The sequence below is a fragment of the Mauremys mutica genome, chromosome 4 (genome assembly GCF_020497125.1).
Source record: "Mauremys mutica isolate MM-2020 ecotype Southern chromosome 4, ASM2049712v1, whole genome shotgun sequence".
NCBI classification, from domain to species: domain Eukaryota; kingdom Metazoa; phylum Chordata; order Testudines; family Geoemydidae; genus Mauremys; species Mauremys mutica.
Genome location: NC_059075.1, coordinates 111,663,842 through 111,904,754, shown reverse-complemented (window position 1 = coordinate 111,904,754; position 240,913 = coordinate 111,663,842). Strand labels below are relative to the sequence as shown.

General features: G+C 46.8%; 4 protein-coding genes and 1 non-coding gene across 11 annotated transcripts; 4 read left to right on the top strand and 1 right to left on the bottom strand.

Moving 5' to 3' along the window:
- Positions 1-32,233: 32,233 nt before the first annotated feature.
- PIDD1 (p53-induced death domain protein 1) lies at positions 32,234-62,472 on the bottom strand. Of its 3 annotated transcripts, XM_045012377.1 has the most exons (17): positions 62,348-62,472; positions 59,876-60,241; positions 57,429-57,842; positions 56,276-56,479; positions 55,070-55,124; positions 54,228-54,429; positions 52,742-52,870; positions 50,424-50,603; positions 46,115-46,262; positions 41,179-41,314; positions 40,310-40,460; positions 38,744-38,867; positions 37,374-37,492; positions 36,779-36,886; positions 35,344-35,549; positions 34,469-34,739; positions 32,234-32,947 (listed from the first exon to the last, which is right to left on the bottom strand). In XM_045012377.1, the coding sequence occupies exons 2-16, from the start codon at positions 60,138-60,140 to the stop codon at positions 34,502-34,504; spliced, it is 2,679 nt and encodes an 892-aa protein (XP_044868312.1). In that variant the 5' UTR covers positions 60,141-60,241; positions 62,348-62,472; the 3' UTR covers positions 32,234-32,947; positions 34,469-34,501. The 3 variants fall into 3 exon arrangements, with proteins under 3 accessions (XP_044868312.1, XP_044868311.1, XP_044868313.1); XM_045012376.1 differs by lacking the exon at positions 32,234-32,947 and having other exon boundaries at positions 33,789-34,739; XM_045012378.1 differs by lacking the exon at positions 32,234-32,947 and having other exon boundaries at positions 34,524-34,690.
- Positions 62,473-76,012: 13,540 nt separating this feature from the next.
- RPLP2 (ribosomal protein lateral stalk subunit P2) lies at positions 76,013-83,966 on the top strand. Its single transcript, XM_045012552.1, has 5 exons — positions 76,013-76,149; positions 77,133-77,256; positions 81,017-81,065; positions 83,186-83,278; positions 83,847-83,966. The coding sequence occupies exons 2-5, from the start codon at positions 77,134-77,136 to the stop codon at positions 83,921-83,923; spliced, it is 342 nt and encodes a 113-aa protein (XP_044868487.1). The 5' UTR covers positions 76,013-76,149; position 77,133; the 3' UTR covers positions 83,924-83,966.
- Positions 81,252-81,384, top strand: LOC123370573. The gene has a single exon (XR_006579470.1). It is a non-coding gene; the product is annotated as a small nucleolar RNA SNORA52 (small nucleolar RNA).
- Positions 83,967-94,802: 10,836 nt separating the features above from the next.
- Positions 94,803-149,464, top strand: PNPLA2 (patatin like phospholipase domain containing 2). Of its 3 annotated transcripts, none has more exons than XM_045014286.1 (10): positions 94,803-95,014; positions 96,112-96,618; positions 124,234-124,466; positions 124,739-124,804; positions 137,416-137,625; positions 138,878-138,938; positions 140,159-140,335; positions 141,207-141,339; positions 142,699-142,821; positions 144,139-149,464. In XM_045014286.1, exons 2-10 carry the CDS (start codon positions 96,432-96,434, stop codon positions 144,401-144,403), a joined length of 1,455 nt encoding a protein of 484 aa, XP_044870221.1. In that variant the 5' UTR covers positions 94,803-95,014; positions 96,112-96,431; the 3' UTR covers positions 144,404-149,464. The 3 variants fall into 3 exon arrangements, with proteins under 3 accessions (XP_044870221.1, XP_044870223.1, XP_044870222.1); XM_045014288.1 differs by lacking the exons at positions 94,803-95,014; positions 96,112-96,618 and adding exons at positions 96,829-96,986; positions 102,237-102,323; XM_045014287.1 differs by lacking the exons at positions 94,803-95,014; positions 96,112-96,618 and adding exons at positions 96,829-96,986; positions 98,740-98,989.
- A 2,909-nt stretch (positions 149,465-152,373) lies between these two features.
- CRACR2B (calcium release activated channel regulator 2B) lies at positions 152,374-226,677 on the top strand. Of its 3 annotated transcripts, none has more exons than XM_045015273.1 (17): positions 152,374-152,469; positions 182,216-182,452; positions 183,463-183,574; positions 192,117-192,288; positions 196,516-196,662; positions 197,365-197,455; positions 198,691-198,783; positions 205,701-205,888; positions 207,096-207,167; positions 207,808-207,862; positions 217,787-218,089; positions 218,326-218,461; positions 219,060-219,141; positions 221,593-221,707; positions 223,594-223,701; positions 225,068-225,144; positions 226,216-226,677. In XM_045015273.1, the coding sequence occupies exons 2-17, from the start codon at positions 182,249-182,251 to the stop codon at positions 226,298-226,300; spliced, it is 2,040 nt and encodes a 679-aa protein (XP_044871208.1). In that variant the 5' UTR covers positions 152,374-152,469; positions 182,216-182,248; the 3' UTR covers positions 226,301-226,677. The 3 variants fall into 3 exon arrangements, with proteins under 3 accessions (XP_044871208.1, XP_044871209.1, XP_044871207.1); XM_045015274.1 differs by lacking the exon at positions 152,374-152,469 and adding an exon at positions 152,776-152,799; XM_045015272.1 differs by lacking the exon at positions 152,374-152,469 and adding an exon at positions 181,898-182,107.
- Positions 226,678-240,913: the final 14,236 nt, after the last annotated feature.

Below are 240,913 nucleotides of genomic sequence, written 5' to 3'. Positions count from 1 at the left end.
TCCCATGGGTCCAGATGATGAAGATGTCATCAACGTAGCATAGGTAGAGAAGGGGCGTGAGTGGACAAGAGCTGAGGAAGTGTTCCAGGTCAGCCATAAAAATGTTGGCATATTGTGGGGCCACGCGGGTGCTCATAGTGATGCCACTGGTCTGGAGGTATATATTGTCATCAAATTTGAAATAATTCTGTGTGAGGATAAAGTCATAGAGCTCAGCAACCAGTTGTGCTGTGGCATCATCGAGGATACTGTTCCTGACAGCTTGTATTCCATCTCTGTGTGGGATGTTTGTGTAGAGAGCCTCTACATCCATGGTGGCTAGGATGGTGTTTTCATCAACCTCAGCCTGGACCAGTCTACACGGGAGGTCCACTTCCTAGACACCAGGTTCCTGAATAGCACCAGTTTATTCTGCGTAATAAGCAATAAATCCTATCTTGACTGATGGGACTTAGTCACCATTTCAACAGAGAAGAGGGCACCTAGGGAGTCCTTCTCCTCCTTTCCCCATGGGCAAACCTGGGGTGAATTTAGCCTCTTATGCTGCAGCATAAAGGATCTGGATCTCCCCCTCATGGAATTCCTCTGGGTCTCACAGGGCTGATATAACAGCCCTTCACTGCTCCCCCACTTGTTTCCTTGGTATTGAGGTGTGCTGAGATATAGCCAGACTGCTCTGACCTCCAGCTGTTCTGGGCTGCTGGATGATCCTTTGGGGGCCGTTGCTCTAATCAGTGATTTCCCTACACACACACCCCTGAATTTCCCCAACACCCCCCTCCCAGTTTTGTGAACTAGTTACATGCCAAACCTGGTGGCTGAACTTTGCGACTTTGTCCTCATCCACAACTATTTCACATTTGGGGACAATATATACCTTCAAGTCAGTAGCACTGCTATGGGTACCCGCATGGCCCATAGTATGCCAACATTTTTATGGCTGACTTAGAACAACCCTTCCTTAGCTCTTGTCCCCTAATGCCCCTACTCCACACTGATGACATCTTCATCATCTGGACCCATGGAAAAGAAGCTCTTGAGGAATTCCACCATGATTTCAACAATTTCCATCCCATCAACCTCAGCCTAGACCAATCCACACAAGCGGTCCACTTCCTTGACACTACTGTGCTAATAAGCGATGGTCACATAAACACCACCCTATACCGGAAATCTACTGACCACTTTACTTACCTACATGCCTCCAGCTTCCATCCAGGACACACCACACAATCCACTGTCTTCAACCAAGCTCTAAGATACAACCGCATTGGCTCCAATCCCTCAGACAGAGACAAACACCTACAAGATCTCTATCAAGCATTCTTACAACTACAATACCCACCTACTGAAGTGAAAAAACAGATTGACAGAGCCAGAAGAGTACCCAGAAGTCACCTATTACAAGACAGGCCCAACATAGAAAATAACAGAACGCCACTAGCCATTACCTTCAGCTCCCAACTAAAACCTCTCCAGCGCATCATCAAAGATCTACAACCTATCCTGAAAGATGATCCCTCACTCTCACAGATCTTGGGAGACAGACCTGTCCTCGCTTACAGACAGCCCTCCCAACCTGAAGCAAATACTTACCAGCAACCACACACCACAGAACAAAAACACTAACCAAGGAACCTATCCTTGCAACAAAGCGCGATGCCAACTCTGTCCACATATCTGTTCAAGTGACACCATGATAGGACCTAATCACATCAGCCATGCCATCAGGGGCTCATTCACCTGCACATCTACCAATGTGATATATGCCATCATGTGCCAGCAATGCCCCTCTGCCATGTACATTGGCCAAACCGGACAGTCTCTATGCAAAAGAATAAATGGGACGCAAATCAGACGTCAAGAATTATAACATTCAAACACCAGTAGGAGAACACTTCAACCTCTCTGGCCGTTCAGTAACAGATTTAAAGGTGGCAATTTTGCAACAGAAAAGCTTCAAAAACAGACTCCAACGAGAAACTGCTGAACTTGAATTAATATGCAAACTAGATACAATCAATTTAGGCTTAAATAGAGACTGGGAATGGCTGAGCCATTACACACATTGAATCTATTTCCCCATGTTAAGTATCCTCACACCTTCTTGTCAAACTATCTTAAATGGGTCATCTTGATTATCACTACAAAAGTTTTTTTTTCTCCTGCTGACAATAGCTCATCTTAATTAATTAATCTCTTTGAGTTGGTTGGGCAACTTCCACCTTTTCATGTTCTCTGTATATGTGTGTGTGTGTGTGTGTGTGTGTGTGTGTGTGTGTGTGTATATATATATATATATATATATATATATATATATATATACACACACACATACACACTCACTATATGTTCCATTCTATGCATCCAATGAAGTGGGCTGTAGCCCACAAAAGCTTATGCTCAAATAAAGGTGTTAGTCTCTAAGGTGCCACAAGTTCTCCTGTTCTTTTTGCGGATACAGATCTGTCGCATCTTACGCGCATTTAACATGTGCAAAGTCAGCTTTACGCGGTTGGCTAAAACAAAAAAAAGAGAAAAATAACAATTTAAATACTGTTCCTGTAGTGCGGGCGATTCCGCCCGCCATTCAACTCAATGTAATTTTGACTATACTTGGTTTTCGCTTTACGCGCTAACCGCGGAATGTAACCCCAGCGTAAGATGAGACAGACCTGTACAGACTAACACCGCTGCTACTCTGAAACATGCCAATTTAGTGACTATTTGGAAATTTGAATTGAAATTGAAACATTAATACACACTTTAAAAGCATATACAGTGTATGATAAAATACATAGATCTGAAAAAGTATAATAGATTTCAAAAGTATGAACATAGACCAGCTTCCTTATACAGCTGTTTTTTATGACAATGTCAGTGCATTCATTTTGATGATGTTGGCCAACCTAATAATTTCAAATGATGATTTGTAAGCAAAGTCTAAATGAGCTTTCCCTGACAGCTAGTGATGAGCTGGAGGCTGGGGGCTGGGGCAGCTCTAGGAATTTCGCCACCCCAAGCACGGCGGCACGGCGGGTGGTCGCCGGTCCCACGGCTCCAGTGGACCTCGTGCAGACGTGCCTGTGGAGGGTCCGCTGGTCCCGCGGCTCTGGTGGAGCATCCGCAGGCACGCCTGCGGGAGGTCCACCGGAGCCGCGGGACCAGCGGACCCTCCGCAGGCATGCCTGCGGGAGGTCCACCGGAGCCGCGCAAGCACGCGCTTGGCGCGCTGGGGTCTGGAGCCGGCCCTGGCTGGGGGGAAAGGCTTCAGGACCAGACTGTATTTACATTCACACCTAATCTACCTAGATATCCAGCAAACAGAGCTGTGTTGCCCAAGTGATAGATTTTGGCTGGGGTTGGGTTACAAATCACTTGAATGCAGGGGGTGGGAGTGGGAAATGAAATATTGTTCTTATTGTATGAGTAAAGGTCAGTAGAGGTGTACTTAGCCTGTGCTGATTGACCTCTATCGTATCCCCCCCTTAGTCGTCTCTTTTCTAAACTGAAAATTCCCAGTCATTTTAATGTCTCCTCCTGTTTCATACCCCTCATCATTTTAGTTGCCCATCTCTGTACCTTTTCCATTTCCAATATATCTCTTTTGGGATGCGGTGACCAGATCTGCACACAGTATTCAAGGTGTACACATACCATGGATTTATATAGAGACAATATGATATTTTCTGTCTTATCTATCCCTTTCTTTAATGATTCCCAACAGTCTGTTTGCTTTTTTGGCTGCCGCTGCACATTGAGTGGATGTTTTCAGAGAACTATCCACAATCCAAGATCTCTTTCTTGAGTGGTAACAGCTAATTCAAACTCCTTCATTTTGTATGTATAGTTGAGATTGTTTTCCAATGTGCATTACTTTGCATTTATCAACATTGAATTTCATCTGCCATTTTGTTGCCCAGTCACCCAGTTTTCTGAGATCCCTTTGTAGCTCTTCGCAGTCTGCCTGGGACTTAACTATCTTGAATAGTTTTGTATCATCTGAAAATTTTGCCACCTCACTATTTACCCATTTTTCCAGATCATTTGTGAGTATGTTGAACAGTAATGGTCCCAGTACCAACCCCTCAGGGATACCACTATTTATCTCTCTCCATTCTGAAAACTGATAATTTATTCCTACCTTTTGTTTCCCATATTTTAACCAGTTACTGATCCATGAGAGGACTTCCCTCTTATCCCATGATGGCTTACTTTTCAAAAGTCAATTTAAATTAAATACATTTTTTAAAATATATATATATATATATATATTATATATATTTTGAAATCTAGACCTGTTGTGTGTAACTTGCATTATCCTTATGTTAAATTTGCATTATCCTAACAAAACATTTACTTTATTCATCTCTCTTTTATATATCTCATTGGCCGACACCCCCCCTGTAAATTCAAACACCCCCCCTAATTTCAATTCCTGGGGAAACTACTGGCTCTAATGCATGCCTAGGTTGCAGCTTCTGGGGCTGATTTGCCCCAGACAGCCCCAGAATTACAAAGCTGCAAACGTAGCACAAAGCTGTCTTCTCCTCCACTGCCACATGCACTGCCAGCCTGGGCTGTGCCTTCTGAGAAGTGCAGCCCAGAATCAGGGCCTACAACTGTGGACCGAAGCACTGCTCTCCTACTTGATGCTATTCTCACAGCATTGAGGCCACAGGGACATGGTGCCGGCTGCTTCCAGGAGTGGTGCAGGGTCAAGGAAGGCAGGGAGCCTGCCTGAGCCCTGCTGCGCCATGGGGCTGGTAATCCCCTGGGCCGGCTTGAAAGCCCTGACAGGCTGGACCCGGCCCGCAGGCCATAGTTTGCCCTCCCCTGCTTTAGGAGTACCTTCTGTGGCTAAGACTTGGCTCCATTTTGCCCACCCACCTCTTAATGCCTGCCTTGAAAATTTTGTCATGCTTTTGCCAAACCCACAGATCAGTGTTACAAATGTCAATTACTACCCAGTAAATCTAATTTCAATCCCTAGTAAAATAACAGAACAAATATTAGGAGAAACAAACCTGTAAACACCTGAAGCATAATAAAACCATCCTTATGGCAAAATTCATAACCTCTGGTCAATCACTGAAAAACTTCTTGCCTCCTGAGCCAATGTGCCTGTGTCACACATTGCTCAAAGGCTCCCTGGGACAGATTTTGCTGTCAATTCCACTGGTGTAAACCGAGAGTGATGCCAGTGGGACCACTTCAGATTTGCACTGTTGTCACTGACATTGGAATCTGCCTCTTGGTCTGTAGAAGTTAGAAGTGACTTTTGTTTTTCTTCAGTCAGTTAACTGGTGACACACTGGGATGACTGGCCACAGTGCTTAATTTGTAATGAGGCGCCAGGGTTCAGCCATGACACAAATTAAGCACTGACTGGCAGATCAGGTGGCTACCTTACCAAGAAGGTAGATTTACTTTTTGCAACTCTCCTGAATACCGGTTTCTTTTATGAAGCCGGAGATGGTGGTAAGTAGTGTTTAGCAAGTTAAGTTTTCTGTTGATTTTTCCTATTTTTAATCAGAACAGATGGAGTTTGATTTTCTCACACACATTATGTGTTGAGAATAACAACTCTTAGATCAGTGCTGAGGAGGCGGAAAGGGGTCACCATACAGCCCTGCAAATGCTCTTGCAGTCTGGACTTGGCTATGTAGAAATGCAGCTTGGAATTAGGGTGACCAGACAGCAAATCGGGACAAGGGTAGGGGGTAATAGGAGTCTATATAAGAAAAAGACCCCAAAATCAGGACTGTCCCTGTAAAATCGGGACATCTGGTCACCCTACTTGGAATGCAGAGCAAAGACAATTGGGACATGAGGTATTGATTAGACCCCCATCATGTGATGGACCTTCAGCGGGTGAGCCATATGCACCACATGCTTCAGAAGCACAAATTGCTTCAGATGCACAAATGATGCCAGACAAATTGGATTGCTTTCTCAGATAGAATTGCAAAGGCTCACTGTACCAGATGCCTTACTGAGACCCAAGCTATATTCCATCCCCTGCATGCCTGGTTCTCTGCTTAGCTATACCAGTCAGTGCAACTCCATGGGCAGTGGATTTACTCCTGATTTACACCCGTGGAAGTGAGAGCAAAAATCAGTCTGTGTGTGTTCTCAAAGCCTTACCTCTACAATTAATTCTGCTGGCACTGTCACGTGGATTGAAAACTGAGCGAATGCAGTCAGAGCTATAAACAGCAATGTGCCAAGGGAGCTGCAGCAAGCCTAGATGTCAGGTCCTGTTTTATTTACCATCTTCACTAAGAGGAGTGAAACAGCATGTTAATGACATTCAGAGTTGATGCTGAATTTAGTGGTGATGTGAACAGAGGACAGAGAAATAGTACACAGGGACTTTGGGTTTGAACCCATACCCACTGAAGTCATTCTAAATTCTTCCCATTAATGTCCCTGGGCTCTGCACTGGGCCCCCAGTAAGGGTCAGACATGGGGACATGAACTAAGAAACTAACAGAGCTGCTCAAAAAACAGGAATGTTTTTGTGAGAAACTTGTCCCTTCTTTATTATTGAAAAATGTTGAATTTTGAAAATTTTCCACCAGCCCTAGAAAATAAGCCTCGGTGTGGGAGAATCCGAGCTAACATAGCAGCAGGAAAATAGCCGCAAGGCTAGACAGGCAGCAGGAAGGAGGGACCTGAGGTGGGCACGTAACAGACTGCAAATATTTGAGATAGTGACACACAAGGGAGCAAGAGGAGTTAGTTATCATAAAAGGTGTAAGGGCAGAAGTGATGGGAGGCTGTTAAGAACAGGAAAACATAGGTTAGGCAAAGCATGAGAAAATATAGTGTTGAGACTGTTGTGCATAGGCAGAGGCTCACCCTAGAGCAGGGGTAATCAATAGGTGGACCACGGGCCAAATCTAGACTACCAGACATGTTTGAACGGACTGTAAACATCTTTTAATTTACTTATCATGATTGTTATTATTGTCTCTGGAGTCTGGATCTTGGCTATACCTTGAGCAAGGAATTTGGACCTTTCCCAAAAAAATAATTGATTGCCCCTGCTCTGAGGCTAGATGGCCTTCTGGTTAAGGCCCAGGGCTAGGACTCAGGAGATCTGGGTTTAAGTCTTGATCTGCCACAGATTCTCTGTGGGACTTCACCTGAACCTCTCTGTCTCAGTTCCCCATCTGCAAAATGGAGATAACGCTTCTGTGCCCATTTTGATTGTAAGAGCTTTGGGGCAGCCCAGTCTCACTCCATGTATATAAAGTGCTTAGTGTAATGGTGCCCCAGTCTTGGTTGGTGCCGCTAGGTGTTGATGCAATCACAATACTATTCTTAATGCTCCTAGGACATGGTGTTTATAAACCAATGACCTATTGTGTTTTTTTTCCATCTCTGATTTGTTTGTTGCTGTAACAAGTGGGTACTGGGACTCAGCCTGGGAGTACTGGTACTGGGGTATATTTAGTGTTGCTTTCACTAGACAGCCCTGTTCCAGAGCAAACTGAAGTTACATCACAATAGAGTGTAATATTACAAATTGAAAGAGAGACTTCTATGGCCCAAAGATACTGATGTAGGGCACAGGGCAAATGGTCACCACCTGTCCATCTTCCTCAATTTCCTGCTCTGTAAACTGCAGCTAATATTCGATTTTACAAGGGTGTTGTGAAGCTTACTTAATGTTAATCCCTAGCAGGGGTGTCTGCAGGGATTTACCCCCCGAACACCTGGATCTAAAACTTCTACTGCTTGAGCTAAAGGAGGAACTCCATTTGTTTGGCAATGGTAGCAGCCTCACCCAATCACTTACATTGGGGCGGGCAAACTACAGCCCCGGGGCTGAATTTGGCTCTCCAGATGTTTTAATTTGGCCCTCGAGCTCTGGCCAGGGAGCAGGGTCTGGAGCTTGCCCTGCTCTGGTGCTCCAGCTGGGGAGTAGGGTTGGGGGCTTGTCCCACTCCAAGTGGCTCCTGGAAGCAGCAGCATGTCCCCTCTCTGGCTCCTACGTGTAGGGACAGCCAGGGTGCTCTGCACGGTGCCCCGCCCCAAGCGCTGCCCCTGCAGCTCCCATTGGCCGGGAACCACAGCCAATGGGAGCTGCAGGGGCAGAACCTGTGGATGGGGCAGTGCGCAGAGCTGCCTGGCCATGCCTCCATGTAGGAGCTGGATGGGGGACATGCCACTGCTTCTGGGAGCTGCTTAAGGTAAGTGCCGCCTGGAGGCTGCACCCCTGACCTCCTCCTGCGCCCTGACCCTCTGCCCCAGCCCCAGCCCTAGCCCTGATCCCCCTCCTGCCCTCAAACCCCTTGGTCCCAACCAACAGCACCCTCCTACACCTCCAGCCCCACCCCAGAGCCCGCACACCTAGCTGGAGCCCTCACCCGCTCCCGCACCCCAACCCCCAATTTTGTGAGCATTCATGGCCCCCCATACAATTTCCATACCCTTGAGCCCAAAAGTTTCCCCACCCTTGACTTACATAGTCCTGCCCCTAGAGAGAGACAAGAGATGCACACCGAGAAGGTGGGAATTACACTCATATGTGTGAAGCGCTTTGAGATCGCATTTAAAGGTGCAGTGCACCTTTAAATGCCATAAATCTATTTGGCCAAGTGGACTCAGTCTAGGGATGAATTGTGCTCAGCGTACATACTGCCCTGCGGACATTACTTTTTATGGTAATTGCCATCCTGGGGACCACGTGTACTTTCATCTAGCGAGGAAAGGGTTAAAACGGTTATTATTTAAAGTGTTCTCTTGATACTGCAGTCACTGTACTACTTTTTTTGGCTCCGCTACATAAAAAGTCGGCCCTGTTCAAGCTGGGTCTGAAACCTGCATGTAGCAAGTGTCCCACTTCCTCTGCAAAGAAAAGAAACAGAGGAAAGAGGATGCAGATTCAGCCAACCCCAAAGCTGTTGCCAAGGTTTCCTGTTCTAAGCGAATGTGAATTCTTTCTTCTGAAAGCCGGGAGAGAAATGTTAAACCATTCTGTACAAAGGGGAGCTTAAAGATCAGTCACACCTTGAAATGGATTTGATGGGTTTTTTTTTAAAGGTGTCACTGTGTTTAAGATCATTGCCTTGGAGCAAATAATAAATGAGACTAGCAAATATGTTCAAATAAAAACTATTCACTCAGCCTCCAGCCTGATCTTTATTTGTAATAGGGGTAGCACCATGTTAGGAATTATTTAAGGACATCTAACTACTGGACTAGTGCAATTACAGGGAAAATCAATTTCATTACCTACTGTTAAACCTATTGGATAGGTCCAGGCAGTCCAGTTAAATGTGATTTGTACAGGGGAAAACCATGTGTCTCTGAGATTCACAGAAAATATAAAGGCATGAAAGAGCTCTCAATTTTTTTTTCCCATTAAAAATTCAAGTCTTGTCCCCACTATTTTTCCTGGAAGACTCTATGGATGACTGGAGAACCAATGCTATAACATCATCTCAGGTACTAACAAAATGAATGCCGATTAATTGAGAAAAGAAAGGAGTTTTACTGAGACTGTTCAGAAGTCATCATTTTTCAATTTCATATTTTTAACAACTCATTCAATTTTTAGTAAGTTTTGGGATTCCAGGGAAATTCCAGAAGCCTGGAAGAGTGCTAATGTCACACCAATATTCAAAAAGGGCAAGGGTTATAGGCCCCTTAGCCTGACATCAGTCTCAGGTAAAAATGATAAGGAATTCAGTTGATAGGGAATTGAAGGATAGGAATATAATTACTGCCCTCAACAGGGTTTTAAAGAAAATAGGCCTTGTCAGACAAACCTGACTTCATTCTTTGAGGTTACAAATTTGGGTGATAGAGGTAAATATGTAGTTGTTACAGACTTAGACTTTTGAAAGGCATTTGATTAAAAAATTAGCACAATACATGATCAATAAAGCACACGTTAAATGGATTAAAAACTGGCTATCTGACCGATCACAAAAAGTAGCTGTCAATGGGGAATCACTGAATGAGGGCGTTTCTAGCGGGGTTCGACTGAGATTAGTTCTAAGCCCACCCCTATTCAGCATTTTCATCAGTGACTGGAAGTAAATATAAAAGCACTGCTGATAATATGTGTGGAGGATACAAAGATTGGTAAATGATGATGAGACAGGGGTACCATGCAGCATGAGCTGGATTGCTTGGTAACCTAGGCCCATTCAAACAATGTGTTTTAATAAAGCCAAATACACAGTTATGCATCTAGGAACGAGGAATGCCAGCCATACCTACAGAATGGAGGACTAGATCCTGGAAAAGATTGACGCTGATAAGGATTTAGGGGTCATAGAGGACAAGCAGCTCAGCATGGGCTCCCAGAGCATTGCCGTGGCAAAAAGCAGTAATGTGAGCTGTGGATATATAGAAAAGGGGAGTAGGAAGAGGGAGGTGATTTTACCTCTGAATACCGCATTGGTGAGAGAGATGCTGGAGCACTGCATACAACTCTGGTGCCCACTTGTTAAAAAGAGATGTGGAAACATTGGAGCGGGCACAGCAAAGAGCCATGAAAACGAGTGAGGGCTGGCGAGAATGCCTTCCCATAAGAGACTTAAAGAGCTCGGTCTGTTTACCTTATAGAAAAGAAGCTTGAGAGGCGAGGTGATATAGTAAGTCAGTACCTTCATGGGGAGAAAATACCGAGCACTAAAGAACTCTTTTAATTGAGCAGAGAAAGGAGACAAAAAGGAACAACGCCTAGAAGCTGAAGCCAGATACATTTTTTAAATTGTGATTCAGATGATTAACCATTGAAACAAACCACCCAGGGAAGTGGTGGATTCTCTGTATTTTAAGCTCTTCACATCAAGAGTGGATGCCTTTCTGGCAGATATGCTTTAGCCAAACAACCTATAGTGCTTAAGACAGGGCTGATTGGATGAAATTTAATGACCTGTGACATACAGGAAGGCAAAGTAGATGAGCAAATGTCCCCTTCTGCCTTTAAACTCTATTAATGAATCATAAGAACGGCCATACTGGGTCAGACCAAAGGTCCATCTAGCCCAGTATCCTGTCTTCCAGCAGTGGCCAATGCCAGGTGCCTCAGAGGGAATAAACAGAACAGGTCATCGAGTGACCCATCCCCTGTCGCCCATTCCCAGCTTCTGGCAAACAGAGGTTAGGGACACCATCCCTGCCCATCCTGGGTAATAGCCATTGGTGGACCTATCCTCCATGAACTTATCTAGTTCTTTTTTTTAAATCATAGTTATTATTACCTATTTAATTCAAAAACCTAACACACTAGAAAAAAGCTCTCTCTGTTAAAGATTGAACAGAAATCCTCATTCAATTAAGGGATAAGAAACTTCCTCTTCTTTCCAGACAAAACAGGGAAACAAGACTGGACATCCAAGAAATTAGAACAAAATAAAATGCAAGAAAAACTCTTCCAGGTCTCCTTTATTGATCACAAAGCAGCAAAAAAGGGCCTGGACTCTGTGTTCTCCCCTTTGTAGGTGACTTTTAAAACTGAAGTAGCAAGATCCAAGTTCGCTGTGGGTTCCCTATGAATCTGCATGATACCACCACAAAAGTAGCACCCAAGTTGGCCTGTAAAATGGGCAGCTCCCTCTGAAGGAGCAACATGCACACTACAACTACCCAAGTAAACATTTAAAGATGTAACCATAATCTCCAGGACTGTATATACTGTGGAAGCATCAATAGGTCTAGTTACAGACCAAGGCCCCTGTTGTACTAGGCCCTGTAGATACATTAGTAAAAAGGCAGCCCTTGTCCCCAAAAACCTATACCTCCAAGGAGCTAATGAATATAGAATCACAGAAATGTAGGGCTGGAAGGGACCGGCGAGGTCATCCAGTCCAGCCAAGTAAACCTAGACCATCCCTGACAGGTGTTTGTCCAAGCTGTTCTTAAAAACCTCCAATGATGGGGATTCCACAACCTCCCTTGGTTGACTTAACTACTCTTACAGTTGGAAAGTTTTTTTCTAATATCTAACCTAAATCTCCCTTGCTGCAGATTAAGCCCATTGCTTTTTGTCCTACCTTCAGTGGACATGGTGAACAGTTGATCATGGTCCTCTTTATAGCAACCCCAACCCTATTTAGAGATTATTATCTGGTCCCCTCCTCAGTCTTCTTTTCTCAGTACTAAACATGCCCTTTTAAAAACTTCTCTTCATAGGTCAGATTTTCTAAACTTGTTATTATTTTGTGGCTGTCCTCTGGACTCTTTTCAGTTTGTCCACATCTTTACTTGTGTGGTGCCTAGAACTGGACACAATACTCCAGCTGAGGCCTCACCACTGCAGAGAGGGACAATTACCTCTTGTGTCTCCCATACAACACTCCTGTTAATGAGATTAGCCTTGTTTGCAGCTGCATCACATTGTTGACCCATATTCAATCTGTGATCCACTATAATCCCACATATCCTTTCCAGCAGTACCACCACCCAGCCAGTTATCTCCCATTTTGTAGTTGTGCATTTGATTTTTCCTTCCTAAGTAAAGTACTTTGCCCTTATCTTTATTGAATTTCATCTTGTTCATTTCAGACCAAACTCTCCAATTTGTCAAGGCCATTTTGAATTGTGTATCTAGTATCTATAGTGACTGCCTTGCACGGGACTCCTGGGTTCCCACAGAAATTTTGATGGGCAACAAAAGGGTTGATTTTTTTCCCTCTTTTGATATTCTCAAGTATTGCTCCACATGCAGGGAGACGCCAACAAGGAGTCCCACATGCAGGTTAGAAAGAGAAACAAACAGTGGTCTCCACTGTGCTCTTATCTCCCAGTCCCAGATAAAGAAGTTAAGCAGTTTGTTTTATTGAGTGCTGATGAATGGAGTTGTCTTGGCTGAGAATTTGGGCTCAGGTTCCCATTCCAAAAGCATGGAGTTGGAAGCAGTGTACTGCCACCTATTGTCAAGAGGGTGTTAGTTAAAGCCTAATCCTCTGAAGCATCCATTTGGCTTATTACTTTGAAGAGGGATAGGAGGTCCAATTTAGGCCCAATATGAAGATCACTGAAGTGCAAGCCTTTGGCTGTTGCTGAGTGGAGCAGCAGAGGGAATCCTGCCCAGGGCCGCCCAGAGGGGGGGGGGCAAGTGGGGCAATTTGCCCCAGGCTCCGCAGGGGCCCCCAAGAGAACAGGGGAGGCTCCCGCCTCCGCCCCTCTCCTGGAGCCTCAGCGCATCAAGCGGCGCCCTCAGACAGTGCCTCAGCGTGTCTCCGGCGGGGCCCCTGAGCCGTGTGGGGAGGGGGCAGAGCTGCGAGCTCCGGGCTGAGCTCAGCTCCCTCCTCTCAATGTGGAGCTTGCAGCCCCACCCCCTCCCCTCGGGGCGGGGCTCAGGCCCTGCCCGAGACACGCTGCAGCTGTTCAGCGAGGCGCTGAGGCTCTGGGTGAGGAAGGGGGGCGGGGGTAAGGTGCTGGGGCCAGGGGGGCTGGCTAAGGGGCAGGGAGTCCTGGGGACAGTCAGGGCACAGGGAGGGGGCAGAGGTTGGGGGTAGGGGTCAGGGGGCAGGGAATGGGGGGGTTGGATTGTGGGCATTCCGGGGGGTCTGTCAGGATTCAGCGGGGGGGGGTGGATAGGGGTTGGGGCAGACAGGGAGCAGGGGTAGGGTCCCAGGGGGGTGGTGGTGGGGAGTCTCTGGGGGACAGTGAGGGGACAAGGAGCAGGATGGGTCGGGGATTCTGAGGGGGGCAGTCGGGGGCAAGAAGTGGGTGGGGGTTGGATGGGGGCAGGGTCAGGCTGTTTGGGAGGCACAGCCTTCCCTACCCTAAAGCTCATTCAGCAGTTTGAGGCTTGCAGAAGAGCCAAGCTGTTAGCTTTTCCATTAGGGCTGCCATCCCTTTCACTTCCAAATGCCAAATTATAGTCTACATGTAATTTCATTGCCAGAGGGAGATTCATGTCAGGGGAGGGTAGCTTCATTTAAAATTAGCCACTGCGGGAGGGATCACATGAGAAGAGCAATATCCTTCCCAACCCTACCAAGGGAGACCCCCCTCCCCTACATTCCCTGAGGTTTCAGAGGGGTTAATTCAGTGGTTCTCAAACTTTTGTCCTGGTGACCCTTTCACATAGCAAACCTCTGAGTGTGACCCGCCCCCCCTTATAAATTGAAAACACTTTTTTATATATTTAACAGTATTATAAATGCTGGAGGCAAAGCGGGGTTTGAGGTGGAGGCTGACAGCTCACGACCCCCAGTAATAACCTCGTGACCCCCTGAGGGGTCCTGACGTCCAATTTGAGAACCCCTGGGTTAATTTAATTTTAGCACCCTGTGTCCATTCACATGCATGTGCTATTTTGAGCATTTCAGTTTTGACAACATAGGCTCATCCCAGATTCTGGAACAAGCTCAAATGCTCAGTTCGTGGAGTATGTACATAGTCTATACTAAAGACAAACCCACAGTAACCGTCTCCAGTTTGTGAGGGACCCCATGGAGCCAGTCTCTAGGAATCAGATAAATTCATGGAGGTTAAGTCCATTAATGGCTATTAGCCAGGATGGGTAAGGAATGGTGTCCCTAGCCCCTGTTTCTCAGAGAGTGGAGATGGATGGCAGGAGCGAGATCACTTGATCATTACCTGATAGGTTCACTCCCTCTGGGGCACTTGGCATTGGCCATTGTCAGTAGACAGGATACTGGGCAGGATGGCCTTTGGTTTGACCCAGTATGGCTGTTCTTATGTTCTAACCTAAATGAACCCAAAGTTATGGAGACAGATATGAGTTAAGGAAGCCAGCAGAGTATCAGAAACCTGGAAAAATCTCTGCCTGGATGGGCTCAGGTCTTTGGTTACAAGCTGAGGTGGTTCAAAAGTTTTGGATTTTTTTTTAAGCAGAATTTTTTTTTATTGTTTCTTTAAACAATCAAACACAGCAAGCTGCAAATATTTGGCCACACACTTCTGAAACCTCAAACCATGTTCAGGTTTTGGCAGACTAATTTCAGCTTTTCAATCAAAAAAACCACAACAAATTTTGAAGGAAAGCAGACATTGTGATTTTTTTTCTGCTTTTTAAAAACCCCTAGTTTTCGATCCCAGAAAAAGTTTTGATGGAAAATATTTGTCCAGCCCTTTTAATGAGCTTTAATGCCTTTTAGCACTAGCTAATGCTGAGAACCAGTGATACCTTGTAAACAAGTTTTCTCAAAACTGGGTTTGTGCCAAAATGCGGAAGGTTTATTTTTCTCAGGGGCGCCCGTGGGGGGGGAGCAAGTGGGGCAATTTGCCGTGGGCCCCACAAGGGCCCCCAGGAGAATATAGCATTGCAATTTTTTTTATAGAAGGGGCCCCCAAAATTTCTTTGCCCCAGGCCCCCTGAATTCTCTGGGCGGTCCTGGCACAGGGAGGTGAGTTTGCTCCACTGCTGTTAAAACAGGAGTCCCAGAAGCAGAAGTTTAAAGCACCCTCTGAAAGTGAAATAATTTAACCCGTACCTTTGTGGGGCTAAGCTACAACACCTGATGCTCCAAGCCAGCCTTGGTCCCAGTGAGCCCAGGAGAGAGACAGAAGGGGTGCCCACAGTTATTTCAGTGTCCTCTTAGTTTGAGCTCCCAAGCCCCTGCTTTAAGAAGCTAATGGGTTCATTTGTGGCCATCTTGGTCTTCAAGCCATTGCTGATACTCAGCAGCTGTCCATTGCACCATGTACTGTTTAAGCAGCAACATCCTCATTTCTGTACTTGGGCTATTATTGTAAGGGATATTTGGTTAGGAGCTACTGTACAGTTGCTTGGCTCAGTACTCACTGAGCAATACGGAGAGGGGGAATAAAGCATGGCCGGGGGATCAAAGGATTTCTTCTCTCCTTCTCCCCCACAAACTCCTATATCTGCACAGCAAGGCTGCACTGGGAGTCCACAAGAGAGTCTTCCTCAGGGGCTAGAGACATATGAGGCAGCAGGTGCTACCACTGCCAGTAGTGCTACAAACTGTTTTCAATTTCAGCCCAAACTACAGGACAACCCAACCTCATCCCAGTGCAGAAAATAAAAATCACACGTTTATCTTTTTCTCCAAACTGCAACCTAGAACACTGCAGATAAATCAAAACCATGGAACCCTGGGTGAAGGGTTGGAATCTAGGGGAAGCACGAGAAGTTATAGCAGGGACAAAGGAGAGGCAAGAGGGAACACTGGGGGGAAATCAAAGCAGTATGTTAGATGTCTGTATACAAATACAAAATGTATGGGGAATAAACAGGAAGAACTAGAAATACTAGTGAATAATCACAATTATGGCATAATTGGCATCACAGAGACATGGTGGGATAATTCACATGACTGGATTATTGGTATAGAAGGATACAGCTTGTTCAGGAAGGACAAGCAGAGAAAAAAGGGAGGAGGCATTGCCTTGTATGTCAAAGATCTATACACTTGCACTGAGGTTGAGATGGAAATAGGAGATAGTCTTCTTGAAAGTCTCTGGATAAGGATAAAAAAGGTTAAAAAAACAAGGGTGATGTCATGATAGGGGTCTACTCCAGACCATAGGCACTGACTCTGTGGGTGCTCAGCACCCACCGGAAGCTTCCCCCCGCCCAGCTCACCTCCGCCTCTGCTATGCCTCCACTTCCTCCCCTGAGCGCGCTGCATGCCAACTTTTCCCCCCAGCTCCCAGTGCTTGCGCCGCAAAACAGCTGTTTCACGTGGCTGGGAGGGAGGGAGGAGGAGGGGGAATGTGGCACGCTCGGGGAAGAGGCAGGGCCGGGGCAGGGATTTGGGGAAGGGGTCCAATAGGGGCAAGGAGGGGGCGGAGTTGGGGCAGGGACTTTGGGGAAGGGGTTGGAATGGGGGCGGGGCCAGGGAAAGTGGGGCACGAGCACGCACCGGCACTGGGGAAAGTTGGCGCCTATGCTCCAGACCACCTAACTAGGAAGAAGAGATGGATGAGGCTTTTAAAAAACAAAACAAACTAACAATCATCCAAAGCACAGGACTTGGTGATGGAGACAATTTTTTATTTCAGAAGGTGGAGAAAGCAACTAGGGGAGAGGCTTGTCTAGATTTGATTTTGACAGACAGACAGGAGCTGGTTAAGAATTTGAAAGTGGAAAGGCGCTTGGGTAGAAGTGATCATGAAATGGTAAAGTTCACAATTCTAAGGAATGGTAGGAGGGAAAAACAGCTGAATAAAGATAATGGATTTCGAGAAGGCAGACTTTAGCAAACTCAGCAGTTGGTAGGTAGGATCTCATGGGAAGCAAGTCCAAGGGGGAAAACAGTTTGAGAGAGTTTGAAAAGCTGCCAAGAGACATTATTAAGGGCACAAGAGCAAACTATACCACTGCATAAGAAAGACAGGAAGTACGGCTTAACCAGGAGATCTTTAATGATCTGAAACTCAAAGAAGAGTCTCACAAAAAGTGGAAACTAGGTCAAATGATAAAGGATGAATATAGAAAAACCACCAGAAGCACATAGGGGCAAAGTTAGAAAGGCCAAGGCACAGAATAAGGTTAAGCTAGCTAGAGACACTAAGGGTAACAAGAAAACATTCTACAAACACATTAGAAACAAGAGAAAGACCAATGACAGGGTCAGCCCATTACTCAATGAGAGGAGAAGGACAATAATAGAAAATGGAAAAATGGCAGAAGTTCAAAATGCCTTCTTTGTTTCCGTTTTTACCATAAAGGTTAGTAGAGATTGGACCTCTGACATAGATCCTACCTCATTTTCACTGGCATTCACTGAGGCTAAAATAGAGAAACAACAAGTTAAAAATTACTTAAGACAAGTTTGATGTCCTGTGGACCTGATGAAATACATCCTGGAATACTCAAGGAGCTGACTGAGGAGCTATCTGAGCCATTAGCAATTATCTTCGAGAACTCATGGAAGATGGAAGAATTCCAGAGGAGTGGGAGAGGGTAAATATAGTGCCAATCTATAAAAAGGTAAATAAGTGCAACCTGGAGAATTACAGATCAGTCAGTGTAATTTCAGTATCCAGAAAGAAAATGGAGCAAATAATCAAACCACCAATTTGCAAACATCTAGAACAGGGGTCGGCAACCTTTCAGAAGTGCTGTGCTGAGTCTTCATTTATTCACTCTAATTTAAGGTTTCGTGTGCCGGCAATACATTTTAATGTTTTTAGGAGGTCTCTCTCTATAAGTCTATATTATATAAATAAACTATTGTTGTATTTAAAGTAAATAAGGATTTTAAAATATTTAAGAAGCTTCATTTAAAATAAAATTAAAATGCCGATCAGTTTAGTGTGATCCTTTTCCTTGCTGTGTTTTCCAATGTGCGCCATAGCAGGGAGTGGCTGAGGCCAGGAGCAGAGCCCCGGGCTGGCTGCCGGTACCCCAGGCCAGCAGTGGGCTGAGCGGGGCCAGAAGTCTGGACACCGGCTGGCAGCGGGGCTGGTGGCCAGAACCCCAGACCGGCAGCGGGCTGAGCCTCTCAGCCTGCCACTGGCCCCGCTCAGTCCACTGCTGGTCTGGGGTTCCGGCAGGGGTAAAAGTAACTTAAATTTCTTACAGGTACTGTCGTATTACAACCCCCCTCGGGGGGGAGGAGCTCAGGGGCTGGGATGTGTGTGGGGGAGCACTCAGAGCAAGGGGTTGGAGTGCGGGGGGATCAGGACAGGGGGTGGGGATGTGGATGGTGCAGGAGTCAGGGCTGGGAGCATGGGGGGTGTAGGAGTCAGGGTTGGGTGGCGTGAGGGGTTCAGGGCAGGAGATTGGGGGGTGTAGGGGGAAGTCACAGGGGGACGGGAACTTGGGGCTGGCCTGGGACAGTCCCTGTTGCGGCCGGGTTACCTGGATGGGTCCCTGTCCCATGCTGTTCCTGTTTCTGCCAAGGGAGCTGTGGGCCAGCTGTATGGGGGCACTGCATTTGCAGGCAAATGGGGGGTGGCAGCAGAAGACCAGGGCCAGCTCCAGGCACCAGCCCAGCAAGCAGGTGCTTTGGGTGGCCAACGGAGGGCGGGGCATGTCTGGCTCTTCAGCGGTGGGTCCCTCACTGAGGGAAGGACCAGCCACCGAAGACTGAAGCGGCGGCGGTGGAGCTGCTACAGATCGTGACTTTTTTTTTTCCTGCTCTGGGTGGCAAAAACGCTGGAGCCGGCCCTGCAGAAGACCCTCTGGCCTGCCACTCCCTTCCCCCAGGGGCCGCAGGGACGGCACGTGCCTGCAGTGCCTTGGTGTCCAGCCACAGTGGCAAGAGAGGGGCAGCAGGACAGGCTGGGATGCGGACACCTCCATCGCACCTCCCACTGGCCCCTTTCACTTGCCTGACTGCCTGCTGCTTCGGCTGCCAGCGCCAGCATGCAGGAGAGTTCCGGCAGCCAGCAGCCCCCCAGCTGGGAGTGCACCACGCGCTGTGCCCCAGCATTGGCCGGCTCTGGGTTCCAGCTGGGTTTTGGTTCCAGCTGCTGGCCTCTTGCCAGCCGGGGTCTCAGCCGCCAGCCTGCGGTTCCGTTCACCCAGGCTGGCAGAGGGCTGAGTGGGGCCAGCGGGCGGGACCTTGGCGTTCCATTAAAAATCGGCTCACGTGCCATCTTTGGCACATGCGCCGTAGGTTGCCGACCCCTGATCTAGAAGATAATAAAGGTGATCAGTAACAGTCAGCATGGATTTGTCTAGAACAAATCATGTCAAACCAACCTAACAGCTTTCTTTGACAGGGTAACAAGCCTTGTGGATAGGGGAGAAGCAGTAGATGTGATATATTTTGACATTAGAGTAAAACTTTTGATACAGTCTCCCATGACCTTCTCATAAGCAAACTAGGGAAATATAACCTGGATGGAACTACTATAAGGTGGGTGTATAACTGGCTGGAAAACCATTATCAGTGGTTCATAGTAATGGTGGAAGTGCATAATGAGTGAGGTCCCACAAGGATCAGTCCTGGGCCCAGTTCGGGTCGATATCTTCATAAATGATTTAGATATTGGCATAGAGAGTACACTGATTAAGTTTGCAGATGATACCAAGCTGGGAGGGTTTGCAAGTTCTTTGGAGGATAGGGTTAAAATTCAAAATGATCTGGACAAACTGGAGAAATGGTCGGAAGTAAATAGGATGAAATTCAATAAGGACAAACACAAAGTACTCCACTTAGGAAGGAACAATCAGTCGCACACATACAAAATGGGAAATGACTGCCTAGGAACAAGTACTGTGGAAAGGGATCTGGGGGCATAGTGGCTCACAAGCTACAGATGAGTCAACAGGGTAACACTGTTGCAAAAAAGCAAACATCAGTCTGGTATGTATCAGGAGTGTATTCTCTAAGGTGCCACAAGTACTCCTATCCTTTTTGTGGATACAAACTAACACAGCTACTACTCTGAAAGACACAAGAAGTAATTCTTCCACTGTACTCCGTGCTGATTAGGCCTCAACTGGAGTATTGTGTCTAGTTCTGGGTGCCACATTTCAGGAAAGATGTGGACAAATTGGAGAAAGTCCAGAGGAGAGCAACAAAAATGATTAAGGGCAGGGCCGGTTCCAGACCCCAGAGCGCCAATCGCGCGCTTGGGGCGGCATTTTGCCGGGAGGGCAGCAGGCGGCTCTGGCGGACTTCCCGCAGGCATGACTGCGGAGGGTCCGCTGGTCCCACGGCTCCGGTGGAGCATCCGCAGGCATGCCTGCGGGAGGTCCGCCAGAGCCGCGGGACCAGCGGACCCTCCGCAGGCACGTCTGCGGGAGGTCCCCCGGAGCCGCGGGACCGGCGACCACCAGAGCGCGCTCCGCGGCGCACCACCCTGCTTGGGGTGGCGGAATTCCTAGAGCCGCCCCTGATTAAGGGTTTAGAAAACAGGACCTATGAGGAAAGCTTGAAAAAGCTGGATATGTTTAGTCTGGAGAAGGGAAAAGAGAGGGGACACGATAACAGTTTTCAAGTACAGAAAAGATTGTTACAAGTGTGACGGTGCCTCCCATAAAGCTTTATGGAAATATGCTTATGAATGTATATATGACATAACTAGAATATGTTTTATGCTACATATGCCATGTAATATATCTCTGTAAAGGTTAAGATCTACTGAATCTATTAATCCTATTTGTATGCATGTATCATTTTTGTATTTGAAGTTATGAATATTGGTTGTGTACTGGCTTGATTTTTAAGTAGCCTTTGTAAAGCATTTGGTCAGCTTCTTGAGAAAAGAATGTGCAAATTAAGTGCCCAAGCAAGAAGCACTTAAGTGACAATGGATCTTGGAAGGCTCCAATCCACATAAGAAGTCTACATGAAGACATTCAAAGTAGCAGGTAAGCAATGGCTGTAAAAACTGTAGTCAAACTTATTCCTTCCTCTGCTCCCATTACCCTGTATTCATAAGTGAATATAGCAGTGATCCGATTGTCTCTGGATTCACGCTCACCATAGAAGCTAGGCTATTGGGGGTGCAGGAAAGTAAGGTGCCAGTCTATTGGACCTCAGAGAAGAAGAGAGGGCCTTGGAAAGTGCTCACTCACAGGAACATCATTGGTCACCCCTCAGAAGAGGGACAGGACAAAGGTACAGGAATGGGCGTGGGGTCAAAGGGACAATACAAGGGAACCACTGGGGTCTCCAAGCATGGAACTCTCACCAAGCCTGGCCTATTTAAGCTCTAGTAAATGGGCAGAGCCCCCAAAGAAAAAACCAACCACCTCCCTCTTGACAGAGGGGCAGGGCCATAACACAGAATTCAGCTAAATGCAGAGAACAAAGAGAAACAGCACAGAGGTGGGTGGGCCGGTCAAAGGGCCAAGGCAAGGGAATGAGAAGAGGCCCTTAGCAGACTATCCAGGATGGGGAAAGGTGCCAGACTGAGGGCCCCAGAAGGCCTGTATTCATCTACAGCATGTGTAGTGTCAGCCAGCATGACCCTCGACCTCTAGGGGGCAGAGGAGAGTTCAGCAATTGTAACGGTAAGTTTAATGACTGGGATGCCTGTTCTCGCCGAACTGCACTCAGGCCACCAGCGCCTCACACACTGACCCCCCAAAACAGGCATCAGGTGGGGATTTCCCATCAGTACAAAGGGGCTGAATGCAATGGCACTACATGGCGCTGAAGGGCTCCATCTCCACCATCCTCACTTCCAGTGAATACCACAGTAGTAACACCGCCATTATTCTGAGGCACTTAACTCTCTCTGGGGGAATTGCCTTTCCATAGCCAGACCTTCACGATCCCATTGTTTTCCTTCTCAGCACACACCCTAATTCCAGCAGTTTTTCCACCAGGCATCAATTAAATGGGGAGATTTTGGATGCCAGAGAACCCATCTCTGCCCCATCTTTCCGTTTGGTGGGGATTCCCTTTCTCCTCTCCCAGAACCTGCAGATCTCTCTTTCCACTCCCTGCAGTCATACAGTACAACTGCTAAAAGGTCAGCAGAGGCTCCTTGGGGCATGAGCCCAATCTGCTCCTTGGAGCATCTGACTTGCACGGGGAAGATGTCCAGCTAACATGGTAGATTCCATGGATGTCCAGAGATGAGGGTGCAATGGAACCAAAGAGTTAGCTGGAGACAAGGCAGTTTCCATAGGAAGGGTTGGTTGGGAGCCTATGGGCCTCACAGGAATAGTAACAGACTGCTGGGGCCAGGGAAACAAGCATCCAGAAGTACGAAACAGGATGTCATTCCTGCATGCAGAGTTACTATGGTCACTGGGTGAGGGATAGAGACCCAGAGCCCACAGTGGAAGCTTGACAGAATGGAAATGGCAGAATTATCAATAGTAATAATATAGAAAAGGCAAAAGTGATCCATAAATATTTCTGTAATGGATCTGGGAAAAAACAGATGATAGTCTCATCATGTGATGATAACACTTTCCATTCCACTGGTATTTCTGGATATGTTAAACAGCAGCTATTACAGTTAGACATTTATAAATCAATGGTGTGATGTTGCATTCCATATGTTTTATGGAAATATGTTTATAAGTGTGAATATGATGTAACTGGAATATGCTTCATGCAAAAAGCCTCTTGTAAGATATCATTGCAAAGCTTATAATCTACTGAGTGTATTCATCCTATTTGTATGAATGTACCATTCTTGTGTCTAAAACTAGAAATATGAAGTATTACTCTGAGGTCCTATTGTAATTATGCAAATTGTGGACCATTAATGGTGGCTTAGGATCTTGATGGCTCCCATTATCTATAACAATTGGCTGTAAATGGCTCTATTTACTTGTAAGCCTTCCTGTGTTCGTGTGAGTCAGGCCAGAAAGAATGGAGGCTTGGGATCTCACAGGATATGTGACTATATCACCTGGTACTGGAATACATCTTAAACCTGGTGCTTTTCCATTTAGGAGGAGGGGTGGGGACCCAGAGAGACAAAAGATTCCTACCTTGTGCCAAAGCTATAAAAGGGGGTGGAACAGAACAAAGGAGGTGGCAGTCATGAGACAACCCTTAGTTACCACCTGAACTGGAACTAACACGAACTGTACCAGAGGAAAGGATTGGGCCTAGACTAAGAAGGAGTCTAGTCTGTGAAAGACGCTTATTGGAACATCTCTGGGGGTGAGATTTACCTGTATTCAGTTTCTTAAATGTATTAGGCTTAGACTTGCATGTTTTGTTTTATTTTGCTTGGTAACTTACTTTGTTTTGGTTTCAGAGTGGTAGCCATGTTAGTCTGTATCAACCAAAAGAAGGAGTACTTGTGGCACCTTAGAGACTAACAAATTTGCCACAAGTACTCCTCTTTCTTTTTACTTTGTTCTGTCTGTTATTACTTGAAACCACTTAAATCCTACTTTTATATATTTAATAAGAGTAATTTTATTAATTAACCCAAATTAATTAATACCTAGGGGAGCAAACAGCTGTGCATCTCTCTCTGAGTGTTATAGAGGGTGGACAATTTATGAGTTTACCCTCTATAAGCTTTATACAGAGTACAACAGATTTATTTGGGGTTTAGATCCCATTGGGAACTGGGTGTATGGGTGCTGGAGATAGGTAACCTGCTGAGTGGTTTTCACTTAAAGCCTGCAGCTTTTGGGGGCGTGGTTCAGACCTGGGTCTGTGTTGTATTAAATGAGGATAATATAATTAATAATCAACATGGGTTTATGAAGAACAGATTCTGTCAAACTAACTTGATATCTTTTTCTATACGATTACAAGTTCGGTTGATAAAGGTAATAGTGCTAATGTAATATACTTAGACTTCCATAAGGCATTTTACTTGGTACCACATGACATGTTGATTTAAAAAAAAAAAAAAGAAGCTGGCTAACTGACAGATCTCAATGTAATTGTTAACAGGGTAATCACCAATGAGATGGTATGTTTCTAGTGGGGTCCCATAGAGATCTGTTCTTGGTCCTATAACATTTTTACCAATGAGCTGGAAGACAACAAAATCATCACTGATAAAGTTTGCAAAGGACACAACAATTGCGGGAGTGGTAAATAATGAGGAGGCTGGTCACTAATTTAGAGCAATCTGGATCACTTGATAACCTGGGCACAAGCAAACAATATGCATTTTAATACAACTAAATGTAAATGTCTACATCTAGGAATAAAGAATATCGGCCATACTTACATGATGGGAGACTCTATCCTGGGAAGCAGTGACTCTGGAAAAAAATCTGGGGGTTGTGGTGGATAATCAGCTGAACACGAGCTCCCAGTGCGATGCTGGAGCCAAAAGGGCCAACATGATCCTGGGATGCATAAACAGGGGAATCTTGAATAGGAGTAAAGCAGCTATTTTATCTCTGTATTTGGCACTGGTGTAACCACTGCTGGAACACGGTGTCCTGTTCTGGGGTCCACAGTTCAAGAAGGATGTTGATAAATTGGAGAGAGTTCACAGAAGAGCCGCAAGAAAAGGATTAGAAAATCTGCCTTATAATGATAAACCTAAAGAGCTCAATCTATTTAGCTTAATAAAGAGAAAGTTAAGGGGTGATTTGATTACCGTCTGTTAGGCTACGTCTACACTACCCGCCGTATCGGCGGGTAGCGATCGATTTTTCAGGGATCGATATATCGCGTCTCATCTAGACGCGATATATCGATCCCCGAACGCGCTCCTGTCGACTCCGGAACTCCACCACCGCGAACGGCGGTGGCGGCGTCGATATGGAGAGCCCCGGAGATCGATCCCACGCCGTGAGGACGGGTAAGTTATCGATATAAGATACTTCGACTTCAGCTACGTTATTCACGTAGCTGAAGTTGCGTATCTTATATCGATTTTTCCCCTTAGTGTAGACCAGCCCTAAGTAACTACATGGGGAACAAATATTTAATAATGGTCTCTTGTCTAGCAGAGAAAGGTATCACACGATTCAATGACTGGAAATTGAAGCTAGACACACTCAGACTAGATACAAGACAAATATTTAATGGGGGGCGTAATTACCCAATGGAACAATTTCTCAAGGGTTGTGGTGGATTCTTCATTGCTGACCATTTTGTATCAGGACTGGATGCTTCTCTAAAAAGACATGCTCTAGGAATTATTTTGGGGAACTTCTATGGCCTGCATTATACAGGCCAGACTAGATGGTCGCGCTGTTCTCTGCTGGCATTGGAATCTATGAATCTAGCCCCACTACAGGTACCTGTGACAGAGTAGGGGATTATCCTTAGCTGAACAATGATACCAGAAACATTTTTTGGGGAGTGCATTTAATGCTCCTGGAACTGAAGGTGAGCAGCTCAATCATAGGTGCCGATTTCCCTAATTTCCGGTGGGTGCTCAACCCCCACTCTGCCCCCAGACCTGCCCCCACCCCTTCCCCAAAGTCCCTGCCCCAACTCCTCCCTCTCCCTGCCAATATTCCAACTCCTTCTCCAAATCCCCACCCCAGCCCTGCCTCCTCCCCAAAATGCACCACGATCCCGCTCCTCTCCCTCCCTCCCAGAGCATGCTAATACTGCCAAACAGCTGTTCGGCAGTGACTGGGTGGGAAACGTTGGGAGGTAGGTGGAGGAGTGAGGACACAGTGCACTTGGGTGGGGGGGGGGAGGGGAGCTTGGCTGCCGGTGGGTGCAGAGCACCCACTAATTTTTCCCCATGGGTGCTCCAGCCTCGAAGCACCAACAGGGTCGGCACCTATGAGCTCAATCCAATACCAGAACGGGGCTTGACCCAAAGCCCTGGAGACAGTGAAGGTGGCTTCATGCTAATATTGACTCTCCTGAAATGCCTGAAGGCCACTTTAGTTTTTGGCAGCCCTCTTAGCATTATTAATGATTTCATGTCAATGATACCTTCCATCCTATATACTCCCATTTCATGAAGTAGAAGTTATTGTACGCCTGGTGACAGTCCCAATGAATACAATAAAGTAGTTTATACAGAATCTCACTAGATGGCACTGTTGCTCTAGCAAAATAAAAGCTCTTCATCAAGTGATATCAGCCTTCAGCCCCTGCGATGAGAGCTGGTCAGCAGTTTGGGAGAGGAGCAGTTTATAGAAAGCTTTGCTGCCCCCCAAAATGAGCTTTTTGGTAACACTAAAATTATTTGTGGAAAATTTAAATTTCTATGACAAAAATATCCCACCCAACGAGAATTTCTAATTAGAAATTTTTGTTTCAACTTATATTGTTTTGGGTTTCAGAAGTTGAAAATGTTCCTTTTCTTCTTTCAGGGATTTCCTCCCTTTCTCCCCTTTGTACATCCCATTTTTCTCCACTGGAAAGAGGTGGAGAAAGGTTGAAAAGTGTCAGAAAAAGGGTGAATAAAACTCACCAAAAATCCCAGACCTAACTATTCTGTTTTTAAATTTCCTGTGGATAACCATTTTTTCCCTACAGGAAAAAGAGGTGGGTTGTTTCACCAGCTCTCAGTGCAGCCTTGATTATACAAACCTTGCTTTTTGGAAGCAAGGCTACAGTCCCCAGTTTGAAGCTGCAGATTTCAAAGAGGAGGCGCTCAGTAACTGATCAGGGAGGCTCAAGGACCCACATGTTCCTGATGCTCCTCCCAAGCTCAGATGCATCATAGCAGCACCTCAGACTCCACTGGTCCCAGTCATGTGGAGGTTCTGGGTGCTGGATAATCACAGCCGTACTGTATGCAGTTTGTATATGAAACACTGCACACTTGCTCTGCGCTAGTCCTCTGCAGCAGAGCACTTTACAAAAGGCCAGATGATGCTGACAATCGCATGTTAGAGCACAGAAGTTACAAGTGCATTGCCAATACAGAATTCTAACTAGAGAGCTGGCTGTTGTATTTCCATCAAGAAGGTGGGGAGGGAGTTAAGTGAAAAATAGCTTTTATGAAAAATAGTTCAAGGAAAGCTTGCGTGTTTTCAAAAATTGACCTCAAATTACACATTTTAATTTTGGTTTGTTTCTAAATAAACAAAATATTTTTGTAGGATTCCCTCCCTTCCCCCACAATTCTCTATCTTTTTTTCCTTTGTCCTCTCCTTTATCAGTGGAAAAATCAATTGGGAGGTGGAGGGAGATGGGGACCAGAATTTTTCATTTAGATTAGAATCAAAATAATTTTTTTTTGTTTGAAAACAAACAAAAATTTCAAAAAACAATAGAAAGTTTTCATTTAATGCAACAGTTTTCCTGGAGAACATTTACTATTTTTCGAGCCGTCTCACTTGTAATGGCTTTTGTCATTTTAAGGGATTTGCTACAGCGGTGGTTCTCAAAGTTCTGCATTGGTGACACCTTTCGTGCAGCAAGCCGCTGAGTGTGACCCCCCTCCTCTATAAATTAAAAAACATCTTTTTTCATGTTTAACATTATAAATGCTGGAGGGAAAGCGAGGTTTGAGGGTGGAGGCTGACAGCTCGCAACCCCCACGTAATAACTCACAATCCCCAATATGGTTCAGTTCTTATAGGGGATGATTTCATTAGTTAACCCAGGTGCTTGCTTAACGATTACTTCTAACCCCACCTCCCATCCACACCCACAGCCTCTCACCTGAATTTAGTGGTGCTTTAAACCTGGAGAGGCTGGCATGTGGGGGGAGGGGCTTGGTTCATTAGACCTCAGGTTCCGTTTTCCCTCAAGCTAGCCAGGGCCGGCTCCAGGCACCAGCGCTCCAAGCGCGTGCTTGGGGCGGCACGCCGCGGGGGGCGCTCTGCCGGTTCTCCGGGAGGGCGGCAGGAGGCTCCGGTGGACCTCTCGCAGGCGTGCCTGCAGAGGGTCCGCTGGTCCCGCGGCTCCAGTGGACCACCAGAGCCACGGGACCAGTGGACCCGCTGCAGGCACGTCTGCAGCAGGTCCACCGGAGCTGCGGGACCGGCAGAGCGCCCCCCGTGGCGTGCCGCCGTGCTTGGGGCGGCGAAATTGCTAGAGCCGCCCCTGAAGCTAGCAACCCACCTGTTTTGCAGGGAGGACGCAGGCTGTTACTTGAGTGCCAATAATCTTCCGGTGCCCTTCACACGATTCCCGTGTGCCCAATACAACAGACAAGTTCCCCCACAATTCACTGGGAAAGTATCATAGGAACAGCTCAGCTCACTGCAGCACAAAAAAAACCATGGAATATGACTCCAGAAGTCCTAGCAACGCACAGGGGTGAGTGCAGCACCAAGGATGACACAGAATGAACCACTCATGACAGATGTTAATCATGGTGGTTAGTGCACAACCGGAAGGTGCTCAGATACTACAGGGAAAAGATGGTACAAGAACTTAAATAGAATAGATTTACAATCAGCATACACAGGAAGGAGTTGGGTTTAACATTGTTTCAGCAGGGTTTACTCACCACAACTCAGCCCTGTCTATACTGACTGCTAAGAGGGATTTAGCATCATGCTGGTTACCACAACTCATACCTAATTTTCCTCATGAAGACAAGCCCATTACAGGGATGGGGACTGAATAATACTTAACGGGGTTTCTGAAACATGTGACAGCCTTTGGGATGTAATGCAGACCAGGAACATAGTCAAAGCACAGCTCACTCGCCTCTACAAGACAAAGTCATGACGTAACCAGATCCCACAATGCAACTGTGTGTCTACAGCACAGACAGGGCCTTAGCGTGCCTTCTCTAGAACAGACTTGTGAGCTAGACTAGGGTAAGGCCTTACGTGATTAGCTGCTATATATACACTGCAGCCCATGCTGAGTTGTTACCCATCATGTACTTACAAGATACAACATGATTAAAGTTTATTTTATTACAAATTAGGGCAACATGCCCAAGTGCATCACTCCAAAGCTGGAGCAAAGAACAGTAACTCCCCAGACCAGACAGAAATGACACACAACATATTAACAAAACTAACAGGAAGAAGAGGTTACTCATTTTGTGCAGTACATGCGGTTCTTCAAGATGCGTCCCTCAGCGGGTGCTTCACTTGAAGTGTGCTTGTGGCTCTCAAGCCCTTGATCGGAGAGTTCCGGTTAGCAGTGTCCATTCATGCGCCCTATACCTCCTCATGCTGGATACCAAGGCTATACAGGAGTGTGCAAATGAACTGCCCTCAATTCCTTCTCCACCCAGACATCACCTAAAGATCAGTCCAAAGAAGAGGGAAAGGGGTAGGGGAGGTGGGTAGTGGAGCACGCATAGAGAGAGACATCTCAAAGAACCACAGTTACTGCACAAAGCGAGTGACCTCTTCTTTGAGGAGTGTCCTTATGGGTGCTCCACTCCAAGTGACTTCCGCACAGTCTTGCCAGATGGAGGAGGGAGTTTCAGAACAGAGTCCAGAACTGCAGATAGTACTACAAAACCGAGTCCCATGCTGGATCTAGAACATAACGGTCATACTGGGTCAGACCATGGTCCCCCTAGCCCAGTATCCCATCTTACAAAAATGGTCAATGCCAGGTGCTTCAGAGGAAATGAACAGAACAAGGCAATTATCCAGTGATCCATCCCCCGTCATCCACTCCTAGCCTCTGGCAATCAGAGGCTAGGGATGCCCCAGATCATGGGGTTGCATCCCTGACCTTCTTGGCTAATAACCATTGACGGACCTTTCCTCCAAGAACTTATCTAGTTCTTTTTTGAACCCTATTATAGTTTTGGCCTTCACAACATCCCCTGGCAATGAGTTCCACAGGTTGATGGAGCATTGTGTGAAGAAATACTTCCTTTAGTTTGTTTTAAACCTGCTCCCTATTAATTTCTTTGGGTGACCCCTGGTTCTTGTGTTATATGAAGGGCTAAACAATACTTCCTCATTCACTTTCTCCACATCAGTCATGATTGTATAGACCTCTATCATATCCCTCTTAGTTTCCCCTTTTCTTAGCTGAAAAGTCCAAGTCTTTTTTAATCTCTCCTCATACAGAAGCTGTTCCATACCCCTAATAATTTGTGTTACCATTCTCTGTACCTTTTCCAATTCTAATATATCAGTTTTGAGATGGGGTGACCAGAACTGCACGCAGTATTCAAGGTGTGGGTGAACCATGTGTTAGCTTTTTTGACTGCTGCTGCTGCACATTGAGTGGATGTTTTCAGAGACCTATCCACAATGACTCCAAGATTTCTTTTTTGAGTGGTAACAGCTAAGTTAGACCCCATCATTTTGTATGAGTAGTTGGGATTGGGTTTTCCAATGTGCATTACTTGGCAGATGAAATTCAATGTTGATAAATGCAAATTTGTTGCCTAGTCACCCAGTTTTGTGAGATCCCTTTGTAACTCTTTGCAGTCTGCTTTAGATTTAACTATCTTGAGTAATTTTGTATTGTAGGCAAAATTTGCCACCTCACTGCTTGCCACTTTTTCCAAATCATTTATGAATATGTTGAATAGCACTGGTCCTAGTACAGATTCCTGGGAGTGGCATGCAAGGTTGGTTCCACCACCCTGAATAATGAGCTCGATCTTCCCTATGCCTTTCAGAAAATGGGTTCCTGAAGGGATATGCTAGAACTCTGAACAGAAATAGAGGAAACCGACTGGAAGTCTTCTTCATCCTCCTCCATCTCATCCAGAGGAGTACCACTTGCACAAAATGGTGGAGAGTCCTGCGGTGCCAGAGGATGGTAGTCCAGAGATCAGGGTCTCTTTACAGGGAGATGCTTGGTACCCTTAAGGAGTGGAGACTCCAGTTCTTCTGTTATCAACAGGTCTTTATTATATCTGAACTCTTGTGCTATCGAATAGGGGATCACTACCAATGCAGTAGCTATGGCCATGGTTGCTGAAGCCAACAGTACTGCTGATGATGGGCATTCCAAAGTAGACGCGGATGGTATCTGGCGCTGCCCCTTGCTCGGTGCCGAGGGTGCTGCATGCATGGTCCCAAAGGTTGGGCTAACTTCAATGGTGCCAGTCCCAAGTGTCTATTCTTGCTCTCTTTGCTGTAGAAGGTACCGAGGCTCTAACACAGCAGTGTCTCTCCTTCATGCTCTGGGACTTTTCCTCGAGTACTCGCAGTGCTGCAGAGTCCTTCCACTTAACGGTATCAAGTAAAGAGGTTGAGGCTTCAGAGACCGTAGATCTCGCCAGGGACGTGGACTTTCTTGGAGCTGGCTCCTTGAGGAGAGAATCCACGCGCCTCTTTTTGGAAGTCTTCCCTTTCTTAGAGGAAGCCTGTGCTGAGGTAGAAGCAGTGCCAGACCTGTCCAGAGACAGATGTATGTTGGTGGGGATGGGGGTGACGCCTGACCTGACTCAGAAGCTAGCTGAAGGGAGCAATCCATCATTAACAGTCTGAGTTTAATCTTTCTGGTTTTCTGTGCCCTGCATTTGAGGGTCAGGCAGAAGTTGCATTTCTGGGAGACGTGGGACTCCTCCAAGTAATGGACACCCTTAAAGCGACCGTTGCTCACAGGGATAGCCTCTCAGCAGGAGAGGCAACATCTGAAACCTGGCAAGCCAGCTATGCCCTGCCAGGAAAAAATAAGTCTCCCCGAAGGGTAAGAAAGGAGTAAAACAATCCTGTACTGACTATCTATAACTATGCTAACAACTAACTAACTAACTAGATAAACTATCTTAATCACTATAGAAATATTAGAAGAGGCAAGGCACGCTCAAGATGGGCACATCAGGCTCCCTCTCAAGGCAAGGTGACTGAGAAGGAGCTAAGGGCAGTTCACCCCCACACACACACACAAAGCCTCGGTTTCTGGCATGAGGAGATATAGGGCGCATGCGCAGGCCGAACAGACACTGCTAACTGAAAATCTCCAATCAAGGGCTCAGCCCACAGGGACACTACTCGAAGAAGAAATAGGTTTTAAAGTGGCACTGCAAACCTGGGTTCTATTCCCACGTCTCCCACTGTCCAGCTGTGTGACCTTGGGCAAGTCACTTCCTCTCTCTATGCCTGTTTCCTCTCCCGCCTCTTGTCTGTGTAGATTGTAAGCTCTTCTTACGAGTTTGTACAGTGCTTGATCTCAGTTGGGGGCGTAAGTGCTACTTAATACAAACACCACCAAACAATAACAAAATTTCAATTTCTATAGAATAAAGTAGCATTGACTATATCACATCAAGCCACTGGTCTACCTAGCCCACCATCCTGTCTCTGACACTGGCTAGTATCAGTTGCTTCAGAAAGAGATACAAGAAACCCAAGTGGACAATTATGGAATAATTTCACCCTGGGGGGAAGTTTTCTCCTAATTCCCACTGGTTAGTGTTTAAACTTTAGCATTCAATATATTAAAGGAGATTAAAAAAAATTTCCTTCAAAAAAAGATTAATGTTTTTTCTGCCTCCTTGTTAATATTTATAAGTCTTCTCAGCAAATCAAACTGACTCTGAGGTAGAAACAGTGAAAGTGATGATGCACAAAGAGGCTAAAAACCTACCCCCAGAGAAATCAGTGGTTTTTGCTAACTTCTTCCAGCTGCAATGGTCATAGTAGGTATAAGAATTTTAGATAGAACTGTGATTTTTCAAGTTGACGGTATGCCTTCAAGTATTGCTCCCAGGATTCAGTCTATGCCATTCAAGTTGGTCTCCTAAGGAGAGGGATTCCAATGTCTTTTGGGAGTCTCCATGGAAAGACTCCTATTATCTTTAGTTCAGGCCCATTATGAGATGGGTTGGAGACCTGGGGAAGTCCAGAGAGAATTCTCATTTACAGGATACTCAGATTAGGAAGGTTAAAGGTGAGGTCAGCACCATTCCATCCAGATCCCACAATGCTCTGCTCTATCCTCCAGCTGACCTGATCAGCTCTTAAAACGCCACATGAATATTGTGCTTTTCACTCCACAGTGCTTTGAAATCTATACACAGGAGTGAGTGCTGTGACCTCTGAGCTGAGCCTCACCTGCTGCTCAGTACTGCAGAGTCCCACTGCACAAATAGTGTAAGAGAGGAAGTGAAGAATACAGTATCCACTTGAAACTGCTGGGAAACTTTAAGAGGCAACTTAGAATCCAAACTGGCATTTGGCCAGGACAGTGGGTTCAACGTCCTAATTTATTGCAAAGAGTAAAATGGAACTTACGGTCAAGAGCTGCCAGGTTTTAGGTCTTGTCCTAAAGATAGCTCAGTGGTTTGAGCATTGGTCTGCTAAACCCAGGGTTGTGAGTTCAATCCTTGAGGAGGCCACTTAGGGATCTGGGGCAAAAAGTTGGTCCTGCTGGTGAAGGCAGGGGGCTGGACTCGATGACCTTTCGAGGTCTCTTCCAGTTCTAGGAAATTGGTATATCTCCAATTATAAAATATAAAATAAAACCTCCAGCCCCACAGAGCCCTAGAGTTGGGCAAAAAAATAATTGAGGCTTTTTAAAAAATTGCAAAATGGTTTTTGAACAAAACAAGAAGTTGGAAAAACTGGAAAATTTCTACCAACGAAAAACAAAAACTACCCAAACACAAACATTCCCCTCCCTCCCCCAAAAAACAATTAATTTTTCAGGTTGTCTGTGGAAAGAATTTTGGTTGTCTGTGGAAAGAAAAAGACAAAAATGTTTTCACAGGAAATGTAGGGGAAATGAAAATGTTGCTAGATTTCCCACTCTAAAGACTGTGAAGTGCTCCGATATTATGGTAATGGGGACCATATTGGTACCTAAAATAGATGGATGGAGGTCCCCCATCCAACTACTGACCCAACCTTTGCTTGGAGATCTGGGAGGATCACAGCACAAGCTAGTATAGTGGGATTCCCCCATTAAGTTTTACATCAAACACCAGAATACAAATGAATCTGTCCCTACAGAAATGCTGAAGGAACCAACGTGGTGGGGAATATTCAGATCCCAAATCGTTAGCAGACCATAGGTTTAGGCATAAGTTATATATAAATATCTATTACAGCAACGGTATTAAAAGCAGCGTTCTCCATTATTTAACTGCTCTGAATTTCTCTATGTCCCTAACACCTAAAGTCAGAGGGCCTGAACACAGGACTCACCAGCCTTTCCCATACACTGGGAAGTTGGCACGTATGGGCTGAACAGAAGTCACACATTAGCATATCCTTCACAGAGCCCGGTGGGTTAGTAGTGGATGATCATGATCCAGGTGGTGCCCCCCAGCTCCCATGGCAGATGGTGGCATGTGGATCAGTTGGGAGTTCCCCAGGCAGCCATGCCACCTCATGCACAGGGGAGGGGCTCACCACAGTAAGAAGCAGAGTTCCTTCTGCTGGCTGCTACACCATGGCTATCGCAGAGTCTTCAGTGCTGCTCTCCTGGTCCAGGCCCACCCGGCGGATGGACGCCCTGTATTTCTGCCTTCCCAGCTCAATGACAGTTTCAATCTCATCCGCAATGTCCTGGCGGCCACTCTCCTTCATGGCTGTGATCAGCTTCCCCACGCAGTTTTGGTCCTCAGAGTTTTGCTGGGCCCAGGAGAAAAGCATGTTCAGGATCTGACTATCCAGGTCCTCCCTGAGGAGAGCAAGAAGCACATAAAAAACAAACCTACCATCCCTCATGGCATTTACTTGAGTCTGTGACTGGGTCCAGACCCCAGAAAGTGCCATCATGCCACAGTAATATGATTCAGGGGGGACTATCTTCTCACTACCCAACCCTTGTTTTTGGCTGAAAACCAAACTATTTTGATTTGACAATGTTGCCTCAAGCTCCCATTCTTGTCAACAGGCTCAACTCCCTGGTCAGACTACATCTCCCAGGATGCACCAGAGTCTCCCTTCTTAAGAAAGATGGGGCAGTGCATCATGGGAGTCCCTAACCATGGTGGATGATGGGAGATATAATCCTGCCTGGGAGCCCTGCCCATAAAGATAGGGCATAGGAGGTGCCCAAACTACAACTCCCATGAGACACTATAGGAGCATTTCCAAACTGACATATTTCAGTTTTCAGACAAAATATTTTAGGTATTTGATATTTAAAAAACATTTGTGACTTTTTTTTTTTTAAAAGTGAAAAACCCAATTTTTCCCACCAGCCCTAGTGAAGATATTCCTACCCTGAAGATGTCTTAGTCCCTGGGGCCACCATATTGACCCCTGTACACCCGGCTCACCTGTGGTTGTATCCTATTCGTTCGATCTGCTGATAGGGCAGCCCCAGGTTCAAGCCAATAGTTTGCCAGTCGGCTCCAATGCGCCTGGCGATGACAAGCAGATTAGCTTGTGTCAGGTAGCCGGTCTCGGCATTCCCCAGGTTCAGAGGAGGGAAGGAGAAGCCGTTCTTGGGCTCTGAATGATCACCCGAGAGGGATTTCAGTTTCTGTTTAATGGAGGAGAGAGTGACAGAAGTACTCCTGGCTGAAACGATTTCCTTTTAAAGGGGCTGTGCCAAGTCATTTAGTTGAACTTTACTTCCCCAAGGTGCAAAGACGTAGAATTAAGATGGACTCTAGGGACCCAATTGTGCGAAGTACTGACCACCCACTGTTTAATGGACTCCAGTGAGAGCTATGGATGCTCAGCACCTCTGCCAATCTCAGCACCACCCACAATCACAGCCTGAAGCAGGAAATCCCTCCTTGCCCTGTCTTTGGAGATTCACTTTTCATTACCAGTTGTTTCCGCAAGCATATGTCCCACAGCGTTCAGAGAGCTCTTGCTCTAGGCCCCAAACCGAGGCTGTGCATGTACCAGAAGTGGGACCGCAGTCCACAACGCTTACTTTGGGGTAAGCCTTACGGTGATGTTCAAAGAAAGACAACAATATTTACTGGTTCGAGCCTGCTCAAGAGAAATAAAACTTGCCATGACGCAGCTTGGCCAGCCAGGTCCCTTTAAGGCACCCTTGGCTCGTTCCAGCACACTTAAACACAATAGTTTCATCAAAACGCCTTTGAGCTGCCATGCATTGGACAATCCACCTTCCCAACAATACCCATCACCAGCGTATTCATATGCAAGACAGAAACTGTGCTCAGTTCTAACCAGCTTCCTTCTCCTCGAGCGCCTTCATTCACTCAGAGCAACAATCTGTCCTCGACAACATTTCATCACATCAGTGCCAGCTCAGAATGGTGCAAAATGGAACAGGACAGGAAGGTGGATAAACGAGAGAGAGATATGGGGAACATTTCCAGTTACACACTTCCCTGGGGAGGAATGGAGCAATCTCTCGGTGGGGAAAGATACACAGAAAGTGCCCATGGCCATTTACAAGAGCTTTAGAAAGCTGGTGCAATTGTGCCTGGTCACCGTCAAGTGATCTCACCACCAGCACCCTACCCTTCACACTTAAGACACATGAAAGCAAATGCACAGCTAGCCTCTCCTTCCCCCTTACACTCACATGGCTGCATGCGCACACACTCCCCCTTTTCAAAGGAAAATAAATTCTTCATTTTCCATCATGCAGTTTCTGCAGACAATGTCTCTGGCTGTAGTCCATCCCACTCTTTTCAGGGCTAAGTATGGGAGACTTCAGCTTAGCAGACAGACACAAAGGTTTCCCCATCCATGGTCACCTAAGGGAAAGCCGAATAAGTAACTCACAGGCAGTTTGATTGGCAGAGTAGCCAGCCAGTGGGAGTCAGGCCCTTTCCTCTTCTTGGTGGCATCTTCAGGGACATTGTCTGGAACTTCGCCACGATAGAAGGAGACCTTCACAAGCAGGAGAGATCACAGAGTAAGATCTAGATGGCATTTCAATGGCCATGTCTATCTATGTGGCTTGTTTTCCATTTGGCAAGGATTATGTAGGACGTTTCCCACCCAGTCCCTACAGGAGATCACACAATCCCCACTTGGAGTGCCATCTGCAGTTTGATTGAGTGCCATTAACAATAATACAAGGATCCACCACAGAGTCCAGCCCCTTCTCCCTTACTGCTAACGGACCAAGAGTTAATGGCAGGCAGATAACCCTGGGCACCAGTCTGGGTGATGGGTGACCATTAGTATTCAAGCCACTTTCTCCCCTGTGGGCATATTTTACAGTTCAGTCTTTGGATGAGGAAAAGCAGAAACTCGATTCACTGACATACTCAAGGCTGAGGCACTGAAGCAAGGGGTGCCACAGGACAGCCGATGACTGCAGAAAAAGAAAACTAGGCTCTTGGGCTGGTGAGCACTATCCCCAGAAACTCACCTGCCCTCTCACCGCTTGGCCTTTCCTGTCCACTTCAGCGGTCACATAGATTTCCTTCATGTTCTTCAAGTGGGAGTAAAAGATGAATGAGATCCGTCCGTCCACACAGTCTGGGCGGTCTGAGCGGAGCCAGGGAAAACAAAAAATCAATGCACAGAAAACCTTTCTGCTCCTAGGCAAGGGCTACATCAGCAGCTTCCCAGACCAAAACCCACTTCTCCCCATTTTCTGGCTCATCCCCTTCTGGGACAGGACTGCCACCCATGACCATGGAGGACGCAGATCATGCAGGAGCAAAGGAAACCAGCCACCAGAGGAAGAGGAGTTGCAAGGAGTGTGAAAGGGGGAGTGAAGATGTTGAGGTTAAATATTGCATCTGTCCTTCCCAGGAACGGATCACTAATGAGCAGGGGGAACCAGCTGGAAAGTTACTTCTGTTTACACAAAATAAACCATCTGTCTTTTTTACATTTCCTTAATGGGGAGGTGGAGGGGGGGAATATGCGTAGGGATAAAGGAAAAAAATAATGCTGCATATGTTGCCTTAGGACTCCTATACTGTACCATCCTGCCAAATGCCTGTGACAAAGGGTAGGTGAGGGCTTCTGGTGCCCTGAGACTAGGCTACAGAGTCCTGTGTGAGTCAGTAGTAAAAGGTCCGATTGTGGGATCATCTACCCCAGGGCCAATCGAGAGTGACTCTATTGTCTTTGATGTGTCACAACGGAATTACACCAGGGTATCAGAGATCAGGAGCAGGTTCAGAGTGCAGCTCTGACACCCCTTCCCACCTGGCTGCCCCAGGATATAGTTGTGTAGTTTTAGTCCCACCCCCTGTAAGCGGAGTGAGTGAGAGAGGGAGATAAAATGAGGACGGCCAGCAAGACAGAGAGGCATTTCAACTCCACACAGGGAGTTCTCTGGGCTGGACTGTTCCAAGGACTTTCTCTCCATAGAAATGGCTTTGTATGTAGACTACATCAGAAATGGATGAAACTTGTTAGATCAGCTAGTGTGTGCTAGTATACAGGTCATGTACACCGCTTACCTATGGAATAAATACACTGCACTAGACTGTAGTCCTCTGGGGCTTGTTGTGGTTTGCTATGAGGAGAGTAGAGTTCAGCATGGTCCTGGAAGCAGTGATTCCCTAGGGAGAATTCACTACCAAAAGCATGTCCTGCAGGCCTCTCACTCTGTCTCCAGAGAGCAGAAGGACCGCTGCATTGCCCATCAGTGGATCAGCACAGGCAGCAGTGCTAAGCTCCATTTGCCAGACCAGCTCAGCAAATACAGAATGGGAGGGAACTGAAGGTGAAAGGGATGGAGGAAAGAAGGAGGGCAGATTGGACAAGAAGGCTCCGCCATACCGGCATCGATGTTGATGCCTCGCTCGAAGGCCGCAAAGAACTGCTCTCCCTCAAACAACTCCACAATGTCAGAGGGCTCCGGGCCCTGGTAGCGGTCATGAAGCTTTCCCAGAACAGGATCGACCTACCAGGGATGAAAGCGACATGGGGGGTCTGTTTAGGCTTTACACATTCACAGCCCCTCCACCCCCTGACATGGGTCCAAGACATTTTTCTCTTGCACTTTCAATGGAAAGAGCTTATTTTTCCAATAGAAAAACAAAAACAAAAAACCACCATTCCCCTAAAGGTCTAATCTGTCATTAAAAAAGTGACTGTAGCTAAGAATCACATGGCTTCTCTGGCATGCTTATAAAACACATGGCGTCCATGCACACAAGTATGCTCCACAGTTTGTGGTGGGGGAGAAACAACTATTTATGTTTGCCTTGCTGTCAGCAGGACTAAATACCGCATGGTCTGAACTATTCCAGCCCACGCTGGACTAGTGCCAGAGTGGATGGTACTGCCCAAGTCTAGCTGGCCTCCTTTTCTTACACTAGCAGGGTGCTGACGCATATCAGTTGTAAAGTGGCTGGTCTAATTCCATTTTCAGCTCTGGGGAAGGAAGCAGAGTGTCTAAGCTAAATACAAGTTGGGCCAAACTTCTATTTAGCTCAGACTCTCTCGACTTTCTTCCCCAGACCTGAAGAAGAACTCTGCGTAGCTGGAATGCTTGTACCTTTCACCCACAGAAGTTGGTCCAATAAAGGATATTACCACGCCTACTTTGTGTCTCATATATCCTGGGACCAACGTGACAACAATGCTGCAATCAGAGGTTGACAAGTCCTTCGGCATCATTAGAAACTGTAGTGTCTGGGTGTTAGAGCAGACTGATTTTAAACTGTCAGTAACCCTTTAAAACCAAGAAGTTTTCACTCCTTTTCCCCGAACGTTTAGTTGTGGGGAGATCTTTTCCACACTACTCCTGTGCTGCAATGCCACTTAGCTGAGGCCAGGATTGTTGTGTCTCTGCTGAAAGCCTCATCCTGGGGTAGCAGCATGCAAATACCCAAAGATTATAAGCTGTGACTTCTCAAAGACAGGTTGAGTTAGGCTGACACTGTGCAGCATATCTCATCCTGCACATGGATTTGTAATATCCTACGAGTGAACTCTCTGGGACCAACTTCCTTGTTAGGAAAACAGACTTCTGACGCCACTGAAGTCAAACGGGAGTCTTGCTATTTTAGCTTCACTGAAACCAGGATTTCACCCCTGACGCCCAAGGCTTGAAGTTTCCCTTCCGGTGTTTATCAATGTGTTTTATTTCAATACTGGAGCCCAATGCACAAGAATTATGTGGAAGTGGGACCAGCCCTGGGGATTATAATGGTGAAAGCTATGCTGTCCCGTTAAGTCGCTGATCTAGACTGGTGATTGTTGCACCAGACAGCAGCATATTTCACACAGGTGTCCCCAGCACAAAAACCCACCATTGCAACAAGAACCCTCAATCAATCAATCACCCCCTCTCCAACAGCTCTGGATTGAGGCCCCTTGGCAGGGCAGCGCGTGCAGTACCTTGTGCTTGGGGACACACTGCAGCAAGACTTGCTCTGGGTCCTTCTTCCTCTGCAGCGCTATGAAGTTCACCTGGTACAGGCGCAGCCTCTCGTACACCTTCCTGGCGATGCCGCCGACGTAGGTCTTGGTGGTATACCATAGCCAGTACCTGGGGAAGGGAGCAAATGAGGCAGAGATTCCTCTGCCAGCAGAGAAGCCAAGGGCAAGGATGGGAACCTGGGGGGAGGGGGGGGGAAATCGGAAAGTGACGCTTCCTTTTTATCAAAGGGGAAAAAGACAAAAATTAGGAAAATCTGGATTTCAAGGGAGCTTAGTCGCAGGCACCATCCTGTCTCCTTGACACAGGTTATCCTCCAAAAAGCAGATTGCCAGCCCAAGAGTGAGTGAGAGAACTTACAAATGAGGGCAAAGGTTGCATCAGCAGCCTATGGATGAGGAAAGGATTCCAGCAGCTGGGAGGAGTGGTGACCAGGAACCTCACTACTGAATGGATATCGGTTCTGAGTGGGAATGGCCTAGCTTGAGCATGGCCCCTTTAAAGAAACCTGGCCTACAAGGGCTACCATGAATCTGCTCACTGCAAGCCGGTGGGACGTGAAGGGAGGAGAAATAGAACACCCCCCCAGACACAAAACCAGCTTTTTTTTCCAGTGCGGCTGTACTGTGTGCCGAGGCATTGGGAGTATTAACTGGAGGTATAAAGCTATGGCATTCCATCCTTCTTAAGGGGAAAGAGCAACCCTGGGAAGGCGCTGGAAGGGGAAACTGGCAACAGCAGCGGCACGGCCCCTTATCTGGGGAAAGGCGCAGCTATACACCTTCTAGCCTCGCCTTCAAACACGGTCTGTGAGCGGGTCAGAGCTCACCAGGAGAAGTGGGTGACTTCAAACCGTGCGTAGAGGTGGGTGAACTCCAGAACCACCTGATTGGTGATGTCATCCCAGGTTTGGGCTTGTAGGTTGCCGTGAAGAAGATGCAGCCTGGAGCGATCTAGGGTGAGACCTACAATCAAGAGACACAAGCCTGTTTAGTTTTAGATGAACATGGATTTTTTTTGCCTCACTTGTTGCTTTACAAATCCAAGTGCAAAGCAGCTGGAGCGTTAGGTAAGGGTTTGTTGTTGTTTTTTTTCTTCCTTAAAAGCCACAAATGCTTACATTTGGGAATGCCAAATTCCGGCTCACCTAGGGCACCTCTTTGAAAAATATCCTGAATATCTGATTTGCTGTTCCAGTGGGACTCCTAGCCTTAACGTGCCAGCCACTTGATTACCTCCTAAGCAGATGGATTCCATGACCCAAGAGATATTTTTCTACCTCTGACTCCTATATGTTTGTACTGCACCTGGCACAAAAAGGCCCCAATCCTGACGGGCCTCCCCCCGTGTCCCAGGGGCCTCTTGATGCCAACTGGCAGGGGGCACAGGAGGTGCCTAGGATTTTAAAAGGGCTTCCCTGGGCCCGATGTCTACATAATAGAGTGCCAAAGGGTGGCACGTGAAGTCTCTACCAACAACCAGTAACACAGTGGTCATCCTAATCACTGTGAGATGTATGTACAAATACTATTTAAGGAGTTATGTATCCATACTTAAAAATACATTCCTAAGGTATGCAAGTTATGACAGGTCACCAGAAGGTGATAAACATGCTCCTATCAGGCAGGAGGGAAGAGACATGTATCTGTCTAGTCATGTGTGTATTGTCCATGTCCTAGTGGAGAACTGAACCAAATGTTAAGAGATTGTGAAGTTGACATGAAAAAAAATCTCACGGAGGGAGAGAAGGAAACAAAACAAACAAAACAAAACAACAAAACAATCAGCATGGGGAGCATCCTGTTTATAAGTAAAGACAATGGAGTCGTGGAGGTATCACTGGGGGTACAGAGTTACACCCGGGATCTTTCACTGAGAGGGCAAACTGAAGGGCGCAGCCAAGACCGGCTGAAATACACTGGAAATATTTGGGGTGAGCCTAGCTCTAGAAGACATAAAAGTAACTAGTTAAATAAGTCTAGGTTCTAGAATGCGAGTTATCATTTTACTGTATAGGCAACCGTTTGTTTCTAATACGCCGAGACTTGCTATCATGTGACTCTTCTCTGTGTTAAATACACTTGTACTTGTTTTCACTGTAATCATCTCTATGTGCTGTGTGATAAGTGGAGCTGCGAGGTGAGGTGGAACTGGCAAGCTGGAGGATGGGGGCAGTGGATCTGTGAATTCTGTGAGTCTCCAGTGGAACAGGGGTTGGAAACTGCAGGGTGATGCTTGGAGGACTCAGGGGCTGGCGTGTGCCTATCACTAACCTGCAGGACAACAGCGGAGCCCGTGTGGGCTGAGAGGGAAGTGCTTGTGTTGCCCATGGCTGGCAGAGTTGGGGAGCTGACCCATGGCAAATTCAGACAAGGTTTCCTCACACTAAGGGCAGGGGGAAGCGAGGTACCTCACAACCCTGAGTACCCCGGGAAGCGTCACAGCCTGTTGTGCGCTACGCTAATAGAAACAAGCAGAAAGCCAAGGGAGATCAAAGGAAAACCGGAATTAATAAGCTTAGACAAGCAAAATGTCTCCATTTGCTAGCATCCCCTCCTAGGCACTACCCCCATCTCATCCAGAAAAATGTCTCTGTGAGCAGGAAATCAATTTAACCAAAGATAAATTAAATTGTCAAGGCAATTGTCTGTGTGTGCCATTTCAGTTGGCACTGTCCTAAGCTACAGGAAGTGAAGTTCGAACCTCAGTGAATAGTGACCATGTTATACCCCCATGCAGACAGCAACAGGCACACTGGGAAAAGCTGCAAATTGGCTTCTAGCTAGGTTGTTAATGCTCTGGGGCAAGAACTCTCTCTCCTATTACTCATCTGGACTGCGCCTAGCACAATCTCAATTAGGGTTCTTGTGTGATACTGTAATAATCATTCTAGACTGGGGAATGGTGGCTGCATAGCTTTACAGCTCCCCCCCTCACCTCCTATAGTCCACAACCATCGGCAATTGAATCACTTCCCCTCCCCCCCGTATAATATTCGTCAGAGATTATTCTACAACTCTTTTCTTTTAATTTAATACCATTATGGATGCTGCTCCATTTCCAGATTTTCTATAAAATCCCCAAAAGCAGAAGCTGTCAGACAACCCTCTGGCAGCCAAGATGGCTGAGCAAGGAGATGCTGCCCCTCTAAGACTAGCAACACCAAGGGATCAAATCAGGGACTCAGGAGACAAAAAGAAAAAAAAATATTAAAAAAAAAATCTTTCTATATGCCAATAACATTCTCCTAGTTTTTAAAAATTCCAGATCCATTCCAAACATCCTACAAATGATCAACTTTAGCAAATTCTCTGGCTACAGGACAAATTGGGATAAGTCTGAAGCAGTGAAGATCCCAGGAGATCTAGTTGTAAGTGGTTTCTCCTGTAGGGACATGTAGATGTTAACTGACAAACCTCAGATATCTTGGCATCCTATTCCCAAAGGAAATTAAAAACAGTCAAGGATAACCTCACCCAATTAGCCATGTAAATAATAAGCAATTTTAATAGATGACAGGCACTACCTCCCCTCCTTGGGGGAAAAAATAAACAATTAAAATGAATGCCCTTCTCAGGAGCCTGTATTCTGAATTCCCTCCTTATCCATAGTCCTCTCTTTTATTTTATCAAAATCGACATGGTGAGGTCCTTTCTATGGGGTGCTGGTAACAAATTAAAGTAGCCTTGCAAAGAGTACAGCTCCTTGTTAAAACACATGGTTTGAGATTTCCCCAACTTTAAACTTTACCATCAGGCAAACATTCTTAGCCACACAGCACAGTGGCTCCTTCCCTCATGCTGTCGAGTCCCATACTGGCTCCAGCTGGAAGCAGAATTGGTTGCTCCTTTTTCTCTTTCCCTTTCCCATGGTGCTGCACTCACATTATTACCAATTTGCTAAAGAACCAGCTATTGTGGAGGCAAAAATAAGCAGCGTAGCAAGTCTACTGAATTTAAAAACAACACCCTTCTACATACCAGGATCTCTGGTCTCTATCTAACCTGAAACTCTAGCAGGCAACCCCGTCATTTGGAGAGCCTGGATTAGGAAAGGGATTTTGACTATCAACATTAAAAGAAAGGTTCAATCTAGAGTCTAAGAAGGAGTGGCAATATATCCAACTTAAACACACCATCTTCCATCTGTTTGGCCTTTGATACCTGCGATGCCTCTGACTCACCTGAACTGCTTGCATATCTCCAAATATTACTCCAATTGCCAAGACCTATGGCACAACACTATATGCACACTTGGCCAGCAAATTTGAATTAAATATAGATTGAGGGAGGAACTAGGCCAATTATTGTCTGCTCAACAATGGAAACAAATTTTAGCCAGTACTTCAAACTGTTCCTTGGACCTCCATTTAAGATTAATCCAGCAGAAAGTCATACAGAGGATGCTTTGGATCACTCTCCCACTGTTCAAAACAGGTGCCACTAAGTCAGACAAATGCTGGCACTGTGATTCAACAAGTGCTAATTTAAGCCATGTGCTCTGGGAACGTGTATGTTTTGGGGAGAACTTAATTGCAGAGTTAATTTTTTCCAATGAAATAAAATTGGGTTACCAGCTAAACATGTACTTTTAAACCTAATGGATGTTAACTAGAAGCACCTGAAAAACTGTGGCTAAGCAGAGCACTAATAATTGCTCAAAGGCTATACTACAAAAAAGCAAATTAAAAAAAAAAAGACTAACAATTGAAGACTGTATCAGAGGGGTAGCCGTGTTAGTCTGGATCTGTAAAAGCAGCAAAGAGTCTTGTGGCACCTTATAGATTAACAGACGTTTTGGAGCATGAGCTTTCGTGGGTGAATACCCACTTCGTCGGATGCATTGAAGACTGGAGCACAGACATTGTAAGCCTGGCTACCATGATGGGCTGAGATTTTCAAAACAGATTAAAGCACTGCTTAAAATCAATGGGAACTGGGAATCCAAAACAGCCATAATATTTTTGATGAATACATTGTGAAATGTACCAGAGATCACCCTTATTTGTCTAGATCCTGTATTAAAAGACCACTTTCCAAATATCACCAGGATGTACCCAGTCCAGTTTTGCTTCACCTTTATTAGGCGAATGTTGCAGCTAAACAGCAGCTTGTCAGTCCCTGATGTTGGTTCACAATATAATCAATCCATATTCTGCACACTGCTGGAACCTACATCTTTACATTTCTTGAACTGCTAGTGTTGGAAAGCCTGATTCTACTTGCAACTCCAATGGAGTCACTCATGATTCACACCGAGATCAGAATCAGGCACCAAATTTACAACCTTACCATTGCTTTCCATTTATTCTTGTGCATTTAAACAGTATGTAATATTTGTGAAGCATTTAGGGAGCCAGAAGGCACTAAATCAAGAGAGTGTTTTCTGTAGATGGCAAAGTATAAGTGTTTTCCCACCTCCCCAACCTCGTTTGATCCATTACTCTGGACTAAGGGAGGAATATCTTGTTTCCATGGGATGGCACTGGTGTCAGTATTCCTTTATGATGAAAGAGGAACTATCCCACCAACAGTATTCAGAAAGCAGTGGGAAATATTAGCAGCCTATTACAATTCTTCTACTACTGATGTACTAAGCTTTGTGGTTAGGAACATCAGGGTCCAATGCACAAATCCTGAAAGTTGCCGTTTGTTCACAGTTTAGTTTATTACATCAATTCCCTGGGGGAAATTGAAAGATAACCTACCAAGTAGTGTGATTTTAGCACAGAAGCTTTCCATTGGCATTTCTGGGAATATACTAACCTGTGACCCCTGGAGGTAGCGGGAGCTGAATTTTAATTGGCCTGAGAAAATCCACAGTGGAATTCTGAGAGAGACAGAGCAGGGGACCAGCTCTGGACTCTGGATCATCTGTGATCTCTGCCAGCTCCTCTGCTGACACCGGCAACACCTGGTGGTTGAACAATAATCAAATCAGCTTAACGTCTGATGCCTGAATACTTGAGTTCATTGAGGCAGAAAGAGGGCAATGGCCCTGTGATGTTATCGGATTAAAATATGACCATATTGATCACTGTTGCAACCACTGTTATATATTTGCAACAAATCTTGTACAAAGGTTGTCAAGTGAGGTGTCTGTGAAAAGGTTATAATTTGCTGGTTATGATTATGCTATCTGTATGCATGTATCATTTTTATATTTGAAGTTACGAGTATTGGCTCTATACCTGGATTTCAAATGTTTGCTCCTGGGGTAACGCCCACAAGATATTTAGCCAGCACATCTTGAAGGGACTATTCAGATTAAGTGGTTCATCAAGAAACACTTAATTGACTGGAGACGCCCATCTACACTGAATGGACTGTCCTGCGGAGGTGAAAAGCGTGGACATGTGACTTGTCCATGCGACTCCAACTACCATCTTATTACTGTACTTTTCAAGAGTAAGAACAATGAGATTCCCACCACATGGCAGAAGAGATAAAAGGCCCTGGAAACGCCTCCATTTTGCCTCTTTCCTGCCCAAACCTCTGGACTATGCTAATGGGAGCACTCTAACCAATGGACAGAGGACTTTCAATGATTTGGAAGCAGCCAGAGACTTGACTTCCAAGCCAGCAGTTTATTCCATCACTGCTGCAAGCCTGAACCAAGGAGGTTCATTTATTATATGTACTTGATTCCTCTAACCAATTTTAACTCTCACCTTTCTTTCTTTTTATGAATAAACCTTTAGATATTAAAGGACTGGAACCAGCATGATTTTGGGGTAAGATCTAAGTTATATATTGACTTGGGTGTGTGGCTGATCCTTTGGGATCAGAAGAACCTTTTATTTGAAGAGATTGGTTTTAAAGAACCACTTATCTCTAAGTCTAGTGCACGGGTAGGCAACCTATGGCACATGTGTCAAAGGCGGTTCGTGAGCTGATTTTCAGTGGCACTCTCACTGCCCAGGTCCTGGCCACCGGTCCAGGGGGCTCTGCCTTTTAATTTAATTTTAAATGAAGCTTCTTAAACATTTTACAAACCTTATTTACTTTACATACAACAACAGTTCAATTATAGACTTATAGAAAGAGACCTTCTAAAAATGTTAAAATGTATTACTGGCATGCAAAACCTTAAATTAGAATGAAGACTCGACACACCACTTCTGAAAGGTTGCCGACCCTTGGTCTAGTGTTTTTGGTGGTAATACAAGGACTGAGGAAACTGCTTTTATGACTTCTTGTTAGCCAGTGTGGTGAAACAGAAGTTTACTTTTGTTGCCGGTTTGGTATATCCTATGAGGGATTAGCCACCAGTCTTGGAATGTATCTGCCGTATTTCTCAGCAGTTTGTCAAGAATTTGGCACTCTCAGGGCTTGGCTACACTTGAGAGTTGCAGCGCTGGAAGTTACAGCGCTGGTCGTACAGCTGTGTAGGGAAAGCGCTGGTGTGTGGCCACACTCACAGCTACCAGCGCTGCAGTGTGGCCACATTTGCAGCATTTGCAGCGCTGATGGGAGTGATGCATTATGGGCAGCTATCCCAGCATTCAAGTGGCAGCAACGTGCTTTTCAAAAGAGGGGGGTGGGATGTAGTGTGACAGGGAGTGGGGGAGAGAGAGAGAGTGTGGATTTTTGGAGCCGACACTGTGTATCAGCTCCCTGCCTTGCAAAATCAGAAAATTTTCCTGACCCCTTACGCTTAACTGCAAACAGCCTGCAGACCAGATAAGCAGCTGCTCCAAGGGACTCCCTTTCTCCGCCTCGCCCCCGCTGTTTCTCTCGTCAAGCAAACACTCACTCATCCCCCTGCCTGCCTCATTCACAGGTTTTATCTCATTTGATTGTTCACTGAGTTACAGATTGATCACACCAAACATGAGCTGTGTTTGTGTTTTAGATAAGCAGCTCCCGGATCCCCGCGTTCACAACAAAACAAAGAGAGGCTGCATAACAAAACAAAGAGAGTAATTAGTTAAAAGCATTCTGGGATATCTCCTAATACCCTGGAGGCCAATAACAGTGCTGGTGTGTGGCCACACCCGACGAGCAGCGCTGCATCACCAGCGCTGCACTTGTTACACCCCAAGCAGACCAGGTGTTCAGCTAGCGCTGCAGCCAGGGAGTTGCAGCGCTGGATGTGCCTTGCAGGTGTGGACAGTTACTAAGTTGCAGCGCTGGAAAGCCTCCACCAGCACTGCAACTCTCCAGTGTAGCCAAGCCCTCAGTTGTGACACAAGGAGGCACGGTTACAGGCCCCAACTGCTCAAATGCCATGCCTGACTCAGTGGCACAGGCTGGCTGCCAAGTGGGAGCGTGAATCCTAATCACTGAACCATATTCTGCTCAGAGTTATACTGGTGTAAACTTGGCAAACAGGGCCCTGATCCTGATTGAGTCTTCTTGATGCTACTGTCACACATTTAATTAAACAGCTACCACGACCACCTCCCACTAACTATAATGGGGCTGCTTCAGAGTTAGAACAGCATGAATAAGAGTAAAGTTTAACCCTCTGAATCTCACTTGCTGAGCTGGTCTGTCATGCTTTTCATTCTTGGAGACTAAGCAAGAGGCTAAAGCTGCACGTCCCTTGACAGTGCTGCCTGCTGGCTTATCAAGAGCCTTGGTAGCAGAGCTCTGAGCAGAACCCCATTCAGCCTTCCCCACAGAAGGACAGAGGGGCCAGGACTGTATTAAGGACGGTTGTATGGGAGAGGGGAGAGAGACAGGTTTGTTTGTGTTTTTTTTAAACAGGGTACAGGATTAGCCTTGCCAACTCCCCTGTCCCACAAGCCCCAGACTGTGACCTGCCCAGATATATTTATAGCCTGGAAAGGTCAAAGCCTTGGGGAATGTGGCAGAAGGTGGGGAACGCAAAGGGAAGAACACTGCAAATTATTGCCATAATGCATGAGTGCAGAGCTCCTCAGCACCCAGCACACCAGCTGAGGCCAGTGGCAGCTGCAGGCATTCAGCACTCTGAGAAGTGAGGTACTCAGGGCCCAACCTAACACCTATTGACTCCACTGGGTGTTTAACCAGGCCCTACCTCAGCAAGACGTGCTACGTTTCTCAAATGCGGTCACCACAGGCTCTTCTTGCGGTCACAGCCTCCTGGGCAATAACGGAGGGGAGGGGATGGGAGGCTCTGCAAGGAGGGGATGGGGCCCTTCCCACATCTGGAGTCACAAACACTGGAGGAGCAGACAGTCAGCGTGAGTTCCCCATCTTCCCGTGGGCGGTGGGGCTCAGGCTTCTGGCTTCAGCCCTGGGGTGGCAGGCAGCAGGCTCCAGCCACTGGGCTCACCAACCCACCTCATCACCCCTGGCCCTCACTGCCTCCCTACCCACCTCCCCATTGAAGGCTTAATTTGTCCCCCAGCTTGCTAGGGCTGAGTAAGTCTGCTGTGAAAAAATGATATTTGTATGTTTGTTAATATCACTTTTCACTGCTCCCAGCTAGCTAACAAGTCTGCTGCTGTGAAAATTGATATTAACAATCATACAAATATCACTTTTCACAGAAGCAGACCTACTAGCTAGCAATTCTTAAACAAAAACAGTAACCAAAAAGGCAAAAGAAACAACAGCAACAAAAAGACAAGAACATGCAAAGCACCTTCTTTGTGCTTCTATTCTGTTTAGGTCCAGTAAAGAATAGAGACAACTGTATGTTATTATTATTGAGTCTGCAAAAAAACACCTTATTATTACACTGATTTGGATTTGTATGTATATTTATTTGTTTTTCCTAAAGTTAACTAAGTTTTTCAGAAAAATTGTCATAGTGGCCACCAACAAGAGTAGGTGGCTGCATTCTGAGGCCACCAAAAGTCTGTTGGGAGAAACCTAACAAGTTACAATATTTCACATATGGCTTATGTGAGTGCTAACCCCCGCCAGACAGCTAATGACCCAGCCCATTTCACAGTGGGGGAAACTGAGGTAGGGAGGCTCTGTGATGCGCCTAAAGCCAAGTCAGACCCAGTTCCCAGGCTGATGCTTGGCTCATCCTTCTTTCTCATTTAGTGCATGTATCCTATTGCCTACTCTCATCTCCAGCACAGGCCAGCAGTAATACCAGAGCTTGTGTTTTAGTTTTAACATGCACACACACCTGCAATGTGACGCTCCGAGTCTCCTCCGTGACTCCAGGAGGGAAGGTCACTTTGATGCTTGGATCCACAGTGGAAAAGAGCAACGTCCCCTCTGATGGGACGCTGCATTTATTCTCCACGAGCCGAGAGACGACCAGGAACCAGGAGAAGTGGGGGATGCTACAGCAAGCCATGTGCTTCTGTTACAAAAAGGTGGGGAACAACGAAAACACAGCTGAGTGACATGTTACAGTATCTTTCAGACACACTGACACCAGTTGATGTCAATGGAATCACTGAAAAAAAAAAATCAAGGGCTCAATGTTTCATTGGTATATATGCAGATGTATTGCACACATTTAGATGCAAAGAAGCACCACCAATAAAGCCTATTTTCTTAAAGACCTGAGAAGAGATTTTCACCATCAAAGCTGGCATTTGAAGTGACTTTTCATACCCCACTCCTGGTGTAAGTCACATGGCACAGACTGCAGAAGCAGCCTAGACATTTTGGACATGACAGCCTGCAGCACATGTTGTGCTCCCGGGATTGATTGCTGGTAGGGAGAGCACAGACTGAATTTAGCACAGTACCCCCGCAGCACTTCACAAAACATGGAGTAAGATGGGTCCCAGCCTAGCAGATCTTTCAGTCCAATGCTAAATTGAGATGGAAAATTGCATTCCGGAGCTTGTAGTCTCTAGGGCAGGGGTAGGCAACCTATGGCACATGTGCCAAAGGCAGCACGCAAGCTGATTTTCAGTGGCACTCACAGTGCTTGGGTCCTGGCGACTAGTCCGGGCGGGGGGGTGGGAGCAGGCTGGCTTTGAGCAGCAGGCTCCAGTGGTGGGACTTCAGGAACCTGGCCATGAGGCCCTGGGCTGTGACCGAGGGTACTGACCCTGCCCCGGCTCTGGCCACGCAACCCGGGCCTCCAGGTGCGGGGCTTCAGCCTCCAGCCACCGGTTCCAGCTGCGTGGCGGCAGGCGCTGGCCACAGGTGCCAACTCCCAGCCCCAGACGCAGGGCAACGGGGCTCCAAGCATGGGGATTTGGGCACCAATCCCTGGCTCTGTCCACAAGGAAGCAGGTGCTGACCCCTGGCTCCAGCCATGGAGCGTCAGTTGGCCTCTAGTCCCCAGTTCCAGCTGCACGGTGGCGGGCGCTGACCCCGGGCTCCAGCCACGTGGCCCTGGCCCCTGGTGCTGATCCCCTGCTGCAGCTGCAAGGCAGCAAACACCGACCCATAGGTCTGTTCCCGGGCTCCAGCCATGCGGTGGCAGGAGCTGACCCTGGGTGCCAACCCCTGGCCTTGGCCATGTAGCTGCGAGCGCTGTCTCCAGCCACGCAGCATCGAGTGCTGACTCCTGGCTCCCGCCTCACTCTCCGGGGCTCCGGCACTCAGTACCGGGCTCTGGCAATGCAGCGGCAGACACTAGCCCTGGGCGCTGACCCACAGCTCTGGCTGCGTGGCAGCAGGCTGCGATCCTTAGCTCCAGCCATGCAGTTCCCGTCCCCAGCTCCGGGTTCTGGCCGTGGGCACCAAGCCCTGGCCCTGGCCGCATGGCAGCAGACATCTGGCCACGCAACAGTGGGGTCTATCACCTGCCCCCATCGCCCCTGGCCCTCACTACCTCCCATGGCCCTGTATCCATTCCCCCCACACCCTGGACCCTTCTGCTTTCCTGGCCTTGCATCCATCCCCGCCCCATTGCCTCAGACCCCCACTGCCTCTCCTTTCGGCCTCTCCATCCGGGGTTTAATGGGTCCTGGGGCTTGCTGTGAAAAGTGATACTTGTATGTTTGTTAATATCACTGATCACTTTTCATAGCCTTCCAGGCAGCTACTAAGTGTTCTGTGATATTAACAAATATCACTTTTCACAGCAAGCCCAAGGACCCACTAAGCCCTGGATGGGGCAGAAAGGCCAAAAGGGGAGGCAGCATTATTGTTACCGAGTCTGTCAAAAAACCCTACAAATACACATTACAGTGGTTTGGATGTGAATCTGTGCATATTTAATTGTTTTTCCTAAAGTTAATTAAATATTTTAGGTTAAAAAAAAAAATGTCTGTGTGGCCACCAGTGAGAGTTGGTGGCCGCACTCTGATGCCATCAAAAAATTTCTTGTGAGAACCCCTGCTCTAGTAGCCACGCCCCTCTGTATTAGAAATGAGGACTGCAGGTGCAATCCCTTTATAGCAACTGGACACACATCTCAGGTTCACGAGAAGCTTCCAAGCTAGCCCTGGGGACTGGGAAAAGTCAAGCCCTGCCCCTGCTGCAGGGCAAGTCGCATCTCCTGCCTATGACCAGGAGTTTATCCAACCTGCTCACCTTCGGCTTTCCTCTCCGCTCCACCTTGGTTTGCAGGTCGCTCCAGCTTTGCCCGTTGAAGGTCCGAACTACCACTTCTCGCTCACGCAGCGTCTGAGGGGAGGTGTAAGGCATCCAGATCTGCACCTCCTGGCAGGGGACAACAGGGCATTGCCATGAGACACCAACAGAACAGCACCCCCACTCTAGAGACACTCTTTTACCTGGGCAAGCAGGGGAGACCAACGTGACGGGGTGTGGCAAGCCTCCACGCTCTCCACTCCCCGCTGGAGGCCCCACTGCTCTGCTACCCACCACCCCTGGAAACAGCTTTCTGAGAGGAAAAGAGCAGTGAGCACTAGATCTCTAGGCTTACCTAGGGAAGCATCACAGGAGCAGCCATTGTGGGAACGATGGAGAGCTTCTTCTCCAGCAACACCCAATCAAGGCCAAAAGAAAAGGAGCTGCCTGCTGCTAGCAAGGTAGTTCCTGGCTGGAGACGGTGGTGTGAGGACAGATGCTCCCTAGGCTACAGACAAAGGAACCACACTGGGCCAGGGCCCATTGCTGGCCACAAATTGGCGGGTGGAGCTCAGGAAGAACCCTGCTGATTTAATTCTGGGGAGGGAATTAAGCCCCAGAAGGGTAAGAAACCATCTGATTTATGATTGGCCCTGAAGGGCAAGGGACTGCTTCTATCCAAGCTGGCTGTACCCTAGAAGGGATCTGAACTGTGTGACCCGGCCAAGCCACAGAAGACCCACAGAGGTACGCTGACAGCCTGCCGGGGATGCTGGGAGCTGATGAGAGCAGCAACACCACACCCAGACACTGAGGGACGCTCACAGGAGTAAGTGCAATCCACCACAGGCAGATTTTAGGCAGAGAGTGGGGGGTGGTTATGAAAACTGATCTCTCCTGCAGTCCACCAGCCCTGGAGACAGCCAGAACAGCTGCCCCCAGTTCCCTGGCTATGCTCCGGACAATGCTCAGGTGGGGATGTTGTGCAATGGCCTCCCAGAAAGGCCAGTGAGCTCCTGTTGGCCAAGACTGGCTTCACTGGGGTATTCATGTATGCGTCCATCAATGGGTCCTTTTCCTGGCAGACAGAGGTCATCCCCAGGAGCAAGCTCTCCCCTTAGGAGGAGTTCATGAGCTGGAAGGGAGGAGGTTCTCATTCAGAGAACAGCCTGCATCGTAGCAGAAGGGATGGGAAAGGTGTGGGGACAGCGTGCTGCTGGGGGAGAAGACACTACCCTTTTGGGGATTTGCCCTAGTGCTGAGAATCCCTTTCAAGTTTGATCCTTGGGGCTATTTATAAGCAGTGATTTGTGGTTCACAGATCCCAGCAGTCAACATACTGAGGCCTGGCAGCCCCACAACATGATCCTTTCAGGCCACAAACAAGGATTTTCTGGACAGTCATATTTGCACATATGGACCCATGATGGGCTATAACACACACACAGTCCTGCCCAGCCCCATCCTGCCCATCACGTGTTCTTACCTGCTGGAATACAACCCCATGAGGCTGCAGCTCCAGGACTTCACTCAGCAGGATGTCATGGTGCCTCAGTTTCACCCACTGCGGGTCAGGAGACAGCGTTTGGAAATGGATCGTTACTGAGGAGGTGGCAGCACCCGGGGGAAAGTAAAACTGGATGCCGCAGGCCAGGATGACTTTGCAGCCATCAGGAGTCACAGTAAAGCTTACAAAAAAAGAAGAGATGCATGAATAACATCTTGAAATGACTCGCATTGATGTATACAGTGTTGCTGTAGCCATGTGGGTCCCAGGATACTAGAGAGACAAAGTGGGCGAGGTCATATCTTTTATTGGATCAACTTAATCTGTAACGCACTAACCCCCCTTTTTATCCTATGACTATAGGGGTGGTAATGGGCCACTTCAACATGACTGGTCCCTTAGAATATGCACTAACTACTTTTGCTAAAAAACTCTCTGTTTCATATTGCATGTAGCTGTGACACTCCCCAGACCTGAGGAAGAGCTCTGTGTAGTGTGAAAGCTTGTTGCTCTCACCAATAGATGCTGGTCCAATAAAAGATATTACTTTACCCAACTTGTCTTCCAGTGACATCACACGCCATTAAACTTTTGCTTTCCTGTGTCTGTGACTGGCAAGACGAACTCCCTGCATGTAATGGAGTAAAACTCTGACGTGTCTATTTGGACTGGAAATAATTTGGGGCAGAGACTATCCCTAATAATGTGTATGTACAGCACCTAGCAGAATGAGACCCTAATCTTGACTGGGGCATCTAAGTGCTACTGCAATACAAAATAATGAATAGTAACAAAAACAACAGAGACACTGTGTGAAATACCTGTCCTCACTGGGAACAAGGAACACTCTTCCTAGCTCTCCTGAGCTGGATTCATCTGCAGTGAATCAGAAGAAAAGAAATGAACAGAGGTGAGTAGCATGCAGACTGTCCATTGATTTGAGGGGTGCAGGTGATAAAGGAGTATTTCTGTTGCAACACTGTGTTCATCAGGGGCTGGATCCAAATTCCAGTGAAGTCAGTGTGAGATTTTCCATATTCTCCCCCTCCTCTCCCACCGGGGCTTTGGATTGGGTTCCAAAGGAGGACGGACAGAGGTCAGTGAACTTTTAATGCATCTCTTTTCCTGCACTTAGCAGCTGTTGGCCAGGCTGTACTGGCATCGCTGACTCTCCCCTACCCCTGCCTGTTTATGATCTAAATAGCAGACGCTTTTCGGGATCTTTTTGCTTGCAGCTTGAGGACCTTCCCAAGAGGCTGACTTCCTTTTGCCCACTGACTTTCCCACAACCCCACCTCTGCATCACCAGCAACACCTTTCCAATGATCAGGCTGAACAAAAGCATCTCCAGAGATTTTTTTTTTTTTACACCTTAGAACTGACTCAAAAAATCAGAATCCCTCCCACAGAACTAGCACAGCCTGTAATTGAAGACATAGGCAACCTAGTGTAGGAACTTCTGAATAGCCATCCTCTCCCTTATACACCCTCTAGTACAGGGTTTGGCAACCTTTCAGAAGTGGTGTGCCGAGTCTTCATTTATTCACTCTAATTTAACGTTTTGCGTGCCAGGAATACATTTTAACGTTTTTAGAAGGTCTCATTCTGTAAGTCTATAATATATAACTAAATTGTTATATGTAAAGTAAATAAGGTTTTTAAAGTGTTCAAGAAGCTTCAATTAAATTAAAATGCAGAGCCCCCCGGACCGGTGGCCAGGACCCGGGCAGTGTCAGTGCCACTGAAAATCAGCTCACGTGCCACCTTCGGCACGAGTGCCATAGGTTGCCCACCCCTGCTCTAGTACAATGAAGCCCACATCTAACTTAATTGTAAACTCTTTGAGCGAGGGGCTCACTCTTCTGTGTGTCTGTGCAGTGCAAAATACACCTGCAATGATGCCATATCAATAATCATCCATTTTCTCCCCCTCATCTCCATCAATCACATTCATACACCAGCTTGTGACACTTGCTAGAACCTGGGAGCATCTGTCTGAGATGCAGTCAAGCCAGAGACGCAATTACCAGATTGCAGAGGGATCTCAGGTTCTCCTAGCGGATTGCCCCGCAGGTGCACGAAGGGAGAGTGCTGGATCTCTGGGGGGATGGAGCGGAGCCTGTTGTTCTGCAAGTCAAGCCTGGACAAGTTGGGAAGGCTGGCAAGGGATGCGGGGACTGTCACCAGGAGATTGCTGTGAAGACGCAGCTGCTGCAGAGACTGCAAATTGGCTGCAAGTTAGAACAAGAAGAAAAATTGCTCCCCCCTTGGTAAATACATGAGTAGTGATTCTAACAACCCCCAACAACATACACATCCATCCTCAATTCCCCTCAGCAAGCACCTAGAGCGCCACCCCAGCCTGCCTGCACCAGACCCCCAAACACACACACAAATCACGGATATTTAAATCATGAGAGAGGAACAAAGCTCGTGGGTTCAGATAATTAGCAGGTTGGGAGAGCAGTAAGTTCTTTGGGACAGGGACTGTCCTTTTGTTTGCACAAAGCCTAGTTCAATGGGGTTCCAGTCCATGCGTGGGGCTTCTAGATGCTACAGCAATGTAACAACCATGGCAGAAACCTGGGCATAGTAATACAAAAATCCAACCTGTGGAAACAGGCCCATTCAGAATACAGGTTTGAGATCTCAGAGTCCAGCACTGAACAGTTTTCTGGATTGGTCTGGACTCAACACAGATGTCATTTAAAACCGAACAACCCATCAATATAATTAGCCCTCAGTGTGTTGCCTCGCATCAACAACTGCAGAGAAGCTGGGATCCTGTCAGGAGCCACTGCCCTAGCCTGCCAAAGGGCTGGATCCTCAGCTGGTGTATGTCAGTTTGAAGGCAATGGCGTTATCCAATCCTGATTTATAAAAACTCAGGATCTGGCCCAGAGTCTTCTGAATCTTCAAAGTGCCCGGTTTGCTCACTGACTAAATTGACAGGGCTCCATATAGACAATATCCTGCTCCTAGCAAGTTGTGTAAGAGATACCTCCTGATCCACAGCCCTACTTGGGGGTGATGAAGTAAGGGGGGCAGTGACAGACACCAAATCCCATTTAAAGGCTAGGCGTTACATGCCTTCCTGTTCAAAGACTCCCTAAAACCCACCCATTCCTTGTCAGGAGCTAGGGACATTCATTCTCTCTTTCTTCCGGGTGCACCTCTTACCAAGTGAGTCGGGGACACCCATCAATTGATTCCCTGAGAGATCCAGCTCCATGCAGTTATACAGACACCCGATCTCATTGGGAAGTGATTGCAGGGCGTTTTCAGACAGGTCCAGTCTCTGCAGCGCTGCCAGCTCCCCGATGCTCCGTGGTAGATCCCGGAGCTGATTTTTCATGGCAGAGAAGAAAGTCAGCTTACTGAGCCGGCCAAAGTCTTCAGGCAGCTCCACCAGGCTGTTGTGGCACACCAAGAGCACACGGAGGCTGGCGAGGTCAGTGACGCAGCTGGGCAAACTGGAGAAGCTATTAAAGCTGAGATCCAGATGCGCGAGACATAGCAGACTCCCAAAATCTTGTGGCAAGGTTGTCAGGGAACCCTGCTGACAAGCACCAAATTCATCCTGGGTATGCCCACCTGGGGGCACGGAAAAGCAGAGAAAAAGGGGTCCATGTTACATGGATTCTGCTAAACTAGCATCAGATAGGCATGTACGGCTCCCTCTGAAATCAACAGCATGGCAAACTGGAAGTTCAGACAATGTTAATGGGGGCTGGAGGGATTGGTGCATGCAAGATGTATACGTGGCCTAATAGCTAGTGCACTCAAGTGTGGCTCAGGAGACCTGGGTTCTATTCTCAGCACTGTCACTGAGTGAGTCACCTGTATGACTTCACCTGTATCTCAGTTTCTCAAACTGTAAAATGGGCTGTATCAATTGTGGAGGGTTCGGGGGGGGGGAATTCTGTGGAGCAGGGCATCTGCACTGTATGTATGAGGGGTCTGTTTTATCAGTCATTCTTTTTTCAGTCCAATCTGACCCCTGGATGTTGAACACCTAAAATGTTGGTGTTTTAACAGCCGAGGAGGAGAGGAGAGATTTATCTGGTACACAGTGGGAGAAGGGAGAACTAGGAGTTATAGGATGCACTTATGAAAGAGGCAATTTTAGCTGAAGATGGGAAAATGTCCCTGAGAGGGAGGCATATTTGGCTGTCGCACAGTTTCCCCAAGGGAAATGATAGAAGCTTCACTGCTTGGGACATTTAAAACTAGCCTGAACAGCAGCACATTGGTGATAACCCATACTGGCAGGGAGGGGGACTACACGGTCTAATAGCTTTCCCCATCTCTAACTTCAACAGGTCTAGGTTTGATGGGAGGTGTGCTCAGGTATACAAGGGCAAGTTTGGCTCCAAATAACAAATCCAGCACATTCAAAGGATTTCTGACTTGCTTGAGACTACCAGGGCAAGTGACCCATGGGGGGCAGAGAGTGGCAGCCATATGATTTAAATTCACACTTCCATAAACGTACCAATACCCTCCCTCCTACTCACCACCCTCCTCCAGTGCAATTTTAAATGCTTACATTAGAGGATACCACAGGATTTTTTGTTGTACAATCGAAGAAAGATTAATATTTGAGAAACCCTGGATTAGCAAATAATACGTTTTAAATAAGGAATTTATAGCAAACCAAGTTTTTCTACTTTTTTCCAGATATTCAGTATCTGAGCACTTCACAGCATAAATGTTTGGAGGTAAGGAAGTATTAATATGCCCATTCTACAGATGGGAAAACGGAGACCCAGATCCACAAAGGTATTTAGACTTCTAACCTCCCTTGATTTCAAATACCTTTGTGGATCTGGGCCAGAGATACTTGCCTAAGGTCGCATTCTGGTGGAGCAGGGGAATGAACCAGGTCTCCTGACTCTCAGGTTAGTGTCCTAACCACTGGACCATCCTTTCCTCTCTGACATGCACATACAGTTCCCCCCAGAAGACTGAGTGGTTCAACATTTTTCCAAGATTACTAAAGAGACACCATTCGTATTCACAGCCTCCTAGCATACAAAAACTGGGAAGCCAAAGAAGAAATACAATGGTCAACAGGTATTTATTGAATGTCATCATGCCATTGGCTACAAGTCATAGGCATATCCACTCCAATACTTTTTGTGCTCCTGATAAGTTAGTTTCTTTGCTGTTCATTCTCAAACCATGTTCTCAGCCTGTGCTGCAGGACACAGGACGAGGGTCTGTTCAGAAAGCTACAGCAGAACAAAATGCAGTAAAAGGAATCATTACCTCAAGGAGGTGGAGGGAGGGGGAAAATCACCAAAAAATATTTCAATCAGACTCTCCACAACTAAAGATCCAACTCAGTCCATTCAAGTGACATTCAAACAAAAGGCTGCACCTGTCAGACTTAATCAAGTGAGGAAAGTGGTCCCCAACAGCTGTGGAAACAAAGGATGGTAATAACAGCCCCTACGCTGGATCTTCCTGAACCTGCATGCTACTCCCTGTAAGGCTAACAGACCCAAAGCCGCTGCAAGGGGCTCTAGTGCACAATGGACACCATAAAGCGCATCCATCCTGTAGGAGCCGAGAAAAAGAGCCAAGCCTAGATGAATGGGCAGGGATGCTTCTCTGTGTCTTACCTTTGAGCACCAGGGACTTCAGGCACTTCAGGACAGGAAGGCTGCCCAGCGTGGAGTCTATGAGAGCATCATTGCAGTTCAGCCGCAGGAATTCCACCTGGGCCATCTCTTCCCTTCGTTTCTCAAACAGCTCAAGGAACTGGCAACAGCCATCGGGGTACACATCCAGGTTCAGCCTGTTGCCTGCAAGGCGGCAGCCCTCAAGTGCGGCAGTCACAAAACTGCCCTCCCGCAAAGCCTCCCCGACCTCCGGCAGCTCTGCCATCTTCTGCTGTTAGTCCACTGGGGCCGGAGCATGTTTTGACTTGCCAGGCAGGCAGGCACTGGCAGCGCCACAAGGCAGCCGTGATGACGAGAAAGGAGGCTCTGAAAGGGGACAGGAGCACACAGTGAAGCCCTATTGCCTCTGCAGAGCCTGGCTAGAAGAAGCTTGTAAACACAGCATCTTCCAACCGCAACAAGATGCATGGGGATTTACATACAGTATATCACTACAGATTTTATGGGCAGTTGGTATAGACTTTAAGGCCAGAAGGGACCATCATTATCATGATCATCTAGTCTGACTTCCTGCACATCGCAGGCCACAGAACCTCATCCTACCACTCCTAAAATAGACCCCTGAACTCTAGCAGAGTTACTGAAGTCCTCAAATCATGGTTTAAGACACTTCAAGTTACAGAGAATCCACCATTTACATAAACAAGCAAATGATTATACCCCATGCTACAGAGGAAGGTGAAACCCCAGCAGGATCTCTGCCAATCTGACCCAAGGGAAAATTCCTTCCTGACCCCAAATATGGTGATCAATTAGACTCTGAACATGTGGGCAAGACCCACCAGCCAGAAACCTGAGAAAGAATTCTCTGTAGTAACTCAGAGCCCTCCCCATCTAGCGTCTCATCACCAGCCATTGGAGATATTTGCTGCTAGCAATGGCAGAGCAGCTATGTGCTACGTATAGCAATGAGGTGGAACAGCCACCTTGGTGCATCCCCTCCATCTAGCCAGAAAACAGAGTCATCTCCAGAAATGTAGAGGGTGTAATCAAAGGAGAAGGCTTGCTTAGGATAATAATACCTAACTCTTCTATAGGACCTTTCATCAGTAGGTCTCAAAGTGCCTTACAAAGGAGATCAGTATCATTACTCCCATTTTATAGACGAGGAAACAAAGGCACAGAGAGGCAAAGCAATTTGCCCAAGGTCACCCAGCAGGTCAAGGGCAAAGCCAGGAGACCTGGGTTCTGTGCCTAAGTCCTGGGCCAGCACCTGATCCAATAAGCCATACTGACTGTTGTGTAATTAGGAGCAATGGGATGAAATTGCAGAGAAGAGAAAGTAGAGGTGGGTTGGCTCACATCAACACAAGGACTAGGGAACACAACTTGTGATGTAACTATGCAGTGATGTAATGAAAAAGAAAAAAATCACCACATTTATGCACTAGCTGGGACCAGGAGTACCATGGGGGAAGCACACACAGCCTTGCGCGTTATGAGAGTGGGAGAAGAGGGAAAGACCAATGGGGGATAAATTCTTCATTGCCCCCTTCACCTTGTGCGGTCATCTATACCACTGGTTTTCAACCTTTTTTTCCATTTGCAAACCCCTGCAAGAGGATGTGCAGACTGTGTTTGAAACGTTAGACATAGTTTGCAGGACCACAAGTTGAAAACCACTGATCTACCTGTGTAATTTGAATGCAAAATGCAATTAGTCATTCTGCTTTGCTAGCAGTTACACAGGTGTTACCGTTAAGCCCTACATTTCAAAGGAGTTCCGTACATTAGCCCCATTTTACAGAAGGGGAAAGTGAGGCACAGGGAGGGAAGCAACTTGCCCAAGATCACCCAGCAGGCCGATGGCAGAGCCAGGAAGAGAATGTGGCTCTCCTGAGTCCCAGCCTAGTGCTCTACCCGCTGTACTGCCTCCCCTAGGCAAGGCCCATAGCCACGGGGAGCTGAGCCCCACAGAGCTGTCTGGTCACACTCTGGCAAGCCCAGAAGCTGCAGCGATGGGCTCTTGAGGGAGGAGCCCCCAGCGCTGCTTCCCCTAAGGCTAGGGGGACGCAGGCTGCGGGGAGAGGCAAGGGGCATTTCGGAGGGAGGGAACTAAACTAGCTCAGCCATGAGCCACAGCAGGGCGGGACGGGACGTGGCCCCAGCGGCTCCGCGGTCGCAGGAAACGCAAAGCGGCCGGGAACTGGGCCCTTGTACCCCCACACACCCCCCCCCCGCGCCGCCCGGCCCGGCCGCGGGGATCGGGGGCAAAGCCAGAGCCCGGTGGGGGGGGAGGGGGTAACGCTGCCCCACTTCACCCCGCCTCCCGACGCTGCCTGGGGCAGGGGAGCGGCTCCTGCTCTGGGGCCGCCGCGAGCCCCGCTTCCGCCGCCCCGCGCACTTGGTGGAAGTTGGGAGGCGGCGCGGAGCAGCGCCCCTGAGCCCCGCCAGGCCCCGCGCGGCTCTTACCCGGGCGGGAGAACACGGGGCCGGGCCGGGGCCCCCCGCGCGGCAAGGGGCCGGGACTGCACCCGCGAGCTGGAGCCCGCCCCGCTCTTAAAGGGACAGTCCCCGGGGGGCGGAGGGGGGCGATCTGCAGCCAAGTGTGGCGCGTCCTGGGGCCCGGCCCCTCCCGGCTGGTCTAGGCACCTGTGTGCCAGGGGGCTGCTCGCGGCTTGAGGAAGCGGGAAACTGGCAGCTTTGCTTGGCCAGAAGTGCAGCCACGCTGGTGCACGGACCTGGTGGCTGACCCCCCCTCCTAAAGCAACACACACTCTCTCTCTCTCTCTCTCCACCACTGGAGTTACACTTCCAAACCAAACCGATTTAGCTAGCAATGAGCTTGCATCCTCCTCCTTCCTTCTGCCAGTGATTATATTGAAGTGTAAGGTCCCAGAGCCTGGGCTCCAGTCCCAGCCCAAACAGCTACACTGCAATTTACAGCCTGAGGGTATGGCTACACTTGCAGCTGTACAGCACTGGGAGTTAAACCTGTCTTTGTACAGCTCTGTAGGGAAAGCACTGCAGTGTGGCCACACTGACAGCTACCAGCGCTGCAGTGTGGCCACATTTGCAGCAGTGTTGGGAGTGGTGCATTAGGGGCAGCTATCTCACAGAGTACCTCTTCCCATTCTGGCCTGTGGGAAGGGGGCGCAGGGTGCAGGTCATTCTGGTTCCTGTTCCAATGCCCCATGATGCATTGCTTCACATCCCAGCAATCCCTCTGTTTCCGTCCACATTTGGCGCCATCTTTCCACGTTTTTTGTGCAGCGCGCAGTCTGCGGGAAATGGAGCCCGAACTGCTGAGGAGTATGCTGACGAGTCTCGCCAGCACATCATGTTTGGCAGTTGAGCCAAAGATCCAAAGTGACAGTGAGGAATCCGACAATGATAGCGAGTCATGTAATGCGTACGACACGAAATTGCTTGTGGCATTCACAGACATGCTCAGCACTGTGGAACGCCGCTTTTGGACTCGGGAAACAAGCACTGAGTGGTGGGATCACATTGTCATGCAAGTCTGGGATGACGAGCAGTGGCTGCAGAACTTTCGGATGAGAAAAGCCACTTTCATGTGACTGTGTGAGGAGCTCGCCCCCACCCTGCGGCGCAAGAACACGAGATTGAGAGCTGCCCTGCCAGTGGAGAACCGGGTGGCTATTGCAATCTGGAAGCTGGCAACTCCAGACAGCTACCCATCGGTCGCGAACCAGTTTGGAGTGGGAAAGTCGACCGTTGGAATCGTGTTGATGCAAGTTTGCAGGGGCCATTAATCGCATCCTGCTAAGAAGAACCGTGACTCTGGAGAACGTCCATGACATTGTGGATGGCTTTGCACAAATGGGTTTCCCTAACTGTGGAGGGGCGATAGATGGGATGCATATTCCTATTCTGGCACCACCCCACCTAGCATCCGAGTACGTTAACCGGAAGGGGTATTTCTCTATGGTTCTCCAGGCGCTTGTGGATCACCGTGGACGTTTCACTGACATTAATGCAGGCTGGCCCAGAAAGGTGCATGATGCACGCATCTTTCGTAACACTGGCCTCTTCAGGAAGCTACAGGCCGGGACTTTTTTCCCAGAGCGGAAGATCACAGTAGGGGACGTCGAAATGCCCATTGTGATCCTTGGAGACCCCGCTTACCCGTTAATGCCGTGGCTCATGAAACCGTACACAGGGAGCCTTGACAGCAGCAAGGACCGGTTCAACTACAGGCTGAGCCGTTGCCGAATGACTGTGGAGTGTGCTTTTGGCCGTTTAAAGGGCCGCTGGTGATCTCTGTATGGGAAGCTGGACTTGGGGGAAAGCAGCATCCCCGTGGTTATATCCGCGTGCTGTACCCTCCATAATATTTGTGAAGGGAAGGGTGAAACATTCAGTCAGGCATGGACCTCCGAGGTTCAAGGCCTGCAGGCTGAATTTGCACAGCCAGAGAGCAGGGCTACTAGAGAGGCCCAGCACAGGGCTGCAAGGATTAGGGATGCCTTGAGGAAGGAATTTGAGGCTGAAAACCAACAGTAATGTTTGGTGCTTTGCACGGGAGTGAAGTGCAGTGGTTACAATGTTAGTAGGAATCTGTGTTTGCTAAGCTGATTTGTAGTGCTTGTTTCTTTCCTGGGCTAAGGTATCTTTAACTTTATGCAATAATAAAGACTGTTTTCAAAGCCAAAAATTCATGTATTGAAAAGAAAATTAATTTATTGAAAGAAACACAACTTTTTTGGAATCTGAAAGGGCAAGGGGGTGGGGTGGGTAACTGTACAATCACAGATTTGCATATGTCCTGTCTGGAGTGCTGTACTTCAGGCTGGCTATACTGCATGGTGATGGGGGTTGAGTGCAGAGGGTAAGGGTTGTAGTTAGCAGGGCTGGTTGGTGAACATACAGGTGTTGGAGGCAGCTGGTGGTGGTAAGAACCCGGATGTTGGGGAAGGGGGGTTGGAGCTGACATGGGGGCACAAGGCAAAGAGCTTTGGGACAAGAGGTGCAGGGGGGGGCAGGGGTGGTAGTGCTCTGCCTGCATGGCTACGAGCGCCTGGATAGAGTCCGCTTGGCACTCCAGGATGCTTAGCAGCCGCTCCGTGCTTTGCTTCCTGTGTGCTGCGTTTTCCTTGCGGATCCTGCTTTCCCTCTCCCTCCACTCCTGCGCTTTTTGATTCTCTGTGAGAGATTGGTTTATCACTTCTTGCAGCATCTCATCTTTGCTTTTCTGTGGTCTCTTCTGGAGGTTTTTCAGTCTCTCAGCCGGTGATAACACGGACAGCCAAGATCTCAAGGTTCCATCTGCAAAGGCAAAATGCAACACTTAACAGAGGCAGCATTGTTTATACCAGACAGAGTAATTCCCCCACACTTAAGGAGGGCACATACAGTCTTCACAATAGCATAAATTTTCCCATCCCAAAGAGAGCGCACATAACCCACGGGAGCCCTGAAATGGTGAGTAAGGGGGACTGATTGTTTCAGGGCTGTACTGTCCTCTGGGTTTCTGTGCGTTGGGGAGAGCCAACAGCTGCAGGGGGCACCTACACTGAACACTATCCCAACATTTTCCACAGGAGTTTATCCTGGAAGATATCTCGCAGCTGCAGGTCACCTGGGAAGCACGGGAGGGTCTTCTACTGCAATGCGGATTCCGCCCTGGCCCCTATGCAGCTTGCCTGTGTGCAGCAATGGTCCCCCCACCCCTCGTGGCACAGTGGCGCGGACGCGTTAGCCTGACTGGGACAAGGACCACACTGGCTCTCCCAATGAACCTGCACAAGCGCATTGCCCACGCTCTGGATGAGACTTTTGAAGAGATTACCGAGGCCGATTACAGCGACGTGATAGATCACATCAATGCGCTATTCCGCATGTAGGCATGCATGCATGCAGCCCTAACCCTCCCTCCTCTCCCAAAAAATTTCCATCATGAAAATAAAAGCCACTTACCGGGAACTCGCTCCTCTGTTTGTCCTCCACCAAGTACCGGCTGCTGCGACTGGCTACCTTCCTCCCGGCTTGAGAAGAGATCCTGGCTGCATGCCTCAGGGGACTCTGGGGTGTCTCCCCCCACCGCAGTACCCTCACTCTCGCTTTCCTCCTTCTCCTCCTTCTCCTCCCCCGGCTCTGAAGTGTCCATGGTGGTCCTCGGAGTGGCGGTGGGGTCACCCCCAAGTATCATGTCCAGTTCTTTGTAGAAACAGCAGGTCATGGGGGCAGCACCGGCGTGGCGGTTTCCCTCGCGGGCTTTGCAGTAGGCATTCTGCAGCTCCTTCACTTTAACCCTGCACTGCAGCGTGTCCCGGTCATGGTCCCTTTCCAGCATGACCCTTGATATCTGCCCATAAGTATCATAATTCCTACAGCTGGAGCACAGCTGGGACTGCACAGCTTCCTCCCCGCAAACACTGATGAGGTCCAGCAACTCGCCATTGCTCCATGCTGGGGCTCGTTTGGCGCGTGGAGGCATGGTGACCTGGAAAGATTCACTGATTGCACTCTACACCAGGCTGAGCAAACAGGAAGGGGATTTTTCAAATTCCCAGAGAATTTAAAGGGCGGGTCTGACAGTTGGTCACCTGAGGCCAGGGCAGTAGAATTCGAACTGATGAGCAGAGTGGCTAGAACAGGCATTCTGGGATACTGCCGAATACTTCTGGAGGCCAATAACAGCGCTTTGGGTGGCCACACTGGCAGGGCAGCGCTGCATCAGCAGCGCTATAGTCTTTATTCCTCTTGCAGAAGTGGAGTACAACCAGCGCTGTAGCCAGGGAGATACAGCGCTGTATGTGCCTTGCCAGTATGGACGGTGAGTGAGTTTCAGCGCTGTAAAGCCACCACCAGCGCTGCAACGCTCAAGTGTAGCCAAGCCCTCAGTCAGCTAACATGGACAACAGGCATTTTATTATTGTCCGGGTAGACATACTCCAAGTGCAGTAGCAGGGAGAGGGTGCTGAGGCAACGCCATGTGTAACTTTCTTACACTCCCCCTTTTCCTGTACTTCAGCTTCACTCTGTACTGCAGCACAAGTCAGAGGTATGCCTTTTCAAAAAGCGTTAATGGAATGAAGCCGTTACAATTTGCAAATCAGCATCAAAGAGTGAGTGGTGTACAATTCCTTAGTAAATAAATATTAGAACACACAAAAACATTGTAAATAGTATTTGGAGTACTCATGCATAATTTTTAAACAAAAGCTGCTAAGTAGTAAGTCTACAGGGCATGTCTACAGGGCCACGGAGAGTGGGTTCAGGACCCCCCAGCAAGGATGGACTGGCTAAACAGGGCTGCCAGGCCCTGGTAATTTGTACGGGTTCCCCCCCGCCGTCAGCGCTGCATGTCTACACTTAAAACGTTGCATCTGTATTGCTTTAATGAAGATTCTGTACACCAGAGGGAGAGCACTGTTCACACAGAGGAGAAAAGGGTTAGGTTGGTTGCTCAGCAGCATGGATTTTTCACACCCCTGAGTGACATAGTTATCCCAATATAGGTCTGTAGTATAGATAGAGTGACCAGATGTCCTGATTTTATAGGGAAAATCCCAATATTTGGGGCTTTTTCCTATATAGGCTCCTATTACCCGCCACCCCCTGTTCTGATTTTTCACATTTGCCGTCTGGTCACCCTAAGTGTAGATCAGATCACAAACTTCTCCCACTTTGTTGCTGTTACATGTATTTAAATGCATGGTTCTAACATAAGTTAAAGTTCTCTGCTTTAAAACACACATGCCCTATTAACTTCTTTCAGAGATGATTTCTCAGTCTCTGTAGTCAGCTGCATGCTTCTGAGCTTGAGAAAAAACATCAACATCTGCATTTTTTACCAAACACTTAAGAGGCAAACCAAATTCTGGTACTTCACATAGTGTGCATGCATTCTCCACACTTCTCTCTTTCTTTAGGCCACAAACAAACAAAAAATCAAATGCTGCAGTATAAATAGGCTTGGTAGGATTTGATTTTTATTGGTAAATGTCATTAAACATTGATTTCACTGTACACACACAAACCAACAAAACATAATGCTTTTGATAAAAATCAAAATTTACAGAGAGGCAAATTTAAAAAAACCCACTGCTTGAGAACCTGAGTTTGATTTAAGGATATTATTTACTTTTTATATTTTGACATATGATGTTGACAATCTGTGTTTTAATAATAAATAATAATAAGAAAGCTATAACTTTTTGAATTTCAGTGTCTACTGTTATTTAATAATTGTTGTCTGACCCTCCATAATTTCCACAAACTGTGAAAATTTAAATAGATAAAAATGCTTAAAAATAAACATTGATATTATCTGCTGACGTTATAAGACATAAGAATGGCCAGCCAGCCATACTGGCCATCGACTCTAGGCTCCACAGCCATCTTCTCTCTTGTGCTGTGACCTGTGTATCTCTGCTTCTTGACTGGGATTTTTCCAGGCTGCACAGTTCCCCAGCAAAGTCAGACAAGTAAGGCCTATTTTTTTTTCCCCTCTGAGATGTTAAACAGTATAATTGCTCACAGCTAAATTACCACACAGCTCTTTATAAGGAAGCACATTCTCAATGTAAAAGCACTAGAGAGAAAATATATGAAAAATAATAAAAAGCTACCCACCTGTATAAGCTTACCAGAGATCACCCCAGCTCCAGCAAGGGCTCCGGTAGGAGTCAATCCTTCAAACCGCACCAAGAGATTTTCCTGTGGTTACAAATTCACAATGGCCTTGCACTGGCCCTGCAAGGAAGTTTCGCGCCCTAGGCGAAACTTCCACCTTGTGCCCCCCTCCAACCCTGCAGCAGCTCCCCGCCCTCCCCCCCCGCCCTGAGGCACCCCCCCAGCGGCAGCTCCTCCCTCACCCTGTGGCGCCCCCCCCCCGCGGCAGCTCCCCCCGCCGGGGAGCCATGCAGCACCTCCCCACCCCAGTTCACCTCACCTCTGCTGTTTGACGCCACAAGCCTGGAAGGTGGGAGAATTAGAGCGGGGGTGACGTACTCATGGAGGATGCGGAGCAGAGGTGAGCTGGGGTGGGGAGCCCTGTGGCAGCTCCCCCCCCCTGCCCTGAGGCACACCCATGGCAGCTCCCCACCCCCCGGCCCAGGGAGCTGTGTGGCACCTCCCCACCCCAGCTCACCTCTGCTCTGTGTCCTCCCCGAGCACGCCACCCCCGCTCTAATTCTCCTCCCAGGCTTGCAGCGCCAAACAGCAGATTGGCGCTGCAAGCCTGGGAGGCGGGAGAGGTGGAGCAGTGATCGTGCACTCGGGGAGGAACCGCTGTAAAAAAAAATTGGGGGCACTACTTTTTGGTGCCCCCAAATCTTGGCGCCCTAGGCAACTGCCTAGTTCACCTTAATGGTAGCACTGGCCCTATGGCCTTGGCTCAGAACACCCCCATGAATCTGTGGTCTTGGCTACACTTGCAAATTTGCAGCGCTGCAGCAGGGTGTGAAAACACACCCTCTCCAGCGCTGCAAATTGCGGCGCTGCAAAGCGCCAGTGTGGTCAAAGCCCCAGCGCTGGGAGCGCGGCTCCCAGCGCTGTCCGTTATTCCCCACAGGGAGGTGGAGTACGGACAGCTCTGGGAGAGCTCTCTCCCAGCGCTGGCGCTTTGACTACACTTGAAGTGCAAGTGTAGCCAAAGCCTAAGAGTCACTCCTTTATCCAATTTGAGTCTTTGATATGCAGAGCGTGCCACAAGGACTCATTGTTTCAGGCAGACAATGGGATTCTCCTCAGGTATTTCCTAGGAAATGCATTAAACTAAAAACACCCCCCTGAACACAGGAAGTTTCAGCGCTGTAAAGTGCCAGTGTAGACAGCGCACCAGCGCAGGAAGCACAGCTACGCCCCTTGTGACCACAAAAGCCACATTAAAGTGCTGGTGCTTTAGCGTTGCCAGTGTAGACTAGCCCTAAATCTTGTCTGGTCTGTTTTTTCAAGAGAGTCCTTTGAAGCTCATAACACTTCCCAAGCTTTACATTAGTCCTGTCTCCCCCTTAAAGATGTTACATACAATCCTACAGCAATATATAAACATTTGCATTTTTAATACAATGAACTCCTAAGATATTTAAACTTAAATCAGTATGGTTTAATATAACTCAGTAACAGTAAGGTTTGTCCAGGATATTGCAGGGAATTGCTATATCTGTCACAGTAAGTATAAGACAAGAGACAACATATGGATACATAATGACATATGGGCTACATTCATAAGCCAGCTCCATGCACCTACATGGGAAACAGCCATTATTATTGGTACCCTTTCTGCAGCCCAAGCGGTTAGTCAATATTAGGGGGTATTGCTGAGAGAAATTAATGATACGAGTCAGGTATTTCTGGGTGCAACTCTGCTTATTCACAAAGAATCTACACAAACTTGTTTCCCTGAAGAAATAGAAACAACCCACAAAAGGCAGTCTCTCTGCTCAGAAACCCAAATCTGCCTTTTCAGTAGTACTGTACCATAAGCCCTATACCTCAATGTCTCTCCAGGGACACACTCACCATTACTTCTCTCTCTGTAGTGTGCCTTGGCTTTCTGCCTCTCACACATACAGGCACACATAGCTGCAAGCAAACAATCAATCCCCTTCTAGCCCCTTTATTTGCAGGTACAGGGTTTAACTCTGCTCAGGTTTTCTAATGCAGCCTATTACCTTGGGCAGTGGCTTCCTATTGTTCCTAGTGATCACTATATCTAAATGGGCCTGACTGCTCTTTCCATCAAGCCTGAATGAAGGACTGTTAGCACACTCATCAGTTTTAACTAACACTATGATTATTGGCAGCCATTAATACCTTCCAGCATAACACTATTTTCTGCATTTTAATAGTGTCCAAAGGGCCCAAGCAGGATCAGGGCTCTATTGTGCTAGGTGCTGTACAAATACACAGGAAAACATGGTCCCAGCTGCAGTGTAATTCAGCTTTCTAATCTAATCCAGAATGCCATCTGAGTGTATTTGTACAGGACAGTCTGAATGCCCTGATATAACAATGTGATGTGATAATTCAGAGAGAGTTGACCAGGGGGACAACAAGTGCAACAGAAACAACTCAGCCATGAGGGGAAGGTGACAAGAATGAGACTGGTCTCAGGTGAAGAAGATGATTGGTCATTCAGGGAGTATAAAAAGGAAAGGCTGGTGGTGTTTGTTTGGAGTGGTGTTAATGCAGGGAATGTATTTTCCTGTGTGGTAGGAAACATGGTAAGACTGCTTGGAAGGAAATTAGCCCAAAGCTGTATATTTAAAGAAGAGGACTCCAAGACTGCCTTACTGTTTTGACCTCTGGCTGTGAGAAATCATTTGCTTTGTGTTTAGCTTCAGTGGCTTGGGTCTGCATCTTGCAATGAGTGCTTTGTAGAGAGACTCCCCATTGGCTTAAATGGGATTCTATGTGGCTCTGTATGCATAGAGTTCACATCAATATTATGGGGGTCTGGTTTGGTTTTATTAAAACCATTGTCCTGGCTTGTGGATTGTGATAATAGGGTAAGAAGTTCCTACCATTGGATGTCAGGTTTAAATTCTAGGGTCATCTGGGGTTACCTGTAACAGACCAGTGCTTTGTCTGATTGTCTAGGTCAGTGGTTCTCAAACTTTTGTACTGGTGACCCCTTTCACACAGCAAGCCTCTGAGTGTGACCCCCCACCCCCATACATTAAGAATGCTTTAATATATTAGACACCATTATAAATGCTGGAGGAAAAGTGGGGCTTGGGATGGAGGCTGACAGCTTGGGGACCCCCCCCATGTAATAACTTAGTGACCCCCCTGAGGGGTCCTGACCCCCAGTTTGAGAACCCCTGGTCTAGGTGCACTGTTAATATACATAAGCTGTATGGGTTTGTGCTTTCCAAGCCCCTTTCAATCTATTTGACATACAAAGTCCAACCCCTTGTACCTATTCTTCAGATGCAAGTGGCTTATTTACAGGTATTTATCCACTATTCAGGGGGTCAAAATGCTTCTTCTCTACATCTCATTTATGCAGTCATTTTATTTTACACTCCCTATGGTGTCAATAGGTGCCCTGATGCTAAAGCAGCTGTAGCAAATGACCATGGTGAAATACCAGTCAAGCTGGATTTCTCTCTTCAATTTTCCACAAAACTCTGCTCCTCCATGTACCTCTGTACAAGGAAACATGCTCATGCTGCCATCAGACCACTGTGTAGGGTCCTTATGCTCCCCTTTCTTTTTTTTGTTGTACTCTGAAACAGAGCTATGTAAAATGGCTACTTTCTTATTCAACAGATCTTTGTTTAGTTTACTTCAAGGGTCAAAATTAATGTTAACTCTTTAGAGCCTACCTAGCTGAGAGCAGGAGCTGAATTCTATCCTGGCTCTTGCATCATCTACAGACTGTTAATGAAATTCCAATTATCATGTCAAGTCTCCTGCTCCAAGTTTATCTGTATAACCCAATTTAAGATAGTGGAGCTGCACAGATGTAGTAATGTCTGACAATGGGGCTTGATTCAAGATGTATGATCCAGGAAGAACCTGCTGATTGCGCTTTCAGTTTGTAGGGCTATCAGTTAGAAAAAGCAGCTTTTACTTGTAAAGTGAGCAAACTTTCTCTGGAAATCATTGTGAATAGAGCTGGCTGAAAATGTAGTAATGAAAGTTTTTTTTTCTTTCATTCCAAGCTTTTCACAAAACTACTTTTTCCATGACAAACCTTAAAATGGGAAGCAGCAAAGAGTCCTATGGCACTGATACTTAAAATGGGAATTTGTCTTAAAAAAAAAAAGTCTAACTTTAGTCAGTTAAAAAATACTCTACCATAATGAAAATATTTTCCATCACAAAATGTTACACATCAAATTGGTCACAAACCAATCTGACTAGTTTTTAGTGCAGGAATAAACCCCACAGTTCCGTTTTTACAGCTTCAGAGCAGAACTGCACTTGGTTTATTTGCAGGCTTGTCAAAGAACAAAGATGTACTAATCAACATTGCATTTTTTTTTTCCTATTTCACTTCCTAAATTTAAGGTGCAGTTCTGCCCTCACAAATGAATGTTTGCTTGTTTCTTTTTTATAAACATTGTAAGGTTGCAAGTTTATTCTTGCAATTAGAACTGGGCAAAGCAACACTTTTTGTCAACTTGGTTTTGACAAATTATTTGAAGAAATCAGATTGTTTTGTGAAGTTTGAACTTTTTTGATAAATTATTTTCACTTTGAACTTTTCAATCTAAAATAAAAAATTTTATGTTAGGTAGATTTCCATTTTAAACTGTCATGGAAAAAATAAAAACTTTGCAAATCCAAGTTGCTACTGGAGGGTTTTTCCTGGATCAGACTGGTGTTAACTCTGCATAATGCCATGTTCTGACTCAGTCTAACCATGGCACATATGTTATCAACTTGTAAGTAGCAAGTAATGGAGGATTTCCTGTAATTGCAGGTTTCTGAGCAGCACATCTATACCCTGGCCACCATTGTACTGCTGTGCAATGGGAAATGTTTGTCCACCTGGGATATGCAAGTGACATATGGTTCCAGTTCCCGCCCCCCTTCTGTTCAAAGGTAAACATGGGTTCAGCAGTGCCTCCAGGAAGGTTTGTGATCTTCGAGGTAGCAACAGGATAGCGGTCTTCAAATACATGAAAGGCTGCCATAAAAAAAGATGGAGAAAAGTTGCTCTCTCTTGCCACAGAGGGCAGGACAAGAGGTAATGGGTTCAACCTACAGCATAGCAGATTTGGATTAAATCTCAGGAAAAACTTCCTAACTGTAAGAACAGTAGGACAGTGGAACAAACTGCCTAGGGAAGTTGTGGAATCGCCTTCACTGGAGGTTTTCAAAAGGAGGCTGGATAGCAATTTGTCTTGGATGATTTAAACACAGTGTATCCTGCATCTTGGCAGGGGGTTAGACTAGATGACCCTTGCAGCCCCTTCTAACTCTATAATTCTAATGAAGTTATACACATGGCAATTGTTTGTTTAAGTTACCATGTTGCTTTTCTGAAGCTTTACTTCAGTCAGATAGTCCAGTGTCTGTGCTGCTTATAGAAGGCACCTAGTTCCAATAGCATGTAACTTGGAAGTGCTTATAACTGTGTATCAGTTTTATTATTTCCTGTATCCAGGATAGGTACAGCATGAGCAGTGGCAGTAAGTTTCCCTGAAATACTTCCACCATTGTGTTTCAACCTTAACTGGGGCTTCTGTGTGTTATAGCAATATTAATAACTGAGTCTCCATGCCTATTTTAGTCCTTAGCTTCTTTGCCAAGATTGCCAAACATGATGATGAGCCACAGTTCTTGCTATGTGGATTCTTATCTGCTAGAAAATTGGACAGAAACAGTCAAACTTTTTTTGCACACATCCATCAGGAGGTGATAATTTTCAGTTACTGCTAATTCAAGATGGATTTGAAGCAGAAAATTAAACTTCCTTATCCAGTCAACAATTCCTTCAGCCATCCAGTCTCCAGAAAATAAGTATGCTATGGGTGTGATTCTTCTCTCACTTGCCAGGACTTTATGATGACTGGAGGTGCTCTGGATTTGATAATGTGATAATGAATTAATTACTTGGGTAATGGGGTGGAGAGTATGCTCATAAAATCTGCAGATGACACCAAGCTAGGAGGGGTTGCCATCAGTTGGAGGGCAGCCTTAAAATTGACAATGACCTTGACAATTTGGAGAATTAGTCTAAAATCAGTAAAATGAAATTCAATAAAAACAAGGGCAAAATACTACTCTTAAGAAGGAAAACTCAAATGCACAAATACAAAATGGGGAATAGCTGGGCTATGCAGCAGTACTGCTGAAAAGGATCTGGGTGTTATAGTGCAGTGGATCTCAACCTTTCCAGATTACTGTACCTCTTTCAGGAGTCTGATTTGTTTCCCCAAGTCTTACCTTACTTAAAAACTACTTACAATATTAAAAAGTGTCACTGCACACTTACTGAATTGCCTACTTTCTCATTTGTACTGTATAATTATGAAATAAATCAATTGGAATATAAATATTGTACTTACATTTCAGTGTCTAGTTAATAGAGCAGTATAAACAAGTCACTTTATGAAATTTTAGTTTGTACTGACTTCACTAGTGCTTGTTATGTAGCCTATAGTAAAAGTAGGCAAATATCTAGATGAGTTGATGTACCTCTGGGAGGACCTCTCCATACCCCCTGGGGTTTGCATACCCTTGGTTGAGAATCACTGTTATACAGTAGTGGATCACAAATTGAATGAGTCAATAGTGTGATAGGCTAATATCATTCTGGACTGTATTAACAGGAGCATTGTATGTAAGACTTGAGAGGATAACTGTTCTGCTCTATTCAGCGCTAGTGAGGCATTAGCTGGAATTCTGTGTCCAATTCTGGGTGCCACACTTCCATAAAGATATGGAGAGAGTCCAGAGGAGACATACAAAAATGTTAAAAGGTTTAGAAAATCTGACTTATGAAGAAAAGCTTAAATAATGCTTGGCATGTTTAATCTTAAAACGAAAAGGGGGAAGTGAAAAGTCTTCAGCTATGTTAACTTTTTATAAAGAGGACTGTGATTAATTGTTCTTCATGTCCACTGAAGGTAGGACAAGAAGTAATTGGCTTAATCTGCATCAAAGGAGGTTTAGGTTCGATATTAGGAGATGCTTAAGTCTTGTCTATACTGGCACTTCACAGTGCTGCAACTTTCTCGCTCAGGGGTGTGAAAAAACACCCCCCTCAGCACTCAAACATGCAGTGTTCTCAAGTGCCAGTGTAGACAGTGCACCAGCGCTGGGAGCTGCGCTCATGGAGGTGTGGTGGTTTTTCTTTTTCTTTCTTTTTTTTAAAGCACTGGGAGAGCTCTGGCCTCTCTGCAGCCCCACTACCCACAGCTTGTCAGGCTGCCCTTGTCAGGTCCCCTGCCTACCCTGCTCCCCAGTGGGCCGGTGGTGCTATGATGCTGCCTGCCCCCAGCACAGACAGGAGGCCTATGGCACCCCTGGGTAATGTCTCAGCCTGTCTGAGCTGCTCCCCTGGCCCACTAGGGCGCCCGGCGCATGTGCCATCCCTGGGTGTGCCGCCCACCCCGGGCTCCGCTTTAACCTCTAGTGTCATGGCGGCCGCAGCCCTAGTAACGATCTCACTGCTCATTGGCTCGCTGCCCGCCTGGGTTCGTCCAATGGCAGAGCCGGTTGGTGGGGCGTTGGAAAAAGGAAGAACTGGCTGTCTAGGCCCTTCCCCTTCCCTTTAGCCGCCGGGCCGCTGTAGCGTGTGCACGTCCCTAGGCCCAGCTCCCGTCCTGCCTCCACTCGGTGAAGTAAGTGTGCGGACCCCCCTCTCTCCCTCTAATGAGCGCGCCCGGAGCCCCCTGCCCTTGCCGTGAGCGGGGCTGGGGCGAGACCATGCGGAGCCGGGGGGAGGGGGCGGAAGGAGCGATGCGGCCATGTGCCCTGCCGCGCCGGGCCTGGGGGGTTGGGATCGCAGCGAGGGGGGATTTAGTGGGGTTGGGGGGGCAGTGCTGGGACCGCAGCGGGATGCCACTGGGCCGGGGCGGGGGGGATGGGAACCTGGGCCGGGGAGCGTAGCAAAGTGGGGGGCGGTCACTGGGGCGCCTCTGCCATCAGCATCGTGCCCGAGCACCTGCCCCTCTACGCACAGCCCCCTTAGCACAGCCCCTTGTAGCCCCCTGCCCGCACAGCTGGGGGAGCCCCCTCTCCTGGGCTCGCTGAGCCCCTCCGAGGCAGGGCTGCGTCCAGCTGGGCACGGGCTGCCCCCGCCTGCATTCAGTATTTTCAGCTTGAGAGGGGCACTTACCCCGTGGGCTCTGTTCAGAAAGGTGCCGAGTTGCTGCCTGCTCAAATTCTCTCCCCCACCCCTCCTCTGATGTCGCTATTAATGGCTGGAAGTGTAGAGTTGTCTATGTATTAACTTTCATAGTGGCTTTAGGTAAAAACCATTTATTTTAGGACACTTAAAACCAACTGTCTTGACTAACAGCTTCTCTAAGGCCTTGTCTTCATGGGGTGTGGGGAGGGGACGTGTGTTCTTAACTGGAGGTAACATTCTAGGGAAGATGAGGTAATTTTGTAGTTCTCACATAACTTAGCAGTTAAAGACTCGATCTACTAACTCATGAAAACTGCCTCGTCTTCACTGGGATTTTATCTTGTTAGCTAACTCAAGCTAAGAACACACTTTTCTTTTTTGTAACTAGGACAGGGCTCCAGCGAGCTGGGAACAAGTTCCTGGCTTCTTAAATCTGTAACATGCTCCATAATAAAGATTTTAATTCTCTTTCAGAATGCGTTACGTTGCAGCTTATCTTCTGGCCGTCCTTGGGGGCAACGAGTCCCCCGCTTCAAAGGACTTGAAGAAGATTCTCGACAGTGTAGGCATTGAGACGGATGATGAACGCCTGAACAAGGTGACAATGCAGTAAGCGACCGTGTAATATCCAAGTGGGAGTCACTTCTGTATTCACTTGGCTATGAATCTTATCTTAATCCAAGGGATATTAAAAATGGGTTTCTTTTCAAGTATGGGTATATGTGGTTATGGTCTCTCAAGTGCCAATTGCCTAATAAAAAGTATTTGGGGGTAGCATTTCTGTAGCTCTCAGGCTCTCTTATTTACAAAAGTTCAGACTGAATAACCTCACTGGACAGAGCTAATACAAGTTGTGTTTCTAACTGATTGGTCTCTGTAATTAGAGAGACAGGTGGGTGATATCCTGGAACTGAGACGGCTACAATTACATTGCATACAACAGGGTCTGCCTAATGGCTCTTATCAGAGGCTAGTAGTTGCCTGGTTAGTGGTCACCAGTGGCAAAAAAAAAAAAAAAAATTCCAGTGAGATATAGTGTTCAATTTTCAGTTATGCATAGCCTCAAAATAAATTGATATAATTCTAGTGGAGGGTTACACGTTTCTGGAAAAAGGCAGAACATAAGAGTGGCCACTCCAGCCCAGTATCCTGTCTTCCGACAGTGGCCAATGCCAGGTGCCCCAGAGGGAATGAACAGAACAGTTAATCATCAAGTGATCCATCCCTGTCACCCATTCCCGGTTTCTGGCAACATTATTGCACTAGATTTATGGGGTGCCAAGTGTATACACAGCATTTTCTATAAAACACACAAGTCCTTGTCACTGCTACAAGGGACATATGTCAGATATCAGGGAGTAGCCATGTTAGTCTGTATCCACAAAACCAACAAGGAGTCCAGTGGTACCTTAAAGACTAACAGATTTATTTAGGCATAAGCTTTCGTGGGTAAAAAGCCCACTTCAGATGCATGGAGTGAAAATTACAGATGCAGGCATTATTATACTGACACATGAAGTGAAGGGAATCAAATAGTCATACATAGTCTCTTCTGGCCTCAAACTCTACTATATCATCTAGTTCAAGGGTCGGCAACCTTTCAGAAGTGGTGTGCCGAGTCTTCATTCATTCACTCTAATTTAAGGTTTCGCGTGTCAGTAATACATTTTCTTAGAAAGTCTCTTTCTATATATCTATAATATATAACTAAACTATTGTCGTATGTAAAGTAAATAAGGTTTTTAAAATGTTTAAGAAGCTTCATTTAAAAATTAAATAAAATGCAGAGCCCCCTGGACCAGTGGCCAGGACCCAGGCAGTGTGTGTGCCACTGAAAATCAGCTCGTGTGCCACCTTCGGCACCCGTGCCATAGGTTGCCTATCCCTGATGTAGTTGGACCTCCTATATATCAGAGGTCACTAATACAAGCTGGCCACTCGCACCCTAAACCTAACAACTGGAATTAGACCAAAGTATTACAGCCCTCAGGAGACAAACTATTGCATGCCACAGGCAGAGCATAGGAGACACTGAGGTGGACCAATGCCTGAGGGCCCTGCAATGGCAGGGAAGTAAATGAGAGATACCCAGATGATACAATATCTAGGAAAAAATAGATTCTGCAGGGTTAGTGTCAGCAAAGCGAGATTTAAATACTTCTCAGTGTGGAGGAGCTTTCAATGTTTGTGTGTGTGTGTTTGTTTTAAAGGGTGTTGAAAAGAAAACAGTTGATGAAATTCTATAATTTTTTTTCAAATGAGAAATCTTATTTGCAGACACTGTGTGTCAGATACTACAAGAGATGCATTAAGAGAGATGATATTGGGGAAACTAGGTTTTTCAGATGGATTTCTGAAGATTACAACTATACAATCAACAGAGTGGTTAGTTCTCTGCAACCAGAATCCATGCAGTACTAGGATATAGTTCTGCACTCTGAAATAGAGGTTCTTATTCTGTTGTGTGATTCAAATTGATACTTTTTTATTATGGTTTCCAGGGCCTTCATAAACTCTTTCACTGATCATCTCTTTCCCACAATGTTATGTTGGAATTTGTTCTTGTCATCATTGACTTATCTGTATTTGTTAACACTGACCGGATCTAGAGGATTCTTCAAACACACCTTTCAGAGTAAATAAACACAAACATGGCAATTCACATATTGCATGCTTCACTTGAGCAGGAGATTAGTTGTTTGTTTAGATATGTCTCTATCGCTGAGCTGCAATGTACTTTTGACATTACAGGTCCTATCTTTAGAATCTTGCCTCCATTGTTTGTTTACATTGGTTTGTGACTCTCCATTATCCTGCACTGCTATCCATAGCTGAAATGCATCTGGAGGAGCTGCAGCACCCTTGACCTTTAATGCTTGTTTCTGAGATGGTAGCAGTTTCTATTTTCCTGTTTAATCTTTCCCAGCCTGGACTCCAACTTTGATAGTAAAATTTCCGTTCCAGTGAAAAGCTGAAATGATCCGCTGGGCTTTAGCATATGTCAGAGTAGTGAGGAACGCATAGCACTTTAGGATACTGGTTCAGGATCCCGTGCTGCAGAGCATGCACATGGAAGGGGATACAGCATCAGTCTAATAAATGCCTAACAAACCATTGCAGAGGGTCTGTTTTGGGAGTTGTAGAAGGCTTCTATGTTCTTTATTGCTGTCAGCTTCCTGAATTCATTGTGAACTCAGTGAAATGGATTTTATGAGGAGATGACTACAGAAAAGCACAGGTGTCAGTCTTCAGTTTTCATCTCATGGCACACTTAGTTGGAAATAAAAACAAACACTGTGGACTTGTTTGGATTTCAGTGTCCTATAGAGTGGATTGATTTAAAATCATAAGATTTTAATCTTGTTTTGTATTTATACTTTTTGGTTATTCTCCTAAAAAGAGATTGATACGGTAACCATTGAAATATGTTGATTTGCTACTAAATATAGCTTTTATACTAAATTTGGTCCTGCTTTTTGCTAACCACGTGGACACACTATATTTACATAAGCAGTTATATAGGTTAACTTGCATTTATTTTTACCTTTTTATGTTAGAGAATGACGAATGACCCTTCTTATTTACTAGATTAATTTTTACTTGTGGCTCTGTTTGGATGGAAATTAAAATTCAGTTAAAGCACAAAAACAGGATTTAATTTTTGATTAAAAAAACCTGTCTTGATGTGCTTGATACCTAAGGAAGAAAGTTTATCAAAACATGTTTTGCAGTTAAAACTGATTTATTAAACATAGGAAATATTATCTATAGTTGTTGAATTGAACTGATTATTTCTGGTCACTGTGTCCTTATTTTTAGAACTAGTAGATCTCCTCACACCTTGCTTTTATTCATAGACTGGAAGAACAAAACAAGTTTTCCTGCTTCTTCAGCTCCCAATTGGTTTCTTAACTTTGAATGAACTAGTCATTGAACCAAACTAGGGGAATAAAGTGAAATGAATATTCTCTGTAGAGAGGCTCCTGCTGTCAAAATCTGGTTTAGCACTTCAACGAACTCTGGTTCCTGGTGCTTAACCAGTGCTTTTCCCCAGTTCAGTGGGTTGAATTTCTTTAAAACTTCAACAGCAAACATGTACTACTTAATACTATTTTTGTAATTATTTAAATTATTTTAATAGATCATAAGTTTAGGTCTTAACATACCTTGTCAATTTAAATTTAATTTTAAATAAGTTATTTAAAAAAAACCTTATTCATTGTTTTTCCTGAGAAATAGGGCAAGATGGAATCTTACAAGCAGCAGGTTAGGTGGTATTGCACAGAAGCCTGACTGAATAACACTTAAAACAGCTTATCAAACAACTTGTTTTAATACTTTGTATGTAATTTCCATAGGTTATTGGTGAACTGAACGGAAAAAATATAGAGGATGTCATTGCTCAGGGTAAGTACAATCTCATGGTGTTGACATGGGGGTGACATTTATGATGATTGCCTCTCTAGTTCAGTCACTAATTTAAAGACCCTTAAGACCAGAGAATTACCAGATGTTTTTTTTCCTCATTAAATCAGACTTGCTTTAGAGGGCTCTCAATTAAGATACAAATGTGATAAATCATATAATGGGTAGGAGTCCATCCTAATGCCTTCAGGTCAGTGCCAGTACCTGCTAGGTTTCGCTTGTGGACCAGATTAAACTGGAAAGTGCTCTTAAGTATGAGTTTACAGTTAGTCTGCTCATAACAAGAGTTTTCTGGACATGTTGCTAGGTGGGAGAATGAACCAGACTTTAGCATTCTAAATTGTAGTTCTTGGTTTACCCAATTGTGGTTTTGAACTTTCTCAGAGAAGTCACTTCATTAACTAAACACTTCATTCACAAGCCTTCTGTTCTTTATTTCAGGGAGACCTAGAGATGATAAATCTTACTGAGAGAGAACACTGAAGTGAAAAATCACATTTTATTTTCAGTGCAAAATTCATAAATATAAATTTAGAAAGGCACAACAATTTGAATGTTCCACTTGTGGAGTATTTTGCTCTGACCAAATACGTTGTTTTTAGATAGCATGCGGAATACTTCAAGTAGCCCAAAGCTCTCTAATGATTTAATCCCCATTCCTTCAAATGCTTAAGCAGATATTTTTGTAACTTTACTCACATGCCTAAGTGCTCACAGGATCAGGCCTTAATGATTATCAGTAAGTACAGCAGCTATTAGATACTTCTGTGAATGTTGTATAAAGACCTGAGAGAGCCTTTATGCATGCACAGACTTAAAATGATTTAGTTGTCTGCTGATGGAATTTAATTTTATTATTTAGAAATAATTGTTCCCTAATTTTATTTTAGAAATACAGTAGAATCTCAGAGTTACGAACTGACCAGTCAACCACACACCTCATTTGGAACCAGAAGTACATAATCAGGCAGCGGCAGAGACCCAATTAAAAAAAAAAAAAAAATACAGTACTGTGTTAAATGTAAACTATATTTTTAAAAAAGGAAAGCAGATTTTTTTTGCGTAGTAAAGTTTCAAAGCTGTATTAAGTCAGTGTTCAGTTGTAAACTTTTGAAAGAGCCATAATGTTTTGTTCAGTGTTATGAAGATTCCAGAGTTAAAAAGCCTCCATTCCCGAGATGTTTGTAACTGAGGTTCCACTGTATGTGGCTTCCTAGAATGTGACATGATTATAAAACATGTTTATTTTGCTAGTTATAGGAATCTGAAATTCTAAGGAATTATTTAGAAATTGATTCTTAGAAATGGAGTACAAGCAAAAAGACTGGGTAAGCAAATTTTGAAAGCAGAGGGAGTCAGTATTCACAAGGGAAAAGGCAGAGAGCTAACTTTCTAGAAATTGGAGACATTAAGCAGTAGTGAGTTCACTAATCTCAAAGGTCCCCATCTGTAATGTAATTCCTACCGTGTTGGAGGGGCCTGGTTATTACACAGTACTCCTTGGAACAGCTAAAATGTTGTTTGGTCTCCTTCTATACATGGGAATCTAATCATATTCCCAAACAGTGCTGCATTCCTGCAAAGTCCAAGGTTGTAGCACATTGTAGACAATATAGAATAGGCAGGACCCAGCAGAGGTCATATTGGAAATGCTCTTCTCGAAGATGTCTGTCCTTTTAATATGGATTTAGAGAGCTGGGGTGGGGGGTTGTAGGCAAAAAAATTCTGCCCAAAACTATTATCAACACCAGGTTGATTTTGTTGTTGTTATTGTAGGCTAGCTGCCCAGTGTTTCAGTCTTAAACTCTGGAATCTTGTTGTAGAATGTGCTGGGTATTTTTGTTTGTTTAAAATACAGAACCTTGTTGTTCCTTGCAAGTGGCTAGTGTGGATTAATTTGTCAGAGGCTAGCCTGTAATCACACCCCTTATGTATTTTTATATATTTTTCTCATTCATTTCGTCCTATCATAGACATGTTCATATGCCATATTGACTAGGTGCCATCTTACTACATAACTTTGGTTCTGCATGTTGCAGTATTTGCAGGGCCAGGTCTACTGAGAGCTTAATTACTATTCCCCACCCTTTTGTTCCCTACAGGTAATGGCAAACTTGCCAGCATGCCCGTTGGTGGAGCTGTAGCAGTCTCAGCTGGACCAGCTTCCGCTGCTCCTGCTGCTGCACCTGCTGCTGGTGAGTATACGTTAAAATCTTAGTGCCATAATTCCCATCATGTAAATTTAGGAAGCTTTTCCTTCTTTTATTGTAATTTGGCTTCTTATCCTGAGATTGAAATATTAACTGACATGGTTTAGCACTAAAAACAATCTCTGCACTGTACCTGGGAATGAACTGTTAAAGTGGTGTGCATAGAAGGCAGTTAGTTAAAACCAGCCAACCAGTAGGAGTTATACACAGTTGCTTGCTCCTCACCTTCATTAATTTGTTCTGGTTTAAGTCTATAGAGCCAAAATGGACCCTCAGGTATGTGTATGCAACTCCTGTGGATGAAATTAAGAGTTGTGCAGGTCTCTGAAGGCAAATTTTGGCGCTTAATCTTTAAGAAACTGAATCTGTTAGTACAGCACAGAGTAGATATGGAGACTGAAACTTAAAGGGGTGACTTGTGTCCATTTAATTGGAAGATACGCTTCCATGAAGAGAGCGTGTTTTGGGATCTCCTCACACCTGCAGTGTCCAAAATGTACTGTAAATATTCCCAGATGAGAGTAAACCCTGTTTAAATTTCTTCTCTCTGCAGCTGAGGAGAAGAAAGAAGAGAAGAAGGAGGAGTCTGAGGAATCTGACGATGACATGGGATTTGGCCTATTTGACTAAACTTTTGCTACAGAAGCTAATAAAACATTTTGTTTAAAATGGATGTTGAGGTGTTTTGTTATAATAACCCTAACGCCCCTGGAGTTTTCTCTCTCTTGTCTAAGAACAGTGATCTGGATTTGGGCTTTGTTTAAAGGAAAAAAAAATTATAAGTAGCCTCATTGATTCTGCATGTAGGTGAAGCCAATTAAACTTGTGCTCCTGTATCACTTAGACACCTTTGAAACCCCACCCTGAGGCACCTAAACATGCACTTGATGCTAAATCATGTTGTGAAACCCAATGGGCAGAAAATCAGAATTAGCTTGTAAATTCTACTGCATCACTTCAAAGCTAACTGTCAAATGATTATATTCTGTAAATGACCAAAACGGCACTGATTTCTTTGCTGATTTAGATCTTATTCCAAGACTTGTGCATTCCTTTCCACCTGCATATTGCCTACAATGCTGTCAGTAACACATTCGGTAGGGATTTCACTTCCATCTCCGACACATCTCTAAAAGCAATGCATACCTCAACTTCATCAAATGTGCAAACACAAAATCTTAAATCACTTCATAGCTTTGATATCAATTATATTAGCAGTTCTCAAAGTGTGGGTCATGACCTCATTTTAATGGGATTATCAGGGCTGGGGTTAGACTTGCTGGGGCCCAGGGTTTAGGCGTTGGTCCTCTCTCCAGGGGTCGTGTAGTAATTTTTTTTGTCAGAAGTGGGAGCAATGACGTTTAAGAACCTCTGACCACAGATTGACTTGCGTTCCATGTGTTTGGGAAGTTATTGTGGCTAACACTGCTGAAGTGATGTATAGTCTTTTGTTGTCTACATACGGATATAGCTGAGATGTACAACTTGTATACTTAAAATGGTACAACCCAGACACTAGAGGATGCAATTCTAGATTGGTATAAAGGTTCTTATACCAGTAGAGCTTATTCCTGTATGGGAAGAGGAGTAAGTTCAGTGTAAGATGCCTTTACAGCTGTATAACTGCATCTACATTAGGGATTATATATGTATAATTTTCAGTTAAATATACCTCTAACCAATATAGTTATACTGATAGAAAATCTGTGTGTAGACCAGGCTCAAATATGGATAGGATTGTGTTTTGTCAAGTTATGGTACCATTTTCAAAAGGTCTTTAGTAACTTGGGCACTGAAGTTCCACTGACAGTCACTAGTATTTAGGTGCCTAACTTGCTTACCATTAGAGACCTAGGTTTCATGCATGCAGCGTCCTTGCATAGGCTCTGTGCTAACTTATTTTAAACACAGGGAATTTAACAGCTCTTCCTTGACTGCCTTCTAGGTTAAAGTTCATGAGCTTGGCCGATATTAAGGGTAGTTTACATGGAAATTTAAACAGGTGAGTTTTGAAATGACTTCCTCTTTCCCAGCTCAAAGACCTTTCCTCTAGGTTGCCTGTCTGACTCATGCAAAGCAGAATCAACTTACTTTAAATCTCTCTTTTTTTCTTAAGGCTAAAACATAAAATACTCTATAATAACTGCTCAGTTATCAGTTATTCATAGATAATCCGCATAAGATGACCAATATTGTGGTCAATGGACAGGCCCCAAGAGTGTTGGATTTTTTTATAAAAGGATACAAAGAAAAGAGTGAAAATTTGCCAAAAAGGAGGTATTTTTCTAACTTTATTCTCCCCATTTTTCATCAGCCCACCATGAGAAGATAAAGCAGTGCTCACAGATAACTGACTTTGGGTTTTGCCATTTCAATGAGATTTGTACAAAACAAAGGTTTTAATTTCCTGTTGAACTGAAATCAGGGGATGCAACCTTAACTATGCTACAGTTCCAATGTAATAAATAGCCATTGCATGCCCTGGAAAAACTGGTGTCAAGGTAAGATGTATCCATAACAAGTGAACCTGGTATCAGTTTCTGGATAGATTTAAGATGCATAGCATCACAGATCATCTCATAGTGGTTGCACAAGAGAGGATGAAGGCACAGTTGACCATTGAGAGAGAAAGGCACAGCCTCTTGCTTGTATGTAATTGAAAAAAAGCTGATTGTGGCTGTAGCCTCTACCAGACTTTCTAATAGCAGCTGGAAGGCCAGCTAGTCTCCTAGGTTGCTCACTTGCCCCACAAATGCTGGGCTAGCCCAGGGGTGGGCAAACTGCGGGCCAGATAGCCCCTGGGCTGGGAGGCTAGCCCCTGGTCCCTCCCCTACTGTCCCCCCTCCCCCACAGCCTCAGCTCGCTTGCTCTGCCACCGCTGTGAGGTTGTGAGGTCCTGGGGCAGCGTAGCTGCAGAGCGTGGCCTGACCCAGTGCTCTGTGCTGCATGGTGGCAGCAGCCTGGTCTGGCTCCAGCTGGATGGTGTGGCTGTAGTGCCACCGGCGCTCTGGGCAGCACAGTAAGGGGGCAGGGAGTTGGGGGGGGTGTTGGATAGAGGGCAGGGGAGTTTGGGATGGTGGTCAGGGGGGAGATGGGGTTGGATGGGGGCAGGGATCCTCAGGGGGAGAGGGGGATATCAAGAATGAGAGGAGGGGTTGGATGGGACTGCAGGGGTCCAGGGGCAGTCAGGGGACAGGGGTGTGTGGATAGAGCTGGGCCCCATCAACATAGTGAAGGCACAGCAATTTCCACCTCCTCACCAACCCTTGTACAGGTGACAAGATGGAACTCTGTAGCAGTCTCTGGGAGGGCCCCACCAGCAGCCTTTGAGATCCCTTACTCATACAAGAATGGTCCCACCCCAAAGCAACCCCATTCACTCTTGGTACAGCCCCCAACTGAGTCCACACACCTCATGATCAACAGTATCAAAGGCAGCTGATAGTTCTAAGAATGTCAGGGTGGAGATGCAATCTTGACCCATTGCCAGGAGATTATCTACTGATGTAACAAGAGCTGGTCTGTCCCATGCCCCCAAATTAACAAGTGTCCAAAGGTACTGCAGCCACCTGATTGTCACCATTTGTTCAATAATTGTAATCAGAAAAGGCAGCTGAGATACAGGCTGATAACTGGCCTAGCTAAGTCTCAGCGGCTCCTTGTCTAGCACTTTGTATGAGCTGTGCTCTGCACAAGAGGCCTAACTACTCCAAATGGCCTCCTCCCATTCTTCACCTGCCTTCCTATGCTGTTCTTTAGGCCTGGAGCTATCAACCCAACCTGATGTATTGGCCACCTACCATCTACTTCAAAACCCTTCTGAAAATGCACCATTCCTGCTAAACCTTATGCAACTAATCTGCCCTGGAAAACATAGTCTCAGGTTTGTGTGTTTAAAAACCAACTGATTACATCACACCACTTTGTGATAAATATATAATCAGATCACTTGGTGCTCTGTTTCTCTGCAGCATGTGGATAGTCTATGGTAAACCCCTGAGTGCAGAGACCACTTCTGTGTTCTGAACATACCAGCACTTGTTAAATACTGCATTGGTGGAGTTCCCAGAATACCCTCAAGGTGGCAATACACTTTACATAACATTCCATTAAGTTTACAGAGGGAGGGGGACTTAGGTATGTTTTAAGCAATTAGCAGTGCAGGAAGTTTGCATGCCTGTTTCACAATTCAATAACAAACCATCTAGTCTGTCTTGTGAAATGATAAAAGTTTACTCCAAAGAAGGAAGCAAAGTATTTTCATCTATTCTCTCCAACTCCCAGTCTTTCTAGTTCCCATGGAACTGGTTTATAATCAGAGTGCTATATCTAGAAATCTCCATCAGCTTCCTCTAATGCACTGGGCCAAATTAATCATAGTTCTAACTCCATTGACTTCAGCAGGTGTCTACCAACGAGCAATTTGGCCCATTGCTTTGTCTCTATAGATGCTATTCTGTATTTTCAGTTGTAGCTTCCTTCTTCATGTCATAATGCTTCTTGCATGAATCATCATAAAAGGTGCTTTAAAAGATAAGGACAAGGGCTTGTTCCTACTGAAACCACAGGTAAGGCCCAGAAAGTTGTGGTATATTGCATACACTATAATCCTCTAAAGATATCCCTTTCTCTTTATGTATCCCAATGTCAGGAACAGGGCTCATTTTGGTGCATCCTATGGCACAAGCTCTGTTCCAAAGGTAGTGATGTCAGCAATATTGGGAAAAGAAGGAGAACCAAATCTTTATCCTGGAGGTTATGGTGGTAACTGATTACCATAAAATACCTAGCAAGGGAGAGTGCTCTGCTAATAAGGTTGGTGGTGAGAGATGGAAACTTTCATCTCTGGGATATTAATTCTACTCCAGTTCAGCACTGATGGAAAATCATTTCTTGAAAGCACCTCAGAGCAGGAAGCATGACGTCATCTCTATTTGGAAACTATCAGGTATATCCCAGGTGCTACTGGAAATAGTAATTAAGTGATAGCTCCGTGGTGGCATCTGTGAAGTCAATTAGTATTCTCCATTGAGTCACTGAGGGTAGGTCTACACTGCGCCTGGGAGCAAGCCTCCCAGCTCAGGTGAAGAGACTCAAGCGAGCACGCTAAAAATAGCAATGTGGCACTTGTGGCTGGGGTGGAGACTGGTTAGCTACAGAAGCTCAGAGATGGGGTGGGCTTAAGAGTCTGAGCTGCTGCCTGAGCCACAACATCCACACTTTTACTTTTAGCATGGTAGCTTGAGCCCATCTTGCGTGAGTCTGACTACCCAGGCTATTGCTCCAGCTGACACTTATCTGCATTAAATTTGGGTTTGTTTTTTAAAGGAAAAAGTAGTTGTAAGAACAAATATTGCCGTACTATGAAAGCAAAGACACTGTCCTGGCATAAACTAGTAAAGCAGAGCTGTGTTATGAAGGTCTAATACACAGTCACAATGCACAAAGGCAATCCTAAAATAGGGAGAAAGTCAACTGGAGTCTTTTCTCTCAGCTTTAATAAGAGTTGGATCAGGCCCTGGATTGTCTAAAGGAACATTGTGTAGTCAAGCTGTAACTTATGAATGTCATAAAAAAGAGAGACTGATGTGTATGTGCTGTACCATAATAATAGCATCATGTTAATTATATGTAACTCAGGTGACTAACAAGAATGTAATGAAAAGGTTGCAGAAAAAGCTTTCTCATTGCATACAGAGCATTCAATGGACATGAATGAACATGCAATTTTTGATGAGCATCCAACGTGTCAGAAAGGCAATGGTGTAAAGCCTGCTGACACAACACATTTGAGGGTCACACAGATTTCCCTGCCGCTGGTTGCTTACTGAAAAATCACTGGCTTTGTGGGATTACCACCTGGGAGAAAAACATCATCATCATTTTGTTTGCCAACATTTTCTTACCAGCTAAAGAATCCAGGAAGTGTTCAGCAAGAAATTACTGTTTACACTGTTTATTGCAACAATCATAACAATGTTGTGCTATTTTGCCAGGCAATAATAAGTCCTCAGTGTATAACCTTGAAGGCCAAAGACTGAGTGATGTAAACATCTGAGATGTTTCTCAACTGGTGCAGCCCCAGCACCATTGTTTTTCTCCTTCAGATACAGACTGAACTCTGCAGTTTACAAGGTGCAGAAAAACAGGCAGAAGCAACATTAGCCCAAGAGGAAAGTTGGTCTTTTGGTTGAAGCACTGAGCTAGAATGCAGGGGATCTGGATTTAAGTCCCAGCTCCTATGTGATGTTGAGGCAGTGACTTAACCCTCTGTGCCTCAGTTCTCCTTTGTAAAATGTGGCTAGGAATGTTTCCTTTGGCTTTGCCTATAGCCGAAAGGTTTTTTTTTTCAGTATAACCTAAAGCAGGAGTGGGCAAACTACGGCCCGCGGGACCGTCCTGCCCGGCCCCCGAGCTCCTGGCCTAGGAGGCTCATCTCCAGGCCCGGCCCCTCCTCTGCTGTCTCCCTACCCCCACAGCCTCAGCTCGCTCACTCCACCTCCAACGCAATGCTCTGGGTGGTGGGGCTGTGAGCTCCTGAGGCAGCGCAGCTGCAGAGCCTGGCCTGACCCAGTGCTCTGTGCTGTGTGGTGGCGGCGGCAGCGTGGCCCAGGTCCAGCCGGGCAGCACGGCTGTAGTGCTGCCAGCCACCGGTGCTCCAGGCAGTGCGGTAAGGGGGCAGGGAGTGGGATGGGGTGGGGGGGAGGGTTGGATAGAGGGCAGGGGAGGTTCGGGGTGGTGTCAGGGGGTGGGGGTGTGGATGGTGGTCGGGGAGGGGGGGAAACAGAGAGTTGAATGGGGGTAGGGGTCCCAGGAAGCAGTCAGGAAGGATGGGGGGGGGGTTGGATGGGGCGGCAGGGATCTGAGGGCAGTCAGAGGATAGGGAGCAGGGGTGTGTGTGGATGGGGCAGGGGTCCCAGAGGGGCCGTCAGGGAACGGGGGGGTTGGATGGGGCAGGAGTCCTGGGGGGGGGGGGCAGATAGGAGGTGGAGGCTGGGCCACAACCCCATCCCCTAACCGGCCCTCCATACAATTTACTAAACCCGATGCGGCCCTCAGGCCAAAAAGTTTGCCCAGTCCTGACCTAAAGTATGAATTTAAACCAATACACTTACACCTCTCAGGGATGGTCTAAATAATACTTAGTCCTGCCATGAGTGCAGGGGATTGGACTAGATGACCTCTCGAGGTCCCTTCCAGTCCTATGATTCTTTGATTCTGAGACATGGGGTCACAAATTGAGCTAGCCCTTTAAGAGGGTTGGGGTGCACTTGTCCCAGAAGGAGCTAAGTGCTGAACTCATGTGACAAAGGGCCTGTGACTAAACCAGGCCTACTGGGGCTGGGGAGTGAACAGTCTGTGGAGCATGAGCAGGGAGGAATCGCAAACAGCAGTAGACCTGGGAGATCAGAGGAAGTCAGAATTAGTGCTTTATAAAGAGTGGGAGGAGAGTGAATCTAGGAAGAGGCCCTGGGAAATCGAAGCCCCACAATGAGGCTATCAGAGGGAGGCTAGATAACCCTATTATGGAGGGTTCCCAGGATCAGGAACCTGTAGTAGAGAGTGGATGTGGGTGCCCCCATACTGCTGTCGTGTGTGAGGAGGATGGAAAGACTGTATTGTCATTTAGTGAGGTGATGTGGTAAGCCCTGTGACCAAGGGAGGATGACAGGTCTGACTAGTGCCCAGCACCTAAAGAGTTGGATGCCAGTGGTTGGCTGGAGTGAGGGAAACTGAGGCAGCAGATGGGCCTCAAGCCAAGCTGTGTAGCTTCCTGCTGCAACCTGTGTAATCCCTATGTAGCTGTTCTTATTATGGTATGTCTCTTTGGGGTTAGTTTATGTGGCTTAGGGAGGGGGTTAAGCTAAACCAAAAATAGCTACTCTGACTCTGGAATAAGAGTATCCACATGGGCAGTTATGCTGGCATAAATGGAGAAATTATCCTGTGTAGACAAAGTTTTCATCTGCCTTGTCTGTGAGCTCATCGGGGCACGGGCTAACTTTTAGGTTTTGTCTGCATGGGAACACATCACCAGTTATATTCATATCAGTGTTTCATTTTTTTCTTGATCCTGAAACCATTGAAGCCAATGTCAATTAGGATACTGGATTCCCTCACTGCAAGTGTTCCTAACCTGACTTTATTGGTGCTTAATTTGCTGCTGTTCTGATTTTTTTTCACTCTCCTTTAACGCCTCTCTAAATAAGCAGTTACACAAGTGATCTAAAAAAGCACAGTTTAGGGCTGGGAGTCTTTTCTATTTCCTATAGAGTTCATTTTGGTCTCCCGTCAGCACTTCTCATCCTCACATTGTTGTGCTATTTCAGCTGCGGGCCATAAATATGGCTCACACATTCCAGGATCTTTCTGGGCCTGTGTGCTGAGGTAGTGCTGAGATAGTACTTTGTCATGCTGTCTGTGGGACAATCCGATAAAGGCAGCTGATCCAATGCCCATGGGAGTCAATGACAGTCTTTCTACTGACTTTGTCTGGCTTTGGGTCAGGGCCAAAACATCTTGTCCCAGAGATGACTCACTACTGTATTACCCATCACTCCCTGCCCTCCCACAAAAAATGAAGAACGTGGACACACGGATCCCCTTGCATCCCGTACTTTGCATTCTCTTCCACTGAAGGAGATAATCCTCTCTCATCCAAGTTTGTTGGCACTGCCTTCCAAGAACTTCCTTGTGCTATCCCTCTGGATCAGCGACCTCCAAGAAGCAGAGTCCCTGGGGAAGGCAGGCTACAGCACTAGAGCACTCAATTGGAACCTGTGTCTTGATTACTTTACAGCAAATCTGCTATTATAAAGAGCACCACCACTCCTCAGAGGCACAACCGCTGCCTGGTCCATCCCGCTAATTATAGGAAATGGGGAAGAATTGCTGTGTAATTACTCACGGGACTTGGTCTCCCTATTGGCAGCACGATGCTGATCCTGCATTCCTTAGTCCACCAACCCCCTCTGTTGGTTTCAAAGTGTGTGTGGGGTGACCAGAATAAGGGTCATAGGACTGGGTCTCATGAGTGTGCTTCTGTCAGTTCCATATATCCTGGCGTTTCCAGCACAGTTTCTGTTTTTTTCTGACCAGCGATAGAAGTGGCAGGGAAATGGAAAAATTTTTCTGCAAACATGAATTTTCCTTGCTCCTCCATTTTTCCTCAAAATGTTCCCACTAGTGCTTTGCTTCGGGCTCTGATCCTGGGAGTTCCAGACTCCCACAGCACACATTGACTTCAGTGATGGTTGTGGGCACTTGGCATCAGGCTCATAGTTTCTGTTATAATGGGGCAGTAGCTCCACCATAGCTGAGAACGACTTACGGTTTAACAGCTGACTCTACTATGTGCTCTAAACGCCACAGGCTGTGCGGTGCCTCAATAGAATTCATCCTAGGGTCTATATTTGGGTCATTGGAACAAGAGGGTCCTGAGACACTCCCCAAAAAATCACATCCACATATTACAGTTACGTCTTATTCTGCACAATAAGCTCAAACTATTGCACTCATCCACCCCAATTTTAGTCAGTTGGTGTCCAGCACCCACTGCCCCTCTGGGGAAGCAATACAGGCATTAGCACCTCTGCTTACAGAGCACTTCTGAGCAGAGGTGAAACTACATGGAAGCTATGGGGAACACTCTCAGCTATTTGTACCCAAGAACCATGAGTCTGAATTTGTTCCTTGGGATATTTGCGTGCTGTGCACAACCTGCCTTTGCTTGGAAACTGGGGCCACAATAGGGCTCTCCTTGGAAGTGCGAGTGATGTTCATTATTTTGAGGGAGATCAGCCCCCCACCACTGTACCCTCAATTCCATCTACCTGTCTGTGAAAGTCCTGCCCTGGGCTCATGTGGGCAGCAGTATGTGGAATATGAAGCATGGTATGATGTGTGGGGCTGGGCTGATCCGGGAGAGATTAGGTGCCACATAAAAATGACATCAGCAGGCTGGTGCAAGAATCCCAGCTAGGATGAATCAATTTTCTGCTGGTAGAGCTCCTACCAGATAGCTTTCAGCATGATGGACTAGAATTTTGCAGGCCCCTGGAACAGGTCTGCTGGATGCACACACCAGGGACACAGCATTGCAGGAGGGTGAAGGGAAGGAATATGGAGAACAGGCATGCTTAGTGTGTGGGACAGGCACTTAGGACTTGTCTACACTGGGGAAACTATTTGAATTAAAGTAAGGTATGAACTTAAAGTGCAAGATCTATTCCGGAATAAATCCATGTGTAGACAAACTGTAAGGCAGGGAGACAGGGATGAGAACATCCATTAAAATGAATGGAGCAGTTCACAGCTTAGAACTATTTTCAGGCTTCATTAAGTGCCATGAAGAGTACTTTTTTAACTGAGAACATCCTTGGAGATTAATGGGGCCATTTCACATCTCTGCTTCCAAACCTGCAGGTAGATGTGCAGATCCCCTTCCCCATATGAGGCCCAGATCTGGGGTAGGAACTCTGGATCACCTCTCTCCTCCATCTTGATGCCACCAGCTCTTATGTGCAATGCCATGGTCCCTCCAATCTTACCAGGGTCAGGGAGAGATGGGATTTGGTAGGTGAGTGATGGAGGCGGGTGCCCAGAGGCACAAAAGCAGCTTAGCAGTGTTTGTGAAGCAAATTCAGCATAATTTGATCAAATGTTTCCTGAGATGCAGCCCCACCAATATGAGATGCTCCTAATCAGAATGCTCTAGAGTCCGTGTGTGCAGCTATACTGGCATAATAATAATATATGAAGATATACATATCTCATAGAACTGGAAGGGACCTTGAAAGGTTATCGAGTCCAGTCCTCTGCCTTCACTAGGCAGGACCAAGTACTGTCCCTGACAGTTGTGTTTTTTTGCCCCAGATCCCTAAATGGCCCCCTCAAGGACTGAACTCACGACACTGGGTTTAGTAGGCCAATGCTCAAACTACTGAGCACTGATTGCAACAGAGTCTGGGATTTGTGGTAAAAATTTGGGGCCAGTGGAAGGGGGATCCCAACATATGGCCCCCCACAAAATGAGCAGTTTGAATTTTCAAAATGCTCAAACATCCATGTACATAGGACAATTATCTTGAATATTGGTATGGCACAATAGGAGCCAGGGTATACATTATGGTGCAAATTTGGTCAAAGGGTTCCTCAGATACAGCCCCCACCCCACTAAGGACCTCATTTTAATATTAAAATTACTCTAAAATCCACAGGCAGGGGAGTGAGGTGGTAGCCTTGAAAACTGGCATTCTGCAATAGGGCATAGGATCATAGGAGAAGGGGGAGAGCACCCATTGAGATAATAAATGGAAATATACCTATCTCATGGAACTGGAAGGTCATAGAGTCTAGCCCCCTGCCTTCACTAGCAGGACCAAGTACTGATTTTGCCCCAGATCCCTAAGTGGCCCCCTCAAGGATTGAGCTCACAATCCTAGGTTGAGCTGAATGAGGTGGTTCATGTCTCCCACAGCTGATGTCATTTCTATGGATGAATGGGGAGGTTCAAGTCTCTGCAATCCTCCTGTGCTATGCAGAGCCTCTTCCCCCTCTGTTAGTCCCCAAAGTGGAATATGGAGTCTTGGGCTTCCCTCCCCATTTCTGCCTCCAGCTGGTACCTGTGCTCCTGTGGCTACTGCTTTTCCTTCTTCCCATAGCCCCTCCAGCTGATGTAGAGATTAGCCACACCAAGGATCTGGATCCTCCTTTTAGAGGGTGATGTATATGTTTCCACGTGTGGTCATCTCACTGATTATGTGCAGGAAAATGGGGTCTGGGTAAACAAGGGGAGGCCAGCTACAGATAGGGCTGCCCGGGGGGGGGGGAAGTGGGGCAATTTGCCCCAGGCCCCGCAGGGGCCCCCACGAGACTATAGTATTCTGTAGTATTGCAACTTTTTTTATGGAAGGGGCCCCCAAAATTGCTTTGCCCTGGGGCCCCCTGAATCCTCTGGGCGGCCCTGGCTATAGAGAGCAAAAGCAACAATACACACACACACAAATATTTTGTTTCTTTGTTCATCAGCAACACACACAAACAACCCACCCCACAATATATACACCTCACTGCATTATCCTGTACTCCCACAATACACACACAACCCACCCCCACTCCAAAACCCTGTATGCCCACAACATCCCCCCACTCCAAAACTACTACTCCAAGATACACAAACCACCCCATAATACACACACAACATGCCACAACAACCCTAACCCATCGCTCACACCTCCAGAACTCTACACCCCACAAAAACACATACGCACCAGGCCAAAGCCCTTCATCTCCTTCACACACACCCCATCACACAGTCCTCAAAACACACAAGCGTCATCACAATACACACGCACACAGGTGCCTAGCTAGACTTCCTCTGGCCAGTGAGTGGATCTCTTGTCATCAGTCTGGGCCGAACGCCACCGCAGCCGGCAGCCATAACTGCGGAGCGCACCCCAGCGAGCCACATGTGCATTCCAGATGTGCGTTCCACAGCTGCGCGCCCAGCTCCCCTTGCGGGCTGCCCTTTTAGAACGGAGCCGGCAGCTGGGGCTGGCGCCGGTGCCGAGCGGGAACTCCTCTCCCAAGGATTTTTTTCCCCACTCAAAGCCTCTTTGCATAGCCCCACCCGCCGGGAGGGCGGGATAGGCTCACCCCGCTGCCATTAGCCGGTGCAGGAGTCTCCTCCCTGCGGCCCCTTGCATTGGGCGCGGGATTGGCTGCTCCGGCCCCACAGCTGACAAGCCGGTGCCCCTCCCCTGCCAGACCCGTATCCGATATAACACTGTCACCCTCCCCTCTCTGCTGCTCATCAGGTGCAGGCAGCGGCTGGGGGAGCAGGCGGAGGAAGAGGGCAGAGCAGGAAGGGACCGGCACAGGAAGGCGCAGCGCATCCATTCCCCTTTATCCCGGGCCAGGGCCGGCAAAGCCCAGTAGAATGTGAGCGGGAAGAGCGACGCACGCGGATCGGGGGTGCCACAACTTCTCCTGCCCCTAGCTCGCTCTTGCCCCCCGCTCCGGTCCTCCGCTCGCATTGCCCAGGCGGGGCGCGGGGCGTTTGTCCGCTGAGGGCTTGGCGAGCCTCGGCTGCCCTCTGCCCCCTCTCCTCCCAGAGGCGCTGCCAGGCGGGGAGGCGATGTTCCCTCTGGACTCCACCTGGAGTATCTCCTTCGCGGGCTGCGGGTTCCTGGGGGTGTACCACATCGGAGTGGCCAGCTGCCTCCAGGAGCATGCCCCCTTCCTGGTAGCCAACGCCAAGACGATCTACGGAGCCTCCGCCGGAGCCCTGACTGCCACGGCCCTGGTCACTGGAGCCTGCTTGGGTGAGGAGTTCATAGCTTTGCGGTGCGCGGTGGTGAGAAGTCAAATAGCCTGTCCCCGCTGCTAGTGCAGGGCGGATCCGGCCTTATGCCTTCCCAGCCCATGTAAAGTAGGGCCGGTGTGTGCGTGTGTCAACCTGGGGTTGTGACTCGCGTGTGTGTGTCATAAACGGGTGTGTGTGGTGGCGGAGGAGGGGGCGTTCATGAGCCTGCCCTTGAGCCTAGCTAGATGGGAGGTGAGCCATGGGATGGAAAAGTTTGAGATCCATTGGACAAGAGAAGGCCGATAAGGGATCCTCTCTGTTCATCACGGGGACAAAAATACACTCGGATATGCAAACTATTTTGCCCCCAGGCGATCCCTTTTGCTGGTAAATTCTGTGCAGCATATAAGCAGTTTTGTTTTTGTTTTTTAATGTAGAAGCTCTTTGAACCAGGGACTGACGGTCTCTTATGGCTCCCCTTCATGGGGAAATGGAACGGCATTACTGTTGTGGAATAAGCTATTTGGGAACAGCTCCCCCTGTGGACACTCTTTTCTGGAATAAAAGTGACTATTTTAGAAGAGTGCCCACATGGGATCTCTTTTTCTTAAATTATATGTATCCACCTCTAGGGAACTACTTCTCCTCTATTCTCCTTCCAAAATATTCTTTCAAGTTAGTTTGTTTCTTGTTACATAAGACTGTGCAGGAGCACGGACTAAAACCAAAGAGGGACATTCCATCTGAAATGGAAAGTGAAAACACATCCATAAACAACAAGACTAATATGGGTTATGTGGATAGACTTCAGTGAAGCTGGTTTTTCACAGGCCAGCTTCTGTGTAAGTGATCACTATGGGCCTGATATAGCCCATGAAAACTTATACAAGGATGCCTAGTGAGTATGGTGGCCCTGTACTGGATGTCAATTTATAGCGTAGTTGATGGGAGTCTTTAGAGCAGGGGTGGGCAAACTTTTTGGCCTGAGGGCCACATCTGGGAATAGAAAATGTATGGTGGGCCATAAATGCTCATGAAATTGGGGTTGGGGTGTGGTAGGCGGTGAGGGTTCCGGCTGGGGATTAGGAGTTTGGGTTTAGGAGGGTGTTCCGGGCTGGGATTGAGGGGTTTGGAGGATGTGAGGGGTATCAGGGCTGTGGCAGGGGGTTGGGACATGGGGAGAGGCTCAGGGGTGCAGGCTTCAAGTGGCACTTACCTCAAGCAGCTCCCGGAAGCAGCCGCATGTCCCACCTCAGCTAGGCCAGGTGGCTCTGCACTCTGCCCGGTCTGCATGCACCATCTCTGCAGCTCCCGGCCAATGGGAGCTTTGAGGGTGGCTCTTGGAGTGGGGGCAGTATGGAGAGTGGAGCCCCCTGGCTACATGTAGGAGCTGGAGCGGGGCCATACCACTGCTTCTGGGAGCTGTGTGGAGCAGCCCCCAACCCTGCTCCCAGGCTGGAGTGCCGGAGTGGGGAAAGCCCCAGACCCTGCTCCCCAGTGGGTGCTCGAGGGCCAGATTAAAATGACTGTCGGGCTGGATCCAGCCCATGGGCCGTAGTTTGCCCACCCCTGCTTTAGAGCATGTCTTGCAACGAGATTGTTTTGTACATTGTAATGCATTGATAAAATGTGGAACTTTCATTCAACTTTGTTCTAAAAAGGTACTTTTGTTATAACATTGTCACGTTAGGTGGGAACTGCTGTGCATTCATGGTACTGGACTAGCATTATGGCTGTGATGCAGATTGATCAAAGCCAATTAATATAGGAAATTAAGCATGACATCCTTTTTTTAAAATAAAGCTGTATCATTGTTGGACCATAGTGGCACAGGCTAAGTGAAGACTCAGCGTTTGATTAAGTTCTGTAACTTCAGTGTAGTTAAAAGAAACATACTCATTGCTCGTTGTCACTCTTCTTTCCCCACCATGTGGGGATGGAAACTTACAGCCGATGAGTTCCTAATGGCTTTGTACTGAAAGCAGAAAAGTGGCTGGAGAAAAAGTGGGGGCAGCATATAATGTGCTTATGAGTTTGGCCACCCATGCTGATTATCTGTGTCTCCAAGAAACCAGGAAATCTCTTTAAATAGAGAGGCTGACAAGGGGGTAATCACCTTTCTAAACCTGCTCTTTTGCAGTATTCAACCTTCTACTTAGATGTTTCCTCTGGAACGTAAAAGAAAATGTGCACCTGTGAAGGAGATATTCTGTAAAGCTACAAGTCAGCAAGTTTTGTTTTGTTTGTGTGTGCCATGGACAACAACCAAGTGAGATCATAGGGGGCCTCGTGGCTGTTCATTCCTGAACTGCCTATGAGACCTTATAATACAAGGAGTTCATTGATGTTGTCAAGGCTGATTCCCCACTCTGGCACTTCAAGTGCTGAAGGTGAGGAGCCCACAAGGATTTTAAAAATTAATACTGGCCATTCCAGGCTCGTATTAAACTCCCAAGGTTACAGCTTCTCTCTGACCTTGGCTTGGGAAACGCTGCCACCACTGGAATGCAAAACCCCTTTTGGAACCTAGGAAGACGCACTTGGGAATTCCTTCCTGTGGGGTACCCTCAAGCCCTTTCACCCACCCCCTTTCAGGGAAGAGCTGAGAAAGGAAACAAAGGAAATTAGCTGTTGCTGCCAGCTAATTAAACAACATATGCACAAACCTCTTAAGACACCAAAAATCCAATCCTGTTCTTAAAATAAAACAAAATTAAAATTAAAAAAAAATCTGGAATTTAGGCTTTTGCTAGATTTTTTTTTTTTATTAGAAGAGCAATTCCAAAAAATTAAGCACCCAAAATAGCTTTCTTTGGGGTTCATCTTAAAGGTTACAAGCAAACCAAAGCATCTGGGGTTAGCACAGAGGAGTCCATTAGCCATAAGAAATAAACAGAAATAACTCTAATCACATCTTTTTAAACATTCCGGATCTACTTACACATTTGGGAGTTCTAAATAAGTAGTTCTAGGTATGATCTGATTTATGATCGTACCTGGCTTAAAGCTTCTCATAGCATAACTGCTCCCCGTTCTCCTGTTTCCCGGAGAAAAACAGACACAAAGGGGAAGTTGCGGGGTTTATTTATGTATTTATTTATTCATTTTTGTTTTCCCCCCATTTTTTTTAAAGTTCTAGCCTTCCCATTGGCTCTTTTGGTCTGGTGCCCACTCAGTTTCCTTTAACTGGGGGACTTTTTTAACCCTTTACAGGTAAAGCAAGCAGAGAACAGCCACCATGAGGGACTTATAGCTAACTAGCTGGCTGGGTGTCCCCCCCGACCCCCTCTTCATTTATCACAGATGCCATAGATAAAATGTCCAGGAAACTTTAGTCACTTGGTGGACTGGACTGCCAGACCTGTATAGCTAAGAAATGCCCCCATGTGCAACATGCAGCAGTATAATGGATTTTAAAATGTTATGTGTAACTAAACTGAGGAGTGTGTGTAATATATAATATGAGGCATGTTTTGTGTTTGGCTGCGAAGAATTCAGAGGTGAAGGGGTTAACAATGGCTCACAAGCATCTGCCTCTTTGTACTGAACTATCACACTCTAAATCTGGGCACAATAGGAAGTGGTTCTACTCACCGTTTGTGGTCCTCTCCTCTCCCTTGAGCCCTGGATGTGAGGCCTTTTTAAAGGTTCTGTCCTGTGGGACCTGCTGTGGTTTTGGAGTGGGGGTCCTATATGCAATGGATCAGGCCAACTTATGTGGCAAGACCAAACCATGTTTTACCTACATTGGGGACCTAAAGGCCAGTGGCTCTCAACCTTTCCAGAGTACTGTACCCTTTCAGGAGTCTGATTTGTTTTGCATACCCCCAAGTTGCACCTCACTTAAAAACTGCTTGCTTACAAAATCAGACCTCAAAATACAAAAGTGTCACAGCATGGTATTACTGAAAAATGGCCGACTTTCTCATTTTTTTTACCATAGAATTATAAAATAAATTGGAATATAAATATTGTACTGACATGTCCATGTATAAAGCATATAAACAAGTCATTGTCTATATGAAATTTTAGTTTGTACTGACTTTGTACCCCTGGTTGAGAACCACAGCTATAGACTGTAACTGGTTTTCTCTCAACATGACTGCTTCCACAGTGAGGACAAGCCTAGATATAACTGCACCCTATGGGACCTTAAACACTTACTTGTTGGGAGTTTGCCAGAATGTACCTTGGATGGGGAGTATATGGGCCATCCAAACTGCAGTCTGGGACTGTAGCCTTGTTCCTTGTGCTTGTTGCTCTGGTGGAGGGGGTAGGACTTCTTTAATCTATTATTTCCCATGGAGGAATCAGTCTAGAGAGAGCTGCCACTGACAGGGACCTCCCTTGATGCAGCTGCTTCTCTGTCGGCCACAACTTTGTTCAGTGGCAGAACAATTAGGCCATGTCTATACGTACAGCGCTGCAGCGGCACAGTTGTGCCAATACAGCTCTGCTGCTGCAGTGCGTGAGGTGAAGATGCTCTATGCTGATGGGAGAGAGCTCTCCCATAGGCATAACACCTCTCCCCCCCAACTCCACAAGCAGCAGAAGCTATATCAGCTGAAGAAGCTCTCCTGCCAACATAGCGTTGTGCACACAAGCTCTTAATGTTGGTGTAACTTATGTCACTCAGGGGAGTGGTTTATAAGTTACACCGACATAGGCTGTAGGGTAGACATAGCCTTAGTTTCTACTCGGAGAATCCCATTGCCACCTATTCTGCGGGAAAACTGGTGTAAACAAGAGACTGGGTGCCAGGAATTCCTGAGGACTGCGTCTGGCTTTGACACAGATTCCCTTTGTAGCCTCAAGCAAGTCACTTATCCTGTCTATCTCTATTACTACTGTTTTGTATTACAGTAGCACCTACAGTATGTCAGGTGCTGTCCACACACAGTCCCTCCCCAGAGAATTCACAGTCGGGGACTTGTATAAACTAGGATTAATAACATTTATTTGCCTATATCCTGGGGGGTATTGGGGAATAAGTGCTGAGGAGAGACAAGCCTAAAACCAGATCCTCAGCTGGTGTGAATCAACACAACTCCATTGAAGTCAATGAAGCTAAGTTGATTTATGCCTGCAGAGGATTCAGTACCTAGATTGAAACCCTTCTGTGTTCTGGAGGGTGGTTTGAAATCTGAACTTGGCATCTCCAGTCTATTTCTGTAGCTGTGTGTGGAGCTCTGCAGGTAGCTGGACCCTGTCATTTCCTGTTAATGGGAGGGCAGAAAAGTCAACAGAATGCAAGGTGGCCGACTCTGGTTTGCCACTGAAGGTAAAAGAGCCATGGTGCCCAGATGGTGCATGTCCAACAGTCCCAGCACCTCACCCCTGTTGTAAACACTTGACTCTGAACTCTAGACTGTAGTTCAGGGGTTAGGCTTAGGGAGTGCGTGGACTGAATCACTAATGGGAGAGGACACAAAGATTGCAGATTCCTGCAGTTGTCAGCAAAACAGCTTGTTCCTGGAACAAGCTATCAGTGGCTGCATGACAACTGCAGGAGGCTGGGTGGTAGCAGGTGCTTCAGGATACCAGTTGCTCAGGGTTCTAATGCTAATTGTGGCAACTGTCCTGTGGTGCTCTCTGGTTTTCAGATTAGAACACTAAGCCCTGTTTGTTTGCCTGCAGATATGATTTGAGGCTATGGTACATTTGTGCCTTGCCTCTGAATTCAGCCAGACCCCATCATGCCGTGTTAAATGCTGTCTGGACAGGGTGAGGTTCTTTCGTATGTTAGAGCATTTTACCTGATTTAATTCTGTCTCAAAAGCCCTGATCAAAGTCAGTGGAAAGACTCCTTCTGCAAGCTTCATTGGGCTTTGAGTCAAAGCCCCAAGTCCCCTACAGTCAGGCTTCTGTTAGTAGCAACATCTTCCCAGTCAGCACTTGGTCCCTGCTACAGCATGTAACTATCATGGTCTCCGATTGCCTCCAGCTTGTCACTGGGTTGATTCCCCATCATTCCTGAATTCGGAGCAATTTATTTGTATTAGGGCTGAGCACACGTCAAGATCAGGGCCTCAGTGTGGTGGGTGCTGTACAAACATGGAACAGAGTCCCTGACCAAAGACCTGCTACTTTAAACAGGGGCAAGATGCCACAGGTGAGTGAGGAACACAAGGCAAAGACAAGGGTGATAGTGGAAGGAACACAGTTGTGTATATTAGCTCTGTGTGCAAATAGCTGTAGGTAGAATGAACCACTTTTTAAAATGTAGCCATGTCTGGGTCAGAGAGGAGAAAGCTGCTGGTTTTTAAACAGTGGGGAAGTGAGATGGGGCAAATTTGGATATGAACTCTAGGGCAGAACTCTGTTCTTAGTGCCATGGACTCATTAAACTGGGGACCTTCCCTACTCTGCAGTAAAATCTCTCCTGACCCCCATTGAGTGACCTATAACCATCTCCAATATTCCCATAGCATAGTTGATAGATCTGCCTTAGAGGGATGACTGGCAATATCAAGCTCTTCTGGAATTTGAACCTGTGGTTCTAGAGAACCTTGGCATTTTAAACCTGATGCTTAGACCAGCAGATCATCCCTTCTGGCTTATGTAACCTATAATGTCCATGGACCTGTAACCTGCAACTGCTCTCTCCTGTAGAGAAGCATAAATAAATGCAGATTGGCTCTGCTAAATCAGCCACTTTTTCAAGGAGGAGGTGGGTTTATTGTGCTCACCTGGCTACCACGAAAACACGTTATCAGTGAGAGCCTCAATGATTCACCTGAAGCATAAATCAGCTGTGACACTATCAGCAACTGCCATAAAGCATGTAAGGACATCACCAGTAATGAGAATCCTGCGCACACGGCTGTGAGCCAACATAGAGGAGGCCACAGATTTATGAACAGGATAATATTGTTTGCTCATGACATTCTTTAAGAGGTTGTCCTTAGGTTAGAGGCTATACAAAGGTTTTATTGGTGTCATAGTTAAGACCTTTTGTCCCAGCCTTGATCTGGGACTAGGCAATGGCTATTTGATGTTCAGGTATATGCTCTCAGGTGGTAACACAACAAGCTGTCATGTGACCACAAGAAAGAACACTGCTCAACACCAGAGACCCATGTGGGGGCAGCACATTTTTCTTCTTTCTGCTGAGGTTCACTGAGGTCAGTGAACAATAATAACCCCTTGCTAAAAAGGACACCTAGGGAGTTTGTTCATAGAGTGCACACACAATGGCTTATCAACAGACAGCAGAGGTTACTGTGTGTGTGTGTAAAATGTTGGCCCAAATCCTCCGTTAATATAAATAGGCAAAGCTGCTCTGAAGTCAGAGTGACCCCATCTTACATTAGATGATGTTTGGCTGGTGAAGTGCAGATTGGGAGGCAATAGTATATGACTTTCTGTGCAATCATGGAAAGAGGGAGGGAAATGGGACAGCCTGAAGCCATTTCTGCCTGAAAAGGAGATCCCCACTCAAGGTACAGATTGCATAATGGTGGCACGTGGACAGCTTCTTAAGATACTGGGAAGAACTTGTATGGAAATCTGTAATTGTGCATGGTGCAGGGCCCCTCAAACTTTAATTAGCTGCTATGGCCTTGTTTGGAAGAACTACCACCTTGCATCTACCTGAAAATACTCCATCGGTTGTTTCTCCCCCCCCCCTCCTTTTTTCCTTTCCCAGCAATCAGTAGAACATACTCCAGAATCAGTAGAGGTGAAGCCCTGAGTCTTAAATTATGATGGTATGATGCATCCACACAGGCACCACATCTGCATGCCGTCAAATCTGTCAGTTGGCAAATGTCCTTGGCTTGCAGACTGACAGTTCCCCTCCCACCCTGGTTCCACAGGTCCCTGCACTTGCTGCACCCTCACTAGTCTCCCCAGCTGGAAAAAGATGACACCAATGATGATAGATTATCATTACTTGCTCACCTCTAGAGAAATCCTTTTGAGATCCTGTGAGGCCTGCCTATAATATGGAAAGTCTTTTCTTTTGTTTGTCATCAGCCACTGCTAATGCGTGTCAGGTTAACATTTTATCTGAAGGGACATGGTAATTCTATTTCATTGACCTTTCAAAGAATTAAGTCAAGACTGGGCTCCTCCAGACTGAATCAGTCCTTTTCTCCCCCAAAATCTCTTCTGAGTCTGAAAACTTTAGGCTTGTGAGCTATGTGTGTCTGTTTGTTTGTCCAGTAGCCAGTTGGACCACTTCCTCTAAATTGGGTGACTCAACCACATTCACTTCCAAAGCACTGGGTTTGCAGATGATTGTGGTTGGGTCTTGCCTCACACCTCCTCTCCACTCAGCTCAGACTCTCTAGGCCTGACTCTCTTGCTGCCTTGCGTCTTCTGTCGTTTACACACCTGCAAAGTGGGTGTAATATACCTGACCAGCATGAGTGAGTGAAGCCTTCTGATGTAGTTGCGTATTGCACAAACCCCATACCGCAGTAAGGGACCATGCGAGTGGCAAAGCAGTGGAGAATCAGGCTCTCTGTTCACATGAGCTGGCAGGGTTTGGAAACTGACAAGAATCCTACTGTCAAAGAGCACCCCCTCAGCTCACAAGAATGGAGCAAATCAGTGGGTGGCATTATGTGTGTGCTGCTCCCCAGGCAAAATACAGCTGATTCCTGAATGCTGAGCCTGCTGGCATCCTGTCACACTGGTGGCTTTTCTTCATAGCCTCTAAACTTGCCCACTTCTGTAACCTTTTGGCTCCCTCACTCTTTCAGTTGCTAAGCATGCCTGGTGGCACAGAAGGGAGGGGAGCTGGATTGTAGCCTAGGATCTCCCAGAATCCTGGAGATTTGGGAGTGGTCCCTCTGAGCACTCTTGTCAGGCTGTCTGGCTTGTCAAGCAGTAACAAGTATATTAAAGGGGTTGGCTGATAGTTTCTCCTTCCTCATCTATTTTTTTGTTGTTGTTGTTAACTGCTTTTGTGGGTAAGCTTGATCCTGCTGGAAATTTGTTAGTCTCTAAGGTGCCATAAGTACTCCTGTTCTTTTTGCGGATACAGACTAACATGGCTGCTACTCTGAAAAGTGATTAGAATGTCCTGTGATGACCTTTCTAAGATGGCTCCTGGGAGGGAGGCATTAATCCACTAGACTAGAATTTACGTGTGATGCTGAGACCTGGCCTGGCCTGCCAAGACACCTCTTAACAAAATCAACCTGAAGATTCTCACTCCGATTTCCCAGGCAGAAGAACAAAAAGATCATGTTCAGGGCTGGTTGTGGGCACAGCCAACAACTTGCAACATCTGTTCACAGTACTGCGCAGGCCGCATGGAACACATTTCTGTGGAAAGTGATCTCCAACTAAAATGACTAAACAAAAAGACATTGATGTGATCCCAGCAGGGATTAATTAGGGCAGGTAACTTGCCTGGTCTAATCAGTGCCTGGAGGGGTGAGGTGTGGAAGTCTGTTGCCATTACATTTCAGGTGCAGCCTTCTGGGGTTTTGTAACTACCTGTGATCAGACTGCAGGAGGGGGGGACTCTTTTAGCATTTCCTGGATCCCACTGGGATCAGACTGCAGGAGCTTCAGGCTCTTAAAGGAATGATCCCCAAACTATGAATGGAAGAGTAGGGACTTCACTGGTGTATTGGGGGGCCAATCTGAGGAGCTCTATAATTAGAAGCTCATTGCATCCTGCTGGCCGCTTCCCATAGCCTACAGCTACATTACTCATCCAAGGCAAACCAGTTCAGTGGAGCAAACACCAACTGTTGTTACTGTGAAGCATATCTGCTGTGATGGAACCAGGATGAGCTGCACCAGTACAAATAGTGGCCTTTCCCTGCCTATGCTGGTGCAGGTATAGCTGTCCTAATGGCTTACAGTCTGGTAAGTGCCTAGTGTATAAAGCCCTGGTGAATGTGTTTTGAGCAGCCATTTTTCCAGAGCCTTGGTTGAGTGAGAAACCTTGATTATTGTTCCTTGCTGTGAAGCAGAAGGGGAAATGGATTCACACAACAAAGAGTCTCTTGGAGTTTTTGAAGACCCCTGTTCGGAAGCAGGATTTGAAGGCTGCAGCACCATTTGGAGCTTTAGCCTGGTGCAATGTCTTGGAGACTTTCTCCCCTGCCAATTATCATGGTTGAGGAGTGGGCAGAAACTGATGAAAGATTGTAATGATTGGGTGAGCCCTTCAGTAATCCCCAAAGCAAGTCCAACATGACCTGCCCCAATTCACCTCTTAGTGGGGTCCCTGGATGCAGCTTATTTAGGGCTCGGCTACACAGGAAGGATATGCTGGCATATGGTAGAGTGTGAATTTTAAACCACAATAGTTAAACTAGTATAACTCCCTGTGCAGATACTCTTGTTCTGAAATAAGTGTGTGTGTGTGTGTGTGTGTGTGTGTGTGTGTGTGTGTGTAAGAGCTACCAGTATAGTTCTACTTTCCCATGTTGACAAGCCCTAAGTCTCCTACAATACATGCATGTACAGAGAAGCCAATTCCAGGCACATTCTTGGCTCCATGAGGGCTCGGCTCTGCCTGGCAGCTCTCACTAGATTGTCTGCTGTCTGACTCCTCAGGCTTCTATCCTGTTTAACAGCCTTGTAGGAGGAGCAGAGGGTTTGCTCTTAAACGGGGCTGCATGCTATGCTTTGTGACCAGTATGCTCAGATCTCAGTTGGTTAGAAACATCAATCCTTTTTTGTGCCCAAGAATCAGTGGCTTGTGGGCCATGGTGATAAGCTTACCTTCATCTTTGGGTATTGTTGTATCAGGACCCCAAGAGAACCTGCTCACCTTTCAGCCCTTCCTCCCCACCTCCATAAATAAATTCCATGCGGAAAGGTATTCCTCGCAAAGCTAAATGTGTCCCTGGTCTCCTCCAAGGGTGACTCAGAGCAAAATTTCTCATTATGACTTGATTGCTGTCAGTTTGCCCTGAACGACCTAATGCTGCTGGAGAAAAGTTGGCTGGTGTAAGGTTTCCCGTAATGCATGTCCACATGATGGAAAGGCAAAGAGGACATAGCAAGCGGGGCCATAACAGGCACAGAGGCAGGCACTTTGCATAACATAAGGTGACTGGCATAGAGTGCCAACTGGAAAAGCTGATCTCTTGTGCACAGAATGTGCTTGGAGCCTAACACACTGCTCCTTAAGGGTCCTGTATTTTCATATGAGAGAGAGAGAGAACGTGTGTACACACACAAATTTTCTATGCTCTTTGCCATCTTTTATCCCAAAGATAAATGATGCAGATTGTGTATTCTTAGTGTGTATGAAAACTGTAACTCCCTTGTCTCCTTCAAACATGTAGTTATCTGAAGGATACTGTCTTCTGTGTGGTGGTCCTGGTGCAGTGCTAATTAATGAGAATTGGTGCAAGCTCTTGAAGTCTATTATTCTTATTGTGGTAGGTGCTGATCTTGGTTGGGAGGCTCTAGCAAAAGGAGACCTCTGTACATGCACATATTAAGGGATGAGTCCCTGTGCTAAAGAAATTACAGCCCCTAAAGAGACTGTTCAGACACAGGAAGCATTACTAGCCTCTTTTTATTGAGATTAATGACTCTCCTGAGTCACAGTGAGATTAATGACTCTCCTGAGCTCACAAGAGACTCTGTAGCAGAACTAGGAATCGAACACAAGTCTTCTCAGGCCTAGTTCAGTGCTTTAGGCACAAGTCCATCCTTCCTATCTGGGGAATGGGAATCTTTTTTTTTTTCCCCCTCTACATTCAATGGGATTTAGGTTAGGCCGCTAATCCCTGGGATAGATATATTTTTAAACCATGACCACAGGGGCCTGGGTGGGGTGGGAGGAAGAATGGCCAGGAAAGTAACTCGCTTGGTAATCGGACACAGCCAGCATGACTCCTGAGTTCGTGCTCATCCCTCATGGGCTAGTTGTTGTTAACTCCCCAGACCCGGTCAGTACAGGGCCCCGATCTCAACAGAAGCAGTCTGGCTTTCTCCAGTCCGAGTGAGTGACAGGAAAAACTGAGGTGATAAGGGCTGATTCTCATCAGCTGACTAGGGTAGAAATGACCTTTGTCCTTGTTGCTTTCCAAGGCAGATTGCCCCGTGAGCTCTGCAGGGGTGGAGGTGGGGATGTGCTGTGTATAGTAGTTCTGCTTCCCCTGGGGTTTTGAGGCTACATCAAATCTGTCAAGTACTCGGTGGATTTTTCTGTGCTACCGTCTGCCCCTGAAAATGGGCACAGACTGACTGCTGCTACTTTGCATCTCTCCTGCCTTGAAATGGAAATAGAGTTCTTGCAGAAAGGCTGTCCGCTTTCACTGCAGCTTCTTGAACAGCTGCACCAATGCTACAGGGCAGACACCCAGCTATGTAAATCCATGCAGCTTGGCTGACTTAAACCAGTTGAGGAGCTGGGCTTAGCTTTTTGTGTGTTGGGCTTTTTCTCCCAAAGCAAGACTCCTCTGTGTCATAACCCTATTGCATCTATACCTTGGGGCGAGAGCATGTAGCTGATATCTCCTATAGTGGAGGTGCACCAGTGTGACACAATTGTACCAGGACACCAGCTTTCACTGTACTGATATTAGCTTGTCCTGAAGACCAATCAGCTGAGCACCTGATTCTTCACTGCCTCCAACCTTAGGTAGTCACTTAACCCCATGTGAAGTGGTGTCACCTATTAGTGAGTTTGAGTGGTAGCATTTTACCTGCACCTGACACTCATTGAATGAAATGAGAAACTAGTCCAATGTTACACTTGTGGTGCAACACCATTGGTTTTAGTGGAGTTGCTCCAGATTTGTACTGCAAGAGGAGTCCCACTTTGCCCTGTATGTGGTCATCTATGCCTGTGCAAGGCAGTAGCGAATCAGGCCATCTAACTCCCCTGGAGTTGTGTGTGTGTCTCCTGTCTTCCCGCTTCTGGCATTTGCAGCATGTATGCTGTATGAGGGACAGCAAAGAAATGAGCATTGCAGTGCACTGGGCATGCAGCTCCTGATTGATCACATCTCCTATAGATGCCACATGGCAGAAAGTTCTGATCTCTCCTTAACCCAGGAGCAGGGGTCAGAACAGAATCTTCCCTTGTGCTTAGTGGGTTTCATTCTGTCCCTGCATCAGAGCAGTTCCACTGAATCCTGAAGGGTTGCCTGGAGAGAGAGGGCTGAAGTTGGCTCTTCGATATGTCTGAATAGAGAGGGTCAGTCTTATTTAAAACCTCCCCTTTCTGTGCTTTGTTTTACCATGCCAGCATCTCTCTAATGCTGCATTGCTGATCACCATATTAAGACTTGCATAAGGGAATTATCTTATGATGAAAGAAAAGATGATCCAGACTTTAATTCCAATAGCAACAAAGCAGAATGATCCTGGCTGCCAGTCTGAGCTAAGCTCTTCTCTGCCTCCCTGCTCCATAGTGGCTCCCTTATACGTGGCTTGGCATAGGCAAGTATTTTAATGCCTCATACAAAGGCAGTAGTGAGTCAGACTGCTGTCCACATGGCTTACTATTGCTGTGCAGTGCCTTGGACTCTAATGTAAAGGTTTAGATGTAAAACGTAACAAAGAATGGCAGCTCGTACAGTTCACCCGCCTGCTCCCACTAGCTCTCCCAAGTCTGTTTAGCTGAAAAAACACAACTGAATTCCTGTTAGCCCTTCGTGGTCAGTATCTGTTGCCTTGCACTCTGGCAGAGTTGCCAGCTGAGTTCCATCTAAGCAAGGCAAACAGCTGTGCTTACATATGGACTATCGTGCTGGGTATGCAGGGTGGGAGGTGGCAGAATGTGGGATGATTGACTTGTGAGAGCTGAGGCAAAACCCAAGGTGGCTTAAATCTATTTTTATTCACCACCTCCTCACTCTTCGGTGGGGCAGGGAGAGGGGACAGACCTATTTCTAGTTGAGGTTTATCTCCTAATAGGAAACTGGACTACAGCTGATGGCCGCTCCTCCCGGTCTCTTAAAGGCTCCTTCTGGGCTTAGTCCTTTTTTATAAATAAATTGTGGCCAGTGGCTCTTTGTTCAGACTGAAACAATTAAAATAACCTGTACATAATACATACAGTATTTATTAGGAGGAAGGCTGGCCTTGTGGCTGAAGCACTGCCCTGGGACCCAGGAGACGGAAGTCCAATTGTCAGCTCTGCCATGCCCTGTGTCTTTAGGCAGGTCATGTGAAGCCAGACCTGCTAGTACTTGGCACCTATAGTCTGGGCCAGACGTTCCAGAAGGGCTCGGCATAGTCAGGAGCTGCGGGGGGACTAGTGTAGAGAGAGAACTGATGCACTGTTGGGAGAGTGTGCTATGGATGGGAGTCATTGGAGAGAGCTGGCCAGACCAGGGAAGCCCTGGTGAGAAGGCTTGTGCCCCTCAGTAAAGGGGAAGAACCAGCTCAGCCAGTGCAGGCCGAGCCCAGGAACAAGAGGGTTGATTCAGGAAGGAGGTTCCCATGAGCAGGGGCAGGACTTGTCAGCGACGGGGCCTCAGGAGCAGAACACTGCAGAGAGCCCTCTTGCAGAAGGTCTAAGTTCGTGGGCTGTGGGAGAGGAGTCGGAGCAGCCTGGAGAACTTTCAGGGGCATAGAGGCTCTGGAAGAGGGGCAGAGGAATTGAAGTGGGACTGTTTGACTCTCTGGTGGGTGGCCTGGAGACAGTACCTGGAGTGCGGCTGAGAACTGCTACATTTTAATCTGTTTTACGTTGTGGTTTTGAGAATAGTCATAATCTGAAGGATCTGCTGATAGTTGCATCTATACTAAAAAAAAAAATTATGCCCAGAAGCAGGGCTAGAATTGGGTTGGTAATGTTGCTGTCCTCGACCGAGGAGATGAGTCAGTTTGATTGGTGGTAGAGAAGATAGGGAAACGCAGTCAGCTCCAGGGACTGTAGGAGAAACTGAGACAGTATTTGTCTGTCTCCCCACAGGAGGGCACCCTGGTGGGGACAAGTCTGCCATAGAGGGTAACCATACTTACTTATTTAGATAGGGGAACTGTAACAGATCCCTTGTTCTGCTCCCATTGGAAACTAGAGGGAAATGAGCCTAAAAATTCAAGGAAAAAAGCAGGCTATTATTTATGGCCTATGGCCAGGCTTTCTAAGAACCCACCTTCGCGGAACTGTTTGTACAGTGCTATATCTGAGTTCTGCACGGGCCCTCTGACAAATGAAGCATTTACCATAGGAGTAGCTGACTGTGCAACAAGGCTGACCTATAGATTGACCTTGGGGGTCTGTATTTCCTATGTCTACAGTTTAGAAAAGCCTTCTTTCCTGTATGCTCATTGGGAACAGTCAGCCAATCACCATCTCATTAACAGGTGCCAAAGCAATGGGGTGGTGTGTGGGAAGGGACTGAATCGATTTAAAAAAAAAAAAAAAAAGTCCCAAGAAACACTTTGTACTAGTATGACACTGCTTAACATGCTTGGGTTTCATAGGAGTGATAATACCGAATGCCTGCAAAAGGTTCATGCTATTTCTAACTCCTCTGACAGGACTCTGGAAATATTATTTTAAATAGTTTATAATCTAAGGATTTATACAATTTCCAGACAGCAAACAAAATTGAAAAGGTGTAGAACACTAATGCCTGTGAGAAATCCGACACCCACCCCTCTGCCCAAACAAGATACAGTACATGGTTCTGGGACGCAAGAAGCAGTCGCTGCAGAAAAGCCATGTATATTACTCGGTATCATACAATCCCTGCTCTAGAGATGGGGAAACTGAGGCAGACACAGTAAGGGATACATTGTTTTCAGGTGATCTGCTGCCTGGTCTTCACCTGCAGATGGGCCAAAAATACACATGTGGGTGCTGTGAGCACCACCCCACCCCCACATGTACAGTACACTGCAGGTGCAAACCCCTGATAATTCCACTGTTCTGCGTATGCAGTTGTTAGTATAGATACAGGTGTCTGTTCTTGTGAAATGAAGGTGTAAGCGTGTGCATATGCCTGGGGGAGGTTAAGGCCTGACAACCTGGCCCTCAGTGACACGTCCAAGGTCATGCAAGTATCTGTGGCAGAACCAGGATTGGAACCCAGTTTGCCCGCCTGCCATGATACCCACTGAGCCTTCCCCAGTGAATAGCCTGATGTGGGTTCTGTGATGTTTCTTCAGCATGGATGTCACCTGTGAAGCATGGCAAGAAAAAACTGAAATGTCCAAGTCTTGTCTGCACTGTTTCCGTTCCAGATTCTAAGGACCTGTGACTTGCAGTGATCGCTTGTTGGCTTTTCATGGAGTTAATTTTCTGTTCATATTGGTGGTGGGTGAAGGAATCTCTTACCTCTTTCCTTCTTGGCATGGTGCCTCTTTTCCCAGTTTGCTCCAGAGCTTTGACATGCTCCCTTTTCCTTCTGGATTCCCTAGCTTTAACCGCTGTTAAACATTGTAAAAAGTCCAACCAAATCCACTGCTTCTCGCCCTAAGGCACCCAGGAGAAAGTGACAGCAGGAATAAAAGCAGCAGAGAGAGCCTGCAAGAGATAGCTAATGAAGGGGACTGCACCCTCCCAGTTACACTGCAGTGTGATTCCCTGGGTTACTGTATGAGAGGCAGAAATGGCTTAACCTTGGAATTCAGAGAATGGTTCTGATACTGTCCCTGGATCCCTTGTCAATTGCAGACTTGGCTTCATTTTTTGTAGGCACAATTTTTTCCTCCCCTGAGCTATCTGTTGGGGGCAGGCTGGTTGGGCCATGTGAGCTGTTGGTGGTACACAGTGTGAACATTGTTTTCCTGTTGATGAGTACAGGAAAGGGGAAGTGGCTTTCAAAACAAGTTTAAAAACATCACCAGCTGTGACTTCTCTTCTCTTCCCCTTCCCCCAAATCCCAAGCACTGATGATATAATTAATCCTGCCTCAGCACAGGGGGCTGGGCTAGATGACCACTCGAGGACCTTTCCAGCCCTAAATTTCACTTTCACACAGAATCATAGAGTTTGGTTCTCAACTCTGTGTCCTGCTAGCATGGGTGTATCCTTGAAGGGCCCCTTAACATACATCCTGTCCCATAGGGATGTACTGAGCACATCTCTTGGGTCATCTCCTCAGCTGGTGTAAACTGGCTTAGCTCCACTTGCCTCAGCTGAGGATCTGGCCCTTGGCTCCAACCATCTCCTGGGGCAGGTGGCAGAAATCAAACTGCTCCATCAGTGGATGTTAACAGTGACAGAAAGCAAAGCAAACTATGATGATCTTCCACAAGCAGCATTTACTAACTGATCCACCCAAAGCAAATGGAACTGTTCTTTAATTTGCAGCCATGCAAGGTACTTGTAAGTGATGAACAGAGACCATTCTGGCAGTCAGGCTACCCAAGGAAAAGTTCCATAAGCCAATCTTCTCTCCCTGTGAAATTCCCATGTTGTTGATTTGCAAATCCTGTTGCTGTGAATCTTGTTTACATCTCAAGCTGGCCAGGAAATGGTTTTCCAGTCCCTGGAGAGATTGAGATTTCAAAATCTTTCCCCACCCTGAATCTGGATGAAAAGTCAATCTTAAAAATTCTCATGAACCTATCCAAAGAATTTCTAGTCGGGTCAATCAAAATGTTGTTTAATTTCACCTTCTTGTTTTTCACTTTGTTTTGAAATTTTAGGGGTTTTTTTTTTTTTTTTAATACTAAAGTCACTTGGAACTGAAAAATTCGTTGCAATTGACCCTTTCCCACCAACAGTTTTGGTTTGACAGATTAGTATTCTGATTTCTACCCGCTGCTCAAAAACCCCTCAGTTGGAAAATTCCAGATCAGCTCTGTTTAAAACATTTAAAATGGAAACATAACCATCCTGGTGACAACTGGGGAAATAGCGTGTAACGCTTACCATCAGTATTCAGAAAGCAGGTGAGTGTAACAACATGGACCCCCATGTGGAGTGAGCAGAGCACAATTCAGTTCTACATCGTTTGCTTCCAGGGGAAAAGCAGGCAAACCCTCCGAAAAGTTGTTCTGAGCAGGAGAGAGAGAGAGAAGAGGAAAGTAGCAGACAGGCCCTGTAATGTTTCACCAGAGCCAGGGAAGGCAATAAGGCAACTCCTGTAATTCTGGAGGACGGATCTGCTTTGGGGGCAGGGGGTGGGCAGGAGGAGGAGAACATACATTCTGCTCCTTATTACAAGAGGCTAATCAGGGAAGTTGGGAATGTGGACATCTGATCAGACCCTCTGTTACGGTGTCTATACTACAGCAGCATGTAAATGGGGCCCTGATCTTGGTTGGGACTTTGAGTGCTGTGTACACACATTGGAAGGCAGCACCTGCCCTGAAGAGTTTACACTCTAAATAGCCAAGGCAGATCATAGTGCTTGACTAACATCCCGCTGCTCATGCCATTCCCTATGCAGAGGAGAACTCACTTGAATGCTCTTGGTGACTGTAGAGTGACTGACTGATAGCAGTTCTTCTGCAGGGGTAAAGCCAAGGGCAGCGAAGTGGGTCTGAGTGCATTAGAAATGGGAAAGCTGCACCCAAACTAGCCATGTTGGTGCCTAGCACTGGTGTTGGCAGAGGTGGAGGGGCTCTGGCCTGTCCAGCACTGCCCCTGACTTCATGAAATGCCTGAATTCTATCTGAAGCCCTTAAATCTCTCTTGAGGGGCTACTATCCATTTCTTACCCCCCTGGGGATGGGTGACAGACAGAGTGTTACAGAGCCATCCATTCCTCACTCTTTAGCCTCATCCATTCTGGCTACATTGGAAACCAAGCACAGTGATGTCATAAACTTTTCCTTTACTCGTGGTTCTATCCAGCGTCAAATTGCTTCTCCACCCAAGTCCTAAGTTCATGCTCCGTGTGTGCCAGCTGCTATAGCTAATGAAACAGGAATGTCCCTGGCATAGAGTGGTGCTCTTTATACCGAGATGGAGCCTTTCCAAAGGGAGCCACAACTGACAGCTTGAATGGCTTTAGGCTAATGTTAAATCTCCTCTTTCATTCTCCTGGACACTCTGTTCCTATCTTTTTATTTGCAGTCATTCTTCCATTTTGTTTTTTATTCACTTAAATAATTTGCAGGTCAAATGTACTTCTCTGATTAAGAGAGCAGATGTTAATTAGGTCTGGTGACGCTTTGCTTTCTTTAGTACTGTACCATATGCCCTTGATTCAAGGTGCTGCTTTTAGGCCATTTTCAGCATTAGAACTGGAACTATCATCCCCTTTCCCCACCCCAAACCTTATTGCAGAAGTGTCGTTAGCTTGTCCTTAACCCCTGGTAGTGTGCTTGGTCTCACTGGAGAACATAGGCTTGTAGGCTCCTTTAGATCTCTGTAAAATGGCTCTCTCCTACTCTTCCATTTCCTCTTCCCCACTTCTCCTGGCAGCTTGAGGCCCAGTTCTGTTGCCCTGTGCACTGTGTTCCTTTACTCGCCCTTTGTGCTAATGTGTGAATGACCACACAATGTGCCGGGCAATGGGGACTTCTGGTATGGAGGTGGGAACCAGACTGCAGCAGCTTCACAGGTGGTGGGAGTCTACACCATGTCTAGCCATATAGTAACTTATGTGGAATCAGGTTTGGTGTAGCTAGGAACCAGACTAAGAACAATCAAACCAGCCCCACAGCTAGTACTAATTCACTCCTTTGGTAGCCTCTACACAGAGGCTAAGGTCTGAGCAGGCTTGGAGACTGAAATATGGCCTTTCCTCAGAGCTGATTCTGCCATGGTACAGGGATATTTAGGACTTCATTCTCCAGGGCTGTCAGTCTGGCACTTCTCAGGTGCTACCATGTCCTGGGATTCCAGTAGGCAGGTGTTGTTCAGGAGCATTCCAATTTGCACAGAGGACCAAATGAGGGGGGTGGGGGGGGAGGGGGAGTTTGTTTATAACTATAGCTGGTCACGTTTTTTTTTTCCATTGACCTGTCTTTTAGTGGAAAATGACTTTCATTAGACAGACTACCTACATATGTCCATAGGCACAACTAGCAGCAGACAGAAGTGGCATACAGGTCAGGTTCTTCTATACCAAGACCCATTGAAATCCATGGGAGCCTGTAATGGAGCAACAACTCACCACTGCAGTGCCTCCTGCTGGTCATCCTGGGAATTAGCTCTGTCCACTTAGGAGCACCCTCTGCAGGCCAGTGTCTCTCTTGCCACCTGCCCTGGTGTCCCTCCCAGACCCCTGTGCCCCTTCTCTTGGGGTTCTGCCCCCTGCAGTACCCCACAGTCTTGCTGGGTCTCCTCTCCCTGGGGACCTCCCCAACCTGCTATCCCCACCTCACCTCAGTCTTTGGCTACTGCCAGTCACCATCTAGCCCCCGCTCACTGGGGCGGACTGCAGTATAATTGCCACTCATCATTGGCAAGGAGGGTTTGGACCTGCTGCCTCTACCTACCCTTAGGCTGCCCCTCTGCAACCCCAGTACCTTCTTGGCTTTAACAAGGCCTGCAGCCTGGGGGTTTTCCAGGCCAGAGCTCCTGCTAAACCCAGGGTTGTGAGTTCAATCCTTGAGGAGGCCACTTAGGGATCTGGGGCAAAAATTGGTTCTGCTAGTGAAGGCAGGGGGCTGGACTCGATAACCTTTCAAGGTCCATTCCAGTTCTAGGAGATTGGTATATCTCCCCAGCTCCTCTGGCCTTTCCCCAGCCCTGCTCAGCAGCCAGGCCCCTCCCTCTCAACATCCAGAGAGAGACTGACTTAACTCCAGCCTAGCAGCCCTTTTATAGGGCCAGCTGCGGCCTGATTGGGGAAGCAGCCTCAGTTGGGGCCATGCCCTAATCAGCCTTTCCCCAGCCACAGCCCTCTCCAGGGCTGTTCTTAACCCCTCCGGGCAGGGGTGGGGTGACCAGCCCACTACAGAGCCTTTCCATGGGCCTCCGCCCGCCCAGTTCCCAGAAACCCAATAGGTACAGAGCCTTTCCACTGACTTCTGTTGGCATTAGATTGGGCCCAATAATGAGGCTAATGCTAAAGCACAAACATCTATTGCAGGCTAGTTGGTACCTGGGGGGTGGGGCTTCCTCCCCTCCACTCTTTCTTTGCGGTTTGGCCTTCACCAACTCTCTCTGGTCATCCTCACTGACAGTCCCTAGCAAAACCCAAAGCAGAATTTTGTTTTGTGCTTTCCTGGAACAGCATCTCTGGTTGTCATGGGAGTATAACACCCGCCCATTTATGTTCAGATGCCTTCACAGCTGTCACCTGGCCTGTGACAATGACCACCCAAATGAATGAACCTGATCCCCTTTGGCAGGACCTCTGCACTGGCCCTGATTCTGAGAGAGCCCCTGGCTCTGGAGTTCACTCTGCCCATCTCTCCTCAAGGGGGTCTTTATCCTTCAGTGCTGTCATGCCCAAGCTTTGAGGGCAACGGCGGCTTTTAAATGAAGTAGCCTAATAGTCACTTTTTATATACTTGCTGTATGTAAGGACTCAAAGAACAACTAGCTCACAAGGAGCAGTTGCCCTTCGTGGCTCATCTAACGTAATGTGGTGAGCTTAGTGCTGGTGAAAAGTGTGGTATTGACAGCCTTGGAGACTGTTTCTGTCCAGGGAACAAATCCAGTATAGGCAGCAGCAGTGCAAACAGCTCCCAGTGCTGCTCCATCAAGCTTTCTCAGCCCAGCTGGGGCACTGGGCTTGCTACTTTTGATCGACAGACCCTCTATCCAACTTCTTTGCTTACATTGTGGTGTCAGCCCCTGGCACTGGCTGCTGTGTAGGGTGACCAGATGTCTCGATTTTATAGGGACAGCCCTGATATTTGGGGCTTTGGCTTATACAGGCGCCTATTGCCCCCACCCCCTGTCTTGATTTTTCACATTTGCTGTCCGGTTACCCTACTGCTGTGGGAGGGCATAAGAACCATTTATCAAATGGTCGGGTAATTGATGTGACTAGTAATAAGCCTTTGGCTATGCAAGCTGCAATAAGAGTAATCCAATCTCATGCTTCTGCTTTTTAGCTGTTTCTTGTGGCATTCTGGAAGCTTCTCCTCCCCCTCAACCTCTGTACAGCATTGCACAATTAGTCTTGCATGGCGTGCGAAGACCCCTGCCTTTGCAGGCTTAGGTGCTGGCCTTTGCCAAAGGCAGGATACCAGGCTAGATGAACCCACTGGCCTGATCATGATACACTTTTTTTTTTTTTTTTAATACACTGATGCTCTTCGTCTAAATGACTGAAGGAAACAACAAAACGAGGGAGAACTAAAGTGTTTCTCTGAGGATAGGACATGAAGCAATGGATTTAAATTGCAGCAAGGGTGGTTTAGGTTGGACATTGGGGGAAAAACTTTCTAGCTGTCAGGGTGGTTAAGCACTGGAATAAATTGCCTAGGGAGGTTGTGGAATCTCCATCACTGGAGATTTTTAAGAGCAGGTTGGATGAACACCTGTCAGGGATGGTCTAGATAACACTTAGTTCTGCCATGAGTGCAGGGGACTGGACTAGATGACCTCTTGAGGTCCCTTCCAGTTCTATGAAAGTGAAGTCTCCAATGCGAGAGCTCAGTATGGCCCATCCTACCATTGTCTGTAGTAACTCAAAATAACCTAAGAAGCCCACAGCTTACTGCAGTTTCACCTCAGTACTTAGGCACTGAATAGCGTTAAAGGAGGCAGGAGAAGTCCCCAAAGATGATGTCCACTCTCAGTCCCGCAGGGCTCCAGTTCACTATATCTTTGCACTTCATACTCCTTGTATCTGAGGTTTTAAGGCTTCTGCTCTTTAAAGATTTCTGCTTTGCCCTGTTTGGGGAGCGGGGGAAGGGATTGGTAGGGGAGGGAAAGGATTTCTAGCCTCTTCTCATCAGTGTTGCCTCATTCCCCATCTTCCTCATTTTACCTCCTGCCCTCTTCCTTCCATGTCACACCAGGCCCTATTTTACAAATATCTGGGGGAGGGAGGGAGGAACGGGGGGCATAGGTGGATGTTCAGACCTGGGGAGCACATATCTCAGCTTAACCTAGCATTTGCTGCTCAATCTCTGCTTTAAAAAAAAAAAATCCCACCCAGATGTTTTGCTAATCAATAACTGGCTAAAATACCAACAATATTTGCGCTAACTGTGCGTATGTTCTCTCTGAGCCAGCAAACTGAAGCGCTGGCTCTAAGAACTCTTCTGGTCAGTAAACATCTCTTGTTGCGTAATCCTCCCTATGTGGGTCTTTAACACTGTGCCCCTCTCGTTCCCTGCGCAGGCATTCAAATCAAGAGTGCAGGAAGCACAGCAAGGGAGCTTGGTGTTCCCGGCTCAACCCATAGTTTCCCCAACATGCACATCCCAGAATTGACCCAGTTTCGCATGGGGGCTGGATGGCCTTGTGATTAAGGCACTGGAATGGAACTTGGGAGATTTGGGTTCATCTCAGCTCTGCCATAGATTTCTTGCGTGATGTTGGGCAAGTCACTTAACCACTGTTTTTTCCCCATCAGTAAAATAGGCCTAATATACCTGTCCCTTACAGGGGTATCTGGGGCACTTGGATACTATGGTGATTATGTTATAATAACCTAACCTAGAAGGTCATCGGTATTCTGTTTAGGATTGTATGCCGTGGTTCTCAACAAGGGTCCGAGGCCCCCTGGGGGGCCATGAAGGTTTCAGTGGCTCTCCCAAAATAAACCAGAAAGCAGGGCTGGCATTAGTCACCAGGGCCCAGGGGCTCAGGCTTCGACTTTCATCCCACTGCCTAGGGTCAAAGCTGAAGCCTGAACTCTGTCTCATGGGGATGAAGCCAAGTTAGCTTTGCGGCGCCCCTGTGGCATGGGGCTGTGGACAGTTGCCCTGCTTGCTACCCCCTAATGCTGGCCCTGGCTTTCAATCTACTGGATATGCAGAAAAACACTTTTTGTGGCACAGGTGGGCCACCGAGTTTTTATAGCATGGGAGTGGGGGCTCAGAAAGAAAAAGGTTGAGCACCCCTGGTATATAACACTACCCCCCTAAGGCTACCAGCTTTAGATAGGCAGGGATAGAATGGGGGTGGGGATAAGAGGCGATTGGGTGGGTGTGGCTGTTTCATATTGGACTGAGATCAGAAGTGAAGCCACTCACTGAATACTGGTCTTGGAGCGAGCAGGACAAAGGGTGGATAGTGCTGAAACCTGCTTCGTTGATGGGAGCTCAGACCGTCTGTTCTGCTCTGTTACAGCCTAACAGCTTCCAAATTTCACTTTAAAGATGGGAACCTCTTTATTTATAAATATTCAGTGACGTTCAAGGGCCTAATCCTCCACCCACTGAAGTCACTGGCAAAGGTCCTATTGACTCAATGGTGTGGAATTGGCTTCCCAATGCTTTTAACCATGAAAAAGTGGTGTGTGTATGTGCTAACTGGCTTTTCATTTCCTGGTTTCAATGGGAAATGTCTCAATACCTCAGGGCTCTGATGATGTGATTGCTTGTTGCTTATTAGCAAATTGTAATCCTTTTTATTCCATGCCAAATGTATCCCTCCTGCAGCTGGAGAGGAGGGGGGTGGCACTGGATTTTGAGCTGATTTTTAACTTGGTCTCTGCCTTCCTCCTCTTCAAATCGAACAAACAGTTCCTGAATGAAGCTGAAGGTCTATTTTATGAGAGTCCTTCACCCCCTCCCCCACAACATAAAGCTTCATTCTTGATTTTGTCCCCTCTCCCTCTGTCTCTTAGAGTACCTCTTATTCTGCAGGTAAGGCAAAGGCTCTTGTTTCCCAGCTCTGCTAGAAGAGGCTTGTGGGGGTGGCAGTTTGTGCAGGCAAACAGCAGCACTGCAGCCTGGTTTTTGGTTTGGCTCAGGCTGGTATCTATGCCCACTTTGCCTCTGTTCCCATCACTCTCTCTCTTTTAGCAGAGCTTGGTGCTCCTCCCAAACAGGGTTGCTTGAGGCAGCTCAGCAGAATCAGCTGCTCCTTCCTTCCTTCTGCAGGGAGATGGCTGCGTCCCTCTCCAGTGCCAACTAGGTCACTGCTACAGTTGAAGCAGGCTGCCTAATCCGTGCTTCCCATTGGGTCCTTCTCCAGAGCAGCTCAAGTTAGTTGGGGTGGAACCGCTCCGCAGGGAAAGTGTCACTAGGTCACGCTGTCGGACTGTAACAGCGCTCAGCAAATCAAATCCTAGACTGTGGCTCCTTCCCCAGCTGAACCTTTTCTAAATGTTCCCTTCTAGGCTTGGAACTGTGGAAGGATTTTAATCACAACTCCCGCTCCTCTAGTAAAAGTAGAGGGAGACCAGTCCCTGGCTTGACTGAGCAGTGCTCCCCACCTCACCCCACAACTTCTGTGGGGAGCACCGCTCCTTCTGTTTCAGCCTAATTTAGCCACTGGTTTAATGTCTCTGCTAGAGCAGTGCCCTGCAAACTGGGATATGGAGCCTTTCCTTTCTAGACCCCTCGTTTAAGTCCAACCTAGGGTCATTAGTGTCTGTTTCCTTGCCTTCCTGGTGATATGGGTTGATGGTCACATACGAGGTCTTGGTGGCCAGCTGACCTCTGGCCCTCTGGAGAGGCTGAATCTCCAATCTGTGGAAGTGGGAGCAAGGTGAGGTGATAAATCTAGAGAGGTGGGGTCTGAGCAGAGTTCTGGGAGCAAGGGCTTACTGTGTATGAATCCCAGCTTTGCCATGAGCATGCGCTTGTGTGCACTCTCTCTCTTTCTCTTTCTCTTTCTCCAATGTCTTAGGCAATCACTTGGCCCAAAACTTTTCCTAAAGCTGTGCTAATTTTAGGTGCCTGACCTGAAAGCCCTAGGACTTGCTCTACAGAAGTGCAGAACACATGCACTCTGAAAATTAATAATAATAATAATTGGAGCTATACCAATCTCCTAGAACTGGAAGGGACCTTGAAAGGTCATTGAGTCCAGCCCCCTGCCTTCACTAGCAGGACCACTTTTTTTTTTTTTTTTTGCATCAGATCCCTAAGTGGCCCCCTCAAGGACTGAACTCACAACCATGGGTTTAGCAGGCTAATGCTCAAACCACTGAGCTATCCCTCTCCCTAAAATTGAAGCTTGAGTGTCTCTGGTTGGGCACCTAAATAACTGAGGTATACAAGTTTAAAAGGCCTATTGTTTTGGAAAGTGGTGGCCTATACCTCCCTGCCTCAGTTTTCCCATCTGAGATGTGGGTGGTGCTCACAGAGTTGTGAGGATAATTAATGTTTAGAAAGCACTCGCTGTTTCTATTAGTAGCAGGACAGTTCATTCCTGCGTTGTGCAGGAGGTCAGACTAGATGATCATAATGGTCCCTTCTGACCTTAAAGTCTAAGAGTCTGAGTCTAAACTAGGAAATTTCCCTCAAAAGGCATTTCCTTGTGGGTCTATCCATGGGCATAAGCAGGGGTGGCCCAGGTGCTGGCTTCAATAAAGATGCACCTGCCAGACCTACATTTGGCTAGTAAAGGGCCATACTGGAAAACTGAGGGGCTAGGTAAACTGTGGAGCTTATCCCCACATGTCAGGCTAATAGAAACAAGAAGAATGAGAGAGCTCAGTGGTTTGAGCATTGGCCTGCTAAACTCAAGGTTGTGAGTTCAATCCTTGAGGGGGCCATTTATGGATTATGGGGCAAAAATTGGTTGGATGATTTAATTGGGGATTGGTCCTGCTTTAAGTAGGGGGTTGGACTAGATGATCTCTTGAGGTCCCTTCCGACCCTGATAGTCTATGAAAAATAAGGGGAATTTGCCCCCAATCTGGGGCAGGGGAATGTGATAGGAAATACAGTTAACTGAGGTGACATTTGTATAACACCGATCCTATCCCCAGGACTTGGCTTGTTAGATGCCAGTTAACAAGCCACAACTAGAGCTGGTCCAGAATTTTTTGCCCATGATTTGTTTTAAAGAGAAAATTAAAGTTTCAAATTGAAACCTCCCATAGAATTTCCATTTTTGACTAAACTAACCCCCTTCCCACCCAGTTGGGGTGTGTGTGTGAAGAAAATGTTTCAGGTTGATTTCACCTGAATAGGAACATTTCAGTTTGAACTGAACCAAGGTGTTTCCCATGATGCACTGCAACTTCCCCTCTGACTAAGTCACATGGTACATCATGGGAGATATAGTGCAGCCAAGGATCCTAGTCAGTAAGGGAGAAAGGGACACCAGAATTACCAGTTCTGTAAGGCACAACTGCCTCTTACATGGATGCTGTGTCAAACTGACTTGGAATGTTTTGATACTTCCAAAATAAAACTTTGTAAAGAAACTTTTCTTTCCATTAAAAATAACCTTGATTTCCAATTTTTGTCCCAATTGGGAATGAAAACAAGTGTTGAAATATCAACTTCCCACAGGACTGAAATGCCAAATTTCACTTTGCTCTACCTGCAGGAATGTATGGGATGGCAGTAAAGTTGGGCCAGTAGGGATGAAGAAGGGGATGGATGAGGAGGGTCTGATCATATCTGTGTGTTGTCTTAAGGACTGGCCTCTTGGGTTGGTGCTATGGGGATAATGCACCGGTGCAACCAGGCAGTGCAGTATATAGAGGTGGGGTGGGATGGAAATATTTCTAATCTCAAGGCAGATCACCTGATGCTCTGAAGAATGAGTCTCATTTACCTCTATCTTAAGCTGCATAATTACAGATGTTGTTAATGGTCATAAAACTAACTGATCTGGCTCCAGTATCTGTCTCAGTGACTCCCATCACACAAGGTGACTGTCCACTGTGTGAGGTTTTTCCTTTCCCTGGTTCTAAGTCTACCCGCCTCGAGTTTCATGGTGCATCTTTTAACTCTTTGCTGTCTGTCTTGGTTGTAGGTGAGGCAGGCGCTAATATTATTCAGGTCTCAAAAGAAGCCCGGAAGAGGTTCCTGGGCCCTCTACACCCATCCTTCAACTTGGTGAAAATCATCCGCAGCTGCCTGTACAAGACCCTGCCAGACAATGGGCATGAAGTGGCTAGAGGACGCCTGGGCATCTCGCTGACGCGGGTCTCTGATGGAGAGAATGTGATACTGTCGGAGTTCAATTCCAAAGAGGAGCTGATTCAGGTGAGTGGGGAAATTATCACCTGAACGGTGGAATGGGGATGTCTGCAGGCTCCCTCTGTCGGAGAATTGCTGAGGGGTTGGTCTTTGTTCCAAAATTCTGTCACGTTAGAGCATAACCACAGCCAAGACACTCTGAACAGGTTGCTGGTGGTTGATAGACCATCTCTCTTCAGGTAATCCAGCAGGTGGCTGAGCCACTAGAAGAACTGAGCCTGGCTTTTTTACAAAAATATTTCCTATCTCTTATGCTGGGTTTGTGCTCTGTCTTTCAGGCCTGTGTTTGCAGCACCTTCATCCCTGTGTACTGTGGGTTGATCCCGCCAAGCCTGCAGGGAGTGGTAAGTAGTCCTCATTACATTCCCCTTGTGTGGAGTTGTGTGCAAAACAGTGAGACACCTAGAAATAGCCATGACAGATCATGCTGATAGTCCATCTAGTCCTGAGTCCAGCAGTGTCTGGTAACGTACTTAAAAGAGTTGCAAGTAACTCTGAGATCAACTATTTATGGAATACCTTGCCCATAATGGAAGCTGCTTCCTAACCCCATCACTGAGTGACTGGCTTATGCCCTGAAGCCTGAAGGTTTGTATTCCTTAGATATGTTTTTAGTCCTACCTACGGCTGGCTGATAATGTTCCATCAGTCCTTTTTTTTTCAAAGGGTTTTTGACAAAACAAAACTTTTCCCAAAGTATTTTCTTGCCTTGAAAACAAACTTCCACTGAAAACAAGAGGGGGAAATTTCAGCCAAGAAGTTTTTTGCTTGCCTGGGGGCCATGTTTAAATTTTTAAGAATCATAGAAACTTTCCATGGAACACTTGCTGACCAGCTCTAATCCTTTCAGCTGCTACTGTGGTTATCTTCATTATCCGTACAAGTATCTAATCCCTTTTGAATCCTACTAAGCCCTTGATCGCAGTGATCTCTTATGGTAGGGAGTTCCGCAGGCTAATTATGCACTGGGAAATCATTTTTTCTCTGTCAGGTGGAAATATTTTGCCTTTCACTTTCATTGGGAGCCACTTGCTGTTGTATTATGAGAGAAGGAAACTAGGAGTACCTTATTTTACCTCCTTTCTGTCATTTTTCTTTTATTTTGTACACATCTTTCATGTCTCTTCTCTAAAATAGACACTCAGTCTGTCCTTTTGGAAATCTCTGCCTTTAACTATTTCTCTCTTTCTTTAAATGCCTGTTTCTGCTATAGCCTTCCTGAGAACCAGTGACTGGAACCAAACAGGGTACTCCAGATGAGAGTATGGCATTAACTTATATCAGGATTTCACATTTTCATTATCTTCTACTGAATTCTTTATGCACTTTGCTGCTTTGACCGCCACTACGCATTTGGCAGAGTTTTGCATGGAGCAGCCCACCAGGATAATCAGGCATCTTCTCTGAGTGGCTACAATTAATTTGGAACATATTTAATGCGTACCAGCCGTTCAAATGGTTCCTTCCAATGTGCATTACCCCAGCGTTTGTCAGCACAGAATTTCCTCTGCCGTAGGGCTGCCCCATCACCTTGCTTGCTTTGGCTCTTCCTCTGAAGTTCCTCACAACTTCCTCTAGTCTTATCTTACCTAAGTAACTTTACCCATCTGCAAATTTTCACATATCGTTTCTCTCCCCTTTTTCAGGCCATTAGCAAATCTATTAAACACAGATTCCAGTACAGACCCTTTGGGGAGTCCCATATCGAACATGAGAGTTGAGTCTTGCCCTTTGTGTTCAGGTTCTTAGCCAGTTACTAATCCATGGCTGTACTCTGCCTCTCATCTCATGACTACTTATGTTGCCATAATAGTCCCTTGTGAGCAACTTTGTCAAGGGCTTTTTTGAAAGTCCAAATTGTCAACCAATTCTCTTTTTATCCATTATTTTGATGACCTGCTCAAATAGTCCATTGGATTGGAGAGGCGTGATCCTGTTCCTTTGTGGAACAGGGTTGATATCTATCATATCATGTTTCTCCAGGACTCTGATAATTCATTCTTTTAAATCCTTCTGGTTAAAATTTCCTGTTCCTGAAGGCAGGCTTTGACCAGTAATTCCTACAGTCACCCTGGCCATTTTATTATATTTATTTTAAAAGATGGGTACAATGTTTACTACAGACCTGTCCTTTAATTGCTAGCTGCTTAGTCAGTGTGCTCTGAAATTGCATCAGAGCTCTTGCGTGTAAGCCATCTGGGGCTGGTGACTTGTTGCTTTATCATCAACTTTTTCTTCTCAACACCAGAATTTCAGATAATGCATCTTTATTGTCTGAGAAGAGTAGGTAGGCATCTCCCTAACCTCCTCTGGTGAAGATTGGTGCTAAGAAATCCACTGAGCCTCTCCACAGCATCTGTATCCTCCATAATTATTTTGTTTACTTCCTATCCCTTTCCCACCAATCTTGTCACAGGAAACCCATTTATGTCTCTTGTAGCTGTCTATTTGCACTTCACATTTTCTCTTGGCCCTCTTAATTTTCTCCTTGCACATCAATTGGTTGGCTTCACATGTGTTGGGTTTCCGTTTTCTCAATGGCTTGGCTCAGACCAGTATGATTAAATGGAGTGATTATTTGTTGCCTTCTTGCTTCCTTTCATATATAGGGAGTATGCATTCCTCTCGTGACTCAGACATGGGATGCATAAGTAGCCTCTGAATCGAGTCTAAGGATTTGAATTGCCTCACATTTGACTTCAGTGTGGTGGTGTGTTTGTTTTTGTTTTTGTTTTTTTTAAACCCTACTTCCTTATTTTTATTTTTAGAATCCCCTCCTGTTGTCTTGGCACGCTACATAACATTAAGAATATTAGGGGAAACTACACAGAAGCAATTGGGTTCCAAATGACTCTCTCTATATCTGTATTTAAACATACAAAGCCTTGCTACACATGTTGTTCCTGAGGGCATGCTGCGCCTAAAAATTCTGCCCAATATTTTAAAATGCTGCACAATTCAGTAAATTTTTATTTGTCAAATGTGGAAACTCCAGCATGGCATTGGGGAACACAGGCCACTGGTTTCACAGAGGTCGGAGATTACTGTACAGCTCCCTCCCTCCCCTGGACTCAACAATGAGGCTGCCCCCAACCTGACACAGTGCAAGGACCAGGCCTGCCCCAGAAACACCCTGGGGCCCTGCTCCTCCATGCCAGGTGCACCAGATGTGGGCAGGCAGGCTCAGCAAGGCAGGATCCAAGTGTGGAGTGGCTTAGTGTGGGGGGTACAAGTGTGGGTTGAGTGTTCTGGGTGGGGGATCCAGGTGTGGGGCAGGGGAGGGGGAATCTGGATGCACAGGGGCATGTTGGGGGTTCTGGGTGCAACAGAAATGGGGCTCTGCAGGGGGGGTCCAGGTGAGGGTGGTTAGGGCTCGGGGGGGGGGGGAAAGAGGGGAGGTGTCTGGGATGTGTCCAGATGCTGGAGGAATGGGGCTCGATAGGGTGGGGATCTAGGTGCGGGTGGCTTGTTGGGGGAGGAGGGCTCATCAATGGGGGCTCTGGGTGCAGTGGGGGGTGAGGCTCAGCAGGAGGGTCTGGGTATGAGGGGGTCTAGGTGTACAGGGGTTAGGTGGATGCAGGAGCAGCTCCCTGTACCGTGATCCCTCCCCCTACAGCTGAGGAGAGATGGGTGCAGGAAGCACATGGAGGGAGGTGGGCAGAGAGAGAGAGAGAGTTTGCAGCACTTCCTACAGCCAGGTGAGAAATCTGGGGTGGTTCTGACACTGCCCCGGATGCTATGCAAAGGAAGAGGAAGTCCTGTCCTCCCAAGCCCAGCCCAGACTAGCAGTTGAGCTTGGCACAAGGTAGGAGCCGCCAGCCAAGTCTTCCCCAGTCCTGCCCCACAGTGATTTACTTCTCTGCTGGCTGCCCTGGGCACCCAAAACATACTGCTGGGGCGGGTCGCCTGACTGGTTTTGTGGCTTCCCTTTGCTTCCCCATCAGAATATCATTCTTCTGCAGGGAAGCAAAGAAATCTGTGGGGGACATAAATTCTGCGCATTTGCAGTGGCACAGAATTCCCTCAAGGGTAACATGTACACTGCTGCTCTATTGTGTTCTGGTGGCCTCTGCAATAGAAAACAGGGAGGTCTGCTAACGAGCTCCCAAACCTTTTAAAAAGATACCACCCAGTTCCTATACACTTCACCTCCCCTCTAAATTGTAATATCCAATACTAGTCTCTGGTACAATCCCACCAGGAATGTCACATGTAATAGTTGTATGTGATCACTAGTACTCAGTGGTTCAAGTACAGTTACATTCTGAATTAACTCTGCATGGTACTTGGGGTGAAATCAAAACTAGCTTCTCCTTGTGTGGGCTGTAGAACAATTATTGCTTCTTGGAGCAGCTAAGAGGTGTTTATTCCCCTATACCTTGTCCCACCATGACACTTGCCCAGTTCATATGCAGGGAGTTGGAGTCACCCTTGATTTGTGTCTTATTAGATTCAGTTGCCTTCCTGAACTCCTGCCTATGCTGTCAACCTTATTGCCCTGATACAGTGACAACCTCAGCAATCATATTCTGCCCAGTAAATACTAGAGCTCAGTCAGGCCTGGTATCTAGAATCTGATTCCTCCCCACCACCATCCAATCAAGCTCTGGTAAAGTGGATATAAACCTGGATACAAACCATCCCTGGATTTGCAAAACCAAAACCTGACTCCTTTGGTCTACAGTGATTAAAAACTCTGCATCTTGCCTGACTGCCTTCAGACCCACCCCTGCTCCAGCAGAGGAAAAACTAAAATGTCCATAAGGATACTTGTTCACCTTTATGTGTGTGAATGTTAGACAACCTCCCCCTCCTCCTCCCCTCCTCGCCCCATGTGGGTGGGTGGGTGGGTGTGGAGAGACATCTGGCTGCTACGACCTATGGAATAATTTTCTTATGGCACAGAGGAATTACCTGGCATGGCTATGATCAACCAGTTGCTACTCTGTACTGCAGGTTTGGAAGCATGAGGCCTACAAAGCCCAGCCCAGTTAGCAGATGTGGGTTGTGTTTATCCTTAATGGCTCTCCTTGAGCTGGGGGAATTGCCTTGGGACATTGTCAGCTGATGCCCCTTGCTGCTGTTTTGACACAGAAGCCCTTAAATCAACAATCGTACTTCAGTCAGTGCCATAACAAGGGGAGTCTGTTAAAATGCCAGAGTGGCTCTCTTCCCTCCTTGCTAACTGGGCAGCGTTAGTTGGAACTGGGCAGAGGGGGGATTCCCTAAGGGAAAATGGGGTGGGAGGTGGAAATGGGTCCCTTGCTATGTAAATACTGCCCAGGGCATGGGAGGTGAATCAGAATTATCTTGTACGGGCCAGGATTGGGCCTAGCTGTTCATCTGAAGTGGAATGTGCTGACCTGCTACAACAGGCTTGGGAGGAAACTGCATTGCAGAACTGCGAGTGCAACCTGCTGTATGTACTGCTCCTCCTGTGGCTTGGGTTAGCTGCAAAAACAGAACAGAGGTTAAGGCTTTTGCTGCAGCCAATGAGGTGTAGCAGTGGAATTTTTCTGCTTTAGGGTATTGGTGCCATCCCTGCCAAGGGCAACCGCATGGTTGAATTTGCTGTGTCATCATGCTGGAGACCTGGCAATGGCGGCTGCTGCCGCTCTCACTTCTCCCCTCTGCGTGGGGTGGGCACCTAACCCTACGAACACCTGATGATTTATCAGATTATTGCTTTGGCTTCCTGGTAGAGCTAGCCTGGCTCCCTGGGGCTTGCCAAATTCCCAAGGCATGCTGCCCGGTTAATCAGTGATAGAAATTGCAGATAATCCAGTAGGTTTAGTCATCTAAGCCAACCTCTTTCCTGCTGGCTTTTCCTCTAGGATTTTCTCAAGTGCCTTGTCCAGTCTAGTTCTAGATCACTTACCTAGGAGGCTTTCTTTCCACCGTTTCTGGTGGGGATACTATTCCACAGGCAGAGAGTCTTCAGGGCAGGGCCACCCAGAGGATTCTGGGGGCCTGGGGTCTTCGGCGGTGGGGGGGCCCCGCTTCGGCGGCAGTTCGGCGGCAGGGGGTCCTTCTGTTCCGGGACCCGCCGCCAAAGTGCCCCGACGACCTGCAGCGGGGACCCCCTGCCACTGAATTACCGCCGAAGCGGGACCCGCCGCCGAAGTGCAGCCGGGTCTTTGGCGATAATTTGGCGGCGGGGGGCCCTTCCGTTCTGGGACCCGCCGCTGAACTGCCCCGATGACCTGCGGCAGGGGGCTCCCGCCGCCGAATTACCACCGAAGACCCGGCTGCACTTCGGTGGCAGGTCCTGCTTCGGTGGTAATTCGCTGGTGGGGGGTCCTTCTGCCCCGGAGCGGAAGGACCCCCCGCCGGCGAAGACCAGGAGCGGAAGAAGCTCCAGGGGCCCGGGACCCCCAAGAGTTTTTCGGGGCCCCCGGAGTGAGTGAAGGATCCCGCTCCAGGGGCCCTGAAAAACTCTCATGGGGGCCCCTTCTTTCTTCAGCTGCCTCTGGTGGGGATCACCCTGGACAGTTTCTCTCCCTCCTTGGGCTTTGCACCTTTCTAGGTCCAAGTACTTGCTGTTCCTACACATAAAGGACAGTCCCTGCCCTGAAGAGCTTACAGCCAAAACAGACACAAGTGTTATCTTCCTTTACAGATGAGAAACTGAGGCCAGAGAGAGTTGAAGTGACTTGCCCAAGGTCATACAGGCAGTCTGTATCAGAGCAGCGCCTTGAACCCAGCTCTCCTGAGTGCCCAGCCAGTGCCTCCATTACAAGGCAAGCCCCTCTCTCAAACAGCATAGATCTCTCCTTTGTTATGCAAGCAGTGCGGGCAGGGAGGAGAAAGGGGGCACAAGGCTAATCCGAGAAATTGCTGCCCTTTCAGAAAAGTGACTGAAGTAGTAGCATGTGCCTAGGCTCACCCCTAGGGAGTGTGAAGGGCAGAGGGGGCTGACGCTGGGTCTGGTCAATGCTGCATGAGAACTTGTTGATTGTGCCATTCTGCAGTGGTGCATCTCTGCCAAAACCCTTCATTCCAAAACCACATTAAATACTCAAGGCTTTTTTCCCCTCTAACTTCCAAGAACACAGCTCATCCAGAACATTCAAGATGTTTTGTCTTTTTGCCACTTGGTTTTGCTGATGTATCAAGAACATAACTTTTCATGGGGTCAAGGTCTCTTATAGGGAGGGACAGATGGAATGAAGAAGTATATTCCCACACCCCCTTCCTGCAATATGATTATGGCTCCCCTGGATACCCTTTGGCGTTGGAGGGTTAACTCACTAGTGTGCATGAGGGGAATATACTTAGCACCTGGATTTTATGGCACCCAGCATGCTGCTGGTGAGAGGTGGAGAGCACAGCAAGGGCATGGTCACCATTTGCCACACACCACCTTGCCACCCTGGCAAAAAGAGTGCGTGAGCATATGAGAAAAGGGCTACTGAAGCTCATACACACTACACTGCTCCCAAGCCCACCCTGACAACTCCAGTACAAAATCAGGTCCTCAAACTGCACAGCCCTATCTCACAGAACTACCCCAGTAGTTACTCAGACAGATGTAGCCCGGGGACTCCCCTTACAGCCTGCGAGGGATAACAACATATAGGCCATGTGCACATCTCCCATAAGTCCCTCATAGTGTTCCTGCACTGTTAGGCGCCTCAGACTGTTTCTTGTGTGATTCAGCGCTCTAGGGGCGTCTCCTCCTTCTGTCATAAAGCAACAGTTTCCCAAGCCTGTGCTTGTGGTGCTGTAACCACTTGTCAGTGCCAGTATCCTGCTGGCACCAGAGCAGGCCCGCGACTGTCGGGGCTGGCCCCAGGATTTTTGCCGCCCCAAGCGGCAAAAAAAAAAAAAAAGCCGTGATCGGCGCCTGCTCTACCATGCCACTTTCTTCTTCAGTGGCAATTCGGCAGCTGGTCCTCCCCTCCGAGAGGGACTTGCCGCCGAAGAGCCTGACGTGCCATCCCTTCCCCTTGACCGCCCCAAGCACCTGCTTGCTGAGCTGGTGCCTGGAGCCAGCCCTGCTGACTGTGCAGCAGGTACAATATTCAGCGGGAGGTACACGAGGAGGGTAAAGTTTGTGCTTCAATGAGCAGCTCTTCCAGCCCTAGGGCCTGTAGCAGAGAGGACAGAGACAGCAAAGGCATTTCTTGGCTATTCTTAACCCAACAAAAGCCACCTTCCGTAAAATTGCTAAATATCTGACAGTACTAAACCCACCCACCATGGCCCCTATTTGTAATGCCGAGCACGGCCTGGGCCTTGTAGCCACAGGCTCCACGGGAGCTGCGGAGGCCTGTGACAAGGAAGGGCCATGTCACCAGGTGGAATATTTCAGGGTGTTCTCTACGACCAGGCTTCAGACTAGTTCCTTTCCTTGCTCCCTTTGGCCCCCGTTCTCCCAGTAAAAGCTCCTGGTTTTGCTGTTGAGGAGACCACCAGCCACTAAACATTCCTCACCCTGCTGGGTTGGGCCTGTTGCTTTCCTGGTGTGCATCCAAAGGAATTCCATGGGTCTCCCTTTATTGGAGGAGAGAGGGGGGTTGAACACAGCCCCTTGTTTGCTGATGGCTCCATTTCCGCAGGAGCCAAGTGCGGGGCATGACAATTCCAATTCCCAGCAGTGAAAATGGAAAGAAGCAACCAGCCCAGTCTTCTGTGGGTGTGCCCTGTATCTGTGTGCTCCGCAAACAAGGGCAGGGTCAGTAGGCTCCCGCTATGAGATCAGCTGAGGCAGCAGGTGCGGGGGAGAGGAGACATAAAAGGAGGGGGAAGGGGCCCGGAACTTACTCCTGGCCAGCTGAAAGAAATGGAGCTTGTAACATGCCTCGGACGGGAGCCAGAGATCAATCCTCCTCCACAAAAGAGGACCCTTGACTGAGACACCCCTGGCCCATCCCCAAACCTGGCTGCTCCTAAGGACTGAGAGCTAACCAGCCTAGCTGGGTAGGAAGAGGGAGAGAGGGGATTGCTCAAGGACTTGGAGCCTAGATTAGAACAGGCTGTGTAGAGCAAGGCTGGGTTTGCACACGAGTAGTGGTGGCTAGAGATGGGCACTGTGGCAAAGGTGCCTCTGCAGATGAGCCTGAACTAGGAACAGTCAGTAGCAGTCAACCAGATGGCAGGGAGCGTAGACCCGCATATAGGTTCCTTTTGATGAAAGAGACCCTCTGCACCATCACCTTTGCAGCAGTAAAACACCCTTTTTTGGAGCCGTTACTTTATACTGCCACCTGCAGGAAAGCATCTGCTGCTTCACCCTGGCTACAAAACCACTGGCTGTGCCATGGTCTACACCAGTGGCTCTCAACCTTTCAGGACTACTTTACCTCTTTCAGGAGCCTGATTTGTCTTGCGTACCCCCACGTTTCACCTCACTTCAAACTACTTGCTTTCAAAATCAGACACAAAATACAAAAGTGTCACAGCACACTATTAAGGAACAATGGCTGACTCTCATTTTTACCACAGAATTATAAAATAAACCAATTGGAATATAAATATTGTACTTACATTTCAGTGAATTGTATCTAGAGCAGTATAAACAAGTCATGTGACATTTTAGTTTGTACTGACTTAGCTAGTGCTTTTTATGCAGCCTGTTGTAAAACTAAGCAAATCTGTAGATGAGGTGATGTACTCCTTGAAGACCTCTGTGTTACCCCTAGGGCAGTGGTTCCCAAACTTTAACAACCTGTGAACCCCTTTCACTCAAATGTCAAGTCTCACGAACCCCCTCCTAAAAATACATATTTCCAGGGATTTTCTCCTTTACCTGAGTATAAATTATAAAAGCAGTGATCTTGGAAATAGAAAATTTGTTTTTGAGACATACTTATTACACACTAATTATTATTTATCATTACAGTATTTTTATTATCAGAGGGGTAGCCGTGTTAGTCTGGTTCTGTAGAAGCAGCAAAGAATCCTGTGGCACCTTATAGACTAACAGACGTTTGCAGCATGAGCTTTCGTGGGTGAATACCCACTTCTTCAGTATTTTTATTACATTATGAAAATGGCAACACTCTTCCAAGATCTCACTTTTGTAGCTTGTATCACTTTGAATAAGCCTGTTATAAGACAAGGCTCCTATGTTTCATCAAGGAGTATCAGATGTGAAAAAGTATGAAGGTATTTAGGAAGCCAACTCAAAGAGTTCCTCCTACACAAGCATTCAGGTCTTGAGCAGTCCAGGCAAACAATGCACGTAACAACAAAGCTTAAACTTGTTCTTCATAATAATTTAAAAAACAAACAGCACAAAATATCCACCTCCCTTTACATTTCTTATATGGAGTCTTGAAGTTTAAATCTCCTCAGCGTGATAGAGATGCTTGCTTTGATCTGCTTAGCTCTTAGCAGTCCAGGGGGTCTGGGCTGCTGGCTCCATGCTGCCTGGGGTCCCCAGGGACAGCTCTGTCCACCATGAAGCAATTTTTTCCTGAGAACCCCCTCTAACATTTTGCGAACCCCCAGGGGTTCATGAACCCCACTTCGGGAACCACTGCCCTAGGGGTGTGCGTACCCCTGGTTGAGAACAACTGGTCTAAACTCTTATTATACTACTGTAGTGCCTAGGAACTGTGGTCGTGACCCAGAACCCTATGGCACTAGGCATTGTACAAACACAGAACAAAAAGATAGTCCCTGGCCCAAGGTAGTCAAACATTCAACAACCTCGCATATTGTAAAGCAGACTCCTCTAGCTATTCTCCTCCTGCCTTCCCTTCTCCTCCCTCGGAAATTGTGGGGTTAGCATGTGTCTCCACCTCTGGCTGTACAGGGGGACCCTTCAAATGAGCTGCTGCCAGGGTCGGGAATGGTACCGAACAGCTGCAGCTGGCTTCAGGCTGGGGATAGAGGAGGACTGTTTGTGAAATACCAGGTGGAGTTGCAGAGCCCTCCCTAGTGACTTGTTGAGGCTGGGTTCACTAATGCCCAGGCAGCGCCCTGTGCAGGGGTCATTTATTGCTATTCCGTGCTGTGTTTTCCCCCCTGAGTTTTGTCTGTTCCCTCTTTTATCTCTTTCCCACCTTGCTATTGCTGACTCCTGCACGGTCACCAAGTTCCACATATCTGGTGTGTCGAGATGCCAGCTTCCACTCAGTAAACACCACCCAGCCCATTCGCTAATTGCGTTGCTGTAGGAGCCATGGCATGCATTGCCTGTAAAAACCATTGCGGAATCCAGCCCCTCCTTGAACTCTTACTTTTAGGGCCTTTGCATCAGAATTGCCCTGCAAACCTAACAGTAAAAAACCTGGGGGAAAGCAACACCCTGGGCTATCTCAGAGGAGTATGCTGTGCAGCCCAGAGTCACGATCCATGAGATCACCTGGTGGGCAAAAGCACTCAGTCCAGATGGGAGTAGGAACCATGCAGGTGAACTTGTTCACCAGGGCCCTGGGAGCCTGCTGGAGAAGTTCAGCATGTGCTGTGTCTTCCCCAGTGGAAGTAGGTGAAAGGCCATCTGTGGAGAAGGAATTTTTTCTGGCCTGTTACATAAGGATGTTAATAACAGTGCCAGCACGGGGCTGATGGGAGCTGTTCAGAGATAAGCCACTTGTCTCCTTTCCAGCTAGAGAGAACAAAATGTAAAACATTTCCTCCTACCTCCCCTCTCCTCTCCTCCACCCCCAACATCCAACCCTCCTCGGCATTGCACAGCGAAAGATCCACCCTTGTTAGGGGCCTGGCTGAAAAAGGAGCCAGAACTCGAATGTCCTGTTAAGGGGCTGGGCTGACTTCCAAAAGGTCTTGCCGGTTTCTTGTTGTTATGCTAGTGTGCTCTCAGCCTTGCCGTCCTTTTAATGGGCTGCTCAATGGAGCTATGTGCGTGGGCATTTCCCTCTTCCTACCAGCATCTCCTCAGTCTTGCTTGGGTTCTGCTCTAGCCAGCTATTTGTCATCCAGGCATTCCTTTTTGTTAGTCACCTGCCCAGACAGAAGGGTCTCTGACATTGGGGCTGACCCTGCAGCTCTCTGCAAGTCAATGGGAGCCTGATCTGAGAGATTACAGGTTCCTACCTTGTTGCTCTGCAGGAGTCTCTTCTGTCTTATTGCTCTGTCAGCCTAGCCAGTAACATATCCCTTTAGCATCTGGATACTGCTTGCTGGGCCATCACAAAGGCCCATTATGGGAGTCGTCTTGTTCAGTCTATGGTTGTGCAAAAGCTAAAGGATGCTTTGAATTGACCCAGTTAGCTAATCTGAATGTGCCAAAGCTGTCTCTCCACCAAGGATAATTAGCAGTAACCGTCGCTATTAAAAGAGCATGGTTATTGTGTGCAAAACCAGGGAACCCTCCTATTCCACTCCTATGCCAAAGCTAAACCTAGCCAGCTGATGGATTCCTTTAAAAGGGTTTAAAACCGGCACGTATGTGACTTTTACAGCTGAGCAGACAAATTGGCAGCAAAAAGTCTATGCTTTAATTTTTTTTATCGCCCAATTATCCACCAGCAGGCTTCTGTATTTACTAACTCATTTGTTCTAAAATGATTAGATGCGTGGTTTATAGGAATGCTCGAAGTACAGACTTCCTTGCAAACTAGTCACGGTGAATGTAGCTTAGGTTAGTGCCACCTGCACTGTGATTGGTCACCTGAGTGTCACCATATCATTTCTGCTCCTTGATTGGATGGCTCCCAAGCCCCCAAAGAGCACTGATTATGGTTTCTGGTGCAAATACTTTTGAATCCGTATTCACAAGGGGTGACTTTTTTCCTGTCTCCACAAACGTTCCTGTGTGACTAAAAATTCACAGAAAAAGCCAGTTAGAAAGAATCAAGAAATCCCTAGATGGGAAGTCATGGCTGTCAGTCCAGCCACTTTTAGTGAAAACTCTGTTTGTAGTACTCTCCTGGCTTGTGAGTGTGCGCAATAGGGATGCAGAGCGTTGATAGAAACTGGTTTATGGAGAGAGTGGTGGTGGTGGGGAAAACCCTATCAATCATTTATGTCTCCTTCCCTCCAGAGGTACGTTGATGGAGGGATTTCAGACAACTTGCCGCAATACGAGCTGAAGAACACTATCACAGTGTCTCCGTTCTCAGGCGAGAGTGACATCTGCCCCCGGGACAGCTCCACAAACATTCACGAGCTGAGAGTCACCAACACCAGCATCCAGTTCAACCTTCGCAACCTCTACCGCCTCTCGAAAGCCTTGTTCCCCCCAGAGCCTCAGGTGAGCGCCCTGTTGGGGCAGCAGAATGCTGACTGTGCACCGCGGCTTGGTGGGTAGAGCTCTGGATCCTATGTTTGCATTGACATTTAAGCCCCCGGAGTCCATCCCATCGCCATTTAAACAAGCTACACTGGTGTCCTTCCCCCTGGGAAATCCTGAATCCAGGCACTGGTGGAAACCCTGAAAATATCCTCCTGTGGGTGGCTTTTGATTTAATTGGCACCATGCAAGAAATGGGTACCACTTCTGAACAAGGACGGACATGCACCCAGGACCAATCCACCCCTGCATTTTAAAAGCCAGTCTGGAATCCCACCGCCTCAAGCAGGGCGGCACGCCGCGGGGCGCGCTCTGGCGGTCGCCGGTCCCGCGGCTCCGGGGGACCTCTTGCAGACGTTCCTGCGGAGGTTCCGCTGGTCCCGTGGCTCCGGTGGAGCATCCGCTGGCATGACTGCGGAAGGTCCGCTGGTCCCGTGGCTCCGGTGGAGCTCCCGCAGGCATGACTGCAGAAGGTCCGCCGGAGCCGCCTGCCGCCCTGCCGGCAAAATGCCGCCCCAAGCGCGCGCGCTTGGCGCGCTGGGGTCTGGAGCCGGCCCTGATCTTGCCATTGGTGACTCAGAGTGACTGCCCATCAAGCAGCTGATGGGCACTGTCATTTTGAGTGTGCTTGTTTGGTACAAGTGCCATGAATAGCTTGGACAGTGTGAGCTGTCTCTCTCTCTGATTCACATGCGCTGCCCACCCCTCTCCCGCTTTCTGGAGGGCTTCATAAGGGCAGTTATCCAGTGGACCATCCTGGCTTCTGTTGGTGAAGGATTCCACAACTTACTTACCAATCAGAGCAGCTTACCAGGGAGGCCAAGAGATACTTTTAGGGCTGTGTACTGATGTGACATGCCCACTGTGAACTTGGATCCGAGAGAGCTGGCTCTTGAGGTGCAAATGGCCATGCAGGTGGTGCCTCCTTTCATATGGTGTCCCCTTGCCCCCAAGACTGTTTCTGACCCTTCCCTCCCTCCTTTGCTGCTCAAGTGCCAGGGTGGGGAGCAGATGAAGAGGTTGGCAGGGATGAGTTTGTGGGAGGGGGAAGGATAAGCAATGAACCTCCTGATCAGGTGGGGCAGGATGGGGAGAGAATTCTTGCGTTTCCTCTAGAAATCCCAGCCCAGGATTGAAATCTGCACCACACTCCACCCGACCAAACAACCTTGCACTCAAACTCCCCAGTGACCCACTCTGTGTCTCCGTGCAGGTGCTCCGGGACATGTGCAAGCAGGGCTACCGGGATGCGCTGCACTTCCTGAAGAAGAATGGTAAGGCACCAGGCTACCTCCTTGCTTTGACTGCATTTGCTTATGTTAAAGGGACACTGTCTGACTCGGCTAACCCCTTCTGTGCTGGGCCAAGGGGTTTAACTGTAAGTTGTTGATGCTGGGGAGGGATATACAGGAAAACTCAGGGCCAAATTGATTCCTAGTGTAACTGCAATGAAATTGGGGTTACACCCAGTGTGAATTTGACCTCTGATGCTTCAAAGCCTATAAGCAATGAAATAAACGAAAGTGTGTCTCAGCACTTCAGGGAACAGAGCTCTAGAATCCTCTGCCTTGATGCAGTGAGACGCTTCTGCTCCAACTTTACTGGCATCCTGTGTTAACACTGTTTTCATGACACACTGCATGTGCCTATGGTGCCACCTTGTGGCCAGCCTATAGCAGATCAAGCTTACTCATTCATTTTGTCCTGTATGCTTCCCCCCCACCACCCACCCGGCCCCAATGGACTTTAAGGAAACAAAGGCAGTGTCTCTGTTACGTTACTGGATGCTGCTCCTTTGGGTAAAGTGACCAGACAGAAAGTGTGAAAAATCGGGACGGGGTGGCGGGTAATAGGTGCTTATATAAGAAAAAGCCCCCAAAATTGGGACTGTCCCTATAAAATCAGGCCATCAGGTCACCCTAGTTCTGGTGGGAAGCTGTGCTTTCTACCAGCACAATGCATCAGTATGGGAGGCCTGCACCAGTAAAGTGTGGTTACACTGGCGCAAATGTCCTTCGTGTAGGCAGGGTCTGCCAATGGTGAAGTTACAATTAAGTAGAGTCTTGCAGGGTGGGCTGGATCTATGCCATACGGTAAATCGGAGAGGTTTGGATTAAGCATGGGTCTGATACACCTGTATGGGTTTGAATTCTGCCTATGGCTCGAGTATAGAGCAATAAAAAAGTTATGAGAGCAATAAACTACGGTATTTCTAGAGTGTACTGGGAGGCGTTAGCTTATCTGGCTGAGAAAGGCACTCCAGCTTCACATCGTACCCTAGGTGAGCAGGTATCTAATATACCTTGCTATGCATCCTAACACGGGTAGCCAAAATGGCTGCCCGCGGTTAGCGATAGAAGGCTTATTTCATGGCTGTAATGTTAACCCCCCACCTCGTGGCATCAGGTGAGGTGAAACCTAGCACTCTAACCAATCGGCAAGCAAAACAACTGACTAAATTGCCACAGTCCCACCACTCACCTTCCCTCCCCAGGGCTCCTTCACCGCCCACGGCCCTCACGCCCTCTCCTTGCCGTTGAGAACTCTTCAGGGGAGGGGGACCCAGAGGAGGAGGAGGAGATAGGAGCTGAAGACCAGCTGAGGGAGAACGCTGCCCTGGCTGCTGTCGAAGACCACATCTTTGAACACCTGCCACCCAGACTGAACCAAGGTATGGTCCCTAGGAGGACAGTGCAGACTTCTGGCTGCTCCAGTGAAAAACGCTCTCCTCTCTAAGCTGACCAGCATAGCTCACTGGCCTGTTGGGATGTGAGTGTTGCTTGTTGACCGCCATGTTAGCTAATGTATCGCGTATTGAACTGGAGCCCTCCACCGCTAAAACCTGGAACCTCTACACCTTGAGCTAAAAAGCCAGGGTCTGTACTTGAGAGCCATACAAGACTCACATTATGTATAGACTGGGCATCGGGGAGGGGGGTGGGAGGTCATGTGCAACACATCCTGCCTAGTGGGTTATGCTTGCACACCACCTTCTGGGGGACCATAGAGACTACAGCCTGGTCTACACTAACATGTTAGGTTGACACAGCTATAGCACTCTGGGCTGTGAAAACTCCACACCCTCCAGCACCATGGCTGCATGAGCCTAACCCCCAATGTAGACACAGCTAGGCTGGTGGAAGAATGCTCCCATTGACCTACCTACTGTCGCTCAGGGAGGTGGTGTTCCTACCCTGTGGGAAAAACCCCTTCTGTCACTGTCGGTTGCTTCTACGCTACTTAGCTCTGCCAGGAGAGTCCCCATAGTACAGATGTGGCCTAAGTGAGCTGGAACTCACTCGCCTCCCCTTTGTGGGAGGGAGGGAAGGAAGGCGGTTTCTGGATTTTGCTCCTCATGAGCCGGGTGAAGCCAAATGCTTGAACTCTTTGTCTCCTCGTTTGGAACGGCACATGCTCTGAGTGAGACTTTCCCTGAGGTGGGGTAATTTTTGAAGCTCATGTAGCACTGGGGAGGGGGTGGTGGACAATCACGCTGCATTTGCCATGTGGCTGGTCTGACCCGTGTTGTTCTCTGTCCTCAGCCCTTTTGGAAGCTTGCACTGAGAGAAGGGGCCTGTTAGTTGGCATTACCAACTTGTTGCCTGTGCGCTTGGCCTCTGCCATGATGATCCCCTACACGCTGCCTGTGGAATCAGCTGTCTCCTTCACAGTCAGGTAAACCTCCCACTCGTTCGCTTGGTAGCGCTGTGTAGCATGTGATGTGGCCTGTAGGGCATGGCAGGGCGAGGATCTATTCCAGCCCTCCTGTGTACAACAGCTGCCCAGGACAGGAACTGAAGTCGTCTCTATTGGCCACTGTGTTGGGACTTCAGCCACAGGCCGTCTGATTCACTAGGTTGAAGAGAGCTAGTTGTGTTTGGAAACACATAAGAACGGCTGTACCAGGTCAGAGCAAAGGTCCATCTAGCCCAGTATCTGTCTACCGACAGTGGCTAATGCCAGGTGCCGCTGAGGGAGTGAACCCAACAGGCAATGATCAAGTGATCTCTCTCCTGCCATCCATCTCCATCCTCCGACGAACAGAGACTAGGGACACCATTCTTTACCCATCCTGGCTAATAGCCATTTATGGACTTAACCACCATGAATTTATCCAGTTCTCTTTTAAACACTGTTATAGTCCTAGCCTTCACAACCTCCTCAGGTAAGGAGTTCCACAAGTTGACACTGTGCTGCGTGAAGAAGAACTTCCTTTTATTTGTTTTAAACCTGCTGCCTATTAATTTCATTTGGTGACCCCTAGTTCTTGTACTACTTGCTCTGAGAGTTGTAGATAACTTCCCCAGAGCAGCTAATACGGGAGTGGAAGGATACAAGAGTGAAACTAGGATAGAGAGGGGTGGTGTTAGCATAGTCCCATCCCTCCTGATTGTTAATGTGGGGGTGGGATGAGTCCTAGAAGGTTTAACATGCCATTGTGGTCCGATTGGGGAAGGGAGGGAGAGAAGGATAATTTTGGATTTGAATTTTGACCCCATTTTGCCACCCTAGGGGGAAGGGGAGAGCAACAAGTCTCTAGTTTGTTAGTATTGGTGTAAAGCACTGACTCACTGCATGAAAACAGTGTTTCTGGCTGGAAGAAGGCAGTAGAGGCAGAGGAAAACCACTTTCCAAACCTCTAAGGAGGCTTAAAAATGTAGGGAATTCAGGGATTGAATAGGGAATAGAATATTGAATGTGAAGTGACCTTTCATCTCTTAGTTACCTCCTCCATGGAGTTCATGAACTATAGTTGCATGAGATGGCAACATAAAGGAGCTGCCGACTGTCGTGCCTCCAGGGGTGAAATCCATGTATATCTTGCTGCTCCAGACAAAACTAGGGTTTGCGTCATCAATGAAGTGGTGGAAGCGCCATCATTCAAGTCATTTGATTTGAAGCTTTGGAAAATGGTCTTGCATTGGCCCTGCTGGGCTAGGACTAGAGGGTCTGCAAGATGTTTTCCAGCTCTCATGTCTGAAGAAGTGGCCTCTCAGCTAATTGTTCTCTTTATGTCCCTCCTCTCCTGTTCAGGTTGCTGGAATGGCTGCCAGATGTCCCTGAGGACATTAGGTGGATGAAGGAACAGACGAGTAATCTATGCACCTATCTCATGAGGGAAGCCAAGAAGAAACTGGGAAGCCATCTCTCAGCCAGGTTCTTCTGCTTTCCTCCCAGCCTTCCCTCTGCAGCCATCTAGGGGTGGGTATGGCCTGTGGGAGGGGGGGGACACCCGTTTCACCTTCAGCTGTGTCACTTTTACTGAATTGACTTGGAGCAAATCAAGAGACCTTGTCTGTTGGGTTGCTTAGTCCTGGGGTAAAGTTCCCTCCCTCCCTCCCAGGATGATACTGTATTGAAACGCTCAGGTACCATAGCAATAGGTGTGGTATAAAAGTCGTACTCGTCCACCCAGCTCCATTTCATAGAAGATGCAGTGATGCCCGTCTGCATGGCAGTCGCCAGCTTGAGGACTCTGGAGCCTCAAAGCTTCCTCTGAAGATAATTCAGCTCAAGTGGCCATTTCTGCTTAGAGGCCTATGTCTGGAGTAGCATGGGGCAGTACTAGGGTAGCCAGCGTATTCCAGGTCAGAATGGAGTACAGCTGGGTGGGAAACCAGTTTCTTGTCCCATGAAAACTGTGGAGATTTCAAAACAAATTCCCATTCTGCATTGGGACAAAACCGAGGTGCATGTGACTATGAGAGAGAGACCCCCCACCACCTCCCATAACATCCTGGTGGGGATGACGCTCATCTTGGATGTGGGAGACCGAGGTTCAAGTGTTGGCTCTGAATCGGGCAGAGCAGCGACTTGAACGTGGGTCTCCCAGCGGAGTGCCCTAAACACCAAGCTGTTGGTTATTCTGGGATACAGCTCTTTCTTTGTCTCTGGGTTTATCCAGAAATTCTATCCTGGACTTAGGAAACCTTCCCAACAAAAGTTTAATCAAAACTGACTCTTTCCCACGGAAAGTTTCCGTTTTGACAAATCTGGACTTTCCAACAGAAAACGGCTTTGTCAAAAAATTCCCAGCCAGCTCTAGTGTTGAGATACTTGGGGAGAGCTCCAGTATTGCCCGTCCGCGTGGGCCAGTACGTGGGCCGAGGTTGAGGTGAGAATATAATGCTTTATCTAAATAATATTCCTTGTGGTATGGAAAAGCCTAGAGGTCCCAAAGGAGATCAGGATTTCATTGTGCTCAATGCTGTACGTACACCTAGTAAGAGTCAGCCCCTATCCAGAAGAGTTTAAAGTCTAAATACGCAAGATAGACAAAGGGTGGGGACAGAAATGGATGGGTACAGAGGTGAAGTGGTTTGCTCAAAGTCACACAAGCAGGTTGGTGCCATAACCGGGAATAGAACTTAGGTCTCCCAACTCTCTGTCCAGTGCCCTGGCCACTGCACTGTGCTGTCTAAGTGGCCCTACCCCCATGTATTTAAGTTGTAACCCATGTTCATTGCCTTTCAGGCTTTACTACCATTTTGAGCTCCGAAGGACCCAGAGCCTGCCAATCCCTTTGGCCTCTACGTACAGCGAGGTGCTGCCCCAGTGGATGCGAAGCAACCTCTCCCTGATGGACGTTAAGACAAAGTGGGAGGAATACCAGCGCCAGCTCATGCTGGGATTGTTCTGCATCAACGTGGACATGCAGGCCTCCATCTTCCCGCCAGAGGGGCTGCAGATGAGACTCTCGCCGGCAGACCGTGTGCAAGGGAGCCTGCCACTCTTCTGAGCCCCCCTGCCACAGCCAGGAGGAGGAGGGCAGACGGGTCAGACCTGCATCTCAGCAACCTGCCACCTTTGATTCTTGCAAGCCTGTGATGGGAGCTTCCTCATGAACAAAGCTGTGGCATCCAGTGTAGCCAATTGCTACTTGCCTGACTAGGGGAGGGGCACAGTGTTAAAGTGAACACGTTTGCTGATGATGACCACTTAGAGATGTGTATCAGCACCCAGCGTGGGGGAGGTGGTAGTCCCTGGCTGTGCTGTAACGGTTCCAATGGGCTCCTCCAGGAGACATACCTGGAGGATCTAGCCTAGATCAGGATGTAGCTCATGCTCCGGAGCTTGTTTTAATTGTCTCCGGTTTTAGATCTACACATTTGTGGCTTTGTTTGTTTGTTTGTTTTTGTTTTAAACAATCCAGCACCCTGTGGCTCTTCACTGTTTGTGCTACCAAAAGGTAAAGCAGCCTGTAGTGCCAAAGCAGCTATCATATGGGCCCAAACCCTCCTCTCAACTCTCCTTCACTGGAGCCAAATTTTGACCTCTGTCCTCACTCAAAGCCAGCTCTGAGCCTGCTGCTGTTAATGTAGATTTCATTGGCATTGGGACTGCAGAGTTACAGGAGAGAACTGGATACCCACAGTTGTTGCTCTAAGCTTCCTTCATCTCTTCTTGGTCTCTCTTGCGTCTCTCCTTTAGGGATCTTTGTCTCCATTGAGCTGCGGAGGCCTGAGATCTGTAGTGATAAAACTGGCTGGGAAATTTATTTTTGGGGGTGGGGGGGGGGGGGGAGACGTGAGATGTTCAGCTGAGATTTTTCAGATTTAGATGCCTGATTCCCATTCATTTAAATTGAACTAGCCTTAGGTGGCTTTGCGAAATCTCAGCCTTCCTTCCCTGGATTGGCCCAATGGCTGCCGTTGGGGAAGGAATGTGAAGGGTTTGTAGGAAGGCAGAAGGTGAAGACTGCACAGTGCATGTTGTGTCCAAATGGCTTGTGGTGGAAAGTCGCAGCAGGTGCCCAGGAGGTGGTCATCTGGGAGGGAATGGGTTCCAGCTCCGCAGGATCACGGAGCCGGAGAACCCTGAAACGAAATTCCCCGCTGGCGCAAATGGACGGAAGTCCGTCGTAGCCAGTGATGTTGCACCTGTGTATGCTTGTGGTGAGTCTGGACCTTAGTGAAGGAGCTGACGTTGGATGATGCAGATTGCCGGTCCCAGAGGTGCCACTGTGTCAGCTTTCCAAGCTGGAGCTGTGTGCCCCCCATTCTGACTGAAGGTGGCGCTGCCCTGAAGGTGACAGCATAGTGTGAGCGAGAGGAACAAGGAAGTCGGGGAGGTGAAGCAAGACGTGCCAAATCCGTGTGCAGGCCGCTGTATCTTTATTTTGTCACTTAAAAGATGAGTCAGTTGCGTTATACCAGAGCTGAACTCTGCCCAGTGTTTGGAAGGGTGTTGCCTTGAAATATGCAGTGTCCCAAGGTAACCCAGTAGCATCCCATTGCACATATGCTTCTAGCAAAGCTGTTTCTTTGGCACATTCTCCGTGAGAGGATGGGTGTCTAGTCCCACCTGTTGCTTGCCTCACTGCTCAGTGGGAGGGGGAGATATGGCTTTGAGTGGGGATTGTATGTACTGAAAAAGCCAAAATCCTAACACTGTGACTGTGTCTGTGACACACAACCATCTTCAAGGTTCCTCTCCTTGCAATGCCTTTGGCTGTGTGGGGCTTCTTTCTACCTCTGCTAGCACAAACAATCTGCAATAGGCCAAAGCAATTGCATGTGTCCTTTTTGGGAGGTAGGGACACAGGGTGCCTAAAGTTCAGCTATATACTGTATACATAGAATAGTGACTCGTACAAGGTTCTCAAATGCCACTTTGTAAAAAGAAAAAAAAGGAGATGCACCCAGAAACTCTGCTGATTGGCACGTGATAAATAACTAACAGCTAGAAAGTCCAGGAGAGCACACCTGTCCTGGACCCGATGAGAAAAGGTGTGTCTTCCTGAAGGTGAGGTTGCATGCTGCTTGCTAGCAGCCATGGCCTGTGTGATACGCTTGGTGTGGGTGGGAGTGTCTGTCTCTACCAAAAGGAGCATTGCTGTAATGCCTGTAATGAGGTGCACCATAGAGAAAAAGCAGCCAGGAGCTCACCAGGTAACCACAGCATTCATTTTGTGATTGCCATCTGCAAGCAGGACTCTGAGGGTGGAGTGTTCTGGTGGTGGTAGACATGTCTGTTCCCACAAGACACTGGTCTGGAAACAAGTTTGTGTGATTTAGAGAGTGTCTCCTTGCCAACCTTCAAGTGACACTACCTGCATAGCGCAAGTGCCTGCTCAGTTGATGAAATGGTCCAATCTAGCCAGTTTTCCTCCATTCTGTATTTGTGCATTTGTTTTTAATTTCCCTAAGCATAGCACCTTACATTTGTCTTTGTTTAACTTCATTTTGATGTCCATAGCCCCGTTCTCCAATTAATCAAAATCGCTCTGAATTTTAGCTCTATCCTCCAAAGTGTGGGCAATCCCACCCTGTTTTGTGCCCTATATCGTTCCATTAATCATTACTCTTTGTTTGCAATTGTTTAACCAATTATGTATCCATTTATAGTAATTCCACTGAGCCCACATTTCTCTGGTCTACCTATCAGAATGTCACGTGGGACTGTCAAAAGCCTTGTTGAAGTCCAGGTATATTATGTCCATCGCATTCCCCCTAAAACCAGTTACCCTGTCAAAGAAGGAAATCATGCTGGTTTGGCACGATTTGTTCTTGGTGAATCCATGCTGGCTGCAAATCCTCCAGGTATTTGCAAATTGAATGTTTTATACATTGCTCTAGTAGCTTCCCAGGTATCGAAGTCAGGCTGACTGGTCTATAGTTCCCCGTCTCCTCCTTTTTCCCCCTTTTAAAGATGGGCACTACATTAGCCCTTCTCCAGTCTTCCGGGACCTCTCCTGTCGTCCATGAGTTTGTAAATATTATTGCCACTGGCTCTGAGATTTCTTCAGCTTATTCCTTCAGTACCCTCAGGTGAATAGCATCAGGCCCCATTGATTTGAATTAATTCAAATTGATCAGAAGATCTCTGACGTGTTCTTTATTTATCCCGATCTGCATCCCTTCCCCTTTATTGTCTATGGTAACTTGGCTAGTCGTCCGGTCACATTATTTTTTGTGAGAAGACTGAAGCAAAGTAGGAGCAGCTCTGCCTAACTATCATCTTCTGATACCAGCTCACCTTCTCCAGTGAACAGCGGACCCACACCATCCCTGATCTTTTATGTCTGACATATTTGAAGAGCCCCTTCTTGTTATCTCTACCATTCCTTGCCAGCTGTAACTCATTCTTTGGTTAGACAAACATTGATCAGCCCAAAATCTGAAGTGCCCAACACAAGAGGACACTTTGAAAACTTGGCTTGAGAGAAACCAACTTTAATGTGCATCACGCAATGGTTCAGAGCCCTTGAATGTGGTGCTGCTGGTCCTAGTCAGTGTGTGGCTTTAAGAAATGAGAGAGAACTCTTATTACATTGAGCCAATCGCCTGGGATCCAGTGCAGGGTACTTCCCTACAGCAGATTGCTAGTGCTTTCTCTAATGTTCTGAGCCACGTAGCTTCCACACTTTCACACCAAGGTTGTGTGTCTTTGAGGATCCTTTTTGCTTTCTGTAATGTCAAGCTTATTAATACAGCACCTTAGCCCACGTGCACAAGAAAATAAATATACTTTATGTAAATACCACTTGCTGCTTGTAATGAGGCACATAATGAACTTGTGTATATAACCAATGACTAAATTACGTTGTGTTGTAGTTATTTTGTTATGCACAACACTGAATGTCTTCTGAACTTGCTCTGTAAGCCACGATGAATGTACCGTATGCTGGGTTTGTGTGGGGTCTGCCTCAATGCTAATATTATTGCAAGTGGCTCTTAAAGGGGAGAGGATGCCCAACTCTTCTCTGATATTCAGTGGTCCTGGTGATCGCTCCCTTCTGGAAGATCATAGAAGGCCAGAGAAACTTAGCTCTCTCCAGTCATCTAGGTCATCCCTCTGCCAATGCAGGGCTGTTACCAGCCTACAATAGAGAGTCTTCCTACTTCTGTCTGGTTTTCAATGACTTCAGTGATGAGACTTCCACCACTTCCCATGGGAGAAAGGGCTCTTGTGTTCACAGGGGTGTGTGGACAAGATTCCTGCTGTCTGCCTTGCGCAGTCCCTCTCTAGTCAATGCTATGTTGAGCTTTGCAAGGGTCCCATGAGCTCGCCATTCAGAGCGCATAAATATTTTCTCATACAGGAGCTGGCATTTGATTTAGAAGGAGATGAGGAAACAATGGACTAGCTTGGTCAGTCACATGCATCTGCCAGTTCAGCATTGTGCTGGACTCCACCATGTGCCTTCTTTACACCATGTTCCCAGCCATTCCCTTCCTTGTCGCGCTCCCCATCACACTCCCTACCTCTCCCTTTCCACTCTCCCTGTGGAATCTGCCTTTCTGAATGCGGCTGGAGTGAGTTGTTTCTCAATATGCTTCATATCGGGGAGGGAAACGAGAAATCTATCTGCCACCATCCCACCCTGGTGCAGGGCTCCACTACAGTAAATCTCTAATCCATTAGCACCCTTGCCCTGAATTGATAAACTCAGGCTTTCCTACGAAGTGCAGGGAACCGCAGATGCCAAGTACAGGTCTAGAAATAAAACTTTTCTGTTTCAGTGTTTCACTTGCAGTGTATAGATGAGAACTCTGTATGCCAGCTCCTCCCGAGAGCTCTCCTGCTGATGAGGTGTGCTAGTGCAGAGCATATAGAGTAAACGTAGAGTACTGCAGGAAGTCAGAGCAGCGATTAGACCAGTGACAACGTAAGCAATTGATTTATTTACACAGCAGTGTCATTAAGTAGCACTCAGTCACTTGAACGTTCAGCATTAAATTTTTGATGCCTTTTTTCCCCCCTCCTGTTCTTGTTTTCTAATGTTTTGCTAAAGAAAGTGTAACTATTTATTTTGGCAAAAATATACCTCTAATAAAAACTTTCTAAAAATTCTCAACTGGGGTGGTGGCTTGCTTTCTTCCCTTTTCTACTAAAAGTTTATGAAAGATTTTAAATGCACTCCAAGATGTACATTGGAAACTTTGGGCTGCACCCAGTTCATCAAGTTCTAGGCAGCCTAATGGGAGCCGCCACTCTTGAGTGCATTGGAGGCAGTGTGGCCCAGTGGCTAGTGCACATGCCTCGGATTCAGGAGACCTGGTTTCTATTCCCTGCTCTTACTAACTTTCTGGCAAGTTGCTAAGAATAAGTGGGGGTGTGGGAGGAGCAGCCTCCTCCCCCGAATGGCTGCTGCTTCCTGTTGTTTTGGGATTGGCAAAATGGTTCTTTGGGGTACAGCTCAAACTCATTTGACATAAAAGGCGTGTGTGAGATTGTGAGGTCCCTTGGTTCCGGCTGCAGAGAGAGAGCCCAGATGCAGGTCCTGTTCAGCCTCCACAATCCGCTAACTGGTGCCAATCACCAGGCTCTTCAAAGGGTTAAAAAAAATTGTAATGAAAGCTGAGAGTCTCCTTTACATTTCAACTTCCCCTGCTTCCAAACAAGGGAGAAGAGGGAGGTTTCAGAGGGGACAGACAACAGCGCTGCTCCTTCCACTGAATGGTAGATGCCAGGAGTGAAATCTTGGCTTCACTGAAGTCAATGAGAGTTTTGCCATTGACTTCAATGGGGCCAGGATTTCACCCCAGGGTTTAATAAGTGGTATCAATTCTTGTGATATTTGGAGTGTCAGCTTTTTAAAGCCCCAGCTCCTGGAGTCATTTGATTATATTGGATTCTGACCTTTCTTTTAAATGCTCTAGCACTCTGGTGGAGAAAAGTTTGAAAATGTGATCTGAGTGCGTCCGAAAGGCTCCAAGTTTTAAAAAATTAAAATAAAAAAAAAGGCAAAAAAGAGCCCCAAAACTTGTCTGGGTTAAAATAATGAGAAAAGATCTCATCATTTGTGGTGGCCTGACTCCTAATTTTCAAACCCTTGAGTTTGCCAATACTGACAACAGTAAAATAATTTTGTGCACTTCATGTGATACAGAGGGATGTGCAGATTCAAGATCCAGCAGGGGGTGGAAATTGGGGCCATATTTTACATTCTATAGTCCTGCACAACAGATCGAACAACCTTTTTGCCTTTAATGATAGTGCTGGATTCTTCAGAACAACCCAATATCCAAGTCCTGTGCATGGCATCCACGCACAGAATTTATTGTCATTCAATAAGGTCTTTGTGATACCTGAGAACTGCCATGTAGCTGAGCACAGATGATGCTTTGCCCGGGTACTGTTTCATCCTCAGGTTGCTGTTGCTTTTATTCCTGATATTTTTCCTTCTGGCCATTCCCACATTCTTTGGACAGAGGAAAAAGGAGGTGAAACAGAGGGATTTGTCTGAATACTTCAGGTAATTTTCAGGACAAGTGAGGTGGGAGGGATCCTTACAACATTTTGGGCCCAATTCTTATTCTAGGTTAAGGCATGAGGAAATACATCATCCCAAGCAATTTTGGAGCAGATTGTAATACCCTTAGTTATCTTGGGCTGCCCGGGGGAGGGCGGCAAGTGGGGCAATTTGCCCTGGGCAAATTCTATAGTATTGCAACTTTTTTTTATGGAAGGGGCCCCTGAAATTGCTTTGCTCCAGGGCCCCTGAATCCTCTGGACGGCCCTGTTGGACTGTATGATACACCACCAGTAGTAGTAGTAATAGCACTTAGCTCTTTTCAGCTATAGAGCTTATATTCCTTTACAAAGGAAGTCAGTATCCATATCCCCATTTTACAGATGGGGAAATTGAGATATGGGAGGTGTACTTGCCCAGGAGGCCAATAAGAGCCCAGAATAGAAATCATCTCTCCTGTGTCCTAGTCTAGAGCTCTATCCCCTCTGTCTAGGTCACTCTGCCTCAAATCAGTGGGGCTACTTGTGGAGGAATGTACTATTTAGCACAAGTAAAAGCATCACACTCTGACTCTTAGCAAAGAGATGTATAATGGTCACTAACTAGGATGTATAGTGTATGACAGATGGACAGGTATAATATGACAGAGCATGTGTAACCTTTCATCATCAACCCATATTCTGGAAGGGTCTAATTTGGCCATATAGAATCCACTCGGAACTGAATCAGAGTAATAAAAATCGATTATAGAACCATTTTTTTCCTATATACAAATTTCTGATCCTCTAAGATGCTCAACTCATACCTTCTTACATCCCACAATTTTCCATGCCAATAAATCAAGAGAGCTTTACAGGGGAGAAACTTTAATTTCTCCTTGAAAATGCATATTTGTTGAAGTGTGTTCCATCCCGCACGTTGCCATGGCTCGGAAAAATTAGATAGGACACAAAGCCTCCTTCCCCTGGGGATGTTTTCTACAGGCTCATCTCACTTTGAGGAAATCTCTCCTGATTTCCGCCCTGAAATGCCGCTCCCCCCTCTCTCTCAAAGGGTTATTATTAATCGGAAGCCTTGTTAATTAAACAGGAATTAGCGTTAGTTTTAGGCTTGCAACTAACACATGGCAGGACTGAGGTCGGATGTCCTCACTACAGATTGCGGATGAATACAATCTGGCCAGGCTAATTTGTGTATATTCAAACTTTCCAAGTGTTCCATTGACCTGCTGCTCTTGCTAGTTTCACAGGTTTGCCCTGCCCTGTTCATTGGCCACCCTTAGTTGGCGGCGGGGGGCAGATTGAAATGAAAGGCTTGTTAATTTCAGCCCGTGGCACCTGGCCGGCCCGTGGGCTTTCTTCCCCCTCGCGTCACGCGTGGGAGCCCTTCAGACCGATTCCCTTTCGCTGCTTGCACGCCCCCCTCCCCGAAGCGGCTGCTGGCTCCCTCCTTGGCTCGCCTTTCAGTGTCTCAGCCTGGGGCCAATTCCATTAAACACACAGCCCCGCGGATCCCCCGCCCCTGTCTGTTCTCCATGGATTTCCGCTCGGGGCGCTCTCCCCGCGCACGGGGTGGAAAAAGCAATAACTCCGCGTGGGCATTGCAAGGTCAGCGGGGCCAAACGCCTTCAGCCTCCCCCGGCTGCTCCAGCCCGGCAGCCGGGCGCGGGTGGGGACACCCCCCCGAGCCAGCCCCCGCGGCAGAGGCTGCAGTGGGGGGCCAGGCTCGGAGCGCTGCGCCTGCAAACCAGCAGCCAGCGGGTTAAGGCGCCTGGCGTGTGTGGGGCTGCGAAAGTTCAGCAGGGGAGGTTTGCCTTGGCTCCTGGCCCTGCTGGGCTCCTGGCATTTCCGGGTTCAGACACCTCCAGCTGCAAGCGCCGAGCCGCAGCGCTCTGCAGCCGCAGGTAACCCGGAGCTCGCCCGGAGCCCAGGCGCCAGGTAAGCGGAGAGCAGCCGGCAGCTTCGCCCTTTCCCCTGCGCGCGGTGCCTGGCTCCAGCAGCTGTCCCGGGGCGTGTGTGTCCAATGGCGGGATCATTTGCCAAGTCAGATGCTTGTCGGAGCGCAGCCTCCCAGGCGAGCCCCCCCGCTCCCCGGCTATTCTTCTCTCTGCCCTTCCTGTGCCTTCGCCTCTAAATCCCAAAGCCTGGCGGGTAAAGTAGGGTTCAGTCAACACTAGGGGGCTGGATCGTGTTAGCCCGAGAAGCAGGGGGGCGTTTTCCCTGACAGCTCTGCCCTGGGGTGATCGCCCTGGAGCCAGTGCTATTCAGTGTGGCTCTGCCCCTTTGGCCGGGAACTGGGGGTGTCAGATTTCCCAGCTCCTGCCATTTCCAGGGCCCTCCCTTCAGAATGCTATTGATCAGTGGCCCCCACACGTGCGCGCTCTCTCCCTCCCCCCCCCCCGTTTTCTCTTGCCCTATGTTATTTCCATCAGGCAGGCTGAGTAATGAGCCGGTGACACATGCTCGTAAAACTCTCATTCCATCAGGCTCCCCCTGCCCAACGCGTGTCCTTAATTTTTGGATCCTTGTTCTCCATTTGCCCCTGGCAACATAGGTGCTGGAACTAGGGGTGCTGGGGGTGCTGCAGCACCCTCTGACTTGAAGTGGTTTCCATCATATACAGGTTTGCAGTTTAGTTCAATGGCTCTCAACACCCCTACTATACAAATGGTTCCAGTGCCCCTGCCTGGCAGGTTGGTGGATGATAATTATTGCCAAGGAAACCCTGATCTGTGTTGTGAAAGGTTAAGGGGGTAGTTAATTACACTCTGGGGGTGACCAAGGAATGCCACCAGCTGGCTAGAGATACAACAAGCCTAATCTACTCTATTTGGGGGCTGTATATCCTGCTGCCCATCAACGGTGTTTCTGAATTACCAGCTCAGTGTGTCTTCTCAGACTGAGAAATCATTCAGAGCTTTTACTGCTTTAGCCTCTGTATAGACTCCCTTTCCCTCCCCACGCCTATCAGTGCTGCTGCTTGGCTGAGTGTTTAGATTGGATCACTAATGTTTGATTACCCATAAATTGTTAGAGTGGCCTCTTGGTGTAGGAGAGTGTTTTATACAGAGCATTGTCTCACGCATTCATTGTAAGTGTACGTTTGCTTGGTGTTTTGACTTAAGCCTTTAGCTCAGGTCCTGCAGCAATAACCATGGAGAGCAACAAGAAAGGACATTTTTGAGCCTTTCTTTCTCCCTGAGCTGGAGAACGATAAAAGTTCAGTACTTGTGATTCTAAAAGGCTTTTATGAAAAGATTGTGGACTAGAGCTGCATCTGGGTTTTTAGAAGGGTACATTTATGTCCCTTTTCACAGCTCCCTGCTTCTCATCCTGTACATTTCCAGTAGGGCAGAGAGGTGATTATGACAGTTTAAAGCTGGAGGTATTGACTGGTCATAAGCCATTAAAAGTGACTATTCTGAAGGCAGCTCACAGCAGAGTCCAGTGAGAGAAATGTGTAGACAGGGGATTAGGACAAAATCGTTGGCAAAGATCAGTCACAGAGCTTCACTCTCATGCAGACTAGTCAATGGAGCCCCCTGTTCACTTGAACACTCACCTGGCATTATTGGATCACCTTGCCCAGATTAAGTAGGTCTGACTGGCTCTTAAAAAAAAACGCTTTATGCTTTACTCGGCGTTTATCTGAAAGCTTGTAGTGTGGGTATGTAGGTACGTGGGGAACGTTGGCCTAATACTGCACTGGGATGATCCCCCTGAGTTGGGAATGTTCTTGCTCATTCAGAATTAAATACGTCCCTCTTCCTAGTCACTGGAGGGCTCTTCTTACCCTGTCTGCCTAACTATTATTAGTAAAAGATGGCACCCTCCCTGGTTTAAGCCCTCTTCCCTCCCAAATACTGCCTTAGTCTGGTAGGGTGATTAAATGTGGCTCTAGCCCTATAGGAGGGAGCAAACCGTGAGGCTAAGTGCCTGGGACTGGGAGTTCTGCTATTGCTTTTGCACTTGTATATAGCACTATGGAGCATGTGGCACTTTACAGACAACAAAGATGTGGGCTCTGACCAGAGGAGTTTACAATGTAGGCTCTGGATGCTGCAAGTCATTGTGTGCAGGCAAAGCTCCCACTGACTTCAATGGGGGGGCTCCTCCCTCCTCCTTTTTCCAATATCTACATGCAAACCGGGTGATGATCCATCTCCTCTCTTCATGAAGCCTCCTCTCTTGCCAGTGTCTGGATGCAGATGACCTTCAGTGGGCAGAAGGGGGTGATGCATGGGTGGGGTGTTGGTGACAGCTGTAAGGGTTCTCTGCTAGCTGAACTTTCCAAGTCGGAGCCAGGAAAATGTGATGCTTGACAAAGGAAAGCCCCGTCTTTGAACCCTGGTGCCTTCCTCTCATCCACACACAAGTATGGACGACTGCAGTGACTGTGTATGTAACCTCAGATCCTTCCTGTGGGGCTTCCTGAAAGCAGCAGGGAAAAGAGGCCAATGACTGCAAGCCTCAGATCCATGTAAACGTCAGTGAATCTTGGCCAGGAACCTCCTGCAGAGACATAATAAGCTGGGAGTGTCTCTCTCGGCTATCCAAGACTTTCTGGTTGGGATGTCCAGGTGGTTGCTGTTATGAGCTGAGGAATGTGTCCTTTACACACTGCACATGCATAAAGAAAACATCTAAACCCCTAGAACCTCTTACTAAACTGGTTTACCCTGAATTCTGGGTGTAATTCAAACCTTCCTGTCCCTTTTTTAATATAGATTTTTGTTGGGATCATACTACTAAGGAAACATATACTTTAAAAAAATATGCATTCTGTACTGCTAAAAAAGTGCTGGCTGGACAGCCCAGGAGACTGGAACATAGCAATTGCCATACCTGATCAGACCAGTGCTCCATCTAATCCCGTACCCTGCCTCTGACACCAGCTGCTTCAGCGGAAGGTGAAAGGAACCCTGCAGTAGGCAAATATGGAGTAATCTCTCCCCTCTAAAGGTCTCAGCCTAATCTCTAGACAGATTTAAGACCTGAAGCATGAACATTTAGATCCCTTCCAACATTTGAATTGATGAAGTTCTGTATTGATTCATAGGATAGATGGTTGCCTGTTCGTATTCTTCAACCATGATATGTGGAAACCACCTTAGTGGGTGAGAGATCTGTTTACTCCCAGAGCCTCTCAGTCTTTGTAGTCAGTATTAATAGAGAGACCAGCCAATCAGCTGATTTTTCAAGCCCTAACAATTTATACATAAGCGACGACTTCCCCTCTTTCCTGTGGGTCGTTGGCCCCCATCTGTTTCCTGCCTCTGCCCCCATTCCAATCCCTTCCCCAATGTTCCCACCCATACTTTGCCTCCTGCCTTCCCCTATTCCAACTCCTTCTCCAATCCCCACTGTGGTCCCGCCTCCTCCCCTGAGTGCGCCTCATTCCCACTCCTCCCCCTCCCTCTCGGAGCATGCTAACCCTGCCAAACAGCTTTTGGCGGTGGCCGGGTGGGAAGCGCTGGGAGGTAGGTGGTGGAGCGGGGATACGGCATACTCCAGGAGGAGGTGGTGGGGCGGGGAGGGGAGCTGGGCTGCCAGTGGGTGCAGAGCACCCACTAATTTTTCCACATGGGTGCTCTGGGGCTGGAGAACCCACGGAGTCGGTGCCTATGCTGTCTGCCACTAGTGAGCAGAAAATTTTCTCATGCAAGTGAAAGGCCCTTGCCATCAATTTCTGCAGAATATAAGCTATTAAAAAAAATAATCTTCTACTATCTGTTGCAAAGATTCATTTCCAAATGAGAACTAGATGTACCATCTTCCTTAGTCTGCAGACAGAAGACAGCTTCCTGTTTCTCTGCTATTGCTCATAGCTTTGCCAAGAAGCAGCAGAGAAAAAATATGGGATCCGATCAATTGATAGTGAAACAAATCATACCAGTACCAAATTCATTACCCACGTGACATTTGTCATGCTGAAAAGACTTTACAGATATCAGTAATTGCAACAGCTTTGACATATAGTAGGACAGAGTTACTTTCCCCAGTAGAATGGCAAAAATCTCGTACATGGGATTCACTAACTAAACCTGTTCTGGTCTGATGATGGGAGTACCCTAGGGGCTGAATCCCATTTAATCTACTTGAAGGTGCTTAGCTTGGCTTTAGAGAGACTGAACAAGGTCCTCAACTGGTATAAATGTGCACAGCTCCATTGACTTGAGGTGAGCTATGTCATCTGACACCAGCCGTGGATCTCTGTGCAGAGACTAAGGTGCACATTTTGTTTCACTAAATGTTTGAATCTTGAGCAATTGGTTTTACTGCAACATAAAAAAGAGCAGCACTATGAATATTGGCCGGCTTCTCTTTCCTTTGATTGTCACTGTGCTTACTGTGAAGTCTGGCGAAGCCTGGAGGAGTGAAATGGAGATGATGCTACCTGGAGATGTTCTGATCATCTTGACTCTGCATCTGTACAGGGAGTCCTGAGGTGGCTTCAGTGAGTTATTCCCTCTCTGCTTGTCCCATGTTCTAGGGCAGGGGTAGTCAATAGGTGGATCAAAGCTGGAACGCCAGATGCTTTGGACCGGACTACAAAATCTTTTGATTTACTTATTATCATTATGGTTATTTTTTATTTTTTTGACCCTCTCATTCTCTCACAATGCGATTTCTAATACGTTATACCATGAATTAAGGATTGACTGGTCCTCCTTAATTCCTTATTTGCTTAATTTTTGCTTTCATCAGTTTCTGCCAATAAAAAAACCTCAAGCATATGTACTTTTTCAGTCTCAGATGTAATTTATTACATCTTTTTGGAGGTTATTTTTAGGTTATACAGTGGTTTGATTTTATTTTTCATTTAATGCACTAAAATATAAGCAATGGGGTACATTATTAATGCACAGCGTTGTATGTATTCATTGAACAGGGACACTTGTGGTGTGAAAAATGTTTCTCTGGAGTCTGGACCTTGACTATACCTTGACCAAGAAGTTTGGACCTTGACAAAAATAATTGACTACCCCTGTCCTAGGGCACATTGCACGTTGCCAGCTCAAAACATTCAAAAAATCATGAATCAGGCACCAAAAATCATGAGATTGGCTTAAAAATCATGAGAATTTTCAAAATAAGCTGTGGGGTTCATTTCCTGTGTTTTCTGGTCTTTGAGCCTTTCCCAGATCCTCAGATCATGCGTTCAAGCTTTCCTCTGCAACCAGGAGAGTTAGAGACTTTTTTCTTTTCATTTTTAAAATGAAATCACCTGACTCCAGAGCTGGACTTCCAGAAAACCAGCACATATTGCGAGACTTGTGACAAAATCAGGAGCTGACAACACTGCACCCCTCAGGCTGGCATCTGTTGTGGGTCGTGTGGAGATTCTGGCCCTGTGAACTTTGAGTCAGAGCTCTGTTGAATTCTCCTGGCCCTAACCCAGGTTGGGAGAATGAGTTTTGCATCCCCCAGATGCTGGTAGGTAGGCAGGCTTTCCCAGCACGTGTTCCCCCTTTGCCTCCTGTGGCAGTGCTTCATGACTCATGTCTAGAATGTTGGCACAGACTCCAAGAATGCTTTATTTGACTCATAGTTTGTTCGTGGAGGGGGATGTTTATTGCTAGCGTGCTAAATTTAGGCATTGATGTTCTGAGCTGATAGGCAAGGCTGGAGGAGACATAAGTGATAGATTATGTCTGCATGGGAGGATGTTACTAGCATCCATACCCCATTCTCGAACGGTATGTCTGTCTACAGGGTACCCATGCTCCTGGATGGGATTGTACTCGGGTGGCTATCTGTCCTGCCACCCATGCTGTCTGTATGTGTGCAGGTGTGATTTTTTTTAATATATATATATATATCTATAGCAATATCTAGTGATAGACACACCCTTAGAATGTGTATATACTGCAGTCATGAGGAATGATTGCAGCTTGAGACAACATACCCAAGCTAGCCTTAAGCTAGCTAGCTCAGCCCCTGGAACAGGAAAGCCCCAGCAGTGAGGGCTGTACAGGCCCAGCCAGATCTCTGAGGGATTACTCATGGGGCTAGCAGAGTTCACGGTGTTGGGGAGAAAGACACCCCTGTCTATGAGAAGTAGCCGAGGAAGTATTGAATCCTCTGACATACGCTCAGACGATCCCAGAACGTGGCCAGATGGAGACCAATGAGCTTACTCTAGGCCTGGGGATGGCATGGCAATGTAGCATGGGGTAACTGGCACCTGCCTGTGTTGAGGAGGCACTTACTTGAAAGGATCAGTGAATGTATGGATACGCTGAGAGTTTTTGTGCCATTTTGAAATTATTATCCTTCGGGTGTATATGATATCAGGTGAGTAACTCCTGTGATAGGGAGGGTGTTGCTGTATACAGGAGGAAGTTGTTCTCTTAGGTACTTATATGGCCCACATCACTATAGTATCTGAGCATTTTCACAACATCCCTGTAAGGTAGGGCAATGCTACCATGCCCATTTTATAGCTGGGAACCTGAGCCACAGAGAGGCTAAGTGACTTGCCCAAGGTCACATAGGGAGTCTGTGGCAGAGCAGGGAATTGCACTCCAGTCTCCCAAGGGCCAGGGTAGCACATTAACCATTGGACCATCCTTCTACCTTGCTTGGAGAGTTGTTTTGATTAACCGATATTGGTTACTATACGATGTGGTTCATCATAACCATCTACATTTCTGTCTAACAGTCTAAATGTACACCAAGTAGTCTGGATCAAAGTGCAAGAATCTTAATTATTTGTCTTCCTGATCTGTGTTTTTGTAGGGGGAACCTTCTGATGTAACTCTCATTGTTTCAGTACTAGAATATTGGGACTTATTGATCTAACATGCTAACGTCAAAGAAGGGGTCTTATAAATAAAAGAAAAGCAAACTGGCATCTTGCTAAGGAACACCGGAAAAGAAAAAACAAATCAACTGTGGTCTTTTCCGCAGAGGTTAGGATGAAGCTGGACAAAATCTTATTTAGGCAAGAGATTCTATTTAGTTCTCTGGTTTCTTTTTTTTTTTTTTTTTTTTTGCTGGCTCCTGGAAGATTGGAGAGTTGCATACATTTTCTGCATGGTTCTGCATGCTGTATTGTATCATGTGAGTAAATGCTGTGTTCATTAAACTGTAAATGACTGGGCGTAACATGATGCCACTATTGGGATGAAAATCTTTACTTGGAGTGAATTGGCTGCCTTCATAAAAGAAAGTAAACCCAACTCAGTGGGGGGTTTTCAGTACATGTGCATCTACTCTTTCCTGGTCCTAATCTAAAGGCACGGAGTATGGTGACTGCTCAAAGTGTCTGGAGAAATCCAGCTGCACAACCATTGCAAATACAGCTGAGACACAGAGGCAAAAGTAAGAGGACATTTGTGAATATTTCTCAGCTGCACAGCTCCCCCTCTTTGGCCCATGCGGTGAGAGTGCCCCCTCCTGGCTGCTTGTGTGAGACTGGGGAGGTTGGTGATGGTTCATACCAAAGCACTGGGGGCGTATTGGGGGAAAGGATGGAGGGTGTATGCAGATTTTCCTTTTCCATCAGCAGATTGTAGGGTTGCCAATTTTGGTTGGCTGTATTCCTGGAGGTTTCATCAAATGACATAATCTTTAATTAAAAATTAATCTTTAATTCCTAGAGACTCCACGACAATCCTGGAGAATTGGCAACCCTAGCAGATTCCCATGCTAATGCTCTTCATTGGAAATCTTTTACATTAAAATTCCCTAATTTAGCCAGACTGAATCCAGCTCCCCTCCTAGGTGCAATCTTGCAAATAATCAGGCTGAGACTGGCCTACTCTAGATGAGGCAAAATGCTTTTAATCCTTCTCAGCTCTAGCAGTCATGGCTACATTCTGGCTTGGATTTGTGGGCCGTTCTGGACTAGCTGGGACCTGAAAGGTAGGTGTGAATGTGACGTACCCCTCTTGGGAACTTGCAGGGGACTGTGGCAGGTTGTAGCTCTGAATCGGCAAGGCAGATTGGGGCGGGGGGGAACCCTCCCGCAGGTGATACCGCTCACGACAGGGCTGTGGCTACTTGCTCTGATCTTTGTTTCCTGGTGCGAAGAGGGGGAGCAAGTGTTGCCAGTGCCCATGTCAGGGAAGGGGGATTAAAAATCAGTTTAAAATTTTTTCCCAAGATCATCAGGCCTTGTGAGTGTTTAATTAATTTAATTAATGATGGCTTTCTAGAGAGAATAACCGGGGCTGGGGGAGGGGGGCGGATTGGCTATCACCTGACAAGGGCCATGTAACCTTACCCAATGGCTTTTCACCTGTGGTAGTTTGTAAGGAAAATCCTGCTACAAATGCCTGAGTCTGGCTTCCCATCTCCTAGACACAATGGCAGCTTTCAGGTCCAGCAGCAACTTGTTTCTCTGCAGTTTTTCCCTTCTTACCTAAAGAGAATTCCCCAGTGTCTCTAATTCACCTCTAAACTGGTACTTAAAAGTCTAGCAGGACCAGAGTGAGCTGATCAAACAGTAAGATACAGCCCCATTATGCCCCTTTCACTTGTGGGTTAGTAGCCGTAAGCTCCAGTATGGATGGATAATAGGTTTCAGTTCTTTTCTCTGTCAGTGGAAATATTTGTCTCATCCTGTTGCTTTCCATGCAAATCTGGCTGCTGATTTAAGCTGCCATGTCAAGTGATCCATTTACATTTTTCCCCCTCCAGTAAGATGTGAACCAGAGTTGCATAGAATTTAAAGGTAAGACCTCAGCAGCTGTGTGAGCGGGATAAGGCCTGGACTGATGACAGAGAGAAATGCTCATGGTCCCTCATACCTGATCCTGGTCTCTTTAGCTTGTTTGTGCTGGTGAAGTAAATTGTTCATGTCAGCCCTGCTTTGTGATACTCTGTTAGCTTCTTGAACTGCTCCCTTGCAGTAATAGACCATTCAATGGTATAGGCCCTACATAATCCGTTGATCAATCTAAAAAAGCAGCAAAGAATCCTGTGGCACCTTATAGACTAACAGACGTTTTGCAGCATGAGCTTTCATGGGTGAATGCCCACTTCGTCGGATGCAAGAGTGGAAATTTCCAGGGGCAGGTAAATATAAGCAAGCAAGAAGCAAGCTAGAGATAACGAGGTTAGATCAATCAGGGAGGATGAGGCCCTGTTCTAGCAGTTGAGGTGTGAAAACCAAGGGAGGAGAAACTGGTTCTGTAGTTGGCAAGCCATTCACAGTCTTTGTTTAATCCTAAACTGATGGTGTCAAATTTGCAAATGAACTGAAGCTCAGCAGTTTCTCTTAGAAGTCTGGTCCTAAAGTTTTTTTGCTGGAGGATGGCCACCTTAAGATCTGCTATTGTGTGGCCAGGGAGGTTGAAGTGTTCTCCTACAGGTTTTTGTATATTGCCATTCCTAATATCTGATTTGTGTCCATTTATCCTTTTCCTTAGAGACTGTCCAATTTGGCCGATGTACATAGCAGAAGGGCATTGCTGGCATATGATGGCATATATTACATTGGTGGATGTGCAGGTGAATGAACCGGTGATGGTGTGGCTGATCTGGTTAGGTCCTGTGATGGTGTTGCTGGTGTAGATATGTGGGCAGAGTTGGCATCGAGGTTTGTTGCATGGATTGGTTCCTGAGCTAGAGTTACTATGGTGCGGTGTGCAGTTGCTGGTGAGAATATGCTTCAGGTTGGCAGGTTGTCTGTGGGCGAGGACTGGCCTGCCACCCAAGGCCTGTGAAAGTGTGGGATCACTGTCCAGGATGGGTTGTAGATCCCTGATGATGCGTTGGAGGGGCTTTAGCTGGGGACTGTATGTGATGGCCAGTGGAGTCCTGTTGGTTTCTTTCTTGGGTTTGTCTTGCAGTAGGAGGCTTCTGGGTACACGTCTGGCTCTGTTGATCTGTTTCCTTATTTCCTCGTGCGGGTACTGTAGTTTTGAGAATGCTCGGTGGAGATTTTCTAGGTGTGGGATCTACAACCCATCCTGGACTAACACGGCTACCTCTCTGATACTTGATCAATCTAGGAATTTATGGTCCTCTTTCCCATAGTTCCCCAGTGCCTCATGATTATTAATGAACGTTATCTTCACAATACCCCTGTGAGGTAGGGATGGATTGTTCCCATTTTAAAGATGAGGAGCTGAGGCATAGAGAGAGGGAGATTAAATGACTTGTCCAAGGTCACATGAGAAGTGAACTGAAATCTCCCAGGGTAGTGTCTGAGTCACAAGGCTATCCAGTGTAAAAAACACACCCACCCACACCCCTTTCTCTGTGTTTCGGGGGTGAGAAGAGGAAAGGGAGAAAAGAGAAATTGCATTGAACAAACTCTAACAGAATATCAAAGTGGCAGTGTTAGAACTACAGAAAGTCCCTGAGAGACATTCATGAGATCGAGTTGCACGCTGTATGTTTTAATCCACATTTTAAAAAAGATGTAGCTTACTGTAGAATTGCTGTCCAGACATTCCTTAACATTTTTAATCCCCTTTATTCTTCATTTTTCTCTGGTACTGGCTGCCACTGGTTCTGTTGAGCTGGAGTAGCGAGAAAGGGTGATCTGGGTGTGTATGTCACTTCAATGATTCTCTCTTAGATTTGTGCCAAAACATTTTAGGTGCCCAACCGGAGATGCCTTAAAAAACCCTGATTTTTTTTAGAGGGTGGGTGCTCTGCCCTTTCTGAAAATCAGGTCCTTTTAAGTTAAGTGGAGTTGAGCAACCAAAACTTGGAGGCACCCAATCACTAGTCCCTTCTGAAAAATCCTTGCTGTTGCCCTGATTTAACCCCATACGGTTTAATCAGTAGTATGAATTCTACCTGGAAATCCATTTGCCCTAAGAACAAAATTTAAAAATCCATAAACAAAACACTTTAACTAAATCAAAACACTTTAACTAAATCAAAAACCTTTTTGGCCTCAGTGGATGAACTCTCTTCCCTTTAAGCAGGTACCATGAAAAACACCGGATGAGCAATATGGTTGAATTAGCATTACTATGGAAACCTTAAGTTTGCATTTCCTGACTTTTAGCCATGTAACCCTAATGGTGCATTAACGTGGTTTTGATTTTTGTTATGGTTTTACTTAATAAGCTCAATGTTTCAGTGTGCAAAGCTCAAAACTAGCTTCAGGGAAACCTAGTATCTTTAACATGTGGCTCAGATTTATAAAGGAATCTAGGAGGGGACTATGCTGTGGGCATGAGAAATCTTCTGCAAAACTCAGATGTAAACAAACAGTTCTCTTCTTTATTTGCATTATGCTTGCGCCTAGAGGCTCCAGCTGAGATCAGGGGTCCACTGTGTAAGGCACTGAACAGGAGCTTGCCCCAAGGAGCCTACAGGCCTGAATTTGAGATGACAGCGAGAGCCTCGCTGGTGAGGAGAGGAGTAAGAAGATGATGCTGTTAATCAGTAACGGCTGATTTTGTAATCTCATGGGCAGATGCTTGCAACTCTGTGGAGTCCCTCTGAAGCCAGTGGGGTTCTGCATAATTAAAAGGGTCCATTCTTGTAGAGCGGACTACAGGATTGGGATGTAAGGCCTGTCTACATATTGATGATTCTGTGAATTAAGAATTTTTTTTGTTCATCTTTCCTCACTTCCCATAGGTGAGATAGCAAAAGTCAGGGGGTTGGTTTTGGGGTGGTTTGTGGCTTGTGTGTGCATGTGTTGTGGGGGGGTTCGATTGGTTGGTTGAAGGAGGGTTTGGGCTCAGGTGGTGACTTGGCAAATGGGTTTGGGGAAGGCATGCCATGTATTTGGGCAAAATGGAAAAAGGCACAGGCTGGAGAGGGACTGAAAGGAGTATCACAAATGGACTCATTGGCACCGTATCCAGAACATACACTGGCTCATCCTAGAGCTAGAGAACTATACACCTAACCAGTGTACCTGTATCTGGAGGTTAATATGACTTGGTTCTACCAACATGTGCAAATCACCCTGGCTGTACGTCTCCCCTGGAGACCGCCATTCACATTTTGTGTGTAACCTAAACCTGTCTCTCCTGACTGAGCTAGTGTGTGAGTCCCCCCTCTGCCCCACGCCTGCGCCGCAGTCATTTGAAGACGTGTGCCCGTGGGTGACAGCCTTTGCGACTGGATCAGTACCTCCTCTCTTCCATTTTGGAGTCTGGGCCATTAGATCATACTTCAGAAATTCCCTCAGAAGGACCCGCATTTACTTTTGCTCTCCACAGGTCATGTTATCGTTGGTTCCTGCAGGTATGGGGATTATTTGCAGTCCACAAGTCCTCCCTCCACAGGCTGTAAATCACATAACTGATAAAAAGCCTCTTCTTTCAATTAATCTACTGGCTGGAATCTCTGAGCTGGTAACATTTCGAAGAATGTTTTATCTCTAAGGAGCTGGCCACTTCCACCCATCCGGTCACTCTTTGTACATCAGGACTTGAGTTTGCTGGACAAATATTAAGCTTGAGGGCTGCTGTGGAGATATGTTGGAAACTGAAGGGATTAAACCTGACCACACAATGGTGAGTTGCCCTGTCGGGGCCTCAGTGTGTTTTTTCCTCCGGGCCCTGTGATAAGGCCCCAGCCCAGCTAATAGGAGCAGAGAAGGCCAAGGACAGCTTTGTATTGGCTTGAAGCCCTGAAGCTGCTGTCTTTAATAACAAACCAGAGTCCCGGTTCAGCATCACAAATTGGCAGGGGCTGGCTTTTTCTTTCCAGTGGAGAAAACTGGAGGGAGGGGAATTCTCTGGATGGTGCCAGGAGAGAGGAGACGAGCAAAGGCTGGTTTTAATAGAGAACTTATGGGGACCGTATGTTCCACTTTACTCTGCTGTGGAGGACCAATCCCTGTTTAGCCAAATGTTTAATGTTTCTTCCTCTCTCGCCCCAAAGCGATATGTGTTTCTCTTTGTAAGTAGGTAGCAAAGCACAAAACATGGGGACAAACACGGGACAGAATTTCCAAAGGGAATTAGGCACCTACTGAAATTCCAGAGGAGATGGGTTCTCTTATGCTGCTTTGGAAATCTAAGCCATGGCTGTCTGACTCCATGCTCTTACCTCTTTGCATTTCCCACCTTGCCTGAGGAAGCCCTTCCAAAACAGAGAAGGACAGAAGCCCTCCTCCTTCAGAACATAAACCAGCCACTAACAAATGGGGATTAGGAGCAGGGGCGGCTCTAGAAATTCCGCCGCTCCAAGCAGGGTGGCGCGCTGCGCCGCTTGCACCGCCCTTCCCCGGTCCCGCGGCCGGGGCAGAAGTGCCTGCAGATGGTCCCGTGGTCCCGCGGCTCCGGTGGAGCATCCGCAGGCATGGCTGCGGGAGCTCCGTCCGAGCCGCGGGACCAGCGCACCCACCGCACTCATGCCTATGGCAGCTCAAGCAGAGCCGCGGAAAGAGGGGACCCTCTGCAGTCATGCCTGCGGCAGGTCCGCTCATCCCGGGGCTTCGGTGGACCTCCCGCAGGCATAACTGCGGAAGGTCTGCCGGAGCCAAATGCCGCCCTGCCAGGACAATGCCGCCCCACGCGCCTGCTTGGCGCGCTGGGGTCTGGAGCCGGCCCTGATTAGGAGGGAACTTTCTCTGGGGCTTGGGACGAGTTATCCCATTACTGCCATCTTCAGAATGTCTTGCATCTTCCTCTGAAGCAGCTGGCATTGCCCATTGTCTGAGACAGGATGGATGTACTAGGGGCTGGTAACATCTGTGTTCCTAAAGGAAACAGCTTACCCCAGAGCAAAATACCCTATAACTTGATCCATTAGTGAGCTCTGCCTTCTAGGCTGCTCCTGATCTGATGATTCATTTTGATGGCACTGATGTGTGTATCCCTCTCTCATTTCCTTCCCTGCTTTTAGATTTGGAATGTTGGCAGGTCCAGGAGTGAGAAGAGAAGGACAATTCCTGTCTTTCTCTGAAGAGTTACAGGAACATCTGAAACCCTGGGGGGTGGGGTAGAGTGGGGGTGGGGTGGGTGGGGGGCGAATGGTGACAATGGGAAAGAGCTGCACAAAGAGTTGTTATCCCAAAAGCTGCTCTGTGTCTCTGCTTCATTGCACAGCTCCTGCCTAGAACCTTCCCTAGCTCCCTTGGCTTCTTGCTTTAGACTTAAAGGAACAGTACACAAATGGGATGGGGATTTGGATAAGTGGAAGAAAACTGCATGGTGCTGCTACAAATAAATAAATGAATAAATAGTGGTGGCCATTGCTCTCTGCGGAGGCAGACTTATTGATTACATTTTTGATTAACCATTAGGGTAGCTGCGTTTCAAAACAACTGTGGCACTTTTGTGGCAACACCTGATAGGTTCCCAAAATACTCTTATAAAACTAAATACTAGATCTGGTTAGGGAAAAAAAATTGTTGAATATTTGACTTTTCTCGCAAAAATCCAAAAGCTGAAATTTCAGCCAAACCCCGAAAATTTTGACTTGGATGTGCTGCTGCAGTACCTCATCTCCCTGTTGCCCTTTATAAACTATGGGCCACAGCTGGACTACATCTCCCATGATGCACCACAGCTAGCGACTCCTCTGATATACTGCCAACTTTCTCCAAGAGGGTGAGACCTTGGTGCATTGTGCATAGCCTGACCTTTGAGACCAACCCATAGAGGAGAATGGATGCGTGAAACAACTGACCTATAACTCCCATGAGACATTGTGGTAGAATAGTCAAATAAAAATATGTAAGTCTTCAGACTACGGCTGTCGATTAATCGCAGTTAACTCACGGGATAAACTCAAAAAAATTAATCGTGATTAATTGTACTGGTAAACAATAGAATACCAATTGAAATTTATTAAATATTTTGGATGTTTTTCTACATTTGTAAATATACTGATTTCTATTACAACACAGAATACAAAGTGTACAGTGTTCACTTTATATTATTTTTTATTACAAATATTTGTACTGTAAAAATGATAAAATAAATAGTATTTTTCAATTCACCTCATACAAGTACTGTAGTGCAATCTCTTTATTGTGAAAGTGTAACTTACAAATGTAGATTTTTTTTTGTTACATAACTGCACTAAAAAACAAAACAATGTAAAACTTTAGCGCCTACAAGTCCACTCAGTCCTACTTGTTCAGCCAATTGCTAAGACAAAAAGTCTGTTTACATTTATGGGGGATACTGCTTCCTGCTTCTTATTTACAATGTCACCTAAAAGTGAGAACAAGCATTCGCATGGCACTTTTGTAGCCGGTGTTGCAAGGTATTTACTTGCCAGATATGCTAAACTTTCGTATGCCCCTTCATGCTTCAGCCACCATTCCAGAGGACATGCTTCCATGCTGATGATGCCTGTTTGCTATTGAAATGCCTTGTGCAGAAAAGTTACGCTTTCTAGGAGCCTTGTAAACCGCAAAAAGGAGAGGTCGATACAACACCAAGCACAGAGTTGGAGAAGATGGTGGTGTCTGGAAACGCTCTTCTGCTTTTAATTTTTGCAAACCATTGCTGGCTTTTGAATCCATCTCAAAGGCTGGGAATAGCGAATGAATGGTTCTGTTCACGCTGCCCATTAGGCTGTGTGAGACCATCTCCCTTCCCCTGTGTGGCACTTGCAGCCTGGAAAACATTATGGTGAAGAGACCCTCCGATTCATTCTGTCCATTTCTAAAGAGACATGAAATGAACGTGCTGGGGTGAGGGAATATGGATGCAGTGTCTCTTAACTATCTGCCTCCCCTGTATCTCCAGCATCCCATGTAGTGATGTGACTCATGCCAGGTGCTGTGGAGAGCTTGTAGAGATGTGCTGGAGAGGCCATCTCTGTACAGCAAATACATTAAATAACCATTGTGACCCTTGGGAAGCTTGGAATGTAGTTTGTTGTTGTTAGTTCCTAGAGGGTCTAACCAAGATCAGGGCCTCATTGTGCTAGGCACTGTACGTATGCCCAGTGAGAGACAGTCCCTGCCCCAAAAGATTTGCAATATAAATAGATGGGTGGGAGAAAGGAATAATATCAATTCCTTGATTACAGATGGGGAACTGAGGCACAGCGAGACTGAGAGGGATTTTCAAAAGCGCTCTACTTTGGCCTAACCCTGCTCCCGTGCAAGCCAGCTCCCATTGATGTCAATAGCAGCAGCGTTAGGTCAAAGCTCAGTGGTTTGAACATCTCACAAGTTATTTTCATAAGGTTGAACAGAAAGTGAGAGTGGGGACTCGAACCCACCGCTCTTAAGTTGCAGTTCAGTGCCTTAGCCACAAGGTCAGCATCCCTCAAGATGTGAGAGTCCAACGGTCTGATTTGATATAGTAAATGCCATGATCCTGTAGCCCAGATGTGCCATGTACCACGCAAGCTGTGCATCCTGACAGGGAATGTGACCCCTGTTCACACTCGGAGGTTAGCTGGGGGAAGGGGGGGGCACCCCACCCCTTTCTTTTAACTGGCTCCTTCCAATGCTGAATAGTTAAAAGACCAATAGTTGATCAGTGGTTGTAGCTTTACGTAAATGCAGAACCTAGAGTGAAGGCAGGTGTGTGTGTGTGTGTGTATGTGTGAACCCTTTACCCGCTCTGCTTATGAAAAAGCAGCCTCTCGTGTAATATACTTTTAGTGACCTTGAAGTATGTTCAGGATGTAGTACAGGATGTCCAGCATTTTTTAAAAATTATTATTGTGGTAACAAGGGGAGCCTCTCTCTCTCCAATGTGACATTTCTCCACATTGGACAGCGTCCAAGTGTGTGTGGCAAGGCAGTAACTGCTTTCCCCAGGGCAATGAAATACCCTGCTGCACATGAGAGAGACTGGCGCGCTGGCAGGACACAAGAGGAGTCTCGCAGATGCTGACGTGCCCCTGCTGAGCTCCGGTAGCTGAGCTGGTGGCAGTCATGTGTTAAGTTTTCCTGGATGGCACATTGCCTGTTGATTAACAAGTAGCCCGGGCCCAACAGAGTGGCGCTGGCTCTCGCTCTTTGGAGCTTTCATGAAGTGCTCCGGGCACAGACTGACTTTCTTTGCTCAGGGAGCCAGATCCTCAGCTGGGGTAAGTCCGCAAAGCTCCACTGAAGTCAACAGAGCTATGTCAATTTACCCCCAGGGAGGAGGAGCTGGTCCTGTGTTATTGTCTCACCTGCCTGGGAATGGAACTGTTAATGGCTTGGAGGCTTGTCTAGTGTTACTGAAGCTTCGCTTCTTCAAGCTTGCTGCACTGTAACCTGCCGAGAGAGCGCAAGCACTATGCGATAGGGTTCTCTGTAACCCTAGCCCTGCAGGCCCCCATAAGCTGGGATTGTCTGGGAAAAGGCAGGCATGCTTGGTCATGAAACCCCAGTGTTGTTGGTGCTAAACCTTCATCATCTTAAAGTTCCAGGTCTTCCCCCCACACCCCTAGGGTGACCAGACAGCAAATGTGAAAAATCGGGACAGGGTGTGTGTGTGTGTGTGTGTGGGGGGGGGAATAGGTGCCTATATAAGAAAAAGACCCCAAAATCAGGACTGTCCCTATGAAATTGGGACATCTGGTCACCCTACCCACCCCCCCATAGAACCTTCTTCCCGTCACTGTGACAATCCTCTAGCAAGTCATGCTCAGCTGCCTCTCCTATTTAGCCGTCACTAATCGTGCAAAACAAGATTAGCCATTTGTCAACTGATGGGGCATCTGCCATAGAGTGAGCAAGTTCTTTACACTGGCACATTGCTGTATTCAAAACAAAGCCCAACCCTACTTTCATAATTTTTGTTATTGAATGAACAATCTTGTGCAAACTCCTCCTAGACTGGTATGCGCTGAAGGTCATTAGGAAAGAAATAATGATTTCTCATACGTTTCAAATAATGTCGTGGATCTGATCGATGACCTCAATGCCTCAGGCGCCTCCATTAGTGATCTTTAAATTGTCAAAGAACTTCACAGCATCATTGTTAGTAAAGCAACTTCGGATGTTTCTCAGCCCCTCCATTATTAAATTGAATGAATGGGCTTTATTTGCTCATTCTTGGCTATCGTGTCCTTTGTAGATCTAGGGTCTGCTCCCAAACCCATTGAAATCTGTGCAAGTCTTTCTACTGAATTCAAAGGACATTGCATCAGGTCCTTAAAGTAGCTGTTATCTTTCCCCTTGTTGCTATGGAATAGGTGTTCAAGCATCACACAGCATGCATGTGGTGATGTGGCATTATTTCCTTAAATATCTTTATTTTATTTTAAAGAACTGAGTCATCTGAACTATAAATCCACATTAAAGCGAAACACAGTTTGAATTGTTTTCAGAGTTGTTTCAATGTATTTGATAGTACGATTACTGCCATATTACTTATAGTCTGAAAAATGCATCTGCATACCACTTTAATTATATCAGTAGCCTGTACGCTATTAGTTGTATCTGGTGAAATGGCATAAATTGTGCTAGTGTCATGTAAGGAAAGTAGAGACAAATTTTTGCCCCCAAATTTAGGTTTTATATATTTTGAAAACAAATGATAAAATATATAATATCAGAAGCGGCCACAATTTTAATAAAAACAACAGCTTCTAATAGAAACAGTTGTGCCAAAATGAGCATTCCCTCTCACTGTTTGCAATCCAAACATTGTGTGTGATGCACAAGGTGTAATTGATTAGAAACAGAAGTGAAACTGGCTTGTCTGTAAATGATCCTAATAGAGAGTGCTAAATGACAAGAGACTGTTTCTTCTATTCTAATATCCTGAGATTTTGCTTGTAACAGAATGTATTCTTAATATTGATTTTAACTTCATATCCCTTTGGGTCAGAACATTAATCAGTGGATACAATTTTAAGTACATAATATGTACTGATTTTCTGAAATAAGGAGCCATTGTATTTATTTGTTATCAAGCTTCTACTATTTATAGACAGGAATATAGAATAAGTGTATCAAACTGTGTGATGAGTTCTCAGGGAGAGAACTTTATTGGCAAAGATCATGTCAAAATATAAGTCGTTGTTGCAGGCAAAGGAAATTCCATGCTTGTTTTCAGATTAAGGTAGAGCGTCACTAGTCAAACAAACCGAAGTGTGGTTAGAACAGCATTTTTACTGTAACTACGCAGCAAATAGGGCTCTTTTCTCTCTTTCTTTAAACGTCCATGAGATAAAGTAAGGGGGAGGGATGGAGAGACTGAGATGGGCATCAGCTTTATTTATTTGTTATTGGTTGCACTATTTCTTCAATGGCAAGGCCTTTTCCAACTGTCTGTGTGTTCCGTGAATAAGCCAGTTTATCTTTCTGGCTCGTTCCATTATGTAGTTATCAATAAAGGTTGCAGCAGTATTAGCACAGCCTGCTACCCGGTTGGGGCTAATCTTCTTCTGCTGAACAAACAGCATAAAAGTTCCTGGATTCTTTCCTGTTTCCTTAAAGAGATACAATCAACCTGAAATCTAGTCAGTTAGAAAAAGAAGAGAAAGCTGTAGAGATGTAGTTCCAGATATTATACCTGCTCCTGAGTCCCTAGGCCAACTTTTGTGGAGGTGTTTGTTTGCTTATTTTTTCTTTTTTACAATTTCGTTTCCCTGTTTTTAATGGATTTCCCCCCCTTTTGTCGCTGTATGAAAAAAACAACAACAAACGAAGAACAAGGGACACTAACTGTTCATATAGGGGAAAGAATGATTTTTGTAACTTTAGTCTTTCGAGACAGTGGGGCTGAGATATTCAAGGCAGTCTCAGATTAATGGGATCCAAATTCCTTAGGCAGTTTTGAAAATCTCAGCCTACATACATACAGGGGGAAATCGGTTTAGGGCATTGATGTTTGTGGTTCTTTGGCTGGACTTCTCTGAATCTTTTAAACTGACCTGTTCCAATAGACTTATGGGGCTTTACTTTCATCGGGGTATTCAAGGTACATGGTTTTGTATGTGACCAGAATAATAATCTCCAGTACCTATAGCTGTCTGACTAGGGCACAAATCCCCAACCATTGTATAGCTGACTGCATATTGCATCAGTGGATGTCACTATGCTCTGCCTATACCAATGACACTGTTTCCATAGTAACCAATGTAACTTCAAAGGGGGCAGGGGAAAAAGCAGAGAAGAGTGAGGAATAAATAAAGCAAGTGGCATAAACTCTGTATGACACGGTATAAGGACCTATAAAGTTTTTTTGCCTTAAAACCAACATGTGACTGCACTACTCACCAGTAATACAACGATCCCAAATGCATGCAGTACAAACTTTATACGATGCTACACTATCATAAGACACACATTCCAATAGTACAGCTGCTTTAAGAGAATATTTCAGCATGTACATTTTAGCACTTAGAAGAGAGGAAGTGCTACTGTTCAGGTAGCATGTGCAGACTTAACGTTGCCCCTTTCGTGCCTGGGCATTACGATACATGATGCTATTATTTCTATGGACACATATGAGTCCTTGTAACTCTCAGCCAAGCCGCAACTATATTCCTGGAGCACAGAAAATCACATGTTCTCCTCAAACACCTCCCCCCTGCTGAGTGTCAGCTTTCTAGCCTAAACCCCTTTGGCACGACAGCGGGGGTTTTGTTGTTGCTGGGTATTTTTAAAGTCACAAGAATTGCTTTATAATAGGAAAAGGGTTTTTCTCCCCTCCTCATTCTCAACAAATGGCAGGATTGTTTTTAACTCAAAACTTAAAAATCACCTTTGGGGAGAGACAAGGCAAGGTCAGAATTATGCCACTCTTGATTTCCCAGTCATAACATTTCCCCACCAGCAGCTCTGCACTTTCTCTCATGGCACCCCTTAGGACTGGGAGGAGCTTTCTGCAAATATCTAGGAATGAAAACAACACACATTCTGAACATACACATGTGCACATACTAATCCCGGCTCTGAACACTGACAATGGGCAAGTCATTCAGCCAGCCCTTATCTGCGAAACAGTGATTGACCAGTGACCGACCTCACTGGGCTATTGGGGGCTCTGAAGATGAATAACACCTGCAAGGACTTATAGTGAATAAAGACACCCTGCTTTCCTTTCCCACCTTCTCCTGCCTTGATTGGACATGAAGAATTCCACAGTGTAATTCCCTACAGGCTGTGAAAGAGACAGCACATGTACACAGAGCAGAGCTCACAGGTCACATCCACCCTGTGGTATCATTAATGTAGATGAGGTGCTAGGAGCCACCAGCATTTTAATCACGTCGCTTACATCTGTTTTCAAGCCTCCTACTGACACAAGACCCCACCCCCCAGCATTATTCAAATCAAAAGAGAATAGTGACAAAGACTGACACTTTTGGATGTCAACTCCTAATAATTAGGAAGGGTTTTCTTTGTACTCCCGAAGTAGCCATGTACAAACACACTGATAGGCAGTCCTTGCCCCAAAGTACTTCCAGCCTAAATAGATAAGACAGATGCAAGCAGTGAGGGGATACAGGCACAGTACTGCCATGCAGTCAGAAACCACGAGTCGGGCACCAAAAAAGGAGACTGGTTTAAAAATCATGATTTTTTCCCACCAAAAAATAAGAGCTTTGGGGGGTTTTTTCTTTGCATTCTGGTTTGTGAGCCTTCAGGAGTGCTCAGCTCACACCTTCAACCTTTTCTCTTCAAACATAAGGGCTAGAAACTTACCACTACTTTTTTTTTTTTTTTAAATGAAAGCTGGGATTCTCTCTTAATCCCCTGTCTCCAGGAGCTGGGGCTTTAAATAAAACACCAGCTATTATGAGACTCATGACAGAAGTAGCAGAAGGTCCCTAAAAGTGTGTGGGTGAGTGGGTGTCCACTGGTACCCGAACCATGGCCCTGCTCCCCCCTTGCACTGCCCCTTCTCCATGAGCCCCCACCCTCACACTGCCCCTTCCCCAAAGGCCACACTCCCATGCTGTCTCTTCTCCCCAAGGCCCTGCCCCCTGCTTGCTCCTCTCTGCTCCCTCCCCCTGTTGCTCACCCGTATGGCCAGGAAAAAGTGTGGGGGCCATGCCCCCCTGGCTCCCCCTGTTCCGGTGCCCCTGACTCATGATAAACTCATGAGAGTTGGCAACATGGCAGGCACAGGGAGGTGAAGTGATTTGCCCCAGGTCACACAGCAGGGCAGAGGCAGGCCCAGAATGGTCCCCCACTCTCTAGCCCACACTGTCTCTCTGGCATCGCTCAGCCCGTCTGGAAGCCAGTTTCATGTTGTTTAGTGCTGACTCTTTATAATGATTAACTAAAAGGCATGGGGGTGTGGGATTAAAGCCCCACTTACTCCCTGCCTCAGTAAAGCAAGGTCTGCAGGTAGCACCTTGACTGGCGATTGATTCCGCTGTGTCTAGGCAGGGACACTCAGTTCTGAGCTAAGGCCTGGGGTCCATTTCCATGAGGCCTTCTTGCTAAGGAAGCTGCCCCCACAGGATCCAGTGACTGTCTTTGCTGCCTGCTGGGCCAGAACAAAGCCTGTGGCAGGAAACAGCTGCTGTAACCCACAAGGCTTGGGTCCTGCTCAGCCCAGGTTTACAAGGTGTGCTGTGCTCACAGGCCTCTCCTTTAGAGCTGTGCAGCTAGTTGACTCGGAGCTTGTCCTGCACCACATTGCCAACAACCATCCAGCAGGGAAAGCATCTGTCTGGTTTACACCAGCAGAACCAGAGTCCCATCCAGGCATCAATAAGGTCTCTCCTTCAGTCCAGATGCCCCAGTACCAGCTTAGACTTAGATGACAGTCCTCACCCAGGATCATCTAAATGAATTTCCTACCCAGCGGGCATGGGAGCAATGTAATCCTGAGGATGCTCCTGTCCTTCCCTAGTGTGTGCATCTCATTCTAAACTATAGTAAAATGTCATGTTGTTTGTTGGTTCGCATCCTGAAGGCATGGGCCTCATTGGGGCAAGCCACTTGGCTTGAGGTGAAGCACTGGGTGCTGGGACCTGTAGTCTCTGCGGGCTGCTCCTTGGCACTAAAGATGAAGGCACCTGCTCTGTTGATGCAAGCTAGCTGTCGCTCTTGGGCTCCCAGCAAGCTGACAGTTCTGGCCAACTGAGGGGCAGAACTTGCATACCACTGGGCTAAAACCCAATCACCTCTGAGTTCTTTTGCCCCAAAGAGCCCCAGTCTCTGTACACAAGTGAAGAAGAACTTCTTAATAAATGGTCATGTAGAGAAAAGTGACTGGAAGTTTTGAGTGGTTTGCTTACCATGTTCCCTTTTATTTAGTATGTTTTTATTTCTGTTCAAGTCAGCCAGGGTCACATGAAGACCAGAGCCAATGGATCATTCTACACAAGAAAGAACTCTCTCGAAATGCAGAATTAATTAGCTAACCCTTTAGCTGAGTAATTCAAACCCTTTCAGATTCACTTTGCCAGAAGCAAGTCCCGGGTCTTCTAATTAGAAGGCTTTTAGCTCTGCTAATTACTTCAGAACTATAATATAATGGAGTCTTTTGATAAAATGATAAAGTGCTCGGGGTGGAGGGTAGCAATTTATCTTGGAGATGGTTGATTCCAGCTCATGAATAGGTCTCATAATTGGGCAAGAATATCCTGCCTCTTCAACCTTTTATGTACCAAAGAAAAGTGCCTTGGGCTCATTATCCATGTGGGCTGCTCCTACTTTTGAAATGGAAATGATTAATCTCCTAACAAGGAAGACGAGGCCTTGTGTGTGCTGGCAGTGATGGAAGAGATCCCACCGCCACCTACACGCACCACAGAGCAGGCTTTTTTTGTCATAAGAGCATAAGAACATGCCCTGTCACCCAATCCCAGCTTCTGGCAAACAGAGGCCAGGGACACTATTCCTGCCCATCCTGGCTAATAGCCATTGATGAACCTATCTTCCATTAATCTATCTAGCTCCCTTTCGAACCCTGTTATAGTATTGGTCTTCACAATACCCTCTGGTAAGGAGTTCCAGAGGTTGACGGTGTGTTGCATGAAAAAATACTTTCTTGTGTTTGTTTTAAACCTGCAACCTATTAATTTAATTTGGTGGCCCCTTGTTCTTCTCATAATACAAGGAGTAAATAACACTTCCTTATTTACTAGACCTCTATCGTATCCCCACTTAGTTGCCTCTTTTCTAAGCTGAAAAGTCCCAGTCTTATTAATCTCTCCTCATACGGAAGCTGTTCCATACCCCTAATCATTTTTGTTGCCCTTTTCTGAACCTTTTCCGATTCCAATATATCTTTTTTGAGATGGGGCGATCACATCTGCACGCAGTATTCAAGGTGTGGGCATACCATGGATGTATATAGAGGCAATATGATATTTTCTGTCTTATTATCTATCCCTTTCTTGATGATTCCCAACATTCTGTTTGCTTTTTTTGACTGCCGCTGCACATTCATAGAATATCAGAGTTGGAAGGGACCTCAGCAGGTCATCTAGTCCAACCCCCTGCTCAAAGCAGGACCAATCCCCAGGTCTCTAAATGGCCCCCTTAAGGATTGAACTCACAACCCTGGGTTTATGAACATGTTAAATAGGACTGGGCCCAGTACAGATCCCTGCAGGACATCACTATTTACCTCTGACCATTTATTCTTACCCTTTGTTTCCTATCTTTTAACCAGTTACCAATCCATGAGAGAACCTTCCCTCTTATCCCAGGACTGCTTATTTTGCTTAAGAGTCTTTGGTGAGGGACCTTATTAAAGGCTTTCTGAACATCTAAATCCACTATATCCACTGGATCTCCTTTGTCTGCATGCTTGTTGACCCCCTCAAAGAATTCTAGTAGATTGGCGAGGCATGATTTCCCTTTACAAAAACCATGCTGATTATTTCCCAACAAATTATGTTAATCTATGTGTCTGACAATTTTGTTTTTTATGATAGTTTCAGCCAATTTGCCCAGTACTGAAGTGAGGATTACTGGCCTGTAGTTGCCAGAGTCACCTCTGGAGCCCTTTTAAAAAATTGGCGTGTCATTAGCTATCCTCCAGTCATTTGGTACAGAAGCTGATTTAAATGATAGGCTACAGATGACAGTTAGTAGTCCTGCAGTTTCACATTTGAGTTCCTTCAGAACTCTTGGGTGAATACCATCAGGTCCTGGAGACTTATTACTGTTTAGTTTATCAATTTGTTCCAAAATCTCCTCTAATGACACCTCAATTTGGGACTGTTCCTCAGATCTGTCACCCAAAAAGAATGGCTCAGGTTTGGGAATCTCCCTCACATCCTCAACAGTGAAGACTGATGCAAAGGATTCATTTAGTTTCTCCGCAATGGCCTTATCATCTTTGAGTGCTTCTTTAGCATCTCGATCGTCCAGTGGCTCCACTGGTTGTTCAACAGGCTTTCTGCTTCTGATGTATTTAAAAAAATTTTTGCTATTACTTTTGGAGTCTTTGGCTAGCTTCTTCTTCAAATTCTTTTTTGAAAGTGTAATTATATTTTTACACTTCATTTGCCAGAGTTTATGCTCTTTTCTATTTTCCTCATTAGGATTTATCTTCCACTTTTTAAAGGATGCCTTTTGCCTCTCACTGCTTCTTTGGGCTCTTTTTTGGTTCTCTTACTATGTTTTTTAAATTGCGGTATTTAAGCTGAGCCTCTATTATGGTTTCTTTAAAAAGTTTCCACACAGCTTGCGGGGATTTTACTTTTGGTGCTGTACCTTTTAATTTCTGTTTCACTAACCTCCTCATTTTTGTGTAGTTCCCCTTTCTGAAATTAAATGCTACAATGTTGGGCCGCTGTGGAGTTTTCCCCGCCACAAGGATGTTAAATTTAATTATATTATGGTCACTAATACCAAGTGGCCCAGCTATATTCACCTCTTGGACCTGATCCTGTGCTCCACTTAGGACTAAATCAAGAATTGCCTCTCTTGTGGGTTCCAGGACCAGCTGCTCCAAGAAGCAATCGTTTAAGGTGTCAAGAAACTTTTTCAGCATCCCTTCCTGAGGTGATGTGTACCCAGTCAATGTGGGGATAGTTGAAAGCCCCCATTATTATTATTATTGAGTTTTTTATTTTAATAGCCTCTCTAATCTCCCTGAGCATTTCAGAGTCACTAACACCATCCTGGTCAGGTGGTCAGTAATTTAGCTCTACTGCTATATTCTTATTTTTCAAGCATGGAATTACTATCCATAGAGATTCTATGGTACAATTTAGTTCATTTAAGATTTTTACTTCATTTGATTCTATACTTTCTTTCACATATAGTGCCACTCCCCCACCAGCATGACCAGTTCTGTCCTTCCGATATATTTTGTACCCTGGTATTACTGTCTCATTGATTATTCTCTCTCCACCAGGTTTCTGTGATGCCTATTATATCAATATCCTCCTTTAATACTAGGCACTTTAGTTCACCCATCTTATTATTTAGACTTCTAGCATTGGTATATAAGCATTTAAAAAAATTGCCATTTTTTGGCTGTCCCCTATTGCATGACATAATTGAATGGGACTTTTTTTCACATATTTGTTTTGTTCCTTGTTACCTCGCATCTGCACAATGCTGATGCTGCTCTTCCTCTTGTCTTGCAATCCCTCCTCTCCAACACATCACCAGCCATGGTACCCTCCCACTCTGGCTGACGTTGCCACTTATTAGTAAGAAGACAGAATTACCTTTGTGTCAGCTCCAGAATCACCCAGTGTTCTCTCAAACAGCAAAGCCATCTTCTCACACCCCAAGCAGAGCAAGCTCTCTGTTCCCTACAGGGTGACATTCTGAAGATGACATTGGACTCAGGGGCGGCTCTATGTACCTGCTGCCGAATTGCCGCTGAAGCCGCGGGACTTTAGTCTGCAGAAGAGAAGAATGAGGGGGGATTTGATAGCTGCTTCCAACTACCTGAAAGGGGGTTCCAAAGAGGATGGATCTAGACTGTTCTCAGTGGTAGAAGATGACAGAACAAGGAGTAATGGTCTCAAGTTGCAGAGGGGGAGGTTTAGGTTGGACATTAGGAAAAACTTTTTCACTAGTAGGGTGGTGAAGAACTGGAATGGGTTACCTAGGGAGGTGGTGGAATCTCCTTCCTTAGAGGTTTTTAAGGTCAGGCTTGACAAAGCCCTGGCTGGGATGATTTAGTTGGGTTTGGTCCTGCTTTGAGCAGGGGGTTGGACTAGATGACCTCCTGAGGTCCCTTCCAACCCTGAGATTCTATGATTCTATGATCAGCGGACCTCCCGCAGGCATGCCACTGAAAGCTGCCTGACTGCCGCCCTCACGGCGACCGGCAGGCCGCCCCCGGCACGTGCTTGGTGCGCTGGTGCCTGGAGCCACCCCTGATTTTACTCCAGCAAGATTCCAATCAGCTACGCTAACAGATGCATAAGGTTGGCATTGTCAGACTCACTACTCTCCAACCTGTCATTGGCAAAGGCCCAGATTATGTGGTGCTTGAAACCCTGGGCATGACATTTTTTACTTTACACTGCTCTGAGTTACTCCACCACGCTATTGACCAAATTGTGTCCCTCAGGCTAAGAGGAAGATAAGCCTATTCCAGTCTGTTTTAGAAGAACATTGGTAGTAGTGATGACTCTCTATTAAATCTTTTAACTTTCCTATGCGATTGGAGACACCAAGGAAATCACCCACTTATGAAACAGTGATCTGGATGAGCTCTTCTCTCCTGGGAGCTTCTGCAGTATAGCCTGTTACCACCCATAATTATCACCCATCAAGGTATAGCCACATAACCTGTCTCCTTAGACATTCATAAAGCTACACGGTCCAAGGGTGGTTTTTGTGAGTGCCAACCCTGCAGTCTCAACCCAGAATGTGAAAATCAAGCTGAGTTCTTTCTGTAAAGATTCTGCAGTCAGGAATGAGTTAACAGTTAAGATAATGATACATAAGCTGGAATAGAGTCCAACTCAATCTCCAAATGTTGTATTGGCTCTACAGGACTACAAGAACAATAAGTATAAAGGCTTATTATAGTAAACGGGGGTGGTGTTGGGGGGTTAATGAATGCAACTGTAATGACAGATACAAACAAATGGGCTTCCACACAGCTCAACTTCCAGTTTAGTTTCCATTGTTTACCAGGGACCACTGCTTGTCTGGAGATCTATACAGCACACAGAGACCTCTGAATAATATACTGTAAATAAATATGTCGTCATGGTTGCTGCTAAAAATCAGGAGACCTGATTCTGAATGCTCTCAGGGAAGAGATCTCTTAGGTAAAAATGGCACCTTTTTGCTCAGTCACTTTTCAGAGCAGAGCCACATTTTAACTCTCCAAATAGCAATAATGAACAAAAAGTCAATAGTGTGGTACATAACTGCCTAGTCCTTTTGTGTTTAGTGTCAGTTACTTCTTGCTTACGTACATGACATTCTTTGTCCTTCCAGCGTATCAAGAGTGCAAACAAAAATTCACTCAGCTATTGTTCTTGCGCCTGTACAATGGTTTTAATTTCTTGAAAATTAAATACATTCCTTGGTTAGTGCTGTTAAATCTGTCTCCATCCTCTTGTCCCACTCACTCCTCCCCTGCAATGCAGAGTTGAAATCTAAAGCAATTTGGTTCAGGAAGGCTTAAATTGTGTTACTGGTAACAAGGAAAAATAGTCTATAGGGAACTGTTCTGGACCTCTCACTTGGAAGGGTGTGTGTGTGTGTGTGTGTGTGTGTGTGTGTGTGTGTGTGTGTGTGTGTGTGTGTGTGTGTGTGTACACACATGCTATCACAGTAGCAATGCTATAGTCAAGTTGATGCCTTTATTTTTAGATCCTCATAACTTATTGGAAATTGCTTTCAATGGCAGCTGAAGTTTGTGTGTGTGTGTGTGTGTGTTTCTTTCTACAAAATTAACATTTTAGATTAAAATTCTATTTGGCAGCTTTTGAGTTCTCAGAACATGTAGGCTTGGGGATAAGGAGGAAAAGTGGCCCCTGTAAGGAAGGATTATTATGCCATTGTGTATGTGGGAAATTAAGGCACAAAGACTAAAGTGACTTGCCCATGGCAGAACCAGGAATTGCACCCAGCTCTCCTGGGTCCTAGCCCAGTGCTTTAAACAATATCCCATCCCTTCTTGAAAATTGCTGGGTTTGTTTAAATAAGAGCTTTGCTTCTTCCTGTACCATCTTCTCTTAGTTTGTGCTCCTATCCTGCTGAATCTTTCCTGGCAACCAACTGTTGCCAATGGAGAATTGTGACTTCACTGCAAGACTGAGCCGAAGATGTGCACGTCTTTGTGTGAGGTCACGGCAAGAGCCGGCCCCATCGCAGTCAGCAGCATTAGCTCTCTGATATCAGTTCAGCAATGCCTGCACCTTGTTTGTAGCTCGCAGTTCTTTGTGAGGCAATCAGAGGTATTGCCCTCTCTCCGTCTGAGGTCTCTTCTCCTGCCTCTCCAGTGACCCCAGTCAGAGACGTGAGAGGCTCTCAGTAATGTGCTTCTGACCAAGGAGGCGTTACTAGGTAACCTGCAGTGAGTTGGCCTCTCTCTGAAGCCTGCATGTGGTGGGTTGGAGCACCTGTTAACTGCAGTTCATTTTAATTTAACTGTTTTGGCTTTCTCCACCGCAGCTGTTGGACCCTGGCCGGGAGAGCTTTGGGAAGATGGAGAACCGGAGAGGAGAGCTCCTGGATGCCCTCTGGGAGGAAGAGGAAGAGGAAGAGGATGGGGTGGCTGCCAGTGCCTCCTCCAGCCTCCGCCTGAGTGAAGCAGGGGACGTGCAGGTGGAGATGCTGGAAAAGGCCAGGGAGCTCTTTCAGTTGTGTGACAAGGAGGAGAAGGGCTTCATCACCAAGCTGGACATGCAGGTAAGGAGAAGAATCCCTCCTGCTCTGCTTCCGGGCAGGAAGCTATGGAAGCAGGTGAGCCAGAAGGCTGCACTCCAGGGGGACTGCTTTACCACACACTGCTGGGTGCTCTTGATTAGGCCATGTATAACCTCTGTTGTCTTATGGCCCCTCTCAGGTGGACTGCACCAGTAGCCCACTGGAAAACAGAGAGAACTGAAGCAGCTTGATTTTATATATAAATATATATATAAATATATATATAAATATATATATATAAAAATAACATTTTGATGAAAATTTCTAATTTTGTGGTAGAGAAGGAGGAAAGTTGTCAGAGTTTTTCCAAAAATGCGCCCCCCCTTTACCGTCACCACTACCCTGGCCTACTCTAGAGCACGGGGCAGGGGTGGGGGGAGAGAGGGATTTCTTTTACAAAAATATTGTGTCCCATCTCCCGACCACGGCCCCCATAACAGGACACACCGATTTTTCTCACCTTGGTTGTACCTCTAATGTCTGTGGATGGTTTGTCTCCTTTAAAAACTAACTCCAGGACTGAATTATGACTGTGATCCGGAGAGAGTCATCTCTCTCCTGCCTATTTTGAGTTAAAATCTTGGAGTGTTGATGCTCCGAGAGAGCCACAGCCAGCCCTCCTCAGTCAGAATGACAGGAAAAGCCCAGTAGATGACAAAGGACAACTAAAAACATAACAGGTGGTCCTGGAAGAAGTTGGGGATAAGGGCTGATCCTGGAAGAATGCTCGTCAGAACCAAGTAACCCGTAGAAAGCAAAATGCCCTCTGCACAGTCCTGCCCATTTATCCAGTTCCCTGTGCTGATGGGCATTCCAAACTGCTGCATACTGGCTCAGCTGCATTGCCTTAACAGTTGTAGCCTCTCACTCCCAGTAGGGTGGGTCTGAGAGCACTGATCCAAGCCCAGTGGGAGTCATTGGAAAGACTTGAGTTGGGCTGTACGTGGGTCCAGAGTTTGGTATTTATTTTGTCCCTCCTCCTGTCTTTCCAGCGGCTGCAGAGCGAACTGCCCCTGACCCCAGAACAGCTGGAGGCTGTCTTTGACAGCCTGGAGCAGGACAATAATGGGTACCTGACACCTGTCGAGTTCAGCATGGGACTAGGTAAGAGCAGCAGGTACACGTGGGTAATGCAGTGTGTATGTGTTGAAACGTATATAGGAGAGATGGAGCAGAGCTCATTGGCTCTAAACACTCACCTGCCAACTGCCTGCAACTAGTTAGCCCAATTCTTCTTGTTTCTTTTCCACCCTATGCTAATATTAACCTTGCTTGTGTGTGTATATCATAACCCTGAGATGTCTCCCAACCCTCCTAAGCATTCCTGTCATTCCAGTCCTGTAGAACATTCCTTTTCTCAGCTTCTGCAGTACTTCCTCATAACTGCCAGCCACATCTCTGAACCTCTCTGATAGGAGACAGTTGGTGGGGATAGCTGGCCACATGCCATGCCTGGGCTTCCCTCTGGTGTTCCCAGCAGGCAGGAAATCCCAGGTCAAGCGGCTGCATAAGGAACGTTATTTTATGAGGGGACAAAATCCGCACCTTAGAAATCAGCTCCATGCATAGATTTCAAGGCCAGAGGGGACCATTGTGATCATCTGATCTGACCATCTGTATAACACAGGCCATAGAACTTCCCCACAATAATTCCAAGAGAGTATCTTTTAGACAAACATCCAATCTTGATTTAAAAATGGCCAGTGTTGGTGAATCCATCACCACTTTTGGTAAGTTGTTCCGATGGTTAATTACCCTCACTAGTAGAGATTTATGCCTTTATGGATTTATATGATGCAGCACTTCAGCTGTCCTGTGTGCTGATGGAAGTGCTGTTGGTTTGATAATACAGTGAAGGAAAATGAAGCCTTGCTTTCCTGTTAGTTACAGTACTCTTTGTTAGCCACTTAGAAAATGCTGGTACTGTAAACAGGTCCACAGTAGCAGCTGCCGATGCAGCTCAAGACACAACTGATGCGGGAGAGGAATGTTTATAACATAATGACCTCCATGACCTCCACTCCATTCCTCCAGCGGGTCATGAAGTCTTAGAATATACACTCCCGGTTGGCTTTAATTGTTTAAATAAGAGGCATCTCTGTGTGTGTTGGGTTGTGTAGCTAGGCTACGTGGACAATTTAATGGCTCTCTGGCTCGGAGCAGAGGGATAAAGTATGAATCAGGGCTGAGATTTTCCAAAAGTGACTGGGAATTTGCGATACTTCAACCTGAGATAAAAATAACAAATAAATAAAAACAGTATGAAATAAAATAACTAATAAATAAAAACAAAAAACAGCAAGAGGATCAAAATATGCTACTATGGCTAAACAATAGTGTAAAAGAGGCAGATAAGGTCAAAAAGACATCCTTTAAAAACAGAAAGTCAAATCCTGGTGAGGAAAATCGAAAGGAGCATAAACTCGAGCAAGCAAGTATAATTAGGCAGGCCAGAAAAGAATTTAAAGAGCAACTAGCAAAAGAGACACAGACTAACAGCAAAAGCTTTTTTTTTTAATACATCAAAAGGAGGAAGCCTTCCAAATAATTAGCGGGCCACTGGACAACAGAGGTGCTAAAAGAGCACTTGGGGAAGACAAGGAGAAGCAAAATGAATTCTTTGCGTTGGTCTTCACTGTAGAGGATGTGAGGGAGATTCCCACATCTGAGCCATTCTTTTTAGGTCACAAATCTGAGGAACTGTCCTAGATTGAGAAGTCAGTAGATGAGGTTTGGAACAAATTGATAAATTAAACAGTAATAAGTCAGCAGGACCAAATGGTATTCACCCAAGAGTTCTGAAGGAACTCAAATATGAAACTGCAGAACTATTAACTGTGGTATGTAACCTGTTACTTAAATCAGCTTCTGCACCAGATGACTGGAGAATAGCTAATGTGACATGGATTTTTTTTTAAAAGGCTCCAGAAGTGATCCTGGCAAGTAAAGGCCTGGTAAGCCTGATTTTAGTACCTGGCAAATTGGTTGAAGGAACAGATATATTTGTTGAAAGAACAGATATATCAGACATGTAGATGCACATGTTGGGGGAGAGTCAACACAGCTCTTGTAAAGGGAAATCATTCCTCACCAATCTATTAGAATTCTTTGAGGATACCATCAAGCATGTGGACAATAGTGATCCAGTTAATACAGTGTACTTGAACTTTCAGAAAGCCTTTGACAAAGTCCCACACAAAAGACTCTTAAGTAAAGAAAGCAGTATTGGGATAAGAGGGAATGTCCTGTCATGGATCAGTAACTGCTGAAAAAACAAGCAACAAAGGGTAGGAATAAATGATCAGTTTTCACATTGGGGAGAGGTAAAGAGGAGGGTCCCCAAGGATCTGTACTAGGACCTGTGCTGTTTAACATATTCATAAATGATCTGGAAAAGGGGGTAAACAGTGAGATGACAATGTTTCCAGATGATACAAAATTACACAAGATAGTTAAGCCCAAAGCTGACTGTGAAGAGCTACAAAGGGATCTCACAAAACTGGATGACTGGGCAACAAAATGGCAGATGAAATTCTGTTGGCAAATGCAAAGTAATGCACACTGGAAAACGTAATCCCAGTTATATATACAAAATGATGGGATCTAAATTAGCTGTTATCACTGAAGGAAGAGATCTTGGCATCATCGTGAATAGTTTTCTGAAAACATCTGTTCAATGTGCAGCAGCACCCAAAAAAGCTAACAATGTTCAGAAACGTTAGGATAGGGATAGATAATAAGACCAAAAAAATCATAATGCTAGTATCTAAATCCATGGGACAACCACACTTTTAATACTGCATGTAGTTCTGTTCACCCCATCTCAAAAAAGATATATTAGAATTGGAGAAAATACAGAGAAAGGCACCAAAAATGATTAGGGGTCTGGAACAGCTACTGTATGAGGAGAGATTAAAAAGACTGAACTGTTTAGCTTAGAAAAGAGACGACGAAAGGGGGATATGATAGAAGTCTATAAAATCATGAATGGTGTGGAGAAAGTGAATACAGAAGTGTTATTTACTCCTTCACATAATACAAGAACCAATCACCCAATGAAATTAATAGGCAGCAGGTTTAAAACAAACATACGGAAGTACTTCTTCACTCAAAGCACAGTCAACCTGTGGAACTCCTTGCCAGAGGATGTTGTGAAGGCCAAAACTATAATGGGCTTCAAAAAAGAACTGGATAAGTTCATCGAGGATTGGTCCATCAATGGCTATTTGCCAAAATGGTCAGGGATGTAGCCCCATGCTCTGGGTGTCCCTAAGCCTTTGATTGCCAGAAGCTGGGACTGGACAACAGGGGATAGATCACTCGCTAATTGCCCTGTTCTGTTCATTACCTCTGAAGCAATTGACACCACCCACTGTCAGAAGACTGGATACAGGACAGATGAACCACTGGTCTGACCCAATGTGGCCATTCTTATATTCTTATGAGATGCTCTAAAGATCCTGGTTTTAAGAGGGCGGATACTCAGTGCTTTCCCTTGTCTCAAGTTGGGTATCCAAAAATGGAGCGCTCAGAAATGGTAACCACTTGTGAAAATCTTGGCCCAAGTGTGTGTGTTACCATCTCCTTAATCTAAAGGAGACCTTTCTCTCAAGACAAGGTCATGTTGATTCTACGAGCCCACTTACTCCATCAAAATTAACACAACAGACAGTGAGCCTGATTTATTGGTCTGTTACTCCAGCTTTACTCTAGTCTGGCCCATTGAAACCGGTGTAAAACTGGAGTGGCTTGGTGGCCAATCAGGCCCTGTGTCTTTAAGAGGAATTTTAAGAGACACCTCAAGGAATAGGCCTGGACAGCAGGAAGAGCCTCCGGTATAGAGTGTTTTGGTTTATAAAAAAACTGCAGAAACACACAAGTATATTTACAAATGTCTAACCTGACCCAGCTTCTGTGTGTCCTGGTACTTCCTGTGTTCTGCGTCTTTTGCTTTTAAGCTCTCTGGATCAGGGACTCTTTATATGAGTAACTGGCATGTGGCACATGGTTGGCCAGGTAACAATAATGGAGATAAGCAGTGCTAGGTACGCTGCTCTCCGGCATTGCTCCTAGGTTTATGGGTTAATCTGATCAGGCAGGAATACCAGCAGGCCTGCCTTCCATACCAGACTTGGCACTGTATGCTGGCATCAAGCCTGTAGGGTTAAAGCAGTCACTTCAAGTGCAGAGAGTTAAACTGCTGCTACTACAGAAGGATACACTTTTATTACAGTGCAACTCACCTATTTCCTGAACATGTTCCACATGTCAGAGAATGGCAACTGCCCAGACATGTTTATGGCCTTCCACTGATAAGAGAATTGAGACTGAAGTTTTCATAGTTCTATGAACTGGCACAGAAAGCACTGATCAAGGCTATTGGGGCAGGCTGAGAGGAATGACAGGATCTCATTCAAAATAAAACAAAACACTGTGCTTGACTGTAGTGTGTCTCATACAAATGACATACCAAAACGCTGTCTGTAGGTAATGGAAAGGATGCAGTAGACATATGGTCTGAGCATGCAGCTTGGAGCCAGGAAGGATTGAGTTAAGATTCTACTCTGCTATTGACTTGAGGCACAGAGGGGTTAGGTCAGAGGTGGGCAAACTATGGCCCGGGGGCCACATCTGGCCCACGGGACTGTCTTGCCTGGCCCCTGACCTAGCCCCAGTCCCTCCCCTGCTGTTCCCTCTCCACCACAGCCTCAACTCACTCGCTCCGTCGCTGGTGCAATGCTCTGGGCGGTGGGGCTGTGAGCTCCTGGGGCAGCGCAGCTGCAGAGCCAGGCCTGACCCAGTCTCTGTGCTGTGCGGTGGTGGCGGTGGCAGCATGGCCCAGCTCCAGCCAGGCGGCCTGGCTGTAGCGCCGCCAGCCACCGGTGCTCCAGGCAGTGCAGTAAGGGGTTACGAAGCAGGGGGGGTTGAATAGAGGGCAGAGGAGTTCAGGGTGGTGGTCAGGGGTGTGGATAGGGGTCGGGGCGGTCAGAGGGTGGGGGAACAAGGGGGTTGAATGGGGGCAGGGGTCCCAGGAGGGCAGTCAGGAAGGAGGGGGGTTGGATGGGGCAGGAGTCCTGGGGGCGGGGGCAGATGGGAGGTGGGGCTGGGCCACGACCCCCTCCCCTAACCGGCCCTCCATACAATTTATGAAACCCGATGCGGCCCTCAGGCCAAAATGTTTGCTCACCCCTGGGTTAGGTGGTTTCCCCAGAGTCATAAATATATTTCAGGGCAGGGATTAGAACCCAGAAGTTCCTGGCCCTGGAAACTAGACACTGCCTCCCTGTGCCTCTGCTTGCTTATCTTTAAGTCCAGACTGGATGTCTTTTTAAAAGCTAGAATCATGGAAATGCAGGGCTGGAAGGGACCTAGAGAAGTCATCTAGTCCATCCCCCTGTGCTGAGGCAGGACCAAGTAAACCTACACCAGCCCTGAGCAGTGTTTGTCTAACCTGTTCTTAAAAACTTCCAATCATGTGGAATTCACAATCTCCTTGGAAGCCAATTCCCTGGGCATTAACTACCCTTATATCAAGAAGTGTTTCCTAATGTCTAACCAAACTCTCCCTTGCTACAGATTAAGCCCATTGCTTCTTGTCCTACCTTCAGCTGACATGAAAGAAAAATTGATCACCGTCCTTTTTATAACAGCACTTAACATATTTGAAGACTATTATTAGGTTCCCCCCACCCCAGCCTTCTTTTTGCAAGACTAAACATGTCCAGTTTTGACTTTTTTCATAAGTCAGGTTTTCTGAACTTTTTATCATTTTTGTTGTCCTCTGGACTTTCTCCAATTTGTCCACATCTTTCCTGAAGTACAGTGCCTGGAACTGGACACAGTGCTCCAGCTGAGGCCTCACCAGTGCCGAATAGAGTGGAATAATCATCTTCCGTGTTTTACATACAACACTCGCGTTAATACACCCCAGAATGATATTAGCCAACTGCATCACATTGTTGACCCATATTCAGTCTTGATCCATTATAACCCCAAGATCCTTTTCAGCAACACCTGGCCAATTATTCCCCATTTTGTAGCTGTGCATTTGATTTTTTTCCTTCCTAACTGAAGTTCTTTGCATTTATCTTTACTGAATTTCATCTTGGTGAATTCAGACCAATTGTGAAGGTCTTGCCAAGGTTTCAAGGTTGTTTTGAATTCTAATCCTGTTCTTCAAAATGCTTGCAACTCCTTGTTGTCAGTAGCTACCGGTGTGGTGCTCTGCTCTTGTTCGATGATGATAACAGTCGGCTGCATACGTGTTCCCTCTGTGTGCTGCCCCAGCTCTGCACAGATAGCTGACACAGCAGACCCCCAGAGAACCCCCAAAGACCACAGACTCTAGTAAGGTACGAAGGAACCTGAGCCAGGTTTATTGTCAAACAAAGCACAGCAATAGTTTCCCGTAGACTCTACAGGACATACTACGAATTTGTGCCCCCAGCAATGGACCGGCTCAGTCAGTGGTGGGACTTTCCACTGCCCCGTAGGCCAGACAAGGATGTACACTCCGGGACCTACTTTTATACAGTTACAGGACAGATTACTCATCCCTACTGACGTATTGAAGTACAACCCCTTGGCTCATTAGTGTGCTGTCTCTTCCTTTGCTCATGTTGTTTCAAACAGATCTATTCATCATGCTGTCCTTTTGACCCTGTCTTTAAGATGCACCTGCCTATTCCTTGTTATCTCTGTGGAGTGTTCTGATGCCATCTTGGCACGAGTTCCTCATATTAGCACTTATGTGTGGATGCACCTGCTTCTAGCAGCCCTCTTCTCGCCAACTTCTGTGAGTGGGGCCTGCCTCTGGCTCACAGCCCAGCTTTTAGCAATGCCTGGAAGTACTTTGGTTCAGGCTTCAGGCCTCAGACTGGGCCTCTGACACAAGAGTTTATGTTTAAGGGCCTCATCTTACCACACCCTTCCCAGCTTGGTGTCATCTGCAAATTTTATAAGCATTCTTTCCACTCTGGTATCCAAGTCATTAGTGAAAATATTGAATAGTACTGGACTCAGGACTGACCCTTGTAGGACCTTTCTAGATATGCCATCCCAGTTTGTGAGGGACCCATTGATGACTACTCTCTGAGTATGTTTTTTTCAACCATTTGTGCATCTACCTTATATTAATTTAATCTAGACTGCGTTTCCCTAGTTTGCTTCTGAGAATGTCACATGGGACTGAGGGCTTGTCTTTGTTATTGACCTAAGTTACACTACTTAGGGTAAATTGACCTAAGTTACACTACTCCAGCTATGTGAATAACATAACTGGAGTCGATGTAGCTTAGGTCGATTTACTGCAGTGTCTTCACTGTGCTGAATCAACGGGAGATGCTCTCCTGTCAACTTCCCTTACTCCTCTAGGGGAGGTGGAGTACCAGGTTGACCGGAGAGCTCTCTGCCGTCGATTTAGCGGGCCTTCACTAGACCTGCTAAACTGACACATGCTGCATTGATTGCATCCGCCTTGATCTGTGAAGACAAGCCCTGAGTCAAAATACTAAAATCAAGATATATCCTGTCTTCTGCTTCTCCCCCATCCACCAGGCCAGTAACCCTGTTAAAGAAGGAAATCAGGTTGGTTTGGCATGATTTGTTCTTGACAAATCCATGCTGACTATTCCTTACAACTTTATTATCCTCTAGGTGCTTATAAATTGAGTGTTCAATTGTTTGTTCCAGTATCTTTCCAGGTACTGAAGTTACACTATAACTCCAACATAAGTGATGGGCTTGATGCAGGAATCACCGGGTGAGGCCTTCCGGCCTATGCTATACAAGAGGGCAGATTAGATTATCATAATGGTCCCTTTTGGCATTAAAATCTATTTTTTTTTCTAGCGAGAGCTGCTTGATGTATTCCTTTAGGAAGAATTTCCTCCCCACTCTTTTCCATCTCAACTCCCAATATTTGCCACCTTCCTAGTGTAGTGCTCTGGATGAACTGAGACCCGAGGAGGAGGGGGCCTTGTTCAGAGAGCTGTCCCCGTTTTGTTCAGCATAGTACTTGGGGAGATGAGCTGGGTGAGAGGAGAATTACTAATATTACAGTAGAACCCCTAGAGGTCCCAAGTGAGATCAGAGAAAGTCTGTGCTAGGTACTGTATAAACACATAGCGAGAGACAGGCCCTGCCTCAAAGAGCTTTAATAGACAAGGTAGATACAGGGCAGGAGAAAGGAAGGATTTTTATCTCCATTTTACAGACTGGGAAACTGAGGCGCAGAATGATTCAATGACTTGCCTGAGATCACATAAGGAGCTTGTGCCAGAGATGGGACTTGAACCCCCAGCGCCAGTCCACTGCCTTAAGTGCAGATCTGTCCTTCCAGTCTTATCATGCCTGAACTGTGCTGTAATGAACTGAACTCTAAACGCACATCAGCTGAAATGCCTGAGTTCCTGAACCTCCAGTAGGGGGGGTGATTCAGCTCTTACTGGATACCGACCAATTTCCTCCCGTTCATAATGATACAAGAACAGGCTCTTTGTTTGCTATCTGAGGGCAGTGTTTAATAGGCACCATTCGATTTGGCCATCTCTAATGGAGCTGGTTCAGGCTGCCCCTCAAAGAGCTTTCCTAGTGCTAAATATAGTGTGACCTTCTGCTCTCTCTTCCCTCCTTCCCCTTCCTGCAGGGAAGTTCATAGGGATTGAGCTGTACCAAGGGTCTGGGAGCACAGATCACTCCAGACATGAGGAGACCTTTGAGTCAGGCTGGTCAGACGACCTGGACCAGACAGAAGACGAAGAGGAGAAGCGATTTTGTTCAATGATGGAGCAGCTTGGAGCAGCCCAGGTCTTTGAAGAGTAAGTCTCAAATCCTGTCCTGGTCTGATCTTACAGTAGCTAAACCTCAGTGCTTCAGCACAGACCGAGAGAAGTTGACCTGGCACTGCTGGTTATCGTCAAGAACATACTTTCAGAAGTGTTGCCTTGGCACTTTGTATCCCAACTTTGTGTCATGTGCTGCATTAGAAATGCCAGGGAGTCTGGGATATCTAGCCTGAATATTTACCAGCGGCCTTTAATGCAGCACTTTTCCCAAATAACTTTGCAGGCTATAGACTCACGTTTCAGCTATGATGGCAAAATTGGTGCACAGTACGCAGCACAACCATGGGCATGGGGAGGATTTAGGCAAAGAGATGAGTTATTTGGCTTTTCAAAAGTAACATGAAGTCTTCAACAGCCATGCAGAAGATCTTGGTCTTTAAGGTCTTTCTTGTAGATTGCTGCACAATGCACTGCCTGGAGTTTGCTTGATCCACCTAAAAAGATGAGGGAGTAAATTGACCCTGTTGGGACTTGAATCTGAACCTGGGTAATTCAGATCTTATGCATACATCATTAGCCATCCCCTCAGATGGAGCATTCACCCCAGGGCAGATCATTGTTTGAAATAAATAGCTACGCTTTCCTCAGCTGGTAGGATTTCTTTTCCTTCTCCTTTTCAGGATTCTCTTTTAAATATGAACAAGAGTGGGTTGGGCTGGGTCCTAGGCCAGGCTGCTGCTCCAAAGAGCAGGGCACAGTGGACATACATGCACAGCTCAAATGTGACTCGCATGATTGGATACATCACGAACTGTGATAGGTAGAAAAAGCTGCCATACATCAGTCAAAAGCTGGAGTGTCCAACTTTCCAGTGATGTAGATCATCAGTCTCTACCCTCATTGGTTCATCTGAGATAATCCTTGAAATGGTCACTGATCTACCAGCCCAGGCAAAAGTTTATTTGGCCCAGAGAAATAGTTTTTAAATTAAACATTTGCCCTAAACCCCAACAGAACTGACCACCTTGCCTAAAGAAATATAACTTCTTCACTAGGCTAAGGTGGCATGGTCTTCGGTTATCGTCCAAAGGAATTTAGATGTACCACGCAGCAAGCATCCCTGTGGACAACCTTGCCTGACTTAAGAGAAGAACTTTTAAACAGGCAACGTTCCAAAAAAATAATAAATGCCATAAAATGCTGCAGTGAACAAAATGATACCGGCTTCATTCCTATTTTATTTCTTTTGAAATCTGATAGCTTCTTTAAGACTAGACTTGTATATCTGTCTAAGCACCACTTAATCACTTGCAACAGGGTAAATGTGTCCCCAGTACATGGAATTGATAATATTGTTGCTCCTTCTTCTGAGATCAGTGTTGCCCCTCTGCCTGGCAGTAGCAGAATTCCAAGGCCTTGCTGGGTGATTTTCAGTGAAGGGGAAATCAGTGAGGCAGAGTCTGGGTATACCCAAAGTGTCACTTGTTTTATTTATGCACATCTATCAGTTCAGGAAAAGAGATAATCAAACAGCATGCATGGAAATCCTTTCTTTTAAGACTCTCAGCCAACACCAATGACCAGTTCCCAGGGAGCAACTCTCTGACTCAAGAACTGAATCCCGTGAGAGACCAAGGGAGAGAGCAAACTCTCCTGCTGCTCACAAAGTTTCCTCTTTGGATCCTTGCATAACAAAACTAACCAGGTCACAAGCATTTCTTTTAAGGCTAAAAACTTGCTCACATGCTAAGAAAAAGAACTGGGAAACTGATCTGAAACAGCACCACCTGCTCACTTTTACCATAATGATATTACCATCCCAGTTAAACAGCATCCATTGCCATTCACCTCTGTCCCCCGAGAAATATCCCAGTAAAAGAGTTGTCCCAGTTAAATGGAATATTTTGCACGGTATTGTCCACTAGATGGAGTCTGTTCAGCAGAAACATATAGTGAAATTAATGTTCAGATTGAATTTGTGTCGGTCAAACTAGCTTTTTAAAAAGATGAATTCAAAGCTGAGCTCATTGAGAACTGTGGGGGGAAAAGGGGAAATCACAAGGTGTTGATATTTTTGTTTCAGAGAGTTCAAAATGGACATTTTTTGTTTACTAAAATCTGGGGTTTTGGTCAATTAAAATATTGATAATCTGATTTCAGGTCATGAAAAAAGTCAGTGACAACATTTATGCAAAAAAAACTGTTGAAAAAAAAGACCAGTTTTTGAGGGGACAAACCTTTGAAAAATGTTGATCAGCTCAAATATAAAAGCTTTTTTTTTTGGGGGGGGGGGTGTAGTAGCTTTTGGGGAAGGGATAGCTCAGTGAGTTGAGCATTAGCCTGCTAAACCCAGGGCTGTGAGTTCAATCCCTGAGGATGCCATTTAGGGATCTGAAAAAAAATCTGTCTGGGGATTGGTCCTGCTTTGAGCAGGGGGTTGGACTAGATGACCTCCTGAGGTCTCTTCCAACCCTGATATTCTATGATTCAATTAAATGTGTTCTGCAGGCACTTAGTGGGTTTAGTGCACACATCCTGTTTGACTGTCAGTGGGGTCTGTTCTTAAATCCCTTGGGTATTTTTGAACACTGCTCCCTTAATTTCCTGTTTTTTTGTCATGAGACCTGGGTTCAATTCCCAGCTCTACCATTGCTTTGCTGGGTGACTTTTGGCAAGTTGTTTCCCGCCCCATGCCTCAGTTTCTCCATCTGTAAAATGGGGAGAATGATACTGATCTGCTTTATGAAGTACTTTTGGGTCCACTGGTGAAAAGTGCTACAGAAGAGCTAGGTCTTATTATTTTAAAGTGAGAGTGCTAAGATTTAGTCTACGTTTTTTGGTCTGTTTTATTATTTTTACAGCATTAGTGCATCAGGCTTGGACCAGGACCCCATAGTGCTAGGCACTGTACAAGCGCAGACCAAAAGGACAGACCCTGCCCCAAAGATGTTTTCTCCAGAAATAGGGCACAGAAGTAATTTCCGCCCCTCCCTACCTCTCACTCTATTGGTGAGCAGCATTTCATAGAATCATGGAATCATAGAATCTCAGGGTTGGAAGGGACCTCAGGAGGTCATCTAGTCCAACCCCCTACTCAAAGCAGGACCAATCCCCAACTAAATCATCCCAGCCAGGACTTTGACAAGCCTGACCTTAAAAACCTCTAAGGAAGGAGATTTCCACCACCTCCCTAGGTAACCCATTCCAGTGCTTCACCACCCTCCTAGTGAATTTTTTTTTCCTAATATCCAACCTAAACCTCCTCCACTGCAACTTGAGATAATTACTTGACACCATTTTAAGATGCCTATTTCATTTTGAGAAGGGCTGTGGGTTTAGGAGGGGTTATCCCATTCCCACAGGGCTATGGAGACCTCTTCCATCTTTTTCCCATCACACACAAAGAAACAGTAAGTTAAGATGCATGGTTCTAGTGGTGAAAAATGATAATAAATCCTAGCTGTTATATTGTGCTTTTCATCAGTAGATCTCAAAGCGCTTTACAAAGGAGGTCAGCATCATTATTCCCCTTTTACAGATGAAGGACACTGAAGTACAGAGGGGTGAAGAGACTTCCCCAAGGTCACCTAGGAGAGTGGCAGAGGCAGGAATAGAACCAGGTCTTCTGAGTCCCAATCCAGTGCTCTGTCCGCTAGTCCACACTGCTCTAAAGAGACACCAGAGTTTGAATGCTTGGGTCATTTTGAGAGAGGGTGTTTCATCTCAGGTTTTTGTTAAAAATAGCATAAAGGGACTGGAAGGCATGACTCCTACATCTGACACTAGCATGGCATGGGACTTTGTTCAAGGTACTTCACTGCCCCGTGCCTCAGTTTCCCCACCTGTAAAACAATGGGGTAATGCTGATCTATTTCACAGTAGCTGTGTGATAATTAATATTTGTAAAGTAGCTCTAAAATCATTGCCTTATAATAATTTTAAACCTCATGATTTTTGGGGGGGGGGGCTGATTCGTGATTTTCTTTCCCAATGCTTGGCATTGGCAATGCTGAGTTAGCTTTATAGGGTGGTTTTGAGATGACTTACCTCATTCTGGCCACCCACTACTTCATAGTCTTTATTCCCAGTCATGTTCCCCCCCACACACACACACTTCAGTATTACGGGCCCATCCAATGCAACCTCTGAGGTCAATGGAGGGCAGCCCTTCTCTTCTTGAACATGTGTAAGTTGGAATGAATACCAATCCTGTGATAACATGGAAACTCCCTGGCTCTCCTTCTCTTATCTTTGCTCCAGTCAGAGTGAGGTTCGGGAGCTCTGGACTCGTCTCCAGAAAGAACGGCCAGATCTCTTAGCCAACTTTGAGGAGTTCCTGTTCCATGTTTCATCGTACATCAGGGAGGTGCATTATGAGAAGGAATCCATGGAGCAGGCACTGAAGAGGTAAGAAGGCCTCCATGGCAGCGGGGAACCAGCTGGTACTCATTTAGATGCAACCTGACCCATTGCCTTATCCCCAAAAACAAGGAGAAACTGGTGGAGGCTGGGATTAAGGAGGAAAAGACTTCTGTGCTACATATAATGCTGCATTGACTCTCTTAGCCCATTCCCTCCAGATTTGACATTAACGTATAGCCAGAATCCTAGCTCCAATTTACGTGGTTTTCTCCTTGCAGAGAGGAAGGATGGTCTAGTGATTAGGGCACCAGTGTAGGACTTGGGAGACCTCTCTCACTGAATTCCTGTGTGACCTTGGGCAAGTCATGTGCCTCAGTTCCCCATCTGTAATATGGGGATAATCATACTGGCCGACCTCACCGGAATGGTGGGATAAATATTTTAGAGATGGTGAGATACTCAGATACTATGCTGATGGAGCCATATTAAGTACTCTAATAAATAAAACATTGTGCAAATAAATATACTCCCATGGATCTCCCTGGAATCCCTTAGCAGTGCATGTGAGCCCAGGTGCTTGGGAATGGGGCAATACCCATAAACTATTAGTGTGGATTTTAAATTAAATCTGTATCCTCCTATTTGAGAGAGAAGATTTCCCACTCCCTCTCCTTCTTTATTTCTCCTTGTTTTCCTTTCACATTCATTCTCAGTCTCCCTCCATCACACACTCTTTCTCCTTGGTAGAAAGGAGACAGACCATGACAGAGAAGTCAGGTGTCTTTATGAAGAAATGGAGCAACAGATCAAAGCGGAAAAGGAACGACTGCTCTGCCAGGTGAATCCTCCCTACATGTGCTCAGTTGGGCATGCATTTTGATTCTTAAATGAGGCAAATATTTGGTTTCCTCTACATTTGAAAGGGAGGTGATCCTGTTGCCTCTGCTCCCCATGTGACTTCTTTTGAAATCTTCAGTAGCTTAGTTCTTCTACTGGTGCAAGGATCTATGTTAGCTGGAGGAGATTTGGCCAGGACACCCCCTGTTGCAGTGCTCATGGTGCATCTCTACACAGAACCTCAGTTAATAAGCTCTGGCACTGACAACAGCTACAGCCTAATCTGGGCTTCATTTTTTATCTCTGCCTTGTTGGGAGGTTGTGGTCTCTGCTCTCAAGGGGCCTGAAGAACACCCTCTTGTTTTCAATGCAGAAGATGTTAATTGTGGAGTGTCCTTTTCCCATCTGTGATATTAGTCAGCTTGAGAGTGGCTGTTGAGATTTCATTTGATCAGGGGGAATTTAGCATCCAGGAAGACTATAAAGACAACCAGAAGCATCTTCTAGAAGAACTGCTGTGTGTCTTCTGCCCTGCCCTGCTCTTCTATGAGCAACTCCCCTGCAATGAGGCTGTTGGAAGAAAGGGACGGGTGTTCCTTGTAAATCTTCTTCAGTGCGAGGCAAAAAATAGTTCAATCCTTGAGGGGGCCATTTAGGGATCTGGGGCAAAAATCTGTCTGGGGATTGGTCCTGCTTTGGGCAGGGGGTTGGACTAGATGACCTCCTGAGGTCCCTTCCAACCCTGATATTCTATGATTCTAAATAAATAGAGGTGGGAAATGGGTGGGCCAAGGGACCGGCAACGAGCTTAAAGGTAATAAAGGTAATAATTGGAGATATGCCAATCTCCTAGAACTGGAAGGGACCTTGAAAGGTCATCGAGTCCAGCCCCCTGCCTTCACTAGCAGGACCAATTTTTGCCCCAGATCCCTAAGTGGCTTCCTCAAGGATTGAACTCACAACCCTGGGTTTAGCAGGCCAATGCTCAAACCACTGAGCTATCCCTCCCTGCATGTTCCCCAGGGAGACTCAACCACCATGTGGGAAACGGGCTTCAATACCAGGCTTACTGGAGAGCCCTAGAATTTTCCTGTCTCTGAAGCAGGAGCGGGTTGTGGTGGGTCATTTAGCAGCAGGCTCCTGGGCAGCAATGATATTCTGTTCCCTGGTATTGGGAAATGTCATTCCAGGGTTCTGTGGACAGTATCAAAATCTGTGGGTCTTTCCTCTGTGCAGGAATCACTGAGGCACGACAGGAGCAACCTGCTGCAGAAGGAGCTGCGCAGCAAGGAGCAGGAGCTTGAGAAAATCCTCTACCGGCAAAAAAAGGTAACCTGGCCCAGAGCCTTCCTGAAGAAACAGGCACCCTACAGTGTCTTCCTTTAATTCCTTTTCAACTGCCCTTGGCAACCCTGAAAGCTACCCCCCTGCTCCTGAAGTCGTGCTGAGAGTGGGCGATAATTGGCTGCATTGCACCAGTCAGTCCAGTTCCTTCCTACTGCTCCAGCGGGGCTCTGCCCTGAGCATTCTTGCTGGTTACCAGAGTTCATTTAAAAATGCTACTGTATTCATTTCCCATCCATTTTGGAATCTTTTCTTCTTCCTGCAGGATAATTTACAATAAAGCGTGTGTGTGTGTCCTTCCAGAATTCTGACCAGCAAAGCCGTGCTGTAGAAGCAATTCATGCTTGGGCACACCAGCAGCAATTCCCCTTAACCTCTGTGGTTTGTGTTTTCTATCTCCTTCAGAATAACTCATGGAGTAAAATGCTGCAGCTGGATTTAAAAAGTGTTTTGATAATTTTATGCTACTCCAGTTGTATGTGCTGAAATTGGAGTGCTCCTGTCTCATTCTTCACGGTGGGGTAATCAATAGGCAGACCATGGGCCGAATCTAGACTACAAGATACTTTTGAATGGACCCTGAAATCTTTTTATTTACTCATTATTACCATTATTGTTGTTTTTTATTAGTATTATTTTCTCTGGAATCTGGACCTTGACTATACCTTGACCAAGAAATTTATACCTTGACAAAAAATAGATTACCCCTGCTTCATGGTATTGGTTGATTGCCCACAGGGCCACGAAGGAATCTTCTCACCTGTTCATGTACCTTCACAAGTGACCATGTGCATTATGGTGGCCTTTGCTTTCCTCTGAAGCATGAGTATAGGAGGTGTTGTGGTCATGTCAGCAGTGTCCTAGGCTGGGAGTTGGGATGCCTGAGTTCTATACCCAGCTCTGGTGCTGATGTAGGTGACCATGGGTAATTGACTTAACCTCTCTGTAACTCACATACTTGCCTTCCTTTGTAAAGTGCTTTGGGAGCTATGGATTTAAAGCTTTCTGGGAAAGTTTATACCAGACTAGATGGATCATCAAAGCAATCTAATATGGTAAATCCCATACTGAGATGCATGCAAATCTCCTGTGTTGCTTCAGTCTATATGTATTCCATTCTGTCATGATGTAGCTTTCTGAACCGGGAGCATGGTTTAACCCCAAGCATATCTACTAGCCTATCAGTGAATCCAGTGGTACTGGGCCAGCATTCCTACATTCTGCTCTCATAGGCTTCTGGTGTTTGACTTCAGCCACCAAAAATAGGGGATCCCACTTTAATTTAGCCCAACCTCCCACTCACAAGAGGTACTAGTGCTCTGTGACCTACAGGCACCAAATGTTGGCCTGACTCCAACACTGCTATAATCCTAGTTTCAGCCAGCTAGTCCCCTTTTTATCAAGATAAGGAAGGGCAACTGTGTTTACTCTTCCTCGTTATTGTAGGGCTACGTCGTCTTAAAAGAGCGTAGTGAAGAAATAAGTGCTCTGGGTCATGTAACGCTATGCTGCCTAGGTAATCGTCATGTCAATATTTGCATAGGGTGTGCTCAGCTCCTTATACGATGAATGATATAATTCTGTATATAAACTGGATGAGAGGGTCTTGCTTTGATCTAATGTCCTGATGAGGACTTTCTAAAGTAGTGTCATGAGTAGTAGCCATGTTCTTCAGTGCCTATTAGACCTGTGCCCTTCCCCTTTCTGCCCCCCTTGCACGCACACAGTGGGTATGTGTATTGGGGTGGGGATGGAGAATAGAGTCCCAGGGCCAGATCCTCAGCTGGTGTAAATTGGCATAACTCTACTGACTTCAGTGGAGTTGGGCCAACTTATGTCCTCTGAGGATCTGGTCCCAAATCTCGCACTGCTTCAAGGGCCATGCTCTTACTGAATGACCTTGGCTGGCAACAGCATTAGGATAAAGCACTCTGCATCTTACGTTAGGAATCTATTACAGTTCCTAATGCTGAGGTAAAAATACAGGGGAGCCTCACTCGCTTCCACACGATAAATGAGATGGTAAGCAAAACGTGCAAAGCGTTTTGAAAAAGGGGCAAACAGTGAGATGGCAAAATTTGCAAACAATACCAAACTACTGAACATAGTTAAGTCCAAAGGAGACTGTGAAGAGTTACAAAGGAATCTCACAAAACTGGGTGACTGGAGAACAAAATGGCAGAATAAATTCAGTATTGATAAATGCAAAGTAATGCACATTGGAAAACATCCCAACTATACATATAAAATGATGGGGTCTAACTTAGCAGTTACCACTCAAGAAAGAGATCTTGGAGTCACTATGGATAGTTCTCTGAAAACATTCACTCAGTGTGCAGCAGCAGTCAAAAAAGCTAACAGAATGTTCAGAACCATTAAGAAAGGGATAGATAATAAGACAGAAAATATCATAATGCCACTATATAAATCCATAGTACACCCTGCACCTTGAATATTGCGTGCAGTTCTGATCACCCCACCTCAAAAAGTGTATATTAGAATTGGAAAACGTACAGAGAAGGGTAACAAAAATGATTAGGGGTATGGAACAGCTTCCATATGAGGAGAAATTAAAAAGACTGGGACTTTTCAGTTTGAAAAAGAGACGACTAAAGGGGAATATACTAGAGGTCTATAAAATCATGACTGGTGTGGAGAAAGCGAATAGGGAAGTGTTATTTATGCCTTCACATTAGACAAGAGCCAGGGGTCCCCCAATGAAATTAATAAGCAGTAAGTTTAAAACAAAAGAAAGTACTTCTTCACACAACGCGCAGTCAATCTGTGGAACTCTTTACCAGAGGATGTTGTGAAGGCCAAAACTATAACTGGTTTCAAAAAAGCACTAGATAAGTTCATGGAGGATAGATCCATCAATGGCTATTAGCCAAGATGGTGAGGGATTTGACCCATGCTCTGGGTGTCCCTAGCCTCTGATTGCCAGAAGCTGGGAGAGACCGACAGGAGATGAATCACTCAATGATTGCCTGTTCTGTTCATTCCCTCTGAAGCACCTGATATTGGCCACTGTCGGAAGACAGGATACTGGGCCAGCTGGACCATTGGTCTGACCCAGTATAGCTGTTATTAGTTATTTTCAGAACCGGGATAGATATTGTCTATGAATAAAAGTGAGATATACTTCTCTGGTTGCTCTTTCAAGCACACCCATCTAGGAGTGTGAGGGGGTGTGTGTGTTTAAAGCTCTGTAGATATTTTTCTGACTAGGAACTGCCCATGGATGATAGCCCATATCAGCAGATAACCATGATGCAGGTCATACACTGTAGCACACTGTAAACAGTGCAGTCAGTGTCTAGAGGATGGTTCTAAAGTCCAAGTTTACTATCTGATGGCACCAAAGTCCAAGTTAGGGAGGGAAGAGGCATCTTCAGGTGAGTGGAGGGAGGGTATCAAATCAAACAGATAACAAGACCTTGCCTGATATCCACTCACTATTGGGCATGAGGGGTCTTCTACCTCTTTCCTTGATGAGGATAAAGGCCCCTTAACCAAGGGGATAGGGCTAAGAAAAAGAATAAACGTATCATGCCAGAGACACTTATGATCTGGTGACTACCAGGAGTGGATAGGCCATCCCCAAATCCTCTTGGGAAGAATGCATTTGCAGTTCTGGTCCATGGACTGTGAAGCTAAAACTAACAGAGAAGTGGATGTAGACCATCTATTTGATCTGCTTCATCTCCCACCATTGAAATAACTAGGGCAGCAAAATCCTTCCCATGATAGGGAAAATTGTGGCCCTTACTGGCACAATGAGACTGAATGATAACACTCCCACCTGTGAGGGGATACTCTCAAAGAATGAAATCACCAGTCTGTAATTGACAGACTTCATGTCCTTTCACACGGTCCATCTCCTCTTCCTTAGTAAACTGTTGGTTAACTCCTCTGCTAAATGTCTGGGGTCTTGTACGGGGGAATGTGTCCAGGATGCCCTGTGTATCCTGCATGGAAAACTCAGGCTTTTTTAAGGTGGGTGGTTTCATACCTTGGCACAGATAAATGCAATAACCTTGAGTGTAGGTCGCTAATGTATGGATCACCATGACTAAACCCACAGCTGGGGGGGAAGTTGGGGGGACAGCAAGTCTAGTGACAAAACAAGGTGAGGCTCTATGTTTGAGTCTCGAGCTCTGTGGGTTGATAAGGACGTAGCAATGTGATCCAAAACCCACTGAAGTCAATGGGAAGACTCCCACTGTCTGCAATAGGCTTTAGGTCAGGCCCTAGGAGCATGGCGGCAGCACTCTTGCAACTCAGGGAAAAGGCGAGGAAGCACCTTGTGACACGCTATGGGGATGGCCTGTCTCGCGAGGCTTGAGGTGACAGAGACACAGGCTGAGTAGCGCAGTTGCATATAAGCTGATTGCTCTGTTCCCCTTGCCCCGATTTTCATTTATGCAGCAGTGATGGCCCTAATCTTGCCTTGCACAGCAAGACCCTCGTGTTCAATGGCTGCCTCTCTTAAAGCAGCTCCCAGTTTTGCTCTCCTCCCTCTGCTTGAGGGCTCCCTCATTGCAAATTACCTGCCTGGCTCCTGCTGACTGGATCCAGGGAGAACTCAGGCCAGTCAGAGGTGCTCATGTCAGTGCCAGCCTTGCTGGATGGCAGAGCTGCTGCTCCGAGAGGGGACTCCCTGGTGGTCATATTGAAGTGGCAATATTTGTATATATCTATTGCCATAAGTATTCCTGGCTCAGTGTAGCAGACAAACTGCCTCAAACCAATAGCACATCCCTGCCCTGAAAGAATTGCTGTCTTAAAGTACAAGCTCGTTGGATCCAGTTTAGACACACAGTGCCATGCAGTCATCACAGCTGGTATTAGGGCTCAAACTTTTTTGGATGAAAAATAGGGTTTTCAGCTAAGTAAAAAATTTGTCCTGAAAGCATCTCTGTGCTTCCATCAACATATTTCAATGCTTTTGTGGAAAAGGGAAATCTTTTCTGTTTTCAACCCAACATATTTTAGTTTTTAGTTTTGTTTGTTTGTTAATAAAAAATCAAAATTTTTCACAGGGGGAAGAAGGACCCAACTTCCGACCTGCTCTATCTGGAATTCTTTGTGGAAGAGCTAGGTTTTCAGAAACAGCTTGTAGGAGATGGGAGGGGCTTAGCTGGAACTCCATGGACTAGGCAAATCTGCAGCAAGCAAAATATCAGAGACATTTCGCTCATTTGTGTGTCTTCTGGGTTTTCCTTTGTGTAGATTCCACAACCAGACCAGCTAATGATTCTGCTTTAGAGACGTACAGACTAATTCTTGTTCAGGGCTATGGTAGGATCACAGTTAGCCACATGGCTTGAACAGCACCAAGCAGCTCTATCTAATCGAGGATCAACAGGCATGGAGGAATGTTGGCTATCTGTTAGATAGGGAGGTTTGGAGACATGGGGTTCAAGTAACTGGGATTCACTGGGTCTGCTCCGGATCCTTAGCAAGCTAAAATATTTAATCTTTGAGGCTGTCTGTAAGGCTCCGTATGTGGCCTTCCAAGAAATCCAGAATGAATGGCCCCTGCTCAAACATACCCCTAGCAATCCAGTGTTTGCACACAACACCTGTCTCCATCTGGTCTGGTAGAGCAGGTGCAGCATACCATGCTGTAGAGGAGAGCCAGGCTTCACCAGCATAGTTGGATGTTTACATTCCATGGGAGTCTTCTGTCCAGAGATGGCCATGCATGAGATCCTGCCTTATCTCTCTCTATCTTGCTTTCAGATAAGGTTCTGACTTAAGTTTGCAGCAAGAAGGCAGTTCAGCGTACACATCCCCTCCTAGAGGGGCCCTAGCAAGGTTGGCATGTGCATGAGATGAGAGCTCACCTTGTCCTTAACTTGACCTTGTGCCTCGGTAATGTAGCGCACCTCTACTTGTCTCCATGGGGTGTACTTGCCGGTGACATTCTGGTGCATGAACGCCAGTCAGGGATAGCCCCTGCCAAAGTGCTGTAAACTTTCTCACAAGGCCGCCCAGAGGATTCAGGGGGCCTGGGGCAAAGCAATTTCGGGGGGCCCTTCCATAAAAAAAGTTGCAATACTGTACAATACTATATTCTCGTGGGGGCCCCTGCAGGGCCCAGGGCCTGGGGCAAATTGCCCCACTTGTCTCTTCCCCCCACCCCCCGGGCAGCCCTGCTTTCTCATTCCAGTCTGTGAGCGGGCAGCTGCAAGATGAGAATTAAGGGGTATTTTGAGTGAGCTCCAGGCAACTTCCAGTTCCCTGCTCTAATCATTTCACTCATTGCCTTTGCCAAGCAAACACCTAACCTGAAACTCTCAAACCTCAATGAACGTCTGAGACCACTGCCTATCATGCTGACCAATGTTGCCTCGTTGTTTCCTGGTGCTCCCCGTGTGTCTGCTGTATCCATCTGTTTCTTGTTGTATACTTCCATAGTGAGCTCGTGGGGGAAGTGGCTCTTTTTATTCTGTTTATATAGCACCTGGCAGCCTGGGTTCCTGGGCCATGACTGAGCTGCAAGGTGCTACTGTAATACAACCAGTAAATAATAATGTCCTATTCTTGGTGTGAGGTGAGCAGAGTTACTGCTGCTTCTCCCGCCTTACTCTTCCCCTTGCTCCTTTGATATTGCCGTTCCACAGTGGGGTGCGATTGTGCCACATTTGTGTGCTGTGACGTATCGGTTCAGGGGGGTCAGCACAGGATAGCAGGCTTTGAAATACCCAGCTTGTGGCTTTACGTCACACTGAGTGTAATGCTGACAGCCTATCCACGTCCTTCTGGGCAGCTTACCTGGAGCAGCTCCTCAATAGCATATTGTGTATATGCTTTTCTGGCCCATTGTACGGCCGTGGCTTCCTGAATCTGGCAGGTGGCTCTTACTATTCTTTGTCTGCCTTTTTCCTCTTTCCCAGCTGGAACATCAAATACAGTCTCTGAACTCTGAGCAGCTGGAGACCCGGGTGCAGAACGAGCGGCTCCAGCTTCTGAATGAAAACCTCCTGGAGCAGCTGGAGAGAAGCAAGTGGGAGCTGGAGGTGGCCAAGGGGCATCTGGAGCGACTCCAGAAGGAGGCTCAGTGTGAACAGGAACAGAAAGACAGGTATGGCTGGATAGCGGTTACAGAATGTACAGTGGAAGCTGGTAGATGCTTGTGCAGCATGACTTACCTGGTACCCAGTAAGAGGAGCTGCCTACTGGTTAAGGAACAGCACTTGGGAGCTGGAGACCTGGGTTCTATTACTGGCTCTGTCATGAGCTCAGTACCTAATCCTGGGGAAGACAAGTAATCAACTTCCTGTAGTGGTTTTCTCATTGATAAAACATGACTAATACTAATAGTCCCCTGCTAGGGGAATTGTGAGGCTAAATTAATGTGTTAATTGATGCTTGGCTGGAAAGCACTGTACAAGGGCAAAGAATTGTTATTTTGATTTAAAGCAGCAGCGGGGTTTCTTTCATGTGCTCTCCAGTTTATTGTAGCCTCAGCTAGAGAGGTTACAATAATTGTATTGCAGCCACTGTGGGGTGCATCTCTTCAGCCTTTACCTAATAATAAGACTTAGTTCTTATATAGCAGCTTTTCATCTCATGATGCACTAACAAACAGAGGCATGTATCATTATGAGTCATGACCCAGGGGTCTCAAACCTGGGCCCACAAGGTTCTCTGAGAGCAGCCACACTCCACCTGGCAGCAGCTTATGTGGGACCTACAAAGTCTGGCTCCAGTGTGGCCCCCTGGTCCTATGTAAGCCAGCAGCAGGAACCTGTCTGAACAACTGGGGACTATCCTGCTCTGGACTGCGTGCCTTGTGCTTCCTGATCCATTTTCTGGCATCTCCATCTAGTTTGACTCTTAGCATCTGACTTGTGGTTCCTGAACCTCCAGCTTGTCTCCTGCTTCTGACCTCCCAGTATCCTGACCCAGCCAACTCTTAAGTCCTATATTGTGACTGTAAACTCTGGCTTTAATTACTAGGTTGGGCTGTCCATGGCCCAGCCATGACATTATCCCTATTTTACAAGCGGAGTAACTGAGGTACTGAGAAGGAAAGTGACTTGCCTAAGGACACACAGTAGGCTTGTGGCAGAGCTCAGAGTAGAACTCAGGTCTGCTGGCTCCAAAGCCAATGCGCTATCCACTGAACTATCTTTGAAGCTGGCAGGCTTGTACCTTTAGCAACATCACTTGTGTGTGCATGAGAGACAGTGCCATTGTGGGGCGGGCGGATTTCTCATCCTTTCTAATCTTTTGCTTAACCTTGTTTCTTTTTCTTTCTCGTTTTCTTTTCCCCTCCCTTTACACAGGGATGTGTTCAGAGTCTCTAAGAATATGCAGAAAGAGAAACAAAGTCTTCTTCGACAGCTGGAGCTCCTCAGGTAAGGGGGGTGCTGAGAGACTGCTACTTCCTTAGACAGGAGACTTGAGAAGAGGTGGAAAGGTCAGAGGTGTTATCCACCCCACAGACAGAAATAGGTTCAAAACTCCAGCAGTGCCCAAGCATGTTTGTTTGCTCTGGAAGAGCAAATTGACATCCAGAACTAGTGACTCTTTAGGGTGGGAGTTGGGAATCCTCCAAACAATAGCCAGAGGGATTTGGGCTGGTTCGTAGCTCTGGTCCTCTTCTGGCTAGCTTGTTTCCAGATGTGCCAATGCTGCTGAAGCACCATACGGATTCTTTGTCTCTCCAGGAAGCTGTAATAATATTTAATGTACTGTGGTGGCATCCATAGATTCACTGAGGGGCCAGTATGATCATCTAGCTTGACCTCCTGCATAGCCCAGGCCATAGGTTGTCACCCAGAGATTCATCCAGGGGAGGAGATTATTCTTTCCTCCTGTTTAAGGGAATACTATGGAGTCCCATCGTTATCTGGACTGAGACCCCCACCCAACCCATCTGGCAGGGAGGGCATCCTTATTTCCCTAATTAGCTCTCCAATGTTGGTGTCTGCCCTGCTCCCAAGGAGAACTTGGTAACCACTCTGCTTGTCTCTCTCTCACCTTCCTTTGGAGCAGAGAGATGAACAAGAAGCTTCGGGATGACAGAGATGCCTTTGAAGCCAAGAAGCTGGTTAGTCTAAGAAAGAAAATCCTAATCCCCAACCACCGCCCTTTCGTCTGCTGCTGTTATTGTCACCACTCGGGGGCCCTGCACTTCCACGGGGGACACTGACCCAAGCACCCGAGGCCTGGTGTGGCACCTTAGACTTCCACGCACGTCTCCCGTTCTGGAGAGCACCGTGCGGATTGCATTCAGGCCAGTGGGAAGGAGCTGCTGGAGTACACTGCCCTGTGGCCGTGGTGAAGGGGGAGCCCAGGTGTGGGGATCAGGGCTGTTTGTGTTTGAGCCAGGGAGTTCAAGGCCTGGAGGGCACTGGTGCTGAATCCCATGCCGGAGGTCAGGCTGTGTTAGCCTGAATGGTGATGAGGGGGTAGAGTCCAGAGAGATTGTCTGCCTGCTGGCACCCATCTCTGCAGCCTCCAGGCCCCACTGGAGGTTATAGCAAGTAGTACTGCCTAGCCCCTTCATGCCAGCTGCTGCCAGCCTGGTCCCAGCCCATCCCTGTCAAGTGTGCCGCACAGACATGCAGCAGCAAGCCCACAAGGAGGGGGATGGGGCTCAGACCCCGTAAAGGACGGGGAACAGCATCACTGGGTTCACTGTGGGCCTCATCTGCATCACCTTCGCCCACAGTCTGATTGTCTTCAAGATGCAGCCTTGGGTGGGCAGTGAGCAGAGCTATTGGCACCATATGATGCATAGGGCAGGCAGGCTCACCGGCATCCCAGCATTTACTTAAAGGCTGGATGGCCTCCCAGACTAGCAAGAGCCTGTGGTGTAGGTGGACATCTTTGTGGGCCCTTCATTCATCCTGCAGCAAATCTCCTTTCCCCTCCCCTTCACCCACACTTAGATCCATCCTTGCAACCAGGGGTCATCTTCCCCTAGTCCTGCCACCGTGTTCCATTGGTGAAGACGTGGAGGGGACAGCCTTCCAGCAATGTCAATGAGCGTGCAAGGAGGCAAAGCAGAGGGCTGGGTAAGGAGGATCCAACATGTCCAAGCCAGGCTGGCACTTGGGTAGGGGCCAGTAAAACCAGCAAGACCAGCATGATGACGTGTGAATGGAAGCATGGTGGGGTCAGTTCCAGGGATCCCATCTACGCTTTGGCTGCGAGCTGCTCCTCCTGGAAGAAAGGCTGGAGTAAAATCCAAAGAAGGAGGGGCTTTTTTCAGAACAACGTAATTGCATTGACTATTTCCTTTAGGGCTCAGGGGGCAGGATTTGTTTCTGAATCCTGCATGGGGATTTGCTGAAGCTGCTAATTGCATGTGTGAGTGTCGTGGTGCCAACTGGTGGTGGGTAGCTAGCCACGATCTAGGCCATAGCTGGAATCCACCCTATCAGAGCACACAGTTCCAGGCAGCGTTCCAGCTCTGCCTGTGTCCTGGGTGTAAAGTGTTAGCTAAGCCATCTGGAGGAGGTACCAGCTCACCTCTTCCGGAGTAACCGGAGTCCCTGCTGCACCAAGAGATGGTATGCAGTCATTCAGGATATCCAATCCACCTGCTGGCTTTATCATAGGGATCACGTGCCATTGGCATGTTAGCCTACTGCCCTCTCCTGGAAAAATAACCCAATAAAACCAGATCACTTTATTGCAGAGTCCAATGCAAACAGGGGGAAAATGGTGTTTCTACCTTTTTCACTATATTCTGCTTCAATGCCAGGCCTTTCCATCACAACTACCCTGGCTTCTGAGCTCCAGTGATGGTTGGGATGATAACCACCCTCCTGGCATCCTAGCGTTTCTTCTTAATGATCTGTTGTGTCAAGGAAACTTTCCCTGCCCCCCAGCTCCTTTTCCCTTGATTTCAAACTGGGGTAGTTGTACTGGTGCAAGGCACTTGTGATACCAGTGCAACTTGTTTGCACTGGTTCAGTGGCATTGGTGCAAATATTTGAAAAAATATTTGAAAAATGCTTCCACTGTGGACAAGGCTTTAGTATCCCCTCCCCATGCCTGGAGAGGTTCAGCTCAGTTTTCAGCCTATTGTGATATTACCATTTTGGTCCTCCACCAATATGAAGGAATTTAGGGCCTGGTATTTCTGACGTTAATAAAATGGGGGAAAGGACCCCCTTTGAGGCAGTCTATATAGCCTAAAGGGCAGAAACAGAATCTGTTTGTTTTGTTTTGTTTTAGAGCCATTCAGAGGAATACTACAGACATACCTCCACCCTAAGATATTTCTGCCCCAGAACTGTTGGGCTCCTCTCTCTTAGTTGGGTTTTTTAAATGTATTTTACTTGACGGGGGTGAAGGCAATAGGAAAAAAGTTAGCAACTTATTCAAGAAATAGCTACGGATGCCATTAAAGAGGTCAGAAAATGCTTCTGTACTGAACATAGCACGCCTGAGGCACAGACTGTATTGGAGAATGGAATCTGTCCCAGAGCCCCTGCCTGGGCGTTGCACTGAAACCTCAGCCACACCCAAAATGGCAGGTCAGGAGAAAAAACTGATCCGTTTCTTGCCATATTTCTTTATTTTAGGCATTTTGGGGCCAGATCCTCATCGGGTGTAAATCAGCAGAGTTCAAATGAAGTCAGTGAGGCTTATATCAGACCCATTTTTCTAGCCCTGTATGTGAAATGTTACTGTATAGAGTTAGCAACCAAAACCTCAGTTACACATAGGCTTAGATTCACCATAGATTGCTGTTAAAATCTGCTCCAGAAGAAAAGCCAGTTCAGCATTCAGGCAAGACCAGGCCACTTCAGCTGTTACAACAATAGTTGAGTCTCTTATTTTGAACTATTCAAACATTTAGCTATTGTTTGTGTGTGTGTGTGAGTGTGCATGCATCTATATGTAATATAGATGACAGAATGTGTATTTAAAATCATGAGCCAGGTGCTGTGGTATGGCTGACGCACAGAGTCCAGTTCAGGAGTATGTGCACAAAGGTGGCATAAAGCTCACCTGGCATGCCCTGCTCCTGCTGTAGCTCTGTCCAGGGCTGATCCCCTGGTGCTGCAGTAGAGCAACCTGAGGGCTGCTCTGACTTGTGCCAGCTGTAACAGACCCACGAGGCTGAAAATGCAGCCTAAGAACAGCGTGGCTCACAGGTGCTGCCTTTACCTTTCCCCCTCCTATGGTGGTAGCAGCGAGGGGGAATGATGTTAGAACCCTGACATCAGCTGTGTACCACCGGCCAATCAAGTTCATGCTGCTTTAAGAGCAGATCATACTGGCGGTATGGTGCAAAGAAAATCTATCCCTCAAGAGAGAACTGGTAACCTGGGCAGGTTATAAGAACTGCATTCAAAGTTGGAGGCATGTATTCCAGACACGGGGCTTTCTTTCCACAGTGAACCCCTAGCTGGGGGTGGGTGCGGGGACTTCAGCCTTCCCAGCCTAATGTTTCTATTAATATTTGACCAGTGGAAACAGCTTGCTGCTGTTAAACCCAGGGATTCTGGTGGTCAGCCAATCCACATCTCATTTCAATATGAAGTAATTCAAGGCCTGTGAGGCTGCCAGGGACATTGATTGGCCACAGCTCCCTTACGGGGACTCTGCCTACGGGATGGCGATGCAAGTTCTAGCCATCGGCAACAGAAATGGGGCCCTTTCTACCTGCCCTTTTCTGTGGTTCTGGCACATGTGTTTAAACACAGCCCCTCGTGGAGAGGGACTAGATCTATTTTTTAAATAAGCAAAAATAATTTAACATTTTAGCTCTTTGTAAATCTTAGGAAGGACTGGATAATGTGATTTCTGTGAAATGAAGGTGCAAGGAACAAGCACATGGGCTAGAGTGAGAGATATGGGACTGTATGTGCCTAATTGCAACAAGAAGCCTGATCCTCTGCACTCTTTTAGGAAGGCTTTTATCCCTCCTTCTTCCTAAAAGCTTCTAACGTTGCCATGAGCATATCTGTGCAATCCAGGCTAACATGGTGTGGCTTTGCATCGCCCTCTAGTGGCTCGACCACACACACAGGTTTATGAGCAAACAGCTGATCCTTCAGCAGAAGCAGTACAGACTTGTGCTTTTAGATCCAGAAGTCCCAGGTTTGATCCCCAGCCATGTTATAGTTGTGGTGTGTGTGTTAGCAAAGGTGCTGTCCTGATCAGGCAAGATTCCTCTATTCACCACTAGTAAGGCATGTGACCTAGGCAGCCAGGACATGCCAGTGGTGGAATGTGAATGAGAAGTAGAGGACATGCCTTCCCTCCCCCTCACCCCACCATAGTAAGTCTATGTGTTCTGTTGTCTTCATGGCATTGTGTGTTGTACAGTTGTGATGTCATGTTTGTGTCTGTACCATCTATGTGACGAGCCAAAGGTACACGAAGCCAACAAGCCAATAAAAGCCTGACGAACCAATGAAAAAAAAATCCCAGCAACTGTCTCTCTTTTTTTAGAAATAGGTATTTATTTAGTAGGTAACGTTTACTCTCTGGGTAGGGCCGGCTGGTAACAGATTACCCAGGAGTCACCTGAGCTCCAAAGGTGACTGACGGGCTCTGCGGGACTGCCCAAGGCTCATGTGACACATGGGATGGAATGGCTACACAGTTCCAAGCGTTGAGAGAATGCACTCAAATTTCAACTGCTATTCCCAGTCGGACCCCTGCATGTTTTCTCCTCCTGCTGTGGCTGAGTGTCTCCAGTGCTTTGCTTCACCCTGGGAGGAACACTTGCACCACATTCTAATATGAGCTTTATGAAGTGGGTTACCAAGGGTGCTTCGAGACCTTACGGTGGGGGATAGGTGGTCTGTGGCTTTCTAAGAATCAGGACCTCCTGATATAAACTAGCCCCTGGCAGAGCTCCTTTTTTATAACCAGATGCCATCAGCCCTAGGGCATGACATGGTGTATATTTAAATCCCTTTCCTTTGCCATGCTCTGGAAATAGAAACAGAAGCTCTTTTTGCTGGTTTCCATTGAGGTGGGATCTGGTCCAAATGTTTATTTTCTGTGGTAATATTTTTTCAACTTGCAGTTCAGCTTAGCCCTGTAGGCAAAGGAGGCCATTGACTCCAGAGGACTATTTTAAAATACCACCGATTTAGAGTTCTTGTCCCCTGAGAAGCTACTGTCCACATTTGTTTATATTTTTTAAAAATTGCCTTAGGATGAGATTTGGGGGGAAGGGTTGTTTGAGGGTGAGGTGTGGGGGGGGTTTCTTACTGGGGGGGCAAGTAAAGACCCCAGTTTAGGCTGTGTGCATGTGAAGCACAACCCCTGGGAGCACTTAGCATGAGCCATTTGCAGGGGTTCTCTAGGCCAAGAATTGCTGCTCCTGTGGATGTAGAGTAGGTTATAAACCACTTCCACATCCTTGCCCCTCCCCCTCCCACCCCCTCAAAATCTTGTGTTGGTGCCTGTAGGCCTCCAAAATGATGTGTAATCTGGAAAAGAGACCTCACCCCTCCCCTAAACCAGCATATGGCGCACACTTCCTCATCTGTGCCTTGTCTCTTTTGTTGTGGCTGGGGGGGTGGAAGAGGGCCAGCTGGGTGAAGAGAGGCAAACTGCTCCAGTGGTTAACGTGCTAGCCTGGATTCAATTTCCCTGCTCTGTCATAGAACCCCAGCCTGACCTCTGGCAAGTCACTGAGGCTTTCTTTGTGGGAACGTCCCTACCTCACAGGCGTGTTAGTTTACTTTAATAATTTTTTTCCATGCTCTCTGGGAAGCTGGCTGCAGGGAAGGGGCCTGTCAGACAAGGATAAATATGAGAAATGCCATTAAAAAGCAGCAATGGTGTGGTATTAATTTAGATGGAATAGAGGGGCCCAAAGGTATTAACGTAACCCTGTCATATCCAACATTAAACAGTGCTTGGGAGTGTTATACTGAGACCTCAGCCTGCTTAGCACCATGGCAAACATACCATTAAAAATCCTTTTAACCTTTAATTAAAGATAAAGAAAAGAAAACAAAACAATGAAAGCCTTTGAAATGTAAAGCATTAAATAAGGGTTTGATTTTAAGAACATCCCTTGGTCCCTTTTCCTTTAGCTGGAGTGCGATTTTAGAAGGGTAAAAACCCCATGTCTGACAGTCTCTGAGGTGGGATCAAAGACAGTCAGAACTGCCCTTCTGGGTAAAAGAGAAGTTAGTTGAGATGAGCTAGATCCAGGGGCGGCTCTATGTATTTTGCCGCCCCAAGCACGGCAGGCGGGCGGCTTTCGGTGGCGTGCCTGCAGGAGGTCCGCCGGTCTCGCGCCTTCAGCGTACCTGCCACCGAATTGCCGCCGAAGCCGCGGGACCAGCAGACCTCCCGCAGGCATGCCATCGAAAGCAGCCTGACTTCCACCCTCACAGCAACCGGCAGGCCGCCCCCTGCGGCTTGCTGCCCCAGGCACGCGCTTGGTGCGCTGGTGCCTGGAGCCGCCGCTGGCTAGAGCTGTTCCTGCCACTGTTAGTCTGATCCCATTTCACCTATAGCTGGTAGGCATGGTGATGTCATCTGGGTCCCTCCCTCTGGCCTGGTGTGGGCAGGACATCACTCAGGATTAGGATGACAAAGGTGTGGGGTCCCAGGAGACAGTAGGGGTGGCAGCGATGATGGTGAAGCTAGCTCCAGTAGCCTCCATCTCTTCTTCTATTTTCTCCCCCCCCAAAGTCTCTCTCTCTTTAAGGACCCACAAAGGGAATAGTGAGTGGAATAGCCCACCCCCTCATTGTTTGGTCCACCCATTTGGCAGAATAGCTACCACACCGATTTTGGTCCATTGCTTTCCAAGTCCCCATCTTCTGTTGTTACCAAGCATGAGTTCTAGAAGAACTAGAAGATAGTTCTAGCAATGTGGCCTTTTTGGTTTGAACTCGGTTAGTCTCTGGTTCTCTTGCATCTATTTATAACAATCATTGCTGACAACTTGACCGACTTTCCACCAACATTTGTTATTACAGGTTATTGTAACATCTTGTGAACTTTCATGCATGTCTTACAAGTGAGCTCCCACCTCTGGTAACTTTGTCGGCCCAATTATCACAACAGCTGCCAAGTAAAATTTTCTCCTTAGACACACATGCACGTTGCTATCAAAGCCTCTATTGGAGAAGTGATTTCTCTCACCTGCTGTTCCTATGGAGTACGTGTGGCTTTCTGCATAGTACAAGCAGGAGGAGGTCCTGACACGGATCCCCTTTGAGCACCAATCTCTCTCGATCTGCTGCAGTACCTACACGGGATGGGACTAGGCGAACAGGTGTGCCACAGTTGTGATTAAGAACAATGTGTGCATTAACCACAACCTCTAGCTTTATGAGACACTGATCCATACAGAAGGACATGGGACATGTGATTTCCTGTTAAGTAGGGACATGTGATTCCCTACTTAACAGGAAATGCCCATTTGCCATAATCCTTCCAATCATGACACTGCCTTTACCACCTCAAAGTATGAAAAATCATAATAAGGGCCCAAATTCAGCTACCGACTTTGGCTCATGCTGAGAATAAGGCTGGTGATTTTCACTGGGGCCATTCATGTGCTTAAAGCTAGGTGTATGCTTAAGTACCTTCCTGACTCAGGGCCCAGAAATGTAATGTATCGGTTACCAGGAAAATCTCCTGACGCTCCCCATTATGCCTTCTAACTGCATATAATTCTTTAATCTCTCTTGCATGTCCAGCCAAAGCGGTTGGCTATTGGTTGGCCTCAGTTGCTGTACATCCTAAAGCCTTGAAAGGGTTGAAAACCCATCTCCCTTGTGAGGCTGGAGCTGCCATTCACTCAGTGGGGTTTGAGCTGGTGCCATCTGGTGCTTGGTCATTTGGCTGATGGATCCTAATTGCTCTTTTCATCCCCTCTCTTTAATGTCCAGGCACCTCAGAGCAAAAGGCCCCTGTTGAAGAAAGGCTCAGTGATAGGCAAATACATGTTGGAGGACAAGCCGGTCAAACGGTTAGACAGGAATCTGTGTCGTGTTAGTCGCATGCCATAAGTCTGTGATCAGCTGGACCAGCCTGCTGGCCCAGCTGTGTTCTGTATCTGCTGCCTCCCCACTCCTCGCCCCACAATGTGGGCCAATGATAGGTTAACTGTTGGAGATTGCTGGGTTGCAGCATGATGAGGACAGAAGCTGCTAGCCCTGTTCTTTGTCTACACACGAGGCTTGCACATCATATGGACTAATTTTAAGAAATAATCTGCAGTTGTGAAGGCCCAATTTTGTCCCTGCAGCTAAAAGAGTCTGCAGTTAACTCCTGGTGTGCATGCTCCTTTAGCCACTAGCCTGTTTACCAGACTCTGCAAGCAAACCCCCTTTTTTCCCCTGCAGCCTTAGTGGCCACATATTTAAGCCCCTGGTAAAAGTCTGGCTTACAAATTCTGAGCAAATCACCTGCTGGGAATTTGAACAAGCTGGAGAGGCTCCCTGAGCCTCTTGCCGAGATTCTGCCCAATTGGACCAGATGGGCCTGGTGATATTGTCCTCCCATTCCTCTCAAGAGCTGTTCCTTTGGAGATCCAGCCCACAGTTGCTGGCGTGTGATGATCTAAAGGGCTTAGCAGGGCAGAGGCTTGGAGATTGGGGTGGTGTGGGGAAGGGGGGCGGGGTGCTTGATCATCCTGTTCCCATTCCTGCTGTCGAGCATGTTACTTAAGAATTGCTGTAACCTCAGGAGAGCCTGTAAACTTGCAACTGCTCCACTCCACCTGAGGTGGTGGTTTGCCTTGGCATGGATGAAAACTCTTCTGTGAAGTAGGGTGAGCAGAACACCTGGTCGAAAAGGGACCCTGGCGGCTCCCATCAGCACCACCAACCAGGCTGTTAAAAGTCCGGTTGGCGATGCTGCAGGGCTAAGGCAGGCTAGTCCCTACCTGTCCTGGGGCACCGCGCTGCGCCCCAGAAGCAGACAGCAGATCTGGCTCCTAGGTGGGGGGGCCATGGGGCTCCACACGCTGCCCCTGCCCCAAGCACTGGCCAATGGGAGCTGGGGGGGCAGTGTCTGCAGGTGAGAGCAGCGCATGCTGCGGAGCCTCCTGCCTCCCCACACGCCCCTCCTAGGAGCCGGACCTGCTGGCCGCTTCCAGGGCACAGCACGGTGCCCCAGGACAGGCAGGCAGCCTGCCTTGGCTCTGCAGCACTGACACCCAAGGTAAGCCTGTGTCCCAACCCCCTGCCCCAGCCCAGAGCCCCCTCATTCCCAGCCCCACCCCAGTGCCCACACCCCCACCCCAGAGCCCTCACCCCCTGCCCCAGCCCAGAGCCCCCTCATTCCCAGCCCCACCCCAGTGCCCACACCCCCACCCCAGAGCCCTCACCCCCTGCCCCAGCCCAGAGCCCCCTCATTCCCAGCCCCACCCCAGTGCCCACACCCCCACCCCAGAGCCCTCACCCCCTGCCCCAGCCCAGAGCCCCCTCATTCCCAGCCCCACCCCAGTGCCCACACCCCCTGCACCTCACCCCCTGCCCCAGCCCAGAGCCCCCTCCCCCACCCTGAACCCTCATTCCCAGCCCAGAGCCCTGACCCTCTCCCACACCCCAGAGCCCACCCCCCTGCACCTCAACCCCATACCCCAGCCCAGAGTCCCCTCCCCCACCTTGAACCCTCTTTTTTTGAGCCACTCTAATTACAACACAGACAGTTGCCATAAGAAGCTGTTTGAAATGGACGCTTGGTCAGCCTGTCCGTACCCCTGCTGGTGCCACCATCTCTGAGTTTCCTTTTAGTTTTGCTCCATTAAGAGGCCTTGAACCTATATAACATGTGGGTAAGATCCACAGTCTCAGACCCCAATCTTGCAAACACTTAAACATGTGCATAAGTGTTTGCAGAACTGGGAGGTGTGTGCTATGGCCTCTCACCTCCCTCCTCCCCTAGGGGGCACTGTTGGTCTTGTGTCTTAGTGTGTGTGTCCCAGTCAGTATTCTGTGCGCTCTAACTTGGTCACATTGATCATTTCTGGCCCCCCTCATCCCATCCCATCTCTGGGGCACATATGGGTCTTGGCAGACAGCTGGTTCCTGGGGATCTTCCTCTCACTTTCCTGGAGGACATAACTGTGGAAGAGCCCAACAAGAAGAACTGTAAATACTTCCTGGCCACCACCACGGCACTGAAGAAGGGGAAAGCAAGCAGAATGAGCTTTGGAGAGGGCCACACCTCAAGTTGCGAGCGAGAGCAGCAGCAAATGACAGGGGCTGGCAGACACCCAAAGATGGCTCCGAAGGGTGATGTCAACTGGAGGCAAACAGCAGATGAATTGGATGATGATGCCCCATTGTCCCCCAGAGAGCAGCCCATTGGCACTGAAACCATGGTAAGTCTAATCATTTAGGGCTCTTTCTTTTCCTTCACGTGCTACCAGGGGGTGGGGGGATGGGGAAAGATGGGTGAATCTTGTGGAGATTGAGCTTTTGTAAACCTTACCACCCACCTCCCGGCTCCATTGGTCTACACCAGCTGTAGTTCTGGCTCATAAAGCACAACTCAGACCTTGGTTTCTATAAACTCTCTTCTCCTCTTCTCTTCCTACCCTCTTTTCCCCAAATTCAGGCACCTGAACCAGTCAGCTCTTCCCCAGAACGTCTCTTCAAAGTGGTGTTTGTGGGCAACTCTGGCGTAGGCAAGAGCTCCTTCATCCATCGCTTTTGTTATGACAGGTTCTTGGCTGAGATCAGTGCAACCATTGGTAAGTGAAAGGGCTCCCCTGTGCTGCCAGGTCACAGCAGTGTGAGCCTCTGGCCTGGGAAATGAGGGACAGAATGACACGTCAAAAAAGGAAGCTTGAAATTATCCCACTGTTGTATCTCTGATCCATGGCAGTGCAGAGTTACCCATAAGAACCATCTCCTTCAGCATTAGCAGAGTGGATAATTTCTCTCTCCTGTATGTTCCACACAGCACTGAACATGTTGTCGACACTGAGATATAATGGCCAAGCTTTTTCAAAAAGGATTAGTGATTCTGGGATGCCCAACCTGAGACACCTTAAAGATCTTCAGAAGATGGGTTGTTGATCTCTGAATTATCCAGGGAGCTGTCTGACCTATTTCTGGGGAAAAGAGAGCGTTGGGAAGGATTGGTGTCTTCTCTGTAATGTTATTTCTTTAGACTGCAGGAGCTCCCAAAATGAGCTGGGCCCCTCCCCAACACAGAGGAAGTCAGAGTCCCTGCCCCTACAATTTTGTTTCACTGAAGTAATTCAACTGATCCTTTCTATAGGCCTCATTTCCCTGTTTTCCACTGCCCCATCCTGCAATCACCATGTGCTGTTGCCTCCCCTACAGGTATTGATTACCAGGTGAAGAGTTTAATGGTGGATAACACCCAGGTGGCCTTGCAGCTGTGGGACACAGCGGGCCAGGAGAGGTAAATGAAGCATTTGGGTTCCATGCTAGGATTTCATGCTGCCTGTCACGTAACAGTAAGTGCTGAGAGTGGCTACTGAGCTTGTGGGCAGGGTGTGGGAAGACAGAGCAGACCTGTATCAGGTCCCAAGGAATGTGATGTTCATTTTAACCTTATAGGGATTGTTAGCTGGCACCAGAAGGTTCTGTCATCAGTGTCTGTATCACAATTCCATGCAGGAGATCTATAGGATCTGTGGATCCCAAGCAGGTTGTGGAGGGGATGATTCCGAGTGTCATGGGAAGGGTGTGAATTTCAATACACCTGGAGTACTTGTCCACATATTTAAGGTTGTGGCCAGCCTCGTCATTAGCATCAGGATACAAACATCATGCATCATTAGCACCAGGATACAAACTTGCTCTGGGCCTCAAAGTTCTCCTACCTAAGTTGATGTGCTCCTAAAAAACAACAGGGCAGGTGGCACTCAAAACAGCTCCTGATGCTTCCAGGAATGTTGGGGAATAATTTTATATAACAATGGCCCTGGCTGGGATTGAATTTAGGACCTCTGGATTTAAAAGCACCAACCTCTACTTCTTAAGATAAAGCATTAGCTTTTTTAGCTTAGAGCCAGTAACACAATGATAAACCTCTCCTGTGGTCTAGCCACTACAGGGGACAAAGAACTACACTGTGTTAGAGTGAACTACATTTATTTACTATGTGCTACTCCTGTTTAATTATGGTGTGTTTTCAAATCTGAGTTTACCACTTTATGGGGGCCATTTAATTTCATGGAGTGTGGCGCACTGATTGTCTCAAACACTGTGCATTTTTTTCTCTAAATATGCTGCACTGTCAGACCTATCTCATGATGAGGTTGAGTCACAGGGGTGGTGTGACCCTATGCTGGCCACTAACAATGATACAAGCCCCATCTCAGCCAATCAGATTTTGCAGTCCAGAAGTGCCATATACTTGGTTATTATAAATAGAGACTGCCCCAAATCAGACACATGTAAAGAAGCAAAATTTCCATTTAAACAAGTTCTTGTAGCCATATTTATGCCAAGGCAGAGCTGTCAGGTGATAATTGTTTCTAACCTAGTTGTAACATGCTTTCCTTGAATCACTCGGGGACCCCACTTCAGGAAATCATCTTTCCTCAGGCGAGCACTCGAGCATGTGTGTAAATTCCTTTGAAATCAATGGGACTTAAGCATGTGCTTATAAGTAAGCACGTGGCTTTACTGCTTTCCTGAATCAGGACCTTGGAATGGTGCAAAAATCTTCCTTAGCTCTGAAAATATTGATGTAACAGCTCCTAACTGGCAGCACCCAGACAATGCTTGGTGTCAGCAAGGGGGACACACTCCTCCACATCTGGGAGAGCTTTTTGATGATCTCTTTTGGCCCATAGAAGCAAATAACCACTACATGTGGTCATCACTCCACTGTCTAGTGTGCTCTACAGTGTCAAAGGTGTTGCTGGAACTCCAGAGACACTATTGGCTCTCTCAAATGGAGAGTTTTCCTGATGCCAGCTCTTAGGGTAAACAGCGCCCCCCATAGGCCATAGAAGAGAATATGCTCCAAGGGAAGCAGAGTTATTTAGTTTAGAAACATCACTTCCTGCTGCATGTTCTTCTAGCCTTTATCCAAGAGAATGGACTTACTTGTCAGCCTGCGTCCTAAAGTGTCCTTCTAATAAAGCACTGATATGTGGAGATCTTGCTATCTCTACTGCGTTTAACTCGGTGAACAATGTGCCTGAACTAGAATGTATGTTCCCCAAAATACATACTTACCCAAGCTGCTGGACTTTCTCCTGGAACTCAAATCTATCTGCTAAGTCATCCATGAGGTGGCTGCTTTGTATGAGACACTTGCAAACTGGGCAGAAATAAGATGAAGGCTTTGTTCCTGGTGTGGCTGCATTGCTGAGAGTCCTCATATAGACATGGTTTATTCTGGGTCAATGCTGTTTGCTCTGGTGTAGCTAAACCAGTGGCTGAAATCCCAGTGTAGAAAAGGTCCAAGTTACAGATCCACCAAAACGTCATGCTGCAGAGATTTCCCTGCCTCCAGCCCCAGATTTCCCCATGACAAATCCTTCATCTTCTTCCCTGATCACATCCAAATGGACTCTCCTCACAGTCCTCTTCCGCCTAACCCAGGCATGGTTTTCCTTCCTGCTTCCTAAACACCATGCTTCTGGACAGATGGTAGTTTACTCCTTGATTCACTGCTCCCTTGGGCCCCTCCATGGAGATGGAATCTCAAGAGTCCGAGACACCTGCCTTCATCGCCTCTGTTTGTTAATGGGAATCACAGCTGGCTGAAAGACTGAGCCTCCTGCAGCTGCCACCAGGCCCTGCAAAGAGGATCCATGTTAAGAAAGGGATAGTTTGTTTGCTTGTTAACGGCTGAATAGATGCTGGAAGTGTCTTCGGTTTCATTTGACTTCAGGTTTCGGAGCATCACCAAACAGTATTTCCGGAAGGTGGATGGTATCTTTGTGATGTATGACATCACTGATGAGTGCTCCTTTGTGGCAGTGCGGAACTGGATGAGTAGCATCCAGGTAAGAGCGAGACACGTTTGGGCTTGTTTTTGACATGCTGGCATTGCTCAAGATTCTCCTTTTACTGTAATGACCCTGCATGGACCTGCTCTAGAAAGGGGGCCATTTGAAGCAGCCATGTTGTATGCTAGTAAAGGCCTGGAAGGTCCTATGGTCTGTAGGGTACTCAAACAGTACTAACCATAATAGCAGACATCATAGATAGCCAAGATTTAGTTTGGGTGATTGTAGTAGATAGGAATTGGGTAGTATTCTGTTCAGTTATTTGGAAGCCACTAGTGGGCCTCTTTGTCTTCTGTTGCAGAAGTCACCAAAACCTAGCATAGCAACAGTGTATTTATGTAGCTAAGTGTAGCATGTTTGTATATATTTAGTAAACCTGATTATTTGGAACTCAGCTGTTTCCTAATATTCTTACCATTGTGCAGAGAGCAAAGACATGATAATGGTCTGTTTTGATCAAAAGCCCTTTGAGACAGAGACTGTCTCCTCCTATGTGTATGTGCAGCACCTAACACAATGAAGACCTGACCTCAATTTAGAGCCTCTATGCATTATTGTAACACTAATAATAAACAAATTCTCTTCCAACCCCTTTTCCAGTTTGTTGTAACTTTCACAAACATATTATTTTGGAGTGACATTATTCTGCAAAAATCTCAATTGATTTGCAAGAGGTTTTTTTGTGTGTGTTTGAAAGTTTGAAAGCAAAATCATTTCAGATATATTTGAGTTGTGGGGAGAGGAAAGGGGTGAATACTTTCCCTATATGTTCTGAGTAGATATTTTGTCTATGGGTGATGCAAAGCAGAAGCTGAGAATGTCAAACTTTGCTTGTTTTGTAGATCACGCTGAGACATAAAAATCAAGCCAAGGTTTAAATAAATCTGCTTAGTTAGTTTTATTAATAATGTCAGCAAGTTTGTGCATACCCATTAGAAATAGTTTGGTCATTTTTCCCCAAGGAATTTTAAGGATTCAAGGCCAAGATTTTAAAAAATGTCTAGTGATTTCAGGTGCTTTTTTTTTTTTTAATCCAACTTGAAACCTGAAAGGGGCCTAATTTTCAGAATGTGCTGAGTACCTGCCCTCTGAAAATCAGGCCACTGTGGGCACCCAAAAATTGAGGCATCTAAAATCTCTAGTCACGTCTGAGAATTTGGCCCATATTTTTCACCTGACTCTAAGCCTCAGCAGTTCAAATGTTGTGGATGGTGCAGAGTAGAATACTTAAGTTCGGAGATGATCCAGGGTCAAATGCTGAAGTTCTTATTCAAGTTGACTTCCAGTGAAGTTATAGGGGGGTTTTACCTAAATAAGGGACTTCAGATGTGACCCCTGAATGACAGCTGCTACTAAAATGCGATGTGAGGGCTTACATTTGCTTACCCTGTTTAGCCTGTGGATTTTCAGTTAAGGATGGCTGGGTTCAGCAGGCATCAAGCTGAATGGCTCCAGACCAAGGAAATTCAGGCTCTACAGGAAAAACTGGCAGGACTTTTAAATTCTCATTGGGCAGATTTCTTTCTTTCTTTTAAAAAGCCAGTGAAGCTAAATACAACTCCTCCTCCCCACATTAAAATCCCATCTCCTCCCTGGCCCACTCACTGAAACCCTGGCATTAAGGTTTGATAAATCGACCACTTGGAATCAGCACATTCCCATAGTTTCACTTCCTTTCCCAGTGTCACTTGAAGAGCTTGCAGAACAATTCCTAAATAAACGAAATCTCTTGGCACGCTGGCAGGTCCCACGGGGTTTGCTCCTGCTTTCACGGAAGTCAACAGCAAGGCTTCTATTCATGTTGGCAGGAGCAGTATCCAGCCCCGAGATATTCCTGTCTTCCAGACAGTTCTCATGGGAGCCTTGCTCTGTCTACCCTACAGGAAGGGATTGAGGATGGAGCCATGATCTTTCTGCTTGGAAACAAAATGGATGCAGCAGAGAGAGAGACCCAGCACGTGCCCAAGACGGAGGGGGAAAGGCTGGCAAAGGTGCGGCTCTGTATGCTACTCCCTGCTCCAAAGGTTTTGTAGATTTCGCTCTGGTCTGGTTTGCTTGCTTCCTGCCATATTTAGGAAATGGGAGGGAACTCTCCTATGCTCACAGCTATTGCAGAGTATGGTTCTGCACCCCCTGGAATCAACAGCCAAACTTCCCTTGACTTCAGTGGTGCAGGGTAAAATCCTTAAATGATAATTAAGACAACGATTTTTTTCACTGAGGTCATGGAAGTCATGGAATCTGTGACTTCTGCCAACCTCCATGAATTCAGCCCTGTCGGTCAGAAGCTGTGGGGGTTTCCAGCTGCCACGGGAGGTGGGGCCGCAGCTCCTGGTCGCCGCAGGCAGCGGGCGTCCTTCAGAGCTCCCGGCTGCCATGGGTGGTGGGGGTACCCCAGAACTCTGAGCCGGGGACCCTGAAGCTCCGAGCCTGCATAGGCAGTGGGAGCCCCCAGAGCTCGAAGCTGCCCCCACAACTGCCCAACCTCTGCAGGCGGTGTGGGGACCCCTCAGCTGGGCTCCCCATTTTGTCACAGATATTTTTAGTAAAAGTCAGGGACAGGTCATGGGCTTCCATGAATTTTTCTTTATAGCCCGTGATCTGTCCATGACTTTTACTAAAAATATCCGTGATGAAATCTTAGCCTTAATAATAATATCAAGTGGCCAGCTTGTGATGGACCCTGACTCTGGAAGAACTCTTTGTGCTTGGGCTCGGTGCATCCTTAAAGTGAATTTGACCCCTCAAGCTGAGGGTGTAGCCCACAGCATTCCTTTGAAATAGTGACCATTTAACCAGGGATCTAGCAAGTCTGCCAGTCCAGGCTCCACGCTCTTGGCATACCCTAGTTTTGCCAGGAATGCACTGGTTGATTATGAAATGAGAATTTATTTTCCTGGTTTCAATGTCTAGTGGTCCCTGCCTCCCCTTAGCCGAAAAGACTCCTGCACTGGGCCTTGCTGCATTGAATTGTGTAGTGGAGCAGGAGGTGCTCCAGATTGCACCTGACCAGGGTCTTGTCTCTCCCAGGTTCCACTACATGGCAGCACACACAGGCCAGTGAGGGGGCATTTCCCCCTGTCCTTCCAGCAGCTAAAAGACCCAACCCAGTGCTCCCCTGGGCTGCTGGAGCTTTGACACACTCTTGATGCCAGGGCCCCAACCAGACCTCTGTGTGTGTGTGTGTGTGTGTGTGTGTGTGTGTGTGTGTGTGTGTGTGTGTGTGTGTGTGTGTGTGTGTGTGTGTGTGTGTGTGTGTGTGAGAGTGTGTGAGAGAGAGAGAGAGAAAGACTAGGTGTGATGGGTGGTGGGGGTTGACAGCAGCAGAAGTTATCTTCTCACTCTCCTTTCCTGCAGGAATACAAGGCTGTCTTCTATGAGTGCAGCGCTATGACTGGCTATAACATCCTGGAGCCCATGTTGCATATGGCAAGGTGAGTGGAGCGGAACAGCATCACCCTGGTACCTTTTTCAGCCATGGCCAAGCTGCTACAATCTCTCTCAGGTACAGGCAAGGAGAAGGGGAGTTCATCTGAGATAGAACTTGGTCTCAAATGAGAAGCTGGAGTAGCACATTGTTTTTGGTGACTCAACAGGCTGAGGCGTTAACATGCCATGGGACTGGTTGTTGTCTTCCCCTGTGTGTGGAAAGCACCTTGTTTGGACACTGTCACATCCTAAGGAAAGATCAGAGCTGGTCAAAATGTTTGGACCACTTTTGTTTTGTTTTTGTGGGGAAAAAAGACCTTTTAAAAAAATCCCCAAATTAAATTTCTGGGTTTTTCTATGGAAACTGGACAATTTTAATTTTCAGTTTTCATTTTTTCCTTTCTCCTCCCTTTCTTCTGCTTTTTTCATATTTCTTTTTTAGTGGCCAAATGGGAAAAGGGCAGGGAAACAAAAAATGTCAAATCTGAAAAAAATTCATTTTTAAATTGTTTCAAAAAATTCACAAACATTTTTTGGGGAAACAAAGAAAAATAATTTCTCTTTGAAACACAAAAGTTTGTAACATCTTTTTACAATTTTTGACCCACTCTAGTAGTTGTTAGTTTATTAAGCTGTGTTTCTAATGTAGTGTAATATTACCACCTAGTTCTTATAGGGTGCTTTTCATCAGTAGAGCTCAAAGTGCTTTACAAAGGATGCAGCATTCCCATTTTACAGATGGGAAAACTGAGGCACATTACTTGTCCAAGGTCATCCAGTAGGCTAGTGGCAGAGCCAGCAATAGATCCCACATCTTTTGAGTCGTAGGCCAGTGCCCTACCCACTATGACACACTGCCTCCTCTAGTAGGTGCTACTTCCTCCTCTGCATCGATTTGGAGTTTCTCACCAGTATTGTCTGTCTGTCTTTTATGTAGCCCAACTCCAAAAGAAGCCCAGCTGTCACTATTTCCCTTCACTCTTCAACATCTAGTTTATTCTTGCCTGATGGGGACCAGGAAGCAGGCAATATCAGACTGCTGTGTTCTTGAACTGCTAATGTGTTGATCATTCCAGGCTGCTGACAGCTCAAGAGGACAAGCAGAGGGAAAGTGCCCTGCACCTGGAAGAGTACCACAAGAGGAAGGGATGCTGCATGTGACGAAGTAAAGAGCATCCCTCAGGAGCATGTGGGGGCTGCACATGACAGGGACTCAGGAAGGTGCAAGCTTGTCCCAAGAGGGAACATCCAGATGTTAAAATGAAGCAAGATTGTTGCAACAGAATAATTCTAATCTCCCTCCCCACCTCTATCCCTATGCTCTCATACAACTGCAGCATTCCCCTCCCCCCCCCCCCAACTCCAGGGACATACTGCTTGAGACGTTGTATTGGCTGCACAGAAATTGGTTCTCCCCTTTGCTTGTTCGTTTTGTGTCACACACAGGTGAATGGAGGGCACCTCTAACACTCCGTTTTAAATAAGCTAAAGCAATGTCCAGCTGTGTAAAAAAGAGATGATTATTTTAAACTTGGAAACAGCACTGGGAGTGTTGGTGTGTCTTAAAGGCGACGTTTGCTTGGCCTTTGGCAGCAGACTGACTAATCAGAGTTACTCAACTATGTAACCTGTGCTAGGAGAGTGTGGCTCTTTGTCTCCTTCTAGTGGCTGCTCCACTTAAAAGGTGTCTGAGTCTAGGGAGGTAGGCCTTTAGTTCAGTAGTTTTCAAACTCTTTTTTTGGCGACCCAGTTGAAGAAAATTGTTGCTGCCCGCGACCCAACGGAGCTAGGGATGAGGGGTTCAGGGTGTGGGAGTGGGTTCTGGGCTGGGACAGGGGGCTGGGGTGAAGGAGGGGGTCAGGGCTCTGGGCTGGAGGTGCAGGCTCTGAGGTGAGGCTGAGGATGAGGGGTTTGGGGTGCAGGAAGGGGCTCCGGGTTTGGGGGGAGGGCTCAGGGCTGGGACAAGGGATTGGGTCACGGGGCTGGGGCGTGGGCTTCTCTCGGGCAGCTCCCAGTCAGTGGTGCAATGGGGGTACTAAGGCAGGCTTCCTGTCTGTCCTGGCACTGCGGACTGCACTGCACCCCGCAGGCCAATGGGAGTGTGGAACCAGTGCTCAGGGTGGAGGCAGTGCAGAGAGCCCGTTGGCCCCACCACCACCACCGGGGAGCCAGACCTGCTGCTGGCCGCTTCCGGGGAGCAGCGCGGTGTCAGAACAGGTAGGGTCTAGCCTTAGCCAGGCAGCACCGCCAATGGGACTTTTAACAGCCCGATCGGCAGTGCTGACCAGAGCCGCCACGCCCCAGTGCTTTTCATTCTGCAACCCAGTACTGAGTTGCGACCCACAGTTTGAAAACCACTGCTTTAGTTCAAGTAGTGAATGCTTATAGCTCTGAAGGTGCTTGGTTCAAACCCCAGCGTCAACCCAAACAGCATTGGTTCTACCTGGCTTTTGCACTTGTGTTTTTTGAAGGGAGGTGTAGGCCTCGTGGCATTTTGATCTAAGGTTATAATGAAACCTTTTTTCCTGCCTTCTAGGTAGGAACATGGACCTGTTATGGCCCTAACATCTGTTGTTAATCTTTCAACTAAAGCCAGCCGAGAAGGTGACACTGGAGTAGTTGACACTAGCTTTCTTCTTTGCTCAATGCACATGGATTCTCCTGCTGGTGAAGTTTGGAGGATAGCACAGACCTGCCCAAACTCAAGCCCCTGATTGAGCAAACCTCTGAACTCTGGGGAAATTCAGCCTGGGATTGTAGCTAGCCTGGGACTTTAAGGGTTGGATCTAGCTCCTGTTGATGCCAGGCTGCCAAACTCCAGAGGGTTAGGACCTGTGGCAAATTCAGAGAGCTCTGCAACCCTTTCATGCCTGAGGCTATATTGCAGCCATCCTGGGAAGAAGCCTGTCTGTCACTTGCTGGGTGCAGTTCCTGAATAGCTCAGGAGGGGGTCACCTCCTGATTCCTGAATAGCTCTAGTTGCTATCCCTATAGAGCACACCCAGCACTAAGGCCCTTGTGCCCTGCTTCAGGTATCAGTGAAGCAGGAGCAGTAAACAAACAAGTGGCATTTCACTCCACCCCTGGTGGACAGGGCCCCAGGCTGGTTGCTGCTAGTTCAGCAGCATTGTCTGACCCTGGTGTAGAGAAGTTGCTTGCTGTGTTGCAGTTGTGTCACTGCAACTGCTACCGACACGTTTTGCTACCATGAACAGTCACTGGCCTATAAGGACGCTCTTTTGTGCAGCCTTGTCATAATGTGCTACCTTCAGTGGTAGTCCGTGGGTAGTGTCAGAATTTGCTACTTGTGTCTGACATTGCCCCAGCAGGTTTATCAAAGGATCAGGCGCTTGTGTGTTCCTGTATTTCCAAGTCAGGAATGGTTTCATGGGAAGGGTCGGATCTCACAGGTGTAGCTCAGTCTCTTAGGGGAAGGGATGAAACAACAGGGAACATTTTCGAGAGCACTTAGATGGCAGCCCCATTTTACAAAAGAGATTTTGGCGCATAAGCCCCCTTTCCATTCAATGAGACTTAGGCTCCTAAGTGCCTCAGGTCTGCGCTGCACACTGGTTTCGTATCACAATAACTCCATCGGTTGTGGGGGCAGGAGGGGAGCTCGTTACTAGTATACACAAATCAGTAGAACCCCTGGTGTGGTCGCAATTACCCTGGGATAAGGGCGCTTATACCACTACAGCTGTTCCCCTTCCTTTACAGGACTAAATTCTGCTGGTTTGAAACCTTTATCCTGATATAACTGAGTCCACACTATGGGGGTGGGTTGTAACACCTTAAGCACTAAAACGGCACAACGTTTGTGTGTGGACAAAGATGAAGTCACTTTTGAAAATGTCTCTTAGGCTCCTAAATCACTTTTGGAAAATTGACCAAACATAGCTAAATCCAGAACTCAGCCTGCCCCCTGTGGTACATAACCATAATACATTATGTGCCCCCAAAGATACAGCCTGTGGTTGGAATATCTGTCACAATCACATCTTTTAAATGTGATGTATAATAATAACAAGCCAAATCAGGGCAAGCTGATTTGTAGGGTGACACACAAGTTTTGAACTCACCCTTTGTCTTTTATGTTTCCATCTGAATTTTACTAGTGCATCCTGCCATGTTTTTAATGTCACGTCAGGGATGCCAACAGAAATGCACTGAAATAAAAATAACAACTTTGGAAGGCCATTCGTCTTCCCCTAGGATACCGTGCTTAGCCAAGAAATTTCATATTTGTTCTGTTCCTTCAAAATCTTTATTATTTTATTTCATATTGGAGGATAATTTGCCTTTAAAAGCTTTTCATGTGTCACCACAGTAGTTTTTTCCTAAATATTTTAAAGATTCCCTTTACCCATTTAAATGTATGTAGCTGATCTATCCTTTGGGGGAATATTAAGTCCTAAAATTTCAGATGTATCATAGTTTATTTTGAAGCCTGATACCTGATCTTTGTTTTGTTTCCCCTTAGCAACCTCCTTGGATTTAGCTCTGTGCAGTCAGGCGGGATAATATTAAACACATACACTGAGGTGTAGATGATATTCCTAAACAGTAATGCAGACGTCTCCCTCAATCTCTCCAAGGCACATCCTGCCAGGCCCACGGTACACGATAAAGGGTGGATTGGCTGCCATCAAAAGAGTGTCACTGAGGGTACGTCTACACTACGGGACTATTCCGAATTTGCATAAACCGGTTTTGTAAAACAGATTTTATAAAATCGAGTGCACGCGGCCACACTAAACACATTAAATCGGTGGTGTGCGTCCATGGTCCGAGGCTAGCGTCGATTTCTGGAGCGTTGCACTGTGGGTAGCTATCCCGTAGCTATCCCATAGTTCCCGCAGCCTCCCCCGCCCCTTGGCATTTCCGGGTTGAGATCCCAGTGCCTGATGGGGCAAAAATCATTTTCGCGGGTGGTTCTGGGTACAGCCTCACCCCTCCCTCCCTCCCTGACAGCGGCAGACAACTGTTTCGCGCCTTTTTTGCTTGGTGAACCGTGCAGACGCCATAGCACAGCAAGCATGGACCCTGCTCAGCTCCATACCGCAATCGTGGATGTTTTAAACACCTCGCGCACTCTCGTGCAGTATATGCTGAACCAGGACCTTCGAACCGAGGCGAGTAAGAGGCGGATACGGCAGCGCGGCGATGACAGTGATGAGGACGTGGACACAGAATTATCTCAAACCGCGGGCCCCAGCGCTTTGGAGATCCTGATGGTAATGGGGCAGATTCTATCCATTGAACGCCGATTTTGGGCCCGGGAAACAAGCACTGACTGGTGGGACCGCATTGTGTTGCAGGTGTGGGACGATTCCCAGTGGCTGCGAAACTTTCGCATGCGTAAGGGCACTTTCATGGAACTTTGTGACTTGCTTGCCCCTGCCCTGAAACGCCATAATACCAAGATGAGAGCAGCCCTCACAGTAGAGAAGCGAGTGGCGATAGCCCTGTGGAAGCTTGCAACGCCAGACAGCTACCGGTCAGTCGGGAATCAATTTGGAGTTGGAAAATCTACTGTGGGGGCTGCTGTGATGCAAGTAGCCAAAGCAATCACTAAGCTGCTGCTACGAAAGGTTGTGACTCTGGGAAACGTGCAGGCCATAGTGGATGGCTTTGCTGCAATGGAATTCCCTAACTGTGGGGGGGCGATAGATGGAACCCATATCGCTATCTTGGCACCGCAGCACCAGGGCACCCAGTACGTAAACCGGAAGGGGTACTTTTCAATGGTGCTGCAAGCACTGGTGGATCACAAGGGACGTTTCACAAACATCCACGCGGGATGGCCAGGGAGGGTTCATGACGCTCGCGTATTCAGAAGCACTACTCTGTTTAAACGGCTGCAGCAAGGGACTTACTTCCCAGACCAGAAAATAACAGTTGGGGATGTTGAAATGCCTGTCGTTATCCTGGGGGACCCAGCCTACCCCTTGATGCCATGGCTCATGAAGCCATACACAGGCAGCCTGGACAGTGGTCAGGATCTGTTCAATTACAGGCTGAGCAAGTGCAGAATGGTGGTGGAATGTGCATTTGGCCGTTTAAAGGCGCGCTGGCGCACATTACTGACTCGCTCAGACCTCAGCCAAACCAATGTCCCCTATGTTATTGCTGCTTGCTGTATTCTCCACAATCTCTGTGAGAGTAAGGGGGAGACCTTTATGGCGGGGTGGGAGGCTGAGGCAAATCACCTGGCCGCTGATTACGCGCAGCCAGACACCAGGGAGATTAGAAGAGCACACCAGGAAGCGGTGCGCATCAGAGAAGCTTTGAAAACGAGCTTCATCAATGGCCAGGGTACAGTGTGACTGCTGTGTTTGTTGATGAACACCCAACCCCCTTGATTGACTCAGTCCCTGTAAGCAACTCCCCCTCCCCCTTCGAGTACAGCTTACTTATGCAAATAAAGTCACTCTCATTTAAAAAGCATGAATTCTTTATTGATTCATTATAAAAAGAGGGAGAGAAGTAAGGGTGTGCTTTGGGAGGAGGAAAGGAGGGATGGAGAAGGCCATTAAAAAAAAATTCAGAGTAACGGCATCCTTCTGGTTTGGCTGTCCACGGGGGTGGAGTGGGCGGGTGCACGGAGCCTCCCCCCACGCGTTCTTACACGTCTGGGTGAGGAGGCTAAGGAACATGGTGAGGGGGGAGGGTGGTTATACAGGGGCTGCAGCGGCACTCTGTGATCCTGCTGCCGTTCCTGAAGCTCCACAAGACGCCGGAGCATGTCAGTTTGATCACGCAGCAGCCCCAGAGTTGCATCCCGCCACCGCTGATCTTCCTGCCGCCACCGCTGATTTTCCTGCCGGTCTTCCTGCCGCCACCTCTCATCTCGGTTGTCCCTCCTGTCCTCACGTTCATCCCTCCTGTCCTCACGTTCACTGGCCTCTTTCCTGTAATTTGAAACCACGTCCTTCCACTCATTCAGATGAGCTCTTTCATTGCGTGTAACTTCCATAATATCCGAGAACATCTCATCTCGCGTCTTCTTTTTCCTCCGCCTTATCTGTGCTAGCCTTTGGGATGGAGGAGGGACGCTTGAAAAATTTGCAGCTGCATGAGGGAGATAAATATTTAGAAAGATACATTTTACAGAACAATGGTTATACTCTTTCACAGTGAAAAGCACTATTCACCTTACATAGCACATGTGATTTCCCTACAAGGTCGCATTTTTCATCTTAATAGTGACTGCTTGCATCTCTGGGGTTACAGATCTCAGACACAGGTCCAGGCATCAGGATTCAGCTTGCATGCGGCCATGGTAAGCCACTGTCTCAGTGATTTACCCCTCCCCCCCCAACGCATGGCTAATACCACGCTAGCTCCCTGCTAATCAACAACCTTCCCCCTCCCCCCCACCCACTGCTTGTCCGGTAGCTTGGGGAAGATCGCCTCGCCGGTGACCAAACAGAAAAGATCATCGGCATTTCACTCCTCCCCTCCCCCCGCTTCGCTACGTGCAGGAAAGTGTTTTTTTTAAGCTGCTGCATTCCACGAACCCAGTAGAAAAATGGCCACCCCCCTTACTTAAATTCCTGATTTTTAACCAGGTTATCCTGAACGATATCACTTTGCTGAGGATAACAGAACAAGATAAAGAGCGGATGCTTCTTGAATGCCAGCAGTCACCGGGACCATACGCTGCTATGCTTTGCCACGCAATGATACCTGATTACTTGCTACATGCATGGCATGGTAAAGTGTCCTACCATGGTGGGCGGAACAAGGATGCCTTGCCCAGAAACCTTCTGCAAAGGCTTCTGGAGTACCTACAGGAGCGCTTCATCGAGATGTCCCTGGAGGATTTCCTCTCAATCCCCGGACATGTTAACAAACTTTTCTAAGTAACTATACTGTCTGCGAATGCATCCCAAGTCCTCAGGGCAAATCAATCATTAAAAAAGGCTTGCTTAAAAAACACTGTTTGCTATTTGCAAAGGTACACTCACCAGAGCTCCCTTCCAGGGCGTCATTCTCTGGAATAGTTGCTTGTGAGGGCTGGGAGCAGGGTAATTCCGTCAGGGTGATAAAAAGCTCCTGGCTGCTGGGGGTCACGGAGTGCTGTGTGCTCTCTGCGAGGTCTTCCTCTTCTTCTTCCTCTTCATCTTCCCCGTCTGCATAATCCTCAGACATGGCAGAGATTACAACCCCCACCTCGGAATCCACGGTCAGGGGTGGGGTACTTGTGGCGCAGCCCCCTAAAATTGCATGCAGCTCATCATAGAAGCGGCATGTTTTTCGACCTGCCCCGGACCTTCCGTTTGCTTCTTTGGTTTTCTGGTAGGCTTGTCTGAGCTCCTTAACTTTCACTCTGCACTGCACGGAATCCCTGCTGTGGCCTTTAGCCGTCATAGCCTTAGAAATTCTTTCAAATACTTTTTCATTTCGTCTTTTGGAACGCAGTTCTGTTAGCACTGAATCCTCTCCCCATATAGCGATCAGATCCAGTACCTCCCGAGCGGTCCATGCTGGGGCTCTTTTTCGATTCTCAGGAGACTGCATTGTTAACTTTGCTGATGAGCTGTGCGTGGTCACCTGTGATGATGAGCTCTCCACGCTGTCGAAGCAGGAAATGAATTTCAAAAGTTCGCGGGGCTTTTCCTGTCTACCTGGCCAGTGCATCCGAGTTGAGAATGCTGTCCAGAGCGGTCAGTGGTGCACTGTGGGATAGCTCCCGGAGGCCAATACCGTCGATTGCGGCCACACTAACCCTATTCCGATATGTTAATACCGATATTAGCGCTACTCCTCTCGTCGGGCAGGAGTACAGAAACCGATTTAAAGAGCCATTAAAATCGATATAAGGTGCCTCCTAGTGTGGACGGTTGTGGCGTTAAATCGGTTTTACGCTCCTAAAACCGATTTAAACGCCTAGTGTAGACCAGGCCTGAGAAACCACAGGGCAGAACAGTACTAAGGAAAATACTCTGGAAGAGGGGCAAAGGAGGGTCCTCTGTTATTATGGTGCCATTGGAAAGACTCCCATTGGCTTTGATGGGCTTTGGATCAGGCTCTAATTTCTCAAAGGAAACCCAGCCTTGATTTGCCAAGATTGTAGCTCACTAATTCCATATGAGAAAATGACTTTTCTTAGCCATCAGCCCCAGTGACAGTGTTAGATTTCCGCTTTTTTAATTAGCCTAATGAAGCTTTAGTATTTGTCGTGTGCTCTGAGGGCTGTTTACAGCCTGTAGAGCTGTTGCTCAGGGAATCGTAGCTTGCCCTTGTGCTGCTAACACTCATTGTTTTGTGACCGTTCATTGCGGCTGTTATATAACTCAAACTGATCGCACTTCAGGCCTGTCCTTCTGTTTCCTCTCTTCCTGCCTTACCCTTCCCTTTCCTGGAGATGTGGGCACTGCCCATCCTGAATTATTAGCAGCTCTGAAAAAAATCTGACCAAGCAGTAGAAGATCCTGGCCTTATGTCTTGGTGGTTGTGACATTTTAAACCTTAGTTGGCGTGTGTAATGAGTCTTTTCAGTTGTGAAACTTACTTATATAGTGAAACGTGCTATTAGCACACGTTGAGCCTGGACCCTGCTCTAGGGGATTTTGTGAGGGATGGAGAGAAAGGGGGTTCTATTCAGATATCATTCATGTCTGCTCTAATGTATCAAATGTTTGTGTGGTGGACTCTTCCCTTCCTCTTCTGGATTGCTCAGACCCATCTCCCCTCCCACTCCTATTCATAAGCCTGTAGCATCTCTGGGGTGACCATATCAGTGGCTGATGTAGAAAAAGCAAGGTAAGGAAAGTATTTTTAGCTGCTTTTAGTGCAAGGTAGCAGGTGGAAACAAGTCTGAGACCTAGCACCAGGTGACCAGCCTGTTCTCTGCAGATCACCAACAAGTGTTCCTGTTTAGGGACCACACATCTAAGAGTGAAGCTCAAGCTGCAAGGGACCCTTCTGTATGAACTTAAAGGCTCCCAACCATTGCAGCCCCCATCACTGCATGTTACCAAGAGGCCAACCAAATTTCCCCTTCTATAAACTTTAAAAATAAATAAATGCCTCGGCCCTAATATTTGGTTGGCCTGATAGCTTCCTTGCTAATGGCCTGATCCCTCCCATGCCACGGCAATGACTCAGGCTTCTGTGGCGACTGCTGGTGGTCAGAACTCCCCAAGAATGTCCTGGGTAGGGAATGCCTTCTGAGTCACCTACAACACAGCTGCAGCACAGGCTTTCCTTAGAAACAGCCCTCTGCATTTGGATTCTGGAAGAGATGAGAACATTTATCTCTAAGGAAATGGAAGCTGTGACTAGAGGGAGTAGCCAAACACCTAAGTCTGCTGGAATAACAACAAGGAGTCTGGTGGCACCTTAAAGACTAACAGATTTATTTGGGCATAAGCTTTTTTGGGTAAAAACCCCACTTCTTCAGATGCATGGAGTGAAAATTACAGATACAGGCATAAGTATACTGGCACATGAAGAGAAGGGAGTTACCTTACAAGTGGAGAACCAGTGTTGACAAGGCCAATTCAGTCAAGGTGCTTGTGGTCCACCCTGGGTAACAACCTTCTCTTCATGTGCCAGTATATTTATGCCTACATCTGTAATTTTCACTCCATGCATCTGAAGAAGTGGGGTTTTTACCCATGAAAGCTTATGCCCAAATAAATGTTAGTCTTTAAGGTGCCACTGGACTCCTCATTGGTTTTGTGGATACAGAATAACATGGCTATCCCATAAGCCTGCTGGGTATTTTCCCCCGCCTCACTGCCAATGGGATTCAGGCTGTTTACTGAATACACTAGAACTTGGGTTCAGTGGCACTTTGATAGGCCAGGTGTCCCAGGTGATGCAGTGAGCCAGAGACTAGTGGTGCAGTGAGCACATGCACTAGGGTAGCAGCTACTCTGTGCTCAGGAATAGCGGTCCTGGGGCTCTCTTGTCATCTTCAAAAAGCACCTAATATCCTTAACTGCCTCCCCAATGACCTTCAACAAGAAAGGTCTCCTCCAACAGGCACCTGTAACCATGTAGCATCCCCTTCTGTGGCACCGTATAATGATCCATGTCTCATACACAAAAACAGCAGTCAGGCTCATTAGCTGACCCACAAAGCTAAGTGGCAGTGGGGGGGTTAGAAACCATGAGCACATGGTCAAAGTTCCTTACCTGAGCTACAGGAGAAGCTCCCTTAGCTACTGTCGGTAATGGGACTTGGAGACGCCTTTTTGATCAGCAGCTGGTATGTAACACAGTTACAGGCTGATCAAGGCTTGAGGAACTTGTTTCTGTCTCATCCAGGACAGAGCGTATATTGCAGTATATTGCAACTGCAGTGTGAGCCTGTGCCATGGGGCAGGATCTGAACCCAGGCCATTCGCATTCACTAGTGGTGGAAAAGAGCACATCGCAGCTTTGCTAGCAGAGAATGAATTTACACCTCTTGTGTTCTTTGTACAGAATTGACAACATAAAACAAAGCTGAATACAGACTGCATGCACAAAAAAACATGGGCTAACACATTTACTACCTACAATATAACACTGTTACGGGAGAGATCACCAGCTGGTGCTGTTACCCAGGGTCTTACAAGTTATTTTTCCTTTTGCAGAAGCAGTGTACAGGCTTGGTGGAAATGTTGCATTGTCAGTAGCTTGATGAAGTCTGTTCTTTGGGGAAGCTGTTGAAAACAGCAGGGGCGATTTCTCACAGCCTTAATCTCTCTAGTGAAAGTTAATGTTGGGGTAAGTTGCTTGTGAGGAACTGGGCCTTGGTATTTGGGTTAGGAGTTCTGAATAAGGGGTGTGCCTGGGTGTTGTTTGTGACCACCTCTGTTCCAGGACTGGTGTATGGCTAAATCAGGGGTAGGCAACCTATAGCATGGGTGCCGAAGGCGGCACATGAGCTGATTTTCAGTGGCACTCACACTGCCTGGATCCTGGCCACTGGGCATGGGGCTCTGCATTTTATTTAATTTTAAATGAAACTTCTTAAACATTTTAAAAACCTTATTTACTTTACATACAACAATAGTTTAGTTATATATTATAGACTTATAGAAAGAGACCTTCTAAGAACATTAAAATGTATTACTGGCATGCGAAACCTTAAATTAGAGTGAATGAATGAAGACTCAGCACCCCACTTCTGAAAGGTTGCCGACCCCTGGGCTAAATAAAACAAGTTACAATAAGAAAATATGCAGATTCTGTGTCGCCAATTTCTCCCGCAATGGGAAGCCAACCTACAGGATCCTAACACCTGCCACCAACTGGAAGAAGGGTAACAATACCTGATGTATTGAAACTATTTATACAACTGTATATTGGTTATTCCTCTATCTACGAGGGCCATGATAGTTCTATACTGCTAACTATAATAACCAGCGGATGGATTTTCACTGGTATTGTAAATAAGATATAACCAGCCAGAAATGTAACAACTGCCACTATCCTGCACCCCAGCTGCTTGAGGGTTATAGCAGAGATCGAGCCCAAGTTCTCCTGATTGCCCCCCATAGAACAAGACCCTACCACTAGAGTTAAGAGAATCTCCATTAGCTGTAACCAATATCAAGCTTCTAACGCACAGACAAGTGGTTCCATTTCCATCCAGTAGATAGCAGTGGCAAACTAGTGAGTACATTACCATGTGGAAGTGGTCAATGCCTAAGACGCCATAAACTTATCTGTCCCATACGATGTGTAGAGACCCCAAGCTCTGTTGAGACCTCTAGGCACTAGTGTAATACTAAATAATAAGAGGTGGGTTAGTGACAAATTTAGTTTGGGGAACATTTTCAAAGACCGTCCTCTTTCTTATGCGTAGAAGAGAATGTTAGGTACAAGGGTGGTGGGCTTGGTGCTGGAGACTGTCTCATAAGCTCCCAACAATGCCAGCCCTTTGAGTCTGGGCTCATCTTGTTTCCAGGTGAAGTGAGAAAACCCCATAGCATGAGGCTGGAGATCTTGCCTCTCACTCTCATGTGGCTCTTGCTATATTTCAGCCAGAATCCCAAGCAGCTAAAGCATGGGGGGTGAAGGAAAACACACACATACCTCACCCCAGTGCTATTTCCCAGTGATTTAGCAGCTGTATTTTGCTCTCATGTTGTGGTTCCCTAGAGGGGAGATGCGTTGGAAAGGCTAACGCCATGTGGCTGGGCTATGACAGCCTGGTGTATAAGGGGGTGAACACATGACCCTGCAGTTACAAGCAAACTGCACTTTTCCAGCTGCCAGTGAGGGACCAAGCAACTCAACGGCCTCTCCCTGAAGCACAAAAACCGCCAATGACAGAGTGATTTAGGGACCCCTGTCTCAGCCGCCATTTTACTGTTAGTTTCCTGGCTGCGTCCCCAGCTGCTGAAAACCTGCACAGCTCCATTGACTTCGATGGAGTTACACCACTGTATACCTGCTGAGGGTCTGGTCCTCTGTTAGCTGAGATGTAAATCTACGGTCTGGAGCACCCATGCCCTTGAAAGCTCCCATGATCTGAATGCCTTTCAGGATCTGAGATCATTGTTCTAGGCTAATAGACACAAATACCACTCTATAGATTTTCTGGCCCTAGGTTATGAAGAGCCCTGTACAAAGTCCTCAGGCAGACCTCTGTAACCTGCATAGCATACAGGCAAACCTCTGCCCATATCAGTCCAAAGGCACCCAGACCCTTACAATTTGGCTGCCCTAGGTAATTGCCTGTGTGATAGAGGGTAGCCAGATTTTAAGGTTTACCTGTATGCTATACAGGTTACATCCTCTGGAATGGAAGCTGAGAAGTTTGCAACTGGTGGAGGGATACAACCACGTGGCTTTGACAACAGGTAAAGGGGTTGACTCAGGACACTTGTCTCTGAGGCAGTGCAGGAATGTGGGGTCCCGCACATTCATCTTTAAAGGTTATAAGTCATGGTTTGGATCATTAGGAGGGGCAGATCCTATTGGGGTGTTAACAGATCCAGAGCCCCAGAAGTGTTGGACAATTTATTGCTTCATGCATGGCACATGGTTGGGTGCCACCCTTGGGTCTAGTTTTAATAATATTTTAAAAATTCCATGCATTCTTTTGACAAGAGTTAGACATATTTTTCATATTGCCCTGGCCAAATTCCAGCTTGGTTATTTACATTGTGTACCACACAGAACTTTCGTCTGTCATTCAAATGGAGAAGTTATTACTCACTTCCTTTTCTAGCGCAGGAAATGTGTTAAAGGGACGTTATCACATCCTAGCATTCAACACAGCCAGGCAACATTGTCATGTCAGACATTGTGAGGTGGCACTGGGGCTCTCTGAGGCTGCATAGGCGGTGTAAGTGCTAGGGAGTGTTTCACACTGTGTATGCAAATATAGCTCGTTGGAAAATGGATTCTTTCTCTGCAGAATTTCAACTTTTGTGGGGGGAAAAACAACAACAAATCCACCCCATACCTGCTGAAAACTGTAACCTTTTTGGATTTTTGCTGAAATATCTAAAATTTGGAGGGAAATAGACACTTTACACAACATCTCTAGTTTCACCAAAAACCCAGATTTTCATCAAAGATATTTCAATGGAAGATTTTCTACAAGCCCAATTTTCAAGGTGTTACTGGAAGTTGCAGCACAAATGAATGAAAAAGGGGATGACCCTGATTTTGAGTGACACAAATAGTGATCTCTGCCCAGAGCTGGTCCATCATCAAACTGGCTGCATTTTCCTGGTAGGGGAGTGACCCATGCGCACAACCTATAAAGCATTTTGGGATCATAACACTAAAAACCCTTTCTCCTTCAGGCTGGAAAATATATGTTGTCTCTTCTAAGAGTGCAGCTGTGTACACAAGTACAGGCAGAGAAGCATGAGGAGAAAATACAGCCGCTCCAGTGAATAGACAAGGTCACACAAAGTTTTGTACATTGGCAAGAGGAATTTAAGAGTGTTCAGCTTCTTCCAGTTTAATAATCTGATGATTAAAAAGTGGATTATCCTGGCAGTGTTCCTTTTGAGAAACCTAACCAGAGGTTAAGAAAAGGCCCCAGTTTTTAAATTTAAAACTAGAACTTTCCCATGGGACAAAGATCATCATCCCGAAGGTTTCGGACATTTTGTTCTCTTCCGCTGATAAAAATGATGCGTGAGGGATGCAGATTAAGCAACCCTATCTTGGGAGTTTGGGAAATGGTGGGGAGTAGAGGGCTGTATTTACTACACTAATGTGAAACAGTGCAAACACTGTCCCATGGGCTCTGATTCCCTAATGCCTGCACCTGACACAGTCACTTTTCCACCTGTGCAAAGCGGGCATCACAGAGTATCATTCTGACATAGCAACATTCTACCTCCCTATCACACTCACTCTGTCCACGGGGTGGGGGTGGGGGTGAGTAGAGACTCAGGCCCCAGATATACTGAGGCACTATGGTAGTAGATTCAGTCCTCTCACTCTGAAGTCAATATAATTACTTAGAGAGTGCTGTTAGGGGGACATAGCTCTTAAATAAATAACCTTGCCCAAAGCAGCTTAAATCTAAGCTCCCATTCCTGCAAACACCTGCATCCATGTGATTAGTCCCTCTGAAGTCAGTGGGACTAGTCATGTGAGTAAAGTTATACATATAGAATCATAGAAATGTAGGGGGACCTCAAGAGGTCACCTAGTCCAGCCCCCTTGCTGAGTCAGGACCAAGTAAACCTCCTAGACCATCCCTGACAGTTTGTCTAATCTGTTCTTAGAAACCTCCAGGGACAGGAAGATCACAGCCTCCCTTGATAGCCTGTTCCAATACTTAACTGTCCATATAGT

Coding starts and splice junctions, on each gene's coding strand:
- RPLP2 (XM_045012552.1), top strand. CDS start 77,134: ATGCGTTACGTTGCAGCTTATCTTCTGGCCGTCCTTGGGGGCAACGAG. Junction 77,257..81,016: donor ATGATGAACGCCTGAACAAG/GTGACAATGCAG, acceptor TAATTTCCATAG/GTTATTGGTGAACTGAACGG. Junction 83,279..83,846: donor TGCTGCTGCACCTGCTGCTG/GTGAGTATACGT, acceptor TTCTCTCTGCAG/CTGAGGAGAAGAAAGAAGAG.
- PNPLA2 (XM_045014286.1), top strand. CDS start 96,432: ATGTTCCCTCTGGACTCCACCTGGAGTATCTCCTTCGCGGGCTGCGGG. Junction 124,805..137,415: donor CGCCAAGCCTGCAGGGAGTG/GTAAGTAGTCCT, acceptor CCTTCCCTCCAG/AGGTACGTTGATGGAGGGAT. Junction 142,822..144,138: donor GGAAGCCATCTCTCAGCCAG/GTTCTTCTGCTT, acceptor ATTGCCTTTCAG/GCTTTACTACCATTTTGAGC.
- PIDD1 (XM_045012377.1), bottom strand. CDS start 60,140: ATGGCAGAGCTGCCGGAGGTCGGGGAGGCTTTGCGGGAGGGCAGTTTT. Junction 56,480..57,428: donor GGGTGTCCCCGACTCACTTG/GTAAGAGGTGCA, acceptor TCTAACTTGCAG/CCAATTTGCAGTCTCTGCAG. Junction 34,740..35,343: donor CGAATAGGATACAACCACAG/GTGAGCCGGGTG, acceptor TGCTCTCCTCAG/GGAGGACCTGGATAGTCAGA.
- CRACR2B (XM_045015273.1), top strand. CDS start 182,249: ATGGAGAACCGGAGAGGAGAGCTCCTGGATGCCCTCTGGGAGGAAGAG. Junction 219,142..221,592: donor GACACAGCGGGCCAGGAGAG/GTAAATGAAGCA, acceptor ATTTGACTTCAG/GTTTCGGAGCATCACCAAAC. Junction 225,145..226,215: donor CCCATGTTGCATATGGCAAG/GTGAGTGGAGCG, acceptor TGATCATTCCAG/GCTGCTGACAGCTCAAGAGG.